Raw genomic sequence first — 288358 nt, 5'->3', positions numbered from 1 at the left:
CTCAGACAGTCTGACTTTCTTCAGCTATGTTGTATGTGAATCCAACTCTTGTGTTCAGGATGATAAGTGGTTCCTGGGGGCTGTCTCTGTTGCTCTCACTTCTGATTCGTGTTCACAATTAAGTTTGTGTGTGCCTACCAGATGTTGATCATTTTCTAAGCATAAGAACATAACCATTATAAAAGCTATAAGAAGTCACACATTGAGATAAAATCCACCAAGAAGAGATGAGCCATGGAATTCATGACCCACACATGTCTTTCTTCATCTATATTACGCAGATGAAGGACCATGGGCTTTGGGATTCAACCATGAGTTTGAAAGTTGGTTTTGTCCCTCATGAATGGGAGAAACTTGATAAGTCATTCCTTTTAGCAAAGACTTCTACATCTTATCTATAAATCATAAGCAACAGGATGTATTCAAGTCTACACTCATACTCTTTATACTTTTAATTCCACACATACCCAACAGAGAAACCCAACAGTTACCAGCTATGACTTGGTTGGGCAACCTCTTACCTAAGATGCCCAGTATCAATAGTTCTCAGACCTGGAAGACCACCAGTTTTCAATAAGGAGCTGTGGTCATAAAATTCTGACTGAATATAAAATAGGGCTAGGAATCTACATAGTCAACTGATAGGCCCAAAGGGATGAAAGTGGTCAACTCAATTCAGAGATTATGGATTTCCCATAGGACCGACAATTGAGATTCCTGAAGAAAGTGGTTAACGGACACAGCTAAGACTTCCCAGTGTCCTCAAGTTGCTAAAATGAGAGAGAGAAACAAACAACAGAAGATCATCTCATATTTCACGTCAGGAAAACATATCATAAAACTGAATAATCTTGATTTCTAACCAGAACTACAAGTGAATTCTTGTTACTCAGTAAGGCCACTGACTTCTTAGCCCAGGCCTGTTGTCAAGCTCGATTCTTTCACAAATGTTGCATGTCCCCCCAAAGACTGCATCCAGACACTCCCCCATATTGACTAGGCATGCCCAATCCACACCCAGGCTAAGGGTATTCAAAGTGGCATGATTTGTCAGTCATCTTCCAGGTGAATTATAGTCAAATCACAACCCAACCCATTAAATGTCTGGATACTTCCAGGAATAAGTCTTCCATTAAGGGAATGTACACATCATTGACCTTGGTCTGCGCTGAGAAAGGAGCCTCAGGCTTTAAGGACCTGGTTTGGATTGGAAACAGAGCAGCTAAGAAGTTGAAACACGGGTCTCAAGAGTTTTTTTTTCCTGAAAATTGTATCCTTATGTCCTACTTCACACTGGGGTCTCCAAGGACATCCCCAGAGATTGTCAGGCTTCTCTATCCTTCCCCACCATGTTGCCATCTTTCTCTACCAAATAAGTTAAACATTAAAGATGCTAAATCCTACAGCTTTACAGTGGAGAATTGTCCCCATAGGGGTTAAAACACACCTAGAGAACCCCAAACATTATTTACTGGGTGTTATATTTGGCCCCTCACTCAGCCATAGCACTGTGGCCCACTCCCCAGTCTCCCTTCTGAGTGGAGAGAAGCTGACGGTTCAGATGAAGCCTTAGGGGAGACAAAGGATTCTATGGGAGATCAGCTTCATATCCCTTGCCCCAGCTGGGCCATCTCCTATCCCTTAGCCTTAGGTCTTGCACAAGCATTACTGCATTCTCAGCAATAACTGAAGTCTTTAGATGATGAGTGCTAACTCTTTAGCAGCGTTTAAAAAAAAATCTGCCATTAATATAGAGTGACATTGAGTCTCTTAGTAATCAGATTAGAGCATATTGCTCCAACTGTCATTCATAGCCCCAGTCCCTTTTATCGCCTGCCTGATAGGAAGCTAAGCTCCTTGACTCGCTTGCCGCTGTCTCTTTGGAGTCATCAAGAATCTGACTTTTTCAGACCAACAATTTTATTTGCTTAATCTTGGGTGAAGGGATTAGGGCTTTAGAGATTCTCAATGCCCCTACCACTCTCAGTAAGAAGACATGTCCCTTTCTTTCCACCCTTTCGTTTCTGTTGCCAACACACACATGCATGTGCGCGCACACACACACTATCATAACACAAATACCAACCAACATACAATGAAACACTCACCCCAAACACAGATCTAACATAGATGCAGAACACAAACACCCAACACAATAAAACAATAAATTTTCAATACACATTCCAAACACAGAATACACACTTAACACTCATAAGACAAATTAATACTCACACAAGACACATGCCTAACATACCACATGCCCCAGACAGATACAACACACAAGCATACAACACAAACACCCAAAATACAAAATACAGCTCTACACACCTACTCAACACACACTGACAGCACACATAATCAACATCTGTAATACCTCAATACCTACATACAATACACCACAGTTTACAAATACACAGAACACACAATGTCACACATAAAACACAGTATGCATGCCCAATGCACATATTTAACATGCACAATAAAACCCAGATATTTTAACGTGCATTCCCAAAACAGGCAGGAACAAGACAGAGTCACACGCCAAAGCACATATTCACAGAAATCCAAGTAAGGGAACAAAAAAGGAATTCCATGCCTATTGATCAGCACACCCAAAAGCGGCATTTCACACTGGGGAGGCTGAGGCAGGAGACTAATAAACGAGCCTGAGCTACAAGAAAGACTATGTCTCAAAAAGTAAATAAAAGTAGTATTTCTTTGGGGAAACAAAGCAATTCTCAGACTTGGGAGGCCGCTGAGGTTGCATGGCCAGAACCATGCTGGTTTTGGTGAACAGGATGTTCACCCTATAAGCTGTCGGAGCCTGTTAGCCCCAGTCACAGCAGCTTCCAGTTAGAGACCAGGAGTTGACACAGAAAATGACTGCAGGACTTTTGCGTATCAGAAGCCTGGGCGCCAGAAACCCTCCACAAATTCTGTAGCATCCCCTGGTTCCCTAGCCATCCTCAGCTCCACCAGAGCCAGTCCTGATCAGGTTTATTAACTCCCTCGGCCTCCACCACTGACAAATTAGAGAGCTACCACAAGAGAAACAGAATTCCTTCCAACCTGAAGATGCTTTTTATATTTAAAAAAGTATTTTAAATGAGAGGCCATTCAATATAAAGTATGAAAGAATATTTTGGCCCACACCTGTAATCCCAGCACTTAGGAAGCCGAGACTGGGAAAATGTCAAGATCTAGAACAGACTGAACTGCATGGTGAGATCCTGTCTCAAAACTACAAAATAAAACACTATCTTATCAGCCAGGACTGAAGATCCCCTTAGGCAACTTCACATCCATGTAACTGTGTCCAAATCACCCATCGATCCAAGCCCAGGGTTTTTTACCTCTCACATGGAGATAACGCCAACTTGACACACGCGTCGCTCAGGAAGCTGGCTGTGTGACAGGTGGCACTAGTGCTTGAAGAGTTCCGCACACTGTGGAAGGCTGATGATCTATAACTTGCACAGCCAGCGGTCAGCATGGAGGAATTTGGAAAGGCATAGGCAGAATGGATGCCCGATGGCTGCCCTCAGGCACCTGAGCGGTGATATAGGGAAGGCAATAGACTTACAAACAAATGTAGGCCTGGCTGCAAAGAGGCAGCCTTGGCTTTGTATTAACTCAGCCCAGCTAGCCCCATGGGCCCTTACTGAGGACTTCACACAAGCCAGGCACTCAGCCAGGTGCCAGTCACTTTGATGGACTGAATGTGAAGGGGAAGAAGAGAGAAGCTACCTTGCACCTCATTCTAAATGACATGCAGGATTTTGCCAGGGATGTATTGAAAGTATGCCACAGAAGGGGCTGCAGCTGCACTGGTGCAGAGTGAGAAAGGAGCTGTGAGGAGTGCAGTGTGTGGAGCACGGTGTGGGGAACACAGTATGGGGAGCACAGTGTGAGGAGCATGGTGTGGGGAACATAATGTGTGGAGCACAGTGTGGAACACAGTGTGGGGAGCATAGTGTGGGGAACACGGTGTGGGGAACACAGTATGGGGAGCACAGTGTGGGGAGCACGGTGGGGGGAGCACGGAGTAGGAAGTACAGGGGCTAGTCCTCTGCTTTATTAGCATGCAGAGGGGAAATAGTGGAAGGTGGGGTGGGGAGGGGTGGGGAGATGAGCACTCCAGAGCAGCTTCATCCCAATGCATGAGGACCCCCAGATCGCAGACAGATCAAGGATTATACAGGATTTAAGGACAGTGCACAAGATCACACACTCACTTAAGTACAGCCCTGGACAGGAGTGAGACCCGGTGAATTTTCACAATCTATGCCAGGAGGACGGTTAGGACAAATGCAACACTGTTTAAGCTCAGGGGCTCCTGATCTGCCTCTAGCTCACAGGCTAGAATACCTTCCTTCCACGTGTCCAAATGCCTGGCTGGGAGACACAGCTACCTACCCTGTTCCCTTGATACTGGCTGCCGTCAAAGCCCAGAGTGGAAAACCTAGCTAGCTTCCAGGGTTACAGCTCCCAAGACTGCTTTGAATAAAGGCATGTCAAAGCACATACCCTCAGCTCATCCTGGACCCTCCGCTCTGCACCTTTGTTCTTCAAAGGCAGGAGATAACAGCTCTGAAGCTGGCCTGATAAACAGGCTCTCTCGCCTAAGCTCTTCTTACAGTCTCTTTGTCACTCTGCTGTCTACGTTCTTACCCCTGGCCCTAGCATTTGACAGAATATTAATTGGTATACTCTATAATTTCACATAGACAGAAAGCGAGACTCTCAGTGGCAATGAATGCTGAAAAGAAGGGGGAAGAGCACTAGAGACTGCATTTTCCCTGCTTATGGGTAAGGGAGAGGAGTGTGTGCCGTATCCTGGAGGATGATTTCAACTATAAAAACCCAGTTAGTTAGCCAGAAGCAGCCCAGCCATATTCTTTCTCATGACAAGGTCTTGAGAAGTTGGTAGCTAGCTGTAGACTGGTTAGAAGTTAGTCAGGCATATCTTCAAGATCCACACCTCTTTTTTCTTTTTTTCTCTACCCCCATCTTGACTAGACCCTTGGGTTTAACTGTTCATGGTCACAGGTTGGCTGCTGCATCTCCAGGAACTCTATTTTTATATCTCCAAAGGCAGAAAAAAAGATCCTTTGTTTTTGTGCCTCTCTGTTGATTCCCAGGAATTTATTTATGATATCTATTTTTCTAAAGTATATACATAGGGAAGGGTATGTACATGTGAGTTCAGATACTACCAGAGGCCAGAGATATCATTATGCCCCTGGACCTGGAGTTTTAGATAGTTATGAGACAACTGATGTGTGTGTGTGCTGGGAATAGAACTCAGGTCCTCTGAACCCTCTTGCCAGCCATACTTTCTCTCTTGTTTTTAGATAAGATTTCACTATGTAGTCTTGATGTGGTCTGAAACTCACTATATAGACTAGGCTGACCTTGAACTCAGAGATCTGTCTGTCTACCCCTGCCTCCTGTGAGCTCGGATTAAAGACATGGGCCACCATGCCAAGCCCAGGAGTTTCTTTTTAATCCTTCCTATCACCAGTATTTCATCATCTATCCAAGCTGAAACTGCGAAGAAGGCTGAAGAAACAAATATCAGGCATGACCCAACTTTATTAACAACTAACTTTTTCCAGTTTGCCCAGACTTTTCTCAGGTTTCAAAGAAAAAAATTCACTGTCTTGTGAAACCATTAGTCCTGTGCAAACTGGTTGGCTGGCCACCCATGTGTCCTGGTAGCCACTAACAGGGTAGCCAAGGAGTGGAGCAGTAGGCAACAGGTGAATGAAGTACAACAAGTGACATTCAATGGAGATGAGAAGATCTTTTGGTGTGAGACTCTTAAAAGGGAATGAGAAGGTCACCAACCATCGTTTGGGTGTGAAAACTGTGCAGGAGCAGAGAGTCACTGATGGTTCTGGGTGCAACTGAAGTAACAGGAACACCTCTGCATCAGAATCAGACATAGCTTGAACCACAGGGCCTTCCGCTCTCCCTCTTAAAGGATGACATTAGTGTTTCAAACTCTGGGGTCACTGTCAGAGCTTTGTTCCTAATGGTTGTTGGGTGGATCTGCCTGGTTCCTAGAGCCTGGCCTTTACTGGCTTCTTCTTCAAGCCAAAAGCAGCATCCCCATCCTTTGCAGTCTTGATCTCCAGCTTCCCCTGTGGTACCAGGTAGAGAAGGGCTTGAATGGCTAGATGAAGACCCACTAACACCAACAGTCAGAGACCAATTCTGTATATGTGAGAGTGTGTGTGAGAGAGTGATGTGTGTGTGTGTGTGTGTGTGTGTGTGTGTATACAAATGTGCATGTGGAACTTGGAATCAAGTAATCTGTAACTCTCAAAGCCAACTGAGTAACACCCCTAAATCTCTGTAGTTGCACAATATAACACTCTAGGAACAATACATGGGGAGAACATCACAGGAACCCAAATCTAGCCTTAGAATACTATGGAAGAAAACCACTGGTGATGTTTTGTCACCATAAAGAAGAAAAGGTTCTATCAGTAAGAACTGGCTTACGGTTAGATGGCCTGGCTTGCCCAGCTATAAACCCTACAGTCCTACACCTGAGAAAGAATCCAGAGTCATTGGGAAGTGCTCCTAAGGAAACGGCCAGCCACTCTTAAACTCCTCACAGTTCTGTGTCCTTCAGCCTCAGCATCCCAGCCTGGTGCCATCCTGCCACGTGGAAGAAAACATGTTCTCTTCTTGAAAAGGCAGAGTCTTGCAGTCAGGGACCACATTCTTCCCCACAGATGTTCCGACTTTCTGTGAACAACTTGATGTAAAACTTGAAAGCGAGGGCTTACTACAATCAAACTTTCCTCTCTCATTTCATGGAGTTATTACTTCTGAAGAGGGTGTGGAGACATTTAGAGATCATTCTTCTTAGGCCAGACAGGTGATCGGGCAGTCTGATGAAACACTCCCTTGGAAGGGGCTGTTTGAATATCGCCAACACGTAGTTTTAGGGACCTTTCCCCTCCGGATGACAGCAGAGAGCTGGAAATAGAAACAGTCTGTGTGCCCCAGGACTGAGCTCTGGTTGATGTGAATGAGGGAAGAGGCTGCAGATGGGAGGAAGCTGTGAGGGGCAGGTATCAGAGTGGGCAAGGTCTTGCTTTGGAGGATAAAAGTTCACAGGCCTCTAAAAGTCCATGAGATGGGGATTTCACTAGATTGGCTTCTTTACAAAGAAGCAAACTTTAAACCAACCAGCAGGTTAAGTCAACCCAAGCAGCCTTCAGTGATAAGCTGATAACCGCATTCTGAAATTCCCTACATACAGACACCACCACACAGCATAAAGGAGAAAGAAAGTCCCTCTGCATACAAGTACTTTTGAATGTGCTTCCCTATAGGGAAAAGTCAGAAACAGAGGCTGTGTATACAGAGGTAGTTACATTAATGCTCACTCTGGAAAAGGTATAAGCACTGATAATAAAGATCAGACACAATTCCCAAGGGTTGTGGGGAGATAGAGAGGAAACCTGTATGACTGTCACTGTAGTGGGAGATGAATCTGTGTCTCTGTGAAAATGAGTTGATTTTACTGCATGTCAATTAAAAAAAAAAAAGTCGGTTCAGAAACAAAGACAGCACAAAACAGAAAGGAAGCTGTACAAACTACACTGTGTTATAAGTCAATGAAGCCCCTATCGTGAAGAAGACTAAAAAAGACAACAACTCAAACTAGCTTGGGAAAGCAGAATGGGACCAAATATTAAAAGCAAATTAGGCCTTAAGGCTGGAGAGATGGATCAGTGGTTATGAACACTTGCTCACCCAGAGGACCCAGGTTCAGTTCCCAGCACCGATATGATGGTCACAATTGTCTGCTCTGATGCCCTCTTCTGACCTCCATGAGCACTGCACTCACATAGTGCATAGCCATCCATATAGAGTCAAAACATACATGAAACAAAAGTAAACAAGTCTTTTTTAAACATCATGGACATTGAAACTGTACTTCAGAGGGTAAAGATTTTCTCACATATATGGGCTAATAATCCCTATTTTCTGCATATCTTAGAGTTAAATAAGTAATCCCCTGGGAGAAAGGTGACAGATAAGGATGAATGGGACCATAATGGGTGATGCCCCACTGTCCTCGCCTACTGCAGTCTTCTTTCCCAGGATTTCTGTTCCCTACGGTCTACCACAGGTGGGAACAATTAAGTCAAAATGTTCAGAAATAAGCAACTGATAAAATTTAAGAAATTTATTGCAGCATGCTTTCCTAAGGATTCCATCCTATTTGTAGTTTTTGTTATTGATACTTGATTGTGCAATTAATTTATAAATTAAACTCTATCAACATATATACTGCACACACAAGTACATACACATGCAACAAATATAGGGTCTGGCAAGTATACATTCAGGCATCTGGCAGAGGTATGGTAATGTGCCTCCATCAGCTATATTGGGACGACAGCTGTGTTCTCATTTTAAAAGATATGTTAGCTCTGCCTGATCTAAGAAACCTAAGTTAAGGTACAGTCCATAAAATAACTGGTCAGAACTTTGACATCTGAGAAGGCTAGAGAGCCCACTAGTATCTCTTCAACTTTTCTGTAAATCTAAAGTATGTATGTGACTGAAAAAAAAAGAAAAGAGAAGGAATTCAAAATTAAATTCTAAATAAAACATGGGCAAATTATCATCCAAGATAGGACTGTTAAAATTTGCACCCATTTACAGCCATAAATAATCTGTTTATCCCTAAAGACCACTGCTTTTGAGTGTGTGTATGATGTGTGTGTGTGAGTATATGAGTGTGTGTGAGTGTGTATATGTCTGTGTGTTGTGTGAACGTATGCACATGTGGAGACCCAAAGTTGACATGATCTTCCTCAATCACCGCCCACATTTATCCTTTGAAACTGTCTCTTATTGATCCTAAAGGTCCTTGATAGCTGGGTTGGCTGACCAATGAGTTCAGGAATCTGCCTGTCTCTGCCCTCTGCCCCCATGACTGGGGTTACCAGCAGGAGCCACCACATCTGGCTTATCTCATGAATCTTGGGGATCTGAATTTGGGGCCTTAAGCTTAGAGGACAAGCATTTTAACAACCAACCCAACTCCCCAGTTCCTTTCTGTTTATTTTAATAAAATGGAATATATTCTAGGAAAGCAAATTTTGAAAACTGAAACAAAATAGACAGGATTAGACTTTAAAGTAGACTTTTAGAGCCTCATAACAGAACAACCAAAACTTGCTGAAGGATGCTGCCCACAAAGATACTTAGTCCTAACTGACTGTAAGCAGGTCCCTTCAGATACTGAAAGTATATTTGAAATGTTGACTTCGAGGTCAATGAATTTTATGTTGGAGCAGAGAGAAAACACAACCCGTCAACCTGGATTCTAAATTCAGAATGGTTCTGAGAAACAGTCAAGGAAAAACTATTTGTGATGGCACCCACCAGTAACCTCAGCACTAAGGAGGCTGGGGCTGGAGGATCACAAGTTCCAGAAGAGTCTAGACTACATCCACTAGATATTTTATTTAAGGGGTAAAATGATTAGTAAAATTGAAATAGTAATATATATATATATATATATATATTTGCCTTTCATAGTTTGAACAGCCACTTTTAAGATTTAAACCATTTCTTTTTATCAAAAATAAACAATTGTAATTACATATTTTGAAAATTTTCCCTACAATGTATTTTGATTATATTCTCTCTAGTTTCCCAATTCCGCTCAGATTCTGCACCCATTCCTATCAAACCCAACTTCATGTTCTTTCTCTCAAAACAAAACCTTTAATCCCAGCACTCGGGAGGCAGAGGCAGGCAGATCTCTGTGAGTTCGAGACCAGCCTGGTCTACAGAGCTAGTTCCAGGACAGGCTCCAAAGCCACAGAGAAACCCTGTCTCGAAAAACAAAAACAAAAAAACAAAAAAAAAACCAACAACAACAACAAAAAAAAAAAAAAACCAAAGAGGACAAAAAACACCAAACCATAAAATTAACAACAAACATACCAAAAACCATGGAGTCCACTTTGCCTTGGAAAACTTCCAAGTAAGGTGAACCCTTCCCTGTTTTCTTCTTAATTTGAAGATAAATGTAGACAACAGTTAAAAAGGAATCAAAACTTTAGAAATACTTGAGTCTTTTTCCCCTTCTGTGTCCATTCCTTGCCATTCTTGCTCTGGTGGCGTCTTTAGGCTTCTTCTTTTTTGAGGTCTGGGCATGGAACCCACGAGCTCAAACACACTAGGCAACAGCTCCTCCACTGAGCTAACTCCCGGCCCTCAGCTGCACCTGCCTTCAAAGGTGCCCTCAGTCCTGTGCTTCTCCAAACCCCAGTGCCGCCTGCTCCCCCACACCCCACAGCCATCCTCCAGCTGTCCCCTGAGCCAGATCTCACAATTCTTCCATATGTTCTTTCAAATTGGGAATTAGTCAGAAAGTCTAGCTGCACTGACTTTTAGAGATGGCTCCCTTGTTTCTGTCTCATCAAATATCATTTGCAATTGTGATATAAGAACTGAATTTTAGGGCATTTCTTATTTTGTGGGCTATTGTCCTTGCTAATAACTTCAGGTGATGAATAAGGAAAATGGTTCCTTTTATTCTCTACAGTTAACAACCTGGTGACAAAGACCCAGTCTATCTGTGCCCAGCCACACCTGGCTAACTGCAAGGAACCTTCTGACCGAGGCTCCTTCCCATTTTATCAAAGCAAGGTGTCCACCCACATTGATAAAAATAATAATAATAATACAAGTTGTGCTACACTCACGGTTCATTTTTTTCAGAGGGCAGAATCCCCTAATCTCAACTATAAAAAAAAATGAAAGTGAAGAAGAGAGAGAGATTTGTCCTTTGTGTCTCTCATGAACAAGGCTATCCCAGGCTGGTAATCATCTCTCTTACATGTGCCCTACAAAATTAAAACAAAACAAAACACCCCACCCGTTTCGAGAGTCAGATAGCCCTGAGCAGAGTCTCCTACACAGCTGGGTAAACTCAAATGCCTGTTCTTCCTGCATCAGTTTCAGATACCCTGGGGTCTTAAGACACAGACAGACTCAGTTCCCCCACTGGACTCCTTGGAACTATGAAGGCCTGGAAAGGGCAATGAGCAGTGAGGAAGTATGCTGATACTTTGTTTCTTCTTCTTCTACTTTCTTCTACCTCCTCCTCCTCCTCCTCCTCCTCCTCCTCCTCCTCCTCCTTCTTTCTTGAGACAGGGTTTCACTGTACAGCCCTGGTCATCCTGGAACTCATTCTGTAGACCAGGCTGACTTCAAATTCAGAGATCTGCCTGCCTCTGCCTCCTGAGCACAGGGTCTATCAGACTAAAGGCAGGTGCCACCACTCCCTACTTGATGCGTCTTAATAGAATGGCAATTGGCCAAATCCAAGCTAATGCCCTCAGGGGCAGCCAGTGAGGTCCTAAAGCAAAACCCAGGTGGCCAGAGGTTTTGAATTTTTGTTGTTGTTGTTGTTTGCTTGTTTTTTATTAAGCAAACACAACTCACACACATACATGGCGGTGGAAAGGCGACATATTTGTATATCCAGTACTAAAAGCTAAAAATGAGTTTGTAGTCACTTTAGCTTCAAAACTGTTTCTAAGTATAGAATATCAATAGTACTCAATCTGGAGACAGAGGAGACTGTCCCCACATGTGTGTGGACACACACACGCGTGCGTACACACACACATACCAGGCCTTTAGGAAAGCTCCTCACCCCTGTTGGTGGCCTTCAGTGCTCCACTCCCACGTCTGTGCTGGGGCTGTGTAAACAAAGCTGTTGTGCTGCCAGGAGTATGAAAACACAGCACGTGTGATTCCACACAGTGGCTCACACCTCATAAGGAAACCAGAGCACATCCCATACAGACCGCCTAAGATACTCGAGAATACCGATAGTTGCAAACCACACTTTCTGTTGTTATTTGGAGTGTATTTCTCCTATCTAAATAGTTCACCCCACAACCGTGCTCTGTATCTCCCCGCCAGCCACCTCCTGTGTCTCACACCTAGCACAGCTCAGTTCTTCCATCAAGGTCATAGAAAGATGTTGGCCTCTGACAGCCAGAGCCTTGTGAAGGCACTTTTTCCTGTTCGCACAATGATGCAATAACCTAGGGACACATATCCCAAAATGTATCTCTAATATTAAGAAATTCTTACCTGTATAACTGACAATATGTATAATGTTTCTGTTTTAGAAACCACACACACACACACACACACACACACACACATTAAAGTAGTGAGAAAGGAGCAGGAACGAGAAAGGGGGAGCAGTGCTGGTAGGGGGAGGAAGGATGAGGAGTAAATGCGGGAAAGCAGTGTGGCTGCTCCCAAGTGGCAGAGGCGGTGCTCACTTTACCCATAAGCTCATACATGGTACATATGTCTCATCCACGTTTTACACATCGCTTTCTTTAAGCTGGAGAATTTTGCATGTAGACAATGAAATGTGACCCCATCTACTCTCCGCATCCCCTTCCAGCTTCCCCCATATCTCTTCCTTTCCAAGCCTGGGTACCGAAGAGAGGCAAAAGACAAGCTTTCCAGAATGAGACAAGCTGCCTCACTCTGGGCCGTCCCTGAATCGTAAGCTTAACCCTCTGGTCAGGACCCTGGAGACCTGCTCTGAGACCCAGTTACCTAGAGGCAGCAGCAGCTGGCTGACGAGCACAGAGCTTTCGTGGTGTGTGGGAGGATGGTTTTCGGGAGCAATGGAGAGAGGTGCGCTGGCCTTGACATTGGGACGCCAGCTGAAGTGCAGACCTGTGCCTCAAACCAGCATAGCCCAGGTTTGAGCAACTATCCTTGTGGAATCTTGAGAGAAATGAGACGATCCTTGCCATCTGTAGCAGAGACCCTGCCTGCGACACAGACACTCTGAGGTGGAGATAGCATTTATAAGACTGGGAGAGCCAAGGTGGCAGACAGGGCTGAGGGCTGCACTCCAGGTAAAGAAGGGGCTTCAGCAGATTAAAAACTGAGGATGCAGGTTAAAGGTCAATTTTGGAGAAGACTGTAACCTGGAATGAGAAATATGGTATTTTGTAATTTCTAGAGAATTTTCTTTAAATCCCCTTTCCCTTTAGTAAACACGTTGGGAAACCACTGCCCGCTGTGTGTGGTCTCCATGGCACAGGGGAATGCAGGTCACAGTCAGGACAGGGGAGGAAAAGCCAGTCTAGGAACCCCGTACATCAGGTGCTGTGAAGCTGAGAGGCTTCCTGCCCTCTGCTGGCAAGCTGGGGAACTACGACACCGAGGCTCCCAGCAAACAGCGTGTCACCCAGACAGTAAGAAGTTTCTCCACCAGCAACAAACTTTGGTAATGCTGCTGTCCTCATAGAAACCCCCCTGGGGGACAGATCTTTAGATCCAGCTCAAAATTTTGCACAGGAATTACTTCTACCGCTGATTGTGAAACAGTTGAGGTCACATCACCGGCTTTGCAACTGCCCCTTCACAGTGTCCTCCGGTAACAATTCTGTGACCCGCTGTCTTCCTCCTCTGCAGAAGAATACTGGCCTCGGGCATCCAAAAAGGGTACACCACTTAATAGAGATGCCAAATGCCTTCCAGTCTCCTCTCCACTGTGCCGGCCCAAAGGCTGTAAGACTAGTCCGGTAAGTCAGGAGGTCCAGACCACCATTCAGACTGAGGCCAGGTTCATCCCGGGAAAGTTCAGATCTCTGGTGAGGACTGGAAGCCATTAACTCTGCTCTCTAGGAAGCTGTAACAGGAAGATGGAAGGAGAACAAGATGTTTAGTATGCGGGATGATTATGGGACACCTCCCTCTCACCCGCACAGACCCGTGTTCTTCTTCGCTTTATAGTCTTCCTGGCGAGTTTACAATCACAGGAGGCTTTTCTTCTCGACGACTGTCAGTTTTACACTTGCAGTATAATAGGCAGAAAATGGGCGAGGGTGGACTGTTTGCGAATTGTCCTGATATCGCTAAGATAAACATTTGACACCAGCGTCACCCTGCCAGCGTGAACCCACCAGGCCAGGCCAGAGTCAGCAAGACGAGGTCAGTGGCCGACTAAAGCAAAGCCCTCTTGTCTTATCCCAGCTGAGGTGCCGAGCCCCTTAGCACCTTGTCAAACATGAAATTTAATCCCGGTTTTATTTTCCGATTGCTTTTTAAAAACGCACTACCCGTTGCGCGATAGGGGGAATAGACCCTTTTAAAATGATTTATTATGTGTTAACAGCTAGAGAAAACCTAAACAATGTCTCCGTAAAGACCCGAGATCACGTTTTTAATTAAGAGCCACAACTTTTAATGGCCGGCATAATGTGCCCATTCATTCTGGGGCACCGGCACTCTGGGTAACCCAGCAGTCAAACTCGGGGGAGGAATAACACCCTTCAGTTCACACCTCAAAGTCTTCTGTGAAAGAAAATAACAATAAAGTAAGACCCCTTTAAAACTAGCTTGACATTTTAACAGAAAAAGGACGCATTCTGTTCGAGCACAGGGGTGCCTGCTGCCACTGCTTCTCGGACTGACAATGGTTCCCACCAGTGCTTGGTAGCTCACCAGCCTCGGTATAACTCTGCAAACTTAGAGAAAAAAAAAAGGGACACCCTGTATGCCTCACCTGATCAGCTCCTGCCCAAACCCAGAGAACACTAGGCCCTCTGGGTTCAACCCGTTCGTGTCTCCTTCACGAGCTGGTTTTTTCCAAGCTTTTTCTTCTCTACCAGGTTTATTTAAAATTAGAAGCTAAGACTCTAAAGCGAACATGGTACTGGGAATCCCGGCTGTATCAGGTGCTGTTCATTCATTGCTAAATTCCCAGGAATGCAACGAGGCCCACGGCAGTGTGTTACCCAGTAACCGGAAAGCCTCACTACCTGCAGATGACACTGGAATTTGGAGAATAAGGGGTATGCCACCGTAGTGGGGATGCGCAGACACTGTGGGCTGAGAAGGACAAAACTAGGTGGTGGGGTGCAAAAGGTGCACCCTCAAGATACCACCCAACAGCTCCTGAGCAGAAACGGGGTGGATGGACTCGCTCACCTCTTGGCCCTGTTCCCCTCAGAGCATAGTAAGATTCCTCCCGTACTCTCCAGACAGCTGGACCAAGGAACACCCTTCTCTCAGAAGATACGGGTCACAGAGGGGAATGTGATGAAACTAATGTTGCTCAAAAGCCCCCAATGCATAACGTGCCTTCTAATCTAAGCATTAAAATGGTACACATTTAAACTGTTTCTTTGTGATCTTCATTGGTAAAAAGCCTCTGTCATTTAAAACCTACATGAAAATAATTTATATCATAGGGTCCCTGACTTCAGTAAGTGCCCAGACCTTAGAACAACAGACTCCATGATTGAAGTGCCATTCAGGCTATAAAACTCAGCACGTAGACAGCACCACCAGCCAAAATGAAAACAAAGACCTAATCCATCAAATTCCATATAGTTCTGGGAACATCTCAAAATGTGCTAACCTTGTTTTTGAGCTTCAGTAGCTCCGCTTCTGGATGACTGTTTTTGTTAACTGAAGTGTGCCAACCTACAGCCTGGTGTTTTTTTGCTTCAAATCTCACCCTGAAAAAGCTCAGTGCTACTCTGGTATCCTGAACACCCAGTGTAGTTGCCGCCAACTAATAAAGACCTTCTATTGGCTCAAACACATGTCTGAGCAGTCTTCTCTGGTGAATACTCCGCAACAATATGTTTTTCTCTTGTTATTCTGCCTTATGTTACAGGAACTTCAGCCATAAATTCTGTATTGGTTTGGAAAAGTGGGCAGGTCAGCCTTCCAGGGCAGGGAGATGGAGGGGAAGTTCACATGATAGACAGGAAAGAGAAAGAGAGAGGCTTTGCTAGGGGGCACCTACTACCCTCCCTTTATTCCAACCCAGGCTATGGATGGAACTGCCACATTCAGAACAGGCCTCTCCTCTTTAGTAAATCCTCTTAGGAAATGACTTCACAGACACACCCAAAGGCATGGCTTTCTAATCTTCCATGTAGTCCCCAATCCAATCAAGTTAAAAACTACTATTAGCTAGCGCAGAATGACTTTGTGTTTCTGTAGTGGTTTGAATGAAACTGGCTCCCATAGGCTCCTAGGGAGTGGCAATATTAAGAGGTGTGGCCTTGCTGAAGTAGGTGTGGTCTTGTTGAAGGAAGTGTATCACTGGGGGTGGGCTTCAAGGTTTCAGATGCCCAAGCCAGACCCAGTGTTCTCTCTCTCCCTGCTCCCTGCAGATCCAGATGTAGAACTCTCAGCGACCTCTCCAGCACCATGTCTGCCTGTGTGATACCATACTTCCCACCATGATGACAATGAAGTTAATCTCTCAACTGTAACCCAGCCCCAATTAAATATTTCCCAGTATAAGAGTCACTATAGTCATGCTGTCTTTTCACAGCAATAAGACCCTAACAAGGACACTTCTTTCCTCTTCTTGGGCCAGATTGATATAGATGATCAAACTGTTTCAGTCCATTTTGTATTACCATAACCAAATATCTAGGGCTGGATACTATATAAAGCAAAGAAGTTTGATGTGGGACTCCCTATGCATGCTGTGAATACCATTGATTAATAAAGAAACATTTTTGGACCTATAGCAAGGCAGAACTTAGTTAGGCAGGGAAAACTAAACTGAATGCTGGGAGAAAGAAGGCAGAGTCAGAGAGAAGCCATGTAACCCTGCCAGAGACAGATGCTGGAACTTTACTCAGGAAGCCACAGCCTCGTGGCAATACAAAAATTAATAGAAATGGGTTAAATTAAGATATAAGGGTTATCCAATAAGAAGCTAGAGCTAATAGTGATTTCATTAATACAGTTTCTGTGTGGCTATTTTGGGGCTGAGCAGCCGGGAACTAACTAGAGACCCCCTTACAACAGAGGTTTTTTTTGTGTGTGCTCTTGGTTTGGGAGGTTTAAGTGTATGATGCCAGTATCTCAACTGTTAGGGAACACCTGATGATGGCCACACAATGGCAGAGACACACAAGAGAGTCACGAGCTGTGCAGAGTGACTCTGGGGAGACATCAGGTCTGCAGATAGCAGCCTACTCTTAAGGGAACCAGTCTAGTGTCACGTGACTAACCTCACTCCTGAGAAACAGGATTAATTCACACATGAGGATGGAGCCTTCAGGACTTAATCATCTTTCACACAGTGCCACCTCTCTGAGGTTCTACTGCTTCAATGCCATCACCCTGGACCCAGTGGAGCTTCTAGTATGCCATTGTTTGGAAACACATCTATCAGTTTATCATGCCATCCTTCTTATGGAGGTACTTCAGAACTTAGGGAGAAAGGATTTGGGCACATAACTGGCCATACAGCATGGCAATTATCAGAATCCAAGAGGACAAAAGACAGATAACATTGCTGAGGAAGGTTCAAAGAGAAAAACACTTGTTCTAAAATTTAAGAAAAATGGGAACTCAAACTTGGCCTTGAATGGCCTGCAGAGTGCCCTGAAACAGAGAGAAGCAAATGCACAGAGAGAATTGCACGAGCCTTGGTGGTCGCCTTAGGGCCTGTGCCTCCTTCTACAGCTCTGATACAATATCTCCACATGTGGACACACTGGGTGCTACATCTCCTCCTAGCCATGAAGCTACTACTTCAGAATATTCGTCTTAAATCATAGTACTTAATTTAAAATAGAAGTTCCCTGGCTGGGCATGGAGGAGCATGTCTTCGCTCTAGCACTCTCTGGCCCAGAGACAAGTGGATCCTCTATGAGTGTGAAGCCAGCCTGGTCCACATAATGAGACTCTGTCTCAAAAACAAAGTTATGAATTTAAGGCCTGGGAATAGAGCTCAGTGCAGAGTACTTGTGGAGTTTATGCTCAGCTTAGAGTTCTAGCCCCAACACAGCCCCTCAGCATGCCAAATATCTTAAGGGAAACCTCACATTGATTTTGAAATTTGAAAACTAGACTTTTGCCTAAAGTAATGCATATCTATAAATTCTATACGGGAGAACGCGCCTAAATTTAAAAATTAAATTTACAAGTATTTTCCTAACACTTGAAATAAGAAACTTTGACCTTAATGTGGCCTAGTGGCTGAACACATACTTAACATGTGACTCCCAGGGTTCAATCCCCACAGCCCCAAAACAATAAAGAAAGAGGCCCAAAAATGCAGCAGCTTTGATGATCTTGGTCTGGTTCCTGGAGGTTCTGTCTGATGGCCATATTACAGACCCAGGGCTTCTTCAGTTCTCTGTGGCATTTTGTTGGGGTGAGAACCATGGATGTAGTCCATCACACTGATGATAGTCGCCCTTCATCCCAGTGCCCACCCCTCTGTAGTCTCTCTCAGGGAGTGGCCTCCAATTCTTCCCTCAGCTACACTTCCCTAGGATAGCCTACCATTCCTGCAGCAAAGAACAAGGTAGAAGGAAACCCAGAGGAAACTAGACCAAAGGCCATCCATTCCATCCACACTTCCAGAACATTACAACCAAAATTTATATTACAGGAGGCTTAAAATATCAATGAATGCATCTATGCAGCAAGTCCAAAATTCCTATGGTGGCACAGATCAGAATGCCAAGGTTGGACCTTCTTTAGCCTAATGTCAAAAACATCAATGGAACACACACTTCAAGTGTGAACTCTATTGCTGTTCTTAGTGTGCATGAAGATGGAGTTCACCATGTCGTGTGTGCCTTTGTGATGTTGTCTACACATCATGAAGCTAATTTGCAGCGCTGGGGCCTTGTGTGCATACTGAGCAAATGCTTTACTCTGAACTACTTTCCTAGTCTTCAGCCCATGCTGCAACAGTCCCCTTTGTCACCGTCTGTTTATGTGCCACCCTTTCAAGAGATACTGCAAATGAAATCAAAAGAAAACTCATCGCTTTGTCCTCATGTCCCAAACCCCATCTGCGCTACCCACTGCCTGCTCCAATCTTCTCCTCTTGACCCCCTTCAGGCTTCCCTAGCATAGCCCAAGCATAACACCCACTGGCCCTTAGCACCTCACCCCCGCCATTAAATTCAGCCTCCCAAGAAGCATCTCTGGTACCTCCCTGCTACCCTGGTCTCCATTGCTGACATGCTTGACTGTTGCCTCCTGCAGGTAGCTTTAGTCTGCTAGCTCGGCCAACACGGGTTTGAAAGTACAAGTAGGACCCAAGGCGTTCAATCTTCATTACCACACAACATCTATTTGGCCAGTTGCCTCTCCCACTGAATCTGCAACATCTTTTACACTCCCCAGACAGCCTCATTCAGCCACATTAGACTCTAAATCACCGCATTAAACATAGGCTGGATTAACATCACGGGACTCATATTTCAGTTTCTTCGAGATCTACAGGTAGCAGCAATTTGAGAACTTTAGCGGGAAGTGTGGTGATGTAAGCCACGCCCCTCCTCGGAGTTGTCCAGCACTAGCTGAGGCCAGTCTGCCCACCACTCTTGAATGTGACAGATGAGGTCTGCCGGACTTCCCATCAGTCACAGCTGCCTCACTGCATGGTGTCACATACCCCAGGACTAAGAAATGCCACCCCAAAGTCCTACTCTGAAGCAATTGTTTAGAGTTCTGAGGCAGAGTCCATACGCCACAGTGCTCTCAAATCCTTGGTGTAAATCTGACACCAGCTTGGAATTACCTGGTGTTGCCTTTCAATGTGTGCTCAGACCTTTGGAAGAAAGTATTCAAAGAAAACCTTTAGGCAAATCATGCTGAGCAGAGCTGATCTGATGATGGGATGGTTTGAGAATTGGGCAGTGCTCGGAACAAAAAAAGGTATCCAGAGAGCTCAGTCCAGATGTGTGGCTAGATGAATACAGATGTGAACATGCAGAAACTTACACGTGGATCTGCCTTGAGCACGGTCTCAGGATTGGCTGCCTTTCACCAACTGAAAGAAATTAATTAGCCATTTGCCACAAAGTACCTTCCTAAGAGAGACTGGGTTCTTCATGGGCTAAATTGGGCTCTAAGTTGCAGCATCCAAACTCAAAGTGCAGAGACAGTGGAAGACTAGTGTACTTCTGCCGTCAGCTTGAACAAAACTTATGTACTGTAGCCTAGTGTAACGCCATACTTGTTTAACCAACGTAGATATTAAATAGCCTTGTGCCAGTTACTGTAGTGGAAAAACCAGCCAGGACCCAAACAGCCCCTGCTGTAATAACCACAGCTCAATGTCTTAAAAGAAATACACCATTCTGAGAGTGGTTACTTATGTGCCTAAATGACAGACTCTACAGGAATGAAAAGTAAGTGTTTACATCAGCTTGGGGTTTGGTCTGTCCTGTGTCTCTGATCTGTCTAGTATGTCACCCACAGTAATCGTGAGCCATCTCATCCCATGGAAAGAGGCTAGGGAACGTGACGTGGTCATGACTGTGTGACCTGAGCATGAGTCGGAAAGCAAAGGGAAGAGTCTGCACAGCAGCACAGCTGTGAACAGGGGTGGGACTGCAAAGTGTGCTCCCCAAACCAGAGCAGCTCCCTGAAGCTCTGGGATCAGTGGACCCATGGCCCAGGACCCACACCCCCATATCAGCCCCTCACAGCTGATACCTGTCCTCAGCAAAAGAAACCCAAACTCTTCTCTAATAACAAACCAGTCATAAACCTTGGATGCTACCTTCTGGCCACATGTAGTCTGTAGCCCGACTGACTAGCTTTCCTGTTTTCACTCTCCACCCACATTTGCCTCTAGTCCTGGGAAGGCAATGCATACTGAAGTTGTAAATTCCCTCAAGGGGGTTGCATTTTGAAGGAATCAATCTATGTTTTAAGGGATAAGCTTCATGTGGTTGCCCCACTCTCCCCAGCCTGGACCTGAGCAGTTTATATACTTAGGGTCTGACATGTCCAAGCATGGTGAACACGGTCGGGGATGCCGGCTAGACATAGGATTTTATTAAGCCCAGGGGTCCCGGAGGAACTCAAAGGAGTGAACAAGTGTCAGAAATACAGGGTTAGCAGTAGTCAGTCCAAGGAGGGGACTTCACCGGCAGAGAAAAATTGTTGCACACACACACACACACAATAAACTGCTCTTGGCAGCCAGACCCCCACACCTGCATCTGGTTTCCAGAAAGAGACTCAAATCCCCCAATTCTGTCACTGAGTCACTGTGAGTCACTTGTCATGCGTACACCATGCCAGGCAGAAACATTGGACGACACATTTGTGTCTTTCCACGCTGTCAGAGTTAGCTGAACGCATAAATTCACAAGGTATGGTGGTTTCAGTGGCAGAGTCTACCAGACCATCCCACCTACATTAGTAATCCGGGCCCTGGAAAATGCAGGGTCCCTTGTTCCAATGCTGATTACTTATATTAACTCTCGTTTCACATACTGCGCAGAACACAGTAACCCTATCTGTCTAAATGTCTATGCACATACATGTGAGTCACAGGATGAATACAAGCTAAAGTGTGAAAGCTAATCTTTGCTGTTAAACTCAGTTACATCTAGGATCAGCTGAAACTCATGCAGCTATGCATGGCCTCCATGGAAGACGCATCCTAAATGCAAGCCATACCTTCTGATGGTAGCCCATGTAAAAGATATGGGAGGAGGAAGCTTTGGGGGGTTTGGTTGTTTTTTTTGTTTGTTTGTTTGTTTGTTTTGTTTTATTTTTTGCCTGCTTGCTCTCACTCTTGTTTGTAAGTTCATCCACCTGGTTCCTGAGGCATTCCTTTAATGGAATAGGAATCTACTCCTTCAGAATTCCAACACAGACCAAAGACCAGGACTCCAGTACCAGATTGGGACTGCTGAGACCTTCGTCTCGTGAACTGAGCAATTGCTGGGTTTGTGGCCTCTCCACAGAGAAACACATTTATTGTTAGATTAGTTGGGTCACAGTTGGCCATGCATATATCTCAGTGGTAGAATGCAGAATGCTTTTATACCACAGGAAGGTCCTAGATTCAATCAAAACAGTCCCACAAAAGAGGGGGGCAGGGGAAGGAAGGAGGGAAGGAGGGAAGGAAGGAGAAACTCTGAACACATTAGATCAGAAACATAGACCAACACATTTGAGTCTTTCCAGAATTTGAAAATTTATTGAACTCATAATATTTAGTGCTTTCAGTGGCAGCAATTTCACATATAATCTTGCCTACCTTGAAAGTCTGGCTGGGGCTGGGGTATGAAATATTAATATTAATTCTCACAACACACAGCACCCAGTGTGTGTGTGTGTGTGTGTGTGTGTGTGTGTGTACATATATTGTTTACAGAATTAATACAAGTTAAGTTGTAGAGGCTGCATCAGAACTCAAGAAGTCTCAGAAGTGGGCAGAGTCTGTATTGATAAGGGGATGAACCAGTCCAGACAGAGCTGTTTCTGGAGCTGCTGGAGTCAGTTTGGGGAGTAAAGCTACAGAGACCAGCCATGAGTGAGAAACCAGATCAGAAGATATGGTGTTGTGGGCCATCTTCACAGTGTTAGGTGTCCATACCCTATGGGATCCAAGCAAGGGAGTCACTCCTTTCCTTGGCAAAGTGTGTCTGGTAAATTATCGGGTCTGGTTTCCCTGTTACTCTTTCATTACCCCCAAGTGTCCCTACAGTTTCAGGTCACCCCCATAAATGTATAGGGTGGCTCCCTTTCTGCTCTCAGGAATAAGTCATTCATCAGTCTGTGCTGGGTGGGCGGTGCCTGACAGATCGTGGTTATGCGTCCATCAAGGACTGCAGTCACTCTCCTTCAGAATGGAGTCTTCTAGAGTAAGGAACTACCATTTGATCAGCACAGAGAAGCGTAGAGCTGGCCACTACCTGACTGCAGTAAAAATGGAGGTGGGAGGGAGAAGAGTGAAGAATTCCAGGCAGTAGACTAGGTGAGTGTGTTAGTACAGGAGAATTTGATGTGTTTTAAAAGTAGATATTGACTGATGATGCTTTGATGATCAATGATTATCATTTGCTTGCCAAATTATTTTCCACTTCTATTATGTATTCATGAAATTAACAGCTTACTTCACCAAACTTCAGTGGCATTCCTAAGCTTCCAGGCCTTATCCTTAAGGGAGGATGGAAGGGAGAGGGGACTGGGATCAGTATGTAAAATAAGATTGTTTTAAAAATAAAAAAAAATAAGAATAAAATGATAAAATCATGGCACCGATTCTGCACATGCAGTTATACAATAAACCCAAGTCTGAATGACAAGGACGTCAGGGAGCTCTCAGCCCCTTTGTGCACCAGCTGAGTAACCAAAATTTCAGAGACGTACTGGAAGCCAGGCCTGACAGCAAGCCGAGACTCTCTTGAACATAAAGGATACTTTCAAAGTGAGGCATAACAGATGTTTATTCTCTAGGTTTCTCAAAGACTGTCTTGGAAGAACTGATTCTGATAACTGATTTCAAATGCTGTCCTTGGAAACAGGAAAACGGGACGCATGTGCACTTCTTCACCAGCGTGGCTATGAGGAGCAGGATTGGGAACACGGATGTGAGGGGCATGTGGGGTCTCTGAATGAAACAAGTCTACCAGGATCTGGACCTGTGCAGAAGCGGACTCTGGTGCCAGCATCGAGCTCCCAACCTTCTACTAACCTTCTTACAAACGCATTTCTGAAGTCCCTGGTTAGACGACCCATGACCCTGCCAGCCCAGCCAACTGACCCCAGGAGCAAGACTAGCACCAGCCATTTTTGCAGTGTCTTAGCTGGGATTTCCGTCACTGTGATGAAACACTATGACCAGAGTCAAGTTGAGGAAAAATGGGTTTGTTCCGTTTACGCTTCCACATCACAGTTCATCATCTAAGGAAGTCGGGACAGGAGCTCAAAGAGAGCAGGATCCTGGAGGCAGGAGCTGATGCAGAGCCGTGGAGGCGTGCTGCTTATTGACTTGCTCCCCGTGCCTTACTCAGCCTGCTTTCTTATACAGCCCAGGACCACCAGCCCAGGGAACCACAACCTCCAGTGGACTGAGGCCTTCCCAATTAAGAAAATGCCCTACAGGTTTCTCTATAGCCTGATCTTATAGAGGCATTTTCTCAATTGAGATTCCCTCCTCCTAGATGACTTAAGCTTGTGTAAAATTGACATACAGGACAGCTGACCCCTTGTCAACTTGATATGCAAACGCATGACTATTAAGCCATAATATTTCCTGCCTTGTTCATCTCCAAGGTTACACATTAATAAAGACATCACAATATAAAACATTTTACAAACTTAGAGAGTCCCGCAGCCTCACAAATTCAAACAGTTTAAAAGTCGCCCTTTAAAAATATCCAGTCTCTTATAAAATCCAAGTTCTCCATAAAACCTCCAAATCTCTTTTTTTTTTTAAGGTTTAAAGTCTCTCGACTGTGGGCTCCTATAAAATAAAAAGTAAATTAAGTACTTTCTTACTTCAAGAAGGAAGAACCAGGACCCAGTCACAATCTGTACAAAGTAAAACTAAACTAAAAAAGTATAAATAGTGCATTGTGTAGTGTCTCTGATCTACTCACAATCTTCCGGGCTCCTCCAAAGGGCTTGGGTCACTTCTCTGGCTGCTCTGCCCTCTGCAACACACACAACTTGTCTTCTAGACTCGAGCTGGCTCCACTCCACCACTGCTGCTGTTCTTGGTGATCACCCCATGGTACTGGCATCTCCAGAATGCTAGGACCCCTTGCTGCAACAGGGCTGCACGTTCACCAATAGCCTCTTATAGGCTCTCCTCATGGTGCCAAACTTCAACTTCTCTGCATGACTGTTCCAACCCTGAGCCATCAACTGCCACTGAGGCCTCTCCTGACCCCTCAAAGTGCTGAGCCTCAGCTGTTCTCCACGATCCCTTCATACCTTCAAAACCAGCACTACCTGGGTGACTCTCACGTTACCAAGTTTGGCTACCAGCATGAGATACAACTTTAGCCATCTCCAGAATACAGTTTCTCTGTGCTTTCAGGAAACATATCCCAGAAGATTTCACCTTAGTGATGCTGGTCTCTTCTTAATCACCATGAATTTCTTAGTGCCAGCCAAGCAGCATTAAGTACCCCAGCAAAGCAAAGGTTTCCCTTTAACAGTTCTGGTATCTTGTTAATCACAGCTGATTCTTCGGCCCCCAGCTATCCAGAACCACAGAATCTTAATTCAAAATAATAAATGGCCCCGATTGAGTCCTTAAACTTCCCTCTGAAACTTCACAAGCCAGGCCTCCACAATCTGCATTCTCCCAAACATTCTTGTCTTCCATACTCCTGCAACCAGATCAGCAAGCTTTTCTAGCTCAAAATTCCAAAGCCCTTCCACAAACCTCCCCGAAACTACATGATCAGGTCTGTCATAGCAAGACCCCACAGTACTGGTACCAACTTGCCTTAGTTAGGGTTTCTATTGCTGCAATGAAACACCATGACCAAAAAGCAAGTTGGGGAGGAATGATTTTTTTTTTTTTTGGCTTGTGCTTCCACATCATAATTCATCATCCAAGGATGTCAGGACAGGAATACCAACTGCTCAGGAACCTGACCATAGGAGCCATTGCAGAGGCCTACTGCATACTGACTTATTCCTATGGCTTGTTCAGCCTGCTTTCTTATGGAACCCATGACCAACCATCCAGAGATGGAACCACCGACAAAGGTGTAGGCCCTCGCTCATGGGTCACTAATTAAGAAAATGCCTTAGAAGTCTGCCTACAACCCTAATTTATGGGAGCATTTTCATAATTGAGGTTCCCTCCTCTTATAACTTTAGCTTATGTCAAGTTGACATAAAAGTATTGGCAACATAGAGTAGGTAATTGATGCCTTAGCTTCAGCTAGGACTCTTTGGAAATGCAAGCAGCCCCAAGTTTTTCCAATTAGAACATGGCTTCACCTGCATCCTGCTGGGCTTTTCCCAGAAAGGTTTAGGAGGGGTGTCTCTTGGCAAAGAAGGTCTGACAATCTCCCACTAGAGATGACTGCCGAAAAGATGCCGCAACCAGTATGTCACCAAAGGTCTATCCCATGACCCTAGAAGGTTAAGTTGGGCTTAGTTTCCCAGGGTGGATCACCTCACACTCATTCTCATGAAAAGCATTCAAGTATCTCATCAAGATCCAAACTCCGATTCCTGTTTTTAGGAGCTGTCAATAGAACAAGCAAATCTATGAACTGTTTCTTAGCAGATTTCTTGGCAGGAACATGGTCACCAGAGGTACCAGCTTTTGGTTGTTTTGACTGTCCTCATTCTGCACATGCTTCCTGTGAAATACAGGCTCACCCCATGGCGCAGAGTGCAGCATGGTCGATTGTTTCCCTCTGTTGTAACTGAACCATCATACATGGAAAGATTCATGCAGACTGGTAGTCAGAGATACATGGCTCAAGAAAACAGAGGAAACCCATTTGCCACATACCCTTACTAGCCCTTCTTTCCATATAACACCAGCATCTCCTAAACATGCATGAGAAATGGTCATCTGAAAGAAGCCAAAGGAATCAAAGTGGCAGCCATCTTGTTTTGTTTGTTCTTTGAGGCAAGCTCTTTTTATTATAGCTTATTCTGGCTTTGTACTTATGGCCTCGATTTTCCTGGTGTTCTACTGTGCCCAGCATTAAAATAGCTTCATCTGAGAACTGTCTTAGGGGTCATTTTAAGAAGTTAATTATATTTGCTAGCAATCAGTGTGGTACCTGCTGATCAGTGAAGAAGCTCTGCCGGAAGATACATGCATATACATATGCACATATATACAAAAATCTCTAATTTCTATAGCAGTATACATGTGTATGTACAGACACACTTTGTGCTTTGGAATACCTGGCTATGGATTGAACCCTTACTTCCAAAAAGTGCCTGAGACAAGAAGTCTCGCAGGCCTGTGACAACCTGTATGAATTTACTGAATGATAATCACTGATCAAAAAGTCTAAAATTCAACCAGGCATCATGGTGTCTGCCTGTCATCCCAACCCTCAGGAAGTAGAATGATCATAGTTCAAGGCCAGCCTGGGTGACATAATTAAACCCTGGCTCAAAAATGATTTTAAAAAAATCCAAAATGAAAAATCATAAAAGTTTTAATGTCGGTGCTGAAAAAAGTTCCAACTCTAGATTTAGACTTTATTATATTTTATTTCATTCAGACTTTAGGTTTCTTTTTTATTAGTGAGTCTCAATTTCATATAGCGAAATCGCATGTAAACCAGAAGAGACGTTGGCTCTGATGGGGTTCAGGACCTGCTACTGCAAAACAAGGCCTTTGGGAAAACAGCAAGCAGGTCCCTCTTGCCTTCTCTTACCCCCTCCTCTAAAGCTCATGCAAGTCCCTCATCCTGAGGATATCCTCCATATGCTCAAAGGCAGGAGCATACTTAGCTCTGCAAGAACCTGGACCAGCAGGCTTTGATAAGCCCTCTGGTTTATTACAGTACCACTCCCTTTGTCCAATCATGCTTGTCTACAGCTGTTACTCGTCTCCAATCTAACATAACATACACATGCTTAGCTGGTTTTCAGGAGATTTAGTTCCTTATGAAGTCCCCTGTAAAAGATAAAACTCATATTAAATTTCTAACCCTTGCTCAGGCTATAGAATCCCCAGTCAAGAAGCCAGCAATGTGTGAGGAGAAAGTATCTTTCATGTATTAAGCTTCATATATTAAAATAAACTTTAATATACTGGAAGGAACTTCTGTCCAAAGAAATTGAGATCAGTGGAGCAGAGAGGCCTGCATGAAGAAATGGAAGAGCCACATACGGGGACTGAGTGTGCTCTTCCTTCCCCCAAACCTCCTGCCCCACAGGCTCTGAGCATGATCCAGTCAACTAGATGCATCGCAGGGGTGTTTACCAACATGGGCGGACTTTGTGAAGCCCGACTTCTTTAAACGAGATAGATAAATGACCCCAAATACAAGGCTCGAGACTCAGGTGCCTGAATTTCCTCAGGCACCACCTGGTGGTCCCAGTAGCACCTGCCTTATAAAGTTGCCATAGGAGCAGAATTCCTCCACACAGGTACCACGTGGGCAACAATACCTGGTGCCTATGAAACCTGGGAAGGAACCTAATCCTACAGTACACTCCACTCTGTACATAGAATACGCTGAAAAGGGATGCAATATCTGAAGGGCTGGGAACATCTGAACATGTGCTTAACTATACCGTGCTGTGTGGAGTGGTGGCTGGGTTCACTAGTTTTATGGCAACTGGGTAAAAGCTAGAATCAACCGAGGAAGGAAGCCTCCACTGAGAAAATGTCTCCATAACACTGAGCTGCAGGCAAGCTTATAGGGTATTTTCTTAACTAGTGATTGATGAGGGAGGACCTAGTACATTGTGGATGAGGCTACTCCTGAGCCAGTGGTCCTAGGTTCCATAAGAAAGCAGGCTGAGCAAGCCAGTAAGCGCACTCCTCCATGCTTCCGCATCGGCGCCTGCCTCCAGGTTCCTGCCCTGCTTGAGTTCCTGCCTGACTTCCTTCCATGATGAACTGTGAGTTGCTTCGGTCATGGCATTTTATTATGGCGATGGAAACCCTAACTGTGACAGTCACATATTCTTCTGCACACATTTTCCATTTAAAAGGAAACACAAAATCCTTGGCACCATCCAACGCATGTATCTCTTGGGTTTTGTACAAAGAATGACTTGAGATGACTAATCTGATAGCAGAGGTGGCTCGAGAGCCAAAGACTTAATTTATGAAGTGTTTAGTACATTCCTGACGAAAGTCAGCTCCAAAATATGGACACATGTTCATTCACAGCTTATGGTTCCCAGCTGTAGCACGATGGGGCCATAAACGCTCCTTGGAAGTTGATAGAGCTGAGCTGTACTACAGAGGGTCTCTCCTCTGAGCTGGCCCGAGAGCAGGTTCCCAAAGCCTACAGGCTTGGGAGACAGGCGTGCCAGCAGGCCCCACGGTGAAGAAGCACTGAGGTCTGAGTTTGACTGCAGGAAGAACCAGGCATCTCTGGTCAATGCTCATTCACCAACTTGACAACAGTGAAGCAAGGAGCACATTTGTAGGGGAAAATTGGGGCTTTGAGGGTGAATTTGTATAATAAGAAGTGTCAATCGTTTTATAGAGACAAGCCAAAAGGCAAGTTAGGAAGACACTGTGAGATGAAGGCTGAGCACCTGAATGAGTCCTTGACATTGTGTCATTCTGGGGTGGACTAGGAACTAAAAGATGGCCTTTGACATGCACCATGAATGACACTCCTTCCTTTCCATCCCAGGAATTTCCACACCAGAATTACCCAACAGAGTGTCTATTAAAAGCCATATTCCAGTCCTTGGGCTTCCCACAGGTCAGGGAACCCTGATTGCTCTTCGAGCAGATGAGGGAGGGGGACTTGATCAGGGGGAGGGGGAGGGAAATGGGAAGCGGTTGTGGGGACGAGGCAGAAATCCTTAATAAATAAATAAATTTAAAAAAAAAGCCATATTCCCAGGTCCTACAAAGGGTTATCAGATTTGACTACGGGGCAGGGTTTGTGGTCGATAGCTGCATCTGTGGCAAACTCTTTAAGTGACCCTGGTAAAGTATTGAAGGTCCCCTCACCCTCAGTCCCTACTCTGGAAACGCACAAGTGGAGACCATGTTTGTCTAAAGGTATGTTCTATGAAACTTAAGAATGCAAGGATGCTGGCTAGAGGTACCACATCCTCTCGACTATCCCAGAACACCTTCTACCAGACAGGTTATGGTGCACTTTCTGAAGAGGTGTATACTGTGTGGTTTTCTTCACAGACACTGTGAACCTCAAATATCTGCTTTGCCCACCTAAAGTTGAGTTCATTCATCTTGTTCCAGTGGCTTTAGGGGGAAGAGACACACAGAACTGGAAGACTCTGTCAAAGTGAATGGTGAATGATGACGAGACGCCTGGGGAGCCAAGGATGGTAGCACACTACTGTAACTCTGTAATAGGAGACTGCTCTTTTGTTTCCCAACTTCCCAGACCCAAATAATCACACAGAAACTATATTAATAACAACACTGCTTCACTGATAACTTAAGCATATTTCTAACTACCCCTTACATCTTAAATCAGCCCATTTCTAGTATTATTTTATATTTTGCCATGAGGCTTGTGGTTTGTTATCTCTTGCTTCTTGGGCAGCTACATGGCATCTCTCTGACTCAGCCTACCTTCTCCATATATCTCTGTTCAGATTTCCTGCCTGGCTTAACTCTAATAAGCCATTGGCTGAAACAGCTTTATTCATTAGCCAATAAAAGCAGCACATATACAGAAGGATATCGTACATCATAACTCTAACACTTGGGAGGCAGCGGCAAGACGATCGTGGTTGCTTAGCGAGATCCCTGGCTGAAAAACAAATGAAGGTACGGGGCTGTCACTCTGTACACTCTGTCACTCTGTCACTCTGTGCTGGAGCACTCACCTCGCACCTTCAAGGTCTTGGGACTGAAGGTATAATTCCCCAGGCTGGATAATAAACAATCAGGTCTCTGAGTTCCTGTCATTATGTCCCCATCTCTCATTTTCTCTTCTTTATTCTCTCTGCATACTATTGCCTCTCTGCTACCTCTATTACCCTCATTCTTCTAGAACTTTCCTTCTATTAGCTCCTTCACTCTGTGTTCCTCTACTTTCTCTCACTATCGGAGATCCCTGAGATAATCAACTCACATTGTGGAAAACGTGTGTTTGGGCTCATAGTTTGAGGTTTGAGCCCACAGTGATTGCCCCTCTTGTTTAGGGCACACCATGGTGGAGAATACACTGTGCAAGAAGCTGTTTATGTTACAACTAGGACAAGAAGGAATGAGAACAGGGAAGTGTCCCACAGTCTCCTTAAAAGGCGCATGTCCCACAGCCTAAGGCACCTCCTACCAGGCATCACCTTTAAGGTCTCCACCACCTCACAGCAGTATCTAGCTAGAGATAAGCTTCTAACACCTGTTTACTTGAGGGACATTCAAGATTTCAATTGTATCACCACTCCTCATTTCTATCTATGCCTACCATATGAAACTAATTTAAGTATGTTTTTATTGTTCTTATGAAATACAATGTTATCCTTCCTTAAGTTTACAAAGCAGTGGTACATTTTCCATTTATGTGTTGTATTGTTATTCTTCTCATCACTGCCACAAAATACCTGATAGAAGCAAATTGAATGAAGAAGGCTTAAAAGATTCTTGGCTCCTGGCCCCCGGGTGTATGGGCCATTGAAGCAGAGAAGGGAAGGACAGAGTGGCTTGGGCTGGAGTAGCTGCTATGGCTCAGAATTTGGTGGCCATGAGACAGAGAGCTCAGGCAAGAACAGGGTAAGACACAAACTCCAAGGCTCAACCTCAGTGATGCACTTCTTCTAGGGAGGTGGGACCCTAAGGGTCCATGGCTTTCTACAGAGCACCATCAGCTGGGAACCTGGTGTCCAGAAGCCTGTAGATAATTGCACATCCAAATCGTAAAACTCACGTCCCTGAAAGCCACCTTCTCTGATAGTTTGATCCTAACACGGTTCTTGAGGCTGTGAGATGCCCACTCAGTGGCTCAGGGAATGTTCTGGAAAAGGAAGTGGAGAATATAAAGTCAGGAGATGAGGAGGGGTCCACTGACTATGTCTCTGGACACAGCATGACTGTCACAGCCATGAGCTCACAGCAGCAGTTACCTGCCTGAGATCACACCAGACAAGATTTCAGTGAACATAGATGGGATGGGGGAAGTGCCTTCAGGCCCCGTCCCTTACTAAGGAGCTCCTGGAATTGCTAGCTGTGTGTGTGTGTGTCGGGGGGGGGGGGGCGCAAACTCATTCTTCTTTAAGGATGTGGCCACTGATGGATTTATCATCATCTTTTGTGAATGGTCCCACACCCATTAGTTAGATTTAACAGATTACCAAAAAAGGAGGAAAAAAAAGAGAAGGAGGAGAAGAAGGAAGAAGAAGAAGAAGAAGAAGAAGGAGAAGGAGAAGGAGAAGAAGAAGACAAAAAAGTGAGAAGGGGCTAGCTGGGAGAATATGGGGAGACTGTTTGGGGAGGAGTAAGGGATGGATATAATCATAAGAGCATTTGTTCAACTATGTTCATAGCAGTATTATTTGTAATAGCCAGAACCTGGAAACAACCTAGATGCCCTTCAATGAAAGAATGGATGAAGAAAGTGTGGAATATATACACATTAGAGTACTACGCTGCGGTAAAAAACAATGACTTCTCGAATTTTGCATGCAAATGGATGGAAATAGAAAACACTATACTGAGTGAGGTAACCCAGACCCAAAAAGATGAACATGGGATGTACTCACTCATAATTGGTTTCTAGCCATAAATAAGGGTCACGGAGTCTACAATTGGTGAACCTAAAGAAGCTAAATAAGAAGGTGAACCCAAGGAAAAACATATAGTTATCCTCTTGGCTATGGGAAGTAGACAAAATTGCCAGGGAGAAAATTGGTATCTTGGGGGTGGGGTGGGATGGGGGTAAGGGGAAATGGGGAGAGAAAAGGAAGAAGGGGAGGATGGGGGGAACTTGGGGAAAAAGGATGATTGGGATAAAGGAAGGTTGGATAGGGGAGCGCGGAAGCACAATTCTTAGTTAAGGGAGCCACCTTAGGGTTGGCAAAAGACTTGAACCTAGAGTGGCTCCCAGGAGCCCAGGGAGATGTCCCCAGTTAGTTCCTTGGGCAGCTGAGGATTGGGAACCTGAAATGACCCTATCCTATAGCAATACTGACGAATATCTTGCATATCACCATAGAACCTTCATCTGGTGATGGATGGAGGTAGAGACAGAGACCCACACTGGAGCACTGGACTGAGCTCCCAAGGTCCCAATGAGGAGCAGAAGGAGGGAGAACATGAGCAAGGAAGTCAGGACCACGAGAGGTGCACCCACCCACTGAGACAGTGGGGCTGATCTATTGGGAGCTCACCAAGGCCAGCTGGACTGTGACTGAAAAAGCATGGGATAAAACCGGACTCTCTGAACATGGAGAACAATGAGGGCTGATGAGAAGCCAAGGACAATGGCATGGGGTTTTGATCCTACGTAATGTGCTGGCTTTGTGGGAGCCTAGCCAGTTTGGATGTTCACCTTCCTAGATATGGACAGGGTGTGGGGGGTAGGACCTTGGACTTTCCACAGGGCAGGGAACCCTGACTGCTCTTTGGACTGGAGAGGGAGGGGGAGAGGAATAGGGGGAGGGGGGAAGGGTGGGAGGAGGTGGAGGGAAATGGGAGGCTGGGAGGAGGCAGAAACTTGTTTTTTTTTCCTTTTCTCAATAAAATAAATAAATAAATAATAAAATTCTCAAAGAATTTAAAAAATATAAAAATCTAAGGTGAGTACATCCCGGGGGAGAGGGAGGGAAATAGGAGGCGGTGGCGGGGAGGAGGCAGAAATCTTTAATAAATAAATAAATTAAAAAAAAGAATAATTAGCCACCAAATGCTTAGAAAAAAATAAATAAATAAAAACACAAAATAAAATAAAATAAAAATCTAAGGTGAGGAACAGTTAGAGGAAGATAACACACATGAACTCCTGGCCTCCACATGCACATCTGCAAAAACATCTGCACACACATGTCCACCATACGAAGGTATACACATACATACCCCACACACACACAAATCAAAGCAGTAAAAAATGTTTTAAATCAATAAATTTTGTTGTTGTTTTTAATTTGTGAGCATGGAGATTCAGATTTCAATTTATTTTTACTCAGATACCACTGGGTATGCCTTTTCCACGCATCCTGATTCACACCCTCACCCCTCTTCTCTCAGCCTCATCAGCCTTGCTGTATCACCCATCCTACAATTTTGTACATAATCGAAGACGATTGAGCCAAACCCAAGAAGAACCTGATGCTGCTTTACATTCCCATGTGGAGCCTGGAGGGAGAATGGAGATCAGGCCTGATTGCACATTAGAAGCATTATCACCTCTGAAGTACACCTCCACGTACTCAAAGGGAAAGATGCTGGGAGCCTGAAGTTTGATTTCAGGAATGTGACATCATTCAGAAATGTCAGTTTGTTTATAGCTCTCTTTACATGAAAGTCTATAAATTAAGGACGAGTTAAGAGGGAAAGGGATCTGGATGGGGCACTGGGGGTGAGTCCTGATGGCTAAGAGGAATGAGTGCTGAGTCTTTGATGATTTACAGCTTATAAAATAAGAGCAGAACCAGGAGGACTTCAAACAGCCATGCTGGCACCGGGCCTGTGCCACGAGATAGAGCAAAGCCTCAGAACGCAGACCAGATGAGGGGTTTCCCGGGCCTGTTGCTTGACCCTGGGTGATATCAATCGGCAGGTCCACTTTAAAGATAGAAAAATTGAGGTTTAGAGATGATTGTGGGAACTACCGGTGGGCATCTCTGCGGATTTAAATTTATGGTATAAGCATAGAAGTTACAAGCTTCAGACCCTTATTAGTCAGTTTATAAGCAATAAAAAAAACCTTCCCATGGCTGGGAAACAGAAGGTCTGGGAGTCATGGGAGATGCTGTAGCCAATCTGAATGAGGAGGCGATACCACCTGGGGCATCTGTAGCTCGGCCACGCTGCTCCTCTGTCAAGATCTTACCATGAGTACACTGTGCAGACCTTAGTGTTTCTGTCCTTCCCCTGGGAGGAGAAGTGGCTGGCAGGGATGGGGCAATGCATACAGACAGCACAGCAGGCCAGGAGAGAAGGAGCAACCCATACCCCAGAGCTTGTCTCCACATGACTACCAGGAGGGAAAAGGAGCAATGATTTTAATACCATACACTCAGTTCTCAATATCACATTGAGAGCACATTCACATACACACATATACACATTCTCTCTCTCTCTGTCTCTCTATGTCTCTGTCTCTCTGTCTCTCTCTCTCACACACACACATATAAACATACATATGCATGGACACATAAATGAGCATTTGTGAACATATATACATGAAAATATTCTTGAACACAGATCAATATGCATGCAAGGACACACTTACACATACATTAGCACATGCCCAAACACATATATGAACACATGTGCAACAGCATACACATGCATGAATATATACATCAATACATATACATGAGCACACATATATACACATACATAAACACACATGCATGAACACAAACATGAACATGCATGAGAATGCATGACACAAGTGAGCACATATACTGTTCAAACGTCCAAGATGATTAAGAAGAGGGAACTGGAAGCATAAAAGATCAATATGGAGCTGAGTTCACATGTCATCTTGTCCTGTATGAACACCGTACAAATTAGAAAGAGACACACCACATCCTAACCCACCCCAGCCCTGGCAGAAGCATGAGTTGGTGAGTGGTCACTGTCCTCTTAGGAAGATGTCTTTTTCTTCAGTGAACATGCCCTTAGCCATAGTGGGATTCACTTGGCGAGAGAGTACCTGCCTAGCACACACCGGTCACTGGTTTTCATCCCTTGCACTGGAATAAAGAAAATACTATAGAAGGTGAATTTGTGTGCATGTGTGTCATGCCTGGAGCCTCTTGAATAGGACAGAAATGTTTTACCACTTGAACTACACACCAGCCCACATGGCTGAGTGTCAATAGTACTCACCTTCCACAGTCAAACACACACTATCTAAACTGCACAGCCATATGGGAGCATCACATGTCCCAGAGCCAAGCCTACCTCACCTGCTTACTGCCCCCCATCCTTCATCCTCTTTCTGTTTCCCACACAACTTCCTGTAGCCGCCCCTTTAACTAGTTCCCATCTGAAACCAGGTCAGGCTTTGGTCTGCTGCTAAGTTTAGATCCTCACTAAATGCAATAATTAACAGGTGATTCAATTTTTTTTTTTAAAAAAAGGATGTCTTTCTAACCATGGAATGGGAATTCCACACCCATCCTGCCCCACTATGAAATTCTCCAATGTTCCATGTGGCTGGGAGCTAAGCTATGCACATTCCTGTGTGTGCACACCAATGGGCCAAGTCTTGGTCAGTCATTGATTTTAACAAATATTTATCAGATCTCCTACGTGTACAAAGGAGATCTGCAAATAGACTATCAACATGACTGCTCCAGTATTAGAGGGAAGGTTTTTCTTGTAAAGAAGAGAGGGAAAATATCAAGAGGCATCTGGAGAGTCCAGAGCAGAGAGAGAAGAAAGCAGACTGGACATGGTCAGGGCTGGGGACAAACGAGAGTGGACGAGAATACTACAGACAGCAAGGCATATGGAGAGAGGGTGGATAGCCAGAGAGTGGAGGGTGGACCAATCACATGGATCCTAAGGAGGACGAGTAGTTGTGGGGAGGGAGGGCCAGAAGCTGGCATGCCTTTAAAATGTATAACATGGACTTGTGATATGTGAGACCTGCATGAGCTTTGATACGCTGACAGGTTTCACAAGAAGTCACCCCCTCATGTCCCTTCAGTCAGAGGTAAGGGAAACGACTTCTTTTGGAAGAAGGAAATGGGCTTCACAAGTCCCGGAGGGATGATGGCTTTTATTTAACCACCAGAAACCCTCCTATAGTCCAAGATGAGCTCATTTCTAGATATATGGACTATCTGAGACCTACCACTATGTATGTTTAGTGCTATAACACCCACCATAAAAGGAAAGATATGCTTGTGTTATCTCTGCCCTGGAAATTTATTTCAAAACTATGTTCCACCCTACAGTGGGCCAAAGACAGCTTCTGTATTCTGGACAAAAGTGAGCCACCATCATCTGCCCTAGAGTGACCACCAGCCTGGATGCTCAGTGGGTTCCCTAAAGACAGCTAGTGAGGCTTTGTTTGCCAAACCACTTCCCACCCCATGAGTACTGCCTCAGTGAAGAGGCCACAGATGATCCAGGTGGGCCCAAAAGTGCAATGCATGTGGAAGGATGTGGGAAGGCTATCTACCGAGCCTCATGAATGTTTCTAAGCCAGAAGGGATGGCAGAGCCATGGGGCCTTGACTCTGATGTGGTTCAGTGGTGTCTGCATAAGAGAGAAAAATGTTTTCCCCCTAAATTCAAGTTAGAGATGACTCCAAAACTATATTTACTTTTTTCATTTTGAGGAAAGATGGATTCTGATCAAATTAAATACACAACCAAGAGGAACATTCAAGAAAATACCAGGGAGAGTATGCTTGTCCCTGTCTGGTAGCCAGTGAGACTTGTCCCTGTTTCTGGGTCTAGCTGGGCCTTGGAGACTCTCCGGCCTGCCCACTACCCACTGCTCAAGGCAACCACCTGATCTGCACGACACTGCTCACTGATGTGCTCACACAGGGCAGCAAACTCTCCAGAAAAGAGAATCAGGCGCTAGGAAACAGTACACAGGGCTTCGGCCCCACTTTTTAATATTTTAATACTATATAAACCACAAGGAGCAAGGATCCCAGCACTATTCTTTCATCGTCTCCCAGGCCTCCCCAGCGATTGCAAGATGACATTGGGCCTAGATACCCAGACCTTCTATGAACATGCTGGCACCTGGGTTGTTCCAATGCAAAGGATGCCTGCTACCGCGGCTCCTCAACTCCCTGGCATCTCAATATGGCACAGTAGCCCAAGGCAGGGAGCTCTGGGGACTGCCAGGGGAGAAGCGTGAGTGGAAGGCATGGCTGCCAATACTAGAGGAAGCTCCCTCGCTTCACCCCACATTCCTGTCTCCTCTGAACACTGGTCCCTGGGACATCAGAGAAGTTGAGAGAGTGAACTGTGCTTCTCTTGGCCTTCAGCCCCACTCTGTCCGCTGTGGCCATGTAAGCTTCAGCTGCTGTCCCTAAAATTAGTTCCAACTATGGAACTACTTTATGGTCTATGAGCATCTAGGATTTATAAAATTGATACAAGACAATTTCTTCCACATTAAAAGAAAAAAGCTCTTTAATCCATATCTAGGGCTTTGTCCTAACATAATAATCCAGTCTCTCTACCTAGTGAAAATGTTGGAGAATGTCCATCCAAGTGTTCTTCAGGACGCAAAGAGCAGGAAGACTTGGTATTCAGCAATAAAAGGCCCCTTTTGTCAGTGTCCCACAAATGGACTCAATGATATAAACAGGTATCACTTGGGGGGTGGTTAAAAGGTTATGGCAATCCATGGTCAAAATGTTAAGGGAGCTCTTTATTATGGATTTCAGTGGCTTTTTAGTAATCAAGTACATTAATCAATACAATTTGTTGCAGGATGGAGAAATGAATAAATATTTCTAGCCTGTTTTTTTTTAAAAAAAAAATAGCTTCTTGCTTCTTTTGTTGGTGGCACTGAGAATTAAATCTAGAGTTTCTCAGATGCTAGGAAGGATCTCTACCACTGAGCTGTGTCTTCAACCCCTTTCTTGTGTATTTAATTTTCAAGTTTGGAAGCTGGGTCTCACTAAGCTGCTGAGACAGGCATTGAGCTCTCTATGTAGCCCAGGAGGCTCTGAACTTGTGACCCTCCTATGTCAGCCTCTTAGGCTGCTGGGACTACTGAACCACCAGGCCTTGTTTCTGCTTCAGTTTTGAAAGCCAAGGTGCACTGTACCCAGTATGATCTTCAGAGAATGTAAAATGTGGTTTTATATTCATGGCTGGCTTTCTTTGTTTTAATTTTTTTTTCCAGGAGAAGATTATGATTAAGGAGCTGGAACATGTCTTAGAAAGTGCCTAGAGGCCAGGAGATCCTGCCTTGTCTTTCTTGGATGTAAAGCGTGGAGTAGAACACAAGCAAGCAGCTGAAGCATAGGCCCCGCACCTGTCCAACATGGCCCTTCTGGTTTGTAGGGAACAACTAGTTCACAATAAAAACACACATTTCTTTGGGTCCCCAGATCTCCAAGTCCTCAGTAGCAATAGCACCAAACCTTCCCAGGGAAATGTGGCCTTTCTGACAAACATGTGGGGCTTTCCATACACTGAGGCTTTCCTACCAGGTTCTTCTTCTTGAGTCAGATTCCAGGGGAACTGAGCCACGTGCAAGTTAGAAGGGAGTCTGTGCTTCTGGCATATGTAATTTTGACATTAATGTTAAATTAAACATAAGACATGACATAGTTGAGAGTTTATGGTGCCTTAACAAGCTGAACTGTAAGACCCAAAGCAAAGACTCGTCGGGTAAAAACTGTGATCGCTAGCATTCAGAGTTCCTAGAGGAGCGGTTTGGGGCTTGATGTAGATTAATTTATGATGTGAGTTCGATTGCTCTTCCCTTTCCTACCTGTTGAAAAACTAGAGAACAGAGGAGAAGAGCAGAGACTTTGCAGTGGTGACTCAGCCAGCACCCAGACCCAGTTGTCCATCTGTAAACTCTGTATTTTTTGGCCATCACATGATCCTGTCCTCTAAAATAATGCTCAATTATTTAAAAACAAAGAAGGAAACAAACTGCCGGCTCTGTTGAAACACAGGGGCTCTTTGATTTACAGTGGGTAGTTTCCAGATAACCTGCTGTGAGACAAACAGACTCCAAGGTTCAAATGCATTTAGTATTTGGAAAGTTCATCGTAAAGCTGAAACCTCGGAAGTTGAGGATTGTCTGTGTAATACGCTTACAACATAGCTTGATGGGCTTTTGTCAAGTGATAGAGGAAGGTCATTGGCTAATAAAGGAACTGCCCTGGCCCATTTTATTGGTTAGAGGATAGGTGGGAGGAGTAGACAGAACAGAACGCTGGGAGGAAGAGGAAGTGAGGTCAGAGTCGCGACAGCTCTGCTCTCAGGAGCAGACATCTGAGAGAGACGCCATGCCCCGCTCCCGGAATGAAGCTCCGACCCAGGGTGGACATAGGCTAGAATCTCCCCGGTAAGCGCACCTTGGGGTGCTACATACAGATGATTAGAAATGGGCTAAATTAATATGTGAGAATTAGCCTAGAAGAGAATGGGCCAAGCAGTGATTAAAAGAATACAGTGTCCATGTAATTATTTCGGGGCATAAGCTAGCCGGGCAGGCGGCTGGGGTGTTGGGGACGCAGCCCCGCCACCGCCCTTATTACTTCAGTCAAGGGCTCACCCCAGTTAGCTACTGTCTAACAAGTGCCCGAGGGATTGGCCTGCCTGACCACCATGTCCAAAGAGAACCGGTGGCTTTTATTGTTATCAGTTTAATTTTGTATGTTTTGTGCTTCCTATGAGTGAAATCACAAAGCACACGGCATTTATTTTTTTTTTAGTTTTTATTTATTTATTTATTTATTTATTTATTTATTTATTAAGGATTTCTGCCTCCCGCAACTGCTTCCCATTTCCATCCCCCTCCCCCGATCAAGTCTCCCTCCCTCATCTGCTCTAAGAGCAATCAGGGTTCCCTGACCTGTGGGAAGCCCAAGGACCGCCCACCTCTATCCAGGTCTTGGAAGGTGAGCATCCAAACTGCCTAGGCTCCCCCCTACAGCATTTATTTTTAATCTCGGTTTTCTTCCCATTGAGTCACCGACACGAAGAGTGTGGCAGCCAGCACTCTCTCCTCTCTTTTATACCTGTTTCTGTAGAACTCTCTAAAGAACAACCTGGCTCTGTTATCTTGGGTCATTTCATAGACAAAAAGGCTGAAAATAAAAGCAAGGATGGATACATGACCTCATCTTTATATCCTCTAAACATATTTGGTATCATGAACCATGACTTTATAAATGACTTCCCATTAAGCCAGTTTTTTTTTATTTTGCAATGGTTGGAATAAATCCAAAGAAGAGTAATATTTTTGTAATATGGTAACTACATAGAACCAAATTTCATTGTCCATACATGGAGTTCCAGGAGTACAACCATTCTTGTTACCTTATGTATTGTCTCTGGCTGTATTCATACAGTAGCAGAGGTATCATATAGTGGTAAGAGTTTTATGTCCCCCAAAGTCCCTCAAAGTAATGCTTAATGCCAGTCTTTTGCTTGTTTGTTTTTTATTTGTTTGTTTGTTTGTTTATGAGACAGGGTTTCTCTATGTAACAATCCAGACTGGCCTTAGATTCGCAGAGATCCACCTACTTCTGCCTCCCACATGCTGGGATTAAAGGCATGCTCCACCACCACCTGGTTAGTACCAGTCTTTTATGGAAAAATGTTTACCAAACCCTGATCTCTAGTGTTATGTTCTGTGAACTAACTGTAATTTATCATCGATTCAATTGTTGATTGTTAGTTAGGCTAATGTCTAAAGGGAGCTTCTACAATTTGAATGTGTCCCTTAAAATTTAAGTGTTGAGAGGTTGGAGAAATGTTTCAGTGGCTAAGATCGTATACTGGTCTTGCAGAGGTCCTGAGTTCAATTCCCAATACCCACACTGGGCAATTCACCATTTTTACTGCCAGTTCCAGAAAAATCAAATGCCTTTGACTTCCAAGGGGACATCCACACATGTGTGCATACCTACACACAGACACACAGATATAGACACCCACGTAATTCAAAATAACAGAAATAAATCTTTAAGAAAACCATATGTTGAAGTTTGTCACTGATATGGTAGCAAACAATTAGGAAATATGACTGAAATTTATGCTGATGGCATGTGGAGGTGAGACTTCCAGGAAGTAATTACAGTAAGAGATGAGGTGACAAAGAGGTGTGGCCTACATGGTAAGAGGCCTTGATTCAAACTGAGACCTAAGATTCAAACTGAGACCTGTCTCACCGTGAAAGTCCATCCACCATGTTCAAATGCAATGAGAAGGCCCTGACCAGAGGCCAACCTGATGCCTTTAGACTCCCTAGCCTCAGACTGAGCAAAGTACACTGGTACACTTTATAAACTCTTCGTGTGTAGTACAGCAACAGAAAATGGGCCGAGATGGAAGCTACCAACGCCGTGCCAATGTGTGCCTCTTCAGACATATTTTTCATATACATGTGTATACGTTTTGGTAAGTAGGCTCAAATGTGGAGCTGTGGGCTCATATACATGTTTTGCAAAGTGAATCCACACATTGACATTGCCACCAATATCATAGCTAGTAACTTAGTCATGCAGTAAGTGAACAAAAGTGGGGATCAGCTTCTAATCGTCCTTATTTCACTAGTTTATTTCCCTTTATATTAGTAATGTGCAAAACGTATTGGCTACAGCTATATAAAACACCGTACAGTCTAGTGTTATCGTATTCTTAGCTCTCTCCATTTCCAAATAAATTCTAGAAATGAATACATTTTCAAATAAATTTTTGTGCCTTTTTCTACCCCCTCCCCAAATGTGGTGATGAAGCCCCATCCATTTATTCTAGAGTTTTCTGTGAACAAGTTTTAAATTTCTTTCCCTGGGCATTTCCCAATGTCAAATGATTTTGACGCTCTGTTGAACGACATCTCTGCATCTCTGGATTCTTCTGCTAGCAAAGAAGCTAAATTAATTGTCCCTGAGCAACTTTAGAACACGCTCCTTCAAGTCTTCATCTAGTTCCTCTCCTTATATATTTTTTTCTACCTGCCACATCCCAACTGTATTAAAATATGGAAAGCATTCCATCACTTGCACGAAATTCCCTCTGACACATGGACTCCTGCAGCCACACCCCCTAGCTCCTGTCCCCTGGATCTGATACCTGTTGTTTGTGGTGCTTATTTGCCATGCAGTGATCTTCTGATGCTTTTCATCTCTTGGGAATCAACCCAAGAACCCAAGGAAATGTTCAGTGTAGAGACAGGGTCTTTGATGTCCCATCTCCCCAAATAGGCTGCACATTCCCTGAGAATGAATTGTGCTGTTTTTCACTTTTCGCACTTCTCAGATATCTTTTGAAAGTAAAAGGCTCAGAAAGGATTTCATGCTGGCTCCCTCTTTGGCTGAATTCTAAATGCCATTTCTCTGAACAGAGTTTAACTGGAGGTTGATGTAAACCTCTTGGCAATCTTTTATTTCTTCTGCAGCTTCTGCAATAGACTTGTAGATCATACACAGAATAATTAAAGTATTTTAATATTCTAAACTAAATGTTTCAGTGAATTAAGAGAACTGAATATATATATATATATATATATATATATATATATATATATATATTCTTTCATCTTTGTTTTTAGAGGCTAAAGTAGGCCGCTGGTTAAAAAGGAGTGTTGAGAAGAAGAAAAAAATCCACTATCATTTGGCCCTTTTTTTTCCTCACTAAATCCCACTGAATGAGGCCTTGAAAGGCTGTAAGATGCAAACCTGTTATCCTCACTTTGCAGTTGTTGACATGCGAGACCTCGTGTGTATACATAAGCCAGTTTTCCAAATGCCAAACAGCATTTGAGGGGCTCCTAAATAGCAGTGGTGGCCTGTGTGCCCCAAATAATGTTTCCTCACAATTGGAAAGAGCTTAGATCTAACCAGGAGAGTTTAGAAAGAAGAAAGGCAAAGATACAGAAAGAAGAAAGAAAAAACGGGCCAGATTGAGGCTAGAGCCCGGCTACCCCCTCGCTGGCATGAATGATTGGGACCAGGCCAAAGAGAGAGAATAAAAATTAGAAAGGTTGAGTCTTTGACAAAGGGAACTTCATCTACATGAATCAGTTGGGGCTTATGCTTTGTTCAAAAAAAAAATCACCCCACAACAACCAGCCTGACCCCTCAAAATGCTGCTAGCAGCTGCTTCCAGAGATAAGGTGGAGGCGTTTCACAGCCTATTACTAATCGTGTTGGGGCCATTTCAAGTCAGATTGGACCAGACTTTTTTTTTCTTTCATAATGTTTATTTTTAAGTTCAAAGCAAGTGCTTGTTATAGACGTGAAAGACCCCGTTGAATCTAAAACACAAAACAGAGGGACAGAGAGGCGAGAAAGCCGCTTGAGGCGAGGGATGGGAACTGGAGCAGACTCACGCCTCTTTCCAACAGAACCCAGTCATTAATGGTGGAATTCCTATAAACAGCCAGCATGGCCCAGATAATACCCACATGAGGGTGCAGGCGGCTGCCAAGGCTGCCAACACTCTGAATAGGGGAACACAGTTGTGATCAGTAACAGAACGTGCTGCTTGAGCTGTGGCAGAAAGGCGGGTTCCCAGTGGCGAAGACTCACGCGTATGCCGCAGCTTTATTCCTTCAGCCAGCAATGCTGAGATTCCAGTCCTGCCTCATCTCCACGGGACACCTTAGGAAAACAACGCAGTCAGTGCCAGGACGACCAGCCATTGATGACACCCAGACTGTGATACGAAGACATTCTTGTCTATCCCAAAGTTCTCATAGGATTCTTTAACTTTTGGGTTTTTTGTTTATCTTCTGTCTAATTAAACTGACTTCAGATTCAACATAGTCTCGCATCCTTACATTAGATAAACATGTAGGTAGCCAGCAGCACCAGAAACATTTATTGTCTTAAAATTTATATTAACATATAGCTGTACATATTTATAAGGGATAATGTGAAAGTTCATTCATATATTACAGGTAATATAATTAGATCATGGTAATGTGTATATCTAGCCCTTCAAATAGTTATCATTATTTGTATCAGGGACATTCAACATCTTCTCTACTGCTTATTTGAAAGTACTCAATTAATTATTATGTGAATAAAAAATTCTGCAAAATAAAAACCCCACACGCCTTCCACTGAACATTTTATAAGGCTGCTTAAATTACTAGAACTTCAACGATTGTGGAGAGGTTGGGATACTGAAGAACAAATTATCTTGGGTCCTGATTGGCCCCAGGTCGCTATTTGTAATCCTCCTCCGTAGGTAACCACTAGGTAAATCCTTTGGAACAAGGACTCAGAAGCCACATTTCCACTAACCAGAGGGATTAGCATGTCATCAGATAGCATCTGAGGCTTAGAGCTGAGATCACCACCCAGGCCACCCAGTTTGCCTTAACCGCCCACGAAATTGTGCTGGTTGGCTTTCCTCCACTTGACACAAACCTAGTGGTATCCCAGAGGCTGGGCCTCCCTAAGGTTGGCCTGTGGGCAGGTCTGGGGGCGTATTTTCTTGATTAATGATTGAGGTGGGAGGGTCCAGCCAATGGGGGTGATGCCACCCCTGGGCCTATGGTCCTGGATGGTGTAAGAGAGGCTGAAAGGGCCAGTCAGCAGTATTCCTCCACAGTGTCTCCTGAGTTCCTGCCTCTAGGTTCCTGTCTTGAGTCACTGTCCCACTTTCCCTCAGGGATGGACTGTTGCATGGAACTATAAGCAGAAATAAAGTCTTTCCCCGCAAGTTACTTTTGATCGTGGGGTTTCTTCACAGCCACAGAAAAGTAACTAAGACAGAAACATACCCGCCATTGCATTCTCAGAAGTGCTTTGACTTGTGACTTCGTTTTGTCACTAGAGAAACTTCACTGAGCTGTTACTACATTGCAAAATGGAATTTGGAGGGGGACCTGATTCTGTGTTCACGGGGCCATGGGCTCTCATATTTGGCCCCCAAATAAACTTTTTCTCATCCCCTTTGAGGTGAGAGTTGAGGTTTTAAGTTGACTGTTCTCAAACACGGCTGGCTATATTGCTGTAACAGAGAGTGTCTGTAGTCGTGCTAGTTGTTCAGGGTCATTCTACTTGTGAGAAAATGTGATATTTGTCTTCCAGTTCCCGATTTACTTCACTTAGCCTAAAGTCCCTCGGTTCCAATTACATTGATGCAAACAACCAAATTTCACCCCCTTGTGTAGACTATTCTACTGTGTTTTGTGGCACATTTTATTATCCGTTTATCCATTCGTCCATTGATGGACACTTGGGTTGGCTCTGTCATAGCTACTGTGGGCAGTGCTACAGTGTATATGTGAATGTCCCCTGGGTCATCCGCCCATCTGCAGACTGCATTGCATGCCTTTCCTGAGTCTTTCCGTTGCTATCTAACGATTCATCCCTTGTTGGGTGAATGGTCTGCTGTTATTTTACCCTGTTCTGTTGGTTCTCTCTCCACTCTGATGAGGATTTACTTTGCTGTGCAGCTGACTTGGTTAAATTTGTTCTTTCTTGCCTATGTGTTGGGGAACATGTCTGAAGAAAAGATAAGGTCTTTTTTTTTTTTCTTTCAAGCTTTTATCTAGTAGCTCTATAGTTGGGAACTTGGGTTTGGAGTCCGTCTTGAGTTGACTGTTGTATCTGGTGAGAGATAGGAGCCTGGGGAAGGGGTGGCGCCTCTGCCTGTGGATAGTCAGCTTTCCAGGTGCCATTGACTGAATGGACTTTCCCTTTCAAGGTGCACGTCCCTGACGCTTCTGCATAAAGCCTGGAAGTTGCAGATGTGTGTTCGCAGGTCTCTGTTCTGCAACACTGACCTATGTATATATTTGCATGCTTGGGTGCTTAGGGTTGGGGCTTTAGCAAGAGAGGCTGGTCACTAGAAAGATCTGACCAGTTTGGAAAGTTGGCCTCCCTCCAGGAACTGAAGAGGTAGAGGTTCACCTGATCACCAGTGACCAGTGGCTCAGTCAATCCTCCCTCATAATAAGACAGAGACCCACAATGGAGCACCGGACTGAGCTTCCAAGGTCCAAATGAGGAGGTAGCGGAAGGAGGGAGAACATGAGTGAGGAAGTCAGGACCGCGAGGGGTGCACCCACACACAGAGACAATGGGGCTGATCTATTGGGAACCCACCAAGGCCAGCTAGACTTGGTCTAAAAAGCATGGGATAAAACCGGACTCTCTGAACATGGCGGACAATGAGGGCTGTTGAGAAGCCAAGAACAATGGCACTGGGTTTTGATCCTACTGCATGTACTGGCTTTGTGGGAGCTTAGGCTGTTTGGATGCTCACCTTCCTAGACCTGGATGGGTGGGGGGGAGGACCTTGAACTTCCCACAGGGCAGGGAACCCTGACTGCTCTTCGGGCTGGAGAGGGAGGGGAGGGGAGCGGGGGAGAGGGAGGGAAATGGGAGGCGGAGGCGGGAAGGAGGCAGAAATTTTTAATAAAAAATAAAAAAAAATAAGAGCTTCATAAAGACCCCATCATACGGTCAATTAGAGATCCTGCAGGGTGGTGAGCATAGGAAGCTGCGTCGAGAGAACAAAGTGTCCCGAGAGGGAGAGGGAGCTTCATAGTCTTTGCCACACCTTCCTCTGAACGTTCCTGTTTCCAAGCTGCACCCTGGGCAGAGCTGCCTGGGTTTTTTTGTCAAGCTGTCTGTCAAATTGCAACACGTGAGGACAGGCACATTGAACGGCTTATCTGTAGGCTTGGTGGACAAGCAGAGAGCTGAGACTCTGAGGGAGTCTGAGGTAGAGACTTGAATATCACCTGAGGGGTCTGTTCTAACTTGGCAGCTAAGGTCGAAATTAACTGGAATTTCCCGCTGCTGCCTGGAGAAGCACAGTGCGGGTTTGGAGGCGAAGGAAACGACACCACTCCATACATATCTGCTTCCAGGGGCTCTGCAGGCAACGCCTGTCCTAGGAAGTGAGCATGTGTGACCTGTGACCTCAGTAACTCCCTGACTCAGAGACCTTAACAGCATCATCTCACAAAACAATGGGTTAAGGAGATGACGTGGACTTCCTAAGCTTGCTTTGCGTTGCTCCGTCATTGTTTTGAGATTCAAACCAAGCCCTGTTCCTCCAACATGGAGCTTTAGAAGCTTTGAGACCAAGTACTAGGGAGTCATGTACAGGTTTCCTTATTCCTAGGCCTCTGCGCTGGGTTGGCCTGAGCTGCACTGTGGGCCCCACAAGAAGGCAGGACCCACACAGAGGCAGAGCCTTGCTTCTTACTGCCATGTTTTTATTGACACAGTCATTGATTGCGCTTATTCTCTGGAGGGGAAGCTCTGAGAGGTTTTGCGCTTTACATACGTCAGAGCAGAAGGCGGATGTGTTAAGTAGAATATTTTTTTAGCCAGCCCTGGGGTTTACAGAATGAAATAACTATTCTATGTCAAAGGTCCCAGCAAATACCCATTCAATAGCCCAATCACTCCCTGCAGAACTTTCGGGAGAAAGCCAGCAAGTAACTGGGAACGCATGAGCTGACCGATTGACATCTTTGTTCCATGCCCTCTACATCCAAGTGAAAGGGTGGCAGCAAGATTTCTCCAAGTCCCTCTGGGTTTATGAATTTGAGCCTCTGGCACCAAACCACTCCTTTGGGCACATGTGGTAGCCCATCGAAAAGTGCCACTCCTGAACCTGTGGCAAGAATGCATTTCAAGGCCCCTTTATTTTTAGCTCTGGTGGTGTTTTTGATGTGTTGGCTTCCATGCAGGCACATGTTAGAAGGCGTTTGTGCTTCCTGGGGCTGACTGTCTAATTAAAACACACAGAGGGGCTGGTGGAGGACTCAAGTGTGCGTGCCTCACATGCATGAAGTCCTGGGCTCCATCTCCAGTACTGCAAAAAAGAAAATAGTAGAAAAACGTGCTAAGCGGGTATCCATTTCTGTAACCTCTGTTTTATCGACTCAGTGCATATGCTTCTATTGGGAGAGTAGGGACATCATTCTCAGAGATGGCATCTAGAGCCCTTCAGCACACTGTGTGGAGGAGGGAGAGGATGTGGCTTCTGTCCCACTAACACTATTTAATAGATGTGGGCTCTGAGCGTCCTATGAAGAAAGCAGAGAATGATACCACTCAACTACTCAGCTTTATCTCATTGGATCTCTCCTAGTTCTGTGTTGAGTCTGCAATAATAACAGATTTTTCTTAAATCACGTTCCATGGCTGGCAGCTCCAGCCATCTAGAGTGGTTCAAAACCACTCGATGAGCTCAGCAGTGCATTAACTTCGGCCCGCAAACCTAACGTCTGCTTCCAAACATGGCATAAACAAGTATCCTGTAGCATGGCACTCTGGGGACCCACATTAGGGTCTGCATTCTAGATTGCAGTGAAGTTTTCTGTCCATCCTTTGGACCAGGTGGTCAGCGAGACTCAACCCTTCTCCCTTGTATTGTCATTCAGTGTTCTATTTTTCTATTTTATGTATGTGGAGAGACGTTATACGGGTTCAAATGCATTACTCGAATACATTGGATGAGTTAAGTGAGACAATGGTTAAGATCCTCTGCCTCCTAGTACTTCTTTCATAGAACCAGTGCCGTAATCTCATTTGAAAATTAACGGAGCCAAACTGGGCAGGGCTGATATATCTGTAGCCCTGGCTACTTGGGAGGCTGAGACAAGAGGACTGCTTGAACCCAGGAGTTCAAGGCTAGCCTGGCTGATACAGTGAGACTTCACCTCAAAGGGGAAAAAAATGCAGTCATAAATAACACATGATCACTTTTCTTTTTGCTTGCGAAGACACCAAAGGCACTGATGAGGAGGCCTGATAAGAGCCTCAAAAGAGATTCTCAGATTCCAGAACTGGCCCCAGCATAGCAAGGCTGCTAGGGTTCCCCAGCCCACAGGCAAGTTCACTCTCTCCCACTCTCTTTGTGCCTTGGGACTTCCATTCCAAACATCTCCAAGAATCACAGGAAAACAGACTGAAGTGTTAAATGACCAAAACAGGGTCATTCTTACGCGCCTGCTATGCCCATGGTCAAGAAATTCTGTATATAAAATACAGATTACTTTAGTCGATCTAGAAGGGAAGATGGCAATGGACTCTTTAAGAGATTAATTTGGTATTTATTTGGTACAAAACGCTTTGCCCAGATGGAAACATTAACCATAGTCACATGCTAATTATCCAAACCCTCCCTCCACTTCCCTCTCCATGAATTCTCTCAAGATGCCCCGAGTTCCAGGCAAGCGGATAGAATTGCCTGCAGCTTGGCACAGGAGAAGTGTGGTCCTAAGCCCATGCTGGGTGCGGCTGCTTTCTTGGTGATGTTAACCAGAGTTGGCTGCTGGGATCTTAAAGGATCAAAAGGAATTTCTGAAAATTGTACATGAGCCCAGAAGAAAGACCATAAAAATCACTTCCTTGTGTCTGTGGGTTCCACCCATTAATAGCCTGCCAAGCCCAAATACCTGGAAGGAAGCAGGGTGCGGAGAGAAAGGAGAGGCTGGCTGGGGGCGAAAAAATGAATCCGTTGCCGGATTCTGGATCGTCAGCATGTAACTGGGGCCACAGGGTACACCCTTCCTGCACACGCGATGTACGTGTGAGTCTGGGGAGAGAGTTCAATAACCTTCTATGGGTGGAGAGAAAATGGAGACATCGGATGAAAGCGGAGGAACCGGGTTCTGGTTGTACCATAAGGAGATGGCCGATCTAACATACTCACTCGGTCCTTGGTCCTTGGTCCTTTTCCAGAAAGAGCTGTATTTATTTGCTTTATTTTTGTTTCACCCCCATGAATATCAAGGCTGTGAACGTGAGGAAAGCACAGTTGCTTCCCATGCCTCCTCTGCCGGCCTCATTAAACAGCTGAAGTAATAATTCCTTCGTGCCCAGCCGACTCTTGTTACGATATCACCTAGTTTTCAGTTTACTTCACCAAAGTACTGGCAGGCTCCATGATGCTTATAGGTTTGCAAAAGCCATACCCGCCACTAGCATGCTGCTCTTGCCCACCTAAAACACCCAGTCCTTAGACTGAGAGGCCAGTCCTAGGCCCATCGTCTCTACAGCCCACACCCAGCAATCCATCACAGACCTCCAGCTTCTGCCTGCCAGCACCAGCATTTCCCTCTGTACGGTCTCACACTGACTGTGAGTTCTTTCGCTATAATAATGTTCCTTCACTATGGCTTTTCCCACCTACGAACGACTCAGGGGCAGAGCCACACACTGCCCATGTTTTAATTACTAATGAGAGGACAACTTAAAAGGATGCAAGTTTTTTTTTTTTTTTTGATTTTTCAAGACAGGGTTCCTCTGTGTAACAGCCCTAGTTGTCCTGAAACTCATTCTGTAGACCAGGCTGGCCTCAAACTCACCGAGATATGCCAAAGGCTGGGATTAAAGGTGTGTGCCATCACTGCGCAACCCGGATGAAGGCTATTTTGACTCATAGTTTTGGTTGTCACTTCGTGGTCGAGCCTTGCTCTCCTACATCTAGGCAGGCCATCATGTTGGTGGAAGAACCTGGTAGATGGCAGCCATTCACCTCATGTTGGACAGGAAGCAGAGAGGGAGGCAGGTAGGTCCGGACCAGAGGCGAGGTGCTCTCAAGAACCTCCTCACTTTCTCCACTTAGTCCTCATCTCCTAAAGCTCACGGCATTCTCAGTTCTCGGTCTCATTCCTTGCTCTCAGCGAGGTGGTCCACATGATGAACAGGGATACAGTGTGAAACGCGCTGCCCCATAACGTGCGCATCTACGCAGTTCTGATAGTGTTTGACACATGAGCCCTCAATGCAGCTTCCCTGCAGGGTCTGCTTTTCAGTCTGCTGTTCCGTCTTTACTAGGTAACACCACATCCCGAGAGACCACAGTAAGAACTGAGGCAGCCTAGGTGGGCTGCTCCAGACACGCTCAACTACTTCTTATTCCACAAATTAATCAAATGACGGAATGAGTGCATCACGGTGGTGAGATTGGAAATGAGTTTGTAGGATGCGGGGTCATTTCTTACAATTGTCCCCGTGATTTATGCCCTGAATGTGCTTAATAAATGTTCATTGTCATCATCATCGTCGTCATCAGGGCCTGGTATTTCCATTTGGAAATGAATCTCTTACCATTAAAGTTTAGCTGTCCATGAGTATCATTATTTTTTTAACATTCTGGGCGTGCCAGACAATGCTCTCAGACAGGCAATAATAGTAACTGTGTGTGCCAGGTATGGGCTGTGTGCTTTAAGGCACTGTTTCATTTAATCCTCACACAATCCCTGGAAAGGAGGGCTCATTATTTGTCTTTGAGGGAACTGAGTTTCAGACATTGGGTAAATTGCAGGAGGCTCCAGCTAGTAGGAGGCACAGCTCAAATTTCCCCCAGTTGGTTCTGTCTCAAAGATCTCTGCTCTTTCAGAGTTGCATGATGTTGGTCTGTAAGAAAAAGAGGTAAAGAGTCTTAATATCGACAAATACTTTCTGAAAGCAAAGGCCCGGGGATGGATATAGCTCAAGGTTGGAACATGTGCTTAGAATGTGTGAGGCTCTGGGTTCAGTTCTTAGAACGATGATGATGATGATGATGATGATGACGATGACGATGATGATGATGATGATGACGATGATGATGATGATGATGACGATGACGATGACGATGATGATGATGATGATGATGATGATGATGATGACGATGATGATGATGATGATGATGATGACGATGATGATGATGATGATGATGACGATGATGATGATGATGATGATGATGAGGGATCCAACCTGAAATCTGTTAGAACTACAATAAAAGGCAAAGTCGAGAATATGGCAAGACGACTGGAGGTAAAGACACCTGCTGTGCAACTTTGCCACCCAAGTTCCATCGCTGGGTCCCATGTCAACGTAACAGGAGAGAACCGACTCCCTGGGGTTATCTTCTGATGGCCACATGTGTTCCATGGCGCATGTGCCACCTCACAGCATCCCACACACTAGTAAAATTAAAATTTGATGTAAAACTATTGAAGTCGTCATGAGATCAATATTCGAATGAAAGCCTTGCCTGCCATATGTCCAACAACACATTCAGAAACAGCCACACCTGGAGAGCATGAGGGGAGAGGACTGTGCACCTGAGGCCAGTCTGGGCAGTACAGCAGATCTCAGACTAGCGCGGTACAGAGGCTAAAACATGCTGTCGTGTGTCTGCATCCAAGGGCCGTTCTCTATGTTCCCAACCCATCTCCACCAACCAGTGTGCAGGGCTGGGGGTATCTGAAAAAGATGAACTCTCTTCGTAAGTTGCTGACGGGGGTGTAGTAAAAAAACACGCCAGGCTCCCAGTGAAGAAACAACTGGAAAGGCATAGAGATGTTAAAATCCGAGATTAAACAAATACCCACAAAAAATGTTATAGCATATTTCTGAATGGGAAGATATTGAATCTGGGTAAAAATCAAATTCATGAAGTTAATTTTATATTCAAGCATACCAATAAAACCCTCTGACAGGGCTATTTTCTAGACCAAAAAATGATTTTAACATTCATATGAGAGAGCACACATGAGGGCAAAGTCAAAAGTGTTTTGGAAATGAAGAGTTTTAAGACTTACCATAGAAATATTAGCATGTAATATATAGTGCAAGTAATTAAAGCAATGTGTTACATGTACCAAGTTAAAAAAGACAGCAATAAAACAGAATCAGGAGTATAAAAACAGACCCAAATATGTATGTACAGATATACAGAGTATTAGAAATTTTAAATCGGTAGAGAAGGAATTAATAACTCAACAAATGGTTTGGGGGAAATTGGCTAAGCATTTAGAGAGCAATTGTAAATACCAGGCTCACACCACACCCTAAATAAATTCCAGATGTCCTGATGTTTTAGGAATTTAAACAAAGTAAATCATAGAATGGTCAATACGCATGCATGAACCTTATCAGGGCTGAACCAAAGCATCTTATCAAAGACAGAAATCTAAGAAGAGTAACTAGAAAATGAAAATATCTTTCTGGAGTTATGTGACAAAGTATTAATTCACTCACATATACAGGCTTTGTATGACTCACTCAGAAAAGAATGAATATTTCACTTAAAAATTCAGCAAAAGCAACTCATGGAAGAAATGCAAAGAGATGACACCTGAGCGCCAGTCTGGCCCGTAGGGCTCACTACCCTGGACACATCTGTGGTGATGACAGGGGAAAGATGGAGTATGTGGTGGAGCGACGGCAGAGAAAGAGAAGTTGGATTTGATGGCAGTAAGGAACAGGCTGGTACGAGGAGCCTGTACAGCCACCTGAAGCCATGACAATGTCTGGGCCTGGGCTGCTGTGGAGGGCCATACTGACTTGAGTGGCCCGCACTGCAACCTGGGGCCATGGTGATGTTCCGGCCAGTGCAACTACCAGCGGCTATGTCTGCTAGGGCAGCGAGTATCCGTGTTGATGTCTGAGATCCATGTTACCACCAAAGGCCATGTGGATGTCTGTGGTGTGGGCTACCACCTGAAGCCATGTTGATGCCTGAGAGCTGCATTTGGCTGGCCCTGCCTCTCACTGAGGGGAAGGGGAGGCCCAGTGGAGACCCGGACTGACCAACTCAGCTCCCACCCAGGCCCAGATCCAGGGCTCATCCCAACATCTACCCTGTCTAGGAGTTGCTGGAGCCAGTAAAGTGGTAGGTCCTTCAGAACCATAGCCACAGGATCTCCGTGACTTGGGCAACAACAGGCTATCCGAGAAAAGTCTCAGAAAGCACTGATGGTGTAACAGAAGCCAGAGACCAGACCAACGGCTCACTGTAATGAGCATTCGCAAGTACAGCTGTTTGAAAAAAAGAGTAAACTGTGTGACCCACTGCAGCTTCCAATGCATCTGCCACAGAACATGCTATAGAGAGGCAGGAAAACCAGAGAGGTGAAGTACTACATGAGTGGCTGAACTGGAGATGCCGCAGCTGTGACTGGGATGAGAGAAGGCCACAATTGGGAGAGGAGCAGGTCATTTGGCCAGAGGGGTGGGCAAGACATTCGTTTAGTCTTGATTTTTATTTCTAATTTTCTTTTGGGGGAGGTTACAAAGGTAGAGGTCAGATAGAAAGGACTAGGAAAAGGGGAATTGGGGTGCATGATGTGAAATACCCAAAGAATCAAAAAAATTACGTTTAAAAAAATAAAATTAAAGAAAGCTCACCCCTCCAAGAAAGAAAGAAAGAAAGAAAGAAAGAAAATAGAGTAAGTTAGAAATCCCAGGAGAAATCTGAGAACACGAGCAGGTGTGGTAGTGTGCGCTCTTGGGAGGCTGAGACAGGAGGATGATGAGTTCAGGGGCAGCTTGAACTCCAAACCATATAGAGGACTTTATAAAGGAAAACATTTAATTGGAGCTGGCTTATAGTTCAGAGGTTGTCAAACAAAGACGAAACCAAAATAGAACAGGAATTGCAAAGCAAACATCTTTGAGATAACACTGCTTAACTACCAAAGAGGCCATGGAGCACTTTGTCCCAGGTATGGAAACAACTTTAAGAAGCTGCAGTCTGCTCTAGAAGCAATGGCTAACTAAAGAGCTATTATAAAGCTTGTGGAACACTTGCTACTTAAGGACAGACTATAAGTAGTTTGAATGTCCAGCTTTAGAGACATGTTTTAGAGAGTGATTTCAGATGCCCACGACTGAACACCATGTCAATGGCTCTCTGTGGTCACACGTTTCGACACAGAAGGTGGTACATAACCAGCACTTTAAAGCAGATTTATAGCCACTGTGGTGTATTGGTTTGATTTATGTCAGCCCAGCAAACTGTCGGAGACAAATTACTTCTGAAATAAGAAAGGGTTAATGAGGCTCACTGATCGACGTCTAAGACTGGCAATCGCATCATGGGTTTCCTGTTAGGGACAGGAAGTACATCATGGTTTGGAAACTATAAGCCACACATTCACATTGCAAACCAGGAGAAGGCTGGGGGGAGGGAGGGGAATCTCTAGCCCTTTCTGAGGCCGCATTCCCCAATCACTTACAGCTTTCCCATGAAGGACCCCCACATAAATGCATACAACCCTCCCAGGAGCACCTCCAGAGACCAGGTTCCCACGGGTGGACATGTGTTCATACTCGCCATGGCATGTGCTGTCTGTCAGTAGCGCTTCACTTTCCAAGAGACATGCCTAATTCGAACAGCTAAAACGTGGCTGGTGCAACTCAGGGGCTGGATTTTTTAATTTATTTTTGCTAACTGTGGTGGTTTGAATAGGTATGGCCTCCATAGACTCATATGATTGAATAGGGAATGGCACTTTTAGGAGGTGTGGTCTTGTTGGAGTAGGTGTGGCCTTACTGAAGGAAGTATGTCACTGTGAATGAAGGTGAGTTTTGAGGTCTCATACATTTATAAGGCATGCCCAGTGAGACAGTTCACTGCCTGCAAATTAAGATGCAGAACTCTCCACTCCTCTCCAGAACCATGTCTGCTGCATGCCACCATGCTTCCCCACAAACCTCTGAACTATAAGCCAGCTCCAATTAAATGTTTTCCTTTAGAGGGTCCTCTATATGGTCATGGTGTCTTTTCATAGCAATAAAACCCTAGGACACTAACTTTGTTTTGAGTGGCTATTTCTATCTCTTGGCTATTGTCTTAAGATTACTATTGCTACTGCTATGATGAACCATCATGGTCTAAAGCAAGTTGGGAAGAGAGGGTTTATTTGGCCTTTGTTTCTGAATTATAATTCTTTATCAGAGGAAGTCAAGACAGGTATTCAAGCATGCAGGAACCTGGAGGCAGGAGCTATGCAGAGGCCATGGAGGGGGTGCTGCTTAGTGGCTTGCTCCTCTTAGCTTGCTTGGCCTGTTTTCTTATACAGCCATAACCACCTGTCCAAGGGATGGCACTGCCCACATGGGAAGGGCCCTCCATATCAGTCAGTAATTTAAAAAATGCCCCTATAGACTTATCTCAACCCCATCTTATGAGGACATTTTCTTAATTGTGGTTCCCTCCTCTCAAATGACTTAACTTGTGTCAAGTTGACATAAAACTAGCCAGCACCACTGTCATAATAAACTGTACAGATGTAGCACCAGAGCCAACTCTGGTCTCCACAGAAATGCATATGAATAATACTGGAAAATATATAGGAAAATTGTAACCATTGATGGCTCCCATTCAGTGAGTCTATAGTTTCTCAATTTAAAAAAATTGTTTAAATATGGGTTATTTTTTTTAGATGTGATCATAATGTGCTACAAATTCATTTGGAGACTTTCTTTGCGTGAATGTTGTGAAAACTCTGGGCCTGTCCCATGTGTCCCTTATGGTTTGCCCTGGCCACCCAGACCGAGTCCAATTTAACTGGAGCCCTACATTCTTCCCAAGAACCATACCAGATGTCATGGCCTAACATCTCAGCACAGCATGGATGACTTCGCAGAGTCACAGCCTCCAGCTTTACTCAATGTTATTTTCATAACAGTTTTCTTAACTGATGGGCCAGGAGTAAGAATTTGTGTGAGTGACAGGCAGGAGGCCTGCTTTCAATAGAAGAGGCTGTGAGTTATGAGTTTTGGTTCAGCCGCACACGGTCCCATCCGGGACTCTTTCTCTTATCCTCAGTCAAAGCTTTTCATCGCATGCTGAGTCCCAGTCCAGGAGATTTTGCTCCTTTGTATGGCTCCCAGCCCAGTTCTCCATCCTAGGAGCCAGGGATAGGCATGCCTCAAGAATGAACAATTATCCAAGCTGCTGGGGTGGTAGAGGAGGATTAATGCTCCCACTGTGGTTGCTTCAAGGTGTTTTAGAGCCCCTCGTGGTGGTGGCAGGAATCCCCCAACAGAAGTTCTTTTGGCAGTCCATGTCTGCAAGTTGCTTCTCCATATCTTAGCCTATCATTCCATACTCCTTTGTCTTTATTTGTCCCGGTTTTAAGTCATGACTAGCCCAGAATCAGACCTGATCTCAGTACCTCTCCCTTTCCCTAAGTACTGTGTACAAGCACACTCTTTCCTGCCCAACAGGTCCTCACCGTCTTTCTTAGCACAGGGCAGTCACTGATCTGAACTGACACACTGTCTCAAGGCATGTCTGTTACTACAATAGTACACCTGAGACTACATAATTTCTAAAGAAAGAGGATGCTTTGGGTTCATGCTACTAGAGGTTGGGACATCCCAGAGTGTGACATAAGCATCTGTTTGGCTTCTGGTAAAGGACTTGTCTGTTTCAACTCACAGTGCAGGAGTGGGCAGAAGAGGGAATGTAGAGGAGGCAACACTCAACAGGAAGCTTCTTATCTGCTCTCTTTCAACAAAATTTTTCTAGTCCTATAAGGCTCAAGACTGACTTCTAAAGGAAAAGGATTAATTCATATTCATAGGATCCGTCTTTATGACCCAACTACCTCCACTAGGTCTTCACACCCGATACCACCCAATAACAATCCGATTTCAGTGTGAGTTTTGGAGTGAAAATGTACTCAAACCATAGTTCATGGAAACAGAAAACCATATATCCCTTAGAAGTTAAGATCTGTTATTTTTGAGGCACAAGTCCCAAGTGTTTTTGAACAGTTGAGAGCAAGAGTGGTAAGTTAGAGTTCCCAGAATACTTCCACAAACCTTTGAATGTCTTGATTGCCCCATAAAGTAGAAAGAGTCATCGTTAGTTTTCCAGGAGTCATGGAAGCTCTCCCTCTCTTTGGGTTGGGACTCTGTAATTAAGGAGCTTACTTCTCCATCACCTGACCCCCAACACAAGGCTCTTCCTCAACACAGATTTGGTCCACTCCACTGAAACCAGGAAAGTCTAGGGCTATCTGAGATACCCCGGGTCCAAGATTGCATGTTTTAGTTTTGGTTTTTACTGCTGTGAAGAGACACCATGACTACAGTAAACCTTATAAAAGAAAACATTGGCTTGGGTCTGGCTTATAGTTCAGAGGTTTAGTCCATTATTGTCATGGTGGGAAGTATGGTTGTGTGCAGGCACACATGGTGCTGGAGAAGCAGCTCAGAGTTCTACATCTGGAGCTTCAAACAGCAGGAAGAAAGAAAGGAAGGAAGGAAGGAAGGAAGGAAGGAAGGAAGGAAAAGGAAGGAAGGAAGGGAGGGAGGGAGGGAGGGAGGGAGAGAGAGAAAGAAAGAAAGAGAGAGATAGATAGACTGGGCCTGGCTTGAGCATCTGAGACCTCAAAGCCCATCCCCAGTGACACACTTCTTTACCCTAACAAGGGCACACCTCCTAATAGTGCTACTCCTGTGGGGGGCGTGTGGGGGTCATTTTTATTCAAAACACCACAACCGCATAAAGAAAGAGATGAAGAACTTGGTCTGTCTGGCTCCGAGTCCCAAACTTGTCTCATTACTTCCTAGCGATGCAACCCTTGAAGAATTGTTTAGCCTCTGTAAACATCAGTTTTCCCAACTTTAATATATGGATAGTGCATTTACCTCCTTCACAGAGCTGTCAAAATCAATCAACTTTAGCACATTACTTGGTATAGAATAAACATGCAGTAAGATAAGCTATTGCGATAAGTACAGTTTCATATGTGTCTTTGAGAACCATCCCCCCAAAGGTAGACTACCTTTCAGCATAGGGCGGCATATTTCTGTACTCCACGTCACTCAGCAAATTCTGTAAAATGCCTACAAATCATTCCAAAGAAAAGCATGGTTGGTTGGCCATAACATGTAAGTGACTCCCTGACCTAAACTCATTTTTCAGGTTCCTTACAGTAGTGGGAGGTAAATTTGCCTGGCACCTTGAGGGGCTCAAAGTTGGGACCCCAGCAGCAAAATAGGGTACACTGTGCTCAGAGACGTATTTACTGAGCAATGACCCCCCCCCCCATAGTAGAACTGTCACATTTGATATCACCCAATTATGTATCGCCGAGCCCCTCTACCTTGTCTCTTGTCATCTGCATTCTTTGGAAAGAGGAAAGCCTTGCCCCAAACAAACATAACAATATGTCACACCATGGTTCTGGGTAACAACTGCAGACTAAATTGACAAGCTCAAGATGGGAAGAAACGGGATATCTTTAACTTTATAAACTTTTAGTTAGAGTTGGTAAAAGAGGGATGTGTTTAAATACTAATTATAATCCAAAGACGCTATTATTAGAAAGGCGATCTACCCCCACCATTGACGTACAGTGTCCTTACATACATGCTTCTTTACTGGGCCAGAACCCACATAAAATTCAGGTAACATTGACATCAGTAATCCCAGTGCTCTTACAGGGAAATCGAAGGCAGAGATAGAAGAATCCCAGAAGCTCATGGGACACCTTTTTGGCATATACAAGAGAAAACCACCTTTCAGTCCTGACTCAGACAAGGCGGATGGTGAGAACCAATGTGTGAGGTTGTCTTCTAACAAACTTGAGGCAGGAAGAGGCATGCATGAGAACATTAGCTCACTCCTGATTAGTAGGAAAAACAGAGCTAGGATGTGCTATATCTACCCGAGGAGTTCACTCTGCACTCTTGGGTTCAGCATCACCCCAGTCTTCTGCATCTAGAAATTTCCATTCATGTTTGGGCCTGGCACTTGAATAAGTACCCATCCTGTAAGGCAGCAAACGTCCCCATTAAACAAACGCATTCTACCCTCAGTCCTCGCGGTCTTTGCTCTAGAATGGAAGCATGGTTTAAGGAGAGGCTGAAGGAGATGAAGGAGAGTAAGCCCTGACTGCACAGGATGGCATCTCTAACACTGGAGCCAGCCTGGGGCTCCATAAGCAGAGATTTGCCTTCTCTCCACCATAAGTACCACCCTCTAGTCCTTCTGGGATCACTATCCCAGCAAAACCCTGAAGAACACCCAGCCCCCAAATAATACAAGAGCAATTTAATGGAACAGAAACATGGTAGCCTTTTAGGATATTATTTTAAACTAGTATCAGAATAGAAAGAAGGAAATCATTTAGTTAAAGCAACAGCAATGGCTTTTCATATTTGTTTTGCACATAAGCATGCATGATAACTGTAGGTGACACAGAATAATTGCATCCCTCATTCTGTTCCCTGTGTCCCCTTTCCTCTCAGCCTTACCGCTCCCAGTCACTGACCTCTCTGTTGTCATATGCTAGCCTTGCCTCTCAGATATCACCGAACAGGGCTTTTATAACATCCTGCTCTTAAGACCTGTTTCTTAGCACAACACCTTTCAAACCCAATGTCATCTACATAAAACAAAAAACAACTCCCCCCCATCTACTGGTGAGTGGTGTGCCACATCCTGGATGTATCTCGTTTGCTAACCTTTTAGATCTCCCAATGGCATCCCTCCAAGCTACTTCTCTGACAAAGTGAAGACAGGGAGCATCTTCACTCTCCTATCAGCTCAGTTGAAGTAATCGCTAAAGCTAGAACACTCTTGCTGTTTGGCGCTCAGGCTCCTGACTTTCCCAGTCCTAGCACAGGTATCTCTTTGTTCATCACTTCTGAGGAGTAGCATACTGTGCATGCCAGTCCCGCACCTCACCCATTGCCCACTGTTCCACCTTCCATGGCCTCCGTTACCCATATGTGTTCTAAGAGTACAGCACAGTGCCGTAAGATAGCTGGAGAAAGAGAGGACACAGTCACATAACTTTCAATAGAGCATATTGTGGGATTGACATACTTTATTTCAACTGTAGTTATTAGTCTCTGATTATGCCTAATTTATAAGTTAAATGTTGCCCTGTATGGGAGAACAAGCAGAGTGCTGGACTGGGTACTAACTACAGTTTCTCAAATCCCTGAGGGGGTAGAATGTGTCCTTGAACAGGAGGGGAGCTACTGCACACTGTGATTTCATCTCTGGACTTAAAATTCCATAATGGCTTTTCATACTTATATGAAATTCCCCACAATCTCAACAAAAGGACAATATTTGTTCAGATAGTAACAACATGAGGCCTGTGATTCACAGCCACAGCCATGCTGACTGACATGTTTTAACAGGTCTTACTTTGCTCCTTCCCAAACTCATGTCCTACACTCAGCATCCTGTCGGACAGACCGCATCAGTACCCCCTACTCCAAACCACACATCACTGCCAGGCAAATGAGCAGCAGCTCAGAGAAATCCAATAGTAGCATTGAGCAAAGAGTTACATTTAAGATCAATTTCAGCCATCTAATCCAGAGGCAGCAAACTACCTGGAGGCTCAGGCTCAGGGGCTCAGGAAGAGTCAGAGCAAATGATTTCGGGCCATTTTCCCAGAAGTCTAGATAAATCTTCTAGGTCAGTCCTAGCACATCTCAGTCCATAACACAGGTATCATTTATCTGATATGATGTCCCTGCCAGTCATCAAACAGCACGGTCAGCCTTTTGGGGCTGATGCTAACTAAATGCTTTCCCATTTTGTAAGCATCTCAGCTTGAGATGGCCACTGTTTTCCAGCCATCTCAACCCTCACTCAGTGAGCCAGTTGCAAAGGCTACAGGGTGCTCTTATCTCGAAAGTGTTCAAAACTGTGTGCGGCACATTTATTCTTCCAAATGAGCTGTTAGAAGATGGGAGTGATTATGGAATCAAAGCAACCCTTAATGGCCCGCTGCGTAATTACAAAGCAAAACAAAACAGCTATAAACCTTAAACACACCCACGTATTGACATAGAATACACAAAACAATTCTTCCTGAGTCAGCCTGCTTCCTCGGTGTTATTATTAGGAATAAATCTTCTGGTTCAGTAACAGTTTATTGGTTATGGGGAGGGTGGGTTCTCCTGCTTGCAGAGTAACTGCATTTTAAAAGGGTTCTCTCCCCAGGAAGAACGTTATTTACCTCCTGACCACTACATAGTACAAGCAGCATGGTATAGTAACATTCCATTCGAACACAATTACTAAGGAAGATCAGAGGTCAAGAGTTAACTCCTGCCGCCGAAATATGTGTGAGGTACCATGGTTCTACCACTAGTTAGCCATGTAACCTTGGCCAAATTAACCTCTCCAGGCCTCAGCTTCTAGAACTCTAAGAAGTGGAAGGTCCTACTTGCTACATAGAACTGTGGCGATCTTTACAAGTTATTAAGTTTGAATCTCGGAGCTCTATTCCAGGTGCACAGAGAGTACTCAGTTCCTGCTAGCTACATTCTTTCCCTGTTTTATCAGCTTTCATTCAGACACATCCAGACCTCACATGATAACAAAAGAACCACTTGATAAAAGTGTTACATTTAAACACCTACTCCCATCCTGTGAATAGAGCTGGGACTCCATCCAGGGGTCTAGAATAAAAACCCTTGATGTGGAAAGGGAGGCAGTCACCACAGCTGAGTTCCCAGCCACTGAAATCAGTGTTGGTAGCCTTTCATTTCTTCTTGATATGGACACCCCGGGGCACTTTGGGCTCTCCCATGCCGGTCCCCAGTCATGGGCTAAAGAAGAGACATTCTTTATCAGGCCAGCCAGATACCAGGTCACCACCAACTCCGCATAACCCGACCTCTTGTACATTCTGTTTTTTAATTAACCTTGGATCAGCGAAGCAATATCTGGTCTCCAAATACAGCCGTATTTTATGCAAGCAGTGACAAGCTAATTAAGTTAATTATTACAACACCTATCTGTATAATGAAGCTCTGGGTAGATGAGTCCAGCTGCTTCTCCTTATAGCACATCCTGGTGATGATTAAAAAATAATTAATATTTCACCAAAGACAGGAACAAGAAGTTAATTAAAAGATGGAGCTACAGTCTTAATGAAACATATCCACTTGTGTTCGGCACGGCGCTCCACAGCCAGCTCCCTCCGTAGAATATAGATGAATGCCAATGAACACGGCATCTTTCTTGAGAGCATTTAGAAAACACTAGCATTGCCCATTAACCTCATGCTGCAAACATTCCAGAAGTCTCTTTCTGCCTTTAACAAGATAAAGGGAACTTATGTCAAGTCACTTGGCTGAAATGAATTCTTAATCTGAAGCAGGGATCATTCCTTTGGCTTCAGCAAGCAAACCATAGCTTTTCTTATAATCAATTCCATGTGCATAGATAGATGGCCTTGGCTATCAGAAAGCTCTTACGGTGCCCATTCTTATGTAGTTAAGTGTCTTGTTTGTCTTAAGTCTATTTGGGATACTATAACAAAATGCCAGGGAATGAATGGCTGATAAACAATATTTCTCATGGAAGTCAGAACTGGAAGTCTAACATCCATATAATGACAGATTTGGTGTCCTACGTGAACTCATTCCCTAGTTCATGGGTTCTTCTGATGAGGACATCAGTGCCATCCATGAAGCCTACATCTAGATGCTGCTTCCATACCCTGCATTAAGATTTAACATAATAACTTGCCAGGAGCTAAAGTCAATCCAAAGTGTAACTTCATGGAGTAAAGACAGCATAAAACACAATCAGAATAAATTAGAATTGTATTTCACTGATGCCAATTCGATCAGAATAAATAAGAATTGTATTTCCCTGATGCCAATTGGACTCCAATGTTTGATCATCGGGCTCAGGCATCCCTAGAGAGAGTCCAGAGTTTGGTGTGGCTCGCTGGGATCCTAGAGGGCATAGCTCTAGATAATGAGACGGTTTGTTAGAAGGCAGCTGAGTGGCCGAAACAGGTGAATCGAATACCTATATCACTGGCAAATGTCAGTGCTATGAACACACTAGATCTGAGCTCTCTGCCTAGAAGATTCTTTTGTAAAGAGCCCCAGCTGAACTTGGAAAGAAGGGCCATCTCCCTTAACACCCAAGTTCTAGGTCCTTCTTCATCCTCTGCACTGTGACTGTGTCTCAAAGGAAGCATCGCCTCTCTGAGCTGCTTGCTCTCTCCTTGTCTACAAAATGAGGTAGCCAAACATACATTCTCACTGCAGGCCCTTTAAGTCTCTGCTCCACAGATGTGAAACATCCCCTCTGAGAGCTTTTAGGAGAATGAAATGAGATTAGAGGGGTATTATTAAGCCTATTTCACAAGGGTAAAAACACAAAACAGAAAACCACACACTCATCCATCTTCCAGAACATTATGAAAGTGAATTCCACACAAACCTCGCCTTTTAGATAACACCCAGGTATTCTGCCTCCTGGTGGTTTGCTGAAGAAATAAGGCCCAATACCAGCATCCTCTAAGGAGGCCTCGAGTTCTGTTCTTGTAAGTATCTCCACCCTGGATAGGACAGAGGGACGTCATAGAGAGCCGGCAAGGTTCAGTCCTCAGAAGAGGAAAGAGGCCAGGTGGCTTCTGTTTGTTTTTGCTATAGAAGGATGCTCCTGCACGCCGGGCGGATGGTCTATACCCAGGGCAGCATCCACATGAAAAGCAGTATGATACAGTCCGTCCAGATGGGCCTTCCCACAGTTACAACCCCATGGCGCTCATCATTAGCACCTCATTTGGAGCAGGCTCCAACGTCTTCCTTGCAGGAAGCAATTACACACACATGCGCCTGCCTGGAAATTTTATCCTGGCTTTAAGTTTGCCGGGGCACCAGCAAAACCTGGCGGAAAGGGCTTTCTCACTCATTTATTTGGGATGGGGGATTTGAGTGTTGGTGTCACGTGAAAGGTGAAGACATTTTGGAAAGGGCTTTGGTGCCTGAGGAGGGATGGCTGGGCCAGAGGGAGGAGACCAGGCTATTCGGTGGGGGATCCAGGACGTCCACAGTGGGACGGACAGATCTTCAGGACTGGGATGTGAACCTGCGCGGCGTTCCCCCATAACTTCTGCAGAGCCCCTCTTATTCAGCAGCCTCAGAGCACCAGGCAGGCCTGCAGCTGCATGACAGGGGAGAGGGTTCAGTCAGGGAAGACTCTTCCTGAAGTGTGGAGGGAGCATCCCACACGAGCATCCTCTGGGGTCAAACAGCAATGAGGACCTTCACTTCCTCGGCAAGGGTGAGGCTTCTGCTTCCATGGAGTTGGGCAAACGTGAGAGTGGGGACAGGTATTGAGTGTCTCTGGGTTGGACTTTAGGACAGTGTCCTGAACTCATGTCACTTGGTCAAGGGGAACCTGCTACACAGAATCAGTGTCACTCACCCGCCCTGGGCCTGAGTTCCCAGCTGTAACACTGGATCATGCTAACAGCTATTCTGTCTGTGTACGGAACGAGTACGACTATGTCAGTGAGAATGAGCCATACACAGAGGGGGTTGTCCATGCGCTGTGACCACGGAGACCTCGGGAGATCGGAGGAGGGTAGTGCAGATATGTCCGCCGGTCCTGACTTCCCCAACATGACCACAGACTCGGGAGATCGGAGAGGGCAGAGCAGATATGTCCACAAGTCCTGACCTGCCCAACAGTTTATTCTGCCTGAACTTGTTACCTGGGGGACACATCCAACCATCTTGACTGAAACTGAGAGACATGTGTGTGTGTGTGTGTGTGTGTGTGTGTGTGTTATCACTACTGTGTTTCCACAGCAATGCTAATAGTGCAGTGTCCCCCTGAGGAGCTTAGAGTCTGGTGGCTAAGAACACAGGACATGCCAGCAGCAAGGTTGAGATAGTAATTCTGGAGCTGGAGAGGTGGCCCAGTGGTTCAGAGCACTTGTTGCTCTCACAAAGAACCCGGGTTTGATCATAACACCCAAATCAATGGCTCACACTGCCTACCACTCTGGATCCACAGGACACAGGGCCTTCTCTGGTCTCTCTGGATACCTGTGCTCACACATTCACAGAAACATACACGTATACATAATTTAGAAGAACTGAAAAAAGAAAGGAAAGTGCTTCCCACAATTGACCATGGAGTGAGATCTGGGCTCGGAGGGTTGAGCAGGGGCAGAGCTCAGGAGTGGGACATGTGCCTATCACACATGTGTGGCATCCACATGGATAATCTTGTGTCCACTGCCCGGAGAGGCTGTTTACGTCGTTCTGAAGTGGGGCCTGGATTGAGCGAGTTCCCAGAAGTCAAGAGACCTCAGTCTGAGACCACCGCATCGAAACATGAACAAGCTTTGGGAGCACAGAGCTCCGAGTTCACATCCTTCCTCAGCTCTTGTTCCTCTTCTGCCACCAGTGGGAGACGAACTGAAAATACCTGTGATTATGCAGTCAACACAGGGCAAGTGAACTTACTGCTGGCCCATATTCAGTCAACACAGGGTAAGCAGATTTCACCGCTGGCCATGCCTGCCCTGATGAAGGGCAGGTTATAGCAGAAGGCAGGAGAGGATGCTCATCCCAGCCGGAAGGGAGTTCTTCTGAGCTGAACTTAAATTCGACTAGAATCCTGAGAAATTGAGGCAATGGTAATCTAAAAGCTCTGAAGCCCTTTAGTCTTAAACTTAGGCACATATCTCTTCTTTGATTAATACTGAGCCTTCTGAATCTCTAAATATAAGTGACAGTAGATAGCCAGAAGGGATCGAATCCTTTCCTCCTGTATCCTATACAAAAACTGCATATGACACCAGGATGGAGTTTATATTTAAAGCAAAGCCTCTAGAATAGTTGTCTGACACCAAAGTCTTCACGTGTGCGCATTCAAAAACCGGTTACTTGGTGTTACCGCAGCCGGTCCCCGGTGGCTCCGGAGATCCATCCATTCCTCACTGTTACCGTTCAACACTTCACTCACTCGCTGTTTGAAAATGTTGATGTAAAATGTGGCAGACATTTCCTGAACACACCAAAAATTTGACAACCAGCTCCCGGGAGAGTCATTGCAGATCAGTCAGCATACCCGGCCGCAACAGCATGCAGGAGCTGTGTTCACGCCACGTCTCAGTGGTTACACTTCCCTTCCTCATGGACACTTGCCTGGATGCTGAAGCCACAGAATGTGGGGCTGTTTGACATGTGGCAGCTCGGGCCAAGCAAAGGCTCGGGCGGGGGTGGGGTAGGGGGAGCAGGATGAGGGTGTCAGATTTGCCTAAAAAGGAATAAAACTCAGTTGCATAAATCCTGAGGGTCCAGAGGCAGACAGCCTAGCCCAGCCTCGTGCAAGGGGAGAGAAGTGCTGAGGCTTTGCCCTGGAAGCTGGAAGCCTCACACCCAGACTGGATTTCAGACACCCAGAAGGGGAAGGAGCGTAGGCCTAAGTAGAAGACATAAGCAATCCTGTGTTCTTCCCGCCCCGTAGCCCACTTGGCAGATCACAGTGCATAGCTGCTGAGCCTGGTTTGGTCGTCTTTCAGAAGCACACCAGGGTTTCTCAAATGATATTGCACAAAATCCTCTCCCGTTTCAAAATTCAATACTGCCTCTGTTTCTTGGAGACCACAAAGCAGATGTCTCCAGGCAGCTGTATCCAAGTCCTTCTGGGTTCCAGACTTTTCCTTTTCACTGTCTCTAACCAAATTTCTCCAGAACCATGCCCCCTTCGTGTGTGTGTGTGTGTGTGTGTGTGTGTGTGTGTTTGAGCATGTGTGTGTTCTGCTTGCTTGCTTCTGCCCATCCTTGCCTATGAACCAGAAACTCACTATGTAAGGTAAAAGCCCCAGCATATATATAACGTACTTGGGGAGCCTAAGAATACATACTGACTGGTGCCTGAGTTGAGACCCGTGCTTCTGTATTTGAGTAACTCACAGTGATGCTGATGTTGCTCTTTAGGGAACTCTCAGGAAAGTCACTGGAACCATGTCAGAAGAGCCTGCCTGCCTGCTGTGCTCCATCATCCGTGGGAAGACATGGGGGAACTGTCAAATGCCATGCTGCTCTCATCTAGGCTTAATGCAAATGGCTTTGAGCTGGGCTGTTCCTGCTCATTGTGTTATTTAGGGTTAAGGATGGCGTTTCCTGCATTTCATGATTATGCTGTTGGTTAAAGGGAATTATGTGAACCCACAGTCAGTATGGCCAGGGAAGAATTTTCATTTGGAATCCATAGACAGAGATATAACACCCAGCTGTTCCCAGTCCCGGTTGTGTTTATAGAATGGGCAATTAAGCCATCTGAAAGTTGGGAAGGGGTTATAGTAACTGCCCCACTGACATGGCTGCTTCAAAGGCAGAATAGGTATATGAGAAATTCCAATGCACTTCCCTCCACTGAACTCAGGAAACGCGCGCATGTGAAGCACGAAAGAACTATTTAAGAAAGAAAAATATGTTTTTTTCCACTGTCACATGTAGCTATACTTTGTCCTGCCTTGCATTTTAAGACACAACCCCATGTCCTAATCCTGCTGCTTCTGTAGCCAGAGAAAACCTAGGACTAGGAAAACAGCATTTGCAGGGTTAATGAAGTAGCTGCGACCCTGGTCACTTTTCCAGCAGGGTATCAGACGCAAACTCATACTGTAAGTGAACTTAACAGCAGTCCACTTGCCTCGAGCTCAGCATTTTTCCTAGCTGGGCCATCTCCAGAGAAACCTTCTTTCTAGGCCTGGGTGAACCCCAGCCTTTTAGGGCATAATTACTGTCAGGGGCCCCACCCATGCATCCTTGGGGTCCTCTTTGCTTGGAGGAAAAGATGGTGCCTTGTCAGATACCCTCAAAAAGATCAGAGAGGAGAGCCTAAAGGGTTCGCTTTTGGAATTTGCCATCCGAGAATGAAGCCCAGCTGAAGGAGACTCAAGGGCAGAGAAATTACGTCACTGTGTATATAATCATCCTGACTGTTTGCCTGCTGTGCATCCTGTTCAGACAACCGAGGGGATGTGTGATCCTGGGCCTGTGTGCGCTGTGATTAGAGAAATGTGATTTCCATTATGTATTAAACTGTTCGTTGTTACTCTGCAGGCCATACACTCCGCACATGTTCCTCCCAGTGGCACAATCCCCTGCTCTCCTTTCACTGTGGTGCAGGGAGCATGGAACTCAGAACACAGAGTCTTAAGGACCCCAGAGCATTTCCTCCTCGACCCCCTGTGTTGCTTTTGATTGGGCTCCACTTCTGTGAGAAATTGGATTCCTACAGAGCAAGGCCATGTAAACAGAACTCCCCCACCCCTCAATTCCATCCCCACCCGTGGATCATTAACCCTTTCCGTAGCAGGCCGCAGTTACATCCATTTAAATCAGATCGGGGAGCGAGCCTTATGCAAGAGGAAAGAAACTCATCTTTATACAGCCTACGTGGAGGATGAGTAAGCATGTGTTTCATGCAGACATCATGTGTGATGCTGGATCCGAGTGTGGAGACTCACACGTCCTCAGTGAGGGAACAATCCTCCGGCAGTCTTGGATAAAGTTGACCTTGTCAAACAATCCTAGCCACCTTTGAGGCCAGGATGTTTCGGGTTAGCCCGGGTCAGCCACAAATCAAAACTGTGGTTGATAATATCAGTTTAATAACTCAGCAACGATTTATTGTGCGTATTTAGTGCAGAAGGGTCAATGGGCTTCAGAAAGGGTTCAGCTTTGGAATTTTAGGACAAGGTCAGAAAATGTTCCCTTCTCCAACTGAAGCTAATGAGGATTAACGTGGAATTGGAACCAGGATCCAGATGCAGGGCGAATTCACTCTGTGGGATGTGCTGCACATGAGACCTGGGTGTTCCCTGAATCTCCACCTAGTTGGTCATAAAGAGGAAAGTCTAAAAGACAGAAAGCAACTATTGCTGAAAAAACAGAGCAGGAGGAGTGGGAGTTGGGGGAGGGGACATATTGATCCTGCATGTGTCTTTCTTAGAGAGACACCTGAAACCCGAGTATTATCCAGTTAGTCACCCCACCTTGAAGGGAGCATCTAAAAGCATCTGATGCCCTTTGATCAATTATGGACTCAGAAAGCAAACTTCACCTACTTTTCTGACATCACATACCCCATGACAAATGGTTCCTAGAGAGAACTAGAAGGTTGACAGAACAAAAGGCGCCCAAATGTGGCAGACAGAGTCCGATGACAGACAATGCCCGACTCAACAGCGGTGCTTCAGCCTAGCAGCTTCTTTTACTTTACACTTACGTCCCTACAACTAGCTTGTTTGTCACTGTCAACAGAGTATGCGAAAGGGTCCAGAAGACGGTCAACACTTTATTGGAAAACGGACTTCCTGTTGGATGACTTTGCCCAACTATAATGCAAGCTAATGTAAGTTATCTAAACACTGCCAAGTCAGGTGAAGCTGAGCTAGGATGTGAAGTGGCTGTGATGGACATGACTAGCCGCAAACCCACTGCAAACCCACTGCAAAGTGAGGGTCTGTGGTTGGATTGAATATTCTCCACAGAGCTATGAGAGCGAGTGCTGGGCCAGTGTGGACCATACTGAGAATCACCCATTCATTCATGATTTGCTATCAGCATACAGCAGTGACTCCTCTGTTAGATACTGTAGCAGAAGTGCAGTATTTGGCAATGAAACTGCTCTTAAAATGATTCACTGTCCTGGCAAGGAGGAAATATTCTGAAGAAACATGCTATGAGACAATGGAAGCGGGGAACTCCAAAGAGTTACTATTTCTCCAAGAATGCCACACTGGGTGAAGGGGGAAGCGGAAACCCTGTTGCTAGCCAGAGGAAGAACTTGCCTCTGAGAGGGAGACTGCATGCAATTCTGACAGCTCGCTGGACCACCATGGAGGGAGATGAGAGGCAAACCAGTGACGTGCCAATGGTGGGTGGGACCACACCTCACTGCTTACTAATATGCTCACTCATGCCTTCTTTATAAAAAGATGTATTTATTTTTATTTTATGTGTGTTAATGTTTTGCCTGCAGGTGAAAGACCCTACAGACCCCCCCTCAGAACCCGCAGCTAGCATGCTCCTGTGAGAACGTCCTGTTTGTTTGAAAGATTTTCAGGACTAGCAGCTAGCCAGCTCTCATGAGAACATCCCGTTTGCTTAAGAAAACAGGATACCTATAGTCAGCACATGTGCCAAACTTAGAATATTAGCAGTTTACAAAAGGAACAGTCCCCCCTATGAAAGACCCCAGCTTAGCTGCTGTAACATCATTTCTCAAGGCTTTGACAAACAAATGTAAGTGCAGAGTGAGGTCAGGGCCCCTGGCTAAAAAGCAGGATATCTGTAAAATAGGACATCTGCAAAGCAGGATATCTGTAAAATAGGACATCTATGCAACAGGATATCTGTAAAAAGGAACAGGATATCTGTTGCGATACATCTGTGCTGGGAAAGGAAAAACCACTTATGCCCCTCGCCTCATTCCAACCGACCAATAACCACGCATCTGCTTCTGTAATCTGCTTTTGCCGCCCTCTTTCCTATAAAAAGACCTCTTCCCAGTCTGCAGGTGCGCAAGTCCTCCAAAAGACTTCACTGCCCTCAGGTACCTGTGTTTACCTAATAAACCTCTTGCTGATTGCATCCAGTGGTCTCGGAGTGTCTGCCTGGGTCCCGGGGTCTTCACCAGAGGGAAATCTGGTGACCTCAAATCTCCGAGGGTCTTTCACAGGTATGTATGTGCAACAATTACGTGCCCAGTGACCGTGGAGGCCAGAAGAGGGCATCAGATCTCCTAGGCCTGGAGTAATAGATGGTTGTGAGCCTCCAAGTGGGTGCTGAGAACTGAACCCAGGTCCTCTTCAGGAACAGCAAGTGCTCTTATCCACTGAGTCACCTCTCTAGGCCCTCACTCTTGCCTTCTGTTGAAGGCCAAATGCTGTGTCAGAATCCCACAGGCGGACTTAGGTCCACTGGATGTCTTTCTTGCTCTTCCCAGAGTGACCACGTTGATTTTATCTTCTCTGATCTTCACTAACATGGTAGGAAAAGGTGGCTGAGCCCGGCTGGCTAGGGCTTTCAGGTGCACAGGCCTGGATGCTAAAATCTCTGGTAACAGTAGTTATGAAATTCGATCCATGGGTAACAAACAGGGTTTTAAAAGCAAGTTTTGTAGGCCAAAAGAACAGAACAAACCTAGAATTTCACTCATATACTGTGTTGGTTTTATATCACCAACAACCGTTTATTCAAATCTCAGATGAAAATAGAGCCCAGGGTTAAGAGCTCAGTCCCACGTGACACCTCAGCTTCAGGTGAAAACAGTAGATGTGAGCTGCAAGCCACACACATCTCTCCCCAGCAGACTACAAGTTCAGGGGGCCCCATGACTCCTGCTGAGATTTGATCATTTGCTAGAAAGCTGCTTAGGACTCCAAATAAGCTCTGTTACTATGAGAATAGAAATGAGCGGCCAGGGGAATCACCCAGAATGCATCTGCAAGGATCGGGTGCTGCAAAGTCCCCGTCTGTCCTTATAGACTTGGGCTCATCCGCCCCCAGGCAATGCTGTGTGTCCTACCTAGTTTGCTTTCCATTTCTGTGGTAAACACTGTGACAGAAAGCACCTCCAGAAGGAAAGGGTTTATTTGCTTCATGTTTCCTGTCACAATCTGTCCCTGAAGAAAGTCGGTGCAGGACCTCAAGTAGACACCTTTAAAGGACGCTGCCTACTGACTTGCCCTTTATGGCTTGCCCAGCCTGGCTTCCTAGGCAACCTAAGACTACCTGGCCAGTAATGACAATGCCCACAGTAGACTGGGCACTCCCACAACAATCATTAATCAAGATTCTCCCCCCCCCACACACACACACCGAAAAGCCACAGGCCAAACTGATGGAGGCATTTTCTCTCTTAGGTTTTCCTCCTACCATATATATCTCGGTTTGGGTCAAGTTCAAGAAAACTAACCAACACACTGTGTTCAGGAAACCTGCAGTGCCCCGAGATGCCACTCTTTCACATTTTCTAATAGCAGCTTCATTGTGCGTGGATGCTGGATTGAACCACTAGCTGCAGAGAGTGGGGTCAGCCTTTAGTCTCTCTCAGTCGCTGGAGGCTGGGGAATCCGGATGGAAGTTCCAGCTCTAATCACTAATCACTGTGGTTGACTTTTCTGGCAACTGGTCCACATCCTGAGGGTATCCACTCCCGCCCGCCAGGAGCCACCTCATTAGCATACAAGAGACAAGAGACAGGAAATTCCATGGTTTTTGGGAGTTGAGTGCCAGGTATTAGGAACAAAGAAGCAATACCTTTTTTATTGTACCTCAGTTGCACAAAGCAAAGACTGGAGTAATTTTGCTGAAGTTTTTGCCTGCAATTGTTCACATATGTGTTTGTCTTCTCACCAGATCACCATTGGAAAGATAGTTCTTCCTATGGATTGTGGTGGGGATGGTTGGAAAACACAGCCAGACATGCCTGCCTCCCAGACTTAGCTATAAATGTTGATTTATTATTTGCTGTGCCAGGAGGGCCGAAGGTTGACATTTCTCAGATTTAACTCTGAGATCAGGATCTCCTTTTTCCCCAGTTCTGACTACAGTATGCAGGTCTGAGAAGAGTAAGGAGTCCTGTGTTCGGTAATCCTCTATGTGTGAGAAGCACCTTTCATACAAAGCATTATACATGTAATGATTTCTGTCTGTGTCCAAGGGTTTTAGAAAACATGGAAGAAGGCCACAGAAAGGCCACAAAGGAGATGGCTTTAATGAGCAGGGAAAGCTTCTTGGGAGAAGGCACACTGAACTCAAGAAGTCAGCTGGGACAAATCCAATCTGCTCTGCCTTTTCTCTTTCTGTGAAAGTGGTCACTGGGGCTCAGTCCTGGGTGTGAACTCACCAGGATATGAATATCTGTTGTCTTCCACACACCTGTGGGCATGCTGAAAGCTCGGGACCTTGTGTGTAGCATTGAGGCAGTGGCACCTTGAAGACTCAGAGAAGTAGAAAGTCACTAGGTCACAGGCACTCCATCCTCATGGCTGGAGGAATGTCATCTCTGTGAAGTGGGTCAGGATTGGTAGGGGTGGGTCAGCTCTAAAAGTGTATCTAGTTACAAAAAGAAGAAGAAGAAATAAAAGGAGAAGGAGGAGGAGAAAAAAGAGAAGGAGGAGGAGGAGAAGGTTTTGTCTTCTTCCAGTCTCTTGCTTCCTGCCTTCTCTCCCCTCACACATGTCTTCACGTTGTAATGCTATCAGCTAGGATGTTGCTGGCCCTATGTTGTTGAACCTCCAGACTCACAAGCTGAGGTGTTTTGTTATAGCTACACAAAACAGACTAAATGTTGAGATCAGGCTGTGCCTTGCCCAGTTACTTCAGGTTATGCAAAAAAACAGTGGTTTGTCTAACATGCCTTGGTCTGAAAGACTCTGTTTTGGGGGACTGTGTATCTGGGCAGATATATAAAGAGCACTGTCTACACAGCACCAGCCATGCCACAGACTGACAAATGACTTGTTTCTGGGATATAAGGGAGCCACCATATAAATATGTCACTGTGACTTGAGACTATAGGAATATTACCAAATTTAGGAATGCCACAGCCTGTGCCACACCAAGCCAGGACAGTCATTCATCTTTCATAAACCATTAAAAGGGCTAAGTTAATAGTGAAATGCAAAGAGGAGATTTTATGGAAGATTTACTCAACGTGACCAGGTGGTGCACGCCTTTAATCCCAGCACCCAGGAGGCAGAGGTGGGCGGATCTCTGTGAGTTCAAGGTCAGCCTGATTTGTGAGAGCTAGCTCCAGGACAGCTAGGGCTACACAGAGAAACCCTATCTCAAAAAAAAAAAAAAAAAAAGAAAGAAAGAAAGAAAGAAAGAAAAGAAAAAAATGATTTATTCAATGTGGCACATCAGGAAGAGGGACAAAGAGATAAATGGCCCCTCTAGGTCTGTCTTTGGGACCTGACATGAAGGCAGAGTTTAAATTAAATGCAAGAGATATTCACAACTGAGTAGTCAGCCAAAGCATGGTCTCTCATACATACAACCCCATCCCCATGCAACATTGTCTCGGCTCCAAGTCTGTCCATAAGGTTGTCTCACAACTTGTAAATCTTCTTTTTAGGATACAAGTTCCTCCTCTGGCAGGGAGTTGTCTCTGGTTGTCCCTGGGGCTTTAGCCTTTTGGCTTCCCAGCCAAAGATTCTTGGAAAAATTCTGATTTCTTGGGTTTGGTGGTTTCAATCATCTGATAGCCAGGGAAAGGGACACAGTATTCCTTTTTTCTTTTTTTTAGAAAGATTTATTTATTTATTATGTATACAGTGTTCTGCCTGAACGTGTCCCTGCAGTCCAGAAGAGGGCACCAAATCTTATTACAGGTGAATCACCATGTAGTTGCTGGGAACTGAACTCAGGACCCCTGGAAGAACAGTCAATGCTCTTAACCGCTGAGCCATCTCTCCAGCTCCACACCCCATTTCTTTAGAATATATTCATTCCTTCAAGACAGGCTGGTAATGTGACTCATGAGCATATTAAAATCGTGTCAGGGAAACCAGGCCTAGGAACTTAGCAGATGCCCCAGGTAAGGGGAGGGTGTGACTCGCTCACCTGACCTCTATAGAGGTGAGCACACTGCATTTCATCGGGGGATGGCTCCTCCACCTGTCATCTGATCACCCAGTGTGTGCCTCAAGGAGGATGTCAGAGACCTTCTGACTGTCCCTAGGGCTTCAACCCAAATTGTCCCCCAGTTGCTCTTGGTGCAGCTACTCAGCCGCCGTTGACCTGTTCGCCTGCCCACCCATCTGGCCCTGCCCTGCCCTTTCACCCCTGCAGCCTGACTCAATTCCACCTCTCTAATGTCTGTGAACCACGGAAGCCTTACTACGGCAGCAAATGCTTCCAACAATTGATTTGGGCTTGTTATCTTATCAATAGACTATTTACATTTCTATCAGCCTTCTTTGAAAACCTTTTGAATTCTGCTACAGCTTTAGCTTTGTAGCCTTTCTGAAGGTACACACACAGAGGGATCTAGACAGATGGATTTATAGGGTGACATGTAATGTGTGATCTGGGAGTTATTGGTGGTTAAGACTGGAACAAAAGAACCTGTGTTCACCCTGGCCAGGGTTACAAAGGAAAGCAGGAATATCTGGTGAAGTGCTGTCCTTGAAACCACCACATCTTATAAATTTATTGTTATTCCATAAATCCATTTATCACCTGAAAACTCAGCTTATTCAACTAACGCGACAAGCAGATCCTTTGCTGTAAACCTGTAGTAAGCTACTGAACTATGGCTATGCCAGCTCAGGAAAGTATTCCTAGGTGCCTAAGACTATCCTGGGTCAAACTGGCCCCTGGACCATAACTAAATTCCTATACAGCGTGACCCTGAGCTAAAGGTTAACTGCCCGACCATTTAACTGCTATCTCTCTGTTATCTCTCCTAAACAGAGCTTGCTTTCTGTGTGTCACAATTGCAAGTCTTGCCCTTAAAAACTCAAGCCAGCTAGAGGTCGGGTTTGCTTCCTGATAATCTGCTTGTAACAGGTTCACTGGCAGTTAATAAAGACTCCATTCAACTTAATCGGCCTCTCAGGAATTTTTCTCTTCAGGTATCTGTGGTAGATTGAACGCAATTAGTCCCCATAAGTTCACATGGGGAGTGGCATTAGTAGGAGGCATGGCCTTAGTGAAGAAAGGGGGCGGGATTTGAGGTCTTCTTTTACTCAAGCTTTGTCCAGTGTGACATACCATCCTTCCTGCTGCCTGCAAGATATAGGACTCTCAGCTGCTTCTCCAGAACCATGTCTGCCTGCATGCTGCCACGTTCCCTGCATGATGATAAGGGCCTGAACCTCTGAAACTGTATGTAAACAAGCCACTCCAATTAAATGTTTCCATTTATAAGAGTTGCCGTGGTCATGGTGTCTCTTCACAACAATAGAAACTCCAAGACAGTGACCCATAACAAATTTATACCCCAGATTGTTTCCAGCAAAGTTGTCCCAAGGAGACACGTTGCTATCCAGGGACCCCAGGGCACATTGGAGACTGAGATGAGACCAGGACAACAGAATTGTTCAGCACTATCAAAGCATGCGAAAAGCGATACTCACCTCTTTGAGAGAAACAATTACATTGATTGTGTGAAAGGAAGATGACATGTCCTGCTGGAGTCCCTGAAAAGACTCTGGATGGGGAATCACAAGCCAAATCTACAGATGAGATTACATGTAAGGGGTAAGGAAGGTGGGAGGGGGAGTGGGGAAAGTTCAGCCACAATGACGCTACAACTGAGGCCTCAGGTGACCCAACAGGGAGCCTGCATTTGAGGCTGAGACACCTCCAGTTGAGTGAAGTAGACTGGGTCTTTGCATTCCCATTACATAGAGTTACCCATTGACAATGATTTGAGCCTTCAAAGGCCATGGACCCTCAGGGAGTGAAGAAGAGGAAATGCAAGGAGCTTGTGCCCATAGTCCTCTTCAAGGGTATGTCCTCAACGTCACTCAGGCCCCACCTCTATACATTCCACCACTGCCCATGTGCCAAGCTGGGGACTAAGCCTTTGCCGCATGGACCCTTTAAGGGACACTGAGGACCAACCTGCTGCAGGAAGCAGAGTTATCTCAACGGGTCATTTACACAGATTCATCTTGGCATGGCTCCCCATTTCCAGGGATAACATTTTCCTCTTCCTGGCCCAAGGACATTTCTCTTGAGAAGTGTGTGCCTTGCCTTTGGGGAAAAAGGAGAAAGCAAAAAGCTCCTTCTGCCACTTCTCAGGTGCCCTCAGCTAGAAACGATCAAGATGTCCCACTCAGGTAGATGTGGGGTTGACACCCTCTGATTCCTTCAAAGTTGAAAAGGGAACTGTCTAGCCCCCAAGGACAGGACTAAGAAGATGTGGAGGTGTGATTCTCCAGCCAGTGTGATGTGGGTAGACATGGCAGGACTAAGAAGATGTGGAGGTGTGATTCTCCAGCCAGTGTGATGAGGGTAGACATGGCAAAGGGGATTCCCCTTTTCCCATAGCCTCCATGGATGGAGTCCTTGCTCTATCATATCAGCTGTGCCATCATAGAAAGTTTCTTACACTTCCCTGTCTCTGTTTTCTGGGATGTAAAACAAGAACAAAACCGACATCTGCTAGACCATGGGTACGGGCAGCCAGCAAGCTGAGGGTCTGTCAGGAGCTTGGGAAAGTGCAGAATCCATATTGGCTAGCATTACTTTTATTTGAACAGGGAGAATGCCTCTATGACCTGGGAGATGAGGATAGGGAAATAGATGTGGCTGAAACAAGTCTTTTAACAATGGGTCTGCTCTGGAAAGCTCTGTCATGGGCTTGGAAGTCCTTCCTATTATGTGGAGGGAGCATGGCGGACTCTGCACAAAATGACCATGCCCTACTCCCAGTGTCCATGAATTGGGCTCTTTATGTCCACATGGCAGACAGATGTGGCTAAATAAAAATCCTGATATGAGGACCGACTTACTCCACTTTGTGTTTCTGTAACAGAATACCCATGATTGAAAGAGAGACCGAGAGAGATACAGAAAGAGAAACACAGGGCGATACAGAGACAGAGAGAGACTGGCAAGGTCTGGCAGCTCATCCCTGATACTGACACCTCAGAGGCTGATGCAAGGAGATTGTCATGAGTTTGTGGCTCTCCTCAGCTATATAGTAAGTTTAAGGCTTCATAGTGAGACCCTCCCTGCAGCAAAACACAATAATAATTACTTTGTTTTTCTTATACTGGGCCTGGAAACTTCTAAGATCAGTGACCCCTCTGATGGAGAACAATAATTCTTGCCCCATCCCATGATGGAAAGCAGAATGTCAAGAGGCAGTGAGGTTTAATGTAAGAGAACTAAATTTATCCTTTCATAACGAATCCACTCTTGGGATGATGGCATTAATCCACTCATGAAGGTGAAGATGGGGTCTCTTATCCCAAGTTTTCTGCCTTCCCTTCCATGGAGGAAATGGATAGGCAGTAGGACTCCTCCTGGTTCTTGGATGGATGGACCTTCCTTTGGGTACCACATTGATATCTGCAGCAAGGTACTGTACTTCTGTGGCAGTGCGGGCCACCCGCTTTTGGTTGATGGTGTTCCATGGTGTCAAGGTGACTTGTTCAGCAAGGAGCTGCAGATTCACTCTGGGAGACTAGACCAGCAGGTGGCAAAGACCACCCCATGCCAACTTCAAAGACCCCAGTGCATCCTTGTCAGATTTCAGGCATGCCTACAACTGAACAAGTTCCCCCAGACACTTTGTAGCCAAACTTCAGTGCATCACAAAAGGCAGAAGCAGGTGCATCTTAGCATCACTCACCCCTGAGTACCACCCACCCCACCGAGAGTCTAGTGTGGTCATAGGGGTGGGAGGGGGAAGGAGGGAGAACACTGCACTCTGCTCCCTGTGACTTCATCATCCTCCACAGGCCAGCTTGCTTTTGTTTTGTTTTGTTTGTTTTGGCTTCAAAACAGCAGATCATTGTTCAGCATCCAAAACAAAGAGCTGCCATCCGAATCTTGAAGCTATTACTGACAAGGCAAAGGAAAGGATTGCCCTCTCCTTTACTTATACTTGAAAACTCCAAGTCCATGGCACAAGCTAAAGGGCTACACTTTATAGCAGGTGTCCTTATCCACCATCTGGTCCCACCTTTCTTAGCATCACTCAGGAATCTGCTAGAGAGAAAACTTCTTGAGCCCTACGCCAAGCCCACTGGATCAGCATCTGGGTGAAGGGAAGAGGAGGAGACCCCATCAAGGTGGCACTGAACTGCACAGTATCTATGTTCACAGTGAAAAGCCAAATGAGGACACAGTGGAAGAACTGGAAAAGCAGAGAGTGCAGAAAGCCTCTTCCCCGCAGAGGTAAACAGGCGCCACTGCACCAGGGGCTGGAGATCCCGGAGGGCCCAAAGTTGGCTTCAATGTCATAACTTTTTTTTGGAAACTTCACTTAAAAATTAGACTCTCAGCCTCTTCTACAAGTGATCTCATGATGAGAACTCCCTGAGACTAAATTTCACAGGAAGAGAACCATCAGGGCTGGGAATTTCTTGTTACAACTAAACAAGGTCTCTCTCACCCCGGGCACCTCCTCGTCTCTTTACACCATTCCAGTAGCCAGCTGTCTGGGAGAACAGCAGAGAGGAGGCTTGCTTGTTTATTTTGTTTTTAGAATCAGGGTGGGTCTTGTGTGGCTCAGGTTGGCATTGAACTAAGGCAACCAAGGTTGACCTTGAATTTCTCCTCTTCTCACTCCCCATTCCCAAGTGCTTGGGCTACAAGGGTACACCATCGTGCTTGGCTTGAGACAAGGCAGCGTTTTGACAATTGTTACCTCACCACAGCAAAAGGAAATACGAGAACAATCTGTATGCATGCTGGGTGCTAATGTTTTCTTTCTACATCTTGGTTCTATTATTCACACCCAAGGCTGTGTGCACTCAACATTAGGGTGACCCTGTTCCAGGATCCATCTCTCTCTCCGTTTAGTTTGTAAATTCTGAGAACAGAGACTAATGTGATCTTAATATTGATACTTTTAGCTGAGTACCTAGTTCTTCATGAGGACCCAATAAACATAAGGAAAAGAGGCAGGCAGGGAGGAAGGCAGATGGCTAATAGAAGACAGTATCCCTACTCTCTGATCTTGGACCATGAAGCCTCCCAGTCCCTCTCAATTCAACACTGCAAACAACTATCCTACATCAGTCTTCCTTAAATTCAAACCCTAATGGTCCAGGAAAGATGGAGAAGGCCTTAGTTTTCTGGCAGGAGTCAACTCTGGCAGAAAAGAATTAGAGAGTGGCTATTGTTGGCCCACAGAACACAAGGTCTCGCCCTGGGGTACTGGTCACAGGTTACTGGCTGGGGTCAAAGGCAAGAAGTTGACTTAGATTTGTGGAGCTGTCAACAGGGCAGCTCCTGAAAACAAAGCCCAGGCTGGCAGCAACTCTTCCCAGGGCTGCTTAGCTGCAAACCAGCTGGACTTAGCCAGTGGTCACCTCCCTTAATAACGATAGCCTTTGGCAAACGCGGGTGCACATTGCCACCCAGTGGTCAAGGTTGGTAACAGGACAAGGCTAAAAAAAAATGCTGACAACCACAATGTCCAGGGAACTGGATGCGTGGGAAGATAACGACTGGAATTATTTTATTTAGCTTTTTGTCAGCTAACCAAAACACACATTCATATTATTGTGTATAAAGTACTGTGGGAAACTCACTGCAGAAAGAGGAGACTCAAAACCTTTAAAGATGCTACCATGTACTACTGGCCAAGAATGGCCAGCTTAGGAATTCAGCTCAGATTCCTGGGATCCGATCCAGATGTTTGACCAGCTGGTCACAGAAGTCCCCTCCAGTCAATTACTTTTCTTGATGTTTCTAATCAACAGCGTTATATATGTGACGCTGCAAGCTTTTACATTTAATGTTAGCTCATAACTCAGGAGCCTAAATCAGATGTTTTGGGTGAGAAAGAAATTGATGACTTATCAGGAGATTGAACCCAGGCCACTGGCTGCTCTTCAGGCATTCTGCCAGCTGCAAAGCAGAGTGGCTGCTACCCACTCTCTTCAGTTCTGGAGGGAGGAGGGGAGAGAGAGGGCAGAAGACCAATATATGGCTGCACACAAGGAAATCTGGGCAAGGCTTCCTTATAAAGTGGTAACCTTGTGCTCTTTTAAGTCAGTAATAATCTGGATTTTTGATGTTTTTGGATGTGTCCTCCTCTGTTTATAATTTTATGAAGGAGAGGGAAGTTATGATGGAGAAAACACTAAAATATACAACCAAGAGAAGACACTGAACTAACAGAGTGGTTGAGTCACAGATGAGGTGAGTTCATGCCTTACAGGCGCGATTTAGAGACTGGAGAAAGGCTTCGTGATGGGATGTCACCTGAGGACCTGCATTCAGATCCTCAGCAGCCATGAAAAGCTGGGCACAACAACACACACTTCTGTGACTCGGCACTAGGAGTCGGGGGAAGGGAGGACAAAGGCAGGCAGGTCCCAGGGATTCACCAACCAGCTAGTATAGCCAAAATAGTAAGGTCTAGGTTCGGTGGCAGATCTCGTTGCAAATATAATAAAGTAGAAAGTGTGTTTGATTAAGGAAAACATTCCAACATTAACCTTGCACATGTGCGTGCGCGTGCACGCGCACGCACACACACACACACACACACACTTTCTCTCATACTGACTTGATCCAGGCATGATCACACCTGTAAGCCCTAGCACCTTGGATACTGAGACAGGAGGAACACTCCAAGACAGAGGCCAGCCTGGGCTACATAGTAAGTCCAGTCCGTGAGACTTGTCTCAAACAAACAAGCAAAACAAACAAAAGCACACTCTGTCATTTTCTCTGTCTCACCTGAGCACTGAGGCCCACCCTCTCTGGAAGTGAGAGAGACAACAGAGCAGAGAGAAAAGATATCTTCTGGATTTTGTTTTCTGAAACCCAAGCAGTCAGGGGAAAGAGAATGACAAGACGTACGGGTGAAAACTCACAAAGGACCAAAGGTATTTCTGCCCTCCTGCATCCCTCTAGAAAACACACGCCAATCCGTAGATCTGGGAGCAGAAATTGGTTGGGTCCCGTGCTTGGAATCCTGGGGAGGGAGTGGCATCTGGAGAGACGGCTCAGCATCTCACAACACTTACTGCTCCTGTAGAGTGTCAGAGTTCAGTTCATTGCCATCACAGTAAGCAGTTTATGGTTTCCTAGAACTCCAATTTCAGGGGATTCAATGTCCTCTTCTAGGCTCTGCAGGCACCAAACAAACATGGCGGCATATACATACACTCAGGCATGCACACATTGTCCTTAGGTAGGTGAGGTGGAATTCCCCTCTGTATGCGGTGAATATCATTGGTTAATAAAGAAGCTGCTTTGGACCTATTGCAGTGCAGAATAGGGCAGGGTGGAAATTCCAAGCAGATAGAGGAAGAAAGAAGGAGGAGTCAGAGAGAAGCCATGTAGCCGTAGGAGACAGATGCATCTGGGAACTTTACCAGTAAACCACGAGCCTCATGGTAAAATATAAAATAATAGAAATGGGTTAATTTAAGACATAAGGGCTAGCTAACAATACACTTAAGTGATTGGCCAAGCAGTGTTTTAATTAATACAGTTTCTGTGTGGTTTTTTCGTGTCTGGGCAGCCAGGAAATGAACAAGCAGCCTCTGCCAACAGGTAGGTTTCTATGGCTGCTATAAAATGTCATGACAAAAAACAGCTTGGAGGTGTTGGCAAAAGGGTTTGTTTCAACTTATAGTTTACAGTCTATCATGAAAGGAAGTCAGGGCAGGAACTGAAACAGAGACCATGGAGGAGTGCTGCTTAACGGCTTGCTCCCTTTGCTTGCTCAGCCTGCTTTATTAGTACCATTTGAAACAAATTGTCCAGGGGAGGGAGGCACCACTCACAGCAGATTAGACCCTCCTATGTCAATCATTGATCAATCAAAGGCCCCCACACAGTTGCCTAAAAGCCAATCTGATGGAGGCAATTCCTCAGTTAAGTTTCCCTTTTCCCAGAAAAGGCTAGCTGATGCCAAGGTGACACACACAGAAATCAACCAGCACACAGACACACACGGACACGGACACACACACACACACACACATTCATACTCACACAAATTAAACAAACAAAGGCTTGGAAAAGAAAAGAAATCATTTCCTGGGAGGGGAACATACCTGGGCCAGGCAAGGCTGCTGCTGGCTCTGGCCTGGTGGAACCCAGTGATTCCTTAAGTGATTAGCCCTGGGAAGCACTTAACAAAACTGGTACAAAAATTGCCTTAAAACCAGCAGTTCTTTCTGCTCTACCAGATGGCTGAAGTGTTAGGAGCTTTGACAATGGCCAGCTCCCTCTGTGATGTGAAAATGTCCAGCAAACGGCGGCCAGCACAGGTCCTGCTTCCTCTCTCTATCCCTCTCATGCCGAGCATGGTGTCACAATGCCAAAAACAGTGACAGTAAACTGATAACTTGGCTGGGTTATAGCACCAGACAGTTTCTTCTGCACTGACTTCAGCTGGCTCGGTGAGTGTGTGTTAGGTAAAGCATGAGGCCCTCTGTTGTGTGGATTAGGTTCTTCCCATCTGGTAAGGACTTAGTAAGAAAAAAAGATTCCCTTCCTTTAGAGAAAGACAGACTCTCCTGCCACACATGGCTTTAGGCCTGAGCCTCCAGCCTGCCAGCCTACCCTGCAGGTTTGAGTTTGCCAGTCTACCCTTCAGGTTGTGAACTTACCAGTTCCGTGTTAATGGGAGTCAGTTACTTTTATCTTCTTATCTATGAACTCTTTTTCTCCAGAGAGACCTGCCTGATAACATGGCAACTCCACAGAAACAGAATCTGTATCAAGCTTTGGTATACAGATTTAAAAGGGGCACATTTGTTTTGTATGTGGGAATACAGACGATATGAACATATTAGTATGGAAAATGAAGGGTATTGGGCCCCATAATCTTGGTCTGAATACCCTGTGCCCCACTTCTGCACAGTGCTTGGGGTAGTCACTTTGCTCTAGGATCCCATCCCTTTCTGGGAGTTCTGCTCAGGCACAGGATATAGGTCCCCCAGTTTTGCCTACTGTCAGCTTGTCCGTCAGCTCCATCTGTCCCAGGTCTTAAAGGAACTCAGTTCTTCCCTGTCTTTCTACCAGACATGTTTTGTCTGTCTGACAAATCCTTTCTTCCTTCAAGCTGCGGCTTTTGGAGCAGCTCCACATTCCCCCCTCACTCAAGACATCCAAGAAGCCCTGGCTTGCTGTTTGGAATGAAACAAGGAACCCAAAGAATATGTTTCACTTACGCTTCTATTTCTGTGATAAAATACCATGATGGAGGCAACTTACAGAAAGAAAGGTTCATCTGGGCTCATGGTTCCAGGGGATAAGAATCCATCATAGCAGGGACTTATGACAGGGGGCAGCAGGAAGAGCAGAGAGAGAACATCTCATGCAGGAAGCAGGAAACCAAGACAGATAACTGGATATAATATATAGCTTTGGAAACCTCTAAGCCTGCCCCTTAGTACCACATTTCTCCAAGAAAGTCATACCTCCTAAACTGCCCAAACAGCCACCAACTTGGGACCAAATTATTCAAATGCCCAAGACTATGGGGAGCATCTCATTCAAACCTCCGCAGACGATGAAATTTATGTTCAAACTGCACACCTCATGTTCTGGGAGAGGCATTAAAGTAGGCTGTTGGGTGGAGAGAGAGAGATAGATGGACAATAGGGGTGTGTGTGTGTGTGTGTGTGTGTGTGTCACATGCTAGCAGTGTGGGGACTAAGCACTTGGCTGTGTATTTACTAACCAGCTGAAGGTTCTCATTATGCTTTGGTTGAGAGGAAATGGTATGATTCACACTTGCCCGCCTTTTTAAACTATGCCTACAATGAAAGAAAATTAGAAAAGTGTCCTCTGTGCTCTGCCAGAGACAACTAGGCAGGTGACACTTGTTCACCTGTACTGAACCTCAGTTCCAGCTAGGGCAATCATATATTTCTGTCTTGCCACTCTGTAGACACTGGAGCCTGTGCAAAAGAACTACCTTGGTGGGTATGGGCAATGGGTGTCCTGAGCACCCCTAAAAATAGTGAGCTGGGAGAATCTCACTTGTAGGTTGTGCATCTCATGCAGGAAGCAGGAAACCAACTGGGAAAGGTTGAGGTGGGTATCTGGAGGATTCTTACAATAACTGGCTTGTCTAGAGCAGGGGGAGTTGGTTAGGGTACAGATATACACACTACAGAGAGGAAAGGTAAGGCCAGAGGTGAGGTGAGTCCCTAGAACAGGGGTTGGGTGGCTGCCAAGTAGACGGCCAGTCAGGGATAGGTTCAGACAGTTAAGTTAGGAGTAGGGTGGGGAATAGGTATGGTATTCAAGAGGGGTTCTGGCCCAAAGAGCTGAGATAAGGTGAGGCCATAGTATACCTAAAGCCACTCACCTCTCTTCAGGCCACTGCTCCTGTTTCAATTCCTACTGTTGACAAAGACCTTGTGTGTGTGTGTGTGTGTGTGTGTGTGTGTGTGTGTGTGTGTAAAACTAGGTTATAAAGGGCTGGAGAGATGGCTCAGTGGTTAAGAGCATTGCCTGCTCTTCCAAAGGTCCTGAGTTCAATTCCCGGCAACCATATGGTGGCTCACAACCATCTGTTATGAGGTCTGGTGCCCTCTTCTGGCCTGCAGACATACACACAGACAGAATATTGTATACATAATATATAAATAAATAAATAAATATTTGAAAAAAAACTAGGTTATAAAGTATGCATTTGTAATTTGTGTATGTGAAATTACTCCCACACCAGAGTAAATTGGCCAGACAGTTCTTCTAGCTTTGTTGGTGCTCATAGGATAATCAGAAGGCACCAAGAAAGCCTGGCTCTTCTACTTCAAAGGCTACATCACTGTTTAACCTGAATACTAACTTCTTTCACCACAAGGTGAAAGTTCATTTAACTCTTCTTTGATTGTATCCAAGGTGAATGCTATTCAAGACTTGCTTTGAGTTCTGGGTTCAATCCTCCAGAATAACTGTGGTTTCAGTCCAGCTTAGTGGAGATTGGCTTCCATGAGGTCAGCCTGACTACTGAATAAGGACAGTCTGCATGGATGGAGAAGCTACTTAGAATCTAATGGCACCACAGCCCACAGTCAACACCGAAGCATCCAGACTGTAAGGCCATATTGGACATGCCATTCCCCAATGAACACTTTAAAAGAAACCTCAAGTTGTAGAGACAAGCCATCCTTCTGAGTACACCCCTACAGGAGCTATAAAGGGGCTGGAAGCGATCACAAGCCACAGGGTTTTTAGGTAGTTTCTATATAGGGCAGTGAACAACTAAGAGTCTCAAAGTAAAGGGAAGTGATTAGACTATATTAATTCAGGGTGTCATTGGATTCTGAAAGCCCATGGCTCAGTTTCCACTTCCCAGCAGCCCTTACAGCCAGACTCCACTTCCTCAGTTTCCACTTCCCAGTGGCTCTGACAACCATGTTCTGCACTTGAGCAAGTCAGGAGACAAGTTTGTACCTCTGACCCTAACGTGTATCCTTTCACAGATGCCAGTTGGACTGAGTGATTCTTCATCCCAACAAACTGACAAGATTGGCCATGATGAGCCATGTTTATAGTCAAAACCTGTGTCTGTCTCAGGCTGGAGAAACAGCTCAGAGAGTAAAGCACTTGACACTTAACTATGGGGACCTGAGTCTGAATCCCTAGAAGCCAGATACAGGAGCAGGCATGGCATGTAGGGTAGGAAGAAGGATCTATGGTAGCCATTTATTTAGTTTGAAGGAGTGTCCTTATTAAGTACAACATGAAGTAAAAAGAATAAATAATGAGAAGAGAGAGAGAGAGAGAGAGAGAGAGAACAAAAATACAAATTGGGTACTCATAAGATTCGGCAGAAATCAGCTGGAGAAGCCCCCTTTGAAGCAGTCAGCTAGAGTATTCAATCAAGTGTTCAGGTTTCCAGCTTTACCCAGAGGTCTCTGAATGCAGGACTACAACAGATTGCAGCTGTGAGTATCAGCTTTTGCTACTGGTGACAATCTTTTCTATATTTTTAAGTATGTTCAGTTTGGGAATATCTGACAGATAAGTACTTAGGACACATAACAGAGCACTCGACTTTTTTTTTTTGTCTAGGGGATTTAGTATGAAAACATTCCCCTACATGGATTTTATTGTAAAAACTACATTTAAAAAATGGTGCCAGATGTGGTGGTATATACCTTTAATCTCAGCACTCTGGGGTTTAGTGGATCTCTGTGAGTTCAGGGCTAGTCTGATCTAAATGGAGAGTTCCAAGACAGTCAGGGTCACATAGAGAGACCCTGTCTCAAAAACTAAAAAAGAATTTGTGATTGTTTATTCCTAGTATTTGTGGAAGTGGTGGTGTTAAGAAAAATTAAAATGGAGCAGCATTGGCTTGGGGGACATTAAAATGGAGTCAAATGATCTCAGAGAGGCCAGAGCTGCAACTCTGAATTTGGCTGCAGATTAGCCATCCCTTAGATCGAACTGACCTTTCAAAGATTGTTGACCTCTGCTGACCCCTACAACAGACCCTTTCCCCCCAAAATCCTCGAGACTACTAAGAAAGCAACCAGTCCCCTTTTATTTACAGCTTAATTTGTTCCAGCATCAATCACAATTCCTGGTTAATCCACACCCTCCTGAGGTTCAAACTATAAATGCGGCCACGAGTTTATAAAACCCAAGATCACGTATTCAAGATTTCATGAATATGATTTCCCTGATATCATTCCTAATCAGCCCGGAGCAAATGACATTCTCCTTGTTCTTAGCTAGGTAATAGGATGACATAATCTTTCCAGTGTATAAGTCCTCGGAGGACACAGCTCCTAAAATCAGAAGATGAACAGAAAGGACTCACTCACTTCCCAGTACTGCTTTTCGGGTACTTACAAACCCAGAAGTCCCTCCTCCAGAAAAATGACAGTATCCGGAAACTACCAACCCTGGGACAGCCGGAAGCGGTCAGGGGGCGGAGCCTCCGGCGACTCTCTAGCTTTCGCTTACTCTATGTCCGACTCGATTGACAGGCTCCTAGTTCCAAGGCTCCTTGCAATTGGATGAAGCACCTTGTGTGGGCGGGCCGCCCGAGTCGCCGCGCGCTGATTGGCCAGTCCCGCCATGCCGGTTCAGGGGCGGTGCTTGTAGCGGCACGAGGGGTCCGGCTGCCTTGTCAGCCAGGTGTGGACTGGTGCATGTGGGCGCTGCGCTCGCTACTGCGTCCCATCGGCCTGCGCACCATGTCGCAGGGTTCGGCTCGTCGGCCACGGCCGCCCAAAGACCCGCTGCGACATCTGCGCACGCGGGAGAAGCGCGGCCCGTCCTGGGGGCCCGGGGGCCCGAACACTGTGTACCTGCAGGTGGTGGCGGCGGGCGGCCGGGATGCGGGCGCCGCTCTCTACGTTTTCTCTGAGTACAACAGGTCAGTGTGGACCAACATCCCCGGCCGTGTGGTCGCGCCCCCACGTGCTCGGAACCTCGCTCTCGTCCAACCTTGTAGGTCCCTTACCTCCCTTGGTCTGCATGGTTTTCAAGCATCCGTGCAATCTGGCCCCTTACCTCGGCGGGGTGTGGCTTTTGGCGTGCCCCGTGTCGTATCAGCATCCCAAAGCAGGGGTCTCCCAGTGTGAGTGTGTAGGCTAGACCGGGCTGGTGAGTTGATGGGAAAGGGGCTTCTTCCCACCGGCCTATGTTGAACTCCACTCCTCTGTTCCTAACCAAAGAGAGGTTCAAAACCTACCTGCCAGCGACAGAACACGGTCGTCTGGTTGTAGTTAGAGCGTTGTATCTACAATAAAACATTTTGCAGAATAGACTTTTCTGAGTAGGGTAATACTCCTCCCACAGGTACCTCTTTAACTGCGGAGAAGGCGTCCAGCGACTTATGCAGGAACACAAGTGAGTCAACCCCTGGCTTCTGGGTATGGGCTTGGAAGCGGGGGTGAGAGGCAGGCGAGACTTATCAGCAGAAGTGATCTTCGGTCAGCTGGGTTTCATCTTGCTGAAATGTATGTTTTTTCTTAGACTAAAAGTCGCTCGCCTGGACAACATATTTCTGACTCGAATGCATTGGTCAAATGTCGGGGGTTTGTGTGGTGAGTCTGTTTTGGAGGTCAGAAGCTGGCGGGAAGTCTCTGGGAATTTAACATGGCTTTCAGCTCCTTTGTTCCACTTCTCAGCCCAGGGGAGCTAGAATTCCCTGTGTACTAGCCTAATCAGCTTGAGTGGGAAAAGCCAGACTCAGAAAAGCAGAGCTTGACATTGGTAATGGCCTCCAGGGCTGGACTATATACACTTAACAAGAGAGTAGCAGCGTTGATCAGAGTCAGAGTCAAAGTATTTATCATGAAGACCCCCAGCAGCCATATGCAAGCACCTACTGTCAAGATTGCCTCTTTATTCGGGTCCTCAACTGGGAATATCAAGATTGTGTTGAGGCCGGATTTTGAAAGCATAGTGGTACGGCTACAGGAAGGAGTGAGGTAGTAGAGTGTGTACCCCCGCCCCCCACACCACCTCATTTTCATGGCTGCTACTGGTATGATGTATATGGCACCCTTCACTTGGACAGTTCAGACAGTAGCCATCCTGGTTCATGCTAGCTGCCTCCCTACCTCCCTCCAGTCACCCGTGCCCATTCTAGAGGCACACGGGGAAGATCCCTTGTCTCTTGTACTTCTGCTAGTATTATTTTCTCCTTATGTATGGTGTAGTTGCTTATAATCCAGAATAGGGACATATGGGTAAATAACTGGCTCGAGGAGAGGCAAACACTGCCCCCCTCCACACACACACAGGCAGTGTTTGTATGTCGAGAGAGCCGATTTATTTATTTATTTTTTGACATTCTTTTTTTAGGAATGATTCTAACATTAAAGGAAACTGGGCTGCCCAAATGCGTTCTTTCTGGACCTCCACAACTGGTGAGTGTCTCCCGAGTCACATGACAATAACACCTCCTTTTAAAAGGGTTGATAATAGAATCTTCATTTTTGTGTACTAACCCTCTGCGTTCAGGATATGGCAGGTAGTGGAAGTAAACACATCTCCTTTCACAGGGCAGAACTGCCTGTGAGGTCCTCGGTGAGCTGCCAAGGACTCGGCGCCAGTTTCTTAATTTATGAAGTGGCCAGAATGTCCCATAAGGTTGTCAAGAGTGAAGGAAGGGGTGCATAGGAGGTACCACAGGACATATGTACCATAGGAGGACATTTGGTGCCAAGGAAGTGCTTGGTTAACGCTTTCACTCTTACGTATTAGCTTCACACATCTAATTCTGTCTCCATCAGAATGTCTGAATATGTTTCCATCTCCTGTAGCTCTCACTGTCTACCGAAGTAGCTTTGCATGTCAGTTCTCACTTCCTGTAATCCGTCCTCTGCAGCACAGCCAGAGCAAGACCTCCATGCAGTGTGCCACTTGTTAAGATCCACAGTATGGCCTCCAGGCCTCTGTTCACATTTCTACCTGTGTTATAAAGCTTGAGCCACGAGGGTCTTGCTTTCCAAGGTCATTTCCTCGGAGCTGTGCCTGTCCCTCCAGACAAACTTGTGTCGGCTCCTGTGTCGTCTTCAGTGCTCTTTCAGGGCTCCTAATCGCTGCTGAGTTGTTTGTGTGAGCATTTGTTTCTTCTCCGTCTCTGATGAGAGAGCAAGGACTTCATGTCTTTTAACGTTGTTAACACAGCATCTAATGATACTGGACACAATAAGTATCTGTATAGATAAACTTTAAAAAGCGCTTGCTAAGTTTTGTGTTAATGTATAACATTAGCTGTATAATGAGGTCCATACTGTATTTATTTGAGTGCTATATTAAAACATAACTTCTTGCTTGATTATTTCTAGGAAAAATATCTAGAAGCAATCAAAATATTTTCTGGTCCATTGAAAGGAATAGACCTGGGTATGTCGTTGATTGTGTCTCGTTATCTCGTATTTCTTTTTGTATGAGCCCTGCTTTTTAAATTAGAATCCATCAAGAACTGGTTTAAGGCAAACCTTAAAATCACATGCTTCATTCAGCATGCTGTGGTTTCTTCTTTCTCTTGTTCCTTCTCTAATTTTTTAAAATGATTTATGTGTTTTTATTTCATGTGCATTGGTGTTATGCCTACATGTATGTCTGTATGAGGGTGTCAGATTCCCTGGAATTGGAGTTACAGACAGCTGTGAGCTGCCTTGCGGGTATTGATAATTGAACCCAGGTCTTCAGGAAAGGCAATCAGTGCTCTTAACTGCTGAATCATCTCTCCAGCCCATCTCGGTCCTTTTTTTTTTTTTTTTATTCTGTTTTTTGAGATAAGGTTTCTCTATGTAGCTTTGCAATCTGTCCTAAAACTTGCTCTGTAGAGAGGCTGACCTCAAATTCAAAGAGATTGCCTTGTCTCTATCTCCCAAGTGCTGGGATTATGTGGTTAAAGGCATGTGCCACCACCAGCCAGCTACCTCTTGCTCCTTTTCATGCCTCAAGAATACTGGCTTAGCGGGCAGAGTGCTTTAGCCTGATACATGCCTACATTCATTTCTTTCTCTCACAACCTTCACTTGGGCTCCAGACTCCTTCCCTGGTCCAAGATGGTTCTTGGGACCTCTAATTCCTTGCAGGAGGAAGTAGTGTGGAGGGTCTGTGACCATCTTTATAGCTGAGCTTCAACTCCAGCTGTATAATGAGGCCCATAACCCCTTGATGGGAAGATGTCAGCATGCAGACACAGCAGGATCCTTGAGCCAGCAAGCCTCTCTGGCCTGTCAATGCCCCACTTTTGTAAAGCACTGACAGGTTTGTATCAGAGTTTATATCAGTACTCATGGTTAAAATGAGAGAGTTTCTGGCTGGTAATCTTATTAACTCAGGGCTCTTGCATTTCAGCACAATAATGGTTTACATTTTTCTTACTGAATCCTGCCCAGTGCTCATAGCATGATTTGCCTTGACTCTGCTCCGTAAAAATGGCCGATTTGAGTACAGCTTCCCTTTTTTTCCCCCCTCTAAAAATGTTAAAGAAAACCTGGTTTTATTGGCGTATTCCCAGTAACATTCTAGGGAAAGTTCGTGGCTGTGGCTGGGTTCCTGCAGGTTCATTTTCCTGCTGGTACTAAGGCTTATGATTTCTTGACCTTCTTTCCTGCAGCTGTGCGGCCACACTCTGCCCCAGAGTACAAGGACGAGACCATGACTGTTTACCAGGTCCCTATCCACAGTGAGTCTGGGAGCCAGATTTCCCCGGAGGAGGTGGCTGTTAGTCCCACCCAAGGGACATGTGGGTGAAGAGAGACTGTGAGGACTTGGTTTGAGTGGCCTGTTGTTTGTTTTCTGAAGATAATAAGAAATTTGAGGTTGGATACTGCTTTTCAGACCTTAGCCTCTCGTGAACAAATATACCAGTACTGCACTAGGGCTGCATTTGTTTGTTGCAATAAAGTGTCTTTTTAGAGACTTTTTAATAACTGCAACCTATAAGAGGGGCATTGGGCTGAGAAGCTCCAGCCACGTTTGTGAGGTACCCGGGCCAAAGGATGTGGTTTGAGTTGGGAGTAGAGATGCACATCACTCTGGCTGAGCAGTTCGTGCCAGGTATTACCTACCTTTGAAGAGAGGACCTGGTGGTAGGGAGATGCCCTTGACATTGCAAACTGGCATGATCTCGCCAGTTCCTGAGGGCTATAGAGCAGACGAGAGAGCCAACAAAGGCAGAACTGGGAGAGGAGCTGAAGTTTCTGTTAGCCGTGGGTAAAGGGTGTGTTTCTTGAGCTATGGCACCAGTGCTTCTTACCAGCAAGGGGATTGGCCTACGGTCTCTCTTCACTTCACTCACTGCCATCCCTCCCAACTCCAACTGGAAGTGTCTCCCTTTCTTGTTTCTTTCCAGCACCCCCCTCCTTTTTTTCCCCCCTCCAGAGCACACGATAGTTTACTGTCATGTGTTTTCCAATGGTTGACACCTGCGCACTTCAGGCCACTTTCCTTGGAGCCCAGCAGGTCCTGATTGAGTCACATGCCTGGACAAGCAAGGGCAGCTTCTGTTAACACCAGCAGCTGTGCTTCAGGTTTTTTATCAGCAGCCGTCCCCGCCCTCATTCCCGACCCCTTGATTTTGATACCTAAATAGCTGCAGAATTCTGCTCCTCTTAGTGATGGTATCCCTGGGGCCTGTGCAGAATAACTGAATGGTGGTAGCTGAGCTAGTTTATAGCCTGGATGCTTTCAGTCACATACTGTTGACTCCCTTCTGTGGGCAAGGCCCTGAGCCAGGCCAGCAGGCCAATAGCTGGTTATTTCCTACCGCAGGGAAAGGAGTGCTGGTCTGATTGACATTAGGGAATTCTTGCTTGTTAACACCTGGGCTGCAGCTGTGGGAAGTGTGTAATGTGATGGCTTCCTCTGCTGCCCAGGTGAACGGAGGTATTGCACGCAGCAGCCACTGCAGAGCCCAAGAAGGTCTCCCAACAGGCTCAGTCCACCACAGTCATCATCGGACTCTACACCAGCTGAAAACGGACAGCACCTTCCAGATGGCAACAGTACAGGTAAACTGTGGGGCGCACCTTGTAGTTCTTACTCCTTGTCCTTTCAAAAGATTGTCTCTAATTGACCGACAGTAATTGTGTACGATTGGGGGTACAAAGAGTCAAATTAGTTAACTTATCTGTCGTCTCAGCAAGCTGTGTGTTATGCTGAGCATATTAGAAATGCATTATTTAAGTGACCCTCCCTCCCACAGTGCCTCACCCAGTACTTCATGCTTGCTCGACAAGCTTTGCCCACCGTGCCACCTCTCCAACCCTATGTGAGCAGTTTTGAAATGAGCAGCACACAGTTTTCTGTGGTCACAATATAGCATGGCATGAAACTTTGCATTCTTTGCATTCCTTTATCAGCTTCCCTTCTGTCCCCCACCCTCTCCTCTGACCTTTGGTAACCTACTTTCTCTTATTTTTTTTTTTTTTTTTTTTTTTAAGATTCCACATGTGGGTGAGGCCATACGGTGCTCATTTTTCTGTGCCTCCGCCCAGTGTTGCAGTCGACAGATCTTTGCCTCTTACTGCTCTAAGTTAGGGTCTTCACTGTAGAAATGCTGTTTGCACAAGTAGATGCTTTTCTTCGTCACGGAAAGCCCTGGTCTAGGGAGAGAGAGCGTGAAAGGTTGTAAGGAGATTGACAGTCCTGAGTGTCAGGCCAGTTTGTAGCTTTGGATAGTCCCAGGATGTGTGTTCATAGAGGACCAGTGCCTGGCACTCTCCTGGGTGTAGGGGGCTTTTGTGTCTTCATTAACAAAACAGTAATTCAGAGACTGATTGCTGTACTCACACAACAGACAGGTCAGTGAGAGTGTCAGCCTCTCTTAGAAGGCTGCTGTCCAGGACTTACTCTGTCTGAGGATTGAGCACTCAGACCCTGCTCTTCAGTGTCGGGCACAACTGGGTCAGCTTCTGCTGTTCTCAGGGCAGGTGACCAAGAAGGCAGACCTTGACAAAACTTATTTTATATGGCAAGCAGAGAGGACCAAAACCTGGTGTGGGAAGTCCTCCTGTATATGTGTTGCTTTATTGGTTAATGAATAAAGAAGCTGCTTTCGGCCGATGGTTTAACACAATATAGCCAGGCTGGAAAAGATAGAGTAAGTGGAGTCAGTGAGAAGCCATGGAGTCGCCAGAGGAGAAAGACGCCAGCCAGAGGTAGGCCATGAGCCTCGTGTAAAATATAAAGTAATAGAAATGGGTTAATTTAAGATATAAAAGCTAGCTAAAAATATGCTTAAGCTATTGGCCAAACAGTATTGCAAATAATATAGTTTCTGAGTGATTATTTCAGTTCTGGACAGCCGGGAACGAATGAACAACCTCCACCAACAAAAACTCACACATTTCCTTCAGGCCTTTAGCTGTTGTCTCATTTTTCTTTTATGTACTTGTTTATAAAACATTACAGTGAGAGCTGGCAGGATGTCTCAGTGGGTAGACCCTTGCTGCCAAGCCTGAAGACCTGAGTTTGATTCCCAGAGTCCACACATGGGAAGGTCAGGTTGTCCTCTGACCTTCACGTAAGCACAGTGTCAGTCTCCCCCCCCCCCCACACCTACATCACCCCCATAAGTCAATGTATATAAATAAATAAACATTACGACTTATTTTTCCTGCTCCCAAATATTAAGCCAAATGGGACATGTAAAAAGTTTTACTTACCATTCTGAGTTTTCTAGCTGGAGTTTCCTTCCTTGCCTTCTCTTCCCCTCCTTCCACTGTACTGGAGAAGAGCCTAGGGCCTTGAGCCTGTTAGGCAAGCATTCTCTCTCTGGACTAGTTTCTGTTTCTTTGTTTTGAGACAGTTGTTTAAGCTGCCTTTGAATTTTTTTTTTTTTTTTTAATCTCCCTGCCTCAGCCTCCCAAGTAGCTGTGATTACAGACATGCACCGTCAGGCCTGTTCACATCAGAAAGATAAAGGGATGTGTAGTCATGACAGGGTCATGCTTCTACTTCAGGATGGGGTCAGCAGTGTCCCTTTAATGGACTGAAGGAGAATTAAGGAATAGTAATTTCGGAAGCATATACAGCCTTCATGTTCCACCTTGTTAAATGTGCTTTTTCTCAGGTGTCGGCGGGAAAGCAGGAGGCAGGGACCCTTCCTTAGTGGTAGCTTTTATCTGCAAGGTAAGTCTTGGCAGAAGTGGGCAGTGAGTGGGCCTGTGGCTGGTGGCCAGCGGGTGGTGTGCTGGTTCTGAGAGCTCTTTGTTGCTGTTAACACGGAAGAGTGACACTTCACTAAGTTCACCGCTAGGTGACGGTGTGCACAAGCACTGTGTCTTAGTTCATCTGGCTCTGACTCTGAAGCCTTTCCAAACAAACCCTTCTTTAGAATACGGGTGCCTGCTGCATTTTAATGATTGTGAGCAAGTAACAAAAGGTAGATCCTTCCCTGAGAAAGCTAAGACAGACTGCACCATCAGCATCTGAGATTGTGTGTGCCTTCCCTTTGTCGCAGCTGCACTTGAGGAAAGGAAACTTCTTGGTGCTTAAAGCAAAGGAGCTGGGCCTTCCTGTGTGAGTGTCAGGCCCTTGGGAACTCTGTGGGGGGTAAGGGGGGGCTGTGTTACAACAAGGGGTCTCACAACAGGCTTGCCTGTCTCTGTCTCTCAGTGGGACGGCCGCCATTGCACCCATCATTGCTGCTGTCAAGGACGGGAAGAGTATCACCTTCGGAGGAAGGGAGGTGAGGCTCTTGATTCTCGGGATGTAGTTCCAGGTGGAGCCTGGAACACTGGGCAAAACCACTGTTTGCCGTAAGCTTACAGACACTTTGAAGGATATGTGGGACGTCTTGGGATTACCTACTCTTGGCTGGATGGTGGAACCCTTACCTAGTGATGGACCCCTGCAGTGCTCTGCCCAGGCATTCTTATATCTTGTCTACTCACACCTGCTGGGCTTTTGTGTGTGTAGATGCTTCCCCTTGTTCCTGCAGAGCAGTGCCTGTCTTCAAGGATGGCCTTTGCTAGCAAGTCTTATAGCAGAGCATGTCTTTGGTATCTTACATGCTGTCCCTCCCACTAGCCATTCTGGTTTGAAATGTCTTCATAGACAAGTGCCCATCTGCTGAAGTAGGAACAAACAGAGCAGGGAAAGGTGGGTGGCAACCACTCAGGTCAGGTATTAAATGTGGGTTGTGTAATGGTAACAGTTGCCTTGAGGGACATTGGATTGTGGCTGAGCTAAGACTGTTCTGGAAGAGCACTCTGCTCCAGTCGGCAACCTGTCTCGTTGTCTAGATTGCTCCTGAAGAGCTTTGCACACCCCCAGACCCTGGTCTTGCATTTATCGTGGTCGAATGTCCTGATGAAGGATTCATCCAGCCTGTCTGTGAGAATGACACCTTTAAAAGGTAATGATGAGGGACTTTGGGTGGGAGAAGTGAGAGCCGTTACTGTTCAACACAGACATCTATGTCCCAAAGACAGACCATGTCCTGGAGATGCACTGTGTCTCTGGGAAGGCCTGAACTTTGGGTTCAAGGTGTGTCTTGATCCTATTGGCAAGAGTTGGGCAGTGTTTGTAGTTAGTGCTCTTTGGAATGAAATTTGAGAGCAACTGATGGCCACAAGCCATCAAGGACTAGACAAATGAGCTGCAACTTAGAGAAAGTGAGAGAGAGAAAGGGGCATAAAGAGGGGGAAGACACACGATCAAGAGAGAGACATCTGAATCTAGATCAAATTCCAGAACGAATGTTCAGGCAAATAAATTATCTGACCTGTTTCTTCCTTTATGAGCTTTCTTTCTCAACTGTGTTGAGACTAATGAGGTAGGACAGTGTCGCAGACCCTGTGACCTAGATTGTGCTAGGGGCAATCTCAGCATGGAAACATCTTTCTGGCCCAGGTGTTGTGTCCACTGGAACACAGCTTGTTCTGCAGCTGCAGTCCTGGCTGGAAATTTCTCCACCATGTATTTTTGGTACTCAGGCTCAGCCTTGAAAACACTTGGCACCTGCTTTCCCACTGAGCTTCATCTCCAGCCCTTGGTCTTTCTGAGACAGGATATCTCTGTGTAGGCTCAGCTGGCCCTGGTCATGCGGTCCTGCCTTAGCCTCCTTAGTGCTGAGTATGGTGCTACTACCACCTTAGGTAGAATCCTTAAGCCTCGTGTCTGTCAGACTTTACTTCCTCCCTGGTGGCTTGTTTGTATTTGCTTGTCCTTCACATGCTGTGTATTCTACTTGTACAACAGATCCTCCTGGTTCCTGTACCTTCCCACAGTAGTGTCAGGAGCTCCCCTTGGTCATGTTCTTTGTGCTTTGGTATCCTGGACACAGACTATCCTATTGTGAGCCAGAGGAACTTGAGAGCCCTTTGCCTATGTGAGATGGTGTGTCTGTGTGCGTGTGTCTGTCTGTCTGTCTAGGGGTGATGGTGGTAGTGAAAACAGCCACTGAGCTAAAAGGAAGTGTCACCAGGTTAGTAGGCCATGCCTGAGAAGTGGTACTCATGACAGCACTGAGTATTCCAATTCATGGCTGCACAATCGGTCCCCTTTCATGTATATCCTGAGCTTTTATCTCTTTCTGAAGGAAACTCCGTTCTTCCTTCTGTCCAGGTACCAGGGAGAGGCCGATGCCCCTGTGGCCTTGGTGGTCCATATTGCCCCGGAGTCTGTACTCACTGACGGCAGGTACCAGCAGTGGATGGAGAGGTAGGAGACCGGTCCAGGACACAGGGTGACTCGTGTGGGTGGTGTTTGAATGTATGTCCACTAAGTACTGCTCTCTCTCACCTGAGCCTGCCTGACTTTTCTCTGGGATTCTTGTCTTAGAAATTCTGGGTGGGTCCCTCTGTAGGAAGGGTGTGTGTTGAATCATCGCCACTAGGTGGCGAAGTGGGCCCACTTCCCAGTTGTCCAGGACTCCTCGTTTGTATTCCGCTCAGTCAGTGCAGAGGAGAGACTGGCAAATGTAAAGGAACAGCCTGCTTCAGCATCTCACTGCACGTATGTGTGTGACGTCAACTGCTCTGGCTTCTTCTCGAGCAGGTCTGTGAGGAGAAGGTCCACCATCATTTAATAATTCTGCACTGGCGAATAGCACCCGAAGGGTGTTTGTCTTGGGTATTTGGTGACCTCAATTGGCTGCTTAGCTGCCCTGCCATCTGCTTCACCACCTGTTTCCCTATCCTCTCTGCCCTGAACGGTTCTGGGTCTTAAGCTCTGTCTTTCGTTCCTCATGAGTCTAAGTCACAAGAACACAAATTGTCTGTTTTCCTCCTAGGCTTTTGTAATACCCTGTTCTTGGCGATGTTTTCATATCCTACATGAAGGTCTAACACATTCTTAGTTTAACCACCGTTCTTTCCTGCATACTCCAAAGGAAGCCTCAGGAGGGACAAAAGCCTGGACTTCGATAAGGAGCAGCAGGATTATGTCTGGCTGTGTGGTTATTGTTTGGGGTATATGACATAGCTCTGCACATGTCCATCACATTAACCTGTCTGTCTATGGTCCTTTCCCTGAGCTAGGGTGATCCTGACAGACACTGTTAACAGTGGGCTGTCTCTTTTTAGGTTCGGCCCTGACACGCAGCACCTGATTCTGAATGAGAATTGTTCCTCAGTCCACAACCTTCGCAGCCACAAGATCCAAACCCAACTCAACCTCATCCACCCTGACATCTTCCCTCGCCTTACCAGCTTCTGCAGTAAGGTAGCTAGTGCCCCACAACTTCCTCGCCTGTGGATTCCCCACCTTTGCTTTCTGACCAGGAAGTGTGTTCTTGTCTCTTGCAGGAGGAAGGCTCTGCCCTCAGCTTGCCCACAGTTCGGGGCGAATGCCTCCTCAAGTATCAGCTCCGCCCCAAGAGAGAGTGGCAGAGGTGCGTGCAGTTCTGACCTGTGGGGACATCTACGGGATGGAGGGTGTTCTGGACCTGGTCAGTAGCGGTGTTCTGGAAAGCATTTCCAGCCGAGTGCCTTCTGCCACAGTAGTCACCTGTGCAGTAGCAGGAGCGCCCAGCTCCAGCTATGGGATGCTCATTGAGACAAGGTCTCACTCTGTAGCCCTTGCTGACCTGTAACTTGCTATGGGAACCAGGCTGGCCTCAAACACAGAGATCTTCTGGCCTCTGCCTCCCAAGTGCTGGGATAAAAAATATGTCCCACTATACCTGGCCCCAGTAAAAAGGGCTTTAATGGTATTTCTGATGTTTTACTTATCTTGTACATATTTTTCTTGTTTTAATGCAATAGTAAATGTCTTCTATATGTCTTTGATTGGAACTCTGCTTCCTAAAGGTGATTTCTAAATGTGGGGTATTAGGTCACAGTGTGTGACTTTTTTAGGCACCAGTGACCATACACTGCCGCCTGGAAAGCCCCTGCATACACACTCCCAGGCAAGTGAGAAGTCTCTGCTGACTACCTGATGGCTTGTCTTCTTTTGGGGGAGTGAGTGTGCAGTCCTCATGTGTCCTAAACTCCCAGCATCATTGTTAGAGCAGATCTTGTTATAGAATGTCACCGTGCTGTTGTGGTTGAATAGTCATTGCTCTGGGTGGTATGCCTTGGACCATGGGCATTGCTGCATGCCTTCCTCAGCCCGTGTGTCAGTGCGGATGTCATTCCGAGGTCCCAGACCCACTGCACTGATCTGGACAGGTTGACTTGGAGCTGCTTTTTAAGCTTTGGGGGACTTTCCTGCTCAGCTAACCCAGGGAATCAGCCCTCTCAATATTGTGCTGAGTGGAGAGGAGGCCAGCAGTACCAGCATTCACTGGCACTCACTGAGGGTGTAGGCTCTCTGGGTGCACCCCAGAGCTCATACCAGTTCTGGTTCTGCAGATCACCCCAAGAGTCTCAGTTTGCCAGCTGTGTGCATGCTCACTTTAATTTGAGAGGTGCTCGCTGGAACCCTGCTTCTCAGCTAGGGCCCTTGTGGTCCTCCTAGGGGACATTGGCTCATGTGGAGACATGTAATTTTCACAGCCAGGTGTGGGGATGTGGTGCTGCAGGGACAGCTCCACTGTAAAGAAGAATTCATCTTGCCCAAGCACCAGGAAGGCCTGACTGTCAGGCTTGAGGCTGGAGAGGATGCAACGAGCCAGAGTTATTCAGGACTTATTCACCCTATTTAGTTGAGGAAGGTTTCAGAGACTACAACTGCCTGGGTCATTATCTATATGAGTGTTCTCTTCTATTCCTCTATTGGTTACTTTTCTATTCCTGTGATAAAGCACCATGACCAAAATAACTTAAGGAAAAAAAAATTATTTTGACTTGTGATTCCAGAAGGTCAAGGGTTCATCATGGTAGGGAGGCATGGTGTGGCAGGAGCTTAAGGATCATAACTTCAGCCACAAACAAAGCAGAGGAGTGAACTGGAAGAGGGTCAGGCTGTAAACCCCCAAAGTTCAGCTCCAGTGATATTCTTCTTCCAGCAAGGCTGCGATTCCCCATCACCTCCCCCAGCATCATCCAGGAGCTCATGTTCTGAACATCCAAGTCAGCATTTGCCGAGAGGCTGTGCAGGCCCCTTGGGTCACCCAAGTTATTTTCCTCTGCAGGGATACCACACTCACCTGCAATACTGATGAATTCATAGCCGAAGCCTTGGAGCTCCCCAAATTCCAGGAGAGTGTGCAGGAATATAAGAAGAGTGTGCAGGAAAGCCCAGCCCCAGAAGGTGAGCCAAAGCCCTGCCTGCCTGAAGCTTCAGTCTTGAACAGGCCATCATACAAATTGCAACCTGATTACTTAACTCGGGACCTCTCTGTATTATATATAACAGAGGGTCAAGGAAGGTGTTGCAGATCTTAGTGCATATGACCCTACATCAGTAAACTCCATGTTTAGTGGCAGTGTCTGGGCACTCTTGAGAGTCCACCTGTAGGAAAATGGTTAGGGAACACTTGTGAGACCATGTTGATCGTCGTCCCTCGCCACAGTTTCTTTTGGGTTTTTCTGGTTGACTAAGAAGGGCCATGGAAGATGCTGGCCACATTATTGCTCCATCAGGGAAAGCAATTGGAGAATTTTGTGACCTGTGCACTTTGGGGATTTTTCTTAGTTTTCAGGTTTTCAGTTAGTGATAAAGAAAATGCTAAAGTAGAAGGGTGTGGGTTTTAATCCAGATGGCCTTTCTCAACCTTTGCTTTTCTGAAGGTCAGCGCTAGGTCAGCCATTCCTCTTCCCACGTATGTCTGTTTCCTGGGAGTTGCTTCATTCTTTTTCTTTCTTTCTCTCTCTCTCTTTCTCTCTCTCTCTCTCTGTCTCTTGCTCTCTGTCTCTCTCTGTCTCTTGCTCTTTCTTTTTTTGCATTTTTAAAGTTATTTTATTACTTTAAAAAAATGCCAATCCAAATTCCCACTTCCTCCTCTCCTCCCTCCCACTCCCTCCACATACCCTTTCCCCCACCCCCTCCAATCCTAAGAGAGGGCAAGGCACTCTGCCTTGTGGAAAGTCCAAGGCCCTCCCCGTCACATCCAGGTTGAGCAAGGTATACATCCGAAGAGAATAGGATCCCAAAAAGCCAGTATATGCAGTAGAGACAAATTCCAGTGCCTTTATCATTGGCCCCTCAGTCTGCCCCAAATGTCAACCACCTTCAGAGGGACTAGTTTGATCCCATGGTCATTCATTCCCAGTCCAGTTGGAGTTGGTGAGCTCCCATTAGCTCAGGCAAACTGTCTCTGTGTGTGATTCCCCTCATGGTCTTGACTTCCTTGCTCATACTCTCACTCCTTCCACTCTTCAACTGGATCTTGGGAGCTCAGTCCAGTGCTCCGATGTGGGCCTCTGTCTCTGTTTCCATCTGTTGTTGGACAAAGGTTCTATGGTGACATTTAAAATAATCATCAGTCTGACTACAGGGCAAGGCGAGTTCAGACACTCTCTATATTGCTTAGGGTCTTAGCTGGGGTCATGCTTCATTCTTTCTTGAAGCATGAATTTAATCAATAAAAAATATCAGGAGCCAAATATTGGGGGGAAACCTGGAAGATCAGAGAACCAGGAGCAGCTGCCAGTTACTTCCTGTCTCCTTCCTCAGTCCAAAAAGGGGTCTATAGCCCACCTTGTCACTTCTGTCTCCACCTCCTGATTGCTGGGATTAAAGTTGTGAGCCGCCACCACCCAGCTTCTATGGTTAACTAGTGACTGGCTAGTTCTGCCCTCTGATATCCAGGCAAGCTTTATTTGTCAGAACACAAATAAAATACCACTTTCTGATTAAGTTGCTGCCCTGGTGTGTTAGATATTGGCCACCCTGGTGAAGCTGAGGGCTATCCCTGTGTTGTGCAGCAGATGGGCGATTACATGCACACAAAGTGTGCAGTTTTGGTGCAAGGTGGTGGTGCCACCCGCATGGAGGAACTAGTGATTGGGAGTTAAGGAAACCTCCTCTGTCATTTAGTGGTGTTTTGCTTTAAAGAGAAGCCTGAGTAATTACTATCTTCCAGGTGCTGTTCTTCCCTGACAGCCTGCAGGCCTCATACTGAAAAGGAAACACATTTTCTCAGTGCCCCCCCAGGAAAGTGAATTGCACCAGATGGTTTGCCCACCACATGACAGAATGCTGACTCAAGTGCACTTGTATTTTCCACAGAGAAAAGAAGCCAGTATCCCGAAATTGTCTTCCTGGGTACAGGCTCTGCCATCCCAATGAAGATCCGAAATGTCAGCTCCACACTCGTCAACTTAAGGTACCATGTTTGCCCCAGAAGCTGCTGTCCACCAGAGCTTGCTGCTAAGCAGTCCTCTCCACTCAACAGGCTGGTGTCTGGAAGTGGAACTAGTGGGCTTTGCTCTGTTTTACTTTATTTAGAATATATTGTTGAGAACTCACTATGTTGATCTAGCTGTCCTGGAATGTCAGGCAGCCCTCCTTTATCTGCCTCCCGAGTGCTGGGCATGCTGTGTCTACCTGCTTACTGCTGGGAAACAACCAGATCCATCCCCTCATGACTTTGGAGAAAAAACTGAAACCTCCTCTGCTGTACATAGTGCTGCAGGGTGTCCCAATGAGCTTACACATTAGGCCTGTGAAGGACAGGTGATTACTGACTTGGTTGACACATTGAGAGAGGTTGCTTTAGTTGTTCAGCTAAACTGCAGGTCCAGGCTGTGAGCTTGTGTCTAAACCAGTACCTTTGTTTCTCTCAACTTCTTGCTGGTACATTTTAAAACTTTTGGAGTCTTGCACATTTGTTTATATTCAGTTAATGAACTGAATTGAGTTCTGTTTGTTTTGTTTTTTCCTGGTTGATTTCTGGCTTGCTTAGGTTCATTTATCTGCAGATATGTCAGAGCCACTGTGAAGTGTTCATGACCACTGCTCTGCAGACATGTTTGTCAAGGAAGCATGCTGGTGAAGTGCTGGTTAGTTCTTAGAGCTCATTATAGTGGGTGTTAGTGATGGCCAAGCAATAACAGGGTAGTGCTGCAAGTGTGCACTATAGTACGCAGGTGCACCTGAGGTCAGACAGTGTGCACTGTGATGCACCAGCACACCTGAGCGGGTGTGCACTGTAGTACGGAGGTCCACCTGAGGTCAGACAGTGTGCACTGCAATGCACCGGCACACTTGAGTCAGACAGTGTGCACTGTAATACGCAGGTGCACCTGAGGTCAGACAGTGTGCACTGCAATGCACCAGCACACTTGAGTCAGACAGTGTGCACTGTAATACGCAGGTGCACCCGAGGTCAGACAGTGTGCACTGTAGTACGCAGGTGCACCCGAGGTCAGACAGTGTGCACTGCGATGCACTGGCACACACTTGAGTCAGACAGTGTGCACTGTAGTACGCAGGTGCACCCGAGGTCAGACAGTGTGCACTGGAATGCACTGGCACACTTGAGTCAGACAGTGTGCACTGTAGTACGGAGGTGCACCCGAGGTCAGACAGTGTGCACTGGAATGCACCGGCACACTTGAGTCAGACAGTGTATGCTACAGTACCCAGGTGCACCTGAGGTCAAATGTTTTCAAATCTGGACATGTTTTCTTCATGAGTGAGAAATGTAGGAAAATGGGTTAGAGTTGCCTGGCCCCCCCTTGAAGACTTCTGGTTTCTGATCCCTAAATTCAGCCTGGTAGCCTTGTTGATGTGAACAGGGCCAGCCTTTTCTCATTTAGGCTTTCCCCTAGAAGTCACTGTCTTTGGATAAGTGTGGCCCTTCCAATCTGTGTTCCTCGAGAGAGGAAGGAAGGGTACCAGAGGGGTACCTCTGTCTGTCTACTTGAGTAGAGCCTCTGCATTGGTGTGCTGAGCTCAGACCTGAGATCTGCCCAGTGGACAACTGTAAGGAACCTTGAGTCACACTTGCCACTTCCCCGGAGAAAGTTCATGCAACCCGTCCTGTCTCAAGACCATTTGAAGATGTGGGCCAACAAAAGCAGACCACTTGGAAAGGGAACTGGGAGTCATCTCCTATGACATAATGCTGTCTGTGGTACTCTCACAGAGTGTGGCCAATTCAGGGGAAGCAGAAGGGTACTGTGAGGGCTGTCTCCACTCTACCATCTGCTTTTTCTTTTTTCTGTTTTTCACACACAGCACTGTGTTGATGTATATCCTTAGAGGCTTCAGGGTTTTTTAGGTCTTTCTTTCATATAGAGAAGATAGACTGGTCTAGAATGACCTGTGTGATTTAATTGGTTGACTTTTATATGAGCTTCACAAAGGATAAGGGCGTGTGGTTGTGGAAGGCGGAGGCTGGGATGGCCACAGCAATGCCATTCTAGAGAATCTAGACTAAGCTGTTCCTGTCTTTTGCAGCCCTGACAAGTCTGTGCTGCTGGACTGTGGAGAAGGCACTTTTGGACAGCTGTGCCGCCATTATGGACAGCAAATAGACAGCGTCCTGTGCAACCTCGCTGCCGTGTTTGTGTCCCACCTGCATGCGGACCACCATACGGTGAGTGTGGAACCCAGAGGTCAGCATGCGAGAGCTGCTGGCTCCTTTAGTCAGGGCGTGGGATTCGTTCTCTCTAGTACCGAACTTTTGACTTTGCTCTTCTTGCTTCAACACAGCCTAGATCTGGGCCTGTTAGAGCTTTCTAGGTCTCAGCCCCTTGCCCTCTTTCTAACATAGCTGTTTTTCCGCCTGTACCATTTCAGTCATTGCTTAGCATGTGCAACCCCACCTGTGATGTAGGATAGGAATTGGGTCAGTGAGCTAGGAACCACTTGTCTACAGGACTCTGTCCTGTGGCAAGGACCGCTGGGCTTGGCTCATTACATGTGCTCTCTTCCAGGGCTTGCTGAATATCTTGCTGCAGAGAGAGCACGCACTGGTAAGTGAGGCTCCTGACTGACATTGGTAATTGACTGCTTCATAGCCAGCTAACTGTACCTGCAACTGAATCCAAACCATTTTTACTGGGAAGTCTGCTTATTGGCTATACACTGGAATCTTCTTTCAGGAGTCTCTGGGGAAACCCTTCCAGCCTTTGTTGGTGGTGGCTCCTACCCAGCTCAGGGCCTGGCTGCAGCAGTATCACAACCAGTGCCAAGAGATTCTGCACCACATCAGGTGAGCACCCTGTGTAATGAGTCTTTCTGCCCCGCCAGCCAAGCTCTCAAATAACTACATGTAGACTTATATTACTTATGAAAACTTAGCCTTAGTTCAGGCTTGTCCCACTAGCTCTTCTAACTTAAACTAACCCATTTATTTTCATCTGTGTTCTGTCACATGGCTCATTACCTCATCTCTATACTGCTCATGCTGCTTCCTCTGCAGCTGGCTGGTGACTCTGCATTTTTCCTAGAGTTCTCAATCTGTCCTGAAGTCCCACCTGTCACACCTCCTGCCTAGTTATTGGCCGTTCAGCTTTTTATTACACCATCATAGCAATATATTTTATATAGCATACAAATATCTCACAGCAACCCTGTGCACCAGACCCCAAGCTATTGCCTTCCACTTCTGCCTCCTTTCAGTGTTCCAGCTGACAGGAACTCCAACTATCCCAGTTCTCGCTGCATCTCTATCTCTGCAGCACACAGCTGCCAGCACAGAAATGTTTACACCAGGCGGTGCACAGCAGGGCTGACCCAGCTTATGTCCGGGGAAGGATGAGAAGGAGCCCTGCTGACAGATGCTGCCTGTGACCTGCACTGTCTTAACTGTGAACTAGCTAGGCTGGGCGTGTGGCTTGGATCAATTTTTCTGTCTTCATTCCTGTGACAGAAGTCATGTTTCTTAAAACCACTGAAAGTTCTTCATCCAAAGAACTGAAGTGTGATGGTAAGTGACTTTTTGAAAAAATGTTTTCATTATCATTTTTCAATCACTTTGTCTTATAGTATGATTCCTGCCAAATGTCTTCAGAAAGGGGCAGAGGTCTCCAGTCCCCCAGTTGAAAGGCTAATCAGCTTGCTGTTGGAAACATGTGACTTAGAAGAAGTAAGTGGCCCTGGTGCAAGCCCCACAGAGGGTGGGCAGCATGGGGAGTGGGGTCTGAGTTCTCCACCTCTGCTCCCTCAGTTTCAGACCTGCCTGGTACGGCACTGCAAACATGCTTTCGGCTGTGCGCTGGTACACTCGTCTGGCTGGAAACTGGTCTACTCAGGGGACACCATGCCCTGTGAGGCTCTGGTCCAGATGGGTAAGTGAGGGGCGTGGGCCTCACCCAGGATCTCTGAGAGATGCATGGGATATGGCGTGTGCCAGGTGTGTGCAGATGGGTACGTAGCTGATACCAGCAGATAGCAGTCTGATTCTTACCCAGTTGGTCCCCTGGCTGTCGTCCTGAGGAGCAGACAAGTCATGGGACCAATGGAGCTGAATGTTTGGTCAGAACACAGCTATGGATGCCAGGAGTATATGGTCCTCATCCAAATTCCTCCTTGATGCCCATCTTTCTGTTCAGGGAAAGATGCCCACCTCCTGATACATGAAGCCACTCTGGAGGATGGCTTGGAAGAGGAAGCAGTGGAAAAGACACACAGGTAGTGCCATTTAGTGCTTGTCATCCTCTCTTGTGTCACATGGGAAGCTAAGCAGCCTTCTGCTCATTCCCAGAGAGATGGTGCCCACTGCCAGGTGGGACTGGCTGGTTTCTTCCAGGCCTCTGGAATTTCCTGAACCCACATTAGCTCTCCTGGGCACTCTGCCTCTGTTCTTGCTTATCCCCCAGGCAGGGATCTATGGTGGCTTGTAGGGTTTTAAAAAAACAAACCAGTTGGAATAAACTGTCACTTCCGGGTAAAGTGGTGTCAAGACTGAATCCAGGGTGTTTTAAGACCAGCCTTCCTAGGTGCTGGGGGTCTTCTTGGGTGTTATTCTGACAAACTGACAGCCAGAACCACTGCCAGGCCTTCCTCAGGAAGTGTGGTCAGGCTCAGGCCTCCTGCCAGCCCTCCCTGGTGCCCTTAGCAGGAAGGACAGGCTTGTGGACTCTTGCACCGAGGCTTAGCATACTATGCATCTTCTTGCCGCAGCACCACCTCCCAGGCTATTGATGTGGGAATGCGAATGAATGCTCAGTTTATCATGCTGAACCACTTCAGTCAGCGTTATGCCAAGATTCCCCTCTTCAGTCCTGACTTCAATGAGAAAGTTGGCATCGCCTTTGACCACATGAAGGTCTGTATGCTGTGTGGACCCTGAGGGTTCTGAGGGGCAGGGCCAGGTAGGAAAGTGACCCTTATTCACTTCTTTTATGGCATAGGGTCACCAAAGAAAGCATCTTTATCACTAGCCAGGTGTAACCAAAATCTGACTGAGGACAAAGTCTGCTCCTGAAGGTCTTCCTGCCCTTAGGGTCCCTGGAAATAGTAGAACTTCTCCCAGGCCTGGGCCATTCCCACTGCAGCCTTAGCACCAATTGGTGGGAAGGGGCTAGACTCCCAGAGTACCAGGGTAAGGCTTGCCCCTTTTGTCTCCTCAGATAAAGGAGTGGGCATGAGCTTGATAGAAAAGTCTGTACCATTTGATTCCTTTTCCTTTGGTCTCCCTACTCTTCCCCAGGAGTGGGGAATTGGCCCTTCTTCACTGTACTTGCTCCCCTCCTATAGCATTCTTTTTTTTAAAAAAAAAAAATATTTATTTATTTATTATGTATACAATATTCTGTCTGTGTGTATGCCTGCAGGCCAGAAGAGGGCACCAGACCCCATTACAGATGGTTGTGAGCCACCATGTGGTTGCTGGGAATTGAACTCAGGACCTTTGGAAGAGCAGGCAATGCTCTTAACCTCTGAGTCATCTCTCCAGTCCTATAGCATTCTTTTAAGCTCCAGTCCATGGCCTAAGGGTACTTAAGGAAGGAGAGGTGGTCTTAACCCAGCTCTCATACTCCTTTACCCCTCATTATGCTGTCTTGTCTCTCATCAGATCCGCTTCGGAGACTTCCCAACAGTACCCAAGCTGATTCCTCCACTGAAGGCCCTGTTTGCAGATGACATTGAAGAGATGGTCGAGCGCAAGGAGAAGCGGGAGCTGCGCATGGTACGAGCAGCTCTCCTGGCCCAGCAGGCGGACAGCCCAGAGGACACAGAACCCCAGCAGAAGCGGGCCCTCGCAGAGGAGCCGCACAGTCCACAGAGCAAGAAGGTCAGAACCCAGTGAAGGGCTCAGCCATCCTGGACTAAAGGCTGTGTTCCTCTGCCCTGTGTGGAAGCCACATCTTCTGTCATCCTGGCGGGAGTCAGCACACATGATCTAGCCACGAGGCAGTCTGGAATCAAGAGTAAGCAGTCCTCTGTGGCCATGGCTGGGGAGCAGCCAGGTGCCTCCCATGCTTGGAGGAGAACACAGTGGCAGGACAGGAGGTCACACAGTGGAAGACAGCAAGCCAGTCTTGAAAGAAGTCCTGGAAATTGAGGTGTCTCCCCTCACTCACTAGCACAGGAGGCTCCCTCTGAGTGCCAGAGTCAAGCCATGGTACAAGTGAAATTGGGTGTATGTGTCTCAGGCACCAAGAATAGTTTTTCCAAGGACTCAGACTCAATAAAGCTCAAGTTTGGAATCCTGAGTTCTTTGGCTTCATCGTGGTACTGCTTCAGTGTGGGGGTCGTCGATGGGCTGGGTACCTAGTGCGTGTACACTGCATGCTCCAGAGGCCGCAAGGATCTCGGAGCCTGGTTTTCTGCTCCATGATGAGAAGGAAAATCACTATGAAAGTATGAAGAAGTGTCACTTTGGCCTAGATGCCCTGTTGGATCTGAAAACAGGTTAGTGACGGAAACTCGGAAGGATGTTCAAAGTCGGCTCTAACAGTTACATATTCTCCCTACCCAGGAGAGCATGGACAGCATTTGAGGCACTTGGCCTTCCCTGACGGCGACCTTCAGACTTCCTCCTGAGGCAGCCCAGGATGTGTGAATGCCCAGCTGCCTTTCCTGAAACAAGACCATGTGCCAAGCTCAGGGATAATAAATCTATTTTAATAACATTACTCTTGACAACAGTTTGTACATGTATTTAAAGATAACCTTCAACCCCCAGGCTCTGTTACAAATTGGGGGTTGGACCGCCCTTGCCAGGAAGTGCGCGAAGCTGTAACATCAAAAGTCTGCAGATCCCACTCTCGGAGAAGGGTGAGTTTACACTGCTGGGAAAAATAACTAAGCATTTAGAATTTTTCATTGTACACCTGTACATTGGTTTAGAGTGAATGGCTCAAATTAAACAAATATAGATTTCATATATATAAATATATCATGTATAGGTATATCTATTTTCAAAGGATCAAACTTTAAACATGGACTTCGCATGCATGGCCCAGATCCGTTTTATTCCCTTAATCCCAGAGTGTGAACAGGCTCCCTGTGCTCTTGCCCCAGGACTGGATGGGGCATGGTGAGAAGGACGAGCAAGGTCTGCTGGTGAGCAAAGCAGTCCACACCATGGGCTGGGTGGCTAGTACCACTCCCTCTACCTGCTTTGGGGAACAGAATTATTGCTAGTCAGCTGTAACCTCCAGAAGAGGAGTGTCTGGCCCCACGTACCTACTAAGTTGTGTGCCTGAATGGGAAAGTTGCTCTCAGATACCTAACATGTGGAGAACTAGGGTCTGTGGTCGAATCCTCAATTCAGGAATGCCAATATGGAGTAGAGGGAACCTTTTGTCAACATGGGGAGATGAAGCTGTCAGAAGTAGGTGGGTTAAGCTGTTTAATTTGGAGCTGTGATGAAGGGTAGCCTGAAAGATCTTTCTGGTTGGCCAGGACCCTGGCAGCAGGCAGAGGATAGACAGTACCCAGGACTTCTCTTGCCCTATGAAGGGGTCTCTCCTCCTGTCCTGCTTCCCCTCTGGTCCTTATGGTGATGCTGCAGGACCTGATGTACCAATCGAGACAGTAACTGGACCCTCTCTTGCACCCTCATCCTACAAAGGCCATCCTGGCAAGTCCTTGAGCGAAGAGGTGGATGCTGCTTGCCATAGAGGCCAAAGATGGATCAAAATAGGCACAAAGTCAAAAGGCAAAGGTCAAACAAAAGGCTGGAATCATCACCCAAAATGAACAAACAAAATCTGCACCACCAACACTGCCACACGGACGGGAGAGCTCTTTTTCCTCTGTCCATCTCCACCCTGGTGTTGGACATGACAGCAAAGGGCTGATGGAAAATCCTTGGCAGGCCAGGGGCGCTGCGCTGGGTGGTGTCTGGGGGCCCATGGATGTATGTACACATGTCAGGGTGGGCCACATCAAAGAGCTGTGCTCTCAGACTCCTCTTCTGAGTCCCTCTTGTCAGTCACCGAGTGCCGCCGTGCATGTTCCAGGGGGCTCAGGCGGAGCGTTGACCCCAGCTCTATGTGGATGGAGGGGACATCGAAGTGGACAAGATCTGCAGAGAGAGGAAGAGGTGACGGGGCCAATTGCAAACAGCATGGGAAGCAGGGCGGCCTGGCTCTGCTCAGGCTAGCTCCTTAGCAGTTGGGCTGTGGCTGGATCTGATCTCCTGGGAGCCTGCCTGGGGAACAAGGCTCGTGTCTAGTCTCAGCCTCTGCACCCAGATCCTGATAAGCAGGGTGCCCCCAGGCAGGCCTCAGTAACATCTGGGGATCGTCTGCAGAGGCAGTCACTTAGAAACTGCTGTGTGTCAGTAGCAGCTCAGCATCTTCCTTTGGATGCTGGATCCACCCCCACCTGATTCATGTTTAAATGGAGCACTAGAAGGTCATTCTAGCAAGGTAGGGAGGATGAAGTTACAAGACTCAGTGTCTGGACATCTGGGAGTCAGCAAAGATAAAACAGCCTCACGGGCCGTCAGCTGGGTACTCAGCCCCTTGAACACCACACTGGGAGTGGTCCTGGAGCCTCAGCCACTGGGTAAGATCCTGGAGGGCCAGCCTGCTGAGGCCCTTTGCTGCATGAAGTGAGTTTGGGTGATGGGTCCCCTGGTATCTTCTCTCAGTTCTAGCATTCCTCTACCCACCGAGTTCTGAACTTTGGGTGAGTTTTGTCATCCTGAGCTGGCAACAGCATTCCAGCTGACACTACACCAGCCTGGCAGGGGCTCAGCCCTGGGCCGCTTGGAAGGTGAGTTTTGTTTTTGTTGGCTTTTTAAAAAACTGACTAAAACATGTTGAGAATAAGAAGTACCACACAGGCTTTACACTTGGATACTGCCCTCAAAGACGTCCACAGACACACAAGCACTGGGACAGCCCTACTCTGCACAACAGTGGAGATCTGTGGTCTGAAGCTTGGCCCAGCCAGCACTAGGTGCCCCCTATTGTGTGTGACATGGACCCTACAGGATGCCTAAAGACTGACTCTTCTGCCTGTGGGGCAGGCTGCTGCAGCAGAGGCGGGCTCTATCAGGAATGTGAACTGGCTCTCTGGATGCAGACTTGCAGACCTGTCTCCCCGAAGGACTGTCAAACTGGAGTATGGGCATTCAGGAGCAGGAACGTGAGAGTTCAGACAGTGCTCAGCTAGCGCAGGGCTGTCTCAACTTTACCTTGGAGGTGCCCTCGAAGGAGCCTGAGCAAGAAGGGTTACTCAGCAAGAGGGCAGGACCTAGGGGAGACCCCTCAGGGAAGTTTTGACTGTTTCCCTCAGACATGTGAGCACCAGCTGCCTTGCTGCTAGTCAGCAGAGCAAAATCCTCTCATTTCTCTGGGTGTCATTCATGCTCTTGCCTAATTTTTAGATTTGAATATCTATTCCTGATGAGAGGGAACCCAAGCAGATAATGATAAAATGCCCCCAAAACCTTGCCCAGGGTTGGACGGAGGACCTGCTGGCTACTGTTAGCACAGAAGTGCTGCCCTATGGACCATCCAAGCTTTGCCTTAGCGTTGACAGTGGCACTGGGATCAGCCTGTGCAAACCTGTGGCCCTGCGCCAGACTTCACCTGGTGAGTGTTCTTGGGGACATGTCCCTCAAGCAAAGGGGTGCAGGGAACAGTCTCTGGGCACAAAAACTTCAGGAGCTATTACAGCAGGCCTGTTAACTGGGCAAACTGTTAATCTAAGGAAAAGGGATCTGGGTGGAAAGAAAGGTCTGGGTCCTTCTGCTGGGTGTCTCCCCAGCTCCTGATGAAAAGAAAGGAAAGACAGGCCAGTGAGCTCAGAAAGCCACAGGCTCCTAAGCCAGGGGGCTCCCTGAGGCTGGGGAAAGCCAGTAAGTGAAGTAGGCATGCTGTTGGTGGGTCTGAGCCACATGCAGTGAGGGGAGGGGCTGGTGGGAGGGGTGGTAGCCAGGTGGCTGGCTGGGCCAGCTAGGAGGTGTAAAGCGAGGTGAGCTGGGGCCAGCTTACCCTGAAAATCCCCCTCACACGTATCCAACACTGCGTCACTCATGTCACACAGCTGCAAGAACATAATGATAGGATTCGGAGAGAGGAACAAACAGGATGGAACACATGTAACAAAACACTGCCCATGTCACAGTCCCAGATAGGCCACACTGACTCCAGAGTCTACACTGTCAGACCTATACATACACGACACACAATGGTCTGCTGCCCAGAGAACACTAAAACGACAGAGACGTCGGGCAGGATGTTACTTTAGTCAAAATGTCACAGACATTCGGCCTGGGCTATGGAAAGTGACCTTCTATGCCTCACAAGCTAAAAGGCACTGTCCTTCCTTGACTGCTGATACCCACCTACCACTATGTCATTGTGTTCTTTTCCATTTTCTTGAGTGACATCGCTGTTCATCCTATGTCTTGCAGAATGGGTGACCTTGTATCCCTGCCCGGGAGTGGTTAGAATGCTGAAGGTGCAGTCCCACAAGCACCTCTGGCCAGTGCCCACTCTAGGAGCACAAGGGCAGCACCCACGGGTTCAGGACGCTCCTTAGGTTTGACTGAGCTAGTCAATGGGTGACGGCAGCTGTGTACTCAATATCAGCTAATACAGTGTTACTCAGTATGTAATGGGTAATACGGAATGGGTGACAGCAGCTGTGTACTCAATATCAGCTAATACAGTGTTACTCAGTATGTAACGGTGACAGCAGCTGTGTGTTCAATATTGATCACTTCCGAAAGTACAGAAGCCAGGTTGCCTGGTGGCTCTCCCCATAAGGCTGCCACTCCTGACCCACCACAGCGCTAGCTATTGAGTAGCATATTCATGGACAGCCAAGAGCTCACCCCCACAAGCTGGCTGCCAACTCAACTAGGGAGGAACACGTCAAGTTTTGTGATGATGTGGTGGGGAAAGAAGGCAGTATCTGAGCAAGGTCCCACTGTACCCAAGTATGTTGGTGGTCTTTATATGTGTGTGGCATATGATACTTGTGGCACATAATGTATGTAGGCATGTGGTTTTCTTAATGTGTGCATGAATATGTCATGTGCTGTATGTTTGTGCATGCTATATGTACATATGTATGTTATATGTGTGAGTATGGTGTGTACATGTGGTCCAAGTATAGCTTATATATTTGTGTGTGCTGCGTGTGCATGTAGTCCATATGTGCTGTGTGTACGTGGGTGCTAAGTAAACATGCAGGTATGGGGTATCTATGTGAGGTATACAAATGTGTATGCGCATATTGGGGTGTGGTGTATTTATTGTGGTGCACTGGTTTTTCAACTTGACATGAGTCAACTGGCCAAAGTCAGCTGGGAAGAAGGAACCTTCCTGAGAAAATGCCCTCACAAGATTAGCCTGTGGGCAAGCTTGTGATACATTTTCTTAACTGATGATAGGAGAGAGGGTCCAGCCACTGTAGATTCTCTCTCACTATCATGTCTGGGATCGCAGTCCTGGGAGCTATAATAGAGCAGGCTGAGCAAGCCATGAGGAGCAAGCCAGTAAGCAACACTCTTTGAGGGCCTCTGCATCAGCTCCTGCTTCCAGGTTCCTGCCCAGAGTTCCTTTTCCAACTTCCCTAGATGATGGACTGTAAGGTTAATACTCTTTCCTCCCCAAGTTACTTTCGTTCACGATGTTTTATCATGGCCATAGAACCCTACGACAGTGTATGTGTAGTATTGCTGCAGGATATTTGACAGCACCGTGACACTCCAGGACAGCCAGAATAAGGAATGATCACAGGACATTAGCAGCCCCCAACCTTACAACTGTGTAAGGTGAGCATCCGGGACACATTTTCAAATGCCTCACTTCTTCCACAGCCAACAGTGGCCACAAATTGTAATTTCATACATTTTCCTGGGAAGACAACTCCACCTTCATTTTGAATTTAGAGTACAATGCAGTAAAGCAGTTGTGGGTCTGACTAATTTGCTGCTGGGGGGGTTTGGAGAGAGGAGACTTATTTTTCTGAAGGTGACCCATCTGTAATACGTGTCTGCAAATACATCTCCCTAGCGAGGCTTACTTTTCTCCTCAGGGCAAGGCGCTCTCCTCCAGATAAGTATCTGTACTGTTCAGTTGCTGGGCTTTTTCTGGGGGAAGGTGACACCGCCTCTGTGCTCTGATGCCAGCCTCTCTGGAGGTCTCACTCCGAAGGACTCAGTCCCACCAACTGCACAGAATTAGATCCCTAGGCTGGAGAAGTCCCAGAGCTCCCCTGCACACCGACTGCTCCCCAGGACCTCTTTCCCTAGGGGGCTTGTGGCCAGAGGTGACTGTTGCTCCTGGCCCTGGCACACTCTGCTATGTGTCCCAAAAGCCCTGCAGACAGCCATGGCCTGTGTACCTGTAGACATGCTTTCTCCCGGTGACATGCCGTCTAGCATGGGGTGCTCCGTGGACTGTGGACTTGAGGCCGACAGGCTGACACTAGGAGGCTGAGGTGGCGGCAGGGTGGGCCTCTGTCGGGGCTTAGGGGTGGGCCGAGACTTGGCTAAAGTGCTTGTGAAGACAGAGGGAGAGGCCAGGGGAGGGGCTGAGGCAGGAGAAAGCTGGCCAGAGGCCAAGGAGTACCCTGGCGGGTAGCTCAGTCCATAGGGGGATGGAGTGCTTGGTGGAGTGGGAGACAGGCTGACTGGGGATGGCTGGCCAGTGGGCTGGTCAGAAACAGTCCCTGGCTGCACGAAGGGGACCTTGGGAGGAATCGGTGCCAACTTCTTTGAAACTGTAAGAGAAAACAACACAGGACAAATGATTATCAGGAAAGCTCACTGGGACGACTGGCAGTGTGTGTCCTCATGGTTCCCAGCTGCCATTGCTTCCTCCCATGATGCCATGAGTAGCCAATGAGCTTGTAAAAATTCAGAGACCGCTGAGTTTTCTTAACTTACCACCTGCTGCTAACTTACTTCTCTTCCTCTGATGGAGGAAGGTCATTGGTTAAATAAAAAGAAACTGCTTGGCCCTCATTGGTTAGAAGATAGGTGGGAGGAGAAAACAGAACGCTGGGAGGAAGAGGAAGTGAGCTCAGACTCCACAGCTCTCCTCTCGGGAGCAGACACCTCAGAGAGACGCCATGCTCCCAGCTCCCAGGCAGACGCACGTGATGAAGCTCGGACCCAGTATGGACATAGGCTAGAATCTTCCCGGTAAGCGCACCTAGGGGTGCTACACAGATGATTAGAAATGGGCTAAATTAATATGTGAGAATTAGCCTAGAAGAGGCTAGATAGAAATGGGCCAAGCAGTGATTAAATGAATACAGTTTGTATGTTGTTATTTCGGGCATAAGCTAGCCAGGCAGCCGGGGTGCTGGGGACGCAGCCCCGCCGCCCTTATTACTACAAAAGAAGAGGCTAGATAGAAATGGGCCAAGCAGTGATTAAATGAATACAGTTTGTGTGTTATTTCGGGCATAAGCTAGCCAGGCAGCTGGGGTGCTGGGGACGCAGCCCCGCCGCCCTTATTACTACATTCCTCTCCTTGCTGAGTTCTAAGAGGAAGTCAGTAAGGCCGGCTCTACTGGGGAAGATTCTAATTCAGGGTGTTACCACAGCTGCTCAGAGGTGCCAGAGAAGAAAATGGGCTTGGAAGCTGCACAGTGATAAATCTCCCATTGATAAATCCTCCGGCTCCAGACACCTCCAGCCCACATTGACTCAGATACCCTCTCATGTTTGGGCACTGCTGCCCAGGCTTTGGTTTGTAATCTTTAACAGATATAATAGCTTTTGTACATCGACCAAATTACAGTCATTACCATTCCCTTGTCCCCAAGTGTGATCACTTCTGTGTGCTGGGAACCGGCCAAGACTTCCCCAGTTCTTTGGAAATGTCTAATTAATTACTGTATATGGACTGTATAGTTAGCCCACTGTGCAATGGAACATTTGAACTCCGCCTCTCACAGCTGTGACTTGGTAACTGCATCCCCCACCTCCATGCCTGTGGCCACGGGTCACTGTCTTTTACCCCTTTCTTATTAAGAATTGCACTCCCTGGGCACAAGTAGAGATGGCCCAACTGTAATTTTCTCTTTTGCAGTGCTGGGGAGTAAGAAAGTGATCAGGCCCCGAGCCACACCCCACATGGCTGCATTTTAAAGCGCAGCATTGCCCCGGCCTCTCGGAAATGCTTTGCTTGCCCCTTTTATTACTAATCCTAGAGAACGCCTGCTGCCTTGAATTGAAAATGGACGCTCTCCACAATGGAGTCGAGGACTCAGGAGATCCCACTGACAGGTAAACGCCCCAAGAACACGAACATTAGTCTTCAGAACCGAGGGCTGGCTGCCAGCACAAATGCTAGAAGGACCTCATCTAAGTCTCCAGAGAGGCCCAGTGGCCTCCTCCCCATCTTTGCCCCTCTCCATAGCCACTCCATGAAAGAAAAGCCACTCTAAGGATATCTTATTTCCCAGGCTTGTCTCCCTGCAGTGTGGATAAGAGATAGGCTCTGCCAACTTGGAGTCAGGTTTCTATCTTCTGCTTGCTCCTACATGCCTTGGGGATATTTTAGCCTCTTCTAAAAGAATAAACGGGCCTCTTTTGTATAGTGTGAAGAACAAGATTTTCTCCACAGCAGTGTGGTAATTCAGCGGCATTACGTTGTGAAGCACCATAGTGTCAGGATACATTCCAGAAGTTCTGCTCCTCCATCCATGTCCTATGGACCCACTGAGGTCGCTGGTGGGGTTGGGTGATTTCTCAAAGCTCAGCGCTGAGACTGGGACTGATTCACTAAGCAAAGGTTTCAAGAGGCCCTTGCTAATGGGGAAAACGTCCATATCCGGCCTAAGAATGCTCAGCAGAGGGGACCTACCTTTCCGGAGGGTGTGAGGACTCTGGTCTGCAGGAAGCTGGCTGGGGCTGGCAGCCGGCTGTGGCCCCAGTTGCGACCCTGGGCAGGCTGTCCCCGGGATGGAACCTGGACTTCCTTTCTGCCCAGACCCCGGAGACAGCTCCTTGCCTTTAGACACACTGAAACACAAACACACAGGACAAGGGAACTCTTGAGCACAGTCAGCTCCAGCACCCATCCTGCTCACTGCTCTGCTAACTCTCACTGCTTTGTCTCAGTCCCTTCTCAATGCCTTTGATGGTCCCGGATAGGGGAGGTGCCTCTCCCTTCCCGAAGCACTGATGGTCTGGGTTCCACTCTCAGCTTGGTATTCACAGCCAGCATCTGCCCTCTGGTGACCGAGGAGCACCATGGAACACACATGTGGCTGCTCTATGTGCTGCCCTCAACCAGGGAAATCTGAGTCATTCTGAAGCTAAAGACCTGGATCTTCTTGTTCCTTCCATCATCATGGCTACCAGAATCATGAGGGCTTCCTAGAGTCAGTGTGCCCAGCAAGTGCTAGTAACACAACCTTTACTGCCAAGCCTCTGGCAATGGCTCTCCAATTAAAGGGGACATGTTTGACACTTGCAATAATCTGTACCAGTGAGTGATACCCTCCATAGAAGTGTCCCTAAGAGGTACTAATGCACAATAGGCCTGGAGTGCCTTCAGAGCCCAGGGGATCCATCCTCAGGAGTAGTATTCATATGGATAGATAAGCCACACTGCATCTCTTGTGTAAGATGGGACAACCAGTGATACAGTTGAGTGCTGCAAGAGGGGACCATCTCAGTCAATCTGGCCATGTGTCTCTTCTGTGTGGACCACTGTTACCAACATCTACATCTCTAAGATCTCACTGCCCTGTGTGCAGCTCCCATGGACCCAGAGTCCTGTGGTGCAAAGCCAGCATCAGGACTTCTTTGAGCTACAGTCAGCAAGCACTCCAACACACCCGGTGTTGGGTGCCACTCCCCAAACCCATGGTTATCTCCTTTGCCCTTTGTCACTTTGAAATGGAATTGTGTTCTACTCATTAAAGGAAGCAAGCAATAAAAAAAAAAAATAACTGCCATCTGATTTAGGAACAGTATAAGTTAAAGGCTCAGGGTACTCAGCACCCCATCCCACCCGTGTCTGTGAGGGTGTGTGTGTCTCTAGCATAGCTGCCCAAGCAAGCAGCCTCTCTAGTTCTCTGGTTGCTGCATGAGAAGAGAAACAAACCACTCCATGGTGAGCTTCCGCTTCCAGGTCTTGCCTTCTGCCTGGGCCTCACCAGGTACGGTATCCCTGCCTTCCACCCTGGACCACACTGAGCCTAGTGTTGTGTCAGGAGGGCATGAAATATAGACAGAAATCCCACGTTACTAGCTTTAGGCGGAGAGAGTTCTAGTAATGTTCACTGAACTGGTGATGGAAGGGCAACGCCAGCATACAGCACGCTGTGAAGATGACCATGCCCTGGGTATCTGCCACCTTTACACCTCTGGTCTGCACTAATGTTAGTAGTGAAAACTGCCCCTACAAACGTAAAGGCAGAAGGGAGAAATGCTGACATCCTCCAGTTCAAACCAAGGAACGTATGCAGGCAGGGGAAGAGGGACATGGAGGGTGGGAAGTCCCCAGCGGGGGCTGGAGAAGTACCACCTTCTATGTCTGCTTGGGGATGCTGCTCTTGGGAAGCCTGTGCTTCACCTGGTAATCCAGGGCAGGTGATGCAGATGACTGGGCGCTGGCAGGATGGAGAAAGCCAAACATGAATGTTCTGATGTGGCAGGGTGGGGGTGAGCAAGTCCAGGAGGCCTGGAGTGGGAGCCAGAGCCCAGGCACCCCAGCATACAGGCCAGCCTTCCATGGCGGGGGCTGGGCTTACCTGGGGCGCTCAGGGGTGGGCTGCAGGCTGGCAGCTGATGGAGAGAGTGCAGGAGCCGGAGTGGCGGGGCTGTCTGGGACCTGCTCCGGCAGGGGTGATGGCAGGGGTGCAGCCAGCTCGGAGGGTGGGGCAGGAGGCTGCATGGAAGGCGGGGCGCAGGATGCTTTCCGACCAGCAGAGGAGCCTCTTCGAGCCACCCAAGATGTGTCCATGACCCTCACACCCATGCTAGCGAGGGACACAAAGACATCTGCTTACCCACGTGTGACAGGTGACATGTTCCCTCCCCCATGAAGCAGAGACATTCAAGCAATCTGTGTTAGGAGAGAGCAGCAGCCTTAGCACCCTCCTGGGCCCTGGGAAGCAATGCCTACAGTGGAGAGGTGTGGCTAGCAACGCTCCAGTGCCCGGGCTGCTGGGGACCAGCCCAGGCCTGGCACGAGCCGCCCTCCCACAGTGGCAACGCACAACGGGGCACAGCCAGCAGCTTGGGAGCCCACAAGCTGTGCTTTCACCCTCTGCCAAAGCCAGCAGGCCCTGGGATAATGGCCCCCAAAGCATCCTGGGGTGTGGAACTCAAGCTGTCCTCAGAGCAGAATGTGGCCTACCTGTGGGGCAAGGGAAACATTCTTCCCAAGTGAGATGAAGGAGGGCGGGACATGGATAGACAGCACCAGTCTAGGACGTGAATCAACCAGCAGGAGACTTCTAAATACATCCTTTTTGCAAGGTGGGTTCTAGCCCCAGCTTTGCCACTGCTGGGTATCCTGTCAAGGCACAACCTCTGTAGGCCACAGCTGCGTATTTATATAGCATGGAAGGAGCTGCTCATGCCTCGGGTCCCTCCAGGCTCGGAGTCTATTTTGATGATGGACACACAGCTCCAAGTAAGTCGGACAAGCAACCAAACATGGCACATTCACCCTCTTGCCGAGCTCACTACCACACAGCTTGCTTGCTTTAAGAGACTGCAAGTGGCCTCGTAGCTACCAGAGGATACTGTACCTTTGGATTTTCCTAAGGCTGCAGGGACAGAAACATACAGATATTAGTGTCAATGAATCTACAGCTTCCTTTGGCCACAGGTGGTATGTCTGCAAGGGGAACTGTGATGGTCAGAGTCCTGATGTAAAGTTCGGGTCGTGTGACAGGGTGACTACTGTGTAGTTGCCCTCCAAGCCTCTCCTGTGTCTACACAAGCCACAGTCGTGTCGGTGGATAGAGCAGAGCTGTCTAGTTGCCAGGGCTTTGGGGACGATGGAATCATCCGAGCGCCAGACATCTACTTGTTTTCAAGTTGTATGAAACACAGAAAGCAGTTAGCACCCCATCACTCGCTCCAGGGGGACCTGGTCCCGTGTCCTTGGGCAATAGCTTCGTTGGCTAATACAAGAAGTCTGATATGGAGGGAGACACAGACTTCTGTGTGAGGAGGACAAGCCGCACTCCAGGACACGCTCGTCTCTAGCGCTTATCAGCACAGGAGGGGAAAGGAAGAGGACACGCCCGTGCTCATCACCCCTCTTCTCCCTCAGTGGTCCAAAGGGCTGAGCTAGTGCACCATGGAGTCCTGCCTGTCTAAAATGGGCACATGTACCTTATAGAGGTGCAGCAGGATGAGAGGCCAATTCAAAACAGAGATAAGCTGTAGCAGGTGGAGCGGATCTTTCAAGGAAACACACCTCAGCACAGACCGGAGGTGAGAAGTGCCCTGAGGGCGTTACCAAACCAACCGCTGCTGCCTTAGCTTCCTGAACCTTTCATGCCTAGTGCTATAGCTGCCATTTCTAGGGCCCCTTGAAGACGGCTTCAAGAGGGCCTCTTGGAATGGAGGGGGAGTATCTCTTCCCAGGACCCACTGGCTTTCATCATCTTGAACAAGCACCCTCAGAGAGCATCCAGAGAACCTCAGGAATGTTATCAACTGGACCAGGGGTCCATGAGTGTCCCCTGGTAGTGACAACAGGCCAAGGAGGATCAGCAAACTATGCTTTCTGGGTTTCAGAATTTATCAGGACAAAGGGGAAGAAAAGCTTATTCCTGAACAAAGGGAGGGAGGCTGTAATACTTAGTGTCCAAGGTCAGGCAGCCACTTGAGTCCAGAAGCCCCACCCCTCTGCTCTGCCACATTCTCTTCTGCTTAGGAAGGCCTTCCCTCATCGGGGAGGGAAAGCTGGGTCCTTAGAAGCAGAGCTGTGAGAAATTCTTTCTCTTTCCAAGGGCAGCTTCTAATAATGGGAACCTCAGACCCCAGTCTACCCACTGATGTGGTTCAGCAGCAGAAAGAGCAGGCTTGGGTACCAGTTAGGTATTGAACGAGCCCTGGTAATTATGACTGGCAAATGTCAGCAACTAAGAATTCCAAGCTGAGTGCACACTGCCACCTTCACCAGAGGCTGCTGGCTATGCCAGTTACCCCTCTTCCTGCTGGAGAGACTGATGGGTGGAACATAGTGGGTTCAGTGAACACGCATACCATGTCCACTGACATTTTCAAGTAGTTATATAAATCTTGGGGTGACTCAATAGCAAAGGTGGAGGCTATGCTCACAAATACTCAAATATTCATTTAGACTCAAAGGAGCAGTCTGCTAATTCTGTATGCCTGAACGTCCAGATAAACTCAGCCCATGACAGCCATGACAAAGCTGCTCCGAAAGGGGCTGCCCACATATGAGGGGATTAGACTGTCGGTCTGAATCGACAGTTCTCAAGTCTTTGTTGTTGTCTCACAGAATGATCAGAGCAGACTCAAGGTGCTGCTTGTGTTTCAGGGGGACAAAATGGAAGTGGGTGACTCCGGTAGGTGCTGCTGATGGAAACGCAAAGTCAATGTGGAGGCCCCAGCACCTCCATGACTCACTCTTGTGAAAACCGAGGGGCCAGCCTTAGAGAAAGGGAGCAAATACCAGGTTAGGAGGAGACCATGGAAAGCTAAGGTTGGGGAATCTATAAACAGGAGGCACATGGCGAACCCCAGGGAGAGCCTCCTGGAGCACTGTGCTCTGGCTCCTCAGGGTCTCTCTTCGGGAAGCGGGAAGGACTCAAGGGGTGTGCCTGCAGAATCTGGGAGTCAAGATTGAAGTGCTGGGTTCCTACTATTGTAGAGTAAGGAAACATCAGCCAGACAACCCTCTACTATTGTAGAGTAAGAAAACATCAGCCAGACAACCCTCACTGAGAGTCATGTGGGTAGGCCAGATGCCAAGGCTTCGTTCCTCCCTGCCTACCAGAACCTTCCATTTATTTCTTTGTTACTACAGGCTTTTGTGACATACAGTCTTGTGGAGCACAGGTTGGCCTCCACCTCCCAGGGGCTGGCATTACAAGGGTGTCATCACATACAACCAAGCACCATTTGCATGAGATTTGCAAAAAATTATACTTTGGACTTTTTAATGAGACTTTAACAAAGACTTGGTTCTGAGATGACCCATGCCTCCAGGCCCAGGTAGACCAATTATTATTGACTTCCTGTAACTCTTTCCTCAGAGACAGAACGGGGCAAATCCTTCTTTCCTGCCTCCAGTAACCATAAGGATAACTTGTGATAACAGACCTGACATACCTCATAGCACTGCCTGGGGGAAAAAGTGACAGAATGGGTTGTTCTGCATTTAACATGGTGTTGTGGTTTGGAGAGGGCTATAGTGTGTCCTCTGAAAATGTGGTACAAGATGCTAGGAGCTGGTACCCACGCACCTTGGGGTCAAGGTGATAGGGTCACAAGTGACACTGTCTTCAGAAGGACCCGAGAAGTTTCTGGTGGGACCCTGCTTCTCACATAAGAGATGTTCACCAAAGGGCAAGCATGCTCCCGAAACCTCTCTCGCTTCCTGTCTTGCCATGCCGTCTCTTGCTTTCGCATATACTCCTACTGCCATCTGCCATGGGATGCAGCCAAGGGGACCTTCACTATTGCTAAGCCAAGGCTGGCACCATGCCTTGGAAGCTCCAAAACTATGAGTTATGTAACCTTCTTGTCTTTACCCAGTGTGGTGGTTTGAAAGAAAATGGACCCCATAGGGAGTGGCACTATTAGGAGGTGTGGCCTTGCTGGAGTTGGTGTGGCCTTGTCAATGAGGGGGCAGGCTTTGAGGTCTCACATTTGTTCAAGCTATGCCCAGTACAGACTCCTGCTGCCTTCAGACCAAGATGTAGAACCCTTAGCTTCTTCTCCAGCACCATGTCTGCCTGTATGCTGCCTTGACCGGCCATGATGATAATAAACTAAATAAATCTTTGAAACTATAATCCCCAATTAAAGGCTTCCCTTATAAGAGTTGCCATGGTCATCATGTCTATTCACAGCATAGAACACTGGCTAAGGCATCCAACCCCCAGCCTTCAGTTATAGCAACAGAAAGTGAACTGATATAAACACGAAGTATGTCTAAGAGGAGGTGTGCCCAGCTATGACATGGTATTTTATCAGACGATGAGGCGGGGTTGTAGCAAATGAGAACATATCTTGGAGGAGGGGCCTACGGGCTGGTTTGTATTGCGTCTCTGATGTGGTGACTATGTATTCTCTCTGTTCAAGGCAGCAGAGTGTGCTTTGGAGGTAGTGCATATTGGCATGAATGCCAGACTTGACAATTATTAGCTATACAATACAGATACAGATGAGCCATCTTTGAGTATCCTTTGTGAAGGAGGAGGGGCACACCTTCTCTCCATTGGAGGTGTTTATAGAATAATGAAAGTAAGACCGTCAGCCCAAGGAGACCAGGCACAGGCCGAACACACTTCATCTGAGAATGTGATATGCAGAATGTTTCAAATCCCAAAGCTCTGTGAGCTGATGAGAATGTCAGAATTCCTACACATGGCCTCAAGTGTTGACTTGCAGTCAAAGCAGGAGCAGGAAAGAGGCTGTGTAAAATGACCTTCAGGATATCTATCTGTCTGTCTGACTTATCTGTCTATCTATCTCTATCTCTATATCTATCTATCTATCTATCTATCTATGAGAGACATATTTCATTTTTATTCTTGGGTTTCGTGTGTTTAAGCATATACTTCAAATTTTGAACTATTTCTAGTCCTAAACTGTTTTTGTAAGGGACAGACAATCTTGAGGAAGAATCAGCAGTGGTAATGTCCTGTCACTCAGATGCCAAGTACATATGACTTTAAAAGGTGTCTAAGTAGGTATGATGGCACACATCTTTAATGCCAGCACTCAAGAAGCAGAGACAGACAGGTCTACATAGTGAGTTCCAGGACAGCCAAAGCTACAGGATGAGACTTTGTCTTAAACAAAATAAAATGTCTACTCGATAAAGGCACGGACTGTGTTTATGAAGGAGTGAGGAAGGATACTGTGTTAGTGAACTGGGGACAGTGTGAGATGGAGACACTGGGAAGATGCTGCCTGGGTTTAATACTTGAGTTCTTCCCTGCTCAGAAGCCCCTCTTCCTTCTGTCACTTTGTCCTGTAGGACTCTGGCCCGTCAGACCAGTCAAAAAGAATACTTGCAGCCTAACAGAAGACTCTAGGAGTAAGAAACTAAAATTAAGGGGGAGGTTCGCACAACCCCGCCTGGCATGGTTGGAATCAGTGTCTTCCAAAGACCTATGTGCTGAAAGCCTGACCTCTGGTCCTCTGGGAAGAAGATGGAGCCTTTAGGAGCTGGCCCTATAGAAGGACATTAGGTCACCAGCAGGCCAAGCAGCAGTTTGAAGTCCGAAGCCATTCTTCACAGTAAACTCTCCTCTGAAGTTGGCTATGGCAGGGATTCGGTTCCATTAGCAGGATCTGACTATTATATCTGTACTTTTCGGTGCTCAGCCCTGGACGGCAGGTAGAGGGGGCAGGAATAAGAACTGTCGTCTCGGCTGAAAGGTTCACTGGAGAACAGACTGACAGAGGACAGGGGACCTGACTATAAAGGGTCACGACCTTCCTGCCTGAAGAATGGTTTCTAAGTTAAAGAGAGCCCTTTATGACCTTCAGGTGCCTTTGGACGGTGTGACTTTAGTATATTGTATGCTTGTAGAGTTAGCTCCAACACTTGGCAGAGTGTAGACAGAGAAAAATACCAAGGAAAGGGCTTGGTCAGGATGCCTTGGTGGCAGAGGAGTGGACCAGGCATGCCATTCCTTTAAAGATTTATTTTTATATGTATGTTCTTCTGTCATCTGTGGCACATGTGAGAGTGTCTATGGAGGCTGGAAGAGGGCACAGAAACCCATGCAACAGATTGGAAGCCGCCCAACCATGCTGGGAGCCGAACATATGTCCTTTGGAAGTGCAGCAAGTGCTCTGAACTGCTGAGTCATCATTCTTCCGGCCCTGGTGTGTACTGCTCTGCTACCTTAAAGATGCGGGAATGACACTCAAAAGTTGAAACTTCCTGACAGAGCTGGCTGCCAGCCCCCTGCTCCCTGGGGACAGATCCCTCTGGGACCACAATTTCTCTGCAGGGGATGCTTGGACTCTGCACTAACTACATTATAAGATTGAGTGTCCCCAGAGACATAGGAAGAACGTATTGGGCTAGTCTCAGAAGTTCCAGAACACCACCATGGCTAGCTCTGATGCCAGGGAAGGTCACTGAGACACTAACACTGAGCAAGGACAACTCATGTGTCTGCTGCCTTCTTTCCCACAATGCTACTCACTGGCACCTGCTAATGGTTGTATTAGGCTCCTGCAGTGGCAATGATAGGTGCCACAAAATGGGCAAACAACAGCTATAAACAAGCAGTTCTGGAAGCAGATTCCAGGCTCTCTATCACAATGGTCCATTCAGCAGCAGTGCGGCTGTGGTCCCTTCAGGGGCTCTAGGGGACATGTGATCTATTTCTGTCCCAACTTCTGGTGTCAGCCCACCTGCAAATCTTAGCCCCACCTTCACAGCTCTAATGCATTGTGGTTCTCTGCCTCCCTCCTGTAAATGATGTCCTATAGGGACCACTGAGAAGCCAGTGCAGCTTCCTACTTCAAGATCTTGCAATGACTTTTTTTTTCCAGAACAAAGTAATATATACAGGCTGCAGATTTGGACCCCGTATCTGTGGGTGGCCATCATCCTGTGTGTCATGATGAAAACCACAGATTTGAGCTCTTAACTCTGACCTATGACTCACTGGAGACATTCCACTTGCGGTGATGTGACTCAGAAAGGCTTCGTGACCAGCCCGGTGGAGGGCTAGCTGCCTTACATGACATCTAAGACTCAGAGGCTGTTGGCCCAAAAAATGATCTTGACGCTGACAGAAGACTTCCCACTCTGGCCCAATTTTATCTGGTTTATCTGTCCTAACTTTTCTGATTTTATAATAACAGCTTTAATGATACATAGTTTACAGTTTCTTTTATCTTGGGCAAAAACCTTCAACAAGATCTGTTTAATATCAACATTTCAGTGGCAGACTTACAAGACTTTAACATTTTTCTCTAGATACATTAAGAGCTCAGAAATGGGGAAGTTGAGAATTAGTGAACACTGTGCTGCCCAGTGGATTTAGAATATTCTCTTCTCCCTCCAAGAGCAATGAGTCCACTTCCTTTCAAAGTTCAGAACTGACCATTGTTCTAGATATCTGTTGCTGGGCAATTTCATTTTTGTCTGCACATGACAGAGTATACTTACAAACTATGCTGGCTGTGACATCATCAGATACACAATCTCATATGACGGTCATGTATGTGAACAATCATCACCCAAATGTCATCATGTGGTACATGGCTTCAAACCATGCCCTGTCAGACAGCTCTTTGAGGGTCAACTTAAACTATGCTTTCCATCTCATTTGCTGTGGAAAATAAATTTTAAAACACACACAGTACATTTTACTTCATGTACTGCAGCAATACATAGACGGGGAGGGTGGATGATGGAAATGAAATTTTGAGTTTATAAACTTAGATTTTGTGTGTGCGCACTTGTGTACATGCGTGTGTGTGTGTGTGTGTGTGTGTGTGTGTGTGTGTATAAATGCACCACAGCACACTTGTAGAGGTCAAAAGATAACTTCTGAGAGTTAATTCTCTCCTTCTACATGTGATGCCTGGGGATCTAACACAGGTCACCAGGCTTGGCAGAAGTGCCTACATACACCTACACACACCTACCTTCCCAGAGTCCCCAACCTAAGATCATCATGGCACACAGATGGGATAGTTCATTCCCAGTGCTCTGAAGCTGCAGGACTACACTAGAGATGTGGCATCAGCTTGAAATGTCATTGGTCAAGTTGCTGCCACACCGGTGCACTGCAAGAGGTCAGTAGACTTGGAAAAGCCCAGTGGTTCTGAGGTGTTCTCTATGGCTTGGGCAGCACCACCATCTACCCATGAATGTACCCTGACAGCTTGGCAAGGGGTTACATGGGCACTGGGCTGCTGCCATCACCAGCATCTATCCATGAGGACAAGCTGATGGCTTGGCAAGGGGTCACATGGAGATTGGGCTACATCTATCCATGAGGGCATGCTGACGCTTGGCAAGGGGTCACATGGGCACTGGGCTGCTACCATCACCAGCATCTACTCATGAGGGCATGCTGGCGGCTTGGTGAGGGGTCACATGGGCACTGAGCTGCTGCTTAGAATGAGTTTTAAAAGAAACGCCCAAGGTGTGCTCCAGATTTCTGTCTCTCTGATTCTAGTTTTGCTACTTTTTTTTGGTAAAGACTTTTCTGTTCCATATTTGAATACCTAAGAGTTTCCATTTTCCCTCTCCCTGCAAACAACACACAAATGCACACATATTCAGATAACTACATGCAACCCCACACATCATGTCTGTTGAGTAAGGTCACAAGCAGGAGCAGTAACCCACTGAAGACAGCCGCCCAACCCCTACCTCCTATATCACAGGACACAGCCGTAGAGCTCCTCTATAAATTCCAGCCCTCAGTGCCAACTCCATGCAGAAGGAGGAGGGACAGTTTGACTCCTACTCTTCCATAGGTTCCCCGGGCCCTTCTGACATCTGCCTTTGCAGTACAGCCTAGTGGTTCCTGGTTTAAGGTGGCATCTGGCTGCTTTGGTTCCTGTCATCCCAGTTTCAGATGCTCTGACTTGGGGCTCCATGCTCCTGCCCCAAAGCAGCTGTAGATTGTGATTGTATGGAAGGAGTTTTTGATTCCTAATCCCGGTCTACTTAACTGACTGATGTGGCAAAGCCTGGTAAGCCACTCCAGCAGCAGGTGTGCTGATGCCCTTGGTGGGCTGGACTCCCATCATAGACTCTGCTGTCCCTGGGTGATGGCTCGCCAGGACTTGCTGGGGTGGGTTATGTAACCTGTTTATGCCCCTGCTGCTTACTAAGGGGATCACGTTGTGTAATTAGGCATTATGTAAACTGATTTAATGGGCTCAGGAGTGGCATGCCACCCACTAGGCTGGCTGCACTTGAACTGTATTCAAGCAGACAGACCCTGAGGAACTTAGAAAAGCTGTATACTTGGGTCTCTCCTAGGTGAGGGTTCTTTTCCTCTCTCACAGAGAAACTTGTTCATTAAAGGTGCTGCGAATGCAAGGAAGCCGCTCAAGATGGCAGGTTAGCAGGCAAAGACAACGCAGAGGCAGGAATGGCCGCACATTTACACATGCTGGCTTTTTTGGGGAATGTCTATACTACTGAGATTTAACTTCACATATGCAAAGCATGAGTTGTGCCACTGGGCTAGACTCCCAGCTACACATCAGTGTATTCCGAGTCAATAAGGAGCTTAGGGGCTGGGGGTGTGGTTCAGCTGCCAGAGCCTTTATCTAGCACAAAGCCCTGAGTTCAGTCCCCAACACTGCCTAAAACCTGGTATAGGAATACATAGTCCCAGCACTTGGCAGTTGGAAACAGGAGGATTAGAAGTTTAAGGTCATCCCTGTTTATATGGGCAGTGTGTGGCTAGCCTGGGCTATATAAAACTATGTTGAAATAAATAAGAAGAAAATTGAAGTTTATGATTGAAAAATCAATTCCCTTCACTGACCAACATTTATATATTTGCTGAGAACTAACCGTACTGATGGCAATCCGGTCAGCTAAAAAGGCTGTATTTACCTCTGGCTTAAAGAGACGTAGGCCAAATAAACCTGTCCCAGACATCACAGAAGAAAAGCATCAGGGATGAGGTCCCAAATGAATTGCTACAAGCCACCTCAAGTGTCATTAATAAGTATGGCCTTCCTGTCAATCCTGGTTTTCTTAAACACACCCTCCCCCAAACCAATATTTCCAATGCTGAAAAAGGGATACTAGCTCATACCCATCCTTCTTGTAAAACTCCAGCATCATGTTGTCCGTAGCAACACTGAGGGGTCGGCGGGCCTGCTCTGGCTGGCGCCGGTCAGCGGGGTCCATGTCTGGAGAGGGCATTGAGCTGTAGTTGGCATTGTGGTTCACGTGGACTGGACTTCCATAACTGCCTGTGATGTTGAACTCTATCTCTGCAGGGAGAAAGGACCAGTGTACGTGATCTCTTGCTAATGACACTCCCTTCCTGGATGAGAGTTACTCACAGGCTGCCTTTAGAAAAATTCACCTCACAGTCTATACCAGCTGACCTCATGATATTAATTCATTGTACTGATCAGCCAATGAAGAGACTGGGCAATTGCCAGACTATGCTGTTAACAGAGGAAGATAACCAGGTCAGCCCTGACCACTGAAAACTATGATGCAAGGGTTCCAGCCTTGGTCACCTTTTGTCCTCACACAAGTTAGCGGCTAAAGCTCACCCTCAGCATTTACTCCGCATGACATACAGGATCAGCGTGTTGTTCTTTCAGCAAATATTATTACAACTGCTGTCTCCATAAAATGATCACCACAGAGAAACACGCATGTAACGGCACTCCCATGGCTCATCACATCTTGTAAATTCCCTTGTAGAGAACTGTCTCAAGGATCTAATTTTGAACCAGGCATATACACAAAAAGCCTTAAAGCCCTGCTGTTATGCACTGAGGGGCAGCTCAAAGACCACCATTTCAATCAGTGGAAAGGCAGCGCCCAGATGATGCCTAAGCCCTGAGCCGAAGTGCTTCCCTGCCCCCCACCACACGCCTCAGGCTCAGCCACCCTCTGCATTTGGAAAGTGAGCAGTTTGGAGCTAAGGGGCACTCTGCACTCAAACAGTTTCCCATGTTTTGTAGATGTGAATAAACCACGCTGTAGATGTTAGGTCAGGAGAATCCATGGACCTGGTTAGCAGAAGGCATGGACCACCCGGGTACTAGAATGTCTCCTTGGAGCCGGGCGGTGGTGGCGCACGCCTTTAATCCCAGCACTTGGGAGGCAGAGGCAGGCGGATCTCTGGGAGTTCGAGGCCAGCCTGGTCTACAGAGCTAGTTCCGGGACGTGCACCAAAGCTACAGAGAAACCCTGTCTCGAAAAAAAACAAAAAACAAAAAACAAAAAAAAGAATGTCTCCTTGGCAGGGATAGAGAGGGGAGCATCCCAGACTCTGCTCCAATGCCTGGTGCATCAGCGGCTGTGTGCAGGAGGAGTGAAAATACCCCTGGCTTCACAGGCTCTGAGCTCATAGTGACTTTCCTACCCCCACCTCTGACCCTCTGTCCCCCATAGGTGAGTGCTGATACTAACCCCCAGGGAAGAACCAGTCTGCGTGTTGGATGATGGGCTCCACGATGCCGACAATCTGCAGTGAAACTGTGGTCATCATCTCGGTGATGTTCCTGCCAACAGAGCAGAGGGGTGGGCTAACCAGCGGAGGGAGGGGGACAGCTTCACTAAGCTCACCTAGAATCCTGCAAGCCTGGGTCTGTCAGCTGCAGTCAGCTGCCTCCCTGAAGCTTTACGAATAGAATCACTCCTAGGGACCACATTAGCCACAAATGCTTTTTCAGCACAGGCAAGCTTGCCTGCTTTTCAGATCTACTGCATCTTGCAGACAGACAGCCCAATATCCTTTTAGGTCTAGATGTTAGGAGCTATCCTCTTATGGAAGCCTCCAGAGGGCCCAAGAGAGCTTGCCTTGCTTGGTGCCATGATGTCCCTTGCCTTCCTCTGTCACCCTCCACTCTGATTTAGATTCATCAGAGAACACCTTCCTCAGACCCATAGCTCTGAATCTGTCAGCAAGGAAGAGCTGTAGGAAATTCTCTTCCTTCTCTTGACTCCAGGAAGGAGCAGGCCACAACAGAACTGGAGCTAACAGGCTGATGTGACCCAGGGCCCAGGCTTCCTGTCCTGCAGCCCATGCCTGGCACTCTAGGGGCCCTCCCCTCCCTGGACTCACCCCTCTGATTGTGGCCACAGGAGGTTGGGTCCCAGGACGATTGCCATGTTGCTAGGAGTCATCTTGTTTACATCCTGATATTCAGACAGTTTGGATAAAAATTTGATCAAGTACCTAGAAGGCAATGAGAAGAGCTGGATTTAACTAGGACTCAATACTAGTCTTCGTCCCATAGGGCCCAACAGGAACTTCTCGTGTAGGATGTTCCTGACAAGGAGACTCACAGACCAGCCATATATGAAGAAATAACCCACATCAGGAAATAGGAGTTCTGGATTCTCTTCCCCAAAGCATACAGACCCAGACAGAACCCAGCCAGGCAGATGCTCACATCTATTCCAGTGAATAACCAGTGAATAACCAGGCCTCATCTGTCCTTGTGCCTTAATACAGGATGATCAAGGTGTATCTGTCACCAAACCCTGTCACCTCGTGTGTAACCTCCTGCCATCTTCTCTGTGTAACCAAAGTGTCTATGGCTATTCACAGGCTGGGGCATTATTGCCCTCACTCAGGCTTCCTAGAAAGAGCAAATAACAACAGAACATGGCCCCTCAGTTGCACTGCTGGGAACACACCCGAGAGAAATACGCCTGTGCACAAGCTGCTAAAAAGACACCTGGAGAGGCATTCTTTGCAGTATGCATAGAGCCAAGGCTACTCAGATGCCCTTCCAGGGGTGAATGCATTTATGTAGAATGCTATGAAGGCATAACAAAAGAATGAAGAATTGACGGTTTCAATTTGACAGAAATGACAGAATCCAATTCTCAATGTGGATGAGTCCCGGGAATACGGCAATCAAAAGAAGACAGACACAAAAGGCCACACAGTGTAATTCCACTTCATTGCGTGAAATATCCAGAATGGGAAAGAGCACAGTGCAAGAAGGTGGATTAGCGGGTGCTGGCCTGGAGTGGGGGTGGTGAAGGATGGCTGTAGTGGGAACCGGGTTTCTTTGTGGAGTGATTAAAAACACTCTAAAGTCAGACGCTGTTGACAGGTGCACAACTCTGTGAATGCAGACTCAATCCTAAATGTCACCTTTCCAAAAGGCACAGTGACGTGTGAATTATATCTCCATCACTTTAGTTCTTCAAAGGAGAATGACAAAGCTGTGTACAAGGTGAACACCCCGAAACAACTTGGGCATGCCACACCTAGAATATCCCTGTCCTCCCTGGACGTCCTGGGGTGTGTTTTCTTCTGGACTCCTGGCTACAAAAGGCTGCCATCTAAACCCTTTTTCACAACAAAGGAAGTTCCTTGGAGGATTTTTAACTCATCTTCTGACATCCCAGCAGATGATGCACCCGCCTTTGGGGAGTGGGATGTCCAACCCAGTAGTCATGGTCTTCTCCCTGTCCTCGCTCTATCCATAGCCTCTCCTGTTTAGGTTTCAACCTCTAAGAGGCATCCTAGGACTGGACCAGGATGTGGGATCTCTGAGAATATTTAACCTGGATCCTTGCCCATGGCTGAGGGTTGAGGTTATCATCATGCTGTGAGTCGTGCATATTTGACTTGGATCAGGGCATTTTTAAATGCAAACTTTAATAAAAATATATCTACAGTTCACTGTATCCATTTGTAGGCATACACTAAAGTACTACGAGTTATATCTTAGTTATATAAAGCTATGCTGTTGCCAGACGACCATATATCTACCTCCAGGGCCATTTGACCTTTTCAAATTGAGACTGTATGCATTAGACCATAGGCCCTGCATTCTCCACTCTGCCCAGCCCTGGCAACCACCTTCAATACCTGTGACCCCAGCTACTCTCAACACCTCACTAATTTTCATCCACATTACTGTAAGAACCACAATTGCACTGTGTGTGCACAGCATATCAGATTTATCCATTTATCTGCCTAGGGACACTTAGGTTATTTCCACTTTGGCTGCTGTGACTCTCGCTGTGGTGAATGTGAGTGCATCCATATCTAATCTCTGCTTTCAGTTTCTTTGGGCAGACGCTCTGAAGTGAAGCTGCCACATCCTGTGGTAATTTGGGGTTTAGTGCTTTGAGGAACACCACAGCAGCGCTCTAGGGATTTTTAACAGGGAAACAGAAATTGTCAAGGCAGATGGAAACAGAAGTTGAAGCTGAAAATCTGCACCCTGAGAAACAGGGAGGAGAGGAAGCAAGCAAGAGAGAAATAGGCAAGGCAGGAAGGAGAAGCCAAGGGTGGGGAAGGATCTGCAGCAGAGAAGTGCTTCCCGGAAAAGACTGGAACTCTCTCCCTCACCACCCTGCCTATGACTAACTCAAGGTCACATCTGCCTCCTTTGGCTCCAGACTAGGTCAGCTAGATGTCCACTAATCTCAAACACTGTAAGAGGGTGTGTGATATTCCTTGTTCTTCACAAACTGAAAAACTACACAGAGTTAGCCAATGGCTGTTGGGTAGCCCCTGGTGACATGTGGCTTCTGTCCCTTTCCTTAGCAGCAAAACCTTATCATCTTGCCCCTGCATTATCTCATGGGCTGTTTGGAGCTTAAAATGGGCAGGCATGCTAACTGTACCAAGGATCCCATAGAGTGCTCATGCATGCCAGGTTCTATGATCTTTATCCAGAAAACAGGTTAGCTGGGCTTGCATAAGCCCAATCCACTTTCTCTACCCCCCTCTTACCGGATGTTGTTATGATTGGCCTTGGGCAACTTCTCACAAGCATTCCAGAGAGCCTGGAGTCTTTTGTCTTGCTCCTGAATACTGGGAAATTGACAGGAAAAGTCATTGGTTGAACACGAACTGGCATAGCACTGATCACCAGTCTTTCTCACCAGTCATTGTCACAGACACTGGACATTTTCAATCACTGCAAATTCTTAGAATTAAGTACTTGTGGCTGTTAGCACTTCCCCTTCGATGTTCTCCTTCAGTCCTGCCCTACTCTCTTTCAACAAAACTTCATCTGCATGGATCACAGGTCTTAGGTGAACAAATAGAACAGGTGAACAGTGAGGTGAAGAGGCCAGATGATCATGGAGCACAGGGTTTTGGGGCTGTTGGGAGAACACAGGCTACCAGCTGGGAGAATCTGACCCTGCTGCACACTTCAACCTTGCTGCATATTAAATCTCTCCATATCTGGCATAAACTAAATGCCCAACAAACAACGTAAATTACACAGACATAAATAAATCCAACCTTTCAAAGCTTAACTTCAGTGAGTGGATTGTTCCCACTAGCTAAAAGGTTTTCCATTATATATAGCTATTTACTGTCTCTCTCTCTCTCTCTCTCTCTCTCTCTCTCTCTATATATATATATATATATATATATATATATATATTCTCTCAGAATAAAAGTATTATTTATAGGACTAAGTTTTTAAAAAACGTATACCCAGGCCTACATAAGAAAAGTCTGATGCCACAGCAATCTTTCCCCCAGATCTGAAGAGTAAAGAACATTAAGGTGAGGCCCACACCTAAGGTATGGCCATCACCTTTACATGTCACTGCTGGGTGCCCCTAGGGTCCTCTTGCTGATCTCAACCAAGGTGAGACAAATTCTCTGTGCCCCTCATTTCTGCCTTGGGATAGAGGCAAGCAACCTCTGCAAGACCCTTCAGCTAAAAGCTCCATTTATGAACAGAAAGGAACAGAGCGTATTTATGCAATGCCTAGTCAGAGGGGGCCTGGATTGGGAAGCTATGAAGCAGCCATTCTGCTCCCTGGTGTGGTGGAAACTCTGACCTTTGTTAGCGACACCTGCCTCACAGAGCTGGTGTGAACAGTCTAAACCAAAAGGTGACCCAAGTGCCCCCCTCTCCCCCAACTCTGCTGCTGATTGATTTCCGATTGCATGCCTCAATAGACATGAAATATTGGCATTGCAGCTGCCGCCACCACTGTTGTCCCTCTGTCCCTTGTGAAGGCACTTTCTGTGGCGACGGCCCCATGTCCTCTTCCAGTCCTCAGCTTTTCTGAAGGTGACAGTGCAGTCTGTTGGAGGTCACCTCTTTGTGCGGACAGCACTGGGCCTGGCTGAACAGACCAAGCTGTCATGGAGCCACTGTGCTAAAAGCCACATAATCAAAGTGAATTAGGAAAATGGGGACTAGTTTCCTAAAACAGGAGTCTTGCAGGAACCAGTCAACCCATCCTGACGAATTCACTGGAAGAACTCATTCTGCTTCGTGGAATCAAGTGCTGCTCAATTATAAAAATGGAAAGGGAAAGTTGTTAGATTTTTTAAGCTGAATTTGTCTTTTGACAAAGGGCAGATGATACCCGACCTTTCAGGGAATGTAAGTCAACAGACATATATTAGAATGAGTCCCTCTGTACCAGGAACAGCCCTATAGGCTGGGAAGAATCAACAACCTGAGGTATTCATACTTTCCCTAGTGCAGAAGCAATAGGGCAAAGGGAAGAAGGATGCCCTGGAAGACTCCTCTGCACAGCTGACAAGGTGAGGCAGAAGGTATCCGTGAGGCAGAGGTCTCAGAGAGCAGTCCATTAGAGGAGTCAGCCAGAGTATCTGTCCTGAGGATGGTCTCCTAGCCTCCATCCTCCTCCAGAGCATCTGTCCTGAGGATGGTCTCTTAGCCTCCATCCTCCTCCAGAGTATCTGTCCTGAGGATGGTCTCCCAGCCTTCATCCTTCTCCAGGGCATCTGTCCTAAGGATGGTCTCCTAGTCTCCATCCTCCTCCAGAGTATCTGTCCTGAGGATGGTCTCCCAGCCTTCATCCTTCTCCAGGGCATCTGTCCTGAGGATGGTCTCCTAGCCTCCATCCTCCTCCAGAGTATCTGTCCTGAGGATGGTCTCTCAGCCTTCATCCTTCTCCAGGGCATCTGTCCTGAGGATGGTCTCCTAGCCTCAGAACCCTGCATCCCCCTCCCCCGGGCATCTGTCCTGAGGATGGTCTCCTAGCCTTGGAACCCTGTGTCCTCCTCCATCTCTGCATGCTCTACCGTGGAGGTACTTAATTTTACCAGGTTCCCAAAGTCACCTCCTCAGTCCCAGTAAGTCTGCACCTTGTTTTTAAAAGTGTATTTTATTTATATTTTCATTATTTCATACACATACACTGTACATCTGGATCCCATCTATCTCAACCTCTCCATCCTACACCCCTGGGACCCCTCCTAGCATGTTTCCCTCCCATCGTCATGGCTTCTTTTTTTATTAGTATGTAATCCACTGAGTTCAATTAGTTCAGCCTGCTGGAATGCTGTCTTGCTGTCCTTAGTCTTGGGAGATCTTTCTTGTATAGTTAGCCATAACGGCAGTGAGTTTTAAGTCCAAGGGCCACGTCCTGTCCAGAAGCCAGCATTTCACAGTGACGCCTCCACGTCTTCCAGCCTTTGCATCCCTTCTCCTCCTCCTTTTAATGTTCCTGAGTTTTGTGGAGCAGGTTTGGCCCAGACATAGGCCCAGCCCTCAACAGGCACTAATTATGGTCTCTGTGACCAGTTGTGAGTCACTGCATTAACTGTCCTCACTGCCAAGAGCAGCCTCTCTAGCATCAGTCATGATCTGGAATCTGGCCTCCTCTCTTTCGTGGCCCACCAGGGTCTTGGATGTCCTAAGCCCCCTCAGATTTGTCTACATATGCTGCATCAGCCTGGAGTGCTGCAGCCTGGAGTGAGTGCTGTATTCGGAGTCCAGCTGAGCACTGTCCCTCTGCACAGGGCCAAGGTTTATCCCCTCAGCTGCTTGTGGGGCAGGGAAACAAAGAATCCCAGGCAGTTTAATCCAGATCCCCAAGAAGCAGGATCAGATCCTGGTATCTTTTGAAAGTGTACCGAGAGAATCATACAGACAGACAGCGAGGAATATCTCCACGAGGGAAAGGCGTTTCTTAAGATGATGAGACCATGCAAGGCAGACTCCACCATTCCCCATGAATCTTTGGCATTAGAAATGCTTATCATCCAGGGCCAGAAACACACCTTTATTTTAATAGACACCCGCCTTTTAAAACGATTGGGACTGGCGTGTCCTGCAACATTCCCGTGTCACTCTCCAGCTGTCCTCCTTCTCTCTAGATTCTTATCGAGAGCTCTTCTCTATCCAGGAGAAACAGGGGCAGTCTCCGTCAAAGGATATGCTCTCATTTCTCACTAGAATCCCTGTTTTGTTTTGCGAAGGCATCAAATGCAGTGGCTGCATGCATGAACTCTAGGACTTGTATATGTTTTGCTTTTACTGGTTAATGAATAAAGAATCTGCCTTGGCCTGTAATAGGGTAGAGTAGAGCTAGGTGGGAAAAACTAAGCTGAATGATGGGAGAAAGTAGGCAGAGTTGGAGAGACTGCAACAGATGAGCCAGAACCTTGTTGGTAAGCCACAACCATGTGGCGATACATAGATTAATAGAAATGGGTTAAATTAAGATGTAAGAGTTAGCCAATAAAAAGCTAGAGCTAATTGGCCAAGCAGTGGTATAATTAATACAGTTTCTGTGTGGCTGTTTTGGGGCTGAGCAGCTGGGAACAAACAAGGCCTCCTACAATACAGGTCTGGGCTCATTTGATTCGATTCTCACTCCTGTGTGTTAACTGACTAGTAACTTGCCGCCCCAGCCTCACTCCTCACCTTAGAGTCCTCATTTGAAAGGGAGGGAAACAGCCTAGCCCACTTCAGAAAGCTATGAAAATTAGATGGCTCAAAAATGATTATGAGCTTAGAACAATGGCAAGCCTCTAAAAAGCATTCAACACATGGCACCATTTATTAACACCACCATGGAACCAGAAACTTCCCTTCATAGTAAAACCTGTGGCCCATATGTTCATCATCGCATAACTCTATTCTACTTTGGAAAACAAACAGCACTAGCAATGTACTTGGGACAACCTTCTCTAGCTTGATACATTTAAGCATGCCTTCACCTTGAGGTGAACTGGTTATCTTTGAGCTCCCAGGGTTTCAAAGAATGGAAGAATAATGAGCAATGCGCATTTGAGGTGATGAGTATACTAACAATGACCCTGGCTTGACCACCGCACAATATACCCACACACTGACACACCACACCACACCCTAAAACCGTGTAGATTACAGATCAATTAAAAAGAATGACGATTCACTTGATTGAAAGAGATGGTGACCCTTGATACAGCCTCTGGTGTTCTTTCTGAGAGGCTCAGCTGGATGCCTTGGATGGCCAAGTCCCATGACCAGAGATTGCTAGGAATTCTTTCCATCTGTAGGTACCTTTGCTCCCAATCTTCTCTCCTAAAATCTTCTCCCACCTCTTCTCTTCTACCCGCATGATCTTCACTCTGCTCTCCACCATCCTGGCTCTGGTGCCAATCCTCCTGTCCCCATATTGTCTATTTCCTCACTACACATGGTCATTTGTATTTTAAGATAGTTGTGGCACTGACTGCTGGCCTGCTAATTCTGCTTCAGACAGCATGGATTGTATCTACTGCCCACATGGTATGCCTCAGTGTTACTAACTCACTGTGGCTAAAATATCTCTGTAACAGATATGGGTAATGACCTCAAGACTATTCTTTTCTTGCTCTTTCTGCTAAAAGAAATTTTGATCCTACTGCACGTACTGGCTTTGTGGGAGCCTAGGCAGTTTGGATGCTCACCTTACGAGACCTGGATAGAGGTGGGCAGTCCTTGGGCTTCCCACAGGTCAGGGAACCCTGATGGGCTTCGAGCAGATGAGGGAGGGGGACTTGATCGGGGGAGGGGGAGGGAAATGGGAAGCGGTTGTGGGGACGAGGCAGAAATCCTTAATAAATAAATAAATTTAAAAAATAAAAAAAAAAGGAAAAAAAAAAGAAATCACTGCCATTGTCTAGTTGGGTCTTTCCAGAAACTTCTTTAATGTACACACAGGGTCACTTCTAAAATTCTATCTTTAAAAAAATATACTTATTCAATGGAAGAATGAATGAAGAAAGTATGGAATATATACATATTAGAGTACTACTCAGCAGTAAAAAACAAGGACTTCTTGAATTTTGCATACAAATGGATGGAAATAGAAAACACTATCCTGAGTGAGGTAAGCCAGACCCAAAAAGAGGAACATGGGATGTACTCACTCATATTTGGTTTCTAGCCATAAATAAAGGACATTGAGCCTATAATTCGTGATCCTAGAGAAGCTAAATAAGAAGGAGAACCCAAAGAAAAACATATGGGCATCCTCCTGAATATTAACCGTCATCAGGCGATGAAAGGAGACAGAGACCCACACTGGAGCACTGGACAGAAATCTCAAGGTCCAAATCAGGAGCAGAAGGAGAGAGAGCATGAGCAAGGAACTCAGGACCGCGAGGGGTGCACCCACACACTGAGACAATGGGGATGTTCTACTGGGAACTCACCAAGACCAGCTGGCCTGGGTCTGAAAAAACCTGGGATAAACCCGGACTCGCTGAACATAGCGGACAATGAAGACTACTGAGAACTCAAGAACAATGGCAATGGGTTTTTGATCCTACTGCACGTACTGGCTTTGTGGGAGCCTAGGCAGTTTGGATGCTCACCTTATTAGACCTGGATGGAGGTGGGTGGTCCTTGGACTTCCCACAGGGCAGGGAACCCTGATTGCTCTTTGGGCTGACGAGGGAGGGGGACTTGATCGGGGGAGGGGGAGGGAAATGGGAGGCGGTGGCGGGGAAGAGACAGAAATCTTAAATAAATAAATAAATAAATAAATAAATACTTAGAGGGAGGAAAGGGAAGGGGAAAATGATGTAATTACATTAGAACCTCAAATAATGGAGTAATTAACACACACACCTCATGTGCTCTTATTAATTGCCTATTTCATTCAGCAACAGACCTATCTTCCCTAGTAGCCAGAGTGGCCCTATCAGCTTCTTAATTGCCTCGGAACATGAGGCACTGCCTCTACTCCTCAATGAGCCATTAGTAACTTCCCAAGCAGAGTTACACCCTGCGTTCTTGCAGTACCTTTTTGGGAACATGATGCTCATGTTGGAAAGCAAAGAGTGCAGTTGCTTCTCTGAGAGCACAGGCTTTCACACTTCTGAGAACCTACAAGCAATGCAGCACAGCCACGACTTACATGGCATTAGGGTTTATAAGTCATCTATGGATGGCTTAAAGTGCACATGGGGTTCTATGAAAACACTATACTGGCTGCTTTGGATAAAGAACCTAAGTATCCAATGGTCCACAGATACCAACAGATGAACAGTCCTCATAATCCTAACCCACATGCAATTCAATATAAGGTACTCACTTGGAAGCTTGGATCCATTCCTCATAGAGTTCAAAGGTCATAAGAGGTTCTGGCAACTCTCGAAGATAAGACTTCAAAGCCCCTGGGCATAAATATGGTAAGCTGTTACACCACAGCAGGACAAACTGCATCAGCCTGTACTGCTCCAAGTGGACATGACTCCTTGACCCACACATGATCAAATAGTGGATTCCCATGTGAATAGCTGCCAGGCTTCGAGAGTACCTGGGTTGAAAATTCCATAGCCCTGCAACTTATTTTCCACCTTGCCCACCTTCAGCGTACTAATAAGGTAGTCTTCCATCAGTGATCAGAACAAGGTCTGAAAGGGACCCCTACGTGGACGTCTGAAGCCATTGTTCCTGACGTGGAGCCGCTCACTGTCCATGCTCACCCGTTTCCTGGGAACCCTGGCTCAGAGGTGGAGGGGACCCACCTGCAATGGCATGGGGGTCTGCCGAGTACTCTTGCACATCCACCACACAGCAGTCCAGAGCAGCTTTCAACTTCTTCAGCTTGGAGGCCGAGGGGGCTACCCGGAAGAGGCCCTGCCAATGGGATGGAGGGGTTAGAGTGTGGCCAGCAACTCAGAGAGATAGGAGAAAAACAGAGAGCTGGAAAGTCTATCTGTTCTTCCTTCTAGACCACCCCTTCTCAGCATCTCACCAGGGCCATGTTCGGATGATGCAGCTGCCTGCTCCTAGGTGTCTCCTCCAGACTTAAGCAACTCCTGAGTCCACCATGCTGTTCTCTGCAGCAGCTCACTGCCTGGCAGCTCACTGCACTGACTTATTGGGCATCTGAACCTTGGACTCTCAGGTGTCTCTTTTACACTTAAGGTAAATATCTTGGAGAATCTGCCTGAGAGCTGCCAGACACGCAGGTCTAATAACCTGGGCAAACAAATGCCTATGGCAGTGGTTCTCAACCTTCCTAATGCTGTGACCCTTTAATACAGTTCCTCATGTTGTGGTGACCCCCGCCATCAAATTTTCATTGCTAATTCATAACTGTAGTTTTGCTACTGTTATGAATTGTAATGTAAATCTCTGTGTTTCGTGATGGTCTTAAGTGGCCCTGGTGAAAGGGTCATTCAATCCCTGAAGGAGGTTGCAACCCACAGGTTGAGAACCACTGGTCTATGGGATGTGTGCATATACATGTGTATGTGTGTACTTGAATACACACTGGGAGACACAAAGCAAAATAAAATGCACCTGTGTCTTGAGAAGAAAGGAACATGTTGGTGGCCTGCCATGCTCCAGGTTCTATTATTCATTATTTTGGTATTACTCCCACTTAGGGCCAAATGAACAGCCTCACACTATAAAGTAAAACTGAGGTAGATAGGTGTGTTTGGAAGAGAAGATAAATGCAGGCCAGAGCTGGGAAGGAAGCTCCAGGCCCAGGGCTGTAGAAGTATGGAGTCTTTTGGCTTTCCACTCTGCCTCCTTAGGTGCCCCACAGACTGAAAAACAAGCTGGGAAGGTGACCCTCCCTCCCTCCTCTCAGGTTTCATGGCAGTCCAGACTTTCTCATTCCTTCTGAAGAAAATATTCCCAGTCTAGGATGGAGATTTGAGCTGTTGGGTTGGCTGAGTCCTTTCTCAGTGGAAGATGTGAGGCAAGCGGATGTCTAGAACTCACTGGCCTATGTGTGAGGAGGTTATGCTAACGAGCTTGGGCAAATGTGTCCATTGAGCTGCTGTGACAAGGGCATCAAGCTACAGAACACACAAAAAGATTGGCTTACATCTTATAACCATGCCGTGGCCACACAGGAAGGGCCGGTAGTGTTAGGGATGAATAACACAAAAGAGGAGGAACCACGCTATCAAACTCCGTGGCTCCTGTCCTACCTTACATTTTTCATTTCCCATAGCATGAGGTATCCACAGCCGTTTGCAGTCTGAAATACTAAACGGGAATTTCTAGAAAGGAGTCGATCACAGATTGTAGATTCTTTTACTATAATGTGTTGTTAGAACCATTCTATTTTATTATTGGTTACTATTAGTTTTTGTGGGATTTAAATGCTAAAGGTCCCCATAAGCTTAAGCACTTGAACACGTGGTCCCCAGTTGGCAGCACTGTTTGGGGAGGTTTAGGAATTTGCTGGAGGAAATATGCCAGTGGAGCTGGGTTCTGAGCCTCATGACACTTCCGGTTTGCTCTCGGCTTCACGTTTGCCGTTAAAGACACAAGCTTTCAGCTTCCCGCCTGAGCCACCGTGCCTGCCTCAGTGCTCTGCCTGCCCACCATGGACTCCCATCCCTCTTCTTTCTTGGCTTTGGTGATGGTGTTTTATCAACTAACCAGAAATTAACTAATACAGTTTCTGATTATACCTAATTTATAAATTTGACTTTCTTACAAGTGTGCATGCAGGCATAGGAAGGCACAAAGCAATAAAGGGTTTGGGTTATCCATGCTTTGGGCATCCACTGGGTGACTGGTATGGATAGAGGGGAACAGACAGCAGCAGGTAGGGTTGGCTGCCTAATAGCAAAGACTGTTTCATTAAAGGGAGATTATGAATGTAGCTAGTCAGTTCAATGCAAAGGTATCAGAGGACTTTTCAAGACATGCTGGAAAATGGCAACAAAGGCATAGTGGAGGCTGCATGTAGGAGATATTCATACAGGGGCTGAAGCATAACTAGTGGATCCCTGGGAGGACTCCTCAGAGAAGCTGAGGTACAGATAGAGAAGCAGATGACTATAATAGAAGACAGCTAGACAAAGGAGGACAGAGGCCTGTGTTCAGCAGGGATATTGGGGCCCCATGGGCCAGGCTGTGGCATAGCCACAGTAGCTGTATCAGGCAGTGTGGCAAACAAGGCCAGGGCTGCTCACTGGACTTGGCCCCCTGGGAAGATGAATGAGGGCAGTTTGAGCCACAGGATGGGGGCTGTGGTATTTGGATAAGAGTACCCCCTGAGGCTCATATGCATGGATACTTAGTTCCCAGTTTCTAGAACTGTTAGGGGAGGATTGGAGGTAGCATGTCACTGGGGGTGGGCTTTGAGGTTTCAAAAGACTCATGCTATTCCCTGTTAGTACTTTTTATCTCCTACTGAGGATAAAGATGTGAGCTCTCAGCTGTTCCTGCTGCTATACCTTTGCTCCACCACGGACTCAAGCCCTCTGAAACTGTCAGCCCTAAATTAAATGCTTCTTTTTTATATAAAATGCCTTGACCATGGTGTCTTGTCACAGCAATAAAAAGTAACATGACAAGAAGAGGACAGAGTGAGCGGTGGTATGCACATGCGCAGTGAATGCTCAGTGCTTTTGGAATTGGGTTTCATAAGAAAACAAAACCAATGGATTAGGAAAGGAATGGGAAGCTGCCCTGGGCTGCAAGGAGATAATCTTTTCTAGGCTTAAGGAAAATCTATCATATTTGTTAGTGAAAGAAAGCAGAGTAGAAAAAAGGCAAAAATTGGGTCTGTCTAGAGGAAGAATGTCCCAGGAAGGGCAGACACCAGAAGCGAGGATGAGACAGGAAATATCAAAGGCTAGTTCACCAATTGATGCTGGCTAGGTTCTTGGCGATGCTAACCAAGTTTGTTACTTACAACATATAATGAGACTATGGCAGATAAGATTTGCTTCTCAATACCCAAGGCAAGCTTTAGGGGCAGCAAATGAGGTGGAGGTGAAACAAAGTGGCTAGGGAAAATACTCATTGTTTTATCTTTGTGTGATTTTTTTCTGTAATTAAAAGAAATAGCCAAAGCTGTATAGCAAATTCCATAGCAGTTTGGGCAATTAGGTGAGAGTCTGTCTCAAAAAGGGAAGGGGGGGGGGGAGGGGTGGGAAGGAGAGATGGAGGGAAGGAGGGAGGGAGGGAAGGAGGGAGGGAGGGAGAGACAGAGAGAAACAAAGACAGAGACAGACAGAGAGGGAGGGAAAAAAAGAGAGAGAGATGTCTGGCAAGACAAGCCTAGTTAGCCTCCTCCATGAGACATTCTTGGGGACCAAGGAAACCCTTCTTTGTTTGTTTACTAATGGCTATGAAAACTAACAAAGTTTTAACAATATAAAGACATAAACAAAGCCTTCATATTTATTGGTGTGTATGGGTAGTGAGTGTATGTGGGCAGGTGTCCACATGAGGATGCCAGAGAAGCATATTTCCCCTATTGCTCTCTGTCTTAGTCCCTTGCAAAGGGATCTCTTGCTACGGCTGGAACTCACAGGTCTGTGGCTAGGAAGGAGTCTAGTAAACCGCAGAAATTCATCTCTGTCCCATCCACCCTTCACTAGAGTTACAGGAGTGTACAGTTGCACCCATTTCTTCACCTGGGTGCCGAAGATTCCAGTCCTTGTCCTCATGCTTGCGTAGGACTGAGCCATGTCCCCAGCTCCAGAGTTACTGTTTTATTTGTCACCTTTAAAGTTTAAAAGTTTTATCTTTAGTTTTCCATTTTTAAGGGATCACTTACATTTTGGTGATTAAATTTAAAAGATATGTTCCCATTGATCAGATTGATTATCGATTGATGACAATTTTCAGTCTTAATCTTTAATATTTTATAGTCATATCTGAGTTTGTTTAAATGTTCTCATGGAGAACAAAATCCAGGCAGCAGCTAGAACTGCAAACTAGCTTTGTTCTCCTGATCCCTGGGCAGTTTCTCTGAAGTGGACTGAGTGATGACAGAGATGGCTGTATTGTGGCAGTGCATCCCTCCCCCGCTTTGAGACAGAGTCTCAGTATGCAGCCCTGGCTGGCCTACAACTCACTATGTAGACTAGCCTCTGCTTCCCGAGATCTGGAATTAAAGGTGTGCACTACCACATCTGGTTGGCCTGTCTGTGAGTTGAGATTTATGATGTCTGACCCATTGCTCAATCCATTTTGAGATTTGGCTGATATAATGCTCTACCTTTTCTGGTTCATTACTGGATAGCTAATGCACAATTTCTTCTTTGTAAGATGCAATGGGTCCTTCAAAAGAAACTTGGAAAATCTTCCATTGGATGTTATCTTTTAGTTTCTTCTCATTATAACCTCTTGCTTCATGTCTTTTACACAATATACTACATCTGTTCTTAACACAGACACTATAGGAAACCAGTGTTCAGGGAAGGAACATGACCATGGTACAACAGTAAGGCTGCCTTCTTTCATTGGCTTCTCTAACTCATCAACAACTCTTTCTTCATCCAATATGGAGCTACCATATTCTTCATCATAGCCATCATATAACTGCCCTTCTCAAGCTAAATACCTACATTTACCTACTTCAGTCCTGACCTAGACACAAGTTCGTTACCTAGTGTGGTTTTTCTAGCCCCTGGTACAGCAGTGAACAGGATGTCCAGAAGTTTCATAGTTGTACTAGCTGGTTTTATGTGTCAACTTGACAGAAGCTAGAGTTGTCAGAGAGGAAGGAGCCTCAGCTGAGGAAATGCCTCCATGAGCTCCAACTAGAAGGCATTTTCTCCTTTAGTGATTAATGGGGAGGGCCCAGCCCATGATGTGTGGTGACATCCCTGGACTGGTAGTCCTGGGTTCTATAAGAAGATGGGCTGAACAAGCCAGCCGAAGCAAGCCAGTAAGCAGCTCCCTCTTCCATGGCCTCTGCATCAGCTCCTGGTTCTGGGATTCTGCCCTATTTGAGTTCCTGTCCTGATTTCCTGCAGTGATGAACAACAATGCTGAGGTGTAAGCCAAACAAACCCTTTCCTCCCCAACTTGCTTTTTAGTCATGGTGTTTCATCGCAGCAATATAAACCCCAAGGAAGATAATAGTCCTCCTTCATAAGCAGCCAGCGCCTTGGTTCATGTGCCTCTTAAATTTTATTGTTTAATACCTACTATGAAGAACAGGCCTGGTGCGCACACGCACACACACGCGCACACACACACACACACACACACACACACACACACACACCAGTCAACATAGATATTCATAGCGCTACCTTCCCTCTCTTCCTCAGCCCTTAGTTGTCCTACCGGGCATTGCATCAATAAAGATAGCCTGACTTAGACTAATCATGCTTATTGGAGAGATGCTAGACTCATCTCTTCTAGTAAATTTATAACCCCCATCCCATGTTTATAGTTTGCTTAGTAACGAATACTGAGCCCACCAGGCTAAAGGAGGGTGGGATAAAGATGTTAAGATAGCCTGTAGATGAAACCAAGCAAATGACTGACCAGGCAAGCCCAACAATGATCAACATCGATTCCTCACAGCCCTTCCTTATATGAGGCTTCTAAAAAACTCCTAATGACACAATCAGTCGAATTGTGAGGATCCGTTCAGAAGGACCAGATGCAAATGGGTAAGATGGCTATTCTGAAAATCAGAAACTTAGCAAGAAAAAGGAGAAGGAGCAGAAGGAGGGAGAGGAGAATGGAGAGGGGAGGCGAAGGAGAAAGAGAATTAGATGGAAGAGGAGGAGGGAGAGAAGGAAAGAGGGAAAGGAAGAAGTGGGAAAGGAGGAGGAAGATGAGGAGGAGGAAGGAAAGGAGACAGTAAGGTTAAGACTAGCAAAAGCAGCAGCAGATTGTTCAAATCACCAAACTACATTAAATATGAAGAAGGGATGTCTAGACTATGCCATACAGTCCTTGTGGGCAGACGTCAGCCTCCCATAGTCCTCTGTTCTCTCTGTGAAAGTGAGGGTTCCCATGAGAACGTGGTGTGTATTAGTCTCTGCAGAAGAGATGGTATTGCCTGTATCGCTGAATGCCTTGATTTGGGGATCAAAAGTGGGGCATGCTACAGGAGAGAAGCTCTTGAGGAGCCTGCCTCTTGAAAGAACAGGCCAGCTGGGGGCTGGGCATGGCTGCTTTGTGCCTACCTCTTCCTGCATCCCACACTCCAGCAGCATTGTTACACACGCCTCTATCGGGAAGGCAATCTCACGGCCACTGATCATGAGGTGCTCCTCCAGGGGCTTCCCAAAGGAAGGCTTCTCCACCCAGGCCTCTGGGGAGAGGTGAGCAAGAAAGGCATCAGTTAGCAGCTTCCCAAGGCCACTTATGCCCCTTGCCCAGATTCTACACGGAATACCAAAGAAAGAGAGGGCCCAGATGAACGTTCGTTTTTTTTTTTTTTTTGCAGCTTAGTGGAGAGGCATGGAGAGAGCTGTACCTGGCACCACTGGTGTCCGTACTACGCATACCCAGCTCATCCCCTCTGGAGGGCGATATGCAGGGATGAACTTGGCTTTAGGTCACTGGTGAACACCAGCTCAGGGAGATCTACTGACTCTTCTAAACATGAGTGTTCCCAGGAGAGCCCAGGTGAGGACCTGGTTTCATCCACAAGGCAAGCAGGCTCCCCACCCTCTCAGCTCTTAGGGAAGCTTGCACTTACCCTGCTGTGCCTTGATCTGAGGCAACACAGCCTGCAGCAGTGTCAAGGACTTCCTGTGGTACTCAGCTTGCACTTCTATCAGCTGAGGAAACACAAGAACAAACCTTACCTTCTGCCAAAGGCAAACAGTCTTCTACAGTGGCATCCTTTCTCTATGAAGGCACTTGCTTGTGGAGGGAACAGGTAGGACTGCCCTCAGCTCCTCCACTGACAATGTGCTTCAGCCAGTAGGGCAAGGGGGTCACTCCAAGTGGAAATTTGGGGGGTAGGAGCGTCAGGAAGGAATGGAGGAATCTACCTGAGCTGGAGCCTGGCTTACAGAGCTTGCTTTAGATTGCCTGGCGTCACCTGGCAGCCCATCCTGAAAGCTAAAGGTAGCCATTAAAGGTGCAACGATCATGAATGTAACGGGAAACCCATGCTAAGGTTCACCTGCCCAGGATACACACAAGTTAGTGTATCCTGTGTGCGTACTGATTTCTGTGAGTCCGCTGACCCTGTTCAGACACACTGGGAAGTGAAATGCCTTTGGCTATCGTCCTGGGACCTCAGGAAAAAACTCCTTCAAGGTGTGCCCCTTGCCATCCTAGCCATTAAAGAGATGACTGCAACGTTGTTTAGGGAAAGCTCAAGAGCCAAAGGTGACTTCATTTGTTTTCCGGTTTTCCATCTTTCCAAAACTAAGTAAAAGTCTGGCATGGAGTGTGAACAATGACAGCACCAGTGTGGGAACCCAGGGCCTGAGAAAACAGCACGTGATGGTCGGGGACACAGCCTGACAAAGCCTGGGTGCCGGTGATTTCATTGGCTTTGGTGGCTCCAGATTAAGAATTTCCTAAGTCAAACCAATGGAAGGCATTTGGAAACAAACCACTGTGGTGGCTTGAAGGAGAAACGGTCCCCATCGTCTCTGGGACGTGAGCACCTGGTCCCCGGATGGTGGTGCTCTTTCGGGGAGTGGGGTTCAGGTGGCGGGCCTTTCTGGAGAAAATATGTCACTGGGGGGAAGGTTTGGAGAGTAAAAAACCTTGCCTACTTCCAGCTTGCTGTCTCTGCTTCCTGTTTGTGTGTGAGGTTGTGAACTCGCAGCTTCCTTCTTAGGCCTCCATGCCTGCCTGCCTGGTCCGTCTGGTACCGTAGGTCCCAAACAAACCCTTCTAAGAGCTGTTTTGGGACATGGTGTTTGACCGCAGCAACAGAAAATTCATCAATACAACTTCTCAACTATGCTTTGAATCAGATGTTCCATATTGGAAGTGATACTTACCAGACCTTTCGTAGGTACGTGTGTTGTGGTGGGAGCTGCAAAAGTCTGTACCCCTAATAACATGGGGAAAGTGCCACAGCCCACAGCTGCTCCCCCACTGTACACCACTGAGCAGTTTAAACTTCTCAGATCTGTCTGCTTGCCTGCTCTTCCCTCTGACTCGCTTTGATTCTTACCCCATCATTGCCTTGGCCATGATATAAAAGCCCATAGGTTTTAGCCTTATTTTCAACATTTGGAACAGGTACACTCAACTGTTTTTCATGTCGTATGATTTACCTGTCGATGATTTTCTTTATTTAGCCTTATGTTTACTCTGGCAAGGAGCCAGCATCCAAACTTATCCGGATTGGCCGATTGAAGTTAGTTAACTGGGATCCTGTCTCTGGACTCTAAATCTGCTTTCACTGAGAGGAGGCAGCCACCAGGTCACCAACTGCTGCTTTTCTACCTACCTGCCTAGAACTTGGCAAAAATCTTCAACAGAAACAAATATGCCTTTGTAAGGCATTGGATAGTTTCCTATTCTTCTCAAATCCTTTGTTGCCACTAATCTCGGTTTCCCAGCATGGGTCCTCTGACTTCCTGGGTTGGGCCACTCCGCTTTAGGGAGCAGCCTGTGCACCTGAAGAGGGTTAGCATTTTCCTGTCTCTAACATAGAAACAGTGCCACAGCCTTCCTGAGCTGGGACAACCAGAGGCATCTGCAGACTTCCGGGGTCCTCCAGGAAAGGGGGAAAGCCACCCTTGGCTAAGAAGCCCTGCTATGGGCTCACTAAGCTGTGATAATTCTCAGGGTTCTGTTTTAAGCTTAGGTTTTGAAATGCATCCCCACGTGGAGGGCAGAATCCCCTAGAGACTGAAGTAGCAAAGCGCTGTCCCCCACCCCTCACCTCTTCCCACAATAGTATCATGCAATCAGAAGGCCCTGGTTTTTATGCCCACCTTCCTTCGCTGTCCACCCCAGGACACGTACAGACTTCCTGCGATCCTGCCTTTGTGGAAAATTACCGTCTGCCTTTGCGGACCCTTACCGTTTGGAAGTAGTTTGCATAGTCAATTTCTTTGGCCACAAAACTGTACATGTCAGCAGAGAGCTGGTCCTGTGCAAGGTAAAATATACACGCAAGGTTAAAAATAGAAAAAGAAGAATGGGAGGTGGCTAACACTGGTCAGAGACAGCATGGGAAGAAAGGGCTTAAACTCTGCTGTACCTGATCATTCAATAACGTGATATCACACACTCGTCCTATGGGGCTTCCCAGTCTTCCAATCCTGGCTCTAGAAATGAGTGACTTTGAAAGTCTACCATGATGGTAGTTTACCCAGAGCTTCAACTTACGGGCTAGCAAATCCAAGCTGGTGCTACAGTGATGTGAAAATGGGTTCTCTACATCACAGCAGGCCCTCCACATTCATCCCTCCACAATGCATCCCTCCAAAGCTCCAAAGCTCACCCCTCCACAGATCGCCCCTCCACAGATCGCCCCTCCACAGATTGCCCCCCACAACTCACCCCTCCACAGCTCACCCCTCCACAGCTCGCCCCTCCACAGTGCATCCCTCCACAGCTCGCCCCTCCACAGCTCACCCCTCCACAGCTCGCCCCTCCACAGCTCACCCCTCCACAGCTCGCCCCTCCACAGCTCGCCCCTCCACAGCTCGCCCCTCCACAGCTCACCCCTCCACAGCTCGCCCCTCCACAGCTCGCCCCTCCACAGATCGCCCCCCACAACTCACCCCCCATAGCTCACCCCTCCACAGCTTACCCCTCCACAGTGCATTCCTCCACAGCTCACCCCTCCACAGCTCGCCCCTCCACAGTGCATCCCTCCACAGCTCACCCCTCCACAGCTCGCCCCTCCACAGTGCATCCCTCCACAGCTCACCCCTCCACAGCTCACCCCTCCACTGAAGCAGTCCTAAGCACATACTGGCTTGCCTCCCTTTGCCGTTTCTTCCCTTGGGTCACTTCATGTGCCCATTCACCTTCACCCTCAAACTAACTGGATGACCATGACCGTGGGAAAGCGACAGAAATGCAGTGGTTTTCAGAAAGTCTATGTAAACAAGGTGCACAGCTGGAAAGGACTGCTGGTTTAAAACCTGGAAAATTCTGACCTCTTTAATTGAGTTAAAAATACTTAAGCATTAGGCTTTCCATGGGCTGCAGTGGCAATGGCCGAACGCTGCCCTGGAATCTCCATGGGCTGCAGTGGCAATGACCTAATGCTCCTCTGGAATCTGGAGCATTTTATTCTGAGAAGAATGGGTTTCAGTTCCAGAGAGACTGCCACAGCATGCACAGCAAATGTTTTTTGAGCAGCATACACTGCCGCTAACAGCATCTTGAAGCTGTCACTCTGTCCTTGTGTGTGGAAGCCATGTTGTATCCGGAGGCCATGGCCCCTGAAGTAGGCACTTCCGAGAAGAGCCTGCACACTGGAGTGGGTCAGACAGAGCAGTCACCTGCAAAGTCAACACGGATCCCGAACAAACAGAGGCAGGGAGCCCCATGTTTCAGGAAGAGTTCTGGATGTCAGATCATTAGTGCTCATGTAAATGCCAGGTGGGTCGAGGCCTGACTGTAACCCCAGTGTTCTGGATGAGGAGGAGACAAAGGATCCCTAGAACAAGCCTGCTAGCTATACAAGATGAGTTTATGAGCTCTGGGCTCAAATGATAGATGGTGCCTCAGTATCTGAGGTGGAGAGTGATCAAGGGAGACACCTGACTCCAGCCTCTGGCTTCCACATATATGCACACAGAAATATGTATACGGTACACTCATGTATACATGCACACAAACACATGAGCGTGCGCACACATACCCTACATATACACACACAAAAAAAATAAACAGATTATTTTTAAATTTTCCCTTCAGGGTTCAGCAAGTGTGAGTGTGTATAAGAGAACTTAATGAGAGGTAAAATATATTACCTACATGTATGAAATCATCAGTAAGTTAAAAATTTAATTTCCTTCATGTTTTTTGTACAAGGTACATATAAAACACAAGTGTATTTTAGACTTAGGTATACAAAATTATTTCAGAATCTGGAAAAAAAGCCACTGAGTAGTAGCCAGGCATGGTGGTGCATGTCTTTAATTCCAGCACTCAAGAGGCAGAGGCAGGTGAATCTCTGTGAGTTCACCTCCAGCCTGATCTACAAACTGAGTTCCAGGACAGCAAAAGATATTCAGAGAAACCCTGTCTCGAAAAACCAAACCAACCAACCAACCAACAACCAACCAACCAACCAACCAAACCATTGAGTCCTAAGGATTTCTATTCAGAATACTCACTCCATAAATACTAAGAGAAAATGAAAGAACAGTATAAAAGTAGGATTTAAAACAACTGCTGAGATTTCCCCAAACTACCAAACAATTTTCCCCAAATTATCAAATGCCAATCCATAGATCCAGGAAAGGCAGAGAACACCATGCTGAACAAATAAATACACATGAAAATCATACATGGACACATAATGTTTACATTTCAGCAGATAAAACATAAAGACAAAACCTTGGGGGGGAAATGAGAGAGGGGAAAAGAATTACAGCTAAATTTAACTAAGAACACATGCAAACTAATACATGAACATAGACTATTTAAAATGTGAAGAGAAAAACCATTAAAACGCCAACTCAGAATCCCTTACTCTAAGAAGTTATCCTTCAAAGGTAAAGGAGAAACAAAGACTTGGCCAGACTCAAAGACTGAAGAACTGTGCTGCCCCAGACACGCTGGGGAAGAAATGAATGTTAGAGATGATTCTACAGAAATAGAACGTGAAAAGGGCCAGACGCCCAGAGCCCCCAGCAGGAAACCCTGCAGAACAAATAACTGAATGACGGTGTACTTGCATTCCATTTAGAATGTCAGCCTCGTGCGATTTTGAATGCCTAGGAGACACATCTCTACAAGGGCATGTCCAGGGAGGCTTAACTGAGCAGGGAAGATGGACTGTGAATGTGGGTGACACCATCTCATGGGCCAGTGCTCTTAACTAAATAAAAGGGGGAAAAGCCAAGAGAATTTCAGCTCTCTGTGTATCACATCTGCAGTGTGGCCAGTTGCCTCATGCTCCCGCCACCGTGCCTGGTCCTCCAGGAACCAATGCACCCTCCAGCTGTTCATCAAAGGAAATTCTCCTTTCCTAAAGTTGCGTCTGTCATGAAGTTTATCACAGCAGTGAGAAAATTAACTGATATTCAAAGTAAAATATAAACTTTTTGCTTATTAAGTGTTCTCATGGGTGACAATTCACAGAAACTACTATTAGCAACAATGTATTCACAGTTCAGAGTGTCTATTACTAAAGGCACTTTGGATACAAACATGAAGACCTGTGATCTATCCCTGAAACCCATTCTCTAGACCTGTCCTCTGACCTCCACTTGTGTGCCATGGTATGCACACACACTAAGACTTACACATAAAAAAATAAATACACACATAAGTGAAATAAGAGGGTTAAAACATTTTAAATTCCAGAGAAGCCACTAAAAAAAAAAAAGTAAAAATGGGAAGGTATTGTTATTTTAAAGCAGAGAATCAAAATCAGATAAAATACTCAATTAAAACTAAAATGAAGCCAGGCAGTGATGGCGCATGCCTTTAATCCCAGTACTCAGGAGGCAGAGGCAGGAGGATCTCTATGAGTTTGACATCAGCCTAGTCTACAAAAGAGCTAGTTCCAGGACAGGCTCCAAAGCTACAGCAAAACCCTGTCTCCAAAAACAAACAAACAAACAAAAACTTCAAATGAAAGAATTATGGGAGAGAAACATAGGAACAAGAGCAACAGATAGAAATCAGAAACACGTGGTGTGCATGAAGTGTGCTATCAATAACCACTCTGAACAGCAATGCTCTAAATCTGTCAGCTGAAGGACAGAAACTGTCAGAACAGTATCAAGAAACAAAGCCTGATCAACTGCGTCTTGGCTATGAAAAGCCTCTTTTACTTTTTATATCGATTTATTTTTATTTTCTATGTAAGAGTGTTTGGGCTGCCATGCATGCCTGTGCATGTGTGGTGCCTCAGGAGCTGAGAAGAGGGCATCGGACCCCCTGGAACTGGAGCTACAGATGGTTGTGAGCTGCCATGGGGTGCTAGGAGTCAAACCTGGTTCACCTGCAAGAGTGACAAATACTCTTAGTCACCGAGCCTACTGGTTTTCAAACCCAGAAGAAACCCCCTTTAGAAAAGCACATATAGATTGACCATAAATGGAAGAGCCAATCATGGGGCCACTTGCTTACAATCCTAGCGCTTGGGTGGTTGAAGAAAGGAAAGATGTTGAGGCTACTGTGGAATACGGGATGAGATCTTGTCTCACTCTCCTCCCCCAAGGAAGAAAACGGATGTAAAATGGCACGCCGTGCCAAGACTAATCAAAAGAAAGTGAGGGTTGCTAACCCTAACCCTAACCTTCAGATAAAGCAGACTTCAGAGTAACAGAAGCTATTGGGGTGGTGGGAGGGGTAGGCAGGAACTCCATTAGGGAGGAGTCAACACTCCATAAGATATAATAATCTTCAGTATACATACAGAACATCAAAATATGCTCCTCAATAGCTTACAGAGCTCCAAAGGGAAACACCATCACAGTAGAAACTACAGCAGCAGGTGGCACAGGTGGGCCACACCCTCAACTCCAGCAAATGCACTCCATTTTCAGATGCTATGCAGTCTAGACCCAAAGGGACCACTTTCTGGGTCATCAGACATACTTGGCAAATACATGAGAAGACCACAGTGGAATTAAATGCGAAACTGGTATCAGGAAGAATCCAGGCCCAAACGCTCGGGGAGGGGGGTGGATTGAAGAACACATTTATAATTAATAAGCCAATCAAACCCTGGGGCCTTTTGAGCTGGTTCTGTGCTGCTTGTAGGCTTTTTGCCTCTTTTGGGAAGCGGCAGCTGAGAAGAATTGAGTGTGAGGTGTCTCAGAGAGTCTCTGTGATGCGCAGGACTTACCAGTGAAGCAGGTTATACCCCCGTTTGTCAGGCAGCCAAACAAGGAATCAGACACCGCAAGGTGGAAACAGGGGGGAGCTGCAATTGTTCTTCTCTAGCAGGAGATCGTGTGCCTACTAGAAACAGCTGGCCACCTGAGCTTGGAGCACAGCACCCACAGAGCAGGGATTCAGTTTCCATCCCAAAGCGCTGAGTGCCCCACCACCCCCTGGCCTCACAGAGGAGTCTTCTCTTTACTTTGACTCTTCACTGCCTATGGAGTGAGCGCTGAATGTGCACAGTCATATCTCTGCCTCCCAAAAACGAAACGGCCAGCACTATGTTTTGATTAATATCAGATGAAGACAGCTGGGGAAATACCAGTCCTATGAAAACACGTGCTTTCTTTGGCTCACATTTATATTCCTCAAGTTATTTTACCCACACTACTCCAACAAAACAGCCACATCAAAATCCGTGTTCAATCGCAGGATTCTAATGTTTCCCATTATCATTATAAAAACAAGGATAGCGGGGCTGGAGAGATGGCTCAGAGGTTAAGAGCATTGCTTGCTCTTCCAAAGGTCCTGAGTTCAATTCCCAGCAACCACATGGTGGCTCACAACCATCTATAATGAGATCTGGTGCCCTCTTCTGGCATGCAGGCAGGCATGGAAGGAATGTTGTATACATAATAAATAAATAAATAAATAAATAAATAAATAAATAAATAACAAGGATAGCTTTATAACCATTTGTACACAGCTATTAAATGTAGGCGAAATTATCATTAACTATAGATAAATTACTTAAAAACATATTTCCCTTTTAAATCAAGTGCTGAGGTTAGTTATTTTTAATTAGGAATTTAAAATGGGTAAAGGATTTGAATAGATTAGTCAAAAAACAAGTATTTGTCCAAACCCACTCCAAGTGCTGCCCAAGAGTAAGCCCCATCATAAACTGGTATAGGCGGAGTGAGCAGACCCCACCTCTGTCTTGCAGTTGGCTGACAGTGGGGATGGTTATACGCGGGGGTGTGGGAATTATTTTCATATTCTGCTTCATTTTGCTGTGACATTACAGGTCCTCTCAAGCTAGAATTAAAGTGCTTACTCCTTTAAAAACTCATTTCAAAGGCTTAAAAAAGACAAAGCTTTTAGTTTTCAACAGATCTGAGACAGAGATATTTGGCGTGGGCCAGTTTTATATTTCTTAGCATCCTGACTTTTGTTTTCCAGACTCTTCCACTATTTAAACACAGCTTTTCCACTGTTCATCTTCAACACGTATAAGAATTTCTCCAGACTTATTCCTCTGGGGGTGTTTCTCTAATATTCTGCAAGGAAATTTTAAGTTGTAGCAATGACTCAGTTTCCCGCAAGGCAGATTCTGTTGTTGATTAAGAACATTCCCACGCTGGAGTTGTTTCTTCAAATTTCTGCAGTATCACCCTGCATCCTTTTCATCTTATGAGGGAATTTTACCCCTCCATGTGTGTGTAGCTGTGATGAGCAGAATGCATACGTGTGTACATAAATATGTAGGCCCACAGTCAGGGTTTTTTCTCAACAGCTGCCTTATTTTCTGTTGAGACCGTGATTTCTTCTGGCAACGATTTGGCTAGGCTGGCTGGCCAGCGAGCTTCACGGGTCTTCCTCTGTGTTCCACCCCGAAGACGAGCATACACTGCGAGGCCGAACCTGCCGTTTGCATCCTGTATGTCTAAATTCTGCTCCTGTGACAGCACAGCAGGTACCTCACCAACTGAGCTCTCTCTGCTGCCCATTACCTCTTCTTTTATCTACTGGAACATGACATCCTTATTTGTTGAATTTTATTCGAGGCACCAAGATATGTCATATTCACTTCATTGCAACTGCCAGTAAATCTCTCCAAGTGCTCTAACCTTCGATCCAGCTGGCCCTCCCCACCATGGATCCTGCACCCTCAGATTCAGACGAACATCAATCTCAAGTATTAGGGAAAAACTGTACCCTACTGGGCATGCTTCAGGCCTTTCACTTCTAGTAGTGCCTGACAGTGTAGCATCCCAACTATAAGTACAGCATACGCACTGCATCAGGAACAGCAAGAAACGGGGTGAGATGAGGTACATGGGAAAATACCTCAATGTTTCCTATAAAGGGCCTGATCTGTGGAGTCTGATGTCTTTGGGGGACAGGAAGAAATCTCTAATGTTTTCTGATACAGAAAACCAATCTATTTAAACTTTAAAAAAAAAAAAAAGCTTAAAATGATGAATATCTTGTCCCTGTGCTTTCCTGGCCACACTGGTAACAACTAATAAAAAAAAAAAGTAGTCATGAATTTGAAAGAGAGCAAGGAGGTGTATATGGGAGGGATTGGAGGAAGAAAAGAGAATAATTATATATAATTATAGTCTCAAAAATAAAAGAAAAATATTAGAAAAATGAACCATTATCATGAATTGAAAATATATAATTAATATACACTAAACTTAGATTAATTATGTGTATGACATTGACTTATGGGAGGGAGTTTCTAAATTTTTTTAACCTGCCTTTGTAGCATTCGCTAAAAGTCCTAGATAATATAACCCCCCCAAAGATTCTGAACTGACTAAATGGATGTATAATAGACATGTGTAGATCATGACCAAATCAGCAGGAGAGAGAACGACACCTCAGCAGTGGCACACCAGCCACACTAGCGAGGGATCTGTCATAGACCCAGAAGCACAAACGGCCAGTCTGCCTCCATCACAATGAATCTGGGATCTGAAGCATTTGTATTCTCTGCTTGGTTCCACAGGATGGCAGCCTGGGAGACAGAGGATTCTTTAAAAGTCCTTCATTGTTTCCTACCCCAGAGGAAAATTCTGAATGTCATGTGGACGCAAGCTCAAAGCCACCTGCACAGTGCGGGCTATAAATTCAATGCCCAAGTCACAAAAGCTGCCAAGAACAGGAAACCTATGAGTGAAGCGTCACGTTTTAAAAACTGGGGCTTTTAAAAACCCATGGGATGGGTTGAGGACGCAGCTCAGAAGCAGACTGTTTGCCTAGCATGATGAAGCCCTGAGTCCAATACCCAGTGTACGTACACACACACACACACACACACACACACACACACACGCACGCACGCACACGCACGCACGCGCATGCATGCACGCACGCACCCCTTATGTAGAAGAAGCAAGGTTTCTAATATTTGGGTCAAAAGATAGTTTACATAGGTTTAGCTTTCTTAGGGACCCCAACTGACACAAAGGCATGTAAAGAGATGTAAATATATATGTCAGCACTATGAATGGTGTATGACTCATTAGGTCTTACACAGTACGTGTGTGGGGGATAATAGATAGGAATGATAGTATGTGCAATGAGTGACACCATCCCACAAATATAGGATCCCAGATCTTAGAACTCGGGACTTCTCTTTCTCTTAAAAAGGGAAATCTGTTTTCTCTGATGGCATCCACAGCTAACATTTAAAGCGTCTCCCAACACAGCGACTCAGGTAGTATTGAAAAGCAAACAAGGACAAACATTTTACTATCACAGAAGTTGTGGTTCAGTCTAAATTCCTAGCTATCCTAGGGACCTACAATGTACTCTTTGGAATGCAATTGTCCTAAAGCTCCCCACAAATATGGAGGCCATGTCCTCTTTGCTGACAGTGCCAGGTCCCCAGTGACTTACTGTCCTGGTCACCCTCAGAGTCCTGAGTCTGTGAACTCATCATGGACTCTAGAGATGTAAGTAGGCAACCCAGGGACATTCTGGTTAACTGGAACATCACCAGCAGGCTTTAAGAAAACTCCACTGAACAACAAAGACAATCCCCCAGGACTCCACAGCCTGTCCCTGGAGAGAAGAGCAGGGGAACAGATACCCGGCAAATCTCCACTCTGTTGGCAGCCTCCTCCATCTCCTCCCTGAGGGCATCGGCTTTGGCACCCGCGGGCTGAAGGCTGCTGGAAAGCCCTGAAGACTTAGAAGTCTGCTGCCACCTGATGGAAAACAAGAGAGAAAGAGGGTGTGTGTGAGACAGGCGGAGCCCTGCGGATATGGCAGAGTGCAGAGGAAATACCTGGCCTCAAGTTGTTAGTCAGGGAACACACTATTGCAAGGAAGGAGGTGTGACCAGGAGATACCGGTGTTATACCAGGTGAGGGACTCACCTTTCCACAGCGGAACTGATGAGTGAAATTGAGGGTCAGGTGACCGTACCCACAGGACCAACCTCCTACAGTTTGCCACTGTGTCCTATGACCTTCGACACACTAAAGTCAAATGACAGTCACCACTGCTGTCCCCTACTCACAGACAAATTACAATGGTTGACATTTATGGAGTGCAGTGTGACCTGCTAATATACATACATGGTGTAGTGTGATTTAAATCAAACTAATTAACATACCCATCACCTCATTTTTTTTTTTGCTAAGAGATTTCTGAATCTTAATCAGGCTCATGATTGTTAATAGCAATGCATTCCATATTTTGAAATTACCAATAGTGCCTCTCAGTATGACCCCGTCATTCAGTGAAGTTGCTCATGGGCTTCTGGGCTTGGAAACACGCCTACTTGGCTGAAGCCAGTGATGGATGTGAGGTGAAAAGGCAACACTGACAGGATTAAGAGCCAATCTGAAAGCAAGAATCTGCACTGCTAAGTATGGAATAGCATCCTACTGACAAAGTTACCTCATCTGTATTTCCATAAAAACTCTTTTGTGGAAGAAAACTCTTGAGGGAAACGCTTGGATGGCAATGAAGGAGAAGTGTGAACACTTCCCTCTAGAAGGATCAGTATGGCCTACAAGAAGAAAGGGCTCGGCAGGGTTTCTCTGCTGCTAAGTCTGAGACCTCGCTGGCTCCTAGGGACCAGCAGGTAGGAGGAAGAGCCAGAGCAGTCCATTATTTTAACTTGTCCACTGGATCTTTTATCTTCCAGAGACGGAGCTATTTCTAGCCTGTGAGCAGCACAGCAGGGCAGTCGGGATGACAAATGGCCCTGACTTCAGTCTGGGGAAATCAGGAAGATGAAGGATTGGGGAAATGAGTGGGGGCCGCCTTGCTAAGATGGACAGAGCTCAGGCAGGAATGTGGTCTGGGGTTGCCAGGTGTTTCAACTGACAGGAGAATTAAGAACTCTTCCTGGGAGCTCCCCTGATGAACTGTGTGACAAGACAAACAGTTTCTTTTGAAAACAATGTAAATACAAACTAAACAGGGGCCTTCCCCTAACACCTAGACCATGTCTACAGCTGGCCAATTGGAGGTATAACATCTTCCCAGGTCCTGGGAAAGAATCTAATCAGCATCTAGCGAGCTGGTAGTTCTGCTGGGTTTTTCTTTCTCTTGTTATCTGCAGGAAAAAAACGTAAGGAAAAACATGGGGTATGGGATCTAAGCGGGCATTTAATCGCAGAGAGTAGCAAAGTGAAGGGTTCCCAGCCTTTTAGATTGCAACATACGAAACTAATCTACAAAGGTTCTCAGACCTGTGCGGGTTAGAGGCTACCAGGAAGACACATGCCCTGGGAACCATTCTGATTCTAAGATAAGAACTTAGAGAAATTTGAAAAGTGGACATTTTAGCAATTTTTTCTAAGCCAGAACAGTAAAAAGGATTGAGCAGGAACCCCTGAGTGCCTTTTCCTTTAGAGATATGCTTTACACAAATGATCCATTCCTGAATCGATTGGAACCGTCCAGAGTCAGCTATTTAAGTTAAACATTAAAGCAATGAGGGATTTGGGACATACAAATTATTCCCCATCGTGGCTGTAATTTAGATGAGACAGCAAGTACACTTCCATGTTGATTATAAAGATGAAGATACAGCGACCAATCTGTCCAGGCCACCTAGAGAAGGAATTAATAGATGCTTGAAAGTGGGGGGTGGAGGAGGCAGGCTGGAGAGATGGCTCTGCAGCCCAGCAGGCTTTTCTGCTCTAGCAGAGGGCTGCAGGTCAGGGCTCAATGCTCACGTCACTCTCTGCATATTTAGATCTATCTCATTGACTTGAAGCAGACAGGGCAGAATTACTTAAACGGTGACAAATGCATGCGCTCGATTCAACCCTCATTAAACACTGACTAAATAAGACAGCTCTGACAGACTCACTAGAATTGTGCTAAGATTCAGAGATCCTGTCATGGAAGTATTGATCAGGACACGTTGAGTGAGGACAGAACAGAGTGACTTTGGATGGGGCTGCTATGGCAGCACTGCGGACCAGTACAGTTCACGGGAAGCAGACAGGACTGAAGAAAGCCTGAATAGCTGGACACAGGTCATCACCAGCATAAGGACCTCACAAGAGCAGCTGAAGGAAGAAACAGCGTGGGGGTGGTAGGAACACGGAGAACCAGCTGCCCCAGGAGAGTAGCTTGCGATCCCTGCTATTTAACATCACTCTGGAATTCAGTGTGAACTTCACGGCTGTATCCCGACAGCTGCTCCTCGCTGACTAAGTGTGCAGCTTAAAGGGAAATGGCAGGAAGCACGGGTTGGCTGGCTGCTTGATGTGGCTTTCGGTCAAGTCCAACAAAGCAGATAAGTCCTGCCTGGATGTAAGCATTCAGAATCAGGGACTCAAGAGCAAGAACCGTCGCTGTCGATGTTACTTCCACCCTAAAGACCTTCACCTGAAATGACAAGAAAGTCGGTAACTTGAGGGTTTGGGTCAGCCCTCTCTAAGTTACTAAAGCAAAATCATGAAGGGAAGCCAGCTGAGATGGTGAGGGACCTGAGCTGCCTACAATAGCTGCCAAGCAACCCTCTCTCGCAACACAAAGTAGGTGTCAGAAAGCCACCAAGGTGATGAGGACTGTACTTACATAAGGATGATCTAAAAGGGTCTTTTTTGTTTCGTTTTGCTTTGTTTTTGTCTAACATACAAAGGTTGCAAGGGTTTGTTTGCTGTGGTTTGAAGAAGAAACCACAAACACACAAGCTCGTGCGTTTGTACAGTTGGTCCCCAGCACATGGCACTGGCTGGGGGAGGTTGTGGAACCCTCTGGACATGGGGCCAGGCTGGCAGAAATGTGACTGCCAAGGCAGGAATAAAAACTTACAGTCTGGCCTTCCTTCTAGCCAAGCTCTGCTTCCTGAATAGCACGTGACGTGCTCAGTCACCTCTAACTACGAATCCCTGAGCGGCCAACTGTCCAAGCCCCACCATCTCCACCATGATGGACTGCATTCCCTAAACTGTGAGCCCAAACAGATCTTTCCCTCACTTAGCATCTTTCTGCCAAGTGTCCCCTTTCAGCGCACAAGCAAACGGCTAACACAGGGTCCAAGCTGAACTCTGAAAGCACAGAAACCGGAAAGGGGGAGTTACAGCTTTCCCTAGCAGATCCAAATACAGACCAGATAGGCTGAGGTGCGAAAAGTGTGCTAATCACAGCTGACAGGCCCTGCATACACTCCCTTGGGCTTTCAGAATGTACACAATGCTTACTGTCACTCAACAAAGCCAGCCATGGCCGCCGCTCAGTGGTTACTCCCCTTCTCATAAAAAGACCAAACAAAAATATGCGAGATGACAGGGATATGCTTCCACACTAACCTTCCCTTCCATCCGCCAGCCAGAAACTGTGCAGGAAATCTGCCATTTCCTTAGAGAAGCAGAAAAGACCTCGCGGTGAAGACCCAGGCCTAGAGGCACAGTGTCCAACTCATCACAACAAAGAGCAGTCAGCACTACTCCAATCAGCTTCCATGATCCTAAAGGGACACCTGAGTACCGGGGCCATGGGATGCCATTTTATGTAGTACAGAGGCACTGTGACAATGGCTCTCTTTCCTGAGGGCACAGTAAGGAGCTGGCTGTAGGCTTCAACCTGGATTCTATCAATGCCCCTTTGTATTAATTCGTTTTGTGATAAAATGTAGTTATCAAAAGTGACGTGCGGAAGAAAGCATTTATTCTGGCTTACAGCTCCTGAGGGAGATGCCATCATGGCAGGGGAGGCGTGGCACTGGGCAGGAAGCTGAGAGACTACATCTGCAGCCTGATGCGGGAAGCAGAGAAAGCAGACCTCAAGTGGAGAGAGGCTGTACACCCTAAGCCCACCCTCAGTGACCTTCACCCTCCAGCAAGGCGCCATCTCCCCAAGGCTCCATTGCCTCCCTACACAGTGCCATCAACTGAAGACTGAGTATTAAGATACCCGACTCTGGGAGACAGCTTACACAAACCACCACGGCCTCCCTAGAAGACACTGAATTTGCTTCCAGACACTTAATTTTAAGCTCGCCTTATTATTTGTAGCAAAGGGCATTGGCTTCCAACTTAGAGCCATGGTGTAAAATTTCTTTCTAAAATGTATTGTGAAAAAGTTATTTAGGGGGTGGGGACTGAGGCTTGGGATACACCAACTAAAGAAACTTCTCCACTGATTTAACCTCTGCTATCTTCGTACCCACATCTTTTAGAGTTCTGACTGGTGAGCCCCCGGTGTAATCACATGTTATAGCATGGGCTGACAGGTAACGGCACTGGGGAAGTACAGGGGCGCACGGTACCAACTTGATGCTCATAATACCTCTACAGATGACAATAGCGCTTACTCCCTGGGCACAGGTGAGGAGATACATTCTAGGAAGTGGTTCAGTCAAGGCCACTAAAAGGTCTACAAAAGAACAGAGCTGGATCTTGTTTCCTGACTCCTAATCCTCAATCTCTCTGCCCTAGAGCTTCCTGGTTTTATTTCATGAAAGGAAATGAAATGAGGTGATTAGGACTGAAGTACAAAGGACTTAAGGTAGAAACAGTTCTTTCCACATGAGTGTGGGTGAACTCTTATTCTTCTAACTTACAATTGTGTGTGCACACATACACACGTGTATGCACAAACATGGAGCACTGTAAGGATCAAAGGCAAATAAGTACTACACATATTCACATATAATGGCCACAATCCACATCAGGGCTTCTGGCCGGCTGAAACAGGAAGTTTGTAGTCTCAGAGTGGCAGGCGGGGATCAGGTTGGTAGGACCTTTGCAGAAGGGCTACAACAGGCAGCTTCTACACCAGCCATTTCAGGCGCTGACACATGTCATGTCCAGAGTTAGCCATGCTCTCTGTGTTGCACACATGACATAGCTCTGTCTTGCCTCTTGGTTTGCATGCCCACTCTCCTCCAAATCAGGCTCATTCTTCCTGTACCTCGAATACAGCACCGAGGGCCCGTGCACTGTCTCTTTCTATGTAGACAGTTTGTCCCACATCTTTGCCTCATTGTTTGAGCTCAGACAAAGTCACACCTACGCAAAAAAGCAACTCTTCCATTTTCCCATCTAATGTTGATGCCTCTTCCACCATCGTTCTTTTCTAAAATTATCCAGTGTGATTTGTCTTAAATATGTGACTGCCTAAAACTGTCCTCTTGCTCAGGGTCTGCCTTCAAGGTCAAGGCAGGGGACCCGTTTCTGGTCATTGCTGTTACCTCCAGTGCCTGCTACACAGGGTATTTAAAAAACTTAATGAAGGCTGGGAGGTAGTGGCACACATCTTTATTCACTGCACTCAGGAGCCAGAAGCAGGCAGAGCTCTGAGTTTGAGGCCAGCCTGGTCTGCAGAGAGTGTTCCAGGACAGTCAGGGCTACACTGGGAAACCGTGTCTTGAAAAACCAAAAATGAAAGAAAGAAAAAAAGGAAGGAAGGAAGAAAAGAAAGAAGGAAGGAAAAAGGGAAGGAGGAAGGGAGGGAGGGAGAGAGGGAGGGAGGGAGGGAGGGAAGGAAGGAAAGACAAAAGAAAGGAAAAAAGAAAGAGATGAATGAGGAGATCCCCCTTCCCCCAAATATCAATGGTCCCACCAAAGAAGCTATGAAGGAGATAAAGAAACTCTACCTGGTCCGTGAAGAATCCATGTCCAGCACCAGCTTTGCTAAATGTTTCCTTTGCTTTTGAATATTTGGGATTTCCACCTGTGGTTCCAGAAGAGGAGACACATAGTCAAGCCCAAGGTCGAGATTAAGACTTGAAAGCAAGGCTCTCAAAGAATACTTAAGAATTACTACTGGCAGTCACCTGAAAGTTTGCTACAGGACTTCTGGTCCTTGTTTTCAGAGCAAATCAGTCTCCCCTTTGTCTTGGGTCTAGTCATCAAATAGGAATCATGCTTTGTGTGTATGCCGTGATGTCAAGCTCCCTCCCCAGATCCTGCTGCCTTCTTCCTCCCTCCCCAGATCGTGTGTGTGTGTGTGTGTGTGTGTGTGTGTGTGTGTGTGTGAAAATCCACTTGAGGTTCACTGTCACTCTAATTTCAAGGATGCAATACAGTGCAGTCACCCCCACCCCACCCCCACCTCTCCGCTGCCCACTGCATTTCTTGAACGAGCTTATTTTGTATACATGGAACTTTGTACCCTAGACCAGCAGCAGATAAAATGCTCAATTCCTTTCCCGACCTACACCTCTTCTCTCTTCCCTGGACATATCATCTATAGGTTCTGCATAGCCCTACCTACTTGGGGATGGCTATACGCTTGTCCTTAGCCAAACCAGCATGAAAAATAGAGCTAATCACTGCTGTGTCTCCTTCTACAAGGGCCAAATGCAAGAGAAAGGAAGGACATACCACTATGTAGGCACTAGCAGACCTAACTTAGATGAGCAGCTGATCACAGAGAAGCCCTGGCCTTAGCAGATCTGAGAAGCTAAGGGATACCACTAGGACATACAGTTTGTATTTATAGAAACAAAGGAGACATGTTAGCTTATTTATAGAGACGAAGTAAGATTTCCCACAGTCAGCAGTGAGTAACTCGGCCTCCACGGAGTTCTCCCATATTGGTTGTATGTGGATGCTCTTTTTATATTTTTCTTTCTAAAAATGCCTTCCTTGAAGATTCCAGCGCAGGATTTTGGTTCTGGGCCCAGCAAAAGTAGGGCAGGATGTGAGAATTAAAAAGGAAAATTGGCTATGAATTGAACTAAAATCATCTCGAGGTTGTTTTCTTTTTTTTAACACTAGGGGAAAATGTGAGGAAAACCTGGTGCTCTGTGAGGCACTTTCCACCCACTCAGAGCTAAGCCAGGCCAAGGGCTGTGCCGAGTGCAAGGACTCCAGCAGCAAGAAGCAGCATCAGAACCTACAGAGCCGGGGCAGGGCTGGGCAGTCACTGCACTGCTCAAGCCTCAGCAAGGGGCATGGGCCTTGCTGCTGAGTCCCCCTAACTTCTGGGGTTGTTTCCAACTTTGGCCAGAGCCCCAGCCACCTTCTGAGCTGCAGGTGCCTCTCATGAGTGTTCCTGGCTAGGGGAAGATGGGAAGGAGGGCAACAGTCACCCAATTTCATCTACAGTGTGGGATTCAAGGGGCTTACAGCTGCTCTGGGCTGACTTGTCCAGAGCACCGTATCAATTTACTCTTCGGTCACCTTTAGGTATTTAAGTATTTTTCCATACCACTGACTCAGAAAGAACATGGAAAGACAAGAACACACTGCAGGCATTCTAGAGATGAAACCAGATGTGCACTGGGCAACATTACAAAGCTTCTGAAACTTCTAGCCATGGGGGATGATATAATTTCAAATTTAAAGGAGCAGAAGTTAGCTATCATTAACTCTGAGTCTCCTAAGTTGCACTAATAACCACATTCCATGTTCATCATGGCCGAAGAAGGCTAGGTATAGAAAGTTCCATCATTGTTGGCATCTCCCATGTGGAGCAACGGCTAGGTTTTGTATGGCCAGTGAAAAACCACCGAGGGATCCATAAAGAGGCCCATAAAAGTCCCAGCCACTCCTTGTCTCACTTGATAAAGCTACAGGAGGTGGGTACTGGGAAAACTGTCTCACAGACATTTAGACAGCTTTTTAGTAAAATAGTTTAATTCAGTATCTTGTATCATCCAGAGAAGGTATTCAACCAAAGGGCCTGACAGAGGTTCTTGGGCCAGTTTCCCAGACTCCTCAAGAGGGAGCTGCCATTCATGTGCACCAGCTACTGAAGGATGAAGATGGGCAAGGGAGGGTGGAGATGGGCAGGGAAGGGGATGCTGGGAAGGGATAGGCTGATGGGAGCTGGGACTTGGGTTAGGGATGGAGGTGATGCTGCTGGCTTTGTAAGTTTATCTATGGGAAGGTGAAGGGAGAAGTCCGTGGGGGAGGGAAGGAAGCAGCAAGTAGGTGAAAGCTCCGCCATACTTGAAAATCTTGACAATGGTGTGGTCACGATGTTTCCTGATGGAATACCAAGTCAGAGATTGAGGAGAGAGAAGCAAGCAGCAGAAGGCAGGATGTAGGATTTTTTTTTTTGTCCCAGCCCCAGCCACACTCAGCACCTCACCTCTGCTAGCAGGAACAGGGGTTCAATCACATCCCTCTCCACTTGCAGCTCAAAGTGGATCAGCTCCTGAGCTAGCTTGTCCTCTGTCTCTCCACAGAGCTTCAGCATCTTCCTGCAGGCAAGGGAGAAAGGCATCCTGAATAACCTGGACCACCACACTGTGCCAAGTCAGACTCCATCATTCCTGGCTTGATAAATGTCCCCAGGTCAACATGTGGGTTGGTTTCTATGGCTACCAGGGACCAAGCTATTCCCATTGTTTTTATGCCTGATGTTATCACCTATTCTAAACAGTGCTGAGTGCCAGGGTCAACAGGGATACACGGGAACTATGAGAAATGTGGATGGAGAAACTAGGCTCACCCAAGCCAAATCCACCAGCATAGGAAATCAATTGCTCTCTCTCTCTCTCCTCTGGGATTCCTGGGGAGACTAGCTGAGACGGATCCACGAACACACCACGCCTTCACGTGAATACCCAAATCCCAATTCTGGTGGGACCTCACCAGGAGAAAACACTTACTCGAAGCCATGGAAATTTACTTAGTACATGACCAGTACTTAGGTTATGCCATGGAAAGAGCCAGAAAGTCACCCCACGAGTTGCTCAATACTGCAACAGCAGATGACATAATCAAGAGAAAGTTAATCTGTTTTCTGAGAAAAGGAGATTGTTTCAAAGATGTTAGTTTCCCTAAATGGTTGTCTTCTTTACACAGCACCATGTTAATTAAAACTCAGGTAAGTTTTCAATATCAATGAAAGCATAAGCAGACACAATTTATTCTCAGCTAATAGAATAATGCTCTCTCTATTCTAATATGCTCACATATAACATGATGCCACCACTTAGTTAAAAATGTCTTCACCATTGGTTTTGAGCAAGTTTATTCTGCACAAATTGCTCTCTCCTCCAGTGTAGGGATCAAACCCAGGGACCTAGACATGACCAGCAAGAATTCTAGTATTGAGCTTCCTCCGCTCTACCTGCTTTTCACATGTAGCTAGTTTTAGGGCTTATCCATGTTTACTTACGAAAAATTCATCATTTTGTTATGTATAGTTCTTTTTAATGAGTATGTCTACCTCCATGTATGAAGCTTTCCCATGATCAAACTTTTTAGGGACCACATATGTACTGCTGTGGTATAGACATATATATCTTCATACATACACATGTACTGCTGTGGTATAGACATATATATCTTCATACATACACATGCATGTGCAGCATGTTTGAGAGTTTTCACTGCTCTATGACCCTAACAATTCTCAGCATGAAAGTCTTGATTCTTGTCAAACTTGTGACTCTGCACGGCATCTCTCCCAGGCCCTCCAAAAACCCTGGTCCATGAAGTTCCCCTCACATTCTTGGCTACTTCTGAACTGGGATTTGGTTATTTGAATTTATTTACAATCTTTATACAGTCACACATTTGTAGGGAAATGGAACAGGGGATATAATTTGCTACTCTACATGCCAAGTCCCAGCTTATGGTTTTATCTACACCTTTTTAATGGTACTTTAACAAAACTTTCTGGCACTTTCCTTCATATTCCTTATGTTACTTCTTGATTTTTAAAACATTAGGCATTAACTGTTAACCCATAGCTATGGAAATGATCATTTAATTTGTGCTCACATTTCCTCGTGTTTATTTCATTTAATAGATGTTCAGTATTTATATTTTGACTATATATTACAGGCATTCCTGTACATTCCTATCCAAAAAAAAAAATTCCAAACTTTCAATTTTTTGTCTTGTCTTGAGTTTCTTTCCTGCTCTGTTCCTGACATATGTGCAGTGCCTGTGGAGGCCACCAGATTCCCAGGAACTATAGTTACAGACAGTTGTGAGCTGCCATATAGATGCTGGGAATTAAGCCCAAATCCTCTGGAGAACAGGTAAGACTCTTAACCACTGAGCCATCTCTACAACCCCACCAAATTGAAACGTTTAAAAGTTTGAGTTTTTGAAACATTTCAGATTTAAGATTTTTGTATTAAAGACACTTACCTGGTGATGGCTATGTAAGTATTTTAAAACCACGAAAATTCCAAACTGTACAAACTGGTCTCAAGCATTTGGGAAGAGGGGCTACTCCACCCGTACTGAAGGGAAGCTGTACGGTTAGTGTGTAGTGAGCACCGAGCTCAAACTCACTTAGCTTCCCTAAAGTGAACCACAGTTCTGTTTGCTTGCTTCCTGTGTGTCTGACTGAGCCCCAAATACCAGCCACTTTTCCAGTTTGGCTCAGGGCACTAAACACTGGATGTATATGAGCTATGCCTTCTTGAACTCATCTCCCCTGGACACATGGCAGCGTGGAGCAGCCTCTTTCCATCCACAGGACACAACTGTCTTCCTGGGATCTTCCTCCACTACTTCTGGGGCTGGCCATGGCTCTGTCCTGTATCTTTCACCCTACATCCACCTCTGTTTATTTATTTTGCCCTTCTGGAGAAGCAAAGTTATGGTTTAAAGCCACGGTCCTCGCATCCCTCTCCACGCTCTCTCTTTGCAGTTTCGAGGGCTGTTTTAACTTGCCAGCTTCCTCCGTTGTTTTTGATGGCTCTAGGGGAGTCACACTTCTGGTTCTTCGTGAGAGCACAAGGCTTATTTCCAGGAGCTTGTGCCATCTTCTGGCACCGCTGTTCCGGGTCCCAAACCTCAGGCTCACATCAATGGTTTTTCCACTGCTCTAGGAGCTCAGCAGGCCCTTGCAGTTCGGAACTCAGGCCCTTCCATCTGGAAACCGCTCTCAGATGATTTCTTTCTATTGTCATTATAATTCCTTCCTCTCTTTCTGAAAACTCCTGCTACTTGAGCATGACTTCTGGAGCCATCCCTCTAATGGCTTTTCAAGTTTGTCTATCTGCCATGTCTTTGTCTCCATGCCTGATTTTCCGGATGGTTTCCCCCAAATCATCTTTGACCGAGAATTTTGCATCTACAGTCATTTGTTTTCACGTTCTCAAAAATTAGATTTGCTTTTGATTTCTGAATGTTCCTGCCTGGGAAACAACATCCTTCCGATTCCACTGCCTTCTCCTACCAGTTGAAAACACTGCCAACTCTTCATCTACAATCTTTCCTCCCATCCCCTCTCTAGTTCTTCCCAGTTGTATTTCTCTCGTGGATTGATGGAAGTTAGACTTCCCTTGGACGCTTGGGGACATCTAGTGCCTGCTTCTGTTTAAGGGCGGGGATGGCAAGCTTAGAGCCTGAGAGGGTGGCAAGGCAGCTGAGAGCAGGGTGAAGAACGAGCCATGGCACTCTCCCACCCTAACATCCTCACAGGCTTAGGCCCTTCCTTGGCGCTCCAGGAAGATGCTTCTTTCTACTTCCTTCCCAGGAGAGGTAAAACTCGGGGCCATGAGGCTGAGGTGTGTCACATCTGTTATGTTCAGGAACCCCCAGCCCTCCTCTCTAGTGCCTGGTACTGCTATACCTGCTGTGCGTAGAGTTCAGTACTTTAAAAAGAGTTTCTGTTTATCTCCCAGGGAAAGCTGTGCTGGGGATGGACAAGAAGGGAAATTTCCTGCAGGTGTGGACTGTGAAAACTTTGCATTCCATGGGTACCTGAAAGACTTATAATCCCATTCATTATTTTAATAACCTATTCCACCTCAAAGACCCACAGATGTGAAACCCTGCTGCCATCATTCCTGAACATTAAGAGAATTCCTTGCTGTACTTTTTGCCAGACCTTGGTGTTCCAACTGCTGGTGGGGGGTTATTGTACTGGGATGTGCCTAAGAAGTTCCTGGCTTGTCACTTCTGTCTTTAGAGTGCCGTAGTCTCAAACCAGAGACTTCCCGTATGGTAAGCAAGTGTGCCACACTGGGCCTCATCCAGCCTGTCCTTGGTGATTCCTATACCTGAAAACTCAAAAAGGCACTGGTGCCTTTTCCTTGTTTTTGTCAACACTGTGGATTCATGTCTTTAAGGAAAACAAAAATGCCTGTGTTCTAACTTCAGTGGATTCTAGAAGGGAGCCAGATCGAGACTCCCTGTGGTGTCACTGTATCTCTCCTATGTGCAGAGTGTGTTCATGTGCCTACAGTGTTCTATGTTTTAAGAAGTTTGCCTTATTCCACTCCCACCAGTGATGACTGGAAGCACACACAGTGGAGGCCATCACCTTCTCTATTAGTTACTTTTTTCGTTGCTTCGATCAAATACCTGACATGAAGCAACTTAAAGGAAAAGGGTTTCTTCTGACTTAGGGTTGCAAGAGATGCAGCCCATTGTGGCGGGGAAGGCAGGCAGCTGACAGCTCTCTGGCAGAAACAGCACACGTAACTACTTGCTCATATCTCGGCACAACCAGGAGAGAGGCCAGATGAGAGCGGCACAGGCTATAGACCTCAAGGCCCTCCCAGGAGAGCACCTCATTTTTTACTTAGACCCTGCCTTCTGGAGGTTCATGAACCTGTAGTCGCCAGCTGGGGACCAAATGTGCACACAGACGAACCTATGTGATTCGTTTTCCACTCAAACCGCAGTGCCTTCACCCACCATCTCCTAGCCTCCCTCTCTCCTCTGTGGACAGTTTTCTCTTCCAGTCCTGTTTGTTTCCTTCTATTCATTTCTTCTCTTTCTGCTACTTTGGAAGATAGACATTTTACACGTTCTACTTCTGTCCCTGTGCGCTGGTAGTTCTTTCCAAGGTTGTCTCCTAGAAGACGTCACAGGATCTCTTCTCCACGTATATATAGGGTCTCACACTGTGGCCTAGGCAGGTCTGGAACTCACCAGCTAGCTTAGACTGTCCTCCAATTTTTATCAATCCTCCTGCCCCAGTCTCCTGAGCATTGAGAACACAGGTGTAAGCCACCACACCAGGCTTCCTATTCTCTTTGCTTGTCTAACACACATAAATTTGAAGGTAATATATCTTATTTATTTATTTATTTATTTATTTATTTATTTATTTATTATGTATACAATATTCTGTCTGTGTGTATGCCTGCAGGCCAGAAGAGGGCACCAGACCCCTCTACAGATGGTTGTGAGCCACCATGTGGTTGCTGGGAACTGAACTCAGGACCTTTGGAAGAGCAGGCAATGCTCTTAACCTCTGAGCCATCTCTCCAGCCCCAAGGTAATATATCTTATTTTCCTTTCAAATCACACAAGATCTGAAGACAGTGCTCCCTCCCCAGTGTCTCCTGTTGTTACTATATAATGATGGAGTTTTACCAGGCTATTACCCACCAAATTAATCATTCTGTTGTTTTTTTAATTTAATACTTGTAGTTTGTTTATAGTGAAAGATAGTAAATAGGCCACCCAAATCATGCCATTTTGGCATAAGGATTATTCTGAGGTGAAGGCAAATAAGAAAAAAAATATCAAAAGTGGGATCTTTCTCCCCACTGCCCACCAAAATGCCAGAAATGGATTTACAAACATGCTCCTCCTCCCTTCTACCTGGAAGAGCAGAAATTAATCACCAGGCACCTCCAGACCCCAAGACAGAGCCACAGGAACCCAAGTTGCAATCTTTGCCAACAGGTCCTGCCTTCTGTTAGCTCCCCATGTCTTTCCCCTCCCACAATCTGCCACCCCAGAAACTCCTCTCCCTTTGTCTTGTCATTGCTTCTTAAACTGTTAGTCTCTTGTCAAGATGCTGTGCAAACCCACGTCCTACCACCGGTTACTCATTGCTGAAGTGCCCCATGTGCGTGCCCTGCACGTGCTGAGAAGATGTGGCTGCTCTCCTGGCGAGCTGTCAGCTGTTAATCTAGAAAGGCTAGAGGGACAACAAACCTTTTCCTCCCTTGCAGCAGTAATCTCACGTTCTTCTATGCTGTGCACATTGTCACAGCTACCCACTGGACACAGTCCATTTCAGGAAACTTCAGCCTGTTCAATATACAAAGTGTCCCTTCACGGTGACTCTGTAAGCACTAACCCTCTGCCTGAAAAATCCCTTTATCTCCCCCTTAGTCTTAGATAATGACTTCATTTAGCATGAAAGTCCAGTGTTCTTCAATTGGCACTCGGTACTTGAACACATCCTCTACCACCCCTGGCATTTATGTGGCTCATGAGTGGTCTGTTATCAGTTTAATGCCCTGCAATAGGTGATCATCTTTTTTTTCCTCTGGCTGGCTTTGAATCATGGATTCCCTTCTACAGACTCCTCCACTTTAGAGACACATTCATCTTCCCAGCTAGAGCTGAGAATCACCCACTGCAAACGTCCCGTTTCCTTCTTTGGAACACCCTCTAGGCAGAGCCAGTGGCTGCACAGTCCCTGTTGCCTCGCAGTGTAACGGCTCACAGCTTTGCTAGGGTGTCGTTGTGTTGTTTCCAAGTTTATAAACTTTGCATTGGTGTACTATCTCCACTTCAGCTCAGTAAGTGTTTACCAGCACTATACTTTCCGTCTTAGAGTTCTTTCTGGGTTTTGCTGGTTTGTTTGATTCAAATCGGCCCATATGATTTAGTTTCTTTGTCAAGGACTTTGTCTTTGGTCCATTACACAATTCCACTCTAGTTACTATTTTGTACGTTTCTGTGCCATGCTATTCTTTCTTCTTAGAGTGCTGAACTGGCTGCTGAGTGGAAGTCACTCTGATGATTTCAGCTCCAAATTAGCTCGGCTTCTCCTGCTGGGAACCCCGTAAGTTCTGACACCTGATGGAAGTCACCGGTTTGCTTCACTTGAGCCTGGGGATCTCGCTGACCTTTGCCAGGCTTAAGTTCCCTTTCTCACAGGGACTTGCCTGATGTCACAGACAACAGCAATTTGCCTGGGGGTTCTGATTTTCATCATAACATTATCTCCTTTCACATCTAGAATTCAGATGATGCTCGTGCTCCATGAGGAGTCTTAGTCCTCGCATTACAGATGGAGACATACCTAGATTTCACACACACACACACACACACACACACACACACAGAGAGAGAGAGAGAGAGAGAGAGAGAGAGAGAGAGAGAGACAGAGACAGAGAGAGAGAGACAGAGAGAGAGAGACAGAGAGACAGAATCTATCGCCTTACCCGAGAAGCGTGTCGTCTCCCAAGATGGCAGAGCCTTCCATCAAGCACTGAGCCAGTGTCGTCAATGGCAACTTTTTCTGGAAAGGAAGCAAACGCGGCACTGAGAACTTCTATCCGTGTCCTCTGAAAGGACAAAGTCAAAGGCCTGAAAAGCTATTATATGAAAACAGCTATGAAACATCTGACTTCGAAACATGTTTAAGCCCGAAGGGCTCACACATGTCAGACTTAAGAGGTAAAAAGAAAAAGTGTGGGAAGTTAAAGTATCAATGTGCTACTCTGGAAACAGCCTAACATCTACATTTCAAAGCTAAAGTGGGATAACAGGAAGGAAAAACAAGGACTGTTTCATAATCATGTTCACGAAGGTTTGAGCAATGCATTCCTTTCCCCCAAACACTATTTTCTTGAAGTCTACCCACCCCATTGTTTAAACAAGACAGCGCATACTCAACAGAGAAAAGGGTTCGCATACGATTGCAGTGCACAGCAAAGCCAGCGAGCTCATGAAAAGCAACCCAGCTCATCAGAGACCGAGGAAACCCAATCATCATCCAAACAACAAGCTGCCACTCACACCCACCCACATGGGTGGCTCTATTTAACGTTTATTTAAATAGAAAATAAGCACTAGTTTAGCACGTGAAGAAAGGCATTCTCATAGTTTTGGTTGTGGGCCTCGCCTTTAACTGTTGAGCCATTTCTCCAGCCCTAGAAGGGTATTTCTATTGGAAATTTAAAACGGTCCCTCACTGTGGCAAAATTTCGTAATAGCTTAAAGACTAACCAAAGACTAACCACTCAGGATACATGAATCTTTGAAGTGCAAACAAGTATCTGAACAAACACATACTCATCAGTGTGACTAGCAGCCTCCGTATAACAACCAGAGAGTAGAAACAGTTCAAACGCCCATGGGCTGAAAGAATGGTGTCCATCCACATGAAGAGACATCCCTCAGCCTACCAGAGGCCATGATGGTGCCCAGGTTCTTGCACACACATCTACTCAAATTCTAAGCCCATCTTATCTTGCTCTTGTACAGCTGTGGTCTTGTTTACCATATTCCTCACAAACGTTAGCATATGCTACGGCTGACTGTAAAATGTTCCCCACAGGTCCCTGTGTGTGAACAGTGGTTCCCAGCTGGTGGTGCTGTTCTGGGAGTCTGTGGAACCTTTTGGTCACGGGATGGTGGATGTAACGGTGGTGACAGTCCACCAGGGATACACATTTGATAGTTACAAGTCAGCCCCAGTTCTAGCCCAAGCTCTCTGCATCCTGATTTTCTGACATCTGAGAAAATCGGAGCATAAGCCCTGCTGTCAGTCCCACTTTCTCCCCATGATAGACCAATATCCCCTGAAACCAGGAGCCAAAACAATCGTCCTCCCTTGGGTAGCTTCTGTTACGTAGTTTGTCACAGTGTCAAGGCTGGTCAGCAACACATCATTCAGCACTCCTGCTTACGTCAAGGCGTCTTTCATATCACTTCCTATCATCACATCAAGAGCTGACTCCTTGGCTTTTAATAACCAGGGGAATCACTGAGTGAATGGCAACATATTTACATAAGTCCTTTACTAATGGTTTAACTCAGAGGTGAATCTGAGGGACAGGAAGAAGGGGGGAGGGGTGATAAAAAAAATCGGATATTTTTACTCACATAGATGTTTCGGGAATCATGAAATCAGAAGGAAATCATCAGGGGCAAGGAGAGCAGTAAATAGGTGGTACCTTCACATAGAGGGGGACGGGGGAGCCCTTCCTCAAGGCAGAAGGTGGGATGGATGCTGGTGGACTGTAACCCCAACAGGGTTCACTTCCGCTTCTAAGGAAATTTCAAGGCAAGGGAAGGCACTCCACAAAAACAGCTTCTGTAGTCACTCATGCCTACCAACCGTCCATCACCCAGGCCTTAGCTGCTTTCTCCCACCCTCTGCCCACCCCCACGTTGGTCCTGATCCTTGCTGAATGGATGGATTCTGTAGCAGGCCTCAAGCCAGGCAGTGGTTTTCAGGGACGAAGATGAGCTATTAAAGTGAACTTGTCCCCTGCTACTTCAGAATAAGACGAGGAAAGACAGAATGTCCCAGGTTTCGATGCATCAATCTGTCATGTCTGAAATGACTGTTCTTTCTAAAATTACCCTGGGCTTAAGAGGCATGGTTTGTAAGATGGCTCGGGTATACAATCTCCCTCTTACATACTCTACCCCCACACATATCTGTATTCGCATCCTCTCATGTGACCCAGGAAAACTGCTTCTCACTGTCCTTTAGTTCTCTGTCCTACAAAGCACCCCAAAAAGCCAAGGTGCCTTGCTCAGACCATGATATCATTATAGTCATTTATAAGTACTACCTCGTTACACTCACAAATAACCCCACAGGGATAGAAACCACTGCTATCACCACTTCCCAAACAAAGGAGCTAAGGCTTAGGAAGTCACTCACTCGCTCAAGGTCAGGCAAAATGAAGCAGCAGCTTCGCTTCACGTGAGACTCCAGGCTTGACCTCAGAGCCCTCTCACTAAAGTGCCTGTTATTTTAAATTGGTGGGCTAGTGTGTCAGGCAAATCCTCAAATACTCACGGACTATCTGTTCCTGACATCGGTCTATTTTTATCACCGCCTACCATGTGGCAGGGCCTGTTTTAGGCACTGGGAACACAGCTGGTGGAGACCAGACCCCTGTTCCCATGGAGCTTGGTTATCAGTGACAGAGATCAGTGATCACGGCGCTTCGGGCACTAGTATGCACTATGAAGAAAATGAGGCAGAATGATGGGCTGTGGGAGACGAGGAAGCCCGTGCCCCTGGGTGACTGGAGTCTCTTTGATGATAAAGGTGGAGACTGGGAAGAGCAGTGACTAAAAGTCACTGGCCTGAAATGCTTGGAAAGAATGGCACACAGAGGCCAAAGCAAACTCAAGGGCTCTGGCGGGGATGCAGCTCTCAGAAATATATCAGGGCGGCTGGAGAAGGATGAGAGGAAGATGGAGAAGAGCTGAGCTCAGAAACATGGGCAGAAGACTCGTGATGGAGTCCAAACTCTGCTCCATAGTGGATGGGAAAGCCCGTTGTTGGGGCTCAGCAGGGACAGTGGTCTCATCTGAAGCCCATGTTCAATACCTGCTTGGGAGGTAGCAGGAGATGGAATATGAAGAGGGAGGAGAGTGCTGGGAGCCACCATTGAATGATGACCTCAGGGACCAGAGTGGTGCACGCCACAGCGAAGTAGGAATTCACAGAGAAAGAGCCAGGAGGGCTTCCGGCAAGCCTGACTGAGTTCTAGAAAGGGAAGAATAAAGAATGCCATCTGGGACAGAGGCTGAGCCAGTGGGTAGATCTTTGCTGGACTCACCCAGGAGGGCTTCCGAAACTGCAGGTTCTGGGTTTCTGACTCAGAGTCCACAAGCCTTCTCGGCTCCTATTTTCCTCTGAGTGACTATCTCAGCTGTAAGAGTCAGGGGTCAACCAGGCCCCTCTTTCCCGGCACTCCTTATTCATGCAAAGCCGAGTCAGGGTGCTCTGCCAGCAGCATCCTTTAGGTCTGCTGGCCTTTCCAGTCCCATCTTCTCTGGGATCTCACCTAGGTCATGGCCATTATGTGTCTAATCGGGGTCTCCCTTCTACCAAGCCGACTGTGGTGAGCAACTGGGATGCCAGGATACCTTTTAAGGATGAGGTCCAAGTTTGTCAGGTGTAACCCAATCCCCTGCAGCCCCCACTTATGCCACCTCCCTCCTCTTTCTCTGGGGTTTACTTGCTTCCAACACACTTTTGTTTCTGAGGGATGTCTTGCTCCTCCCTGGCCCTGCATCCTTCTGGTCTGACATTCCTGTGTGTGTCCATCTCAAGCCCACTTCCTCCCATGGAATTCCTAGTCATCTGCTCTGTAGTGATAAGAGACAAGCCATGCACTTGATGCCTATCATAGCACCTGCTGTCTCTAACCTGGACCTTCCAGGACAGAGGCCCAGCTGAACGTGCTTCTTGACACATACACTAGCCTATATGATAAACATAGGCTTTCAAACATTTGTTCTTTTTTCTCCCCTAAATATTTGTTAAAGGGGAGAGACACCATTTACGTGTTGGATGTGGCCTTCTCATCAGATAGGCAGAGCTCAGACCCCTATCAACTGCTGACTAACCAACCAGCTACTGGCCTGGACTAACAAATACAAGCTGGGAATGTGATGCACATCCTGGCCCCTCTGGGTCCTGCACTGGGAATCCAGACGAGTTCAGCAACCACGAGATAAGGATGCTTTTCTCACCACCAAGGCAGTGGAAACTGCCCAGCCCCATGGATGAGAAGCTATAGTTTTCAGGACTGATTGCTAAAGGAGATGAGAAACAACATGAAAGGCCTAACTGATTCCTAGACATAACATAGAATGCAGTCAGAATATGCTTTCCACATGCAAACCAACCAATCCTGAGGCCATGCGTCCACCAGGCACTCTTCTGACCACGATCCACCTATCCAGTCATGCCACTAGGAGGCAGGGGCCAGTTACCTAGGCACAGCCTTGCCCCTCACACCCTGCAGAAATTACTCAAGCTAACCAGAAGTGCTCCACCTGCCTCCCTCCTTCCCCTCAGCAACTGTGATGAAGGTTCCCGTTCACACCCTCACTTCCACTTCCTAGTCACCAGTGCTGGCTGCTCCTGTCCATCTCCAGGAAGCCCGGCACAGCCCCTGCTCCCAGGGGCTGAGTGACAACCCTTCTCCCCATGCACCTGCCTTCAGATCTGTTGGCTAGGACATCCCTCAAAGGCTCTAGGAGTAAGTCAATGTCTGCTAACTGGACGGAATTGGCAGAACTCCCAACCCAGCTGCAACTCCACACATTAGGTAATTCTGTCTTCGTCCAGGAAATTATGTTGGTATTATTTTGCTGTCAACCTCCAAGGCTGGTTTCAAGCCTCCCGCAGTAACATTAAAATGAAACTCTTCCCTTTTGCTTTGTTTGTCAACAGGGTCTCCCATAGCCAGTCGGACCCCAAACTGACTATGTAGCCAAGGCTAGCCTGGAGCTCATGATTCTTCTTCTACCTCCAGAGTGTGGAGGTTACAGGTGCGTGTCATCCCACTTGACCCTCAAATGAGACTCTTGACAGAAAAATATACTACACTTGGAATCACTCATATTGCAGCAAAAGAAAGAAAGAATGTTGGTCAGAGGTTGCCTGAGCTCCATGTCCCTATCTGAAACAGCAACCCAAGTAACATATTAGACCACCACGGGTCAAGGGAGTTCACATCCAAAGGCATTTTGCAGGCTCCTCTTTAGGACTGCTTGGGGCCAGCCTACTGGAATTCCTGACACACGCTTGATTATGTCTAAAGATATTTTCCAGAGCTGAGGTTTTATTTATATCACACACAAAGGATTCCTATTGAAAATAGAGTTCGAGTATCACCAATCTGCAATCCCTGAAACCCAAAAGTGCTCCAAAATCTGAAACATTCTGAGCACTGACCAGAAGCCACCAGTGAAAATTCCACAACTGGCCACATGTGACAGCTTGCAGTGAAAACTGAGATGCACCAAAATATTAAATAGCATCATCTTCAGGCTGTGTGCAGTAGATGACATGAAACAAATGAATTCATGCGAGACTTATGTCTGAGCCCCAGGGTGCCTCACTGTGGGCTCACAGATATTCCAAAATTCCAAATATTTGAAATCCAAAACACTAAGTATTTGGGACAAGAAGGAAAGAAGAGTGAGGGCTGAGCAGTCGTGGCTGGTGTTGGCATTTGTGCAGAGACTGAAGGAAACATAGGGCGCATTCATTCAGTTCAGGGCACTCATTCTGTGACTCTCAACAGCCATAGCTAACATAAGCAGGGGCCCCAGGACATCCCAGCAAACAAAAGCCAGCACAACTAATCCAACAGACACCAAACACAGATGGGAATCTAAGGAGGAGGAACGGGAGAGAGGCCATCTGTCTTAGACACCACTCCTATAGCACTGAGAGCCACTCTGACAAACACAGCTTAAGAGAGAAAGGGTTTATTTGGCTCTCAGTTCCGGGGCATTTATAGTCCATCACTGCAGGAAAGTCCACATCAGAAGCTTGAAGTAGCTGGACACAGGGTCACCACAGTCAGGAATAGGCAGCAATGCATGCTGCTGCTGCATTTATAGCCCATGAGCTCACCTAGAGGATGGTGCCTCCCATGGTGGGTAGGTCTTCCCTCCTCTGTGGTATTAAGATAACCCCCACAAGCATACCCACCATCTCCCAGATCATTCTAGATGTTGTCAAGCTGACAAATTAATACTAATTAATACCATCCTAGAATACAAAATACCCACAATAAAACAACATAGTTCCAGTAAGTGTTTGCCTTGCAAACACAAGGTCCTGAGTTCAATTCCCAGAACCTTTTTTTTTTTCAAATAAAAGCCAGGTGTGGTGGTGCATGCTTATAATCCCAGTTCTAGGAAGACAGAGATAGGCAAATCCCTGGGGTTTGATGGCCAGTAAGCCTGGCCTACTTGATAAATTTCAAACCAGTGAAAGTCTCTTGTCTCAAACAAATAAACAAAGAAAGAAAAAAGAGAGAGAATGGTTGAATGGTTTCTAAGGAACAATACCTAAGGTACGCATGTGAACTCCCCCAAACATGCAAGCACATACACACGCATGCACACATACGTGCATGCACGCGCGCGCACACACACACACAAGTAAAAGTATCTTTTGCTCTTTTGTGGAACTGAAGGAGGAAGGGATGAAAAGGAAAGATAAGAAAAGGGTATTTATACAACTCACTGCTAAGTACCAGGGTATTCACAATGTTACTGAAATCAGTTCACAAGAAAGGCATCGAAGTAGCTTTACCCAGCAGGCATTCTGTCACCTCATTACAGTGGAAACAACTTCCAAGGGTTTTTCTAGGCCCCTGGAAACCTCAGAAGTCAAGGCAGACTGTCTTCCGTGGACCATCGATATGACTAAGGTAAATATAATCCATGATGAAAGGTGTCCATGCAGGGGAACTCTCCCTCAGAGGTAGGCTCTCAACCACTTAAGCATGGTCCAGACATCCTGGGGGTATCTGCCCCAGGAAGGGGGCCTCAGCTTGGTTGGTGAGGGTGATGCTTCAGGCAGGATTAAAGAGCAAAAATTCCCCTGCAGCAGAAATAAGCACCGAGGCTTGCTTGGTTGAGCTTCAGACACAAGAGTAGCCTCAGCAAGCAACTGCCCTGGGGGTGAGATGCTGGGTGCCAGGACACAGGATCTAAGCTTCCAGGGCTCAGCAAAGGGCACTTACTGAGCGCTTGTCAGCCTCTGCTCCCTGCTGGCCCTGTAGACACGCGGTGAGCTTCTTGTGTGTGCTGTGGGACACTTGTTTCACCAGTTCTAGGCGCTTCTCTACCTGCACAGACAGTAAGAGGTACAGTGAGACAGAGGGCAGGAGTGGACAAGAGTGACCTGTTACTAGAAAGGCAAGGATTTCTGGGCAGAAAATGCCCCATGTTGGAGAGCTGAAGCGGGGAGTGGGGTGACCACAGCGTGGGTGCTCCCCCAAGAATCTTATCTAAGTCAGTACCTTAGGGAGACTAGCACCAGGATACCCTCAAACACCAAGCCCCACACAGGCTTAAATAAACATATTTGCATACAAGCCACAGACCTCCCCTGGTGTATCAGAAATCGACTCTGGGTTACTCATTGTGCTTTATCCAATGTAAACCCCTTGACAACAGCTACAACACTGCCTTATTTAGCGAATGGCAGGAAGGAAAGTCTGCACATGCTCAGTATAGAAGCAGTTTACCCAAGTATTTTTAATATGCAGCTGATTAAAACCATGGATGTGGGCTTGTACCTCTGGGGAGCCAAAATGGAAAGCACTGTTAGAAACAACAGAGTTTCAACCCCTAATAGTTTGTAGGGATGCAGCAGAGGCATAGAAACTAAACAGAGAAATGGCGCCATTTCAGAGGAAAACATCTTCAGGGTCTGGCAGGCAAGGTAAGTGAACCCACCTGGAGAAGGTCTTCGCTCAGAACTTCAGTCTTTTCTGCCCTAGAGGGAAGATGGAGAAAATGGTCAGCAAATGCGTGCATACATTTATACATACGCATGTACACATGTTAATACACATTTATATATACATATGCTAATACATACACATTCCTATGTAAATGTTAGTGCATACACACATACCTAAATACAGACTTAAGTAAGCACACAGTCAAAGGACAAATCCCACTGTTTCTAGAGCAACTCCAGAGAAACAGACAAGAGTACCAGAAACTCTTAATAGGAGAAGATAAAGACAACTCTAGAATCTTCCAGAAACACTAAGTAGCATGCCAGCAAAGCATAAAGCTCAAGGTTCTCTGGAGTGCCCCGCCACAGACTTGGACCTGTATCGAGTACAACAAATAGACTTCTACTATTTTTTCTTAAGAAGACTGTCACACCCATGCATTCAGGCTTGCCCCTAAGAGCAAACAAAAATAGTAGGATCCAATGGTGCAGTTCATAAACAGCAAACACAAAACTAGTACTGAATCCTAGCAATGAATGTAGAGACTCTGGCCATGGCTGGACTTTCAAGTGTTAGGTCCCTAGTTGCAGCTGGCATGATCAATGCAGAAAAAAAGACAAGAAAATGAGATGCCTTCCCATCAAAAAAATCATCAAGTCAGGCATGGTGGCACATGCCTTTAATACTGCACTCAGGAGGCAGAGGCAAGTGTATCTCTGAGTTTGAGGCCAGTCTTATCTACACAGAATTGTAGGTCATCCAAGACTACATAGTGAGACCCTGTCCAAAAACAAAAACCCATAACATAACCAAGACTGTATTAAATAAGAGGAATATACAAACATAAACTCTCTCCACATACTAATAACAGACCCTTGAAAATACTCTTAGTAACGGTTTCAAGAGATTAAATTCTTTGGTGTCAGTCTATCAAAACTTATAAAGAGCCTGCATATGCTCAGATGTTTCATCAATTCTCACTGGTGGTACTGTTGGGTAGGTTTGGGAGGTACGCCCTTGCCACAGGAAGTATGTCCCTGGAGGTAGGCTTGGAGAGCTTAAAGACTTGTTACTTTGCTCTCTCTGCTTCATACTTGCAGATCAACATGTGAGCCCCTCAGCTTCCTTCTCCTACCACCACGTCTTCGCTCTGCCATCATGGACTCTAACCCTCTGGAACCATAAGCACAAACACAATTTTCTATAAGTTACTTTGGTTGTGGTGTTTTATCACAGCAACAGAAATGTAACCAACACACCAGCAAACTACAGAGTGCTTATGAAGAAATTCACAGAATATCTAAGTCAGGTGGAGAGACATAGAATGTCTGTGAACTAGAGAGCGCAGCAGAGTGAAGATCCAATTCCTCTGTAAACTGACTTCGGATGGGATGCAACCCTGGAGCTACATCGGGACTGGCGTTAGAGATAGAGAAACCAACTCCAACATGACAGTGACATGCAGAAAAGGGGAAATGACTACTGCATCCCTAGAAAGAAAATTAAGTTATAGCACTCACATGATCAATTTGAAAATTAAATAATCAGGAGGATGGCATTGGCAAAAGGAGAGAATATACCAGCCAGAAATAGATCCAGACTCATGACCAAGTAATCTTGTAAAAGGAACAAAGACTATTCAAGGAGAAGAAAGAATCTAGCAAACTGTCATGGAACACAATATGCAAAGGTGCAGATCCTGGCTCTGTGCAATCTATACAAATTAATCACAATAGATCACAGGTTTCAATAGAACATAAAATATGGAGTTTTCAAGTACAGGAAGGAATATCTGTGACCTTATTAGAGCTATGGGTTCTAAGGGATAACATTAAAAGCATTCTGCATAGAAGAAAAAGAATTGGTACATTAGACTTCTAGCAAAAGGAAAAGTTTCTGCTCTATAAAAAATCCTGTTAAGAGATAAAAGGAAACCCATAGAGAGAAATATTTTGCACATCACATGATAAAGGAATGATATGGAAATTATATATAGAACTGCCCAAGTTAGTAATAAGAAAAAAATTCTAATAAAATAAGCACAGAGTTGGGGCGATAGTTCAGGGGTACAGCATTGGCTTGACAGGTTTCTATCCCTGCTACTGAAAAAGAGACAAAATAAAAAACAAAATATTACCAAGAAAGATAGCAGATAGTAGTCACACACACACACACACACACACACACACACACACACACACCAAGCTCTAAAGAATCTGACCTTGAAAAGCCCATGAGTTGCTAGGGGAATGGGCATGATAGAACAGCTCAAGCCAGTGAAGAATCAATGGCAGTTTCTTATAAAATTACATATACACTTGCCATGTGACCCGGCAGTGGTGCGTCAGAGAAACGAGCTTCACACATCCGACACACATAAACACACCTATGAATGCTCCAAATCTGGAACAATCTTTCTGTCTTCCAGCAGGTGACGAGATTCCAGAACATTTTCATGCTACCCAGCCACAGGGGTGGAATGCTGACGTGCCAACACTCAGTACAAGGTCAAAGCATACCCTCTCTGCACAAAAACCAATCATAAAGGATTACACAAACAATGACTCTACTTACAGAGAGCATTCTGGGAAAAATTCAATTACACGGCTAGAAACAACAGCTTTGATGATAACTCCTAGGATGGGGCTGGGGCAGGTTTCCTGTGACAGAGCAGCATGCGAAAGTTTTGGGGGTTTGTCTGTTTGTTTAGTTTGAGACAGAGTCCCTTTGTATCTCTGACTGGCCTGAATCTTGCTAGGAGACCAGGCTGGCCTTGAACTCACCAAGATACACCTGCCTCTGCCTCCACGCCCAGCTATGAAATAAGAGTGTGGAATTTTGTTGGCAGTAATGGCTGCACAGATCAGCATATGCATTAAGACTACAAGGCATCATACTTAAAGTAGGTTTTAAAAGCAAAGAAAAAAATCTCTTTAAACATAAAAGTGATACCAGACAATATCCCAGAAGTCCAGGAGGAGAAGTAACTGGGCAAATTTCTAAGTTCCTGGCATCATTCTTCAGCAAGGCTTAAGTGGTCACCTTGATTCTCTTAATTAAACTGAGACACAATGAACATTCAAGAGCATCCCTGCCAGGGAAGAAGTAGGATATGGATCTACCAGAGGCTATGTAATTAAAAAATAACTAGAGTAAAGCCTTAACATTGAAACAAAGGAAAACAATAGCTGTAAAGGAAAATAGAAAAATAAAGCAAAAGTTATATATGTCATATGATATCTAATATATCGGAAAACACACTCGGATGAAACACTCCAGTTAAAAACTCAAAGACTGCATTTTCTTTTATCCTGTTGTTGTTCTGTGTCATGGAGATTCTGTTGTTTTGGATCTGTAGATTTGTTCGCTTCACATGCTCCAACAGTTCATAGATTCAGTGGATGCTGGGGTGGGGCAACTCAAAGTTCTGGTTCTGGGCCTGAGTGGTAACTGGGTTGGTCAGCCCATAAGCTTTCCCTCATCGTCACTACCTAGATAAGCTCTCCCGCAGGGCCTCAGCTAGCTCACCCAAAGGGGTCTACAGCAAGGAGGGGGCCAGTTCTCCTGCTCTGAGGCCCTCAGATCTAGGTCCCCCTCACTCATATTGACAGGGCCAAGGGCAATATGAGTTTTGCTAGGCAAAGTGCAGTGCCCTCTCTCCTGAGTGATGTGGGGGGCATAAGAGGTGGTGGAGGTCAGCTCTCCTGCCCCCAGGGTTGGCTCACCTGTTACCCCAATAACAGGGTCAGTTCTAGTGTGGGGTGCAGATTCTATTCTCCTGTGTGCTGTAGCTGGTACAGAGTAAGGCCAGCTCCTTCACCTGCCACAGGTAGCAAGTGGGGTTAGGGGAAGAATCCAAAGATATACAGCCTAGATTTAAAAAAAAAATCTAGCTCAAAGATAGCTCAGTGCTACTCAGGAAAGATCTAACAGGAGGAAGAAAATAACAGGAGAAGTAAAAATCTAACAGGAGAAGTAAAAGAAAAACAACAACAATAACAAAAACAACAATACACACACACACTCACACACACAAAGTCACTTCTAAAATACCAGACTTAGGAAGGAAATAGCAAGCAAATTCCCCTTTGCTGTTTATCTGCAGAGCTGCCGATGGGAGCTGAGGTTTCAGCCATGCTGGACAAGCATATTCTTTCTGAGCTGCACCTCCAGCTATTTTTAATTAATCATATTGACTTTAGGAGAGAAGATTGCAATGCAACAATAAAAAAATTATAATTCACTTCTAAGGATCAGAAAATAAACAAGTCAGACCTGATGTATTCCAAGCATTGCATTCAGTCACTTATATAATATTGAAGGTTGTATATCATTCTCCTCATTTTAAAAGGTAGAGAACTGAGGGGCTGGAGAGATGGTTTGGAAGTTAAGAGCTCTGACTGCTTTTCCAGTGGTCCTGAGTTCAATTCCCAGCAACCTCATGGTGGCTCACAACCATCTGTAATGAGTTCTGGTGCCCTCTTCTGTCATCCAGGCAAACACGCAGACAGAACACTGTGTACATAATAAATAAATAAATCTTTTTTTTTAAAAAAAAAAAACTTTGGGAAGGTGTAAACATGTTGGGATAACAACAGGCATCACGTTCTATTACAGAGAAACAGTGAAGATGCAGGGGGCTTGAAACCATAAAGCAACAGGATGTATCTGACAGGCATACATAATCTCTGATGGTAAAGAGGAGGAGCTCTGCTCATGAGCGCAAGAATTTGTCTCCAGATAACCCAGCTGATGAGCCCGTGAAACAATTCTCAACAGATGTAAAAGGCCAGGCAATGATCTCTACCCCAATATTTTATATTGCAATAAAGAGCAAAATGAAATGAGAAAGGAAATGCATTTGCTTGGGCTGTAGCTCAGTTGATAAACTGTTTGCCTCACAGGCGCAAAGCCCTGGGTTCCATCCTTGACACCGGGAGTGGTTGCGCACACCTGTAATCCCTGCAGTGAGTGGGTAGTCGGAGGAAGATGGTAAATTCAAGGTTATCCTCAGCTACCCAAGGAAGTTAGAAGCCAGCCTGTGACACAAGCCCTGTCCATCCTGCTTCCCCCGAACTGCAAATTTGAAAACACCTCTAAATAGCACATAGGTCTAAAATAATCTGTGTTTTAAAAAAAATAAATATTTAGAATTAAGAAACAAAATACATTAATCATATCAGCAAAGTGGCACTTAAAGTACACACTCTCAGCTGCATATTTTATGAGATGCAACAATATTCAAACAGCATAAACAGAATAAACAACAGCAAAGAAGAAGAAATTAGATTGGAAAAGCCCATGTAAACTAACTCTCTGAAGGGACTAACAAAAAAGCAAATCTTTACAAGATTCACTTGGGAAAGAAAAATGAGAGAAAGGACAGAAAAGAAGGTAGAACACACACAGATGACACAAATGTTAAAAGATAAATGAGACTCTGGAATGACAAAACTCACAAATTCAGATAAACTGGATCAAAGGCTTAGAAAAAAAAAGTAAGCTAAAACTGACTCAAGAGTCAATAGAAAGCATGGGCAGTCCTACCAACAAGGGAAGCCATTCAGACAGCAACTATACATCTTTCCCAAAGGAAAACAGAAGGCCAAGCTGTCTTTAAAATGGCTCTCCAAATGTTCACAAACTATTTCAATAATAATAGGAAAAGAATAAAAACAAGTATCAGTTCATTCCCGTATTATATCTCAACTGCATGACAAGGAAGGCAGGGAGCTGGGAATGTGAGGCAGCTGCTCACAGGATCTGTAGTCAGGAAACAAAGCACAGACAGGAGGGGGGAGCCCAGCATTAAAACCTGAAGGTCTGCCCCTAGGGAACCATCTCCTTTAGCCAGTCCCACCTCCTGAAGGTTCCACACCTTCCCCAAATAACACCACCAAGTTTGGGAACAAGTGTTCAAACTCAGGAGCTGGTGGGGGACATTTCTCTTTTAAACCACAATTCTCTAACTGGAAAAGGGCACTACAAGAAAAAATACGGATTTTATCTAGGTAATGACACTGTAACATAAACAGGCACACTGCAAACAAGTTAGATTAGCTGTCAGAAGGCACACAGAGTCTAACCTCAGGAATCTCTCAGTGTAATTAATCACACTGCTTAATTAAATGTCAAAACCAAGACTATCTCATAAATGAGAAATATTTAACAAAATCCAATGCATATTCATGAAAAATATGAAAAGGAAAATCCTTGGCTTTTAAAAAGTAGTTATACACCTTATCCCTGGCAGAATGTTAAAAGTATTCTTGTGTAATTGAGAAGCAGACAGATTCTTTTATCCAATGGTGCACAATGGAAACCAAAGATTTATATGTTTATTTATTACTTGCTCTTAAGACACACCCTCAATGTAGCTGAGGATGACCTTGAGTTCTGATGTTCCTGTCTTACTACTAGGGGAGTATAGGCATGTCTGCTCTTAAAATAGATTTTAAAAACTAAAATGGAAATACCTAAATAGACATATTTGAAGTTAAATTGGTTTAAAGTAAACTTAAACAGCATAAAGAAATGATTATATAATCTATCTGGAAAAGTAGGTTAGATATAAAATCAATACAATGAAACTAATGTAATTGGGAAATGCTCAGAAAACCTAATTTCAAAATTCATTTAATGTAGCAAAGAAATTAAACCTAAAAGATCACCAATACACTCATGGAAAAACATTAGAGATGAGGCAAAGATATCAAAAAAATTAATGAGGGCAAAGATGACAGTAGAACAGATGTGATTGTTGGGGATAGGAAGGTTTAAGGGGGATGTGAAGGAGATGGGAGAGAGAAAGCAGGAGACTGGGGATAGGAAAGATGGAAGGAATGGGGGCAACCAAAATTAAGGGTTTCTGAAAAACTATATGAAAACCCACTACTTTGTTTTTTGTATTTTTTATTGTTTTTATCGAGCTATATATTTTCTCTGCTCCCCTCAGTACCTCTCCCCTCCCTTTCTACCCTCTCCCATGGTCGCCATGCTCCCAATTTACTCAGGGGATTTTGTCGTTTCTACATTCCATGTCGTTTAGATCCATGTATGTCTTTCTTAGAGGACCTCAGGTTCACATGTTTAAATATTTGGCTCCCCAGTTAGTGGAACTGCTTGGTAAGGATTAGGAAGTGTGTTCTGGTCTTGGTGGAGAAGGTGTGGCACTGGGGGTCAGCTTACAGCAGGCTCAGCCTGTCTATCGCAAGCAGATCAGGACATAAAGCTCTTACCTACTGCTCAGTATCATGCCTGTCTGCTTCCTGACAGGATCATCTTGGAGAAACACCCCAAACTGGAAGCAAACCTCAGCTAAATGCTTTCTTTTCTAGGAGTTGCCTTGATCAAGGCGCCACTTCAGAGCAAGAGAACAAACAGTAACTAAGATCAAGGCTCCAGAAGCCTCCTAAACAATGCAGGCCATTACTGTTTTTCTTGGTTGACAGACATGAGGAGATGGTAAGACCTTGTTTCTAAACTCCTTGATTGCGAGACATAGAAAAGCCAAACTGGAACTGACCTGGAAATTTTCTCCCTGGTCACTAGCTTTCATGGCTAAAACATACTATGTGGGCTATTGTGGGATAAAAGTCACCAATGACTCTACCCTGCACTGGACCTTGCACGGTGCAATAATGACCTAGCAGGCGTAATGCACCCACTGGGGTGACAGTGGCATGAATGTTATTGGAGCTGTAAGAGCTAATCCAGATTGCCGGTTTAACAGGATCTGGAATTAACTAATGCACAGATTACCGGATACTGTTGTAAGAACTTTGCTTTTCATGTTACCTAAAGTGGGAAGACCCACCCTGAACATGGATAGGACCTGCTGAGGGCAGGTTAGATAAAAGGACATGAAAGAAGGAAATTTGCTCTTTGCCTTCTTGCCCTCGCTCTCACGTCATGACCCTGATGCTATACTATTCCTTTGATGTTTTTAGAACCGGCCTCTTTGGGCTTCTGATGGAGACTGAAGACCAGCAGCTCTCCAGGAATTTCCCAGGTCTTCTGCACTAGACTAGGAATACCGACACATCTGTCCTCATGGATGAACCGGATTCTTGGCCTCTCCATTAAGAGATAGTCGTTGTTGGACTTCCCAGACCACATCTTGTAAGCCAATCTATATATTCATTCTATCATCAGCTCTGCTCCTTCAGCGAGTCCTGACTAATACAGGAGGTAATACCTCTGCTTGGTTAGATTTAAGGCCCACTGCACAGAAGAGAACTCATGCCTGGTACTGTAAATCTGATTGAAAGCCCATGGCGGGGTTGGTAACTGATCCCATGGGGTAGGGTAAACCTTCTACTGTTGTTTCACTACATGACCATGCTACCAAATTGCCTTCTTGATATTTGTGTGTATACCCATAGTTTAGTGCTACTCTCGGCCAGACCAGCGCCTTTTTTCAGTAGGAAATGATTAACGTAGAGACTCACAGCTGTGCAAAGGGCTGAGCACAAGTGGCTGTTAGCTGCCAGACCCAAAGAGAAAGATCTGAATCCCCACCCACTGACGCATCTTCTGGATATGACACGGCCACTACGCTCAGGAACTCAACGTAACCATAGTTACCTGCAGAAGAGTGTACATCAACATCCCCATGTGAGCCAGGGAGGGCCCTATACAACCACCAAAACCTAGGTGAGGAGCTGCAGGCAGTTAATGGTTTCTGGTACAAGGGAGTCCTTTTCTTCAGGGGTATAGCCATGGGTACGTTGCCTACATCCAATAAATTGCACCACAACCAGGCACGTAAAAGCGACCTTAACCAAACTCACTATGTCATAAGGACTAAAGGGACAGCTGGGGGTGGGAAAGGTTCCAGAGTACATAGGAAGATAAAAAAGGTGAATGGAGGCTTAATATAATCAAAATGCATTATAAATATATAGGAAACTTTCAAAGAATATTTTTTAATTTTAAAAATAAACAAAAACTCTTCATGAGAGATCCAAGGAGCTGGCTCTGTGGATAAGAACACTTACTATACAAGCATGAAGACCTGAGTTCAGATTCCAGCAGCTGCAACAAGAAGCTGGGCATGGCTGAGTGCTCATGTAACCCTAGTGCTGGGAGGACCTGAAGTAGGGGACCATTCTTCTTCCAGGGCACCAGCTATGGGTTCAGTGACTTTGTCTCAAAGAAATTGTAGCTCATGATAGATAGATCAGGAAACCACACCCACCACTGCACAGGGAGACTCATGTGTAAACACACCACATGCATACATACACACAAAAAACATCTTTTAAAATATTAATAAGGATATCTAAAAATAATTTCACAGATTTCTGTGATGTACATGGTGGTCCCTGTCTCCAGCAGGTACCTCAGATTCTCATCATCAATTCCACACATCCCAATGAGGATGCCTAAGAACTGAGTGTCCTGTGCCCACACTCTCAAGTCCCTCCAGGTAGGGACTATACATATGCTGCCAACTCCACTCAGCCTCACAATATACCTCTGCCCACATCCCGGTAAGGATCCTAGATTTACACGGCCAACTCCACCTATCAGTGTAAACCATCCTCCAGGACCTCATTTCCAGATGAAGACCCCAGGTGCCCAACTCTACCTATCCCACTGTTTATACTCCATCCTGACTCCAGGTAGAGACCCTAAACACAGAAGGTCAATTCCACAGCCCTGCAGTCCAACCTCCACATCCCTTCACATGAGAACTTAGACTACACATTCCATCCATTCCTGCAGCAGCCCTCCAGGTGCCCCCTCTATAGTTAGGGACGAGAGAGAGAGAGAGAGAGAGAGAGAGAGAGACAGAGAGAGACAGAGACACAGAGAGAAACTCCAGGACACTATAAAATGACCAAATCTGAATATAGAGAAGGAGGAAACCTTGGATGAATAGAAGAACAAATCCATAATCTAACGAAAGAGATGTCTGTAACTATTCAAGAGGTACATAGTACACTAAATAGGACCAAAAAAATCCATTTCCATGTTATATAATAGTCAAATTACTAAATGTACAGAACAAAGAAAAGATATTAGCAGCTGCAAGAGAAAAAGATCAAGTCACACATAAATGCAGACTCATCAGAAAAACAGATGATCTTTCAACAAAGACTATGAAAGCCAGGGTCATCTGAAAGAAACAAAACAAAACAAAACAGAGCAACTCTCTGCTTAAATGACACAATTACTCAAGTGGACTCCACAGACAACTACAGAATGGTCTATCCAAACACTGGAGCACACACATTCTTCTCAGCACTGGATGGAAACTTCTCCCAAACTGACCACGTCTTAGGAAGCAAACCAAACCTCAACAAATATTAGAAAAATGGAATCACATCCCATAGTCTATGAAGCCATGGATGAGTAAGCTGGATTTCAACAGCAACAGAAAAGATAGAAAGTATACAAACTCATGGAGACTAAATAACGCTATTGAAAGATAACCGATTTAATTGTGTTAAGTCATCTTTGCATCTGTGGGATGAAGCCACCCTGATGATGGTTGCTAGTCTTTTCCTGTGTTTCTGAACTTAGTGTGTAAGTATATTTTTGAGAATTTTTGTAGCTATGTTCATCAGAGATATTGATTGATGAGACTGATGTGGCCACTGGATACCCCCTGGGAAGGGACCCACTCGGATTGGTGGATGGCAGATGCACTGTCATCTAAGATCCTCAAGGGGGTAAGGGGAGGAAAGAAGTTATTTAATCAACAGTGTTTGATTTACTCCCATCTGACTAACGCCATCAGCCAAGCAAAGGTCAGACTGCCCTCATGGCAGCATGGTGGCTCTGAACTCCAAGCAAGCCCCAAGGAAGCTGCATGACTTTCACAGATGCTTGATGCCAGGGCATAATTCTGACTCCTGAAGGCCTTATCACAGTCACAGGAATTAAAACAGCTTGGATTAGACTTTTTTTAAAAAAAAATTTTAATCATATATGTCTAGATGATTCATGTCCATTTCCTGAGTAGTAGCAGTTCTCCTGGTTGCCAGCAGAGGGCCTACTGAGATTAGCCTGAACAAAGCAAAGAGTGTATTCTGATTAGCAAACATCCTTCTCTAGGTGATGTAGGGAAGTTGCTGCTCCTTGCTCAGCTGGCCCCTGGCGCTGCAGCATTAGGGCCAATCACAGGTTATGTTAAGCTGTCTTCCCCACCTTTAACATCCATCCTTAGGAGAAAGCACAGAGAATGAAGCAGTGCCATCATTAAACCACTATTGCGGTAGATAAGCAAGCAAACACAGCAGCAGTATCAAGAAGACACTGCTGGAGGCTTCTGCAGAGTGGCTAGATCCCAAAGGCTGGGAGCTAGAGGGCCAGCCATGGCAGAGAATGCCAACCTTCTGTGCCTACTTGAGACCAAGAGCTCTGGGCTGGCAGTCAGCATAGTAAGCACTAGAGGGACACTGCATTCAGAAGCAAAGGGTCACAGAGGTTACCTAGGACCCATGCTAGCAGAGCCTCACCTTGCACCATCACAGTCCCTGCCCAGGAAGAGCAATACAACCAGCTTGCTGGCAGCGCTGGCAGCTGCCCATAGTGATGACTCTAGCTAGCATCAGGCAGACAAGGGAAAGCATCAGGACCAAGACCTGGAGCTGTGCGGCTCAGACAACACAGCAAGCATGTCTCTTTACTGGAGACACTCTGCTCGAGTCTGTTCCTAGAAGCTGGGGCTAAGAAACTAATGTGAAGGTCAGATGGGGTTTTAAGAATTGTGGAGCATGCCTGAGTGCTTGAGGAAAAGGCCCATGGGAATTGGAAGAGATGAGGGCTAGGTAGCCAAGGGGAGTGCTGCTGCGCCCCAGGCTCCAAAGAGGCCAGCACTAGGCTGTGTAAAGCTGGGTCTCAACCTCAACTTCCTACATGCAAGACAAACATCACTTGATACCCAGCCCAAGCCCTCTTTACCACGTTCAACGGATGAATCATCATGATGACAGGCACTGTATAAGTGACATTGGGTACAAGTCATGACTTTTTGATTTTCTTTTAATTTCACGCTCAACAGACTAAAATCAAAGCAGGAACCAGGCAAACTGATCCAAAACGGGTGCTCTGATCTATTCATAAGCCCAGAAGAACAAGCGATGCCACCTACGGAAACCTTGATTGTCACAGTGTCACACATATTTGGAAGTGGTTGGTCACAATGATAACCCACAAAGTTTCCAGGAAAGAACAGCTCCTCAAAACGCTGTGGAGGGAAAAAGATTCTGTGGAGAAATGAGTTAAGGAAAGACTGGATATGAGTTCCCCATTTAACAGAGTTGTACTGAAACATCAAAGGTACGGAGAAGTCCTGCAATACAAACCATGGTCTAATCTCAGCTACCCTGCCTAACAGAATGAGGTGGGATCCCGTTAGACATGTAGACAGTGGGTAACATTTGCATGGCTTCATTGGCTTGTTCTTTTGAACAGCATCTTGCCATGTAAACAAGCTGACCTAGAACTTCAGATCCGCCAGCCTCAGCCTCCCAAGTGCTGGGATTCTAGACACATTCCACCATACCCAGTTCTAACTGACTCAAGGCTTCAAGAAGGAATGTATAGATGATATATTGAAGACGTAATCATGATTATCCCAGGATAGAATGAATAGCAACCATCTGTTTTTAAAATGTATAAAAATATTCTTTTTTAAAAAAAAAGGAAAGAAAGAGGAAGGGGAGGGGAGGAGATAAGGGGAGAGGGAGAGCAGGGGAGAAATAGCTGAACAAAGGAAGGTGTAGTGAGGGTTGGGGGTGAATGGAAGAACTCCCAGTTATCACGGCTCACTAAATCCTGTCGAGAGAAACTAGGCCATCCTGGGTAGGTTTAAATAGGAGTGGAAAAAAAATCACACGTTATTTAAGCAATAAGCGTGAAAAGTCTATGGGTGGTATAAGAGAATTGCTGGCAAGAAGTAAATGATGCTAAGTGTATACGTGTGTGTGTGTGTGTGTGTGTGTGAATGTGTGTGCACATGCATGTGTGTTCATGTCCATGTGTGTGTCTGTGTGCTTGCTTATGTGTGTGTATGTATGATGAGGATGTGCAAGCCAGCAGCAGGATAAGCATGTCATTTGAGGTATGGAGAGGAACTAAACCCAATGGGAAGGCCTGGGGACAAAGGTCTGTTCGCTTAAAGACCCTAAAATGGACAGCTGAAATGCATGAATGTCTATTCTAGTTAAGTGGTAAATTTTAATGTCATTTCTTTCACATGTAAAGCTGTGGAAAGAATTTTAATATGGAAGGTGGCACACCAGTATATATAGGAAAAGGTAGAGGGGCTGGAGAGATGGCTTAGCAGTTGAGATAACGTGCTGCTCTCTCAGATGATCAAGGTTTGGCTCTATGCTGGCTAGTTTTATGTCAACCTGACACAAGCTAAAGTCATCTGAGGAGAGGGACCCTCAATTAAGAAAATGTCTTTGTAAGATCCAGCTGTAGGGCATTTTCTCAATCAATGATCAATAGGGAGGCCCCAGCCCATCGCACCCCAACCCACCCCACCCCACCCCATCCCATTGTAGGTGAGGTCATTCCTGGGCTGGTGGTCTTGAATTAGCAACCTGAGCAAGCTGTGGGGAGCAAGCCAGTAAGCAGCATCCTTCCATGGCCTCTGCGCTTACTACTGCCCCCTGGTTCCTGCCTTGCTTGAGTTTCTGTCCAGACTCCCACTGATGATGAACCGTGAAGTGGAAGCATAGACTGAATAAGTCCTTTCCTCCCCCAAGTTGCTTTGGTAATTGTGTTTCATCACAGCGATAGTAACCCTAACTAAGACAGACTTCCCAGCACGCACATGGTGGCTCACAACCATCTGTAACTTCAGTTCCAAGGGAGCGGATACCTCCTGGTCTCTGCAGGTACCAGACACGCTAGCAGTCCACATACATACAAGTAAGCCAAACATTAAAATACAGAAAATAAAAACAAATAGATCTCATTTTTAAAAAAAGGTCCACACATGCATATGCAGAAAAGGCAGATTAAGGTATTGCCATGGTAACCGCCAGACCTCCGCTGCTTTCAAACCCCAATTCCTCTAGATGAACAGTGTGTGTATTGTGCCCTGTGAATGACAAAGGCGGCCAGGAGCCAGGAACAAGGACAGGTCCCACGGTTACAGAGTGTCAATGGCAAGGTAAAGCAAACAGTGGCCTGACAGGTGGAGGAACAGGAGTGCAAGGACGAGAATGTACCCACAGTACCCGTACACAGGAGGAACAGCAAAGATGGTAGCTGCCAAACTGGTGTGTGTGTGTGTGTGTGTGTGTGTGTGTGTGTGTGTGCGCGCGCGCGGGTGGGGGTGGGGGTCACAGTTAAAAAAATAGGCACGCAGAAAAATAATACCAAAAGAACAGTTTACACAACGGGTGTGATAAGTTAATAAACAAACCAACTTACAAATAACACACCTTCATGTCACTAGTATTAAACAAAGGACTAAATGTGTAAACTGAAACTAATAAGCAAAGTACGGAAACCTTAAAGTACTGTATCATTTCCCCAAAACCTAGTTGTAAAATGGGAATTTTCACGCAGTGTCTAAAATACCTGAACATTACCTTAAATCTCTGATCTAAATCCTACAAGCTCTTCATTGTTCTGAGAGCGCCGGACAGCAGGAGCCTTTCTTGGGAGTGTTTTCTCAGAGGGAAGATGTCTAAGTCTCAAATACCCTGAAATTTATTATACTAAATTCTTCCATTCTCCAAATAATTATGTTCCTTTTGCTTGTTTATTTAATGTGGAACTGAGGTTGAAGCCAGGGCCTTGTTTATACACAACAAGCACCCACTTTACCACTAACCTTCCTTGTAAGCTCTTGTATTTTTTCTTATGTATGCATATATTTTGTGTGTAGCATAGGCATGTACACAGGTTTGTGCATTTGTGTGTTTGCATATGTGTGTATGGGTGTGTGTGTGTGTGTACATGCATAGAAGGCAAAGGTCAACACTGGATGTGCTCCTCTATTGCTCACTCTGTACTTTTTGAGACAGTGTCTCTCACCAATTCTGCAGCACTAGACGGCCAGCAAGCCCCAGAGATCCTCCAGCCTCTCCCTGTCCAGCACTGGGATTATAGGCGTGTGTTGCTTTTCTTTTTCCATGTGGGGGCTAAGAACGCAAACTCAGGCTATCATGGTCATGTGTTCACTAGAATTTTACCAACCAAGTCCTCTCCTAGCCCTTTTGTCCATCTAAGATTCCTCCCGGACTGTTAATGTGCTCTCCATTTATGCTAGTTGGAGAGGGTGGGGAAGAATGTTCTTTCTCCCCAACGGTGTGTATATACTGCTGGTGTTACCTAAGTGCTGTCACCAGGGGTTAAGTCATATCCCACAACTTAACTGTACCTCTGAATGACTATATGACGAGGCAGCATCTTTAAAGGTGTGATTAAGAGCAGGGCTAGGGGCCAGCTTGATCCACTGACACTGGAGTCCCTACCAGAAGAGGAGACAGGGACAGACGGGCACAGAGAAAGAAGACACTGAGCCTGAGAAGGCTCCACCCACAAGCTGGGAGAGGGGCCACAGAGGCAACAGCCCAGCTGGCATTTTGAGCTTGGGTTTCCAGCCTAAAAAATGAGAGAAAAATCCTGTGTCATTCTACAACTGTGACGATCGAACCAGGGACTCACTGGAGGACCAAGGACCAGCTGTGTGACCAAGGCCACACAGAGGCATCTCTGCACTCTTTCTTACAACCGCTACCTCAGTTATCTGAACATAGATAATCACCAGCACAGAGTCACAGAATGGAGTTCAAAGGGCTCTATCCCTGGCCATGCTCTCCCTCTGCTCAAGCTCTCATTTCCTTGCCAGAGCCCGCAGTGTCCTCGCAGCTAGTGACTGACAGGGTGGATCAGCTTGTTCCGAGATTCCTAAAGAACAGTGCCCCGGGTGGGGCTGAGGTCCCTCTTTCCTGTGTGAGGACAGACTCAATGACTTGCCAAGGTCTCTTTCTGGCCCATGACTCTGGGCACAGCTGTAAAAATAAACTTATGGTTAAGGTCAATGGGAAGAGGCTTGTAAATCCAGGTCTTCGGGATGCAACCCTATGGCACAGAAGATGACAAATGCCCGGTGCATATTTGTGTGACTTGCAGATTTTCCCTGGGAAACCCTGCCCTGGGATCCTGCAAACAGGAATGTGGGACTAATTGAATCAAAGGAGAAGAGTGCCACTGTCTAGATGTGGTCTTCCCTTTCCTGTGTCCTTGACGCTTTGATCAGAGACCAACATCTCATCGTCATTCCTTAAGACCCATGGTGGCTGGATGCAGGGAGGCTCTCCACATCCTGCAGGCACACATGGTCCTCATGGGAAATAGTGTAGTGTCTGAACAGAACCTACACATGGCCTTGCGTGTGTCATCCTTGCTGGACCACGTAGGACCTACCACACAACTACTATGCTATTGCTTATGAAACAACCAAAAGGAAAGTCACCACCATGTTGAACATATTCAGATGGGGTATTTTTCAAGGTTCTCACCAGCACTGGTGGACTCTGGTGATGCAGAGGGTGGGCTGGGTTGCCAGTTGCTAGGAGGATGTAGTTCCTTGTTAGCTGCATGAGACAGGAGAAGGGTCCATGTCCAGACAGAACAGGATGCTGGCACTCTACAGCTTTTCTTTGGCTGTCCTCTCTTCTCTGCCAGACCCCCTCACAGCCTGTGGTGTCTTATTGTGGCCTGTTACATTGTCTTATGGATGAACAGTGAACACTGATGATCCCTCACCCCCATTATCAGTAAATCTATCTTCTTTCTCAGGTGTGAATCAATTTACAAACCGTGCTGCTGTAGGGATAAAGATGTGCCACACCAAAGTAAGGATGCTACCCCCAAATCTGCCAGTGTGACTCATGGATTACTTTGGACAAAGCAAAGACGAAGTGACAGGTGCAGAAAGCAGCCTTCCTCGAGCTGGACCTTTCTGACCAAAAGCAGAGACTCCTGAAATCTAAAACTTCCATAGATTCTTCTGCAAGGAAGTGGAAACGGAGACTGTGCTTTTGTTTCCTGGCTACTCAGACCCAAATAATTACATAAAACTGTTTTATTACAACAGAAAAAAGGGCCAAACACGCTTCCTGTCTGTGCTTATGGTACCTCAGACCACGTCCTAATGGGCTGGTATCTAAAAGGCTATTGGCTGAATGAATTCACATAACAGGGACGCTTGCCATCATGAAGAAGACAGACAGTGGGTGACAAGAGGGACCTATACAGACCGACCTGGCTGACAGCATAGAGACATTCCCACAGCTCTCTGACAGAGAAGCCCCAAATCCTTTCCCTTTGTCCTTTTTCTTTTCTTTTTTTCTTTTTTTTTTCAGAACTGGGCATAGTTCTGAGGCAGGGTCTCTCTGAGTAGCCCTTGCTATACCAGAACTTTCTGAGTAGGCCAGGCTGGCCTCTGTCTCCGGAATGCTGAGATTAAAGGTGTAGACGACCATGCCCTTCGACTTCTTACACCCCATATCCTCACTAGTTAGTCTCTGTTAAGATCCTCTATAAAATCCAGGCAGAGGGGCTCACGCCTATAATCCTGGTACTTGGGAGGCTGAGGCAGGAGAACTGCCATGCACTTGAGGCCAACCTGGTCTGCACATGTTCATTGCTCATGTTCATTGCTCATCTTGCTTCCCTCTTAGCAGTCATTTCCAATGCCCCACTGGGAGAAACTAAGACAATAAAGGAAAAGGCTTATTGGGCTCTGTTTACCCCCGACTCTGCAGTCTTCGTGGACCAGAAGCCAGGGCCGGCTGACATCTGTGGGTCACATGGAGGCTAAGCCTGCAGCTGTGGGGTTCAATGGCTATGATGGTTCTTCCGAGGTTGGGGCCGAAGGGACAAACTTTCCCCAGGGCAAATTGCCAAGCCCTCAAGTGTGTGGGGTCAAATTACTCTGGCGGAAGAGATGCAGCCCTGAAAACTCCCACTTGTCTCTGTGCTGGGCAGATTCCCTATTCCAAAAGTAATTTCTCTACCCTGAAATCTATACTGAAGCCAATTCTAATATTGGCTACATTTAGCTAATTACTAGATAATTGTAATTACTAATTATCCTGACTAGTAATACTAATAAATCCTGGCTGATCCAGGAGAAGAAACATTTGAACATGTTTAACCTCCTAATGCTGTTCTCCTATTTCCAATCCCCTGTGTGTGTGTGTGTGTGTGTGTGTGTGTGTGTGTGTGTGTGTAGTGTTGTATGCACAAGTGCAAGTGTACATGTGGGAAGACAGAATTTGTTAACAAGGGTCTTCCTCGATCACTCTCCACTCCACCTTATTGTTAAACCAAAATGAATATCTGTGTGTGTGTGTCTGATACAAACACACACACACACACACACACACACACACACACACACGAATGTGAAGGTACATACAGAGACCAGAGTAGGCCACTGGGTGTTGTATTCTATTGTTCCCCACCCTGTTGTGAGAGGGTCTCTCTCTGAACATGACGCTCACCTTCTGGGCTAGCCTTATTGGCCAGGGAGCTCCTGTTCTCTCCCTGCCTCTGTTTCCAATGCTGGTCTATGGGCTTCATACGTAGCCAAGTCCAGCTTTTTACGTGGTTGTTGGGGATTAAGATTCAGGTCCTCCTACTTGCACAGCCAGCACTACCCAGTGAGCCACATACTCAGCCCCCTCGCCAGTCTACAGGGTTTCTCTATAGCCTGTCCTGGAAACTAGCTCTTGCAGACCAGACTGGCCTCGAACTCACAGAGATCCACCCGCCTCTGCCTCCCGAGTGCTGGGATTAAAGGCATGCACCACCAATCATCCGGCCAGTCTAATTTTTGAGACAAGGTCTCCCTCGGAACCTGGAGCTCACCAATTCAGCTACACTGGCTGGCCCACGAGCCTCCACGCCTGACTCATGCCAAGCCTCTCGAAGCTGTCCTCCAAATTTCTGGTATTTCCTTGGAATGTCTTTTCTCTGTGAGAATTTGTGCCCTCGACTTTCCTGAAAAGTAACTGCTCTCAGCAGTAGCCCTGCCTTTGCCATATACAAGAACATGTGAAAGTAACAATCACCTCAGGGAAGCCTTTTGTTTTTCCACCTGGACTTACGCTTTCTTTCATTCTGTCTGTAAGGTCCTCTTTCAGGACTGTGCTTCCTAGGACAGAGTTTGCATTTCTTCCTCCATGATGCTAAGCCCCTCAGTGAGCCCTGGACTCCTCTGGACTCACAGCCTGGTGCGCCTCAGCCCCTATTCAGACTTTACCAGTGGTGTCAAGTGAAATGGGTCAAATAAAATAGGGTTAAAGTCATCAGGTGAGGCACTGAGAGGATCCTGTACCCTTCCTACCTACAAAGACAAACCCAGAACTCACCTCCTGCCACCCTAACTATACACAGTACTTCCCTTGAGTCTTCAGGAAGGTACCATTCTCGCCACGGGAGCTTACAAAATAATTTCAAACCCAAGAGAAAAACCAAAGCCTGCCCTCATTTCCCAATGTTCTGAAAAAAAAAAAAATCCTCATCTCAGATTCCCCACCCTGGTGGAACTTTCATCCCCTTGAGCCTTGGAAAGGCTCAGATTCCCTCATCAAACAGCATCAGGATGTACGGACGTCAATGTCAATCCCGAATAGAGTGACCACATGAAGGTGTCCAATCAACACCTTCTAAGTCCTCCACGGAGAGCCAATGCCGATGAACAGACAGGGGCATGAGCAAGCCTTCGTTCACATGACAGCCTCAGCATGCAAACTTAACAGCCCCAGGTGGCTACGGCAAGATGCTGCTGCTCCAAGTGCTGGCCAAACAGATCCAGGAAGAAACCACACGACAGTGCTACAGAAGAAAACAGTTACCATGCATGAGCTTACGCAGCTCCAGGGAAGAAGCCAAGAGCGTCACTCAACGTCAGCTGCTCCCCAGAATCTTCCAGGATTTGATTGTATCATACTTCAGCGCAGTATTGTGCTGTTTCTCAAGCATCAGTTTTAGCCCCAGATCTGTCCTAGTGTCTTGGTGAGGGTCTCTGAGAGGATTTTGGCACTAACTACTTCCTTGGCATTAAAATGACTGTCAAGAGGTTTAAAAAAAATGGGTAGAGACTGACAGAATATGGTAATTTCATTTCATAAAATACGTTTAGTGGAAGAAGGCAGGCTAAACATTATGTCACGTCTCATGCGCAAATGCAAACTATCTCGAGCTATCTCAGGGACTGACACTAGAGTCTGCAAATTTCGGGGAACACCCTTATGCAGATCGAGTGAACTAGGTCAAGGAATTTTCAGAACTGTAGGGCTGCGCAGCGGGATTAGCAGTCAGGAGTCCTTGCTTCTCCTGGGCTGTTTCCAAGTGGAAGCGCTTAGCTGCTCAGAGGCCCAGTTCCCACGTATGCTGAGTAAGGAAACTGGGCACAACGACATTTAAAGGATCCTTTCAGCTTAATGAATATTCATGTGTGGAAACCGAGCACGCACTGGGCACCAAACTCAGCCTTCACAGAGGAAAGTGGTGAGGGCCTGTGAGGTCAGCAGACAGGGAGAGGTCAGGCCCCATGGAGAAGCAGCAGCATTTCCATGCCTGGAAAAACATTCCGCCATAAGCCACTCCCCACGCAGCTGTTTTCCAAACCCAGCCATTCCCTGAGCTCCAACGAGCAAGGAAAAGGGAGTCATTAGTGTCCCATCCACTACATCACCAACCTTGGAAGGAGGAAATGGTGACCATGGCAGCTGTGAGCTGGCTAGCTCTGTTACTGTGACTTGGGCCTGTGGTAGAGCACCAGAGTGGAAACGTGTAGGATCCAAACTGCCCACCTCATGACCAGGAAGCAAAGAGAGAAAAAGACAGGACGAGGTCCCCACAACCTCCTTCAAGGCCTTGATCTCTGTGACTGCAGGGTCTCCCACCAGACCCTACTTCCTCTTGGTTCTACCTCCAGACAACACAAGTCTAAGGACCAAGCCTTAAAACCAGGAGGACATTAGACAGCCAGACTGCAGCAATAGCCTAAAGCTAGGGTGGGGCAGATTTCACTTGCTCTAAGTAGAGCAAGGGCGGGATGATGTAGCTTACTGAAGAGAGGCGGGAGGCTGTCTGGAGACCAGAAGATGGAAAACAGGCAAATATAAAATGTTCAGGTTCTCTGAGGAGAAATGAAATGTCCAGAAGAAACCCTGACTGTATTGCTAGAATACCAGAAGCTAAAAGCAAATAAAACCAACAACAAAAACACAAGTATAGGCCTGTACACAGCATTTCAATTCTGTTTTCCTAATGAAAGATGAAGAAGAGAGACATGGAAAAGGGTGGACACGGACACACGGCGTAGCAAACAAGACTGACTTTCTAGACAGTCTTGTGAAAGGAGTCCCTGTGTGGAGGAGGGGGCCACCTAGAGAGCACAGCAGTCAGGAGCTGTGTAGGCGTGGCTGGGAATTCTACAGAGTCTAAACCAGGGAAGAAGAGGTGCAGAGAGACAGACACATAAATGTATATAACAGGATGACATATAAACTCATTCATTATTTTCTGTCATCTTGATGCTCAAAATTTGGGCCTTGCAGACCTAGAAAGGTTTCTCCCAAAACTGTTAATTCTCAGAGGCAAATACAACCACCTCCCAGCACAGCTTGGATATGCAAATCAACTAATTCATATCCATATCTTCTACCATACACCCTGTAGACTGCTCTGCCCAGGTGCCAGACCTCTGGGGACCAAGCCTTCCATTCAAAATTACGAAGCTATCCAAATTGCAGCTGTAAGTCTTCCTGGCTTCTCCCACTCCTTCCAGTGTGCACAGCAAGAAAGACACGCCCTCAGCTCCCAACCTCTTTCTACCAGCTCATCTCCCTTCCATGCGGCCCTACAGTGGGATGTGCCCTGCGGGTGGTGTATTGTCTCCAGTGAGTCTGAATATGATAGAACACCTTCTTCCTTAGCAGTGATCATCTTCGTTATCTGTGCACCAAGTCTTCTCCAAACAAACCCCGGGTACAATTTACAGCAGGAGAAGATAGCCCTTATGACTCAAAAAAAAAAAAAAAAAAAAAAAAAAAAGAATGGAAAGCACATATAAAGAAAGAAGAGAAACCCTGTCTCGAAAAACCAAAAAAAAAAAAAAGAAAGAAAGAAAGAAAGAAAGAAAGAAGAGATGGTAGTCACTACAGGCCCTAGTGCCAGCCCAAGCATGAACCTCACAGCAATTTGAAGACATGCGTAATGACAGTATGGTAGCTTTGACTTGATCCAATGGGATGACAGTCTCATCCCAGAAAGAGGAAGTAAGACCAACTTTGGGACTGATGAAGAACTTCTGTATTGTGCACAACGGTGCAGATTAGGAGGATTGTTTCCTCATGCTCTGAGATCAAGCCTCATTCCTCTGAGGCCTCCAAGACAGAAGCTGTCCAAGTCTGCACTCCAGCCTGTGATAGCCTGTTGTAATAGGAGCGGCGGGGCTGCATCCCCAGCACCCCAGCCGCCTGCTAGCTTATGCCCCGAAATAATTACACAGACACTGTATTCTTTTAAACACTGCTTGGCCCATTATAGCTAGCCTATTCTCGGCTAACTCTCGCACCTGGACTAGCCCATTTCTAATAATCTGTGTAGCCCATGAGGTGGCTTACCGGGAAGATTCTAGCCTACATCGATCCTAGCCTACGTCGATCCTGGGTCGGAGCTTCATCGCGTGTGTCTCAGAGAGCAGAGCTCTCGCGTCCGCCTGGGAGAGAGGAGCATGGCGTCTCTCTGAGCTCACTTCCTCTTCCTCCCAGCATTCTGTTCTGTTTACTCCTCCCACCTATGTTTTAGCCTATCAGGGCCAAGCAGTTTCTTTATTGCTTAACCAATGAAATCAACAGATTGATATATGACACTCCCACATCAATAGCCCAGGGACATCTTGGCTTGTAGACCTTTGTGTCATTTATCTCTACTTCAGTTTGTATGGGTCTGTCATGTGGGGTGAAGGCTCAGCCTAAGGACTTCACCTGAACCCCGCCATCTGTAAAAACCCTACTTCAAACTCAGGTCAAATGTGCTTGCACTGGGATTAGATGGCAGCAGCTGAGGGGACATGGCTCAGCCCAACCCAAGGTGGCTGTCTGTCCTTCGCTGTTCTTTCTCTCATCCATTGCCATACACTTTGCCACCAAGAAGCTATGGGAGGAGAGGGTCCAGATGGCTATGGATCGGAGGGAATCACACTGCATGATGACCTACAAAAGCTTTCCTACTCTTTCCTCCTGGGGACCTGGATTCAGGGAAGGGAGGGGCTGTCTCAGGGGGATTCCAGTTCGTTCACAATTTACAGAGGGCAGAAGAGGTGAAGGAAGGAAACGATATGAAGCCAGTGTGCACAAGATTCTCACATATGGCTAACCTGGATGTATCTAGAAGAACAAATATGGTTGATACTTTCCAATCCTGAGATTTCTGTGCCCACACACCATGGACTATTACATAGCCAAAGGCTTACTATAACTTGGCATAAGGCTCCTTTCCTTCCTTTACAAGCTCAAGTACATTCTGGCATCTTAAAATATACCTAAGGGAGAACTGACCCAGTCCTCACCCAAGGAATCTCAGTAGAAACAAGAGAGCACCATTAATGGCAGCCAAGCCATGGAGAGTGGCTGCATGCACCTTGCTTATTAGTAGACACACCCCCACTAAAAGCAGATATGCCTCAAATCAGACGCAATCTTTAGTAACAGCTGGTGATATCTGCTGGCTAAATCTACAAGTCCCTCCCTAGATGAGGGCAAGATACAAAGGAATAAATAACACAAGCAGTTAAAACAATCCATATGCTGGCAGCCAGGGCATCCTGTTGTAGGAAACACGGTCACGAATCATTTCCTTGAGAAGTCTGCTAGCTTCAAGCCATTACAGAATGTTCTTCTCAGAAAAGCTATACTGGAAAGCCTCTTTTTCTCCCTAGGAATATAAATCTAGAAAAACAAAGCACCCAGAAAGGATATATTCAACAGCAGATGTCCGTGACTACAAAGAGAGACAGTACTATGGTGAGAATCCATGGTACCCTATTTGGGCCATGGCCAATGCCAACAGTACCTGATCCTTAGTACTCACACAAGCCTACGGACCAGGCATCATTCAGACTGGTTGAGATATACACAGTCTTGAGCATTGGCTGGAAGGAACATCACAGGCTGGGGCATCCAATTCATTGCATATATCTGGCTTTTTCAGAAAATATTATTTCAATATTTTCTAATCTAAATATAATTACCCCTAACGAACTACCTCTGGGATTAGTTCCAGGACCTCCACAGATACCAATCCCAGGATAGCCAAGCCCCTAAGATACAGTTCTTGCCTGTGAGCCATGTCCATCCAGTAGACTCCATTCTCCCTAGACTGCATGTAGCACCTAACACAATGTAAACACTGGCAAATGTTACTACCCTGTATAGTGTGGGGAATATTGCCAACAAAGAAAAGTCTGGGTTGACGACACGGCTCAGTGTAGAATGCTGGCCTGTCATGCACAAGGCCCTGGTTTTGATTCTGAGTAGGAATGGGGGATGGGAAAAGATCAAATCAGCACACACTTAGGGCTGATGTTTTGTTTTTTGTTTTTTTCTCAAACATTACTGATACATGGTTGGATATATGGATGCTGTGCCCATCGATAAGGAGGACCAATTGTAGTCACAAGTATTTTGATCTAGGTTGAGTTGTAGGATCTCAAATCTTCTCAAATAAACAGTTAACGAACCCAAGGAGTCTAAGTAAGATCTAATGGGTGTAGAACACAGCAAAGGCTCCTTACTTCTTCCTTTCCTTGGGAAGCTGGATTCTTATGTCATTAAGCTCCCGCATCCCAGTAAGATGCATTTGGTTATTTCATGTGTTTGCTCCTTGACCCCCCAAAAGTATCACAATTCAGCATGCTTTTCTTCAGCAACTTAAGACTCCATTGTCCATAAGAGTTTATCATGCAGTGAGGCCTGATCAGGATACCTTAAACCAAATAACCAAGCTTGCCAAGGGAGCCCCAGCAAGGTCTGTTTTAGAACAGGGAATTAATAATATATATGGCATCAAAGTTCAAAGAAACAAGACAAATATGTTTTAGTCAAATGTAGCAAAAAAAGTGAAGGAAAGATTTTGCTTGAAAAACAAAAGGATGCATTGTTTGGGGAATGCAATTAGCAGAAAGCAGAGCAGCCTCTGGGGTAAGGACAGGGCTATGAAGTTCTCAGGAAACATTACCATAGGCCATGTGCTTCTCAGTAAAAAACACTCCTGAGGCTGAGGGAATTAAAATTGTAATTTGAGAGGGAAACTGAGGCTTTAGCAAGCTCTCTTAGCTTGACCAAGAATGGAGTAGTCATGAAGAACCATCTGACTTAGCTGGGCAGTTCAAGTGCATGCTTTTAACCCAGCACTCCAGAGACAAAGGCAGGTGGAGCTCTGGGTTCTAGGTCATCCTGGTCTACTACAGAGCACGTTCCAGGACAGCCAGGGCTACACACACACACACACACACACACACACGCACACACACGCACACACGCACACACACACAACCCTCTGTTGAGAAAAAACAAAAACAAAACAAAACAAACAAAACCTGAACAACTAAACAAATAAAAAGAAAAACTTGACCCCGACAGGCTACAACCATAACTTCTATACCCAAGTCTTCAACTGGGTGTCAGGACGTTATATGGAGGTTGTTGGGGTGCCTCCAAAATATGGCAATAGCAAAAGGGTTTTGAACGTGCAATGAATAATCAAAGATCAATTCAAAATCAAACACGCAATGGATCTAAACTGGATTCCTGGCAGCATCTGGCAGGGCTACATCACGTGACTTCGTTACGTTCTTGGTTCAGAACACAGAGCATGTGCACCATCATGGCACAGGCGCTAAGGATCACAGTCTGAAACACCTTGGCTCTGGCTGGAGACCACTGTATGGTATGAACTGAATGTATATACAAAGTTTCTTCTGTTAGAGAACAGCTGAGTTACAGAAAACAAAGAATTTTAATATTTTCATACCAACGTTCCTCTGTGTATAAGTATCAAATTGGTTTGTTTTTGAATAACATTCCTTTCGACAAACATCAACACCCACTTCATTAGCATGCAGATTTGATTTACTCTTTAGTAGATGGTAGAATTATATACATACTAAAGAAATGACTAAAATTATGTTTATGACTTCTTATCAGTGTTCAATTTGTTTATATATGTGAGAGGCAGCTATACCCCAAGAGTTGAGTAGAAATTTCTCAGTTGAGAAGGGGATAAATGAAGAAAGTTCAAGAAAGCTTGTGTACGATGATGGCTTGGCGAAAGTCAGGCAAGCGGGTGGCTCTCTAAAATGACCTTCTCAGAGGAACCTTCTCAGTGAAGGACGAATGCAAAAATCAACTCACTACTCCATAATGGCCTGGGGCCAGCATTCAGTGTCTTCTAGAGGCATCCTACTGCTTACAAAAGAAGATGGATAGCTCTAGGCTTAAGGTAGGAAAGGCACTGACCAGCCAAGCCTGGCAGTTCCATCTGCCTCCAAGCCTCCAGGGGCAGTTCCCCTGCACACAGTGGGCAACTCCCATCCCTGGACAGAGAACCATGTGTGGGTCACTACACTGGCTCGGGATTTTAAACAAGAGAAGATAGTTGCGAAGTAGTAGGCCTATAAGACCAGGGGCTTCAATGAACCATGTATAGAGGAAACTGCAACAAAAGGTGGCAAAGACACAAAACTCCAGGTAAATAAGTCACATGACCCCTCCACCTTGAGGCTCCTCCCTTGAAGGGACTACTGGCTTTTGTTCTGCATGCCTAGTGCCTAGTCCAGTCTCTACAAGGAGCTTACCTCTTCTTTTCTCTTCCTTTCTTTTCTTTTCTTTTCTTTCCTTTAATGCTGAGCCATCTCTCTGGTCCCTTAAGCCAGCTTTTAATTTAATTGTATTTATTTATATTTTTATGTATGAATGCACTGCATGTATACCTACACGCCAGAAGAGGGCATCAGATCCTATTATAGTTGGTTGTGAGTCATCTGTGGTTGCTGGAAACTGAACTCAGGACCTCTAGAAGAGCAGCCAGTGCTCTTAACCTTCGAGCCATCTCTCCAGCCCCCTCACCTTTTCTTAAAACACCTTAGGGTTTGTGTCTTGTTTTGCCTCTATCAATCCAAGGCCTTGCCACAGCTCCACAACAAATAGGGCATTTTGAAGGTACACACCCTGCTTGCCCCAGGCGTTATGTCCACAGTTTGTTGTTTATGCTTCCGTGGGACAATAGCAGCTTTCTTTTGGTGCCAGGATCCCTCCAGATACTCCATCATGCAGTGGTTTTTCAAAGGCCCAACCTCAATAGATCACTTAATTGGCCTACTATCCACAAGGAGACACCCCCTCCCAAAGCTAGGCAAATCTTAATAAGCACTCCAAGGATGTGTGGGACTTTAGAATGCACACACTGGACCCACGGATCGCTGGATAGATGGAGCTGGGCAAACTGGATATCTACTTGAGCACATTCCATTCCTCAGAGCACACAGAAAAACAAATATCAATGTGGGTGTAGTAATTAGTTGCAAGATAACAAGACAGGAAAGGGAAAAGAAATCAAGGGGAACACAGCTAGTGTATAAAGGGATGGAGAGAAAAGCCTTCCCAGGCAGGACTCCCCATTCAGAAATCACAATTAAAGAAAGAACTTTCTGCCATCAACTTCTCAAGCTACCACAGAGCAGGAAGGACACAATAATGACAGACTGGGAGAGCATACTTGATAATCTTCGCAAAGATTCTGGTGGGGCTCATCAATGCAGGTGGAATGTGTCAGGCAGGGCAGAGTTGGCAGCAAACTGTCCCCTGGAATAGCCCTTCTAGTCCGTCATTCTGTTCTTTGTGATGTCTATACATTACATGCTCATGCATGTAGTCATACATGTGCCTTCTCTTTTCTCCAAAATCATTATACTCTGCAATGTGGCCTTCTCCCCATGATGAGCTTCACAGATTTTTCTGTAGATCTGCCTCACTTTACCAGTTACCAAAGCAAAGTCAGAGGTACATCAACACCCAGCATGCGCTCACCAATTCAGACTTCGTGAGTCAGCTTCCCACTGTTACAGCCAAGATAAAGTGACTTGAAAAGAAAAACAAAGAAGAGTCCTTTGGAATCGGCTCAGGAGTCTGAGTCCACATTAGATCAGCCCTAGCCATTGCTTTTATACCTGTGACAAAGCAGAATGTCATGATGCTAACATGTGGTAGAGGAAGATGGCTGCCAAGAAGCCAACAGAAAGGAAAGGAGTGGAATCCAAACAGCATTGTCCTGTCCCAGTGACCAAGCGTCTTCTCACCTCACCCCACTACTAGAGGGCTCGCTCCATCACAACAGCAGCACCCAAGGTTGGTAACCAAGCCTGACAGGTGATCCTTTGGGGGACACACAGCAGACAGGTAAGTACCTCCTGGAGTTCCAGAATTGTGAGTCATCTGTCCATCAATATCCTATTTGTCTTGTTGGGTCTGTGTCAATATTGACAATGAAGTTACAAAGCCTTCCCATACAAACTAGTGTAAATCAGCGTGAGCAGGACCCTGGCGGGTCCCATGGCAGGTGAGGACCACATGGGTGACAGAATACGCCATGCAGGCAGAGTGTAAGTGAGGAGTTTTGTTGGGGAAAGGAAAGAGAGTGGGGAAAAGAGAAGAGAGAGAGACAGAGAGAGAAAAGAGAGGAAGAAAGAGAGACAGAAAGCTGCCTTCTCAAAGAGAATGGCAGAAAGGAAGCGAGAAGTGGGTGGGCGGAGCTTATCTCTTAAAGAGACCTTGGTACCTGCATACAGACTAGGACCCTGGGCTGGCAGGGATACAGCCTGAGTAATCCCGCCAGATGACATGGCAGGCCAGCATAATGCCTGAATCCTAACACAACTACCCTAACTAGTTTTTAAAACACAGTTAAAGGTATGCGCACACACACACACACACACACACACACACACACACACAGAGGAAAAAGGCAACCTTAAGAACATTCTGGATGGTACGGTATGTTTTCTTGATTCATCTAAGTTTTCCCAGTGTTTCCAGAGTGAACATGATAATTAATTCTCAGGGGGAGATGTGAATTTTACGATGAGTTAAATCCTTCACTAGGGAGACATGAACTAATTCTTCATTCCAGTAGGGGACCAGTGGCCTACCAAAGTGCTGATTCTACAAAAGTTCACCTAGGAGAACCAATGAGTCCATTCGGCTCCCTTACAGAAGCACAGGTGAGGGGCAGTAACGGGATCATGGTGGACTCCATAGCTGTCACGTCACCCAAAAGTGCTTCAAAACAGAGTGGCTCCCCTCAGACGATGGCAGGAGTTTGATGACTGACCCCTCCTCTTCCTCAGGTGCTGATTCCTCAGCAGGGATCTAGAGCAGTGAAGCTACTGAAAGTGGGAGCTACTGGCGCAAGCAGCATCCTGCAGCCTCTTTATGCGGCTTGATGGGCAACCCCATAGTAGTGATTCCATTACCATAGGAGTCAAAGCCGAGGGAAGCTAGAGTCCGGAGATGAAGCTGTTGTGGTCACCAGGCACTCAATTGTCTGGGCTGAAGGACAACGGAGGACCAGGACAGAAGCAGAGCGCTAAGCCAGTGACAGTTATTAGAATCCTGAAATCCATCCCAGAGGAAGCAGCCTTCCCTGGTCCCCGAGGAAAATGAGAAGAGCAGGAAGCAGCCCTGATAGGCTAAGGTTGTGGTGGTCACCAGTTGTGGGGGCACATGCCTGTAATCCCAGTCCTTATGGGATGAGACAGAAGGGCTGCTGGGAGGTCCAAGTTGGCCTAGACTACAGTGTCATACCCTGTCTCCACGATAAGATTGTGGCGGCCTTCAGTGTTATCGTCTGGGCACAATGAAGTGGATGGGGCAGCATGTTGGTGGCTGCATGCCTCTTATGTTGGCATATCTGGTTTATCATTTCGCCTTCTAACACTGATCCTTTACCTCCAGTTGGGTAACTCCCATGATGACCCCTCACTCCTCTGCCAGCGTCTAGCTTCCTCGGTCCCTCCCAGGCTTTGCTTACAGACTGGGCCAGCAGCTGCTGCCATGTGGCTGCGGGTATGTGATGATGTCTAATCATGACTTAAAGCATAGTGCTTGCTGTGTGCTGAGAAGTGGTACAAGCACATGGAGGGTGACGGGGGTGATGTGACTTGTGGACAGCTTGTGAAGGGCTGTGCTGGAGGTGTCACGCCACTGAGGCGACAGAGGCTGGGAAGCTTGGGACTGCAGCTTCCAGTGGACCTCCATTTGGATGAGAAGACTAGGATTTTGGAGTCCTGAGAAGTCGAGCTCAGGAAGGGTCCTTCTGTGGCATCCCACAGCGGGTTCCACCAAGTCGGACTCCCTACTGCCAAGCACGCCTCACAGACCTCCAAGGCTCTGCCTCTCACGTCCTTGTTCCCTCGATAGCCACCACTATGTGGACAGGCTTGCTTTCCTCCCGGGGCTACTCCCAGGTGGCTAACATTGCTCCACCTCCACGGATGCTGTGTCTGCAGAAGTTGAGAACTCTGCCTGTCCTCCGCCCTCCTTTCTGCACCACAGCAACCTGGGAAGAGCTTCTACCAGCCTGCTCACCATCAACAAGATCCTTCAGCACCAAGTCCTAAGTCATGCTACCCATTCTGGTCCCTTTTCCTCCTTCCCCCAACAGCTGTCATTGCAGGCTGCTGGGAGGTGCAAGGAGACCACGCAGGCTGCTTTGGTAGGAGCCAGTCAGTGGGGATGGGACTAGGTGGCCCAGATGCAGGGAAACAGAGCATAGGAACAGGGGGAGACTAGGAGCCAGGCAGGGCAGGAGAAGGGAGCCACTAAAACAACAGTAGGTTGTAGGATGCTCAGGCAGCCAAGGCAGGAACCACAAAGATGCAGGAATAAGTGTGGTAAATAGGTGTGCAGGAGAGGCTTGTGGCCCACATAAAGGTCACTCTGATAACAGGGAGCCAGCCGGGCCTCTCTCAGGGCATTTATGCACAATGGAACGGAGTATCGCTGACCACAAAAGGGATGAAGGTCATGGACAGGAGGACTGCCTGACATGACACTTTCTCCTGCCCTGCTGGGTCCCGTCTACCTCCGTCTCATTGACAGCTCTACCCACTGTCCCCGGCACATCCATGTTGTCAGTGTTCCAGCTCTATAGGAGGTTCATTCTTCTGCTCCAGATGTCTCTGTTTAACCCTCCCCTCCCCTCACAAGCTAGGGCCAGGAATCTCACATGGTGTGGGCTCGTTGAGCTACCACGGTGCTAGGAGCATAGGCAAATGCTTCCAAATATTTTGAAAGGGGTACACTAATTAAACATAGAAATCTCTCTGTTTGTAATACAAGGCCAACGCTCATTTCTCTTTTAAAAGAAAATAAAATACAGACTATGAAAACTCAATAGCCTCAAATATTTTTTAAAAAGCATTTCTTTATAAATATGGAAGAATAAAGATAAGCACGAGCACAGAGGTAATCAACCAAGTCTAATGAAGTTCTTTAGAAGCCAGGTGGAGTGGCCACAAATACACACCAAGAACACACAAGCACAGATATCAGGAGGAACGCTACCTGCAGTAGAGTTTGTACTGAAATTTCCAAAAGTGTAAACTACTCTGTCTGACTATAAGTATCTTCAAAAGTGGGGGCTGGAGAGATGGCTCAGCCATTAGGAGCACTGGCTGCTCCTGCAGAGGACGCGGGTCAGCTCCCAGCACACACATGGCAGCTCACAACTGTCTGTAACTCCAGTTCCAGGGGATCTGACACTCTCGTACAGACATACCTGCAGTCCAACACCAATGCACATAAAATAAAAATAAATAAATTATTTAAGAAAAAATAAAAAGCCTTCAAAAATGATGATTTAGTGGTGACGTAATTAAGCCAGAATATAAAATCTACTATATAATATCACTCTTCTTAAGGTAAAGCAAAATAACTCGCCAGGTTGAAATGGTAGTGAGGACAGGTTCATACTTTCTACTCAACTTACAGTCAAGCAAGGACTGATGAAGGCGCACACTCTGAGAAGGGTAGTGCTGAGACATTTCCTCACTGACCCCATATCACAGATCATGGGCACAAAAGCCTAGATAGTATGTGTGTGCATGACTAGTGCATATATGTGTATTGTGTGTACACACTCGTGTATACCTATGCATGTGTATTTATTGTGTGTGTATGTATATATACATGTGCATGTGTGCAGGTGCCTTTGTGTGTACCTGTTCATATGTGAATATGCATACACATCTAGGTTATATGTGTGCACTTGCGAATAAGTATATGTGCATTTGTGTACATGTATCACCTACATGTATTCATGTGGAGTGTGCATATGCATGCATGTCTGTATGTGTACATGTGTGTGCAAGGGTGTGAGTGTGTGTGTATGTGCATGCTTATGACAGCTGAGTAGTTGTCTGGTGTGAGTGTGTATGTGCATGCTTATGACAGCTGAGTAGTTGTCTGGCCATAAGCAAAACAAAAAAAGATAAAGTCACACACAAGAGAAAGGCTGAGTGAAGAGTCTTGCAAAGGAAGCATGAGACCTTGAGGCTGACATGCATCCCCCAGCAACAGGTTTACAGTAAACATTTTTCTATGACTAAGAGTACTCTAAAGTAACAACAGAAGCATAGCAAACAGGTAGCAGTCACTCATCAGCACCAAGCATCATGCACTGTACACAATTCTGCCTTTATATGACCAGCCACTCAGGTCTGTTCATGACAGTACCACAAGCACACATGCCATGCCTTTCACCATGATGTCATGATGCGATGACCACTGGACCGTGGAATGTTTCAACACCATGATAATCTGTGCAGCCTCATGAACGTGGTCTGACATTTGCCAAACATCCTACACAGAACTTGCCTTTGCTTACGACACACATGCTTCATGCCAAGAAAGAGCCCTTGCCAAGGTCTGGGGACCCAAGGATGAAGGAATCACTCCCACCGCCTCCGAGCAGACATTGGCACACAGAGGATACAAGGCTAATATCACTTAGGGTGAAGCACGGGGCAGGGCGAGACCCTTTATGGAGTTCCTGGGGGCCACCCTGCTACCCACAGATGTGGAGGCCAGAGGACTGGTGAACTTTTCCAGGGTACAGGGCAGCCTCTGCCATTCCCCTGACCTCTGCTCATGGGCTCAGGGACTCCTGGCTCACTCTACTGCACATCGGGAAGCAGAGGTCACCACCTTTTGACACTGAGTAGGCAATTCACTTCTCAACCATGCACTCTCTCCTTGTCATTCTGTTGACTTTGATGTGAGGTCCTTTCGTTTTTACACAAAAGCAGGGGAAAGTAACTGCTTCACTGTGTGTAACTATGAAAGCCTGACTCGGTCCAGGGCTGGATCTTGGGAGGGTCCCTTCATGTGTCTACACACCTTGCATACTGTCTGTAAACACAGAGCTAGGTGAAGGATACTCTCTGTCTAAGGTTTAGAGCTCTTAATTTAAATACACTGTTAAAAAATATATTCTTAGATTATGTTGAGCAAGTCGTTCTACATCATAAGCATTCAGCCATGGCAAGGCTTACCAATGTCTCTCACAGCCAGGAGCAAATCTGGTGCACCTGAACTGAAGTAGGAGGAAAATCTGAACTCTCATTTCTGGGATACTGTTTGCATTTTGAATAAAAGGAATACTACTGTGGATAGCCAGCTGAATCCTCGCAACCAGTCCCACTGATGCTTCCTAGAAGCACTGGCTAGTGTTATGTCAATTCGACATAAACTACAGTCATCTGAAAGGAGGGAACCTCAATTGATAAAATGCTTCCATATGACGCAGCTATAGGGCAAGTTCTAAACTAGCGATTGATGGGGGAGGGCCCAACTCACTGTTGGGGGGGCCATTCCTGGGCTGGTGGTTCTGGATTCTATAAGAAAGCAGGCTGAACAAGCCATGATGAGCAAGCCAGTAAACAGCACCCCTCCATGGTCTTTGCATCGGCTCCTGCATGCAGGATCTTGCTCTGCTTGAGTTCCTGTTCTGACTTCCTTCAGTAATGAACAGTGGTGTGGAAGTGTAAACCAAATAAACCCTTTCATCCCCCAATTTGTTCTTTTGGGCACAGTGTTTTGTTGCAGCAATAGAAACCCTAACGGAGACCCCAGGTAGCCATCTCCTTTCTCAGTCTTCACAGTCAGTGGAAAACCGTAAGAAGGAAATGTTTGATGTCTTTACAAGTCGTGTCACCACATGGCACATCCAAAAGGAATCAATAATTCAGAGTCAGTAAATTCACGAGCCCTTTGAAGTCTCATTATCCGCATCCGTCAGGCTGTGTTTGTGCCAGTCTCACTGAGTAGCAAAACGAGCAGGATGCATTGGGGTCAGACACAGTCAGAAACACTACAGCTGAACAACAGCAGCGACAAAAGGCCAGAGAGAAGAAAAGCCGTGGTCACTTGAATAACGTCAGCAGCAAGAAGATCCAGTTCCAGTGAAGCAGAAAGTCAGGCCTGGGTGAGCAAGACCAGCCAAGGTCATGAGCATCTGTAGAGTCACTGAAAGCATCAGGGCGGACATGCAAGCCGGTTGCCGCCGGCAGACACTGAGTGGCGCAGAGCATGAGAACGGACCATGAGTACACTGAGGCAGCCACGGCTTCACCTAGCAGCTTGTTTGCTATTTGTTTCCTTTATAGAAAATGTAAGCATTATCACTGTGTGTGTTCCATGTGTTGAGGGCAGTGTGTGCTATGCCACAACAGAACCAGAGGTCAGAGGACAGTTCTGTGGAGTGGCTCTTTTCTTCCACCTTCATGTGAGCTCTAAACATTGAACTCAAGCTGTCTGGCAAACACTTCACCAACTAAGCTATCTCATCAATCCCTTGTGTCTGTTTTCTTAAGACTGGCTATCTAGCCCAGGCTGGCCTCCTATTCACAACAATCATCCTTCTTCAGCTGGCATGACAGTGAATGCTGACATACTGGGCTAGCTGCTTTTAAACAGACCCTAAAAGGCCTGTTTAAAAGCCCTCCTATTTACTAGCAAAATCTATAGACATTTGGAGAAGAACGCTGACATACAAACCCTAGCTGGGATTCACTGGAGAAAGAATGGATGCATTTTAAAAAGTCTCTGCTCTTGGACTCTGAAAACTTTTATAGGCAAAACTCTAAAGGTTGGAATCCAGACAACATTTGGTGTGATAAACGTAAGTTCTGTGTTCCTCCTTGAACACAGACACTGCCCAATAAGAAAATAAGACAGTTAACCATTGTCTAGTTCTGCACAAACATCAAGAAAAACCCTGACAACCAACTACAGAAGTATCCTCAGATATTAACAAATTCAGACACAGGTATGAGGTACAGGAGAAGGAGATTCACAGGGATTGAAAGCTATCCCTGCTCTACACTGTTGTGGGAATTCATTCCACCAACAGCGACTGCTGAACCTTGCCAAGAAAGGGTAGGACAGTCTTTCGAATGTTCCTGTTTCTGAAAATGGTGTGTCAGATATTCTAGGCCTATAGCTAAAGTTGGTTGCCCCAGCATTACAGAGACTTTCCAAGGAGCCAGCTGCTTCTGTCATTTCTTGCATCTTTTGGAAGTTGCTTGTTTGCACTTCCTGCTTACTCAGGAAATATTATTTTCCTTCTCAGATCTTTGATGGGGCTGAAGACCAGATGGTCACAGTTACAGTCCCCTCGTATCTTAGCTAAGGCATATTAAGCACAAGACTTAAGAGTCTTCAGGATAGGACAACTATCGGAATAATCTCTGTTATTTGCCAATTACTATGGCTTAAACATTTAGTATGTGTTTCTTGCTTGATGTTGATCTTGTTGGTTGTAGTTCCATTTTTGTATTTGTAGTTCCATTTTTGTATATGTTACTACTCCTTCTTTCTCTTGGACAATACTTGATAATTCTTAATTATGCATAGTTTTATATTAGGTATAGAACCTTCTTATTTGATTAGACAAAATGGGGAAGTGTTGTAGAAATTCATTCTGCCAGTAGCTTTGGGATACCAGCCTTAAGCCATGGCTTCTTGCCTGATCTCATAAAAGGAAGAGAGAGTGAAGCACGCTCTTTTGGGTTGTGAAAACCAGAGTCAGGGGGCATGAAGCAGTATGTGGCCGCTAACCAACTCCCTCGACCCCGTGAGTCTGTTCTGTTCTCCCTAGCACCCCTCAATAAACTGATATATCAATGTATATATGTGTGTGTGTGTTTGTGTGTGTTTCTCACTTTACTACACCAGGGAACAAATTTGACAAAAGGTGAGAAATGCATGGGTAGACGTTGACAATATGGTTGAAGTGGCATGTGGCACTTCCATGCAGAAATAATGAGCCACTTCAAACCTGGAAATTTACACTCTGGGAGGCAGGCAAGAAGATCCCATCAGAGATGGGGATGTGAGAGATGACATGTTCACTCTCTCCGATGATGTCAGCACTATTGCTGTATGTAACACAGAGACCCTATGGCATGTTTTATCACAGTGCAGGCTCCCTTCCATCTGTAGTGAAATCAGCAAGGTGCAAGAAGCAGGCTGGTGTTTGTCTCTGGCCAAGAATATGTTCTAACTGACATTCCTGGTTACTTCATCACTCTGGCATTATTTACAGAACAAGAACACTCTGGCGTTATTTACAGAATACGAATGTTTCTGACACAGTGCCATATACTCTTTCCTGAAAAACTACACATTACATGATTCCACATTGAAAATACCATAGCTCCTATGAGAGACCAGCTGAGTTTAGCTAGCCTGCCCTGCATTGACACCAGAGCTTCTGCAGGGGCAATAATGACTTTTGAGACAATAATGGCTCAGTCGAAAAGCTGGATTGAGCTGAAATTGTTTGAAAAACTCAAATAAGCTGAGACTTTACTTTTAAGTTTTTGTTTGTTTTTACAACAATAGTAGCTTCATGGAAAGTGTAGGGGAGAAAAGAGCAAAATACAGGAAGATCAAGTGGGCTGGTATCTCGGGGCTCCCAGGCACCTCCAAGAGAGCAGCAGCACACAGAGCAGCTTGCTCCCCCAGACCTCGGGAGCTCCACTCCCTGGGGACATACCTAGCCAAGTGAATATGCCTGTCAATCCACTCCCTGAGGATACCTAGCCATGTGAATATACCCATCAAATCAGCCCATGCAGTTTTCCTCAATTACCGTTCGAAGAAAATTTGCCAACCAAGTCATGTTATGCTGGATTGAGGACAGGTAAGAGGCATAAAATTGACAAGGGGTCAGAATACGATAAGAAGGTATGCCGCTTCATGTGTTAACCTTGAACAGCCTAAAAATGCTGTGGTAAAGAACTCTCAACCTGAGCTGGAGAGAAGGCTCAAAGGTTAAGAGCATTGACTGCAAGAAGGTTCAAAGGTTAAGAGCACTGACTGGTCTTCCAGAGATTCTGAGTTCAATTCCCAGCAACCATGTGGTGACCCACAACCATCTATTGTGAGATCTGCACTCTTCTGCAAACATCCAAACAGAACATTACTTACATAATAAATAAATAGAACTAAAAGCAAACAAAACAACAACAACAAAAACCTCTTAGCTCTATCCCAGCACTATGGAAGCTTCTCTGCGTAGGAGAAGATGTCTTCTGAGCTTGCTCTGTAGTATGAACCACCTTTTTATGGCTACGTATTTGAAATGAGACTCAACTGCCCGGGCAGGGAAGCTGAGCACACAGCAAATGAGTTCTCATCAACCCTTTCCTTTTGCTAATACACTCACTCTGTGAAAGGTGTCACAACAGGTCCCAGGCCCTCAGGAGATCTGTATTTTCAAGATAATTAGCAATGCTACAAAACTAACTTTCATTAGTAATTCCTTGACAGTGGCTAATGCTCTGAAATATTACATTTCCAACATTAAGTGCTTTTTGTTAGGAGGTTTACTAAACACACTATACTGTAATGAAATAATGTTCAGTCATAAACAATGACTCATCTACTTATGTTAACTAATATATGTGATAATGGACAGAAGGGTAAGTATACACAAAACACTTTCATGATTTACAAAAAGAGGGTGGGTGGGTGTGAGTGTGCACAGCAGAGTGTCGTGTGGCTGCCTCTTCAAGGGAAAGCCCGAAAGATGTAGCGCTGGGAAAATATCTTATCTCACTTGCACCTCTTATCAAAACATGACCATGTAAACGTCTCTTGTTCCAAAACACCCAAGCAGAGTGAAAGGTCTAATTCTTCACTAGGCTCTGAGCCTTCCAGATGGATCTAAGTCTGCAAAGTACGGCAGGAGTTGCCCAAATAAGTCTTCTGCAGTGACCCCTAAGTCTCAGAACCAAACAAGGGCCAAGGAAAGAAGCTGAGTCTCTGGTGGCCCCATTTTCTAGCTCTTGTCCTCACTCCTGAGATGGATTTCCTCTGTGTTGTATTTCCAAGACTGCTGTCAGGGCAGGACATGCCTTTCTGCAAACTGAGAAGGGCTTCCTTCCTGCTAGCAACACTACTTGTAGCTAATTCTACAGGACAATTCTTCCAAGCTTGGGGGGCAGCAGCCCTGGCTGTAGCCTGTTCTAATCTGCTAGAACATTCCTCAGGAGTGAAAGAACACATATACTACTTACCTACCTGAATACACACACACAATCTGTCTGTCTGTCTCAAGGGCACAGTGAGAGTACTGTAGGCCTTGGACAAGATCTCAGTATTCTTTCTAGTTAGGCTGGTAGGCTGTGCCCATACAACAGGTACCAGAGGGCCTGGTATGAGCAGAGATTTCTCCTGAATTCCATGACTCTGCCAGGAAGCCCAATATTTTCTTATTTATACTCACTGCATCTTTGATGTGAATCACGTCATCTTAGTTTAAGAAAGTAAAATCCACATGTCTCCACAATGATTTAGGATAGGGCCCCTAATCTGCTGTCTTCAGGCATGATGTCATCTCCTAGTATCCTTCACTGCCCACCTGGCTCTTCCAGGTCAGACACTGCATGTTCCTAACCTCATGGAAGAACCAGGAAGTGGGCCGTGGTTATAAAAACAATCTTTTCAAAACAGAGATCAGAGGACTGGAGAAATGGCTCAGTGGTTATGAGCACTTGCTGCTCTTGCAGAAGACCTAAGTTTGGTTCTTGGTACCTATGTTGGGTACCAAGCAGCTCGCAACTGCCTGTAATTCCGACTCCAGGGAATCTGACACCTTCTTCTGTTCTTCAGGCCTCTGCAAACACTGCATTCAAGTGCACCACTAGCACCACCACCTGACACACACACACACACACAATTAAAGTTAAAAACAAAACAAAAACCTAACATCAGAATAAATCCAAAGCTAAAAACAGAGCTCAAGATCCTCTGGCCATAGCAGTCTGTCAACTTAGCTTAACCAGATCTGTCCCCTAAAGCCGAGGCAGTCAGTGGCATCCGAACCACACTTCACAAGGAGACTGGTCACCAAAACAGATCCAAATAGAATAGTAGAGATGTGGAAATGGGACACTAGCCCACTCGAGATGTGACTCTGGCAGGCCCTGTCCTTTTCCTCATTCCCTCTGCCTTACTAAAAACTGTTACATTAGATTCCTATAGCTATCCCCTATTCGATCACTTCCTCCTAAGGCAAAGTCCAGAAGTATTGAAGTCCAGCAACCCAAACCCCCCTTTCACTCACCTAATTAACATGCCCAATTAAAATTAAGCACCTCATCCTAACACAGGGTTTCCCATTTTACCTTTTTAACTGCCTATGCGCCATGTCTGTCTCCTCTTTATCCAGAGCAGTCCTTTGTCCCCTGGGACAGATATCCTTGTCCTTTCCCCTTCTCCCTTGTCCTCTATCTCCTTTCCCACCACATCCTATCCCATTCTAACAGAGACCTCCCCTCTTTCTCTTCTAAAAAAAAAAAAAAAAAAAAAAAACCTGACACCTGCAAGGTCACTTGTCACTGTTTTCTGCCAGAGTCAGAAAGTAGCCACTTTAACTTTTCTTCCCTATTTAATAAAGGATCTCTCTGGGAAAACAGGTGTTTCAGTGGGGTTTGTACCTAATGTGGGTCTTGGAGGAAGCCCCACTGTTCATGAATCCCTGTCAATCACTAAACTTTCGAATGACAAAAAGTCTTCAATACTTAATAGCTAAGCCACACAAGATTAATTGAGAAATTAATTTCATTAATCCGTCTGCAGCTAAGTGTGAAGAAGGTGAGATGCACAAGGAAGCTGTTGTGTCTGGGGAAGACAGAGAGAACTGGAGTGTCTAAGATTTTATAAATGAGGGGCTGGAGAGATGGCTCAGAGGTTAAGAGCATTGCCTGCTCTTTCAAAGGTCCTGAGTTCAATTCCCAGCAACCACATGGTGGCTCACAACCATCTGTAATGGAGTCTGGTGCCCTCTTCTGGCCTGCAGGCATATACACAGACACAATACATAATAAATAAATAAATATTTTTAAAAAAGATTTTATAAATGAAAACTTAGAGATCTGGGCATCAGTGGCAGCTGGTTTTTGTTTTGTTTTGTTTGCTCCCCTTTTCCACTGTAGTCTCTGTATCCTGCAACAACTGACATTAACAGCCTGTGACCATCTCTGCTTCATTTCTGGGTTAATCTTTTCACTATACTGGAAATCATTTCAACCTGCATGAAGATGAAGAATATTTTTGAAAAAGAAGAAGAGCCAAGAGGGAAGTGAAAAAAAAATAACATCCACACAAATTGAAAATATAAAACAATAAAGCCACTCAAAATCTGGGGTATGTCAATGGTTGCAAAACTTCAACTAGTGTTTTGCAGGTTCCTACTCATGCAGAGTGAAAAACTCTAAAGTACAATATGAAGGCACCTGCCAGCAAGTTCAGACATGGAAATCACTCATGTTATTTGAGACCAGGCCTTATCCAGGTAAATAAAAGCCTGCAGAAAACAACTGCACTTTATTTTGCTAACAATGGGTTATTTGTGATGCCTGGGGGATGGGGGTCTGTGTCTCCTGCTGCTAATGAAGCCCACAGAAGTGGTAAGAGGAGCCCAGGGGTCACCAAAGGATAGCAAAGCAGTTTAAGCCTGCTCCACTTGCAAGAGCAGTGGACACGGGAGGCATGCATGGCAAAGAAGCCTGCAAGTCCTCAGCTCTGAGACAGAAAGGCCAATTCTTTATAAAGGGAAACCCCTGGGAGAAAGAATGCACTCTGGGATTAGACAAATGGCCTAGAAGGAACCATTCTGCAGGCTCTACCCTATCAGCTGTCACTCCACTACTTTAAGTAAAGTCCTCACTGTGCATAGTCCAACAAGGATTAGGAGCATAAAGTAAGGGAGCCATCTGAGTCTATTCTCTACAGACTAGATCAATTATAAGCAAGGTTTTGTTTTGTTTTGTTTTGTTTGGTGGCGGTGGTTCTTTATTGTTGTTGTTCTTCTTTTGTTTTGTTTGGATTCACAGATCTAGATGCTGTGAAATCCAAGAGCAGCATCTGGGGTTACCTACTGTATCAGCAGGGAGAAAACAAAGGTGTTCTTGGATCTTACACAGCCACAAATTCTGCCCTGGGGTGGGGGTGGGGAGTGCCTGCATCACCTCCTCAAATCCTGATTGGCTCCATCCCTAAACAACAGTAGCATGCAACTTTGAGATGACATTTCAACCTGAGTCCTGAGACGGGGCACAATTAAGCCCCAGGTGTAAGCTGTGGAAGCGATAATTGTTTTAAAGTTGACCACTTGGGGGGTGGCATATTAAAAAGGTTTTCTCAGTTTTCAGATGTTCATCTTCCTCTTCTCATTTTTAATGAACTCTCTGAGGACTTCATGCGATGCTCTGATAACATTCATCGTTCCCCCAACTCCTCCCAGATCTGTCCCCATTTTTCCTACACACCAACTTTGTGTCCAGGCTGGGGTTCTGCCTGGCTTGAACTTTCACGGGTCTTAGACATGCTGTCACAGATGTTATGAGTTCATGTGTGCAGCTGTCTTGTTGTGTCCGAAACCCACGGTTTCACTGCAGTCATCCATCGCCTCTGGCTCTTGCCCTCTGTCTACCCACTCTTCATCAGCCATCCCTGAACCTTGGGAGCAATCCCAACAGCTGCTTTCCAGGGATATAATCTCCACCTCCTGGCCCTCTTCCTTACCTTCGGAAATTCATCAGATCCCAGCCTGCTCCCCACCAGGGACCCACAGGCCATCCCACCCAGTAATGAGACCCAGATAGGCTACCCACACTCCCTTTCCCAGCACCTTCTGGTTGTGTTACCCCAAAGCCCCATAGCTACTGGTCAGGGGCCACTACCTCCTCCCAGTCCCTTGCGGGGCCTGGACAGTTCCCAGCCTCCTCATAAGGGACTCATCAGCTACTATATGTGGCTGGGAAACCTCCACTCAGGACTCAGAGAAGTCCTGACAGCTGACTGACCAGGATCCTCCAGTTCTTTCCTGCCCTGAGACCCAGGAGCAGTCTACACTGCCAGAGGAAACTTCCTCCAAACCCCTTAGCCAAGCCACTGAAGAGACCAGTCTGTAGTTGACAAGCAGAAGACCTGGAATAGAAGCTGTACCTCCAAATGCCAGACAAATAGAGGAATCAACATCCCAATCCTGCAAAGAATTACCCCCCTCCTGCTGAAAGAAGATAGGAAACAAAAAACGAAAGAAAAACTCAACCAACTAACTAACTGCAGATGTGTAAATCCCAATACAGAAATAAAAACAATACAAAAAAAAATCAAAATAACACGACTCCTCAAAAAAAAAAAAAATCCCACAGTAATAACAACCATTGAAAATAACCTGGAAGAACTCCCAGACAAAGAAACCAAAAGAAGGATTACAAACATAGTCAAACTATTCAAAGATAAATATATGGACAAAATGAAGGAATCAATCTAAGTACGGGTTTGTTTCTGTCAGCTTGACACAAACCTACACATCTAGGAAGAAGAAACCTCGGATGATGAAATGCCTTCATGAGACTTAGCATAGTCTGCGCATTATCTTGATCATGATGGCTATGGGAGGGCACAGCCCACTGTGGGTGAAGCCACCACTTAGGCAGGTGATCCTGGGGAGTATAAGAAAGCAGTGCTGAGCAAGCCGTGGGGAGCAAGGCAGGAAACACTGCTCCTCCAGGACTTTTGATTCTGTTTCTGCCCTGGCTTCCTGCAATGCTAGAATGTGACCCAAGAGTTGTAAGAGGAAATAAACCTTTGTCTCTCCAAGTTCATGATGTTTTATTCACAGGAATTGAAATCCTAAGACAATATGAAAACAGAGTTTAAAATTTTAAAGAAAACTCACGCTGAAATGAAGCTGGAGTTGAAAAACTCAATAAAAGCCAGTTACAAACCTCAGCAGAGAGCCTCAGCAACAGAACAATCATGTTGAAAACAGAGTGTCAGGGATGGGAGGGGAAGCAGATTTATTTTCTTCAAGACATTTTATAAAGCTTCTTTAGAAAAACTATAAACATATACACACAAACAGAATATATGCCCCACCTTTATGCAATGTAGTATTTCCCAGGGAAACCCCGTAAACACACGACTTTTAATAATGGTGAAAATTTTAGGTGTTACACTTAAATAACATACATGAAAGGAACAAATAGATTTTTATAAGATACTACTTAAATATTTGTTATGAAATGAAGATGTACAATAAAATAACCTACTTGTTCACCTATTTTTACTGAGGAAACCAAGGTTTCCTTTGGGGGTACCTAATTATTGATAAAAGAAATTAAAAAACACATTTAGAAGGAAGTTCAAGAGCAATTTTATTAGTGATTGAGAGATAAACACTAAAACAGACAAGTGTGAATCTAGGAATCTAGGCAGATGCCCAGATGAAGACAAGAAAGAGAGGAACCATGGCTTCCACAATGGAAGGCAGCATGTTGCTGCATAGTACTAGGTGAGTGGGGCTCCAGACTGTGAGTGGGAAAGCCCAGAGTGTCGGAGAAAGCAGGCTCAAACTTTTGGTCAGTGTCTGAAAAAAAGAAACAAAGATAAGGAAAAGGAAAATCTATGCTTTTTTGACTTAAGAAAAGAGAATGGGCTCTGTGCGGTCTGCCTCCTGGAAGCACTGCAAGAGTTGCCCTAAGGGAGAAGTTTCTGAAGGATACATACATTGTGTCCGTAAGGGCATAATTAGTCCTCCCTTCTTTGCTTGTCTTCATCTGAACTCGCTTCCCTGGGGATGGACTCCTGGTCAGGTGATTGACAGGCCTAGCTAGATTAACTGCAAGAGGTGACTATAGTGAGTAATGTCTTATGTAGCTCAGAACGCCAAGTCTCCAACTACAGCCACAGATAGAACTTAGATTTTCCTTTTCCTTTCTCTCTTTTCTTTCCTTCCTTCCTTCCTTCCTTCCTTTCCAGGAGGAAGTAGATTTTTCCTAATGGGCCTCAACAAAGCCCAGCTACTTCTACCCTTGCATTTGGTAATTTAATCCTAAAGAGGGAACCCCTATCTAGTATTACCAGAAAAGGAGGAAGGGGGTCCAATGGGGACACAGGGAAGGATCCATCCTCAAAGGCCTCCACGGCTGTTATTCTTTACAATACCATCAAAGACAGACAGAAATAGAGAACCTGGCTTAAGGAAACCAAATAAGGAGTGTGAGGTCAGAGAGGGGATATCGATATGGGAGACCCATCCAGGGCCTTGCAGGTCCTAACACTTGCTCTACCCAGCTGCAAAGAATGACTTCGGGGTTCTCAGTGAAGCACAATAACCATCCTCAGGTAGACAAGAAACCAGAGTATCTCCTCAGAGCGCTGCTGAGCGGGAGAGGAACACCCTCTTCATCTTCAGTCCTTGGCTGGATCTCAGAAGCCAATTAAGCCAAAAGCTAATTAACAAAAGCACAAGTTGTGTTAAATTTACGTAAGCAGATGTTTGCAAAAGTGAAGTCCACAGAAATGCCAACCATGCTTTTACACATTTTAGCTAAGAAGAAAACAACGACAATGCGATGACTTGACAGAAATGAAGATATTCTGAGAGACACATACATCTCTAAATCTGACTATCAGATTATTGAAACAATGGATGCCAACGGAAGGGGACTCTCCCCAGGATCTAATGTTGGCAGAAGGCAAAGGCACCAGCCAGTGGAAGTATTCATCTCCAGAAAGGATTTACAACTTCTCAGGCCATATCATAGGATTCCAAATAATGACAGAGGAATGGTGGGGAGGACCACACCTTGGCCGGGCTGCTAAGATTTGTGCATCCTTTGCCTTCCATTTAATCCTTACCCTCATTTCAGGACCCTAAAGATGGACTAGGGAAGGGAGTCCCTGGAGTTCTTTGTCCTCTCCCCAGTATCACCACACTGAATTAAGCTCCTTGTTCTGTTTTTCAACTTGCCTCTTTTAATTGGCTTTCTGAGGACCAGGGGCTGAACTTTGTGGGACACAAGCTGTGATCTCCCAGGTATAGGACAATTGGATCTGGACTACAGCAGCTTCTGGGGTGCTGGTTCCAGTTTGGCAGAACTGAGAGGACACAGAGTTCTAAGAGGTCCTGGAGAGGTCATCAAGGCTAGCGTTCAAGGAGAATGGTGAAGCCACAACTTCCTCCTCTTTTCCCCTCATTCTAAGCCACGAAGCGCACTGTTTGTTCTTCCACAAATGCCCTGTGATGACGTGTTCATTGCCATAGGCCCAAAGCAGCATGGCCAATCAGTCAATGAGAGCATCCAAGACAACACTCCAAGACAGACCTTTCCTCTTTACAAGATTACCTCGGTGTTTTGTGGTGGCTATGGAAAGCTGACGAACACAATGACTAAAGATACTGTATAAACACACATGCGTATGCATGCATGCACACATATGCATACAATTGCATGCACATGCACACACGCATGCATGAACACATACATCATGCACACACATGCATACACATACATGCACACACGCACCCAAATGCATGCATACACACAAGCACATACACACACACACCACACATTTTTCTTCTTGCCACTGTTGGCAAACTTCTACTCCACTGATTTTTAGGTTTCCAATTAAAATTTATGCTGACACCATTTTGTTGTTTATATCTTAGCTGAAAAGCTTTTCCTCTGGTTGGATGTGCCCTTTCTAAATTAAGCTTTGTAGGAAGATGAGCCCCTGAAGCCAAGAGGTTTCAAGGGATGCTCTCTCTTTCCCTTATATAAGATGCTTTGGAATGAAGGGAGAAAATATGTTTTGCTTTCCAAACCCTTTCAGCCTCATAACAAGTTTGCTTTTTAATCTCCTTAGCAACCACAACTTCCAAATAATTAAAATCAATTAAGCTTCAGATGATTTAAATAAATTATACCTAATGGGCTAAATACAACTATAAAATAAAACAAAACTATCATATATTCATATGATTGCAAATAAAGAGACGTAAAAGAAAACCTAAAAAATATTCTTGAAACTTCCCCACATTAATTGCTTTCCATTGATTTATTCACATTATTCTACTACCTAAAAGCGTGGCACCTCTTTTAAGAAAAATCACTTTTATTATAAAATAAGCTACACAAAGAAAGGAAGGAATCATCTCAAATGCCCAGGGCTAACAGAATGCAGAAGACACACTGATTTCATAAAGAGACCTAGTCACCTAGGCTTATGGTTTAATTTAGCTGATGCCCAATGTTGAGCAGCACCTATAACAGAGGTATCATACAGAGGCTACACAGTAGCCCCTACCCTCAATCTGTGAATTCATGTTGCAAAGTTTCAGTTGCCTATAATCAACTACCATCCAAAATAAATAAGTGGAAAATAAATACTTCATAAGTTTTAAATCTGGATCATTCTGAGTAGTGTGATGAAATCTCAGAGCATCTCACTATAGAAGATTATCCATCCTCTCTCCAGCCTGTCCACACTGTCTACAGTACCCGCCCATTAGTTACTTTGTAGCCATCTTGATCACAAAATTGACTGTCATGTGTTGCATTGCTTTGGCTCAAGCACTCTTTCTGTGGTAGTCTTGTCACCAGTCAGAAGCTGGTGGAGCCTGCAGCAGCCCCCCCTAGTGCCACAGTCCTCAGAAAGCCCTCAGGCATAGGGACCCTCAGGAAGAAGCCTTTGCAATGGCCAGTGTCGCAGCTCTTGGTCTGAAAGATGAGACGCTCTATGGAACTCTCCTGGTGACCTCTGCTCACTGACAGCCTTTCATCCTTCTTCAGCCTGTCTCTCACTCTCTTTGAGTCACGACCCCTCTCTCTTCTTTCTGCTGGTAGCCTAACTCCTCCCACAACTTTGGTTACTCCCACAACTACTTGGAGTGCCCGCTTCCACCTCCATCAAAAAGGTTTCCAGTGCCCCGTGAGGCACAGGAGCCAGGCATCGGCACCTGCTGCTGATACAGCCACAATCACTCAGGCGAGCATCTGAGCGAGCCACCACATTTGCTCCTGAGATCGCCACCGCCACGTCAGCTGCCAAGGCTGCCTGCATACTTTCGGTGTGGCTTTGCCAGCCTGTCCAGTCATGTGGCTATTTTCTGCACTGCTGCTGCCGCTCTGTGCTGTCCCTGCTACTTCTTTCCTCGTGTTACCAGCTCTGCCTGCTCTCCTGGCAGCAGGCAGGAAAGGAGCAAAGCAGGGGGGAGGAGGGGGCTTTAATTGGACTCGATGCTGCAAGCAAAGCTAGCAAGAGCAGTAAGAGAGGGTGTCTCCCGGCTGACTCACTGAGTGAGCCTGAGCAGCCTTCCATAGCCTGAAAGGGGGTGTTTCGGCTGTTTATTCTAGACCAATCACAGTGATGAATTTGGACCAATCACAGCCTTGTCTCTTAGCACTGGTCCTCACAGTCTCTCTGGTAGGTTCGCCAGGATGCTTCCCTTCTGGACAAGTTGGGGACTGTTGCAGTCATCTCCTGCTCCCCCAAACAAACTGGTTCATACAGTCCTTTGTGTGGCTGCGCCATCAGCGCCAAGGCGATCAACTATGACCTCAGCATAGACGCCTCAGGGCATCTGTAGGAGTGTTCTGGAAGGCAGATGCTAACCTAAGGTTAGTCCATCTATCTGTCACAGTAATAGTCTTTTTGCTCAAGGCAGCCAGAGCAATGAGTCAAAGGCCCAGCAGCTGCTAATAGGGGGTGAGGTCGCCCCATCTTCAACATCTTTGCTAACATCAAAGGAAAGGGAACAAACATCAGAAGCAGGGCTTGCAATGGAAACTAAGACACCTTATCATGAACAATAACAGATTTGAACAGAGCAGAACACCTGCCCCATGCCCCGCAGTGAAGCTGGTGCGGTTTACCCATGTCGATGAGTACCTGCAGCATCCCTTCCCTTCATCTCGTCTCCCATTCACCGTATCTATCACTTTACAGCACCACAGAGGAAAAGGGGAATATGATGCCAAACTGTGTCTTAAGAAAGACCACATAACAGACTCATTAACTTGTCACAGGATATTAAAACCACTCCATTACTAGTTGGTAGCCTCCATGTTATTTCTAAATTAAATATATAACAGTGAGATTTATGTTTTGAGAAAGGGTGGTTTTCCCTTGCTTGGCTGTATCCTGTGCTTCAGGGGCAACTGCTGTGGCCCTAAACCTTATGCATAGTAAGAAGTCTGAGCTGCCACATGGGAGAGGCTGCAAGGAAGGGAGCAACCCAAGGCTCCATGGCTGAGTAGTAGGAGCAAGAAGAGCAGGCAGAAGGGCAGGGACAGAGGAGCAGCTCCTGGCATCTAGCAATGGGGGTCCTGACAAAGATGACGGTTCAGAGGACAAGCAGGACCAGGTGGTGAAGGAAGAGGACAGTAGGTATCACAGAAATAGCCAGTGCAAAGCATCCAGGCCGACAGTGCCAGGCAGGGAAACACTCCCAATGTAGGAAACACAAAACACCAAAAGCCCCAGACAGGCTGAGGCAGGAAGGTTAACGTGAGTATAGGCCAGCTGGTGCTGGCTTCAGCTGGTGCTGGCTTCTCAAGGCCTTGGTGATCAGGAACACGATGTTCTCTGCTGGCAGTGAGGAACTGTGACTTGCTGAACTGAGGCCCTGCAGGGACTGGAGCGCTCTCCAGGACTCTCAGCACTATCCTTTCTGCTTCCCTTGCTTCCCTGGCCTGTGTTCCGTGCAGCTGCTGTGTCTGGGAGGGAAGCTTGCCACGGCTGGGCTCTAGCCTGGGCCTGCAACAGGAAGCCAGACAGTCCCACGCAAGGCTAAGCTCAAGCAAGGGAAGCACGCTACTAAGCAACATGCTGTTGGGGAGGGAACTGGTCAGCCTCGCAAGGTCTGACTTACAGCTGAGCGTGGAAAACCTGGGATTTTTATGACTTAGAATCAGTTTGTTCAAGATTCCTAGGAGCAATCAGGAATGATCCTCACAGACTTCTAATCTTCGACTTTACCAACAATAGGGGTGACTCTAAGCTAGATTCCTCTGAGCTCACCTCTGGATCACCTCAGTCTCAATCTCATGGTGTCTAAGAACCAAAGCCAATCCTCTTCCTTCCTATTCATTGGACTCAAGAAACATTAGCATGGGGAGGTGACTCAGCACCCCCTCCCCACAGTGCAGCCTGAGAACGGCCAGGTCTACTGAAGAAAGAACTGTCTCTCTAGCCCAACTTGACAAGGCCCCGGGGCCACTTAAATAGGCTTGTAGCTGTGAAGGCTCGCCCATCCCTCTGATGGGTTTGTATCTCCTACAACTCAAAAGCATCTTTTTCAAGGACCTGACAAGCCTCCTCTAAATACCACCCTCAGGAAGAAGGATGCCTCTGCTAGTCCCTGGCAGGGACAGATACTTAACTTCTCCCACTGCCAGCTGCAGAGGCTACTGGCCTCATCACCAATCGGTGAGTTTCCACTTGACTGGGCCCCAGCCTGCCCACTCCAAACTGCTTGTCTCCCTTGGAAAGGACCAGCCACCTCCTACAGGATTAAGTGGTCCCTTTCACACGGGACCCTGATATCTTTGTTGATGAGATTATACACTGCCTTTTCCTTTTAACTAGCACCAACTTTATTTTTCTTGTTTTAATTTATGCTGGTGATGTTGAGGATTAAACTACAGAGTCTTGCTCATGCTAGACAAGTGATCTACCACTGGGCCATTTCCGGTAGCCTTCAGCTCATCACTTCTGGTAATCCTCAGCTCTGTCTCTCTTTGACAGGTAGACAAGTGACGGATAAAATGGGAGGAGGCTGCACACAGCACAGGCTCTGGATTCTGGCTGCCCAGAGTCTGAAGACCAGGCTGCCACTGACCAGCTACGTGGCCTCAAGACATTTTCTGAAAAAGAGGAAACACTGCTAACTAACCTCCTGATGCTAGGCACATGGCTCACGACTGAATTTAGGGTTTGTGTAACTGTGAGTTTTCTTTGTAATGTTCTTAAGATAAGGGTCTGAGTATGTGGCCTGGAACACAAAATGCAGACCATAAACACAGAGTCCTTCTGACGGGCATCCTAAGCGCTGGGATTCCAGGTAAACACCACTGTGTGACTATAGGAACTGCATGAAATGAGACCACATTCTGTTATGCTCTCTCAAGAAGCTAACCTTCCAGCCATTCATCGAATCTCATAAACATCATGCAGCCCTGGAAACCCCAGGGGCAGGACAAGGAAGGAGCGCTGTACCCTCTATGTTTGTAAAACCAAAGCATCGGGAGAATGTGAGGATCATTCTGGATGTCCACAACTGGAGTCTTGAATGACTTTGGTTCTAAACCCAAAAAAGAAAAAAAAAAAATCATAGATCACTTGTTTTGTTGAAAGCCAGACCTTGTAGGCTGACTTGTTCCTCTAAAAGTGAAATACACTTATATGGAAAATATCAGAAGGAGATATATACCCCAGATGAGTCCATCCTTATCTGCATAGCTGTATTCCATGATTAGGGTGTGTGTGTTATGTATTGTATGTATGTCTGTCTGCCTCTCTCTCTCTCTCTCTCTGCTTTTTTCTTCTGTTCTGTTTTTGGTTTGTGATAGAATCTTATATAGCCCAGGCTGGCCTCAAACCCAATATGTAGCTGAGGCTAGTCTTGAATTCCTGATTCTCATTCTTTACCTCCAGAGTGCTAGTTAACAGGCAAGCATCACCATGTCCAATTTAGGACAGTGTCTCTTTAAACCATCCAACTGACTACTTTCTGAAAGCAGGCAGTTGCTAAGTGTTGCCAAGGGATACAGGCTAAGCTTGTGTGTAAATTAATCATTGTGTGCAAATTAAGCAAAACACCAGATGAGAGCTGTCTGGAATAGCTCCCTATCAAAAGAAAAACAATAATAACATATTTCACGGAATTTTGTTTTCAGTGCTAGAGGAAAGAGTCTTCTGTGGCTCCTGACCTCACCCTCTCCTTGTAAAGTGAAGGACTTAAGCCTCCGGAGACAAAATGACTCACCCGAGGTCCCCTGCCATGGAGCCTAGAAGCTTGTCTTGCCACACCTTCCTGAGTCATCGTATCAACAGTGTAAAGGGAAGTCTAACACAGCCCTGGAGACATAACCAATAACGACACAAAACCTGAGTCACGAGACAGTGCCTGCAAATCTGTGTGAAAAGCGGGGATGTGAAAATCAGACAAATCGATCTCTACCTTCTTACTGCTAGGATAGGGCTGGAGATAAAATCCTAAGAGCTGTGGAAGAATTAGGGAAGTCAGGCATGTACCCCTCTTGGCTTGAGCCCCAAAGATCACCAATAATAAGGTTTTCTCTGCAGAACATTAGAAGAGAAGAAACAGATCCCTTAGCCTGAGAGAATTTAGCAATCAGAGGAAGAGATGCACACCTCTTTTCTAGCAGAGAAAAGGATTTGGGTAAACAAGGTATGGGAAGATGGCAAGCCCAGCCTTTCAGGACCTGAAAGCTAGAGTGCCTACACTGCCACATAGTGGTAAGAAGCCTAAATTGCAAGACAAGGAAGGGTGTTTTAGTTTGTTCATATTAAAATAGTCACACAAGATAGTGACTTCCATTATGGTGTTTTCAGACATGTATGCAATAGATTACAACAATATTTACCCATCACCCTTTCTCTTTCAGCTTGCGTCCCCAAAAACACTTACCCCTTTTACTTTCATTTTTTAAACAGTATACAAAATAATGGATTTCGTTAGGACATTTTAAAGCACGTATCATTGCGCCTTGCTCATATCCATGCCTCCTCACTTCTCTTCTCCCCACCTCTTGCTGGTCCGTTCATCCACAAATGATTCTTTTTGTTCTCTCTCTCTCTCTCTCTCTCTCTCTCTCTCTCTCTCTCTCTCTCTCCCTCTCAGTGTGTGTGAGTGTGTATGTGTGTGTGTGTGTTTGAAAATGGCTTCTCACCCCAGTTTTCTCTCTTGTCCCCACGCAGACCTTCACATGAGATCCCATCTTTGCCCCTCACAGTTCCACTTCTATGCTCACATAATATATGCATATGGATTTAAATCTGGCATCTACATATGAAAGAAAATGTGATTATTTGTCTTTCCTGAAACTGGCTTATTTCACTTAACATGGTAACCTCCAGTTACACTTATTTTCCTGCAAATGACCTGATTTTGTTCTTACTCACAGCTGAATAAAACTCCACTGTATAGACTCACCACATTTTCTTCATCCCTTCATCTGTCTGTAACTCAGTAAACAGGGACAAGCAGTTATCTCTGTGTACTGATTTAGAATCCTGCTATATACCTAAGAACAGTGCTTTGGTCCTGTGGTAGTCCTTTTAGGTTTTTGAGAAACCTCCATGCTGATTTTCATAGTAGCCATCCCAGTTTAAATCCACACCAGCAATAAGGGTTCCTCTTTCCCCACATCCTCACAAGCATTTATTATCATTGGTTCCCTTAATGACAGCCATTCGGATGAAGCAGAGACAGAATCTGAATGTTTCGATTTGCATTTTCTTGACAGCTGAGGATGTTAAATGTACTTTTCACATATTGATTAGCTTTTGCACATTTTTTTTTAAAAAAAGGTCTATTCAGCCCATTTATCCATTTACTCAACAGATTAGTGAGACTTTGGGCATCTAAGCTTTTAAGTTCTCTCTTAGTTTGTTTAAAATTTCCTTTGCAGTGTAGAAGCTCTTACACTTCGTCCCATTTGTCCATCCCTCCTATTATATCCCAAGCTCCTGGGCTCCTGTTCAGAAAATCCTTGCCTTTGCCTGTATTTTGAAGATTTGCTTTTTGCTGTTGTCCTGCTGCAGGTCCTACATCCAAGTCACTATGGAGACAGGTATGGTATCAATCTTTGACATGTGGCTATCCAGGTTTTTCAGTACTATTTTCTCCAATGAACATTTGGCACCTTTGTCAGAAATTAAGTGGTGTACTGTATGGGCTTACTTCTTGATCCACTCCTTTTAGCTGCTTTGAAGCCTGCACTAAACTCTTTGTGTTGCTGTGTCTCTATAGTACAGTTTTAAATTTGGTATGGTAATAGTGCCAACTCTACACTCTCTCAGATCAGGATTGCTTTTGCCATTTTGGTCTTTGGTATTTCCATATATGTTTTATTTCTTCTATATCTGTGATGATGTCATTTTAGTTTGGACAACAGTGTATTGAATCTGTCTTCCTTTGGTAACACAGTCATTCACATTAATTTAGCCAGTCAATGAGCATGGGAGGTCTTTCTATCTTTAGTGTCTTTTTCCATTTCTTTCCTTGGCATTCGAAAGTTTCTATCATAGAGGTTGTGGTAGTTTGAAAGAAAATGGCACTATCAGGAGGTAAGGTCTTGTTAGAGGAAGTATGTCACCGGGGGTGGGCTTTGAGGTCTCTTTTGCTCAAGTTTCCCTCAGTGTGACTTTCAGTCAACTTCCTGTTGCCTGCAAGATATAGGACTCAGCTACTCCAGAACCATGTCTGCCTGCATGCCACCATGCTCCCTGCCATGATGATAATGGATTGAACCTCTGAAACTGTAAGTGACCTGCTGTGGGAACTCCTTCAGCTAGTAGCCTTTAAGATACCAGCCCACTTGGGTGTGGCCTCTTATACTATAAATGCCAATGTAAAGCATGTGTGCTCTCTTCTCTCTCTCTCTCTCTCTCTCTCTCTCTCTCTCTCTCTCTCTCTCTCTCTGCTTCTGGATTTGGCTCCTGTTCCCTGTTCATGCTAGTTACACGAACAGCTGTGGCTCTTTTGGGGGGTCGATGCTCCCACCCACTTCAGGTCCAGATGCTTCTGTGCCCACTTGGGGGTCAGGAGGAAAGTAGCTGAGACCATGCCCAGAGCTCAGCAACCCCCACAGGCAGGTTGCAGGATCAGGTCTGCTAGGCGTGCACAGACCTCATTTGCAATGAGATATTTTCTTCTTTTTCTACTTATAATAGATATTGAATTGTATTAGTGTTTTTATGTTTCCATTGAGATAACTGTATAGATTTTCTCTCTTTTTTATAAATGAAATAGTTGAAATTATTGGATTATTTTCATGTTGAATCATCCACTCATCACTGGTATAAGCACAATTATCCTGTATTTAAAGATTTACAAGATACTTACTGCCAAGGATTTTTAAACATGTTCTGGACAGTCTAGCAAATCTATAGAGCAAAACAAACAAACAAACAAACAAACACTATAAGGGAATTAAAAAGTACCAATATGAACAGACTATTAGGTAAAACTATCTCAAATTGGAATTTTTGTAGGATAAAAAGGACAAATATCAACAATGCTATATGAGTCCATATATTACTTGCATAATTTAACAGTGATATAACTATGAAAACTGATAAGAAACTTCACCAAGGTTACTGATAACGTATATGAAAAAAACTTCTGATAGCAGCAACACAAAATTATACACACACAGTTTAACAATATAGCATCTATGGAAGTATTATAGCCATAAAAGCATATAACTATGATAAACACAGATAATACCGTGAATTAACAGGGAACCAGCAACCAGAAGCCCTGACCCACATGTTAGCATTGCACTGTGGATAGAGAGACTGAAAAGCAGTGGGATATCTAAAGGATATCCACGGCAAAAGGCAAACACAAACACATTCCCACTTTCTATCAGGGGAAAAAAGGAAAGAGGAAATTAAATAAGAAAAGGGTGTATTTTTAAAAAGACTCAAAATAATTGCATTCCTTATAAAGAAAATTTAGCCCTCTGTACTGAAGGAAAGGTAAGAAATCCACTCTAGATGTGAACCCGGTGAGCCCTGAGGCCCAAGCGTGGGAGTCAAGGAGAAGAAAGGGACTGGAGAGGGTACACGACGAGCCATCCAGGATTGTTGGCCACAGTTGGGATGGAACAGGTCAGGAGTGCCAGTAATGAGTCCAATATTGTGGTGTGAGCCTTGTAGAGTGTGCTGGAAGAAACGTAGGAATAAGAGGATCAACTGAAGGATGGCAAGGAAGACCCAGGAGCTTCCTGAAATCACAAGGGAGCAGGAAGAGCGGGGGTGGGAAAGCCAAGGCTGACTCCCAGCGTTCTTGCCTCGGTGTCTGGCACCAATGACAGAAATAGAACACTCTGGAGACAGGGCCAGGATGAAAAGTTTGATTTCAGAAGTAGAAAATTAACACACTACGATGCTGTAGCCAAAATGGTCAGGGAAACCTAAGAGCACTGGGAAATAAAAATTCAATTATCTCCTTACGTAAAGTTTATGTTTCCAACCACTCATTGGCTCTAGTGCTACACCAAGAAAATGCCAAGGGAGAAAGAGAGAGCGGGGAAGAGCGGAAAACAGTAAATCAGTCAAACCAAGAGGGTGAGAGGCTTTTGAACAGGACATACTGACTGTAGTCATGAGACTGTTGCTAACAATGGCTGGAAACGGAGATCTGACACCCCCCAAACCCATATCCAATATCTACTGAGTAGCTTCCACATGCCAAGGGCTGGATGGATGCTGGAGATGCAGGAGCCATGGCAGCTGTGATAAACCCTTGTACTGGCTGGTTTTGTGTATCAACTTGACACAGCTGGGGTCTCCAGAGAGGAAGGAACCTTAGTTGAGGAAATGTTTCCATGAGATCCAGCTATAGGGCATTTTCTCAATTAGTGATCAATGGGGAAGAGCCCAGCCCATTTTGGGTAATGTCATCCCTGAGCTGGTGGCCCTGGTTCTAAGAGGAAGCAGTTTGAGCAAGCTATGGGAAGCAAGCCAGTAAGCAGCACCCCTCCATGGCCTCTGCATCAGCTCCTGCCTCCAGGATCCTGCCCTGTTTGAGTCCCTGTCCTGACTTCTTTCAATAATGAACAGCAAAATGGAAGTGTATGCCAAATACACCCTTTCCTCCCCAGATTGCTTTCTGGTCATGGTGCTTCATTGCAGCAACAGAAACCCTAACATCCCTAGAATCCAGTTTGGGGTTACTACCTATCTAGATGCTGCTAAGAAGTGGGTTTTTTTTAATTATTTTTACATGTGATAAATAACTAAATCAGTAGATTTGAATAAATAAGATTAACATTCATGATGTGGCTAGGTCTCATCCACTCAAAAAAGGTTTCAAAAACCTGGGGTCCTTGGAAGTGAACCTTCAGACACAATACTACAATAGCAACATGCAGAGTCTACAGCTCAGCACCCACCTTGCAAATGCCAAACTCACCCACTGCACCATCACAAGGGTGACAGTTCATAAGCAATCAGCCCAAATACCATACACGTGCGTGCGTACACACACACACACACACACACACACACACACACACACACACACATTTTCTTTGTTGAATCTTTGTGGTGATAATTCATTTGTATTTAAATAAAGCTTGCCTGAAGATCAGAGTAAAACAACTACACTGGTCAGCCTTACAGATCAGGCAGTGGGGACACACACCTTTAATCCCAGCCCTAGAGAGGATAAAAACGGGAGGAGATAGCTCTCACACACAGTCTCATTCTGAGATTCCTGGAGGCAGGATCTCCATTTCAGACTGAGGTAGAGGTAAGAGCCAGTGGCTGGCTATTTTGCTTTTCTGACCTTCATGTAAGCTTTATTTATTAAAATACAAATGAAATATCACTACAAATCCTAAAACAGTTCCTCATGTCATTAAAAAAACTAAATAAGGGGTCTGGGGAGATGGCTCAGTCTGCAAAGCACTTCAGAGTTCAGAACCCTATGAACCTACTCACAAGCCAAGCACACCAGCATGTTTCTGTAACAATGGTGCTGGGGTCGGGTGTAACAGGTGGGATCCATCCTAGTCTATCAGTTTGTGCTTCTGGTCTCCATGCTTACATGCACACATGAATGTACATGTACATGCACATACATATATGTACACTCCTATGAATACATATGTATACCTCTACACACACAAACACAAATTAAATAGTCCTGTAAGTAAGTATACATTTGGAATCTCTCCAGCTCCCAAGAAACCCTTATTTTACTTAATAGAAGTCCAAAGTACAAGAACAGAAAGGTGATGATTTAGGTTCACATAGGATAAATTGTAAAGTGCTGTCATTAGGAAACAGTGAAAACACAATAAGATATTTTGTGATCACATTCACAAAAGTTTCATTGCCTTATATTGCTATAACTGTTTTATTTGTTCTAACAATAATAACAAGTTATAGCTGCTAATCCATAATTGCTTCTAATTTACAAATTAGACTTTATCATAGGTATATATGTATATGATATATGTATATACACAAATATCATAGATATATATGATATGTGAATATGTTATACGTATATATGATTAAGGTATTTCAGGGCTTGAGATGTAGCTCAGTTGGTAGAGTATCTGCCTACCATGCAGGAAACCCTGAGTTCCCTCCCCACTGTAGAAGATGGTTACGGTGGTGAATGACTACTACAACCCTAGCACTAGGAAGGCATAAAGAGAAAAATCGGAAGTTCAAAGCCATTCTCAGCTATATAGTTTGAACCTAGTTTGAGGTCACCCGAGACTACATTAAGAGGACAAGAGAAGGAAGAGGAAGAGGAGGGAGAAGAGGAGGAAGAGAAAGTAGAAAAGAAGAAAGAGGAGGGAGATGAGGAGGAAGAATTAGCAACAGAAACAAATGGAATTCATTGGTTATGTCGTCATGTTTATATTCTGAAGGCAACCTGGGCTGGCTAGTATGCTAGAATCAGAGAGAAACAGAGCCAGTGTGCATATAGCCAACTGGAAGAAAAAAATGGCATCAAGGACTGTGACTCACCCAAACAGGTCTCTGGTGATGGCAAATACAGGATGAGGAAGTCTGGCCAGAAGACCATGGACTAGGTCCTGAATGTCGTGAGTTTGGGAGACCTTTGAACATGTACCTGGAGACATGGTAGGCATTGGCTGAGCTCTGGTGGCTCCTTGAAGCCTGGCAGCAGCCTCACAGGTTCCCTGGTTCACTCCTTCCTTTCTGCTGTTGATCTGGCACACAGCAGAAAATGCCAGAACAACCAGATTTGCTCCTTGGCTCAAAATGCAAACTCGTCTGTTTGCACAGCTCATCTGCAGCTCTGAAGGGGCTGATGAGCAGCAAGTGTGAGTCACCTGCGGAGAACCATCACTGATGCCAAGGTCATGGAGAAAAGTGCCCAGGGAGAGATTACAAAATAACCCAGGAGGCCCATCCTGTCCTGTGAAGGACATAGCTATGAAGCAGGCAGGAAAACCTCAGAAGGCTATAGTATCACTCCATCCACAACCCCCTGTGCTGCTGAGCCGTGAACAAGAAAGGATGCAAAGGTGTGTGCTGCGTTCAGCAGTGTGCCATCTGGTGCCTTTTCTACTTACTGAGCTTGGGGAAAGCGGTACAGATGCAACCGTATGGCTAGAAGCCAGACAGGGCAGGGTAGCGAATGTGTGGTACAGAAGTGGAAACAGTGAACCCAGACAAATCTTCCAGGGTTTGGCTATAAAAGGGAGGCAATGGAGCACAAGGAGCAGAAAGTTAAGAGCTTATGTTGTTGAGCTAGGATAGACCAAACCGTTTCAAAGGTTGGTGGATCAAATTACCTGAAAGGAGAGTTGGATGTGAAAGTGAGAGAGGGATACTTGTGGAAGGTTCAGGAAGAGCCGACACGGATGTCAGAAGACAGCATGAAGCTGCCTTCTCCATCAGAACAGGTGGTGTGGTGGCTTTAGCTAGCAGATCTTTTTTGGCTTTGCAGCTGAATGGCACAGTAAACTTGTCTGTATTAGCACTTGCTGAAGGACAAAAATCAATAGTGCAGGAAGGGTGGTGGGAGGAGATTTATGAAGATTTGTTGGGATAGCTGGTGCACAGATCTTTGGAAGCTGTGATGGTGTTAAGTATCAACTTTACAAAAACCAAGACCACCTAGGAGATGGTCCTCTGAGCATGTCTGAGGGAGCTTATCTTGATTGCATTAATTGAAGTGGGAAGAAGTACCCACTGTGGGCAGTACTATTCCTTAGGAAGGGGGTTCTGGACTGCATAAGGTGGAGAAATTGAGCTGAACGCTAGCATGCATGACTGTGGAAGTAAAATAGTCACCAGGTTCAAGCTCCTGCCCTCTTGGCTGCCCTACTACAGGGACTGTAGCCTTGGGACTGTGAGCTAAAGGAAATCCTCCTTGCTTTAAGTTGTTTGTGTCAGAGGATTTTATCAGAGCAACAGAAAAGAAAGGAAGACAGAGGCTAAGTTCCCCCACCAGTCATCTGCAAACTGGAGAACCAAGGACATCAGACACACACAAGTCTAAAATCCTCACAACCAAGGAATTCAGGGAGTGACTCTCGGTTTGAGGATGAAGTCCTGAGGACCCTAGGGCAGAGAGCTGCTAGTGAAAGACGTAAGGTGAAGAGAAATCTGGGGTACAGTGTCTTAAGGTAAGAGGAAAAGATGACCCACCCAAAAAAAGAGAGTTTACATTTCCTCTGTCTTCTCCGTCCAGGTCCTCAGACTTCTGGATGGCATCCACCCACACTAAATGAAGGCATGTCTTCCTGACTCAGTTCACTAACTCAAATGCAAACCCCTTCCAGAAACATCCTCAGAGACAGAGACATGATGCTTACAAACCACCTGGCTACCCCTTGATCCAGTCAAGTTGGCATGCCAAATTAGCCAGCATATCTAACAACAAAGCTTCAATTTTCTCAGGAGGAGAAGGTGTCTATAAAAGAAAGTATTGGTGACAGGGAAGTCTTTAGAAAGTAGAAAAGAAAAAGGAAATAGCTTTGTTTGAGGAAGTGAAAGAATAAATTCTTCTAACAAAAGGAACATATGGAGGCAACAATCAGGGCCCCTGTGAGTTGGATGTAAGGAATTCACAGTGGGGTGGAGTTGGAGATACCTTACCTGCTAGTGAAGGGAATGTCAAGGAGACAGCCACTGTGCAAATCAGCACACAGGTTAAAACAACTAGAAATAGAATTACCATATGGCCCGGCCCTACCGCTTTTGGGTATATACTCATAGGAACCTAAGTCAGCAGAACACAGAGATCCAGGCACCTCCATGCTTACGCCAGCACTATTCATGCTGGTCCGGTGATGGAACCAGCCTAGGTGCCCGTCCACAGACGAATGGCCAAAGAAAGCACGTTGTATATACAAAGGAGAAGTTTTCAAAGCTATAGAAACAAGTAAACAGCCAGGTGGTGGTGGCACACACCTTTAATCCCAGCACTCAGGAGGCAGAGGCAGATCTCTGTGACTATGAGGCCAGCCTGGTCTATGGAGCGAGTTCCAGGATAGTCAAGGCTGTTATGCAGTGAAGCCTAGTCTCACAAAACAAAACAAAACAAAACGACAAAAATAAAAAGAATAAATATTACCTTTGGTATGTGGAGTAAGATATCTATCTGACCAAAGAAATGGAGGCTAGTAGATAAACCAGCCTGGGGAACTGGGGAACTGGGGAAACATCACTGCACTGTGGGTCCCCTCCCGCGCTCCACTCTCACAGAACTGCCTAAGTTCTGCCTTCACTACCCCACAGCCTATTAGACAGTTTCGCCCTTGTTCTTTGCAAAATGGTTAATACCCTACGTGGGCTTCTTTCCCTGAATAATCAACAGCAATGGTTTATTAGCCCAGCATGACCCATGGGTAGGGTATTGAAGGAATATTTTGTATTCTGTGTAAGTTAAAATTAGAATGTGAGCCGGGCGGTGGTGGCGCACGCCTTTAATCCCAGCACTCGGGAGGCAGAGGCAGGCGGATCTCTGTGAGTTTGAGGCCAGCCTGGTCTACAAGAGCTAGTTCCAGGACAGGAACCAAAAGCTACGGAGAAACCCTGTCTCGAAAAATAAAAAAAAAAAAAAAAAAAAAATTAGAATGTGAATACGGATGTCTATTGAGCCTCATTGTGTTGCATTAACACTGTCACTATTCGGGGTCTGAGATGTCTTTACACTGTAACAACAGAGATGAGTATTATCTCTCAAAGCCTACAAGTTTCACAAGCTAGCCTTGGACCTTTGAGTCTTAGTCAGGGTCTCTATTGCTAAAATAAACACCATGACCAAAAGCAACTTGGGGAGGAAAGGGTTTATTTCAGATTACATGTTAAAATTTATCTTGAAGAGAAGTCAGGGCAGAAACTCAAGGCAGGAACTGAAACAGAGAACATGCTCCAGCCATTCTCATTGACTTACTCCTCATGGCTTGCTCAACCTGCGCCCTCCCTCACCCTACCTCCACCCCTGTAGGCTGGGCCCTCCCAGATCAATCATTTAAGACTTGCTTAGAGGCAATCTAATCGAGGCATTTTCTCAATGGAGCTTCTTCTTCCCAAACACCCTAGCTTCTATCAGGTTAAAAAGAATAAATAAATAATATAACAAAAATAAAAACTAGGGCATCACAATTTACCCCACTATTGTAGTCACTTTTGACCACGCTCAAGTGCATATTCTCAACACCAGAGCCGAAATAAAAAACCAACCAACTCAAATTGTGACCTACAGTGAAATTCTAGGCCATCCCAGCACCAGAACCACGGGGCTTTATTGCTGATAAGGTTTATGAACCTTTTTCTGGCATTGTCAAAAGGATCCTGAAAGATGTCAACGACAAAAAAATAATAAAATTTTAAAAAGTAAAAGAGAGAGAGAGAGAAAGGAAGGGAAGAAGGGAAGCGGAGGGGAGGGGAGGGGAGGAGAGGGGAGGGAAGGGAAGGGAAGGGAAGGGAAGGGAAGAGAAGAGAAGAGAAGAGAAGAGAAGAGAAGAGAAGAAAAGAGAAGAAAAGAGAAGAAAAGGAAAAACTAGGCTGCCATCACTTTCACCACAACCTATCACTAGATCTCTAACACATGGCACTGGAAAAGAGAAAACCCAAAGGCAATGATTTATACTACTCAGAAAAGAAAGATAAACACTATGCTCCTGACCTCTCTTCTGTTCCTCTAGCTAGTATTTAGAGATCAAAGCACTGGTCAGATAGCCACTGCTATGGTCTGTAGGGTTGAGGTTCAGGGAGAGCTACTGGCCCCGTCCTCATACAACATGGAGAATGGTCTTCTAATCATGATTATTATACAGTGCAATGGATTTAATTTTCCTTGGGGGTGTGAAGGCTGACAAGTGGGAATACATGAGACCAGTACACACTGAGAACATTTTATGTGAACAACCTTTTGATGAGTTTGTGAACAAAAACCAAGTGTGCAAAATAGTCTAGTCTCAGAATCCCAGTTACGCATGAATGCCGACCTCGTTTGCTCATTGACATTCCGGTGAGTGAAAACATCTGGAGGCATCAAAGTCCTTACTCATCAGTGTGCTCTCATGAATGTGTCTTCTTATCAAGTAGCCCAATTCTCTTGTTGATTTAAATCTGACTGAGCCAGAACCTTCAGCTGTCCAGAGCTGCCTCTCCTAACTCAGCTGTTTGTTCACACAGATCCTAAGTCCTCCAAATTGGTAAGATTGTCACGAGGGCCAAGTATCTTTCCAAATACAGACTAATATCTAATCGGCATGCTTGGGAATAGTGGGATTAGAGCAATGAACCACAGTCAACTCCTGACTTCGTCCATGCAGCCAAGAAGCATGTATCCCTTCCCACGGGTCTTAGGACTTGGGAGATGCTGGCTGAAAACAAGAGGAGGTAAAGACGCACACACTCGGCTTTCCTGGAACTATCACAGTAGTATGATATAAAATCCTCACCACTCCCTCTTCTTTGCCACGCTCTACATTTAATTCTCGCTGCTTCACTAGCCACTAGGAAAGCCTGCCATCACTGGACACCGTACGCTGCACCATGCCTCAGCAAAGAAACTGTGCTGTTGGGAAAACACACTGACTGTAAGCAGAATCTCTTTCTTGCTATCCTCTCTCTCCAGCACGATGGCTCTTGAATTGCATACATGCGTCTCAAGGACAAGATTCGTCTTGCTTATTTATATAATAATGCCAAGCAGTGATTTGACAAAGTTTGCCAAATCTACTTCCTGGGCTATAACCCTGAAATAAACCTCAATCTCAATTCCCATAAGCATGGAAGTACATTCCCTACCTACCATAAGGAGTGATCTTTTTCAATTTTAGTTGACATGGAAGTACATTCTCTACCTACCATAAGGAGTGATCTTTTTCAATTTTAGTTGACATCTCAAAAATTATATTAGGAAATGTTTAGCTGCACACGAAAGCTTAAAGGACTTTTAAATGAGTACAGTGGTCATTCATTTCAGACTGCACACATTTTCGTTCATCTCCCTTTTAGGACTTCCAGGGATCTCCACCACAAGAGAAAGCGGAAGTGAAGGAGAGCATCCCCACCCTTCCCAGTCTTAAGTGGATGCAGTGCACAATTCCAGCTCTGGGTGCTCTGGGATGCCCTTTATCAAAGCCCCTCACTTCCAGTTTGATATTTTATCACCAATGGATCTTGAACTTTACGAGATGTGTTTCCTATACAAGTTGATATGAGCATATGATATTTCCTCCATCAGTTAATTTATTGTGGAAAATTACATGAACTCTTTTGTAAATGTTAGACCAAGCCCACATTCCCAGGGTAAGCTTCCCTTGGTTATAGTGTTATTCTTTGATATACTGCTATGCTTGATTGGTTGTTTTTAAGAATGGCTGCATCCACACCCTCAAGGCTAATGCCTACACTTTCTTGTAATGTCTTTGTCCTGCCTTATCAGCAGAGTCAAGACAGGCCTCACCACGTAGTGGGAAGTATCCTGCTTCCTGAAACAATACAGTAGAATGGACATTATTTCTTTAAATGTTTGGCAGACTTTGCCAAGGAAACGATGTAGATCTGGAGTTTTCCCCCGTTTCTTCATGGTAACAAGACCATTCATGGTTTCATATCCTTTATGCGGACTTTTGGAAATTTGTGGGTTTCCATAAACTGTGACATTTTATCTAACTTGTTCAGTTTATATTCAGAGTGGTTTAGGGTACCTTTAAAAGCCCTTAAGTGACTCACTGAGTAGAGTGGCAGCCTTCTTTGACTGATGTCATATTTTGTGATTTCTCTCTTTCTATAGTTGGCCTGGCCAGATTAGGTATACTGACATTCTCAAAATATTAGCTTCTAGTTTTGGGTTTTCCTTCCCACTCTTTTTCTGGGTTCTATTCTAACAAGGATTTCCATTCACATCTAGTATTTCTTTCTTCTGCTTAATTTTTAACTTATTTTGTAATTTTTAAGATGAAAACTGGAATTAATTTCTTCTATAAAACAGCTAATGCTATGAAGTTCCAAGCTTTTAGCACACCTCACAAATTTTTTATCTTTATTCTATTTCAAAATAATTTTATGCCCTATGAAATGTCCTGTTTAATCTGTGGGTTATGTAAAAGTTTGAACACTGTTTAACATTTGGGGTTTCTTTATCAAGTCATTGTCGATTTCCACCTGAATTCCACTGTGGTCAAAGAACATACTTTGTATAATTTTAAGTTTTACAATTTGTTATGGTTGGTTTTAATTGAAAATGTGGCCAGCTCTGTGAATGCTTCATGAGCACAGGAGGGAACTATGCACTTACTGCTGGACCCAGATTACTTACGGTTCTTTTCAGTTCTGCCATAGCCATCGCGAACTTCTCTGTAGTGAGAGCTCTAGAGTAACTGAAGGGAGTGTTGAGATCCGGAACTCTGTGATCCATCTGCTTCTCCTCTACTGCTGCCCAAGTTTGTACCTAAACACTGTTCTCATATGATGCACAGGAGAGGCTGTCATGTCACGCTGGAGAGAGGGACCTGCCATTTGTGATGTGGCCTGTCATCCCTATATCAGTCATTGGTCTGGCCTGGTGTGTCTCACACATTTATAGCCACTCTGTCTTTCAACCGTGCATACTTAATAGACTTTTAGTAATTACAATTGTTTTCAGCAGAGATGGTTGGACTTCCATCACAGAAAACCACATCTGCAAATAATGATGGTCTAGAATTTCTTTCTACTTTTCATATCTCTTTATCATGTTCAAGGACTGTTCATGGTATACACTCCGAAAGACAGGGATGGATATGCAATGTTCTTATCCTAATGTAATCCCTCACCCCAACCTATGAAAGTTAACTGCAGGTTAAGAAAAGCATAAAGCACCATTAACAGAGTGCTGCGTGGCTACCTTCAGATGCTCCTAATTGAGGAAGGCCATCTTCACTGTTAAAGCCCACAGCTTTACAACGAATGAAAGCAGGAAAGGAAGGAATAAAGAAGACCATTCCTGGAGTTCAAATATGCTACAAATTCAGAGGCCCAATGACACCGGCCTTCTACTGACATTCTCTTAGTTGGCTATCTTCCTCCTCAGCTCCCCCTTCTCAATTACACTACATTCTAAACTAATCATGTCTATAATCCTGCGCCCTTTTCAACTGCCCTCAGTTCCTCCCACAACCTAGCAGGCCCCATGTCAGTGTACATCCAACCTTCCCAATGTGGGGCTACCAGCCCCATAGCAGCCACTTCCTCCTACACACTCCATCTGCCCCGCAAAACTCCTATTCCCCCTCTCTGAACTCTGCTCCCATCCTATGCACTGCCTGCGTGTCTCCTTATTTAACTGATCTCTTCTTAAGGGTTCACTTTCACATTTCTTGTCCTCCACAAAGTCTCCCAAATAAGAAACAGAGAAACACAAGTTTTTTTTTTTTTGTAATCTTAGCTTCATTCACTGATGGCCAGTTTAGAACCTGGGCAGCATCTGGCACTAACTGGGCACTAGTCTACTAGTCATACGCTTCGATTTGGAGTTGTTGTTCTTAACCTTTACTTGGCTGGCCCGCCTCCTCAAAATTGGAGGTCCAGGGGCTCCACCTGCTTTACAGTTTACACTGTCCTGAGATACCTGGTGATGGGAACACGCTCTAGAGAATTAACACCTGCGCATTTTTTTTTGTGCTTGCACAAACCCATGGGATGTGCTTATGACACCATTAGGTGATAAAATCAGGGATTATCATAGTACACCCAAGCCTGTTATTTACTGGAATGTCTCTAAGCAGCATGTGACTGCACATCTACCATGGGTCCCAGTGATCACTGCAGGTTCTGCCTCAGATCCTTCCTATCCTTGTCACCTCTTTGGATGTCACAATGTCTTGTTCACTGTTCCAGCCTCCTCTACTCACCCCACCACCACCACTAAGACTATTTCTGTATTTCTATTTCTCCCAGTACTGAACACAATAAGCATTCGCTGCCTGGGGGTGGGGGGTGGGGGTTGCTCACGCCCCTTCATGAATGAGTATAAGGAGAAGGTCTTTGCAAGGGAATGCAAAAGGCACCTACCTATATATAGCCCTGCTCACTATAACCACTCGCAGCATAACCGCTGGGATACCTCCTCCGCACCCCTCTCTGTTATAGTCCACAGGACCCCAGGAAGCAGGGAGAATCAGGGAAAGGAAGGCGGGTATCTTTTCAAAAGTCAGAAGAACAACCAGCATCAGAGCCCTTCTGCCTTGGCTTCTCTGGAAAGCCAAGAGTGAGGTGCAAAAAAGAACAGGCACGAGAGGCCCAAAGCAGAAGGGAAAGGGTCAAGGGTCACTGGATGTGGGAAAGTCAGGTGGTTTCCTCCCAGCAACCTGACCCAAGCAGTTAACCATTTTAGACAACCTACCAGTTTAAAATGTAAAACAAGTATTTTGAAATTAAAAAAAAAAAGCAGGGAGAACAAATGAAAGTAGAGAGAAAGCTGGAGGTAAAAGGGATTCGAGGAAGCAGAGGCAGATCCTCAGCAGAGGACTGCACCCAGTGTGGACACTGACAAGACGGGGATGCGTGGTTTGGCATGCTGCCCACTGTCCAAGGAAGGGCTATGAGAATCTACAGGACCCCATCTAGAGGGACACACGCACTTCAGCCTGGTCTGGAAAACCAAAAGAAAGTCTGGCAAATGCTGCTGCGGAGAACGACTGTACGCCACCAGGACCCCAGTGCAATGGTGACTTTCACCCTCATCCCTGAACACAGGGCAGACACAGCTCAAAAGAAGGAAGATTTACACAGCCTGTGTTTCAGAGGCTTCAGCCCATCGTGGTAGGGAGGGTCCAACAGAGGAGAGCAGTTCATATCATGGCCACCGGGGCGAAGCAGCAAAGAAAATTACAGGGCAGGACAAAGCCCCAAGGACTCATCCCCCAGTGACCACCTTCCTCTAGCTTCCTCACCTGCTCCTCACCAGGCCTCCACAACACTGCCATGTTAGGAACTGACCACGTCTCCACAACACCACCACGTTAGGAACGCGCCACGTCTCCACAATACCACCACGTTAGAAACTCACCACGTCTCCACAATACCACTATGTTAGGAACGCGCCACATCTCCACAATACCACCACATTAGGAACTCACCACGTCTCCACAATACCACCACATTAGGAACTCACCACGTCTCCACAATACCACCACGTTAGGAACTCACCACGTCTCCACAATACCACCACGTTAGGAACGCGCCACGTCTCCACAATACCACCACGTTAGAAACGCACCACATCTCCACAATACCACCACATTAGGAACTCACCACGTCTCCACAATACCACACCATGTTAGGAACCCGCCACATCTCCGCAACACCATCATGCTAGGAACTCACCATATCTCCACACCATCACCACCCATCAAAATCTAATGGTGATGTAACAGCCTTCAGAATTCAACCACTTCTCAAAAGGTCCTCATCTGGCAACAAATCCTCCAGGTAAGAAGCTCTAGAGGACATTTGTATTCGAGCTATAGTATCTTTTGAGAGAGAGAGAGAGAGAGAGAGAGAGAGAGAGAGAGAGAGAGAGAGGTATTGCTTTTACAAGTATCGCCAGCAGTTTCCAATATCTGAAACCCAAGGCGAGAGGTCATTACAGCAGTGAGCCTCAAGGAGAGTCGGCTGCAGCTCAGTGGGCCAGGAGAAAAGACAGCTTTCCTGTATCACTCTGAGCCTAGCATGTTCAGTCACAGCTAGGTTTGATGACTTGACACAACCCTACACATACTTGGAAAGAGGGAATCTCAGCTGTGGAACTGCCTCCATCAGAACAGTCATTGGGCATTTCCCTAACTGTTGATTGATGTGGGAGAACCCAGCCTGCTGTGGGCAGAGCCTTCCCAGAGCAGGTGAGCCAGAGTTGCCTAAGAAAGGTAGCTGAGCGAGCCAGTAAGCAGTGTTCTCCATGGCTTCAATTCCTGCCTCCAGGTTCCTGGTTGAGCTCCTGCCTTGCCTTCCCTCAACGACAGACTGTAACTTGTAAGCCAAATAAGCCCTTTCCTCCCCAAGTTGGTTTTGGCCAGTGTTTACCATAGCAACATAGAGCAAGCTAAAATACTCACCCCATGAGTCTTGGCAGCAGGAGCTAAATCTGATGCCCATACATTTGTGTGTGCTTAGCCAAGAACAACGGTACACACAGCGCCCATGCATGCACAGCATGGACAGAATAGTACAGGGCAGCTCCAGGGAGACCCACCCGTAGAAACCAACGATGACAGGTAAGATGCCCAGGAAAACCAGGGACCCAGTCACCAAGGGTCCTGACCTGCCTGAATGTGATCTGCCATTTTCTAATCTGTGTACTGAAAACAAACAAACAAAAAGAAAAAAAAAAACCAGCCCTCTAGGTAAGGAGGCTTTCTAAACCTGCCATGTCAATTCCAGGTCTACTGCTTTGGTTAAGAAAAACAAGGTATTTCAAAATGCCAAAAGGCTATGCAGACTACTACCTTGGTTTTGGTTTTGTTCTGTTTTTAAGAGTCAAACAAGCCCATGCATGCAGTCAAAACTGGGGACTCCCTTCCCTGTCTCAGTTATCCAAAGGTGCTATGAAGAGTCGTTCTATTCTCCCAGGGGCGATCCATGCATTCACAAATATGGTAACCACTCGTGTTTAGGAAGCTATTTGCTCGGATGGACTTTTTATAGAAACCAGGTCAGACACAACATAGAATGTCCTTCATCTTGTTCTCCCATTTGTCAGCCTGTCTCTGAGATAACTGCTTATTGATGCATTTAGATCTGGTTCTGATAGCACGCAGCCTTCCGACTATCTATCTAATGAGTTAAGGACTAAATTCTACACACATATATCTTAGGTGTGTGTGTCTCCTTTGTAACCACACAGTTTCCTGACCTATGTTTACATTTATGTTTCTTCTTCATCTTCATCTTCTTCTGTCAAGACTGCATACTCTCTTCAAAGCCCAGTTTCAATAGGTTTCTGTTCCCAGGCCAATTGATTCTAAAAAGATGTAGTGATGTTTCCATTCTCCCAAACAACCTAATTGTTCAAGCTATCATGGGTACAATCAAAACACAAAAACCAACTTCTGCAGTGTCTTGTGTCTCGTGGTCCCTACTGGAACACAAACTCCTTAAGGACAAGACCCTGTTTTATTCCTCTGGGTTATCCTGAATACCTCACCATCAACCCTACCACAAAACATGTCCTACCTCAGGGGAGCTAACCAGGGAAAAGGTACAAAGGCTCTCCTGCCCTCTCTCCTCAATGCAGGGTAACTTTGAACTTATTTTAGTTCTGGAAGTTAGCATGGAATCTGATGAGGTCATCATGAAAAACACACCACCATGCAAATCCCTCTGCCTAGTCCTTTCGTGCTCTTCCATGTATGCAGAGAGATGCTAAGAGTGCTTCTTAACAAACACTCTGTGGCTTATTCTCAGGATCTGCTTTCCAGGGACCTAAGCTGTGGCACTGGGTTGCAAATACATATCCATTTAATGGCATCTTTGCCCCACGAACAGGCATGCCTTCCACTATCCCTGGCCCCCTGTGATTGGACTATGTAATAGCAGAATATTAATAAAGATTTGTAAACTGTGCTTTAGAGTTAAAGACAAATTATCTCTAAGGTTTCTAAAGATATGTCAGATTGTCTTCAAGCCCAGAACATTTTTGGCTCCACTGAAGGCATGGTTAGCTACATATTTAGCATGGGAAACTTCAATTAAGAAAAGCATTCTCCGGTTTGGTTTTTCCCTAGGGAGGCAGGAGCAGAAGGATTTCCATGAGGCAAGGCCAGCCCAGACAGTATAGCAAGCTCTAAAACAGCCAGCCAAGCCTATAGAGTGAGACCCTACCTGAAACAATCAGGTGATTTTAAAAAGCCCACCTTTGAGGGACTGGAGAGAAGGTTCTGAGGCTAAGAGCACCTGTTGCTTTTGCAGATGACCCAATTCAATTCCTAGCAACTACTGTAACCCAGTTCCAGGGAATCCAAAAGGCAAACAAAGGTTAACATTCGTGCATACAGGCAAAACATCCATGCATACTAAGTAAATAAATCTAAAAAAAAATTATTCACATTTGAGTCCTTTCAGAATAATCCAGAGGGTCTCATCACCCCATTCTTGAAAAGGACCCACAAAGCACCAGAGTGGCACTAAGCCCCTATCTATGTGAATGTGCACAGCTTTCACCCTAGTGGAGAAGTCACAGCAACCAGAAATCAAAACGGGATGAGGCAGGTCGCAGGAGAGAATGAACAGAACTGTGATGCCTACAGAGCAGCCGTGCGGGGACACTGGGAGGGCTGAACTCTGAGGATAACTGTAACCGACTGTTTTCTGAGCCCTTACTAATTCTATACCGTGGACACTGTGCCCAGAGTGCAAAGACTTGCCGAAGACACAGCCCGAAGCAGAACCGTCCATGTGAACTAGTGCTCTGGAATGGAACTGCTGAGATAGGAGAAACAAGGCTTGGTCAAAGATGAAACCACCTGAAGAAGAACACGTGGCCTTCCCTGGCTGATTTTCCCCAGGACACAGTCCACAGATCACTGGGTTAAAGCAAGTCACTGAGAACAGTGTTGGCTCTGTAACACAGTGACCTCACCTTCCTTTCTGTTTCTTTGTTGTTAATTTGGCTTGCTTGCCTTTGTTTCTTGAGACTGGGTTTCACTCCTCAGTGCTGGCTAACCTAGAAATCACTATGTATGATTTGCTGCCATCCTACCTCTACTTTCTAAGTACTAGGATTCCAGGCATGTGCCACCACCCCCAGCTGTGGCTTTCTCTTTGCGTGTGTGTGGGGGGGGGTGCATGTGGCATGTACTTGTTAGTGTGGCTGTGCAGGCACACATGTGTTCAGGCACCCATGGATGCTCAAATATCTGGAGTTCTCACAGTTAGTTTTGGAAACAGACTCTCTCACCAGGCCTGAAGCTCATCAATTAACCAAACTGGCCGGCCAATGAGCTTCAAGGTCCTCTTGTCTCCACTCCACCCCTTTCACCAGTGCTGGGGTTACACTGCCACCCTGTTCGGTTTGGTTTGGTTTTAACATGGGTTCTGGGTAGTCAAACTCAGGTCCTTGTGTTTGGAGGGCAGGCACTGTGTGGACGAGCCACCGCTTCTGCCCCTGGTCTTCCTCTCTGCTGAGCTCTGACTTCACTGAGGTGCTCATCCCTCTACCACAGTCCCTTCTCTTCGGTTCTGAAGGCGTCCTGATGGATCTGTGCCTATTTCAGTGGGCAGTCTGAGCCCCACCAGTCCACCACATTCCCTCCCCTGCCCCGTGGTAAAGGTCAAGTGTAAATATGGTAAAATGCGGGCTTAGATTACATGAAAGGACTTTTTTTTTTTTTTGGTTTTTCGAGACAGGGTTTCTCTGTGGCTTTGGAGCCTGTCCTGGAACTAGCTCTGTAGACCAGGCTGGTCTCCAACTCACAGAGATCAGCCTGCCTCTGCCTCCCGAGTGCTGGGATTAAAGGCGTGTGCCAGCACTCTTATCTCCTGAGCAGAGCCTTCTAGGTGGTGCCTTTCCCTGTCTCTGTGACTGAAGAATGTGGAAGTAAGTCACCTGTGTTTTGCAAGCAACCTCAGTTCTCACTCAAGTCTTTGTTAGTGCACCAGGAAAGGGGTTCATTGTGGCATTTCCACACATTTATATCATTATCCTTTGTATATATTCACCCCCACACAGTCCCCTCCCCCATCCCTCCCAGCCAATAATCTCCTATATATTCTATACAGTCATGTATATTCTTCTACCCTCTCTTTATCTCCTTCCCACTCATTCTGACAGCTTCTCCGTCTCAGAGTACCCTATCTACTTGTGTACCTTCCATATATAGGTATATACACATATAGCAATGTAAACACGGATTCTGCATGAGAGAGAATGCAGGATGCTTGTATTTCTGAGTATGACAAAGCATAATAAATGACACCAGTAGGACTCGACATGTAAGCCTCGGTCTGCACAAGCAGGCAGAGCCTCCAGACGAGCAAGACGACTTCTGGTGCCATCCACTTTGCTGCAAATGACACGACATTCTTCCTTACAGCAACTGTATTTGGACCATGAAAAAAAGCCCAAGAAGGCCAAAATACTAATGAAGAATAAAGCAACGAAAACCGGAGGACAACAGGAGCCCCCAAAGCACAAGGTGTTCGAACTTGGCCCACCTCTGGATGGCCTGTCATTTGAAGTAACACTCCTTTACAGCAAGGTATCTGCACACTATGCAACCGTGCAGTGGGCTGAAACCTCCCTCACACGGTTCCCAATGAATATTTTGGTTTTCAACCCATTGTTTCTTTACTGCATAAGCTACACTGAACAAGAATAGTCATTACTGTAACCAAAGCATTCCTAGAGATACACATCACCAGGCTTTCGTGACTGCAGAACCTGCCGGAGCTTTAAAAGACTGTCAATTTCTATCTTAGTTTGCTTCCTATTGCTGTGATAAAACACCATGACCAAAAGCAAACTGGAGAGGAAAGGGTTACTTCACTTACAACTCTGAGGTCAGCCAAGAGCTGAAGCGGGAGCCATGGAGGAATGCTGCCTACTGGCTTGCTCTCCAGGGCTTGCTCAGCCTGCTGTCTTATACAAGGAGCCCAGGGGTGGCTCTGCTCACAGTGGGCTGGGCCCTCCCACATCAATTATGAGTCAAGAAAATGCCCCCAGAGAGATTTACCTATAGCCAACCTGATGGGGGTAATTGCTCATCTGAGGTGCCCTCTTCCCAAATGGTCCTAGGTTGTATCAAGATTTAGAGAGAGAGAGAGAGAGGAAGAAGGAGAGGGAGAGGGAGAGGGAGAGGGAGAGAGAGAGAGAGAGAGAGAGAGAGAAGAAGAAGAAGAAGAAGAAGAGAAGAGAAGAGAAAAGAAAAGAGAAACAATCTAACCAGAACAATTTCGAAGATAAATTAGTGGTGCACAGAATTTTCTACAGTCCTAAGAAAACACTTTGAAAACTTAATATAGAAGAAAAGATATAGTCATCCAAACTGTGTTCAAGACTACAGTGTAAAGTCAGGAGAATCACCTCAAGGCCAGATTAGGTAGAAGGGTCCCTGCAATCACTCAGGCTGCAGACATGAACTATAGTTATGACACAAAAAGGAAAAGGTGCAGACAAGCTGAGTGGGGTGACATACTTTTGCAATGCCAGCGCTCTACCAATGGAAGCGGGAAGTCTCAAGTTCAAGTCTAGCCTGAGCTACACCCAAGATCATAGTCAAAGGAGGAAGAAACATTACTTCAGGGTTAGAGTCACAGAAATCAACCAGGATAATAAAAGTAAAAATAACTTCCTTAAAAGTCAAGAGATCCTAGCAAGCTGGTCAAAGTGGGTGGGTTCCAATTCCACTGCCTATAGAACTCAGTCAGCATCTGGGCTTGCTGAATGGCATCACTCCTTCCAATGACATGACCCAAGCTTGACCAATCAGACTCTGGTCTGTGCAGCTTGAATGACCCAGTGACAGCACATAACAGAAAGCCCTCCAGTGTCTTCTATCCCCTGTGACCAGGCTCTCACGAGCTATTCCCATGATGCACTGTTCAACTTTTCCTTTGGTCTAGAGAGTAGTCCCCATCCATTCCCAAACAGAGCACAGTCTGCTGCTACAACAAGAGAAGCCTGGTTGCCCATGTAGAAGCCCTGGTCCCCGGGACTGATTGGTGCTGATCACATTCCAAATGGGGCTGGAGAGGTGGCTCAGCAGTTAAGAGCAGAGGATTGGAGTTGTGTTCCCAACATCCACCTCAGCAGCTCACAGCCACCTGTAACTCCAGCTCCAGGGTCATCCAATCCCCCTGGGCTCCTAAGGCACTTGTTTCCTCTCTCTCTCTCTCTCTCTCTCTCTCTCTCTCTCTCTCTCTCTGGTGTCTGTCTCTCTCTCTGTCTCTGTCTCTGCCTCTCTCTCTCTGTCTTTCATGCACACAAACATGTATGCATGCATGCAAGTGCACACACACACACACACAACACTAACACACTCTGGCATGCACACACATCCTTAAAACTCTAAAAATGGAAAACCCTGGTAGCAATGAAACACAAGAATGAATTCCTCTCGCATTCTCCACAGTAGTTCTGACAGAAAACAATGGAGCGTGCACATCCACAAAGCAACAGAATTCTGAAGCGTTTCTGCATAAAGACATGATCACCATCATCAGGAGTCTCCTTATCCAGATATATCACAATTACATGAGCATCCTGAAAATAAGTATCACTTTTATAGACCAGATTAAAAGATATTAGGACTTAAGGTAAAATGCTAATTAACTTGGTTTCAACATTATATACTTTAGATTTTTCAGTGTCTCTCATAAATATCCATTAAATTAGGTGGCTTTTGTTTATAAAGAGAGAAGCAAGTCAGCATGAGGGCTCAGTGGGTAAAAGCATGTGTTGCCACACCTGATATGCTCCCAATATGGTACATAAATGTGACAAGTTTTTAAGATAGATTAAAAAGTGAAAGATAGAAATTACCATCAAACCCTCAAAAACATGATTAGCTTCATTGATCTAAAAGTCACTTCCCAACAGCAGGCTAGTCTATGCCACAAAATGAGGTCTCCCATCATGTCCAGAACACTAGAGATGATCTGTCCCCCATATTTGAAACCAGGGCTCAAAAGAACTGCAAACATGTTGCATTCAGATCCAAAAAGATAAACTATTACAAGAAACTATGACTACAGTTGCTCTCATTGAGTCCCGGAAGGTTTTCAATTTTGTTGTTTGTTTCTTAATGAAATGTGTGTTTATTTCAAAGACTCCAGATGCCAATGTACAAGCAGCAGAAATCACAAATGGCTACTGGTCCTGCAGGCTTAACCTTCCCTCTCTCCGGACTTCCTGCCAAGCTTTCCTATGCAGTTAGCTTTAGCATTGGGACATCACCTCTGAGTGCACTTCTGGATGCCGTGTCCTTATCCTACAATCTTCTCACATTTTCCCGATGTGAAGCAAATGTTAAAATAGTTGCAACTATGTCAACACAGAACTTACGCCTTCACTCTGTTCATGTCGGACATCCTCTCCAGTTTCCCTACTGCCACCATTAAAGCACAGCAGATGTCGCCCCCAGGGTCTTCCCTCACAGGCTGCGCAAGCAGCAGCCACAGCACTCTGTCCTTCCCCGTGTGGAAAGTGGTGGCACTGGCAGAACGGAGGTCTGTCAAGTAAACGCACAAGTTTGGGGTACACTTAAGAGACAACACTCACTTCAACAGTGGGAATGCACACACTGATGATGGGGGCCAGGGAGGTCACTGTGAGGCCAGAGCCTGGTCTTCTTGACGCAGCTGTTAGGTTGCTGTTTTGTCCCGAGCTGGGGAAGAAACTGCAAGGCTTTTGCAGAAATACAGTCTGCCTTCCCAATGGAAGGCAAAGAACCTTCAAAGGGTGCTTTTCTGCCCCTTCTGCTAACGCTGCTTAAAGGAAACACAGCAGCGAATATTCTATTGACAAAATTTCATTTATGCGCTTTGTGGTTAAGGCTCCATACAAGATACTCCATTACCTCAAGGAAAGGAGACAGTTTTATTTTTATTTAAGTCAGGCGCAGTTAATTAGCATTTCTAAAACCACCTAGAGCAGTGGTTCTCAACCTTCCTAATGCTGCAGCCTTTTAACACAGTGCCTCATGGTGTGCTGACCCCGGCCATTAAATGATTTCATCGCTACTTCATACCTTCATATCCAAAATTACTTCATAACTTGCAGCTTTGCTACTGTTATATTTAATATATATTTATATCATAACATAAATGTCTGATATGCAGATGATCTTTGGCAACCCCTGTGAAAGGGTCATTCAGTTGAGAACCACTGACCTAAACTACAGGGACTTGGGACCCTGTGGCTGCAAAAATATGGTACTAGGGAGAGAGCAGGAGGCCTCCATCCCATCTGGGCTCACTCCACTCAGGAGGCACCTCAAATTTGGCCCTGCTGGTTTCCGCCTCTATTTTTCCATCTGCAAAGTGGGTCTATAAGCAGCACTCGATCCATAACGAAGCTACAGTGAGAAGAGTCCTCGCCAGGTATCTCAGCCAGGCTTTTAGAACAGGTCTTGCAGCCTTGTCTCCCCTTCCATGCCTACAGCAAGGTTGGCTTTCAGGGCTGTATCTGGAGTGAGGTGTGGCCAGCTGTCTTGTTCTGGCCAATGAAAGGGCAGACGTGGCACATGTTGGAAGCCAGAGTGTGATTCATGGCAGTCTTGTGTCCTTTTCTTCTACCATGGAGGCAACTGTGGAACAGAGGCCAGGATGGCTTGAAGCGAGGAGAGTTGTCCTCACTCTATGGGCCAGTGCTGGGAGCCACTAAGATCTGGCACGCTCTGACTGTTATATTACTGCCATTACTGATGCCATGAATCATGTTCTTAGTTAAACACAGAGAAACACAGGGCAAAGACAAATGGCCATCAGTTTCAAGTTATAAGTTTCAAGTTCTCAGGAACACAGGTAAAGGGGACCTGTGGGTCATATGCTGTGTCCAAGAGACTCTCAGCACAGCGAGGGATCCTGTAATAACTATAATCTATTAGCTGCTTATTATAAACAGGCATTACACTAAAGATATTGTATTTACTATTTCACTGAAGCCCAGCAATAATCTTATGAAGTGTCATGTCATGGTGGTAGGATGAGACTTTCTGTTCCCTTCATTACTCCCTTCTCTGTAGAAAGGGCATTTAAAAATACCTTTGTTAAAACTAACTTTGAAGGTGAACATGGCAGTAAATGCCTCTGACTGCAGCACAAAGGCTAGGAGTAGCAGCAAGAGCAAGGTTGTTTTCCTGATGTTGGCGCCTAGGGAGGAGCTGAGCAGCTCCTTCAAATCTGCAGCGGGGAGACAGTGCAAGACTCAGAGACAGATGTGCAGAAAGAACGGGGAAGCCCTGGTGATGCAACTGGGAGGGGGTGGCCAGGCTCCGGTCACTTCCAGGGGAACTTTGTGACTGTCTCTGGTCTCTCACATCAGAGCCACCTTTGTGAATTCTAGGTCAGAGACGGAAGAGTCAGAATGCCAAGAAATGTCATTTCTCCATTCTCTCCTCACCTTCAGCAGTGCCCAGGAAAGAGTGGAGGGAGTCAGAATCGATTTCCAGACCCCTCACAGAAAAGCAGTGACCTTGAGAGAGTTCACCTCCATCTCAATTCATTTCCCATGAGCCCAAAGGGACGGACTGTGACATTATGTTACTTGAGTTCCCATAGCAGATCTGACCTAGCCTCACATATAGCATAGGACATTGACTGCTCAGAGCAGGCAAAACAAACCCAAGGAAATCACGAGAGAATTCAAACGAGAGTAAACTATGCCTAAAAACAGATCTTGAGGGTGGGGAGATGGGGGCAAAGCTAGTCAAGGGGAAAAAGCGAGACATTCACATTAAACCACATTGGAAGTCCAATTTATATGCAAAGTCTATTAAACTTGTTTTAAACATCAAAATCATAATAAAATGAATATTTTAAGAATGTGTTACTCAAAGTGATTCAAGGGAGGAAAAAAAGGAAAACATGACTAGTCTAATGGCCAGAGAAGAAAATGGAAACCTGCCAAAGAACTATATCCAATGAGTGTCCTTGGAAAACTGTTCATGAACTTCAAGGAATGAGAAAGTCCTGGTTTCAACACTCCTTAGAAAGGAAGACTGGAGAATCCATTTTTACACTGTTACTAAAATGTGAGAGACAGAGCAAAGATGACAAATCCATACAAACAATAAATTTAATCTAGTCATGCACAAACAGCCAACAAACCACAGTGTGCAGGAGAGGAGAGCTCAGTACTGGAGACTCTTCCAAAGGCCAGGGACACACGCGGCGTACACTAACCCTGACTGCCTGAGTCTGATGCTCAGAATCCACAGGCTGCATACTGGAAGAAGAGAATTGATTCCCACAAGTTGTCCATGCACACATGCAAACATACACATATAAATAAATGTATGTTAAAAGAAATCTCAAACTAACTACTATGCGCTTTTATTAGAATCAATAACAAAGGTGCCTATACATCACCACAATATCATAGTGCCTTTCTTTGAGCACTAGACAATGCAATTAGACAAGAAAAAGAAGTAAGCACAAACTAAGAAGAAGACACAAAACTATTACTTGTAAAAGATACATTGATCTACTGGAGAATCCTGTAACCGAAGTTCTAAATTGTTTAAGGTCAATGGAATAAAAAAGAGGAAGAAGGAAAGAGAGAGAGAGAGAGAGAGAGAGAGAGAGAGAGAGACAGAGCGAGAGACAAAGACAGAGAGAGAGAGAGAGAGAGAGAGAGAGAGAGAGAGAGAGAGATTCTAATCCCCAAAGCACAGCAACAAGTCTAAATCATCCAAAAAGGAAATCATGAGCCAGGGGCACTGAAATCATAACCAACTACATGAGAAAGTGACAGACAAGCTTAAATAAACTGATGCTTCCTTGAGAAGCATGCTTATGGTACCCAACTCTGCAAGGACGGTGAAGTCTCACAACACCCAATGTTACAAAGACAACAACATCTCCAACCCACATGTAAGAAGATGTGGATAGGCGACGAACACCTTCCACAGGGCAGACAGGAAAGTCTCCAGTCATAGACTCAGAGCTCTGATGACTGGGCCTTGGAACAGCCCTAACAGAAGCTGGGGTGCAGGGTCCAGCATGGCTCTGCTGTTCCCTCAACACAGGGGCCTTAGAATGAGAATCAACTTACCACTGCCCACCACTGAGCCCACCTCAGCTTCCTACTGGAATTGATTAAGGCAAGCAAAGAAACAAGTCAGAAACCCTCAAGCACAGACTTGTGGTTTGGGATTTTAAGGACCTAATAGTGGTACTTCAGTATTGTACATATGAATTACACCATCCACTTAATAATAGGATAACTAACTTAGAAACAAGAAGGACCCAGAAAGTGAAACATGACTTCTAACACACATCACACATCAGAATGGATGGCTGGAGAATTCCAGACTGGATGGTAAAAATCAAGGCCTTCCAGAAACTGTTGAAGATGTTTGAGAGTCTCTATATTCTGGGTCTGCTTATTAATCAATAAGCATAAACCATAAATTAACAAATCCCAAACACAAATATTAGATTTCTTTATGAAGAGAAAAACAAAACAAAACAAAAAACCTAAACCAAACTCTGAAAGCACTCGGGAACTACAGGGAAATGTGCACACAGGTGACTAAGCAGGTACATACTGGGATATTAGAAATTACCTAAAAATCAAGCAACGTTGTGAACATAAATTTAGGAAATTAAGACAAAAACAAGTGCAGGCAATTCAGAAAAAGTGATAAATATCCAGGAAAACAAACAAACAAAAAAGTTCAAGCTAACTAAAAGCCCAAGGATTTTGCCACACACTAAAAAAAAATCATATTAATTGCTGATAGAGCTGGGGAGAGGGAGAATTCTACAAAGGATGGAAAAGCAGTGCGTGTGTGTGTGTGTGCACACACACACACGTGCACGAAATCCACACATTCACATAGTATTAAAACCTCACATGCTCTCTGATCCAACAGTCGCACTTCTGAAATGTTGTCTTAGAGACATAAATAGGTAGGAGGATCAACAAGGAAACCAGTTAGCTATGGTGGACTATTAGATACCCTAGAACATAATGTTATTGATTATATGCATATATGTATCTGGTATGAGAGCATAATCAAGATAACATGAAGGGGGTCAAGAAGGTTACAAGAGTACACATAATACGGTCATTATTCTTTTTGAGAATATACAGTCATGTACCCATGACGATGTACGGATCAACAATGGGCTGCAGATACAATGGTGGCTCTACAGGACAGCATCACCAACAGTAGCAAAGCACTCTCTCCAGGAAGCTCACACAACCAAGGTTTCACCGTGCTAAGAGACTGCAGATGCCCGCTAACAGACTGCATCTAAGAATTACTGTGGCTCCGTGTAGAGAATCCCTAAATTTCCCCTTTTTTCCCAATGATCCCTAAGTCTATTATTTTTCTATGATGGACATTACTTATGCAACTAAAAATCATGGTTAAAAAATGAATTCTGTGGGAAAATAAACATTTATTCTAAAAATAATCTCTACAGTTAGAAAGTGAAAGCCACATCTGCTCTCTGGACAGAAAGGCGAGTTTCAAACTGCTGGGCACCACAGCCTCCCAAGGCAGCAAGGGGTTGGAGGTCCACGAACCGGAGGAGAGCTGGGCCCTTTCACTCTCTCCCCTGAACCTGTTCTCTGAGCTCCAACATCCTCAGCTCTGAGCCAAGCATAATTTCACTGTTTACCGTCATTGCGGAAAGAGCATTTGAAATAATCTGCTCTTGACTACTAATAAAAGAGATGATTACAGATCCCTCTAAAACAAACAACCACAAATTACTGTTTTATTCACGTGGCTACTAATTTACTTTCTTAAAAAGCCACAGAAAAACAATGCTTCTTATCACCCACTATTACAAGATCACCAATCAGGGTTGATGAATTCCACCAATGGAGGGAACTGGGAGGGGAGATGATGATTAATTGCTACTCAAGATTAAAAAAAAAAAAAAAAAAAAAAAAGGCTCCCTCACAGTGACTTGCAGGTCTGGGCTGAGAGAATTCTGCAAGAAACCCAGGCAGCCTCCTGCTGACTGCAGAAACCAGGCCAGCAAAGGGTAGATGGGGCAGGCCTGCAGAGTAAGGAGTTCGGAGGACCACTGGCAAAGGTCCTTCTCTCTGCCTCTGCAGCCTGTCAGCAGTGAGCCAGTCCGTGTTGTTATGACACAGCCACACCTCCCAGGAGGTGGGGCCTGGGCTCCCAGGACTCTACTGAAGAATTCTAGGGCACAGTCTCAGGTCTGGAGAGCCCTGCTGCACTCATAGAAAGTGGCTGCAGACGCCTGCATTGGTCTGCGAAGTCCGAATCGCAGCCAGCAAATTGCAGGTGATGACTAATGAAGACTTGTCCTGACTTTCCCCTCTGGTCCTATTGATTGGCTGGTGGCTTTCAGATGCGCGCTGAAGGACAAGCAGTGACCTCAAGGAAAGGGTCCTCAGTGGCTTTGGCCAGAGCATAAAAGCAGGGCATGCCAGAGCTCCTACAAGTTGTATGGCCTCACACCCAGCCGGGGACCACTGGCCAAGGCCTGAACCGCCTGCAGTTCAACTGTGCAGTCGGTGCTGCGGCAGTGAGGCTTGGCAAGGCTGCAGGAGGAACCAAGCCCTCTCAGCTCCGCCTTGCACGCTAGCGAGCAGTCGAGGAATGGAAAGCAGAGCTCTGGAGACGAAATTTGTTCTTCCACCCCCAACTTAGCACCTCTAAGCCCACACAATCCAGTGCAGCCCAAACAGCCTTGCTCCTACCTACAAGTCCATCGGCACTTGCCTACTCTTGAACTTACTGTCCTACAAGGGCAGACCGGATGCAGAGCTGCTGGGCAGTTACTATTGGAATCCATTTTTAGGACTGTGTATGTAGAAGGCTAATGTTTCCTGGAGGCTGAATGGGAGAGCTTTAAAGGAAAATACTCAGAACCTGAAGGTCCATCCGATAAGCCCTTCATCAGGCCAGGCTTCCTTCAACCTCATCACAGCCCTCTAAGATGGGGGTTTGCTGGGCTCCCAACATGCAGACTAGAAAAAAAAAAGTCCTCAGCAGGGGCTGATTTTTGCTTCTTGCATCTCCTCTTTCACCCTGTAGATCTCTTGGGTGCTAAAGTGTCAGCTCAGCACTTTGTTTCACCCAACACAAACCAGATATCACTTCCAAGAAGAACACTGACTCTCAGGATGGGTAACATCCCAGAAGACACTGGACTGAAGATTTAACAACAACAACAACAAAGCAAACGGTGCCACGTATGTGGCAAAAGCTCAGCCCTCCTTTGCGGCCCCCAGGCCAGCAGCAGCTGCCCCTCAGTCCTCTAGGCAGCCACTCCCAGTACAAACTCAAAGCAGCAGCGCCAGGTGCTCTCCCTCATCTCCAGACTATCCAGCACTCCTCTACTTACAATGCATGGATCTGATCCAGTTGCCAAGGAGTTTCAGAGAACCTTCTACATGCCAAATTGTATCTGCCCCCAGGGGGCACAAAATCAAGCCAGGAAGATGATCGACAAGTTAAAGATTACACTCCAAACGAACCTTTAGAAGCACAGCACACCCGTAAAATTCAGGCTCCGGTAAAGAGGACTGTTTGCCCGGCACTGTAATATCCTAGAGCAGAGGGTGTGTGGCCCATAGGAGACAGCCGACCACCTTATACTGAGTGACTGAACACGAGCATGCCATCTAAAGAGTTGAATACCGGCCCAAAGATCCCAGAGATGCTCTCCATTAAGCTGAGAACCATGTTGGGCATTTTTCTGTGGTAACATCATCGCCATTGCAATTCCTGTATCTCCACAGGGTAACCTCCATGATTCCCATTTTGCTAATAAGAAAACTAATGTGCAGAGAACCAATCTCAAGATTGCTAAGCACCCAAGCAAATACGGCCCACTTGATAACAAGTGTTCCAAGCCAGTAGGTACAGGGTGGCCAGGAATAGCTTTCCAGATATATGGGGAAGACCAAGGCAGAAGCAAGTGCACTGTCTAGAAAATATTACCAAGGCAGGACCTCATGTATCCCAGGTTGACTTTGAACTCACTAGGTAGCCAGAGATGATCTTGAACTTCTGATCTTCCTGCTGCTACCTCCACGTGAATTATAGGTATGAGTCAACCCAGAGCTTCACACATGCTAGACTAACACCCTACCAATTGAGCACTTAGCAACTCTTTTCACAGTTGATGTCTAGTTAGAGATGCCCAATTCAAGGCAAAGTACTAAGAACCCAAGAGTATACTCGAGGGCAACCCTTACACTGTTCAAAAGACATAAGCCAGTTCCTACAAGTTTTTCATTTGGAATAATCCCAGAACCTGCAAGTTACAGAAAGTGAGCTATGTGGGGGGCCATGGAGAAGGGCAGCTCTCAAGCCCACCTCTCCTCCAGAAATATGGAAAGTCACTACTTCCAAGACCATAGGAGTGAGAACTGAGCGTCTACTAGAACTACTCTCTACAAAACACTTCATAACACAGCACCCGCTGTCCAAACTTCTAATCCTTCGGAAGCCTGAAAGAAAATGGTCCCCATAGGGAGGGGCATAATTAGGAGGTGTGGCTTTGTGGGAAGAAATGTGTCACTGTGGGGGTGGGCTCTGAGGTCTCCTATCCTCAAGTTATGCCCAGTATGGATCACAGTTCACTTCCTGTTGTTTGGAGATCAAGATGTAGAACCCTCAGCACCATGTCTGCCTGCACACTACCATGGTCCCACCATGATGATAATGGACTAAACCTCTGAAACTATAAACCAGCCCCCAATTAAATGTTTTTCCTTTATATGAGTTGCCATAGTCATGGTGTCTCTTCACAGGAATAGAAACCACAACTAACACAAGCGCTATGAGTGGCTAGTGAATAAAGATATTAAGAAGCAAGTCCCGGCCCTTTCCCCCATGCATCGGGTCATGCCTCCCAACATCCTCAATAGGAAGAAGAACCCCACGCCACCCCTTCATTTCCCTCATGGACCAGGAGGAAAATTTTAATCTTGGCAATAAATATTGACCGAGCACCAACTGCCTACGAGGCGCTGCTGTGTGTCCTTGGCATGCAAGGGCGATCAATACATTCTATGGGAGACAGATGGGCAAAAATCAAAAAGGTACAAGCTTTCAAGCAGCGGTGAGTGCTGTGCAAAAAAAAATGAAAAAGGTGATGGGCAAGAGCTGGGAGCGGGGGCTACCTGAGCCTGCGAGCCAAGTCCTGATGGATGAGAATGCTATTTGAGAAGACCACATCCTCAACCAGGCAGTAAAAGTTGGGAGTCAGCAAGAAAAACAGCCCTACAGTGGAACTGGGCTTGACATGTCTGAAGCACAGGAGACTAAGTGGCAGGGGTTCAGGGTCCAGGAGAAGGGAAGACAAAATGAGCATATTGAGACAGCGGGGCCTGCCGGTTCAGAGGTGGTCATGTAGGTCACTGGAATTTGGGGACTACCAGATGGAAGGCGATGGCCCTGGGAGTGGTGGGGCAGTGGAGCATCATGAACTAAGTTTTGCTTTAAGGGTTCACTCTGGACTTCATCAAAACAGATACAAGTAGGGCCTTGGTTTGTACAGGTTGGTCATCCATACAAGAGCTCCAGCAGCCCTGAAGATGAGCAAGGTATAACCATGGATTTAACCATTCTAAGAATGTTCTTGCAATAAGTAAGACCATTTTTAAAAAAAAAAAAAATCCGATTTGTCTTTGCCGTTTTTCATTTCCTCCATGAACGAAGGTGAAAAAATAAGGTTACTATGTCCATAACTCAAAAATCTCACAACTTAACAAGTCCTGAAGGAAGATCGAAGACTCGGGTTTCATGAAGGCAGCATGAATGCTTTTTCCCCATGACATTTAGATCCTAACACACACACACACACACACACACACACACACACACAACACTCCAAGACCACGAGAGACAGCAACCCCTGACCACTGCCCCCTGAGATGTCTAACGCCATCACATAAACCAGATCCCAGAGAGTAATCCAGAAGCCAAAACAGTAAAGAGTGGTCAGCCTGACATCCCCTGTACCAGGAAAACACTATCTCAGTATCCAACATACCAAAGACGGTCCACGTGAGGCTATATTTGTGGCAGTACCATGCCAAAAATCTGGGCTAATCTGACTCTGCTATTCATAAATTCCCCCTCATGTTAAAGCACATGTGTTTGGGAAGGGGAAAATGAATCCAAGTCTAGTTTAGACGCTGTTACTTGGAAACCATCTGGAGTCCCAGAGAAGCCACCACATCCCCTGCCCTCAAATGCCCACTGTAACTAGGGCAGTATGCTTCCATGGAGTTGAGACATCCTCGAGTCTCCAGGGAAGTCCCCCACCCCCACCCTACCAGGTGCCAGCTCAAGCTCCACTTCCCACCCAAGAAAGGTATTTGGTTTCTCAACAAACCTGGCTGAGCGCACTCCACGTGTGAAGCTTGCACTTGAATTGCACCTGAGGCTGGGGTTCTTTGCTCTCTGATTGCTTTAAATCGCACACCTAAATTCCTTTGACAACCACTGAGAAATTCTTCCCCAGTCACAAGGATTCCATGAAAAGAATCCCCTCTACCTAACAAGCCTGTGTTTCGAGCATGTCTAGCTTTGGAAGAGACCCACCAGAATCCTTATGTAACCTTAATAGATGTTGGCACCCCGCAGATCCGCTCCTGAAGACACTGGCCCAGATCTAGTCCATGTTCACCAAGATGAACAGTCTGGGTCCTGCAGATTCCCAGGGCCGAGCTGTACTGAACTGGGAGGGAGGGAGGGAGACTGTCCCCATCCCCTACCTGGCTGCGAGCCTCTTGAACCTCTCGTCTTCCAAGGGAGCTGAACCTCTCTTTCTGCAGCCTCCCTCCCTACACCTCGGTCTTGGGACCGAGCCTACAACAGCGCCATGCCACCAGCACCTTCCCCCTCCCCGCCATCCTTTCCCCACCCCCAAACGCTAAAGAAAAGCGGCCAGGAAAGTGATCCAGCATCTTAGACAGTCACAGTCCCTGAAAACAAACACGTCGCGGCGGGGAGTGCGGGTGGGGATGTCGACCAGGCCCGACACTACCCTAGGACCAGAAGCAGCCCTGAACTGGGCACAGGTAGGGAGGGATATCCGGAGGCAGCCAGCGACTCAGCAGCCACCAGCTCCTTCAGAGCAAACACCTGTTTCCAGTAAGAATCACGGCCAGAGGGAAAGGGAGTCCCTGGGAAAGGCAGGGAGGGCGAGGTGAAGGGGCAGCTGGGGACGCAGGTGGAGGATGCGTCACTCTCTGAGCTGGGCAACCCAAGCCTAGACCAGCCGGCGGGAAGCAAGAAAGGGTCCGGTCAGGAGAGGAGAGGTCGCGCCTGCCGGCCCCAGGAGGAACGCAAGAGCTCCAGGCGGGGCAGCTCCATCACCTGTGCCCGGTAGATGCAGCCCCACGGGCGTGCCAGCCCCAGGCAGCCAGCCGGTGACCTACCTGCCCACCGTCTGGTTGGCCAGCTGGCGCATGCGGTTAAACTGCTTCTTCATCGTGGCCCCGCTGCCGCGCTAGCCCGGGAGCTGGGGAAGGACGGAGCTGCCCGGAGCCCGCCGCAGGGTTACATGGCTCCCGCGCCCAGCCTCCTGGGCGACGGCGGCGGCGGCACTGCGGGGCCTGGGGAGCCGCCTGGCCCGCGCCCAGCCTCCCGAGAGCACCTCCGCCTACTCCGCCAGTCGCATCCTTCTCTGCGCCACGCCCGGGGCCGCCCTCGGCGCCCGCCGGTACGCCTGGGCTGCAGCCCCTAGCCCGAGCCGGGCGAGCGAACCGGGGAGCCTCCGCAGGCTGGCTGACCAGCTGGCCGGGTGGTCCCCTTGCGCCTGTGCGGAATGTGCCGTGCATGCTGGGACTTGTAGTTTTCTGCTCCCACCTTTCCTCTGTCCAAAGTTTGCAAGGACAGCTTTAGTGCAGAGGTGGGAGAAGGCAGTGTTGTCAAGGCGTTCAAGCTTTAGCCTTCTAGGACAGTAAATATTTTCGTGCTTGAAAGGTGAAACCAAGGACACAACAGAAAACGGAGTGAGCATCTGGCTCCTATTGCTTCTCAAGAGAATGTGAGACGTTTTAGTGCTGAATTCAGAGGAAGACATGCAAGTGGGATGTGCTCATTAAATTGTATAAGGTCACCTTACTGGTGTTCAGTTACAGGGTTAAGCTTGGCGCAAAGGGGTTTCGAACTAGGCATAGCATGCATCCCAAAATGCCATCCTTAATCGTCTCCAAGCCTAGTAGGTAACCAAAGCTAATATAGGATTGAATGAGTGACATCTTGTCTACTGGCCCAACGTGAGACAGCTCTCTTGTATGACTTAGATTCTAGCTTCATAGCTGTGTTCATCTCCTTTCCACTGCCAGACTATGAACGGGCACTGGCTGGGCAGCCACTGGTGCCCACCAGCTTGTTGAAAGGAATTGTGGTGCTCGACTTAAAAAGTGGCAGGGAACAGATAACAGCAAAACGGCTCAACAGGTAAAGGTGCTTGTCACTAAGCCTGATGACCTGCGTTCAAGCTCCAGAACCTACATGGTAAGAGGAAAGAGACTTCTGCAAGTTGTCACACACACACACACACACACACACACACACACACACACGCATGTGCGCACACATAATGTTAAAATATTAAAAAGAAAGAAAATGGCACATGATCCCAATTGGTTGTCATCATGTGTTTCAAGTAAAGTCAGAGTTGTTGGGCAGCAGAGGCTCTGGATCAAACAGATGTGAGTTCCCCCTTAGACATCCAAGTACCTAGTAATTATAACTTTAGGGAAACTGCTGGGCATCCTTCATCTCCAGTCTCCCCATCTCTGATAGCAATCACTGCTCTCCAACAGACAGAAATAAAAGAGTACCATTCTCCATATCCAATTACATACAAACTACCATATAGTCCACTGGGATGGATACGGTGAAAGTTAGCACCACGGGAAAATCCAGAATAATTCCTATTCTTAGAAATGAAAGAGCATCTATGACCCGAGATATTTCCCATGTGTTGATTACAGTAAAAGGATGTCCTAAATATGGATCTAAGTATCTCACTGGCCAGCTGAACAAAAGATGGTTTGAGGCATGTTTTGGCTGAATGAACATGAAATCTTTAATTAATTGTGAATTCAGCCTCTGCTTATTAGGTCAAGAGTTCTAGCCAATTAGCCAGTGAAGGCATCATTTGCTTTTAACTGAGTGGATATGGCTAAAATGTCAACACCATATTTATATAAGCAAATTATTTCTATTTTGAATTTAGAAAACACATGACCACAGTGGTTAATGATTCTCAACTTGACAGGCTCTGGAATCACCAGAGAAGCAAACTTATGGGCATGACTGTGAGAAAGGGTTTAGGTTAATGGAGGTAGGAAGACACCTCAAATGTGTGCAGCAGCATTCTATGGGCTGGGGCCCCCAACTCTGTAAAATGGAGGGAGTGAGCTGAGTGTTATCCATCTCTCTCCTCCTCATGACAGCTGATGCCCTGTGACCTGCTGCCTTGGGGTCCTGCTGTCACGACTTCCCTGCTATGATGGACTGCACCTTCAAATTGCGAGCCCAGATGGACTCTTGGAAGTTGCTTTTGTCAGTGTGTCTCTTCACAACAACAGGGAAAGCCACCAATACCCTGCTAAGTGTGACTTTGTGTACGTAAGTAGCAGTGAGACATTAAGAACACTATATGACTTTAAACAGCACTGGTTTTGGGGGATTCTGGTGGTGTTATTCAGTACAGCGGCCCATGGATAGGTGTGGTTGTTGAAATTTCAGTTAACTAAAGGGAAGAACTTAGCATCTCAGCCACCCCAGCTGTGCTCTAACTGCATCTTCTGCTTCCTGTCCTCCAGCCAATATAACACAGAAGAAAAGGGAAAATTCCATTGAGTCTGTGCTTTTGAGCTTCCAAACCAGACTCCAGAGACCCGTGTAAGAAAAAGAAGTTTATAAAGAAAAGAGTTTGAATTCCAAGAACTGGCGTTTTCATGTCGCTTATGAAGGACTGCAATATCATGCGGCCTAAAGAACTCGAACTCAGCATGCTGCTGGGGTGTTGAAGATGATGACTCAGGGCATGAAGTCAAGGAAGAGAAAAGGGAAGTAGATGATAAGACACAGACTCTATCATTATCCAAAAATAAATATATGAAGTGCTACCTATCCCTCCAGGAGGGGTTATGATTTATTGAGGTCATGATTAGTCAGGTGACTTTCTGTGAACAGGAAATATATACAGAACATCCTCCGTCTTCCTTCCCACTACATAATAAAACCAGCAATGAATTCATTCTTGGAAGCTGTGGAACACAGTGGCAGCCATGTGGCTGGAGTAGGAAGGATACCTTGACTATTTTACACCAGAGGTTTAGGTTTGCTCTTGTCTCATCATTGCAGCTCTGGGGGAGGTGTCTGGGATAGAAGCCTGTGCCTTCTTCCTTCTGTAGTCCGCACTCGGCAATGGGAGTAGCGAAACTGTCTAGCAGGACAGGAAGTGCCTCCATCACTGTCTCACAGCCCCAAACAGAGGTCCCTGCACATAAATCACGTGTAGGGGAGGGGCAGTTCCATGAGGGGCCACAGAAGTCCCATCTCTCCAGTTCCTACAAAAGCTGAATGAGTGGGGTGTGAAGCAGCTGGGCTCTCGCTGATGAGCAGAAAGCCCTGCAGCTCTGGCATGGAACTGCCTAAAAGGTCATTTCTGCACCTAGAGGAAATATGCTTAAAAGTGAAGTTCATTTGCATAAGAGATGAGGAAGAAAAGCGGGTGGGGGGAGGCACTTTAGTTCTTGAATTTTTGATTTTGATCTATGGGAGGAGTGCAATTCCCTGTACCTGTCAACTTTCGGCTTGGTCAGAGGATTATTCTAAAAATTTATATTACCTTCTTCAAAATTTTATTTATGTGAAATAAATTTTCCTAGGAATATGGTAGCCAAGTTCACAGCCAGTCGCTGAGTAAGAATGTCTTTGGCATTAAATTAAATAAAGTTTAAGAGTAGCGCCTCAGCTGCTATATACTATATTTCTAATATCCAAGACCCACATGTGGTTTCTGAGTGATAACGACTCCCCACAGGCTTGTGTATTTGGGCATTTGATCCCCAGTTAGTGTCTGGAAGGTGACACTTCTAGTAAGTGGAATTTTGCTGGATGAAGTATGTCCCTAGGGAGTGGACTTTAAGAGTTTATAGCTTTGCCCTGCCCCTGCTTTCTGTTCCCTCCCTCCTTTCCTCTGTCCCTCCCTCCTTCTCCTTCTCCTTCTCCTCCTCCTCCTCCTTCTCCCCTTCCCCACCTGCTTCGTGTGGGGAAATGAAAATCTGTTGAGCCAGCTTCCTGCTCCTGTTGTCCTGCCTTCCATGTCTTACTTACCATGATGGATGCTACTCTACAAGAAGCGTAAACCACAGTAAACTCTTTTCTACTCTTGGTCTTCGTATTATCACAGCAACTATAGCAAAGCAGCTATTAATATACCACACGTGACGTGACTTCTGGCTACAGTATACAGAAGGGCAAAATGAACCATGTCTATCACTACAGAAAACTCCACTGAGCAATGCTTGTCTGGAAAATCAGCCTGAAGAAGAGGTCACAAGCTCAGGTAGCTGCCAAACAAGGACTTTCTACAATATCCTCCATCACTCTTCAGATGGGAATTTGTAGTTCCAAATCTCCACGGTTTAAATTCCTAATCCACCCATTCAGCAAGCCATTTGGAATGAGTACAACTGAAAAAGTTATGTGATTTCCTGAGGTTCTGATCACCTTTGTAAACACAGCCATCAATAGTGTGCCTCTAAAGCAACCTCTTAGGTCCCACAGTATTGGGAAGGAGGTAGGTTTTGTTTGTTTTCATTTTACAAATTTTATTATTAAAATAATCTTACAAATAAATAAAAACATTAGACACCCAAATTAACCAGACCCAAAGTATGCACAACCCTTCTGTGCAGTGAGAATAGACATTCAAAATGGAAGCTCGGGGCTTCATATTAAATTTTCAGTAATGAATATATTGTATGCACCTATCTACCACAAAAAACAACAAAAAAACCTCTTTGTCAGAATCAGAACTAGAAAAGCAATTATCTTTATATACTATTTCATACTCGTGTTCTCCATTACCTGTATTCAGCTCTTCCTCATCCCCTTATATTTAGCCTTTCTTCTCTTCTTTATTTCATATTATACTGTAAGCCATGTGTGCATTTGTTTACATATTCCCTTATCTACATCTAAGTCCATCCATTTCCTATAAATTTTAACTTCGTTTTTCTTTACAGCTGAATAGTATTCATATACGAGAGTGTGCATGAATACATTTTCCATAATCCATTCATCTGGTGATGGGCAATGAAGCTGATTCCAGTTCGTTTCTATCCTTAATAAAACTGCTATAAACATGGGTATGCAGCTATCTCTAGGTTAGGGTAAAGAATTCTCTGTATATATGCTCAGGAATGAAATAGTTGGGGCATATTGTAGTTCTAGTGGATAAGGGTTCCTTTTTCTCCATATCGTCTCCAAAATTTGTTGGCAGATTTGCTAATGATAACTGCTCTGACTGGGTTGAGGTGGAATCTCAAAGGAGTTTTAATTTACATTTCCCTGATGGCTAGGGATATTGAACACTTTTTTAAACAGTTATTTCTTAAATGTTGATTGACAATTTTATTTCCTTGGTGTTTAATTTCTTCACTTCTTTGTAAATTCTGGATATTTGTCCCTTGTCCAAATGGTAGCTGGTAAAGACTTCCTCCCATTCTGTGGACTCTGCCGACTGTTTTCATTGCTGTATGGAAACTTTTTATTTTCAGGTAGTTCCATCTCTTGGATGCTGGGAACCAAGACTGGATCCTCTGCAAAAACAATGGTGCTTTTCACCACTAAGCCATCTCTCTGGTCCCTTCAAGACAATTTTTGAATATTATGCATGTTTCTCTCCTCCTCGTGGCATGGCAAGTTACATTATCAACTTTAGTATTTCCTTTTGTTCTTGTTGTTTTGTGTCTGGGTCCCACTATGCAGTGTTTGCTGGCCTGGAACTTGCTAATGTAGACCAGGCTGGAATTGAACTCCCAGTGATCTCCCTGCCTCTGCCTCTGCCTCTGCCTCTGCCTCTGCCTCTGCCTCCAGAGTGCTGGGACTAAGGATATGCGCTACTATGCCCACCTTCTCAATTCCAGTTTTTCCACCCCCTTTGGATCTGTAGCTTAGCCACAGCCTAATCATAGGCAGGGCTACCAGGAGACTGATGTGGTCTATGGAAAAATGGGTGCAAGTGGCCTCTACTGCTTCCCATTAAACCTTCACAGACCACACACATTTTTTTTCCATGTCTGTTCTTCCAAGCCTGCCATTGCCCTAAGAAGCCACAGGTAGCTGTGTATTATTCATTTTTATTCCCCCAGGTTTCATAAAAGAGTTTTATTTGTTGATCTCCCACAAAAGAAACTTCAGGAAATGGTAGCCCACTGCTAGGCAGTTTAGCAATGAGACGGTCTCCATCACCTCTCCTCTTATAGGATGTGTTCACAGGCACTAATCATCAGATTAAGACAGGAATGCTGTGAGCAACCTGCACAGTCTTGTTCACACCTTTGGGTCCATCCTCCTCCTTGGCAGACAAAGGAGCCTCCTTGAGGTTCTCATTCAATAGAAAATTATCACATCTCTCTTTGTAACAAAATATTTAAAGAACTCCCTCAGATAGCTACTTTAAATGTACAAATTTTTTTTTACAGAGTCCCGAGAGTGTATGTGTTACTCTAGCTTCCTGGGTCATATCCTTAGATGCTTCGGACAGAGTGCAATTTCAAGTCCCATTGCTCTCCAAAATGGGTAACAGAAGAGTGGATCAGTGAGGACAGCTACGAAAGTGATGATCTTTGGTGAAGTGAAGCAAGCTTCTTAAACTGCTTACTTGCTGATCACAGACCTGCAAGGGCCCAAAAAGTTCTGAGTGCTAAACACAGAATCTATTTCCAAGAGTGCCGGCCAGCAGAGTTCTGAGACATTTGATGGGGCAGAATGCTGGTGAAGAGTCATAAGAAAAGCCGGGCGGACAGTCCAGGACAGCTAATGCTACACAAAGAAACTCTGTCTCAACCACCCCCCCCAATTAAATTATAAAGTTAATATATATGTGTACACACACGCACACACACACACACACACACACACACACACACACACACACAAGATAGTTTCCATTGAACTATCCAGGAGACATAGACAGACCTCAGTTTGTGATCATAACTGCTACAAGGTAGCCTGGTATCTTTGGGTCCAGTGTTAAAAGAGCAGCTGCAGCTCCAACAACCCAACAGACTTAGGGCTTTTAGCCAAACAGAAGTACTTTGATAAAGACTACTTTAAGAAAAGCGGTTTGGCTTCCGCTTCAGGGGTGGCAGGAAGAACCATCACACTATCGCCATCCTTCCAGTCATCTGCAACCCTACTTTCCGCCGCTAGCTGAAGAGAAGGACATATCTGAGAAGCTCATCAAAGGTCCCGACAATGGTGGAGGGTAGAGGACAGACCACTTGTATTGTGTTCACACATCAATCGCACGGGTCATCAGGGGATGTCCTCTTTGCTCTGTCTAACGCACCCAGCAGCGTGGCACTGCTCCTATTCTTATTAACAATGGAGGAAGATAAGTTTTCTATGGGCTCGCCACCATTGTAAGCTCTGATATCCTTGTGCTAGGAAAGATAGCCCTCAACTGTCTATTAAGAGAGCGACCAGCTTTACATCCCTCTGGGAAAACTCCAGTACCAGTTTCATAGCTCTGCCAAGCTTTGGAGTAACACTGGGGTGAGGTCCCAGGAATGGGAGAAGTCTCTCAGAAAGGTGTGGAAACTCATGCAGCCATTTGTGCTGTTGCCCTTGAAGCAGGGAACCCTAGAAGAAGTAGAACTCTGGGCATGGCAGCAACAGTGATGCAGAAGACAATGAGACACAGCCCCAGTAGCTGGCTCTCACCTTTTTGTCCAGCGTGGGCACCAGTAGAGCAGGCCTGATACAGATCGTGGGAGAGATTAGAGCATTAATTATTAAAGATTGATTTCAGGGGTGGTATTTTTTTAAAGAAGGGAGAAAGTGAATAAGTCTTTTTAAAAAAAGACAAAAATAAAATTGAAACAGAGCTTCAGAAAGGAGAATGAGGATTTAGTCACAGATACAAAAATAATTTAAAATTGCAAAAGAGTTCCCTCCCATTGCCATGTTTCATTATTTTAAAATAAGCTTGCTCTTCACTAGGGAAATGTGACTTGTTACAGGTGTTTTTAAAAAACTAGGAAACATGAAGAGAGCAAGAGCACCGAAGAAACCGACAAACTGTCAAAGAACAACCCTCCCGGAAGGAGACAGGCCCAGATGGCTTTATGGGGAGTGGTGATCTAAAGAGGATTCAGATATTTTCAATCCTCTTCTCTCAGAGCTTCAAGGAACAGAAAATTCCTCTGCTATTTAAGGAATTCCCAGACACTGAGATAAAATGAAAAACATCGTGATGCTGACAACGCGAAGGACTCCTGCTGCTGGCATTGACCTCACCATGTTCCCACATCTGGGGAAGACAGCAGAAACCCCAAGCCATAAACCATTATCAGTCACAAAAACAGAATAATAATATTATTAATAGAATGTTAGTAAATGATCTCTAACAGATTATGCATTTAAATACACACATGTGTACACATTAATGATTCTCTCTCTCTTTTTCTCTCTCTCTTTCTCCACATTTCCCTTTGGTATTAAAAGGTTAACTAAAGTTAGTCATTTTAATAATCTTCTCTAGTAGAAACTTGACATAAGTTCCTAAGTATAGTAAGGCAATTCTGTGTCCTTCATGGAAATCGGAGAATGGTTCCTTTCGTGGGCTTGCCCAATTGTGGTGCAGATAGATGGCTTAGAGTTGAAATTTTCTTTGGGTCACCAAACAGCTCTGAAATAGAGACATGGAGATTATTATTAATTATGCATGTTTGGCCTTAGCTTAGGCTTATCACACTAGGTCTTATAATTTAACTTTACCTGTTTCTATTCATCTATGCTTTGCCTCGGGACTTTTTCCCTTTCTTTCATTCTATATGTCCTACTTTCCTGCTTCCTCTGCGTCTGATTGGCTGACCCTTAGCGTCTCCCTGGTGTCTCCTTTTCTTTCTTCCCAGAGCCTTAAATTTCTCCTTCTACTTATTCTCCCTGCCTGAAAGTCCCGCCTATACCTCCTCTCTCGCTATTGGCTGTTCAGCTTTTTATTAGACCAATCATGGGCCTTAGACAGGCAAGGCAAAACAGCAACACATCTTTAAACAAATTAAAGAAATGCAGCAATTTTTGAATAGTTAAACAAATATTCAGTGGCTTCTGAGTGACAAGAGGAGTGTCAAGATTCTACCTTGTATGGCTTTATTTGAAGTAAGGTAAACTGATATCCATAGGTTCTCTGAAAAAGAATCTCCTTCAGTGTTTGAGCCACCATTCTGGACTAACCAGACTTCAGTACAGAAAACTACTCAGGTCAATATAAGAGTGTTGAGGATTGATGATGGAGCTGATGATGACAATGATGGAGGTGATAATAAACTATGAAGCCAAGTAGATGCATCTTAATCCTTAGAGGAAGGCTTGTTTAAACCCTTAAAGGAATCATTGAAGTATAAGAGCTATTTATATCTATCACATAATCCAGTGCTCAGAGGGATTTGGTGAATAGCCATTCAAGTAACATAAATTGGATACAAAACTAGTATTCTCTATCTCAAATGCCTGATGTTCTGTATGCTGTCTATATACATTGGGTATCATATACTGCCCTATTAATATGTACAATTTTATGCTCTTATACAGCTGTTAAAGTTAATCTAACTAGCATCTAGTTGCTCTTGTACCAGCTGTTCTAAAGCCTGCAGCTTTTCTTCTGTTAGAGGTCACCGTTTAACCCATATTGGTTTCTCAGTTAACCATTCTAAAGGCAGGGCCATTAGTACCTCTGAAGGTTCATCAATTGCTTTGTGTTCTTGTACAGCCTGAGTGGCTGGTAATCTTTTTCTATAATATCTTCTAATATCTTTCCCAGAAACATAAGTTTTGGGGGCTGCAGGAATGTTAATCTGGGTATTTCATTGCTGTAATAGGTCATGGCCCCACAAATTTATTGCAATATTAGCTACATATGGCCTCAGCCTTTTTCTCTGTTCTTTTGGCCCTAATGCAATTAACCCATCTTGTGCTTTGTTTCACTTAATATAGGGCTTCAATTCCTAGGAACTGAACATCTACCTCTTGAAGAGGCCAATTCAGATGCCAAGATTTTGGAGTAATGACACTTACATCCACATCCATGTCTAGTAAGCCTTTAATAAAAATGTCATTTATATACACTCTTAGTTTTGGTCTTTGATCATTTATAGACATCTGCCGGAATATATGCTTTCTATGTCCTATTGGAGTTTTTGATTCATCCTCCATATCTACTCTATCATCCAGACCAGTATGGTTTTTTATAGTAGGCACCAGATTTTTAAATTTTTCTGGTGAAACATGTTCTTCACAGTAATTGGGAATGATTGGACCATGCTTGTCATGGGGGCCTGCGAGAGGCCCCCAAAGGAGTTTTCTGATGGTATAGTGTTCCCTTGTCTATCTTTTGTTGACCTACATGTATTGGTTCAATGTTGGTCTTGCCACGCTTCCTACATATACCTGAAGTCTGATTCCTCCTATTTTTGTCATTTCCAGAGGAGACATTATTCCCTGGAATTTCTCGTCTACAATCCCTTTTTAGATGTCCTACTCTACCACAATTAAAACACTTGGTATTTTGATGTCTCCTCATATGATTGGAAGTTGCTTTTCCTACCCAAGCTTCAATATTACAGTTAAGTGTCTCAACATTCATTGTATGTAAGATCCATGCATCCATTGGTGTTGATCTGACCTTTAAAGGCCCAGGATCTTTTTTGCATTTTAAGTTGGCATTTTCAAAAGCCAAAGATTTAATTAGTACATGTCTAGCTTCTCGGTCTGTTACTCCTTTTTGTACAGCCTTGGGTAATCTTTATAAAAAGTCATTCAAGGGTTTTCTCTGACCCCGTTTAATCCTGATACAAGATTTAATACTCTTTCCTGGTTTTTGAACCCTGTCCCTAACATTTAAAGTTGCTGTGCTACGTAGGGACAAGGTGTGTTCATCATAAAGAGCCTGATCCTGTGGATTAGAGTTATGTCCCTCACCCAGAATTTGATCTTAGGAAATCTCATGTCCTTTTGCTTTTCCTTGTTGCTCTAAAATTTTTGCTTCTTTTCTCCAATAACTTTTCCAAAGCAGCTGAGGTCTGTTTTCTAGGACCACTGAGATTGAGATTAACTGAATCCAATCTTCTAGCATTGTCTTATTACTTGAAGCCCATGTTTTAACCATTTTCCTAACAAAGGATGAATGTATTCCACAAAATACAATTGCTTGTTTAATTTTCCTTAGATTAGTCATATGCATGGGCTCCCATGTATATTCTTTGACTACTTTAGGGTATTTGGTGCTAGATGTTCTTTCTGATGATATCACTGGAAAGGCAGGTAGAACTCTGGGTAAGCTATCCCAGAGTGTGGTATGTACTGATGTCTTTGTACCTTTTGTCCCTGGTCACCAAATTCGATAAATTTCTCAATCTTTTAAAAATCTTTTTACCACTGCATTTTGTAAAGTCTGGATCTACTGTTCAGTGTCCTGTTCTAATGCCCTCATTGAGGATTTCAAGGTGTGAAGTCTGTCCAGTAAAGATAACGTCTCATCCTTGGACATAATTTTTATAGCATGCATATTACCTTCCTGGAGAGACATCCTATCAGTCAATCTATCATAACTATTTGACAGAGTCTGATTAATACATTTAACATTATGAATTCTCTCAGACAATGCTCAGTACCCTCTGTCATTGACTGGGTTTTGTTTGTCTGATTGGTTGTATCCTTCTCCAGAGTGCTGAATTTTCCTTTTAGTTGATCATTATCAGTATGTAAAGACTGTATCATTTCTAAAAGTGCCTCATTCTTGGCCCTGTTATCAAACCATGTTTTTTTCTTTTTATTATTATTATTATTATTTATTAAAGATTTCTGTCTCCTCCCTGTCACCGCCTCCCATTTCCCTCCCCCTTCCCCAATCAACTCCCCCTCTCTCATCAGCCCAAAGAGCAATCAGGGTTCCCTGCCCTGTGGGAAGTCCAAGGACCTCCCACCTCCTTCCAGGTCTAGTAAGGTGAACATCCAAACAGTCTAGGCTCCCACACAGCCAGTACGTGCAGTAGGATCAAAACTCAGTGCCATTGTTCTTGACTTCTCAGCAGTCCTCATTGTCCGCTATGTTCAGTGAGTCCGGTTTTATCCCATGCTTTTTCAGACCCAGTCCTATGTTCATAGCAGGATTGTTTGTAATAGCCAGATCCTGGAAACAACCTAGATGCCCTTCAATGGAAGAATAGATGAAGAAAGTATGGAATATCTACACATTAGAGTACTAATCAGCAGTAAAAAACAATGACTTCTTGAATTTTGCATGCAAATGGACGGAAATAGAAAACACTAATCCTGAGTGAGGTAAGCCAGACCCAAAAAGAGGAACATGGGATTTACTCACTCATAATTGGTTTCTAGCCATAAATAAAGGACGTTGAGCCTATAATTCAAACCATGTTTTTAAGGTGAAGTTTTAAATTAGAAGGACAAAGCTAATCCCCAGAATCAAATGTAGGAGGGAAATCATATAAATCTTTTATAACATCATACAAGATATAAGTAAGAAAGCTATTGAATACTTAGATTGTTAAATTTTCTGTAATCTTTCCCTTTTAAATTATAAATATATAATTTATATTTTAAATTAGAAATCTCACCTGTGGTTGAGTTTGAGCAGGAGTAGGTGCAATAACCGTTACCTGACAGTAGGTGTCATGGCATACTTGTAGCTGCATGGCCAGCTTGACTCTGATTTTAGCATTAAATACTAAAAGATATGCTCAAATTAATACAATTATTCTGTGTAAATCATAGACCATGTGCTCTACGGAAGTCCCTGACTGGTCAGCAGCCACACAAGCCCAAAGAGAGCAAAAAAGCAACACCAAACAGAGACAATGGGAGAAGCTCACATTCTGCCTTAGCTTCAGTGAGCGCTGGAAAAACTGGACCCAGAAGTCAGTTATGCAATCACAGGTGACCACGGTACCTCAGGACTTGGAGAGGCTCTGAAGCGTTTAATGAGAAAATATGAAGGACTGCGGCTAGCGGCTACTCAGGGCAGCTATGCGGGAATTCTATACCCAAATGAATGGTGGCTGGAGACCCGAGCCCCACGTTGGGCATCAACTGTAGAGGTTAGCTCAATTTGGGAAATAACCAGGCTAGCTAAAAGATAAAACAATTATAGTTTTATTTATTATAGGGAGAAAACTCGTGAAACAAGAATGAGAAATCCAAGCTCAGCTCTGCTATGAGGGTACCACACAAAGAGAGGGCAACTGGGCCATGGGCCATTTTTCTTTGGGTCCAGAAAGCCACACCCTAACTTGGTCCCATCTCTTAAAGATAATTGGTTGGCAAAGATTCCCCATCAGAGAAACTGGAAGAACTCCACAAAATGTAAAGGGGACAAAACAGGCAATGCAATGAGAAGATGAGGAAAGGAAAGAATCATGTGGAATCTTTTTCAAGAACGTTAAAAGATATGAAATGGAATTTCCAGACCAAAAGATGAAGAAATATAAAAACACTAGAAAACTGGAAATGCACAGGTCAAAGTTTAAAACAAGAAAACTCACCAAGTTCCAAAATGTCACTGTGTGGAACATTTATGGTTAGAGGCATCTTTATTAAATTCTGGATTGATATCCACCAAAAATATTTATTTCCCTTATTTCTTCATAGCTGGAAGACACCAACAAAAGCAAAAGAAGACACTTCTAGACATATAATAGCTGGAGACTATGTTCAATCACTCATTCTTTCTTGAAAAATATTATAGTCAAAAACCTCTATTTTCCCAAAATCTGGAAATACTACTTCGTGCTCTTCTAGTAGAGATTGCTTTCTTAAACCTAACACCAAAAGTTTTAACTTCAAATGAAATGTTAGTGAACTGAATAGTATACTAAACTTGCCAGTTAAGAACTCCATTATCATAAACCCCTATTAGGAGCGGGTAAGCCTCAGTGTGAGAGAAGATGCAGCACATACAATGGCCAAAGACATCAGCCTTAGAATATAACACATAAAGAATCATACAAATCATTAGAAAAATGGGGAATCCCCCAAAAGAATAATGGATGGGCAATTTAAATAGTTACTTTCCTACAATCCACCCAAATGAACCAAAGGACATATGAAAAATTGTTTAATCTCATTAGTTATCTGGTATATGCCAATTGAACACAATGAAGTATCAGCAACCACCCACAGAATGGTCAAAATTGAAAGAGACGAGACCAAATGCTAGTGATAATGCAGAGAACCTGGAACGCACACAGGTTCTGGTTGGAGTGGAATCAGTACAAGTGCTGTAAACAGCACATTTGCAGTATCTGCGTAGGCCAGGCAACTTGCAGAGCGTGTGACCAAGCAATTTTACACATGCAACAGAAATGTGTATTTATTTCAGCAAAAGCATGTGTTAAAATGTTTATGCTAGCTGTGTTTATAATACTATAAAGGTGGAAACAATTGAAATATCTATTGGCAGTAAAATGAGTAGGTAAATACTGGTATTTATAGGATACTATATAGAAATAAAAACAGACCCTCATGTAATAATTGATGAAAACTTGGTAAATCTCATAAACAAGATCAAGCATTAAAAACAGATCCCAAAGAGCCCACATTATATGATCTCATTTACATTAAGTTTTAAAGCCCACATAATAAATTAACTTCTATGGTTCTGGTGATGGAAATGTCCTACATCTTAATCTAAGTGGTGTCTATTTGACTATATACATTTTGTGAAAAATTCATGAATCTCTAAAGTTATGATTTGTGTGTGTGGTTTTTTTTTATTTATTCTATTAGGAGGTGAGCATGTGGAGGCCAGTAGACAACTTGAGGGAACTGATTCTCTCCTTCCATCATGTAGGTTCTGGGGTTCAAATCCAGAATGTGCCAGGTATGTGCAACAGGCACATTTATCCACTGAGTCATCTCAATGGCTCTGATTTGGGGAACTTTCTACAAGCCTATTACATTTTAAAAATTAGTATTCATGTTTAAATTAACAAATAGAGGCTCGGCTTGAGCATTTGGAAATTGTAGCCCAGTCTTCTAAGTTATCCCATAGATTAAAGGTGAAATAAACACTATAGATATAGCCATAAAGTGATTTATTTGTGAACACTATATAAAAATCTCAGACTTAAAAAGATTCCTTATTTATTTTTGTGTGTGTTTGCACATATGTGTGTGTGCATGTGAGTACCTGTAAAGACCAGAAGAAGGCATGAAGCGCCCTGGAGTTGTAATTACAGGTGGTTGTGAGCCACTTGAAGTGGGTGTTAGGACCTAAACTGGGGTCTTCTGGACAAACACTTCTAACTTCTGAGATATCTCCCTATGCCCCCAAATCTCAGTAGTTAAATAACATAATTGAACTCTGGAGGAATTTTGTAGATCTAATATTTTCAGTATCATCAGAAATTTTTTTAAAAAATTAAAAAAAGAAGGAATAAGACGTCGATTTAAGTTCCAAAATGGCAAACCTGTCAAATTTATGACAAGAAATGTGAAAGAATAAACTTAGGTAGCAGAGGCGGATAGAGAAGAAGGAAAATGAGAACGCAGCCACACATGTAAAAAGTGCTGCTACTACCGAGGTAGCAAGTACATGGTCAGTCCAAGAGGCAACATAAAATAGCAAATGCTAGGCGTAAGAAAGATTTGTCTGCCTCAGTCACAACCCACAAGCTCACATGTGTATTCTATGTCTGGACACTATGTCTTGAGGATGGTTCTGTGGGATGGCAGAAACATACAAACAAGCATTGGAGATGCTGGGACCCAGATTTCTCAGAGGGGAGGGTCGGTCAGATAGGATTGCATGGAATGGAGTATTGCCAAGAGTGACATACTTCTCTGCCACATCTGCTTAGAAGCTTGGGTACCTCTTCAAATCTGGGTATCGGTTTGTGTTTCCACATAACTAACTTAACCTTCTGCAGCCAAACAACACAACACAGATCCTGGAGGAATCTGAGTTTAAAATTGCACGCAAAAGCTTATACAGAGAGAACTCACTTGACACTAGGCATGTTGTGACACAGCACATATTAAATAAAGGCTAGCTTCTGTGGGGGTTGCCTTACGGTTGGGTGTTCTGTTTCAGAGTATAATTTTGTTGTGATTGGAATTTCTCACCTACTGATGTTCTTGATTATGTAGAGGTATGTCACCCAAAATGTCTCTAGACCCCAGGTCCATGAAGGCTGAGTCTCCTAGTGTCTCCTATTATAGAACATGTTGAAGAAGGATGGGTTGATTTGTGTGTGCATTGAAGAGACTTGAAGCATGGAATAAATCAAGATGATAAAGTTCTGGCATAATCTTCATAGACAAAATTTTCATGGGGTAGAGGGCTTGAATTTCAAGGGTACTTGATGATACATGCCTGTAATCCTAACACTTAGGAGTCTGACACAAGAGGACCAGAGCAGCCTAAATAATATAGAGGTACTCTCTGCCTCAAGAACGAAGAGAAGGAAACCTGATGTCAGGTGGGCAAGTACCAAACTCCTCATTAAGATTGCTTCGTCACACCAAAAAGACCTTCATTTCTGTATGTCCACCATACACTGAGGGTATAAGAATGCAGATGTGGGTTCTAGGTTCTTCAAGGTGGCTTGTATTTTGGGTGACCTGATTTTGCCTTGAACAGTCATGGATGTGCCTGTTGTCCTGGCTTCATGTTGGATTGAACATTTAATCCTAGACCACAACGTGTGCTCTGGGTGATGAATTGTGTAATCGCCCCATTGTGCCTTGTCCTTGGCAGACCCTGGGGAAAGTGACTTTCGGAAACCCTTACCAGCTTGCTATTCTGCAGAAGCTTAGAGGATCTGAGCCCTTCCCTGGGCTTGGCAGAGTATCTAGAGAACTCAGACTATACTCTTCCAAATTGAACATCCATTTTTAATTCATGCTTACTTTTCAAGGTCATCATTGCCTGAGCAGGAGGGAGTCCATAACTTTTTAAAGGTCTCATAGAGTGGCTAGCAGTAGCCAGTGGAAAGCTTTTAATTCCTCTGTTCCAAACTGGGACACCATTCCTTAACTTGGAGAGTGAGAGGATCTTTATAGAGGGAATTTAACTGAAATAAAGTCCTTAGAGCCAGCTCTAAGTCAATATGGCTTGAGCACAGGGACATACAGAAGGAAGATAGTTCAATGATACAAATCACACAAACCCATGAAGACAGCCTTTAGAAAGTGCCATAAAGATCACTAAGAGGGAAAAGGTACTTGCTGCCAAATATGACAACCTAAGTTTAATATCCAGGAAGGACACAACCAACTCTTAAAAATTTCCTGACTCCTACAAGTGTGCATGTGTGTGCATGTGTGCATAAACACACACACACACACACACACACACACAATGCAATAAGAAGATAAGGCACAGTGAGAGGCTTGGAGCAGAGCCCTCTCAACTCTTAAAGTAACCAACCCTATTGGTATTTTGAGTTCAAACGTCCATAACCAAAAAATATCTCTGCTACTTTAGCTACCAGATTGTAGCCTTTTGTACGCCCACTCTGACAAACAGAGCTCCCAACTTTCTCCGCATCACCTTCACTTTTCAATCACAGCATCCCATCCCCTGGCTATAATGCAATGAGCATGTCTTAGGTCCTTTGACTGTGGTCCTTTCCTCTAATCGGAAGCCTTTGCATGGGTTGGGCTTCTGCCCACAATATTCTCTTCTCCTTTGCTTCCTAACTCTTTTGTAACCCATACCCTGTTCAAATGTTCTTTGCTGGAGCCTTCTTGTGTATCTTCCACTTCCACCACGACTTTGTTAAACACCCTACTGGAAGTCCAGACTATTTGCTTAATAGCTCTACATCATTCTGTATCTATTTGTCTCTGTCCTCTAGACAAGGGCAAAGTTTGGAAAGCACGATGTAGTGGTTTGAATGAGTTACTCTCCAAATACTCTATCTAGATTCCTACTCGGTGTTTACTTGGAGAGGATTAGGGTATATGGCATGGTTGGCAAAAAATATGTACGTCCCTGGAGTGAGTGTTGAGGTTTCAAAAGCCACATGCTAAGACCAGTTTGTTCTGTGCTTCCTGCTTGTGATAGAGCTCTCAGCTCTCAGCAGCTG

The 288358-nt window shown here is 45.7% G+C and overlaps 2 protein-coding genes and 1 pseudogene across 8 annotated transcripts; 1 reads left to right on the top strand and 2 right to left on the bottom strand.

Annotated features, from left to right (window-relative positions):
- The first annotated feature begins 88565 nt into the window (after positions 1–88565).
- On the top strand, positions 88566–110290 carry Elac2 (elaC ribonuclease Z 2). Of its 3 annotated transcripts, XM_041664137.1 has the most exons (25): positions 88566–88854; positions 89280–89330; positions 89457–89527; positions 90291–90355; positions 91280–91337; positions 92566–92634; positions 93827–93961; positions 96025–96083; positions 96415–96473; positions 96570–96642; positions 97199–97311; positions 98523–98618; positions 99482–99620; positions 99704–99789; positions 101476–101594; positions 103515–103611; positions 105690–105828; positions 106169–106207; positions 106337–106446; positions 107223–107322; positions 107404–107524; positions 107789–107867; positions 108360–108504; positions 109255–109473; positions 110161–110290. In XM_041664137.1, exons 1-25 carry the CDS (start codon positions 88628–88630, stop codon positions 110179–110181), a joined length of 2490 nt encoding a protein of 829 aa, XP_041520071.1. In that variant the 5' UTR covers positions 88566–88627; the 3' UTR covers positions 110182–110290. The 3 variants fall into 3 exon arrangements, with proteins under 3 accessions (XP_041520071.1, XP_041520074.1, XP_041520075.1); XM_041664140.1 differs by lacking the exon at positions 110161–110290 and having other exon boundaries at positions 109255–109894; XM_041664141.1 differs by lacking the exons at positions 88566–88854; positions 89280–89330; positions 89457–89527; ... (8 more) ...; positions 98523–98618; positions 110161–110290 and having other exon boundaries at positions 99514–99615; positions 109255–109894.
- Positions 110291–110526: 236 nt separating this feature from the next.
- Arhgap44 (Rho GTPase activating protein 44) lies at positions 110527–270798 on the bottom strand. Of its 5 annotated transcripts, XM_041664144.1 has the most exons (22): positions 270431–270798; positions 183714–183753; positions 182996–183100; positions 175694–175770; positions 168676–168787; positions 166232–166308; positions 160253–160370; positions 151430–151498; positions 149129–149210; positions 148611–148738; positions 142224–142335; positions 141788–141869; positions 135228–135308; positions 132588–132701; positions 131933–132024; positions 130593–130773; positions 121374–121391; positions 120369–120596; positions 118472–118629; positions 115998–116375; positions 113636–113687; positions 111576–111714 (listed from the first exon to the last, which is right to left on the bottom strand). In XM_041664144.1, exons 1-21 carry the CDS (start codon positions 270481–270483, stop codon positions 113680–113682), a joined length of 2313 nt encoding a protein of 770 aa, XP_041520078.1. In that variant the 5' UTR covers positions 270484–270798; the 3' UTR covers positions 111576–111714; positions 113636–113679. The 5 variants fall into 5 exon arrangements, with proteins under 5 accessions (XP_041520076.1, XP_041520077.1, XP_041520080.1 ...); XM_041664142.1 differs by lacking the exon at positions 113636–113687 and having other exon boundaries at positions 110527–111714; XM_041664143.1 differs by lacking the exons at positions 113636–113687; positions 121374–121391 and having other exon boundaries at positions 110527–111714.
- LOC121456133 lies at positions 146573–147128 on the bottom strand (annotated as a pseudogene).
- Positions 270799–288358: the final 17560 nt, after the last annotated feature.

This window comes from Microtus oregoni, unplaced genomic scaffold (assembly GCF_018167655.1).
Source record: "Microtus oregoni isolate MIOR12 unplaced genomic scaffold, Mior012 000015F_ref0000493, whole genome shotgun sequence".
NCBI classification, from domain to species: Eukaryota; Metazoa; Chordata; class Mammalia; order Rodentia; family Cricetidae; genus Microtus; species Microtus oregoni.
This window is presented reverse-complemented; position numbering and strand designations above follow the sequence as displayed.

Bases quoted from the DNA above. Each gene is read 5' to 3' on its own strand.
- Elac2 (XM_041664137.1), top strand. From the start codon at position 88,628: ATGTGGGCGCTGCGCTCGCTACTGCGTCCCATCGGCCTGCGCACCATG. The intron at 96,474-96,569 runs GTGAGTGTCAGG...TCTGTCTCTCAG, and splicing joins AAGGAGCTGGGCCTTCCTGT to TGGGACGGCCGCCATTGCAC. The intron at 107,868-108,359 runs GTAGTGCCATTT...TTCTTGCCGCAG, and splicing joins GCAGTGGAAAAGACACACAG to CACCACCTCCCAGGCTATTG.
- Arhgap44 (XM_041664142.1), bottom strand. From the start codon at position 270,483: ATGAAGAAGCAGTTTAACCGCATGCGCCAGCTGGCCAACCAGACGGTG. The intron at 151,499-160,252 runs GTATCTGTTCCC...TACCTTGCACAG, and splicing joins ACAGAGTGGAGATTTGCCGG to GACCAGCTCTCTGCTGACAT. The intron at 148,739-149,128 runs GTAAGTGCAAGC...ACCTCTCCCCAG, and splicing joins TCAGATCAAGGCACAGCAGG to AGGCCTGGGTGGAGAAGCCT.